Below are 250,904 nucleotides of genomic sequence, written 5' to 3'. Positions count from 1 at the left end.
GTACAACATGTAATTACTGGGGGTGTTGGGGCAAAGCTAAAAGTGTAGCCCTCTGCTTGCTGTACATGATGATGCACTACACAGAGTAATGTATTGTGTTGCAGGGAAACATTGACCATGGCTCACTGGTAGAGAACCTGCCAGTGTTCTCTGCAGTCTCTGGCATCTCCAGATGGGGCTGGGAAAGACTCCTGCCTGAAACCCTGGGGACTCACTGCCAGCTATTGTAGTCAGCACTCAGCTGAAAGATCTAATGTAGACAACTTTCTATATTCCATCCTATTATCAAAGGCGGATCTAGGGGAGCATGGCCAGTTTGGTTGCACTGGGCGCAGACCTTCTGGGGTACTGCAGCAGGCACTGCGACTATGAAATCCAACGGAGAGTGAGAAGCAGTAGAGGGTGTCACACAGGACACACCTGAAATCTGAGACACCAAGGTCTGCCACCGATACCATACCTTTTTATAGCATACGATGCAATACTTGTCAACTAATTCTCAATAGCTTTTTCATTCTATCAAACTTTGACCCATTTGGCATTAATAATAATAATTTGGATATTTTGTGGTATAGTTTCTTTGCATTTCTCCTTAATGTGTTTCATTGTGTCACGGTGAGCTTATTGAATGCCCACATCATTTGCTTATACTTTAAAACTTCCTGTGGTATACATCTAAAATAAGAATTGAAACACATGGTTTCAAAATTTAACCACTGATTACAAGATACTGTGCATGCTAACATGAAACGATACTTAGCAACAGGCACTTGGGTGCAATTTTTCATGCAAAAATTTCATCCTGTGAACTGATACAGACTATTTTAAAAAATGTTCCATTGTTCTGAATTACTCTTCTAAAAAAAACCCTTTGTATTAACTGTGTACTTCCTAAAATATACTTCTGAGATCATCTTTATAAAACAAAAATGGAAGGGGAAAGTTAGAGTGGACTATCCCTGCTTCTTACATTACTTACTCCCACCATCAAACTACTTTCCTAGGCAGGCAAGACTGTTAACCAAACTAAACAGTAAGGCAGGCAACTGAATGTTGTTTTAGCTTCATATCAGGGACAATTCCAGACCTTGCATGTGTCCTTACTTGCAAGTTATTCCACGTATTACACCAGAATTCTGTCAGTTTCCAGCCATATGGAATGCTTTCTTTGGTCTAGGTCTGTAGGAGCAGACCTACTATAGGACCAATCACCCCTCAGGTCAGGGAGGCTGGTTATTACCTGCCTGGACTGATTGTATATATTTTTCCTTCATCTGAGTTGATCTTTCTTGGTGCAATTGCTGCCTGCCCACAAGTAAGAGGGTTTTCTGGCTGATTGGTGCTTGTAACAGTGCCAGATTGCCAAGTAGGCAGAGTAAGGAGCAGCAGCAGCCTATTGACCCCACACCTTTTAGGGCCTCTGCAACAACGGATCAAAACAATATTTGATCTTGAACGAAAATTACAATTTCTGATGTTCAATGTTATCCCTCTAGAGTGCTCACATGAGAAACCTGATATGAAGCTTTCTGTGAGTTAGTGTGTGGCGAGTTCCCACAGAGGCCAGATCCTAGTAGAACATTCACAAGTAGTTGAGTAGAAGCTTTGAGATAATTTGTGAGAGGCCCCCTGAGATTTAGACTGCCTAGGGGCCTCTCACAGGGTTTAATACGGCACTGGCGTGTAATACTGCTTGGTTGGTGGCCAAGTGTGACTTGTCCCAAAACTTGAAGGGCACCATGTTGGGTACTCCTCTACCCAAAACTCCACCCAGGTTAAGGCTCTTCCCCCCTGTGTAGGCCTGACCTAGGAAAGCCAAGCGTCTCTGTACAATTTTCCTCATACTATATACACTTTTTGTTCAGCCTCCCCTCAATAATAACTCTATTGCCTGTGGAATCATAGGGGACAATTGAACTATCTGCCGGCCCCAGGAAATTCTGGCATCAAAAGGTGTGGACTGGGTGCATACCTTCAAGCCTCCCCCCCCCCCAAAAAAACCAGGCTGCTTATGAATAAGGGGCCTCCTTTGAATCGGGTGGTTTTAGTTAAAGCATGTAACACACTTTGAAGACTCTACAGTTCGGACCATCACACTTGAGAAGGATATTGCAGAACTGAGAAAGGTGTGAAAAAGAGCAACCCAAATATCTGGGGGCTGCAGCAACTTCCATATTAAGAGAAGTGGCCAGACATTTGAGGATCTCAGTATTTCCTAACCCAGCATAAGTTGGAAATCAGATTTACACTCAAAAATAATATACTTACATGTGTATAGTTGTGTGTTGCTCCAGTGGTATCACTCCCATGAAAGACTGCCACTTCCTTCTCCCGCTCCTTTCCTGCCTCTCATACCTGCAAGAGTAAATTTTATGTTTATTGTTAATATAACTTCTGTTTCCTTTGGGCTGATAGAAACAAAATGGAAGTTGGGTGTGTGATAATAGCACCCAGTGAAATGTCGCTATACATCTTTAGAACAAGAAAAAGCCTGCCTATACAGTTCACTTCAGTACATCCACAGTCGAGCAACGTGGGTGTTAAGTTATCCTTAACTTGGGAAAATCAAGTTTAGTGGGGAGACGGTACAGGTGTCCACTTGGATCGAGAGGATGTTGTGGAAATTCCCCCTCTCCATCTTGAAATCCACATTAAAACTCCACAATTAAACCCACAATGTGGATGATCCAAGACATTTTGGCACCTGAGGCGAATCAGAAAATGCCAGTGAGCAAAGATCTACACAAGAAACATGCGGTGGGGGAATCAAATCATTCTTGCCCAGCAGCTGAAGTGGGAATCAAAGGCTTTTGCGAAGGAAAAAGAGGCCCAGTCTGAATCATGCCGGGTGGTTGCAGAGCCCAGGAGACCCCAGAGGACAGCCTCTGCCATTTCCTCCTAGGGATGGGACATCAGCAGCATTGCATAGTGGCCTTGCAAAATGGAGGCTCTGATGAAGGTCTCTCCCTGCTCCTAGTGGGGAGCATTGCAAGCTGTTGAGGAGGTGTACCCAGCCTCCCAAGGAGTGTCACAGCAGTCTCTGACACTCCTGCCACGCCAGCTGCGCTGTGTGATGCATTCATTGGAGGCCAGATCTTCCGCCCCTGTGGACCCTGCTACGTGAGGCAGTTGCCTCACCTTGCCTCATGGACCATAGAATTGTCAAGTTGGAAGAAACCACAAAGGTCATCCTAGTCCAACCCCTTGCATTGCAGGAATCTTTTTGCCCAACATAAGGCAGATCGAGATTAAGAGTCTCATGGTCTACCAACTGAGCTCTCCTGCCCCACCTTCAAAATCAGAGGCACCATGCTTTTGTATACCAGTTACTGACACATTGTAACCTTTCAGTAGTTTGACTTCACCCCCAAAGGCACGCTCCTCCATTGTGCCCCAAGACAAATGGATGCCAACTAACTATTGTCTCATATCTGTTCATGGGTTTTCCATAGGCACCTGATTGGCCACTATGGGAAACAGACTGTTAGGCTAGATTGGCCTTTGGTTGACCCATCAGTTCTCTTACGTTATTCATTTTTCACATATACAAAGACCTGACTATAGCTTTATTCCAGCCTTTAAAATTTGCTTTCTAAGGGATCACACATATCCCTTACCCATACAGCTGGTGCTCAGCTTTAGATGGATCTGTGTCTACAAATCTTTCTCTACCGTTAGTGAGTGATATCTGATGACACATTAGTTTTACCATTTTTTAAAATAGTGGTAGTTATACTGCACTGAGCATCAGAAGCCCAAGTTACTTATAATTAGCACCACTTGAAGAGACAACTAATTCATGCTACAACTTTCCACCCCATGTATTCTGGCTGACACGGCGAGTCCAATTACTAATTCTTAGTTTGCTTATACGTGTAAAATCCCTGGGGCAACTTCTAAGAATGAGGTTCCGTTAGCTCCTACGAACCTGCCTTCCACTCATGCTACGTGAACTATCATAACCATTTCTTTTGTTTAGTATCATCATTTTTTCTTAAGCGTCACTTTGTGATAAAATCTTTTATCTACCTCTTGCTTGTTTGTCCCATGGTGGTTTATTTTAATAACTGACACTCCAGTTTCCTACCAATATCCACATTAAGTTGCATCTTTGAAAATGACATGCTCCTTTTCTCTCCCCCCTCCCCATAACAGCCAAATAAAGAAACAACTTTCTTTTCTCACAGTGTGGTCATTTTCATTTTGCTAATCTTGGGCAGCATTAAAAATGCTATGCTACAATCATGTTGCAGAAGAGAAACATGTGGCGATTGCATTATGACAATTAGCTGAAATCAACAACTGGGTCACAGTATACTGAACACCATTCAAAATCAGACATACATAAAGCATGTTGTAGTAGTCCCAATGAAAGGTTTACTATACTGTGAATGACAGTATAGAAGCGCCCTCTCCGATTGCATAGAGCCCTGGCAGCCACATGGCTTTCCTTGGAACTGAGGGCGATAATCACTGAGACGGCTAGAGCACTAGTGAAGGATAATCACTGAGACGGCTAGAGCGCTATTATTATAAAATTCATTCTGAATCTGACCAAACACGGGTTAGAGCTCCACGTCAAGCCTACCAAGTGGCAATAGCGACGGCGAAGAGGACTTTCATTGCCGCCTCTATTGCATCAGCAGAAAACAGCAGCAGGAGACTCTTTCAGGTGGTCGACAATCTAACAGAACCACCTTCGCCATTGGGGTCTGGTGAAGACCCAAAGATCTCCTGAATGGTTTCGCAAAGTTTTTTGCAGATAAAGTTGCTCAGATTCGGGAAGAGGTAGATTCCACTGTGGTAGTGGGGCTGGGGTGGGAGAGTGCTAGATTCCTGTCTGGTCAAATTGTGTGGGATCAATTCCAATCTGTTACCTCCGAGGATGTGGACAGGCTGCTTGGACAAGTGAAACCGACCACCTGTTTCTTGAACCTTGCCCATCCTGGCTCATAAGAGCGAGCTGGGAAGGACCGGGTGAGCGAGCTGGTAAGGACTGCAGGGTGGTGAATGCCTCCCTCTGTGAGACAGTCTTCCCAGAGCTGCTTAAAGAAGCTGTTATTAAACCACTTCTTAAAAAAAAAAAACATATTTGGACCCGGCCAATATGATCAACTATCACCCAGACTCAAATCTTCTGTTGTACAGTAGTTCAGCTCCTTCCTTCTGGGCCATGTCCAGAAAGTGGTGTTGGGGGATGAGTGTTCAGACCCCTGGGCTCTCACTTGTGGGGTGCCTCAGGGCTCTGTCCTCTCTCCCATGCTTTTTAACGTCTATATGAAGCTGATGGGAGAGATCATCAGGGGGGTTGGGCTGGGCATTCACCTGTATGATACCCAGCTCTACCTCTCCTTCAAATTTGAACCAGTGAAGGCAGTGAAGGTCCTGTGTGAGTTTCTGGAGGCAGCTGAAGGATGGAAGGCGGCTAACAGATTGCGGTTGAATCCTGACAAGACAGAAGTACTGTTTCGGGGGAATGGGTGTGGGCAGGTGTGAGGGACTCCCTGGTCCTGAAAGGGGTAACTCTTCCCCTGATGGTCCAGGTGTGCAGCCTGGGAGTCATTTTGGACTCACAGATGTCCATGGAGGCTCAAGTCAATTCTGTGTCCAGGGCAGCTGTCTACCAGCTCCACAGTACGCAGGCTGAGACCCTATCTGCCCGCAGACTCTCTCACCAGAGTGGTGCATCTCCTGATTGGACTACTGTAATGCACTCTACGTGGGGCTGCCTTTGAAGGTGACCCAGAAACTACAACTAATCCAGAATGGGGAAGCTGTACTGGTGACAGAGTGGCCGTGAGGACCATTGGCTCCCAGTGCGTTTCTGAGCACAATTCAGAGTGTTGGTGCTGACCTTTAAAGCCCTAAATGGCCTCAGCCCAGTATACCTGAAGGAGCGTCTCAACCCCCATCGTTCAGCCCGGATACTGAACTCCAGCTCTGAGGGCCTTCTGGCGGTTCCCTCACTGCAAGAAGTGATGTTACAGGGAACCAGGCATAGGATCTTCTCGGTAGTGGCGCCCATCCTGTGGAACACCTTCCCACCAGATGTCAAGGAAATAATTAACTACCTGACTTTTAGAAGACATCTGAAGGCAGCCCTGTATCAAAACGTTTTTAATGTCTGATGTATTAGAATGTTCTGATATATGCTGCGATCTGCACAGAGTAGCTAGGGAAACCCAGCCAGAAGGGCGGGGTATAAATATTATTATTATTATTATTATTATTATTATTATTATTATTATTTAGCTACATTGCTGCTCCTAGAAGAAGATACAGCTGATGAACCAACCAACAGGCATTAATCGTATCATGGATGCTATCTTGACATCCAAGAGGATGTCCAGGACTTAAAATGCCTCCCAAATATTTACTTTATGCAAGTTTGGGAGACAGACATGCAATTTGTTTTGCTATTTTATCTGTGAGTGCAAACATGCCAGCATGTGGTGTGCTGTATGAGATAGAGTCTTGAACTAGAACTGGTGGGGCCCACTATTCTTCTCATCTACTCAGAGCCTGTCTTTGTATGCAGGGGAAATTCCTAATTCACTGAGGGTTTGAGACCCACCAGCTACCCTCACCTGGTTTAGCTGGCAAGTCAAAGCTGTTTCCAGGGGTGTTGCTTGCTGACAGCTTCTAAGAGCCACAAGTGAGAGCTGAATGCAGAGTGGGGACCAAAGATGGACAAACTACCTCAGAAGGAGCACAAGATGTCCCCTACCAGAGGTACTGTCACTCCCCTAACACCCCCCCCCATGTGCAATATAGAAACAATAACCCAGCAAAAGGGCAGCAAATAATATATATTTAAAGACAGGAATGCTCTCAGAACAATGAGGTAACAAGAAAATCCCAAAGATATATATACATATACAGTGGTACCTTGGGTTAAGAACTTAATTCATTCTGGAGGTCCGTTCTTAACCTGAAGCACCACTTAAGCTAATGGGGCCTCACACTGCCGCCATGGCACGATTTCTGTTCTCATCCTGAAGCAAAGTTCTTAACCCGTCTGTAAGCTGAAGCATCTGTAACCCAAGGTACCACTGTACATATATATAGTCAAAACTGAAGCAGTAAAAATAATAGTTGCTAAAAGGCCTGGGAAAACAAAAGGTTTGCGACCAAAATCCTAACATAAGTGAGCCTTTTGTGGGAGACCATTCAATAACTAGACCACTGCCACCAAGAAGACCCTTTCCTTACCACCCACCTCAGATCAATAGGCAGGCAGATTTTGAAAAGGACTCCGATGCAGATATTTTATAAACTCAAACAGAAAAGCAGCTGGTCCCCTCCCCTGCCTGCCAGTTTAGCCCTCCAAGGCCTGGGTCAAGTGTGCCCAGCTCCTCATCGCCCCGCATGAGCCTGCTTAAGGGTATCCTGGCTTTGATAGATAATACCAGAACTCTGAACTGGACCTTGAAACCCACTGGACATTCTAATTGAGCTTTAGGGCCAAGGCAAAGACAACCTTCTTCACGCAAGCCCTGCTTGCGATTTCCATTAAGCAGCAACAATTACTCATTTTGCACTGAGAGATCTTCCACATAATCAGATAGATGTGGTTTTGCGCTTTTGCGGATAGTGGGGATTCCACACCACCTATCTCCTTCCCCTGTTGCACATATAAATATCCAGCTTGCAAAAGGGCAACAAGCAGTAAGGATTTTGTCTGCAGCTCCTAATAATCAAAAGGGCGATGGCTGTGTTTCTGAAAGCAATCCTGGCAATCTGTTTGCTGGTAGAAATTATCTCTACTACTCCGCTAAAACAACTAGGCAAGTTCAGAAGAGAGGTACAGAAAACGGACAAGTGCAGATTTCAAAGAAAACTAACAATATTACAGAAACGGCTTGTTACGGAATGCGAGAACCTGGAGGTACATAAAAAAATTTTTTATTATGTTTTGCAGCCAATTTATTGCTTGTTTAACAATTGCAAAGAAGGCAAGGAGGACAGATTTATTATTGAATCACCTTATTGAAGCCAGATGTTGTTACTTTCTCTCTCAGAATGTGCTCTCTCTCTAAGAATAAGAAGTAAGCACTTGCTTACACAGCAGAAATAGTTCAGCAGGACGTATTGCTTTACTTAATATGCAGGCATGTTGACAATGATACCCAATTTGGTATTTTACATGTTGCAGAACTGAAATAATCAAAATGAATCTTTAAAACGTTCCTACTTTTAAAAGGCAATACATTATTATCTTGTTAATGTGCAGCTACTAGACAAAATCTTCAATACTTTATAATCCTGAGCCATATCAGAACTTTAATTCAGTGATGTATGCCACTTTGAGCTCCTTGCAGAAAGGTGGGGTGGAAAATGTAATGAATAAATAACTGTGTACATTTTCAGGATAAAAATCATGCTGCTAAGAGCTTAAGATATTTGCTAGTTGCTATAAGTAGACCAGGCTAGTATCTAATCTAGAATAATAAATATTAATATAAGCAGAAACTGGTAATGGTGATTTTGTGAATACTCTCAGCACAATGAGACAACAAGAAAATCCCAGAGTAATCTCCTTTTTTTTGTAAAATCTAGAACTGAAATTACAGGTCACACATCCTGCTCTGCCCAGGGACCACAATCCAGAGATAGGATGCTGAGGTCCATGGCTGCATAGCGTTCCCTGTGTATCTTAGAGCAATTGGCACAATACACATGATACAAATCCACCTATTACCCCTTTAACTGTGTTTTCTTATGCTGGTAGGCTTCTGTGCATGAAATATACAGGAGCAGGCTGCCTGTAGAAGATTGTTCTCAAAATATTGTTTCTTCTTTACGAGGACAAAAGTGTTCCTCTCACTCAGTTCAGCTTGCAAAGTTTACAGCATGAGGGTTGTTGTTGTTGGTTTTTTTTTTTTTAAAAAAAATGTTTTCCCTGGAGTTCTTTGCAGAACATCCTTTTCACAGCAACGTCCATCCTCATATCTTTGGCAAGTCTACAAATGAGCCCTGATGGTGGCAATTGCCATCCCAAGTTGGCTGTCCCCAGCATCTGGCAACTGAGCATACCCTGCCTTTGCAGGTAGAGGCTTCATGTTGAATTATTATAGCCACTGAGACACTCTTTCTCATTGAATCAGCCTAGTCCATGTTTGAAGGCTGTCAGGAAGACCAGCATGCACTCCTCCTGCTTCTTTCTTCTAAAATGGAAATGAGGGCGGGAGCAGGAGGCAGTTGCCCAAGGTCAGTGGCGTAGCGTGGGTTCTCAGCACCCGGGGCAAGGCAAGTAATTTGCGCCCCCTAACCCGTGGATTTTAGCACTCGAGTCTCTTCCGCGCCCCCCCCAGATGTTGCGCCAGGTGCACCCCCACGCTACGCCACTGCTCCCACCACAAGTCTTCAGGACAGCCATCCGAAGGCTGGCGCGGGGAGAAGGTCTCTCCGCCCCACCGCCAGGCTTTGGAGCAGCCTTCTGAAGCCTGGCGGCGGGAGGAGGTCTCCCCGCCCCACCGCCAGGCTTCGGAGCAGCCTTCTGAAGGCTGGCGGTGGGGCGGAGACACCTCCTCCCACCGCCAGGTTTCGGAGCAGCCTTCCGAAGGCTGGCAGTGGGGCGGAGAGCCCTCCTCCCGCCGCCAGGCTTCGGAGCAGCCTTCCGAAGCCTGGCGGTGGGGCGGAGAGCCCTCCTCCCGCTGCCAGCCTTCGGAGCATCCTTCCGAAGCCTGGCGGCGGGAGGAGGTCTCTCCGCCCCACCGCCAGCCTTCGGAGGAGGTCCGAGGACAGTGGGGAAGATGCGCTGTGCTTCCCCGCTGTCCTGGAGATTTCCCTATGGACTTTCGTCTTGCGAAGGGCCGGCCAAACGCGCCCCCCCCCCATGTTGCGCCCGGTGCGGCTGGCACCCCTGGCACCCCCCACGCTACGCCACTGCCCAAGGTTTAGCCAGCAAGTCAGGACTCGCTTGCCAAAGTTTCCTTCCTTAACCGATTTATTGCCTTTTGTTTTACAGAAATCATCTTGTGGTAATGAAGAAATAAGAAAGATTCGCTTTGAACCTAATGCCGAGCGAACAGTAAGCAAAATGTTTATGTCCTTGACATAATGGACACTTAGAAAATCTTCCGTAATTTTCAAACATCAGCCATGGCTAATTTATTGAGGAGTGCCCACAGTTGGCATCAAGCCATTCTTCCTTCATTATTTTGAAATGCTATATTTGGACCTTGAGAACCTTCAGAGGAGTCTCACAACTTGTACACTTTATTTGAGACCTTCTCTACAGATTACTATCTAAGCAGTGAAAGTGTTTGGTGCTATGGCAGGTCAATGGAAGGGACGCTAAATGAAAAACACATCACAAAAATGGAATTCCACTGAAAACATTCTCCATAGTTGGAAATTACCACACAATTTCTCAGTACAGGAGATTTGTTGGGGTGACCTACAATGCTAGATTACATTTTGGGGGAAATTGCATCATTTTTCATAACTCAATACATTACTTTTTACTTAGTTTTCTGCTTTCCTCAGTTATAAAAGTTTTTGGGTGTGCCATTTCTCAGCCTGCTACTTCACTTTATTCAGACAGGTCTCTTCACAATACATGATATCGTTCAGGCTCATAGAACTTTAAACCACTAAGAAAAATGTGGTGGCAGAAATCTACAAGCTATGAAATGCTTTGTTATGACCAACCAGGGGTATGTGGAAAAGGAGCCTTGCCTTACTTAAGTCATTGGAGTTTACTCCCAGATAAATGTTGTTAGAATTGCAGCCTATTGCTGTCATACATTCTTGCCTTGGAGTAAGTCATATGGAACTCACTGGGGCTTTTTCTAAGGAGTCTTCAATCTTGAAGACTCCAGGCGTTCATCTTGTTAGTATTTCACGCCTCCGATGCTGCAGAAGAGATTGGTGTAAATCACATGCCTCTCTGAGAAGAGTGTGGGAATGGAAGACAGTCTTATCTCTTCCGCTGTATATACTTATTGTACTGTACAGTGGTACCTCGGGTTACAGACGCTTCAGGCTACAGACGCTTCAGGTTACAGATTCTGCTAACCCAGAAATAGTACCTCAGGTTAAGAACTTTGCTTCAGGATGAGAACAGAAATCGCATGGTGGCAGCGGGAGGCCCCATTAGCTAAAGTGGTACCTCAGTTTAAGAACAGTTTGAGGTTAAGAACGGACCTCCAGAACGAATTAAGTTCTTAACCTGAGGTACCACTGTACTTTTGCTTTTACTTCTGCCTGTTTCTTCTCTCGGAGCTCGAGAAAGAGGACGCCATGACTCCTTTGTCTGTACATAGTGTGTAAATAATTACATAGGTTAGCTCTACGATGTCTCACGCTTCTTGCTGTGTTATGCTAGAAGATTAGTGTACATGTATCATTTGATATATGTCACTGAAGCGCACTGGAGAAGAAGGGGAATGGCTTTTCCAGAGCTGCGCATACCAGAGGACGCTCAGAGTTCTGGGGTTGCAGGGGCACCAGCATAGTTATTATGTCATGTGTCTGGCTGGCAGCCTGCTAGAAGGGCACATGCTTTTTCTGAACAGCACTATTGCACTTCAAAAACCAGATTAAAATATACACAGTATAATTGAAAATGTGTATACAATGCAACTGGCTTGCCTAGGGAAAAGCATCAGGAATAGATCTGCTATAGCATTATTATATGGACCGATAATGAGTAACATGCACCATTCTGTCAGATCAACATACAGTGGTACCTCGGGATGCGAACGGGATCCATTCCGGAGCTCCGTTTGCATCCTGAATGGAACGTAAGATGCAACGGCACGTCTGCATGTGCGCAGGTGGCGTTTTGCCGCTTCCGCGCATGCGCACGATGTCATTTTGAACGTCTGCGCATGCGCGAGCAGCAAAACCCGGAAGTGACGTGCTCCGTTACTTCCGGGTTGCTGTGGAGCGCAACCTGAAAGTGCTCAACCTGAAGCACATTCAACCCGAGGAATGACTGTACATATAAATTCTAGAGAACATTTTCCTCCTAGATAGTGCAATAAAAAAGTATCACCTCAAATGACAAAAAAAGAATGAACCTTGCATTCAAACTGCGTTGAAGCGGTCATGCTGCATTCAGTTTTAAACCTTTTTTTCAACAGTGCAAAACTTACGGCAGAGTATTTTGCCAAGTCAACGAGGCTCTGAAAAATGTCTCTCAAAATTCTTGCAACAGCACTGTATCAAATATGCTTCCACCCGACTCTCTGTATGAAGACCATGTGAGTATTTTTTGTAAATGTATATATTTCTCATTAGTGAGACATAGTAGGGAAATAGTTTGCGCCCCCTTTTTTAAACGTTCAGAAGGGATTCTTGGTGGGTTGGGGTATATTTTTACAAATGTATTTACAAATTGCTTTAACTTACTTTACCTAAGAGGTCAGCTCTAATCAACTGTCAGGAAAACCAATAAAAAATAAATCTTTTCAATGGGCCAAAATAAGCTCAGGCCCCCTCCTCCTAATTGCCATTTTATTAGCATTGTACTGTTGGAACTGTATGGTCAATTTAACTCTCCCCCCCCATCTTCTTTTAAAGACCAACTGCACTTTGCCAAACATTGGTAGCAGGCCGATGAAGGAATTCTGTCCAGCTCTATTGGACTACGTCAGAAGTTTATATGTCTGCTATGTGGACAAGAAAAAGTCTACATCATAAGAACTGGGAGGATCTCTCCCCCCCCCCCAATAAGAAACCATGGCATCCGACATTGTTCTGGAAACCAACAACTCATTCATGTTTGTTATTCTTAATGCATGCAGTCAAATAAGGAAATGCAACAATTAATTTATTAAGCCAGGAAATATAAATCAATAATAATGCAATCTAACGCACAGCAGCAAGCTCAGAGACCCCTTGTCGCCATATGTATTTGGAGGTTGATGTTTTGCGCAAAGATTTGAGGACTGGAGTCACATCCACACCATTCACTTATAGCACAGTTAAAGCACATGGCTTTCCACCAAAGAATCGTGGGAACTGCAGTTTGTTAGGGGCTCGGAATTATAGCTCTGTAATGGGTAAACTACAGTTCCCTGGAATTTTGGGTGTGGGGGCTGGAGTGTAGAAAGGGCGAAGATCTGTGACATCTCCTAAAACCAAAAAATGCCACTAGAACCATGAAGAAACAGTTCTCCCTAAATTGGGTTGTTCTAATGGAGAAGTGTCCCATTGTACGGCCATGCCTTAGCATCTAAGGGCAATCAAATTTTATTTTATTTTTTATTCTTTGTTATTTGCTATTCTATGTTGTTTTTAGTATTAAGCTGCAACTGATGACCTTTTAGCAAGCAGTAATTTAACACGGTGCATGTGTGTATGTCACTGCTGTCTGGAATGTTCTGTCAAGTAGTACAGAAAATGTCAGCATAGGTCTTGGGCAGATGTGTGGTAAAGTGGTTGTCTGCATCTATCCATCCATTCATAATGATGGAGGGGTGTGTGAAAGCACTGAAATAGTGTTTATTGCCTCTTAGCAGTTTCATGACATTGGGTTGAACTTATTTATTTCTGTTCTATTTAACATATTTAATGTTGCATATTCTAAGTATTTTCCGATCAACATTGGAAAACAAACCTGTGCTTAAGTGATGCAATAATGCTAAGCACTTCTAGAGAGAAGTATTTTATTGAAATCAGTAACAGTAAGACTTTTAGGTTGTGGCCATTATTTAATATTTAAAGTTATGGTTAAAGTTACATATTGTATTCTTTTTAGCTATATTATTGACACTGTTACTAATTTGGTACTAAATAATTATTTTATACATGTTTGTATTACAATTAAATTAATACTATATTTAAACTGATATGGTTTTCTTATGTGCCTTTTATATATTAAGTTGAGAATGAAAATGTTTCAGTGACAAAACGCACAATAAAATATCAAGCAAGACTCCTGTTTCCCCTTGATTGTTTTCCCTTGATATTTATGAAAATATCTCCATAAAGCTTAAATAGAGTCATTTTTGAAACAGTATACATTTCCATTTGACATTACACTCCGCTGGGCAATCTGAACCTGTAACAAAGATCACAAACTAAATAAATTAGTTCACCTCACACTAGCCTTTGCTTTTTAAGTCAATTCATGGTGCTAGGGAGAAAGAGTGCTTTAATTCACTTTCATTCTGCAAACCTAAAATTCCAGTATTGCATTCACTTCGAGGCGCCCAGGGAGGCAAACATATCAATACTAATACAAGTTTCAAATAAGGTTTATTGCCTACTTCCAAGCTAAATCCTATGCACTTGAATCCCTCCTGCAAAATAGTGACAGCCTGGACTCTGGAGGTACCCATAGAATGATCACATTAAGCCTTAACTTATTCACCCTCATTATTACCATTTGTACGGACCGTTGGGAAAGAGTACTTTTTACAATGCCCTTCAGGTTCTTAATTCCACAGATATCTGGTCTATCTCATGAACGTTTGTTTCTGTACGTGGAACATCTTAAATTGCACTATCCCTGACTTCACATTATCCACCAGCCACCTACTGTATGGCTACCTCTGCACCATCACTAAGCTCCTCTTCAAGCCCCACTCAGGAACTTCTACACGAGAGGGTCCTTATTTGCAACTGTGATTGCAGCTGGACTTGGCCCGCGAGTATGACAGAAGCCTGGCCCCCGTAACGGAAATGCGAAAGAGATTTTACAATGAGGAGAGAGTGGTATCTGACAACTTAACCCTCAGATACTTTGTGCCAGGCCTCACCCTCCAATACTCCTCAGGTGCAAACTCTGTTCTACATTAGTATCACTGCTTGGACGTTTTCTCCTGGTCAGGTACCAAAGTTATTAGAGTGAACACCCCAAACTGCAGCATTTTAAGCACAGAAATCTTTGAATTTATGTACTGCATGCAAGGAAGCCTGAGGGCAAAAGAAAACACCAAATCAATAATACAACTAACTATAGGGTTGTGTGTGTGTGTATAGACTATAGTAAGTGACTATTATTGTTGCAATTGCACAGGTGTATGATATGGGGTACCCCAATGTTTGTTTTGGGGACCAGGGACATGAGTTCAGGGATACACAAGCTTCCCTTTTTCTTACTGTTTCAAACTTCTGAGCAAATTAGGACTGTGTAAGCAACTGCAGCATTTTGGTGCTGTGGTGAATCCTGGTTGAATCACCTGCACACCTGTCCCAAATCCCAGGCCTACCTGGCAGCAAGACAGTACGACAGGTATGTCCGGAGTCAATCCACATGGCCAAAGTCCAAAGCAAAGCAAAGCACAATCCCACAGAGATCCTGAAGCATCCAAGCAGTTGAGCAGACACAGCACCTCAGCTCTGCTGCCCTCCTGTACTGTACTCTGCATGCTGATTGCAGCATGTGGGCTTGATGAGACAAGTGAGCCTCACCTGTTCTGAGCCTACTCCAGCTAAGGAATCACACACCTCCTCTCAGAGCTAGCGAGCCCCACCTGGCCAAGAGGGCCTTGACTGCCTCAGCCTCCTGGAGTACCCTGCTTGCTGCTCCCTATGCCTCAGAGCCTGCTGTGTTTGTGGAGATAGGGGCTCCTCTGTCCCTGGAGATGGTTCCTGCTGCTCTGGTTCCTGGGTCCCATCACCTCACCATCCTCCATCACCCTGTGAGTACTTCCTACACCAATCACTCCTTCCCCATCCCCAGCTTGCCCTGGTGTGTACTAGACCTGGGACTCTGTATGACAAAGTGAGAAGCCGTGATGGCTTAAGCATTTTTGTGAAGGTCCCAACATTTGCGTGGCAATTGTAGGCTATGCAAGGACTGCAGAGAAACCTGAACCTGTGTAGTTAATATTACTCCTTCAAGTGTCCTTTAAGAAGTTAAGTGTGTTTAGGAATGTGTTATGTCATGAGAAGGGATGTGGGTTTTGGGTAAGACTGCAGCATAAGAAAGTACAGTAATAAGGGTGGTGGGCTTTCCTTATAAGCCATCAAGATAAGGCATTGGACAGGCAAGTCAGTACAGAACTGACTGTCGAGCTATCTCACTTGGCCAGTAACCTGTCGTTTGAAGTCAACAGCCAGGAGTGTGGAAATTTTTGGAGACATCATTTAATGGGGTTGTGGTTGAGGGGAAAGGTTAGGCTGCATGATGCCTGTGTCCCTTCTCATTTCTGGGGTCCTGTGTTAGGCAGGGGTTAAAATGTAAGGGAGGAGTCCCTCATTGTATTAGCTAGGCATTTTCCTTTGTGAGACTAAGGCCGCAGTTGCCACCTTAGTTACCGTGGGATCATTATTATAAGAAAGGAGGTTGCTCTGCGCCACAGGGCAAATGGAGGAGGGGGCTCCCTTCACACGGCTGGTAGTGAGAAAGACAAAAACAGTGTGTGACAGCTGGGCTAGAAGCAGGCAGAAGCCAGAGAGGGAGAGCCAGGCCTGATCTCTGCTGGAATCTAAGGCTGTAGCACTGGGAGAAGTTGATACTGCAAGCCCCCTCATCTTAGGCTCTGGTTGTTTATGTGTGTAAATATACCATATATCATAAAGACACCACAGTCTCAGCTCTCCCTTGCTCTAAGGAAGCCAGACTCTGGGTAAGCGCCTGGAACCCCTGGAATTTCGCACCACCTAGTTTGGGGTGGCATGCAACGATATATAAAGCTGGGTAGTCTCTGTTTAGAGAAAGATCCTAATGCCAGCTTTAGACAGAAGGTGTGGAAGGATGTCCAGTTGCTCCAGAGAGGTTTACCCAGCAACTCTAAGATCTGTGAAATCTCTGTTTTTGTGATTTGCTTAGTATCCTTGCCAAGCCAACAAATCTGGTTAAACTGCAGATTGGTTTTTCTTTTGATTTTCATTTTCATTTCATGCCTACCTGCATTCAAAAAGAACCATTTTGTCCCTTGGCAAGACAGGCTTTATTGCATGACTTTATTGCAAAACGGTGGTATTTTGCCACCATTAGTTAATTCAGCTACACTAGACCTCTGGACTGAGCAAACTCCAAAGTAGCCATGATTATCAAAACAAGAGAATAGTTTGGCTCTGTGTTGTAACTGTTATCTACTCTGCCGGCCAGAGTGACTTTTCATGAGACAATGAAACTGTGTGAATGAGAACCAAGCTCAAGTGTTAGCCAGCATAGTGTCTTTCACCAGACAATAGGGGTCGGCAGGGCAGGGTGGCATTGCTTGCTTCCCAAGTCAGCCAGGGGGCCATGGCCAATTCCTGAGATTGAGGGGAGTGAAGCGGCAGGCTGGCACAATGACAAGAGCTTTGGATTGGCTCTGCTACTGTTTCTGCACCACTTGCTACTTCACCCTTCTCCTCTCCTGATTAGCTAGCACTGACTTCAGTGTTGAAAAGGTAAGCATTGCCTCCAGATGTTTCTGTGACTGTGACTCTGTTAGCCACGATTGCTGAAGCTGTTGAGAGTTGGAGTCCAACAACATTTGAAGGACCCCATAAAACCTGTGACAATCAAGGAAGATGCTTGTGTATGAGATCCCGCCAGCTACGAGGCTGAGAAAGTTCTCATGGGTTGATAAAAAGGATGGGAAAGGTCTCACTAACTGAAAGAGAGAATGAGAAAGATTTTTGTTAGGAGAGAGACAGCAGTTGTCCAAGTTATGACAAGGCGTGGTAACATTTGTTTATAAGACAGTTCCGACTTACAAGGCAATTAGAAAACACTGAAAAATGTTGAGGGTGATGATATTGTTGTTGTTGTTGTTGTTGTTGTTGGAGGGAGGGGGAGAGAGAGAAAGCTGGAGTGCAGATGGATTATAACTGTTTGGTGCTGAATGTGAAAGCTAGCTCAAGAGGAAAAGAGCGGCTAGGTGGCGCTGGTGAGTCCAACTCTTCTCACCATTCCAGCATTTCCACACAGTGATAGACACCCACTCATCCATTCAGTGCAATACCAGTGCAATTCTTCTTCTCTTTAATTGTTTATTAGTGTTTTCGACAAAGTGTTGCTATCAGGAGTGGGGCTTGAGGTGAAGCCTGGCAATGGCCCAGAGGTGAGACCAGGGTGGCTAGTGGAGAATGGCAAGTTGAGTCCAGTGCAATTAGGAATGTGCCACAAGCAGAAACAAATATTCACAAATTTGATGTAAGTATTTACAGAATTAAGCACATGGAAGGCCTTGTAAAACACAGTCCACCTTCCATCTCACTGTACAAATGGGAATACTGAGGATGATTATGCCAAGGCTTAATGTGATCATTCTCCAGAGTGTCACAATTTTGCACAAGGGATTCAAGTGCATAGTACAGTACTTAGTTGCAGAGCAGGTGATTGCTTTGAAGAGCTTTAAGCTGTTTTAAAAGGTTGCTTTAAACTGTTTCTAGAAGTCTTATTTGTATTAGTGTAGATATATTTCCCTTCCTGGGGTCGTTTTAGTAAAAAGAATACTCGAATTTTAAGTGTGCACAATTACAGTGAATTAAAGCACTCCATCACCCTAGCACAATAAATCTTCTTTAAAAATACATATTTTTGTGCTTAGGAAAGTATGAGCAAATGCACTGAAAAGTGTGAGGTGAACAAATTTACTGGGTTTGTGATCCTTGTTGCTGGTTCAGCTTTACCCAATAAAGTGTAATGTGAAGCCCAATTCATACCGTTTCACAAATGACTTGATCCAAGTATTCTTAAAATATGTTAAAGATTTTATTGTGTGTTTGGTAACTTAAATATTTTCATTATTAACTTAATATAAAAACAGCACATAAGAAATCCACATCAATTTAAATACAGAATAAATGCAATTGCAGTACAAACATGTATAAAATTATTCTTCAGTACAAAATGAGGAAAGTTTATGAAAACAACAACAGTACCAATTACGTAACTACAAACAAGAAAATATATAACTATGGTTTTAAATATTAAATAATGGTCATAACTCTTACGGTTACTAATTTCAACAAAATATCTCATTTGTTGCATCACTTAAGCACAGGTTTGTTTTCTAATCTTGATAAGAAAATATTTATAATATAAAATATTAAATATGTTAAATAGAACAGAAATAAATAAGTTCAACCCAATGTCATGAAACTGCTAAGAGGAAATAAACTCTATTTCAGTGCTTTCACACACCCCTCCATTTTTATGAATGGATGCATAGATGTAGACAACCACTTTACCACACATCTGCCCATGATTTATGCTACCATTTCTGTAGGACTTGACAGAACAAACCAGACAGCAGTGACATACACACATGCACCATGTTAAACTACTGCTTGGTAAAAAGTCGTCAGTTGCAACTATATAACAATGAATTTAAGAAATAAAATAAAAATGGAGTCCCTGCTGATGTTAAGGCATGCCTTGATAGAAAATGCAACCCACACAGAGCACTTTTAACAAACTACAATTCCCAGAATACTTTGGGGAAAGCCATCTGACTGAAATGTGCAGTGTGCCTGCAGTCTGAAAAAGTGTCTCATATGAAAATGCCCTAAATCCATGGACTCTATTGTGGGATAAGAGGGAGGAATATTGCTGTACTGTACTATATTTGCCTTAAATTTTTTGCTTCTGCTTCAACCTGTTTCCACCTTCAGTTCCTAGATGGGCACTTAAAGGCTGCTGCTGCCAGACTTGGGCACAACCAGACTTCGAGAGAGCTTCTTCTTCTTTCATACCCTCCAACATTTCTCTAATGAAAATAGGGACGTCCCATTCCAGAAAGATAATTTTACTATTTATACCCAACACATCTTACTGGGTTGCCCCAGCCACTCTGGGCTAGCTTCCGACATATAATAATACATGAAACATTAAGAAAACTTTGCTATACAGTACAGGGTTGCTTTCAGACAGTTTGGGGGTCGGAAGACTCCATACCTTCCGACACTTCTCCAATGAAAATAGGGATGCCTTAAGGAAAAGCAGGACATTCTGGGATCAAATCAGAAACCGGGACGGCTTCTCTAAATCAGGAATGTCCCTAGAAAATAGGGCACTTGGAGGGTTTGTTCTTTGTTCCAGTCATTTTTTAAGGAGACGTTCTTTTGCGACCCCAAATAATCTTGGGAACTGTAGTTTACCCACCACAAGGTGACAACTCCCCGCCCCATTACCAAACTACAGTTCCCAGGATTCTTTGGAAGAAAGCCATGGACTTTAAACGAATGGTGTGGATTTGATTTTGGTCCTCAAATCTTTGCCCACAGTAGCAGCCTCCAAATACATATGATGACGCTCAAAGGGTCTTTGAGCTCACTGCTGTGGGTAGTTTGTATTATTATTGATTTCCTTTTTATCCTGGCTGAAGAAATTAATTATTGCATTTACCCTTTCGATAGCAGACATTAAGAATAACAAACGCAAATGAAGTGTTGGTTTCCAGGACAATGTCAGATGCCATGGTTTCCTATGAAACAAAAATCTTCTTACTCCTTACGATGTACACTTTTAGCTTGTCGCACATTTGGCATATAAGTGGCTGACGTAGTTTTGCAGTTTTGAGCAGAATTCCTTCATTAGCATGTCGTCATCGTTTGGTGAAGTGCAGCTGGTCTTTAAAGGGAGGCAAAAGGAGAGTTGATAAGGCTGCACAGCTCCAACAGTACAAAGCTACCAAAATGATAATTTGTAGAAGTACCGGTAGGCCTGAACGAATTTTGGCTCATTCAGAAGATGATTAGTAGTAGTAGTATTATTGTTTTAGAGACAGATGATTAGAGCTGATCTCTTAGGTCAAGATAAAGCAATTTATAAATATGCTTGTAAAAATATATCCCATACTGGAATCCCTCCCCAATAGTTTCTGAACTAAAGAAAGGGGCAGGGGCAAACTTTCTCTCTACCACAGGCTCATCCACACTTTTCCTTGGCCCATATTCTGATCGTATTTAAGTACTGATTAATTCTCACAGGTCTGAGAGCTTCTCTCACCGTTCTGCGACTGTGCCTTGCAAAAGGCCTCTCTGACCTGCTGGATCGAAGTTTGGTTAAGCAAATCTCTCTTCAGATTTTCTGATAAGATCTGAGTCAGCGGATAAGATTGGATTTTCACAAGATTTTCACTGGTGGGAAATACATATTTTCAGAGAATACTCACTTGGTTGTCAAACAGCTCTGGGTGTGGCAGGATCTTAGACACAGTTTTGTTGCATTCAGTTGGATTGCTTTTTGCAACTCTGTCGAGGGCACAGTAGACGTCCAAGAATACGGTTTTGTAAGTTTGACACTGTTGAGAAAAGTTCAAAGTTGAATGTAGAATGACTACTTCAATACATACTGAGTACAAGGTTTGTTCATATTTCTTACTTGACACAATACTTTTTTTAACTGAACTACTTGTTTAGGGAGATAATGTTCTCAAGACTCAAGTTACTCATTATCATTATGTATAATCTAATTTCTTTATGTTACATGCTATAGCGGACCAATCCCCAATGTTTTTCCCTTGGTCAGCTACTTGCATGGCATACATAATTGCAAAAATCATGTGTGTCTTTTAACATGTTCTTTGAAGTGTAATAACAATAGTCCAAAAAAAGCACATGTCATTCTAGAAGGATGTCACTTCCAAGATTGTAAGACTGAAATCCTAACCATGCCTTCTAAGAAGTAAGCCCTCCTGAGTTCAGTAGACTTACTTCAAGGCAAGAGTGTATGACAATACAGCTTTAGGCTGCAATTCTAACCACACTTACAGTGGGGTAAAGCCTAATGAATTCAGCAGGACTACATAACTTGTGAATAGACATGGCAAGGATTCTGCTGTTTCTCTCCCAACTAAGTACTTCCTTGTACTCCAGACTGAGACAGGCTTAAAGATTTAATGAGAAGGCCTCAACACTCGCAGAAGCAAGGCTCCTTTCCTACATACCCCTGGTTGGTCATAACAAGGCATTAGGTAAAGGTAAAGGGGCCCCTGACCATTAGGTCCAGTCGTGACCGACTCTGGGGTTGCGGCGCTCATCTCGCTTTATTGGCTGAGGGAGCCGGTGTACAGCTTCCGGGTCATGTGGCCAGCATGACTAAGCTGCTTCTGGCGAACCAGAGCAGCGCACGGAAATGCCGTTTACCTTCCCGCTGGAGCGGTACCTATTTATCTACTTGCACTTTGACATGCTTTCGAACTTTTAGGTTGGCAGGAGCAGGGACCGAGCAAAGGGAGCTCACCCCGTCACAGGGATTTGAACTGCCAATCTTCTGATCGGCAAGTCCTAGGCTCTGTGGTTTAGCCACCTAACAAGGCATTGCATAGTTTGTAAATTTCTGCAACCACATTTTTCATAGTGGTTTAAAGTTCTATGAGCCTGAACCATATCACATATTGTGAAGAGACCTGCCTGAATCAAATGAAGTATCAGGCTGAGAAGTGGCACATTCAAAAACCTTTATAACTGAGGAAAGCAGAAAATTAAATAAAAAGTAATATATTGATTTATGAAAAAATTGCGATTTTCTCCAATGCATAATTTATATTTTATCCTGTACTGGGAAATTGTGTTGCAATTCCCAAGTGTTGAGAACTTTTTCAGTGGAATTGCTTTTTCGCAACCTGATAGTTTAGTGTCCTTTCCACTGCCCTGCCATAGCAACAAACGTTTTGACTATATGGACAGCAATCTGTAGCTTTTCAAAATAATGAATAAAGAATGGCTTGATGCCAGCTGTGGACACTCCTCAATAAAGTAGCCATGGCTGTTTAAAAATTACGGAAGATTTTCTAAATGTCCGTTCAACCCACCCACCACATGCCCCAAACAGCTCAGTTTTTGCTTCTAAACACTTTCAAGCATTACATTTTGGGTTAAGGACATAAACTTTTCACTTACAATTTTCTCAGCATTAGGTTCAAAGCTAATTATTCTTATTTCTTCATTACCACAAGATGAATTCTGTAAAACAAAAGGCAATAAATTGGTTAAGGAAGGAAACTTTGGCAAGCGAGTCCTGACTCGCTGGCTGGACCTTGGGCAACTGTTTCCTGCCCCCTCTCTCATTTCCATTTTAGAGGAAGTGCATGGTCTTCTTCAAACATGGACTAGACTGATTCAATGAGAAAGAGTTTCTCAATGGCTACAGTAATTCAACATGAAGTCTTCACCTGCAAAGGCAGCGTATGTGCGATTAGCAGATGTTGGGGACAACCAATTGCCAGCATCATGGCTCATTTGTAGGCTTGCCAAAGATACCAGGCTGGGTGTTCCTGAAAAAATGATGTTCTGCAAAGGACTTCAGGAAGACTTTTTTTAAAAGCCTAAAACTGTAAACCATGCAAGCTGAACTGAGTGAAGGGAACACATTTGCCCTCATATAGAAGAAACCTGAATCCATTTGTGAAAACAATCTACTACAGGCAGCCTGTTCCTATATATTTCATGGACAGAAGCCTACCAGCATGAGAGAACATGGTTAAAGGGGTAATAGGTTGACCAGTATCGTGTGTATTGTGCCAGTTGCTCTAAGATACTTTAGAGCCAAGGATTTCAGCATCATATCTCTGGAGTGTGGTCTCTGGGCAGAGCAGAATGTGTGACCTGTAACTTTCAGTTCTAGATTTTACAAAGAAAGGAGATTACTCTGGGATTTTCTTGTTGTCTCATTGTGCTGAGAACATATTCACTAAATCATTGTTACTGGTTTCTGCTTATATTAATGCTTATGATTCTAGATTAGATACTAGCCCGGTCTACTAACAGCAACTCGCAAATATCTTAAGCTTTCAGCAGCACAATTTTTATCCAATAGTTATTTACTTATTACACTTTCTATCCTACCTTTCTGCAAAGAGCTCAAAGTAGCATACATCAATGAATAATTACTGAAATCATTGTTGAATGAAAGGAAAGTTCTGATGTGGTTTAGAATTAATAAGATAATGAAGATTTTGTCTAGTACCTATACACTTGCGAAATAATAATATATTTCTTTTTTAAAGCGGCAATCATGCTAAAGATTCTGAATCAGTAGCATCATCAACATGCTGCTGTTAAAGGTTTCCTAGAAAGATAAAACACTTATGCTTCCAAGGAATGAATCTGAATATTGAGTAAAGTGATACATCCTATTGAACCATTTATGTTGTGTAAAAAAGTACAACCCTCTTCTCCTCTTCTTCTTAGCACATTTTGAGAGAGAGAGAGAAAAGAAGTTAGCATATTTTGCCCACGGAAGTTGGTTTAATAACAAAACATCCTCCTTGCCTTCTTTGTGATTGTTCAATAAGCAATAAATTGGCCACAATACATAATGACATGACAATAAAAAGAAATATGATATTTGACTTACCTGTAAGCTCTCACATGCTGGACGAAGGCTGGCGTCTAAGTTTGCAACATATCTTTTAAATTTTATATCATCTATCTGTCCTGGTTGTCTTAATGGAGTGGTAGAGACAATTTCTACCAACAAGCAGATTGCCAGGATTGCTTTCAGAAACACGGGCATCGTCCTTTTGATTATTAGGCACTACAACAATCCTTACTGCTTGTTGCTCCTTTGCAAGCTGAATATTTATATGTGTAACAACGGAAAAAAAGATAGCTGTCAGTATGTACAGAATCTCCACCCTCCTCAAAATCGCAAAACCACATCAATCTTGACATCATGGTCATAATGAGCAATTGTTGCTATTCAATGGAAATCCTATCAAGTTATATCTGATAGGACTTCATCGGCCCAAATTAGAATGTCCAGGTGGTTCCCTAATTCCCCCCCCCCAATTTTACAAAATGTACACGTTTACAGTCACCAAAATACAAATCATACATTTCACCTTGACTTGACTTCCCCCTGTTCCATGTTTCATTTTATTTACCCTTTACCACTGCATATTCTAGTTATTTCATGTTCTTTCCCCCTTTTTAATCTCAGTTTGCATTATACTTCTGAATTTTCTCTAATCAGTTTTAATTGGTTTACAATAGTTTTTTTTCAAATATTCTAAATATTTCAAATCTTTTCCAGTGTTCCTGAAAGTCTCTTTCTTCCTGGTCTCTTATTCTACTAGTTAAACTTACCATTTCTGCATAGTCCATCAGTTTCATCTGCCATTCCTCCTTTGTGGGTGTTTACCCTCCTTCCATTTCTGAACATATACCATTTGGGCTGCCATAGTTGCATACATGAAAAGATTTTCCTTTCCTTTTTTCCTTTTTTTAAGGAATTCCCCTCCCCCCGATCTCTAGGTACATCTGAAACAATTCCTAAAAGAAAAGCTTTTTACAAAGGGCCTTCCCCTCCCTCTTCATTTCATTGTGTATCATCTCTCAGAAGCCCTTAGCCATTTTTCATGTCCACCACATATGATAGAAAGTACCTTCTTTCTCTTTATATTTCCAACAAATATCTGATTCTGACTTATACATCTTTGCTAATTTACTAGGTGTCAGATACTACCTATATATCATTTTCATAAAATTGTAGCATGCTGTAAATTTTAAGTCTTTATTCCACAATTTCTCACATGCACTGAATTCTATATTATGTCCTATATCCCTCGCCCAATAGCTTATTTTACCAGTTCACCTTTTGTCTCCCATTCTAGTAATAACTTGTACACTCTAGAAATAATTATTTTCTGTATTCCAGTTTCCTGGTCCAGTTCAGAGTGCTAGTATTAATCTTCAAAGCCCTAAGTTGCTTGGGAGCAGGATACCCGTAAGATCATTTCTCCCCACATTTGACTGCCTGGATTTTAAAACTGGAGCCCTTCTCTACCACTGCCCCCAACTGCTTATTGGTGTGAGGTGGGTGAAGAAAAGGTCTTCTTTGTGGCAGTGGCAGGGCTAGCCAACCCATGAGGCATTATGAGGCAGTGGCCTCAGGGTGGCAGTCATCAGGCAATTGGGAGGGGCAGCAGATTTGACCTCAGATGAGCGCATCGCTCATTCCCTCATCCAGGGGGCGGCATTTTCTATTTTGCCTCTAGTAGCAAAACATCCTGAACCATCTGTTGGCAATGGACTAGTTTTTAATGGTCTTCCCCTGCAAGACTCACCTATGTTAGAATCTTTCCAGTACTGTACCAGGTGCAGACCTTTTATTTTTCCATGCCTGTTGGCAACTATGTTTTTTACTGTTCTTTTTTTTTTTAAAAAAATTTGAACTATTGTTGTTTGCTCCCTCTTTGCTGTGTATGTAAACAAAAGGTAAAGGTAAAGGACCGCTGGATGGTTAAATCCAGTCAAAGGCGACTATGGTGTTGTGGTGCTCATCTCACTTAAGGCCAAGGGAGCCGGCGTTTGTCCACAGACAGCTGTACTGGTCATGTGGCCAGCAAGACTAAACCGCTTCTGGCACAATGGAACACAATGACAGAAATCAGAGCTCAAGGAAACGCTGTTTACCTTCCCGCTGCAGCAGTACCTATTTACCTACTGGAGTGCTTCCGAACTGCTAGGTTGGCAGAAGCTGGGACAGAGCAACAGGAGCTCACCCCATCATGGGGATTCAGACCTTTTGATAGCCAGGCCCAAGAGACACAGTGGTTTAGACCACAGCACCACCCATGTCCAGTAAGAACTGCTGGAGGCTACACTGTTTCTTAGTATTTACTCCACTTTGTCAGAGATCATAAGATTTATGACTGCACCAGTTCTCATTTTGGATCATGCCCCAGTCAGTTTAGTGCTATAGCCACTTTGAAATGAGTCACCTCACCAGTGGAGACTCAGTTCCTTCCTACTTAGGACACCATTTTTCTGTCAGCCATACAATAATTTATTGAAATAGCACAGCCTCTACTAATAGGATGTATTGAAATCATACTTATGGCGTAAGATAATCTCACAAGCCTTAATAGCAAGGAGAGACTCAAAGTTTTGATGCATATGGAGATTAAGCAGTGGGAAAGACAAACTGGACAGTTATATAAAACAGCTTTTGCTCATGACTTGCTCTTGTAATAAAATTAGGTTCATAATGTCCAGCATGCTGATTATCTCATGGCATGAATGTGCCCGGCGTACTGGAAATCAGAACAAGTCAGCAAATTCCTTGTGTAAAAACTCGAGGAAATTCCATACAAGCCAACTATTAATGAGATAAAATAAAAATAGCAACAGAAACAGACCCACACAATCCATTGATGCTTCACATTGTATTAGGAGTTACAGTTCACTGAAGGACCTCTGTAGAAGGAGACCACTGGTTTTAGGAGTTAGAGGTGGTAGCAACATCTAGATCTCAGCAGAATGCCCTTCAAAGCCCCTTCTCTGCTTCTGAAGTAGCAGGAACATAGGAAGCTTCCTTATAATGAGGTCATCCGGATCCGGATAGCACTGTATGCACAGTTACTTCATTTATTTATTTTTAAAAATCATATGCAGTTAAACAGGGTCTTTATTCCCCCACCTTTTTATTTTTAAACAGTATACCTGAAGGAGCATCTCCACCCCCATCGTTCAGCCCGGAGGTCCAGCTCCGAGGGCCTTCTGGCGAGAAGTGAGGTTAAGGGAACCAGGCAGGGAGCCTTCTCGGTAGTGGCGCCCGCCCTGTGGAATGCCCTCCCATCAGATGTCAAGTAAATAAACAACTATCCAACTTTTAGAAGACATCTGAAGGCAGCCCTGTTTAGGGAAGTTTTTGATGTAGGAAATTTTATTCTGTTTTTAATATTCTGTTGAAAGCCGCCCAGAGTGGCTGGGGAAACCCATCAGCAACAATACATTGGGGCATTGTGGGAAATTAAAATGGCAGTTGTCTGGTGCCGGTTATAGTGTCATTGGTCAAAGGAGCACTGTCACTGCTGCTGGGTAAATCCATCAGGGATGCCCATTAGCAGAGGAGGCGACTCTTGCCAAGAGGCCTCTCAAGTCTTAGAATAGCCCTGAAATTAAAACATCATGTCCCAGGGTTTTGTCAAGTCCTCTTGAATGAGGTCCTTAGTGCTGTTTGTGGATTCTCGACTGCAGCTTACGCAAACTGCTGAACCATGTTCAGGACTAGGAAGTACAGTGGTACCTCGGGTTACATACGCTTCAGGTTACAGACTCCACTAGCCCAGAAATAGTACCTCGGGTTAAGAACTTTGCTTCAGGATGAGAACAGAAATTGCACAGCGGTGGCGTGGCAGCAGCAGGAGGCCCCATTGGCTAAAGTGGTGCTTCAGGTTAAGAACAGTTTCAGGTTAAGAACGGACCTCTGGAATGAATTGAGTACTTAACCCGAGGTACCACTGTAATTGTTCCAGCTACACATATATTTTTCCAGACTGTATGTGACAACCCAGTGATGTAGATTAATAAAAAGAGCATAGTAGGTGACAACAGTTAAGCATTTATTTCATAAATCGCCTCTCACCTTTCCTCCTCAGGAAACATGGGGACTAATGATACTGACTTGTCCCCTACAGCATGGTCCCCATTGCCACCTACTGAGTTAATCAACTCAGTGCTCTCTCTTTTTTTGTTAAAAAATTTGAGGTACAGGTACTCATATCTTGATAAACGTGCTGTGGGTGCCAGCTCTTCCTCTAGTTTGAATCATAATCACTGGAGGCGGTGAGCGTCCTGTGTGAGTGTCTGGAGGTGTTTGGAGAGTGGTTAACGGATTGAGGTCACATCCCGACAAGACAGAAGTTCTGTTTCTGGGGGACAGGGGGCAGGCAAGTGTGGATGACTCCCTGGTTCTGAATGGGGTAACTGTGGCCCTAAAGGACCAGGTGTGCAGCCTGGGGGCCATTTTGGACTCTCAGCTGTTCATGGAGGCGCGGGTCAGCATTGTGTCCAAGGCGCACAAAGAAGAGCTTCAGATGATGCTTGTAGGATATTCAGAAGCCTTAGTGCCTCCAACTGTGGAGACAGAGCATAGTCATCATGGCTAGTAACTTTTGATAGCCCTCTTCATGAATTTGCCTAATACTCTTTTAAAGCCATCCCAACTTGGTGGCCCTCACTGTCTCCTGTGGAAGTTCCATAGACTAAGAAGTGCTTTCTTTATCTGCCTTGTATCTTCTAACATTCAGCTTCTTTGGAGGCCCATGAGTCCTAGTGTTGCGAGAGAGGCATAAAAACGTTTCTACAAGGCATGCTTAATTTTTATGAAATTCTGCCGTGTCACCTCTTGCTTATATTTTCTCTAAACTAAGAAGTCCTGCAAGCTTTCTTCATAAAGGAGCCGCTCCATCAGCTTGATGGGTTGCCCTTTTCTGAAACTTTTCCAACTCCACAGTATCCTTTTTGTGGTGAAGCTACCTCAAGAACGGTACACGGTATTCCAAATGAAGTCGTAACATAGGTTTGTAGAATGGCATTATGATAGTGGTAGTTTTATTTCAACGATCCTTTCCTAATGATCCCTAGCATGGAATTTGCCTTTTTCTCGGCCGTCACACATTGGGTTGACATCTTTATTGAACTATCCACAATGACTCCAAGGTTTCCTTCCTGGTCCATCACAAATAGTTCAGATCCCATGTGATTATTATTATTTTTTGTCCCAACATGCATCATTTTGCGCTATATTGAAATGTGTCCGTTGGTCCAAAAATGTTGACGACCCCTGCCTTCAGGTAACAAGTGACTAATATGCCAAATGAATGAATATGCCAAATGACTAATATGCCAAATGAATGAATTAAAGAAAATAAAAACAAAAATAACATAACATAACATAACATAACATAACTCTGGAAACATCTCTTCACTGCCCGCATTGAAACATACTGCAGTTGGATTCCCTTTAGTTGGATGCTATGATGTAAAAGGCAGGGTAGGAATGCATATGCACTGCTTAGTTTACAATATTTTGTTGCAATGTTTTTTTTTTATTATTATTTGTGAGCTGCCCTGAGTTGGAGTTAATCACTGGCACTACTTAATGTTGAAATAAATAAATATCCCCCCCACCTACCCACCCCCAAACCCAAGCAATCTGTGTACAGATTTACCAAGAAAAATCAATCAAATAATCTCCAAAAATCTACTCTGAGTTCCTGTTATATTATATGCATAAATCGATGTTAAATCAAACAGTTAAAAAGTCAGTTAATAACTTTACTCTTATTCCTTCTGTTGTCTTCTGGGTCTAGACTGTGGTTGGATGATGCAAACTGGAAGCTACCAGTAACCACAATGACATTGTGAGGATTAAATAGTGATTATTAGCTCAGAATAGAATCATAGTTGCTGTCAGCCTCCAGCCTCTCAACAATCCTACGCCAATCTAAAAGGCATTGCATATCTTTAGTGATGTCAGGGTAAATACTAATCAGATGCTGAAAAATTAAAAGACATTTATTTTTAGTGAGGAAATATGACAATAGCTGTAACAACTGCAAAGTGAATGACGAAAGAGAGTTAGTTGAACGGTCTGGCTTCCTCCTTCCTTGGTAACATGGCATGAGCCAAGCTGAGAGTTTTAAGAATGCTCAGGATGAACTTATTCTAAAGAATTAGAAGCATATAGTAGAGAGCTGTTCTAAAGAAAAAGAAAACACTGGATAAAAATGTGGGCGGCACTTGTAAGCTCTCTCCCCCACCCCCAGCCTGACAGGCCTTTACAGAAATGTGGAACCACATTCCTTTTTTTTAATTTAATATATTTATTGAAAGTTTATAAGATATAACAGAAGAAAATAAAAATAGACATACAAAATAAAACAACAGTTAAAAACACACATTAATTTTCAATAACATAACTTCCATACACTTATTTCCACGGACCTCCTCATACCTCCCTTCTTTGTATTCCAGTTTGATTTGTTAGTTCAGCAAATCCTTACCATTAAACTTTAACCCATTTGTGAAACCTTTTTTTTCTCTTCCATATCTCTTAAAGCATTACAGCTGGAAACTGCTTAGTTTCTATCCAACATCCTTCTAACATTCATTAATTTTACAATGTTTCTGTAAATAGTCTTTAAATTTCTTCCAGTCTTCTTTCACCGACTCTTCTCCCTGGTCTCGGATTCTGCCAGTCATTTCTGCCAATTCCATGTAGTCAATCACCTTCATCTGCCATTCTTCCAGAGTGGGTAAATCTTGTGTCTTCCAATACTTTGCAATAAGTATTCTTGCTGCTGTTGTTGCATACATAAAAAAAGTTCTATCCTTCTTTGGCACCAATTGGCCGACCATGCCCAGGTGAAAGGCCTCTGGTTTCTTCAGGAAGGTATACTTAAATACCTTTTTCAATTCATTATATATCATTTCCCAGAAGGCCTTAATCTTTGGGCACATCCACCAAAGGTGAAAAAATGTACCTTCAGTTTCTTTACATTTCCAACATTTATTATTGAGCAAATGATAGATTTTTGCAAGCTTGACTGGGGTCATGTACCACCTGTATATCATTTTCATAGAAATGTGGAACCACGTTCCCAGACCTGCTAGACATAGCAACTGGGGTGCCCACCTGGAGCTGCCATGTCAGGAATATAGAAGCAATTGTAAAGTATTAAATTGGAGGGTGGGGTATAGGGGGAGAAATCTTAATTATGTGTTTCACTTTCACAACGGAAGTAAAACATTGCCTGTTAAAAGGGGAGCATCTATAAAACCGCTAAATTCAGGGCTTAAAATTACATTGATTCAGAAATTCTCTTTCCTTTTTAATATTTGACATTCAAAACACTCCAAAAGAAACATTCTCTATAGTTCAACCCTCTGAATCAAGAGCATCTCCAGCAACCACACTAATTATCTCAAAAGAACCAACTAAGTGAAATAATGCTTTCCACACAAAGAATATTAATTTATTCTCATTATTTAAAAAAAATTATTAAAACTTCCAGCTCATTTTAAAGAACTATCAAGGTGTTGTACAATAAAATCATTAAAAGATCATAAAACTCTGACATCATAGGTTAAGGAACGAATGACCAACATGAAATCAAATTAATTCTTTGAACATGCTTGGTGAAACAAAACTGTTTTCAGCAGGTGGCAAACTATCAGGATTGTAGGTGCCTGTCTAAATGTCCTCTGTAGGTGATTGATTGCAATGAACAATCAGTGTAAACTACTTTGATTGACTTTCTACAATCGAACAGTATATACATTTTTATGAAACAGGTAAACATCAAACTTCTATAGGCCTCTTCAGATGCTAGCTGCAAACGCAACCACTGCCCATGAAGAAGGCAACAGAGTCACACAAGCCTGGCTCCCACCATCTCCACAATGAATAGGGGGACCTGAAGGAGGACTGCAATCACATGCAGCTGAACATGCTTACAATCTTCCCTCTGATTGGAGACCGGGCATACGACATTGTCCACAAAAGGCATTATTCAGTTAATCTCACTGGTGCCCTGGCTGGCTTCTAAAAACTGTTTGTGAATGTATGGTCTGATCCAGTGTTGGACTACTTCAACTGGCATGTCTCAAGAATGAAGCACTCCAAGAAGTTACATTGGTTTATACCTGCAGAAGGTGTAAAATGAAATGTGTTGAGGATGGAATGTGGCTTCCATTGGCCAAGCAAGACCTAACATCTCTTCCCCTCTTTTTTCTTTTGAAAAGGGAAATTACTGTGAATGGTCCAGGATAGATGGTAGATGCATCTCCTTAACTCTTAGAGAGTGATTTCATGATCACCCCTGGGATGAAAGATTTCCATCACCCCTGGGATGTAATGTCGTTTTCCATTCTGCCCTGTATTCATGCAACACAGTTTCCATTATGCTGCAGTTTGACTCCCACCAAAACCTACATTATTTCTTCTGCCATCTGCTGTGGTGAAACTATATAACCTATGTATATCACATAAATTAAAATTGAATTACATTATTGCACCCCATTCATTTCATTGCCAAGGAAATGCAATGCAAATGGAGGGGGAATGGTACATAATCATACAAACTGTATTTGCTGGATTGATTTCCATTCCATTCTGGATGTTGGATGAATGTGTGAACATTAGCAATTTCTGGTCCCGTTTTCACCAGAATTCTCCAATGTACCTATCCTCTGGTAACGCTGAGTGTTAAGGTCAGTGATCAGAAGATCAGTGGTTTGAATCCACACAACGGTGGTGAGCCCCTGTTGCTCTGTCTCTGCTCCTGCCAACCTAGCAGTTTGAAAGCACACCGGTGCAAGTAGATAAATAGGTACTGCTGTGGCAGGAAGGTAAACAGTGTTTCCGTGTGCTCTGGTTTCTGTCATGTTGTTCCATTGCGCCAGAAGTGGTTTAGTCATGCTGGCCACATGACCTGGAAAGCTGTCTTTGAACAAATGCCAGCTCCCTCGGCCTTAAGTGAGATGAGAGCCACAACCCCATAGTCGCCTTTGACTGGACTTAACCATCCAGGGGTCCTTTACCTTTACTTATGATCTACTTGTACTGTTGTAAATAAACCACATTTCAGAGGAATAGTTTGATGGTTCATTCCTGCTGTTGTTTAATGTAGTTACAAAGCTTCCTGTACCCCCATTACTGTAATTCTCCATTGTCCATATGATGTTCTCCAAATCTCTGCCTTCCTACACTTTCCCCTTGCTCAATCCCAATTTTCTCCTAATTTCCCCTTTACAGAGTATCCTGATTGAGAAAATCTACATTGAGGGAAGGCAGAGTATGGGAAGGCGGCGATTGAAGGAGAACGTCATATGGACAGTGGTGAATTAATGGAGGAAGCTTTTAATGTTTTATCCTCTTTTAAATATTATGTTGGGAGTCACCCAGAGTGGCTGGGGAAACCCAGCCAGATGGGCGGGGTATAAATAATAAATTTATTACTATTATTATTATTATTATTATTTATTTATTTATTTATTATTAGCTCCCTATCCTAATTAAATGACAGTGTGGATGAGGCCTAAGTCTCATTGTTCAGAGAAATGGGGAGCACATAGTACTTCATACCTCAGCATTGTTTTGAGGCTCCCCCCCCAAATTATTATTATTATTATTTTTACTCATTTGTGTTCTGGCACTGTTCTCTTCTCCTTTATGCCTCTTCCGTCCTTTCACCACAGTGGTTGTGGAGTTACACTATGTTGCTGAATAATGAAATACCATTTTGGAATGAATTCATCTTTTCTTTGCTTTTCCACCCCCTGTAAACTAGCAGATGATTCTTCAATTCTTCCTTTGACAGGGCTGCTACACCCCCACTGCAGTTTGGTGCAAATTCTGAGAATGCCTCTCCAATGGTTCCTATGAATTTGCTCCACTCACATAATCATAACCATTTCCTCTGCTTCGTGTTAGCAGTTTTGGTACCGTCACGGTGATAAAAATCTGTTATCTCTCCCCCTTTCTGAAGTGGCACTTCTACCCCTTAACCATTTTTCTTGATAACACCAACATCAAACAAGAAATAAAATGACAGACACCTTTACCCCTATTTGTGTCCCAAATCATAGTCTGCATCTCTGCTTCCCCACGTTTGGCCATTTTCATTTCTATGACGGAAACAGAAATACTAAGCCTCGTACGGTTCATGCACACACTTACTCCAGTTTTTGCTTTTTATTGTAGAGATGAAAAAGCAATATTAGCATGAGAGAAATACGTACTGATTAAATGTTTGTGTTTAAATTTTCTAAATCATCATTTATGTCTGTCCAAACCCTCAAAGTGGCTTACTATAAAACAGGCACACAAATACATACCATTAAGTCAGGTAATCCAATATATAAGAATAAAGGAGAAAAGATAGAAATGGAGTAATTTGGTTTAATAATAATAATAATTAATTCATTACCTGCCCTTTCTCAGGTCCCGGGAAGATCACATCCATCTGGAAAAGTGTGACTTTGGGGGTAACGTCAAATCATTGGCGTCACAGCGCCTGCTGTGGCTGTAGAAACTGATATAGGAGAGACACACATTGTTGCATTGTTGGGACAGATGAAGGCATCCGGTTGTGCTGATGTAGGTGTGTGATTAATGGGTTACTGTGAATGTGTTGATCACTACCACCTTGTTCCTTCCCAGCAAAGCACAATCCTTAAGAAGCTGCCTTTCACTAAGGGGTAGTTCCCCTGCTTTTTGTAACTTTCCCCCGTGTATATGGTATATCTCTCTTATCTCTGGCGATCACTCATAGATTGTCTTCCATGAAAACAGCCTTAACAGTGAGTCTGTGACTGTGGATTCATGTTTCTTCAAAGTCCATGACATCTTAGGTAAAGGCTGTTCTCCAATTGGAGCGCTTGCAGGCCAGTGTTTCCCAGTTGTCAGTGCTCATACTATATTTGTAAAGATTTGCCTTGAGGCATCTTTAAACCTCTTTTGCTGTCCACCAGTATTTCGATTTCCATTCTTAAGTTGAGAATAGAATAGTTGCTTTGGAAGATAATAATCAGGGATTCGGACATGTATATAACCTTTCTCTGTGCCTTTGAGAGCCTATATGTGTTTCTCTACTGAAGAATTTCTCCACAAAACTGATGAATTTAAAACCTCAACAAAATCACAACCCAATCAGATGGGTGGCATATACAGTGGTGCCCCGCAAGACGAATGCCTCGCAAGACGGAAAACTCGCTAGACGAAAGAGTTTTCCGTTTTGGAGGTGCTTCGCAAAACGAATTTCCTATGGGCTTGCTTCGCAAGACGACAATGTCTTGTGAGTTCCTGCTGGTTTTTTTCCCTTTCCCCCCACTTTTTCTAAGCCGCTAAACCGCTTATCAGCTGATCCGATCAGCAGATAAGCCGCTAAAAGCCGCTAAAAGCCGCTAATAGCGCTAATCCGCTAATCCGTCAATGGGCTTGCTTTGCAAGACGAAAAAACCACTAGACAAAAAGAATCACAGAACGGATTCTTTTCGTCTTGTGAGGCACCACTGTAAATAATACATCATCATCATCATCATTCTTTGAATCAAAGGTTTGTTTTTGGCTTCCAGACCACAATACCCAATCTGGATATAATGCTAAACCAAAACTTGTTGCTTCCACTCTTGCTAGGGGAGGAGTGAAATGATAGCATTCTGCTCATTCATTGTAAGATATTAGCTATGGCTCACTGTGATGTGTGAACTGACAGAGAGAGAGACTGCACAAATATGTTGGGAATCCAATTCTTTTATTTCTAGGCATCAACATGCTCAATGTCAAGACATTGTGTCACTATATACAACATAAGGAACACACTTTGTACACAATGCAACCAGAAATTTTAACTCTCAAAAAAGTTAGCAAAACAATAAATAGGGACCAATTTTACATCTGGTATTTACGCCCTTATATACAGACTTGATAGCATGGACTAATAAGCAGTTGCTAGAATGGTAAAGAACACAGGGTAACTAATTCAAAAGGCATGGAGCGAGACATCTCCTTCTATTCTTGTAGTCCAGGAACTGGTTAAGTCATTAAAGAAAACGACTCCACAAAACCCATGCAGACACCATTTCAGATGCTGACACTGAAACTAAGGAAAAAATTAAAGGCTTTGGGCCAATTTTCCTAAATTAAGACGATTGCTCTGCTGGAGAGGCATCTGTGTCTGCACAAGCAAGGTTGGACTTGCATTGCATGAGTCAACAAAGGACTATGAAGCACTGTACTGTGGTGCTGTGAACTTTCACGGAAGCTGCTGTTCAGTGTCTCTTGCTTCTTTGTTCAAAATGGTCCTAAGGCTGTGTCTAACCTGGAATGCCACTTTTGAGAAAAACAAAACAAAACCCGTGTGCTATTTTAGACTTGTTAGCATTTTAAGACTAAAGAACTGGCCGAAGCTGGCTACAAGCTATATAAAAACAGTGCCCACAACTACGACAAAATGTTATTTTAAAAACTGAAGAGTCAAGTCTGCCAGGATCCTCCTAAAACTTACTTTTAAGGGACAACATTTGAAATTTTTCTACCTCTTGACAAGCAGGAATTTTAAATCTCCAAAACTAAAGCTAGTAAAGAGAAAGACAAATGTTTCAGTAGTAATCAAAGGTCAATGTATGCATTGGCATTCCAATTGGTCGATTGTAACTATCACATTTCTTCATTAGATGATGCAATCACACTGTATTTCAGACACAATTTGCATGCCCAATTTGTGTCTTCTGATAACACCACAATTGTGGAGTCACTCACCTGTGGGCTATCAGACAGGTAAGCATTTGGGTGGAGATTCCTTCCTTTGGCAACGACCATTACAAGATTAGAAATGAAACCACTGATCTATTCCTAATCCAGCAGAGAGTTAGGAATACATTATGTATGAAAAGAATCAAATCAGCTCCAATCCTTATGCCTATATAAGTGGGTTGAACCAAACTATGAACAAAAAACTCGTCTTTCCCCATTTCCAAGTTTGCGTTCCATATTCATACTAAATTTTTCCTACAGCCGACATTTAGCTGAAATTGTCAGTAGTTTTCATGGGTTGGTGTGTGTGTGTGTGTGTGTGTGTGTGTGTGTGAGAGAGAGAGAGAGAGAGAGAGAGAGAGAGAGAGAGAGAGGTACAGCCTATAGCAATTTAGCACAATCAGTAAGGCTCAAGAGTGTCCAATTGCAAATCCTGTTATGACAAATTATTATTATTTTGAGCACTGGAGTATTTCACAACAACCAACACAGTTTTTAGAATACAAGTCACACAGTTAGTGTCATGTTTAATTTAAAGACTTACAAAATACATACAGTAACAGATATCTCCAGCAGTTGTCACACAATATACTTAGTTACAAAAGAAACAATATTAACAATATTATGTGTATGGTAGTGGCACCACTTCATAAATAACAGATTGGAAAAATAACCAGGTGCCAACTAAATATCTGGAATGATGAACAAGGAAAAACTTATTTCTTTTAAACTCAAAACAGGTACAGTCGTACCTCCTTTTGCGTTCCGGAGCCCTGGACGCTTGACAAAGCGCCGCTTTGTGCATAGGCGAAGTGCGATTGGCAAACCCGGAAGTAACCTGTTCTGGTACTTCCAGGTTTGCCGTGGACATTGGACGAAATGGACCCTAAACGGGGCAGACTCAAAATGCGGTACCACTTTACAACTAAAGAGAGGGTAAGAATGCACCAAGCTGCTGACTCTAGCGTAACTCCACTGCGTAAGCACCCTGTAAATCGTCACTTGGTAATTGGCAATGGAGCAGTTCATGACATCCTTCACAACATTTATTGTTCCTCCACTGAAACACTGAAGGGATGAAGCCCAGGGTGGCTTTCTAAAACGTTCCCAGACTCAGCTGCTTTATCCAAAAAGCAGTTTGGCCAGATGATTTAGGTTCACGAATGCAAGAAAAACCTAGTATGTTTTGTTCATGATACTACATTTAAGACTATTTATGAGAGCCCCTTTTATAATAATGTCACAGGATTTCATTTTTCAGTTCAGTTTGCCACAGCTATCCAACAGCAACTGTTCTCACTGAAAGTCATCACAACCTAATTTAAGGAGGATGAAAGATTCAACAGTAAAAAGAGTAAGAGATGACAATGTCCACTCAGACTAGAAATGGCGTCAGGTAGGGAGAACGAGTAGTGTTAGTAACTGATGCAAGTGCTGGGGGAAATAATCACGTTGTGGGCACTTGATGTAGAATGCATGCTGCAACTTCAGTCTAAAGGATTTCTCAGTCTTTACCCTTTAAACCAAAACATGTCCCATCACCACCTAAGGTCTACAACAGTCCATCTTTGTATAACAATACGGAGAAAAGTCTATGCACATGAAGTACATGCTGAAGAAATTAATAAGTTATTTGCACATATGTGGTAGGGGATACTTAAGACAGAAGGGGATTCAGAGCATCCCAAGAACTTGCAGCTACCAGAATAAGTCTGCAGTGGCGCAAAGGCAGAACAACACAAGAGGCAAATGGAAGCAAAACAGGTCTATCAGGATGTGGAATCCTGGTTATCTACTCACAACAGGGCTATTCTGGTTAGAATTCAGTCACACACAAAACCTTTTCCAGTCAATTCAGCTCATTTTAAACACACCATATATCCTCAACAGCTTCACCTGCATAATGCCCGAAGCAGGATTAGTAACATTGACAAATTTACAGTCACAATCTAGTTTAGATTGACCATAATATACATGTAACAGATGACATGAAAGCAAATCAAGGGAAACAAATGTATTTCTTGTTGTCTCCAAGACACAAGTGTAGCCCTTTATAGCTACTTCTGTGTCAACCAAACATCAAAACTCTTCTGCGATCTCCAGAAACGAGAATCTGCATATTTGGACCAAGTATTAAGCCACATACTAATCTTTATTGTAGTCCCACCACTGTCAGAGTCTACTGGAGCAACGACTCGATCACAGCGCCTGATTTGGCAGAACGTTTTCTGTTTGGAGAGGAGAAAGAAAGTTATATGAAGAGAGAAAGTAATGCTGTCAAATAAAAGTGCACATAACAGACAACAAAATCTAGAAACCAGGCTGATCTCAGGAGGAGGCTAAGATACCCTCTTTAAAGGTATGCACATGGTCACAACGAAACATTTAAAAGGTGCTTACACTGATGTTTTAAAAAATGCTTAAAACATGTAAAACATGTCTAAATTTTGTCGTAATCAATAGCAACCATGGATTCAAGGGCAAGGAGAGGAAAGAGTTTGGAGGCGGGGGGCAGGGAGTATAATTTGCCGTAGATTAATCTAATATACTTTTAGGGAAGCAATGTCCCTAAATACAGCTTTAAGTTCAGTACTGCCCTGGGCTAAAAATATATCCTCTTGGAAGGGAAAAGATTCTTGCCCGCTTGTAAACTTGTGGGTGGCCAGTGGCTTCAATTCTCCTAATTGCAACCACATTCCATTTGAGAGCTACTTTTATTTATTTCACTTCTATAATCTTTCACTGGTTCTCCAAGCAGAGTGAATGTTGACAACATACACAAACGGAATCCTTTGGCCCTGGTATGCACACAGCAAGGACACCCCCAATTTTACAATTTTAGGACAGCTTCAGACATGCAACATGGGCATTCATTGAGTTTTTATTTGGCACTGAGCAGAATGGGGGTGATGACAAAGTTTCAAGATGGTGCAAAACACAATGTCCTATAGCAGTCCTTACCTTCTGCCAGTTTTGGGTCTTGATCGGCCTTTGGAAGTCCTTGGTCTCTCTAGTTTCAACAAAGACTGTCTCAGGCTTTCTTCTGTATAAGCTAGATATACATGGGAAAGGTCCACCTCAAAGGGCTGAGGAGGGGTAAAACAGACACTGTGAGTGGACATTTGTGGGTCATACCAAAATATAGCATCAAAGTTGAAGGAAATCATACAAAAAATGCAAGTGTAGAAAGCTGGAAAAGTGTGGACTGCAGCAGCCTACATTTGCAAAGGATCACTTACATCTTTTTCCTTTTTATCTGGCACGGGAGTCTGTTTTCTCATATTATTTCCGGTATATGCCACACATTTCTTAAAAGAAAAAAGAAGATAAGGCAGGAAATTAGATATTGCACCAAGTAACCACACTGCTGGGAGGTCTTTTGCTTCCTTTGTCGCAAGGAGGGCAATCTCGGCAATTTGAAAAGAGGCAGGTTTTGTCCTCAATATGCCCAGAAGTATTTTAAGGGTGCAATCCTGGCCATGCACCAAAATCAGTGAAGTCAGTGTTGACAGGGCTCGGGTGCTTATTCATTTTATTTTATTAATTACATTTTTATACCAGCCTTCATCCGAGGATCACAGGGCCATTTACAGTATAAAAACACCCACCCCACACAGATAGATTTGTTTTAATAGGCCATAGATTGGAAAGGCCTGGGAGCAGAGAAGTGTTTTTGCCTGGTGCCTAAAGATGTGTAACGAAGGCGCCAAGTGAGCTTCCCTGGCGAAAGCATTCCACAAGCGGATGTAAGACACAGATATTCCATCTAATGGAAAGAGTGGACCACGTATTCTAAACTGGATAATGAGAAACCGACTCAGGTAGGTTACTGCTTTTGTGTCTAGCAACACAATATGGGAAGTCCTGATAATAAAGGGGGTATAACATAAAAGATCAAGGTCCTTCAGGTTGTCCTATTGTTGCCCCAGTAGCAGCTGGTAGGGCAATGGAGCTTACCTGACCTCCCATCACCAGCGCTGCTGTGGCTTACTGGAGAGGGATGAAGTTGGTGCAGTGCATATGCACTGGTGGAAGCCCTGAGTAGCTGTGCCTATAGTTTAAATATGGACCTTGCTGTCCTTCCACATCCCAGTAAACCACAACAACAGGTGCAGTGACAGATGGCTAGGTATGTGCTGCCACCACCCTGGTGACCGCCACTGGGTTTCACATCCCTGTCCCCATGCATTGCAGCTGTGCCTACGTACCAGCTGCCATTCTCCAATATCTTCATTCCAGTGAACGTAGTTTTCAATCATTTCCTTGAAAGAAAAATCAGAAGAGAGGGGGGGAAAGTAACACGGGTGCATGACCTCTGAGATCAGGGCCATCTTTAGCGGCGCCGGGGTGCAAAAAACTGCCCAGCGCCCCCAAGTTGTTGAGCTTTTTTGTGGGGGCACGCAACTCTCTCCCATGTCACAGTGGGTGAAGGGAGGAGAGCAATCCCCACAGAGGCTTGGGAGAGAAGCTGTGCGCCTCATCTCTCAAAACAAATACAGGGCTCCTTCAATTATTGTACCTGATAATCCTGAGGTATAAAGTTGTCAATGATAAGCATTTGAAGACGAAGCTCCCTGCTGAGCTGTCGAATGTTCTCCAATAAGCCTTCAATTTCTCTCTGATGTTCTTGTTGCAAATCTGCCATCTATGAATACCAATTATAAAGCAAGCCATCATGAAGCGACAACCAGGATCATCCACTAAGAAATGGACTATTCAACCAGACACATAAAGCTCGTGGTGTAAAGATAATCGTGATCATCCCATGCCAAACCTGGCATCATGCTCAGTTCATTCTAAGAGAATGAACTTGTACCTGTCAAAGCCACTTCCATCTGGTGGTTTTAAAAACGAACAGGCCCCAACCCAGCATTAATTTGTTTTCATCTTCTCCATTATTCTTTCTCCCCATTCTAACCATTTGGTGGAAAGTAATTCCAGCAAATGAAAATTACCGGTTAAGGAAGTTAAGGAAACCTACTTTTTATTTATTTTCTGGCCACTTTCAATTAAAAGGACATTCAAATTAGCTCACAGAAGAATAAGGAAAACAATGATGAAGCCAACAGGCATGACTTGATCAACAGAAAGCATGCCAGTTTAGCACCAGCATTAAGGCTCTTTCATATTGACCCAAGCGTGGAAGCTTATGCTGATGTCTTGACAGATGTGCTCTGTAAACGGTAATGTTGTTCTTCAAAATCAACAGAAATAGTGCTCACTTCCTTGGTCTTTCAGGCACAATGCCAGATTGGGAGGATGAAGGGACCAACGAAGATGTCCCATGTTGTCTGGATCTCATATGATCTTATAAAGCATCCAAGCTTACTGTATTGCTAGAGAAATTTTGAGAAGGAACTATGGAGAGGGACCCTCTTCTAGCACCCTTCACCATCCTTAGAGGTGTATGCACATTTGTGTCAGTGTGTGTAGGAGGGTGCTGCAGTGTTGAGTGGGGCATGGGGGGACGTACACACATGGTTGTGCGTTGTGACCCCCCACAACAGTTTCTCATTTCCAAAATGTGTCTAGAAGCCTAAAAAGATTGACAATCCCTTACCTAACCATTGCACCATTCTGTTACAGTAGCACCTTGGCTTACGTTACCCTCGGGTAATGTAAACTTCGGGTTGCGAAAGGGGCAAATCCGGAAGTGTTTCGCCACACACGCATGCGCAGAAGCAGTGCCTCCAGTTGTGGAAACCTTGGGATCTGACTGGAGCTCCGGAACGGATCCTGTCCGCAACCGGAGGTACCGCTGTATATCCCATAGCTAGAGAAACAGGCATTGCTTACATTATCCACCAGGTGGCTCCCTTAGCAAACACTGAAGCCCTGGTAAATTTTCACTTCAAAATTTAGTTACTGCCACAGGCTTAAAAAAAAATGATTACTTTTGAACTGCTTCTCAGAACTTCACCAAACCAATGAAAGTGCATCTTCTTTGACAAGTCTGAATAAAGTCCACCAGTAGTTTTAATCAAAATTGTAAAAAAACAACAACATATGATATACTGGTATAATAAACATGGCAGTAAAAAGGGTTCATCTTCAGCTTGCTTAAGCTGGCTGTTCTGTGGAAATTTTTACTGACTCAATTTGAAATTCAGCTCATTCATAGACCTCATCAGGCAGATCATGTATGCCAAGTTTCAAGTTAGGTGCCATTTTTATATGCTATTGATTATTGAGGCTTACAAATGGCAGAGCATTTTGTTGTGCTGCGCACTTTCACTAAAGGGGCACTCAGAGGATAATAAAACTTAAGCAGAAGAAGAATAAACTGAAATAAAATCCATGTAATAGCATAAGACTTATAAAAACAATTAAAAGCTAACAAAACATTAAATAAGTCAATGAAGCCATCAAAAAGCTGAGAGAAGAAAAAAGTTTTACTTGACTTCTAAAACAAAAAGATGGGTGCTAACTCTTGCACCAGTCAGGGAAAAGCATTTCACAGATGAGACATAACCACTGAGAAGGCCCTCTCCCCAGTTGCCACCAACCTTCTCTCACCTGGCAAGGAAAATTAAGTGAGCTCTTTCCAAGATTTTTAAAAAATGCTTATGTTATCATGTAAGGCACACTGCACATTGATGACCCTGTATATGTGTGCATTGTTAGCATATACTAACAGTATATGTGTTCACTTACGTAAATAACCAAATACTCCAAAACAGCCATATGACTCTCACACACTCCATGCTATTTCCTTCTGTGGTTCTTTCTTACTCCCAACATGTGAACAGCACCACCTTTTCTTTGTTCAAGGGTCAAGGGCCATTTGCATGTTCCTATCTGCCTTCAACATGGCTCAGAAACAGGGTTGCTCCATTCCTTTTACATGGGAACAAGCGTGAAGACTGTATGACACTGACCTCTGACTTGGCTGCCATTAGCATTGTCCAGACTTTTTTCAGCTTCTTGGTCTTCCCTTGTGCTTCCTCCTGAAGGCTGGTGTACTTTTCCTCAATGTCCAAACGCTCTTGCTGTTTGCAAATTATTAAAAATGCCACAAGTTAGACAGAATTGTCCAAACTGATGTGCTGGTGGGAGGGTGCTATTCAGTCCTGGCTTTTGGGGATGATTCACTTAACAAGTGTATGTAGGAATCCTATGTTATTATTATTTATTAAATTTGTATACTGCTCTTCATCATAGAGCTGTTTACAGCATAAAAGTACAAAATGAGAACACAAAATGCATAACAAAAACAAACAACCACCTTCCACAAACCCATTTAAAAGACCATAGGATGCTTAAGCCGCCAAGGAGAGAAAAAGGTGTCACTCTTTCTTTATTGCCAGCTTTCCAGCTTCTACCGCCTCAAGCCCTGCAAAGTCTGAAGCATCACTGCACAGCCTTCTTTCAGCTTGCTGTTCTCTTACTCCCCATTCCTCTCTATCCTTCCCTTCACTGGGACGGCCTTTATGGAAGTTACCCCACTATTCTTTTTCCCCCCTTTGTAAAGCTTTGACGCCATTTCTGTGGCTCCCACTCAAGTGCCTCTGCTACCTCTATTGAAGTTCTTGCAGTGATGCATGCTGAGCTCCTGCACATTTTAGTTTCTGGGCCCAGTTCTACAGCCAGGGCGTGTAGACGGAAAAGCTTCCCCTGGCACTAGAGCCAAATTCTCTCTAATCGTTTGTAATCTGGACAAGCTTATTCCCTCAACATGGACAGGAATCTTTCAGACACCAAACAGAAACACATATCTTGAGCAAGTGTGATAGCACACTAAAGCGGAAGATATCTAATCTTTCAGGGATCACCATGTTCTACAAACATAGATACCATCTACTGCCTCTCACTTCAAATGTGCCTTTGTCTTGCCTGCACATGCACAACATGCAGGTAAAGAAAAGTACTGTGAATGCCTTTTCAAAACACAGCAATTGGACAGGGCAGCAAAGAGCTTGATCCAACCTCTTTCTCTTCAAGCTCCCTCCGGAGCTGCTCTGCTCTTTTCCTACGCTCTTCCAGCTCCATGTTGGATTCTTCTAGAAGCTTCTCCTGCTCCTCTGCTTTTGCCAGTAAGTCCACACCTCCCACGATCACTTTCTTTTCCAAGGCTGACAACTTCTCCAGCAGAGACTGATGTTCTTGCCTGGATAAAAACAGGAAGGGAGGGGGGATCGTAATGATTCTAAAGCTACATACAGATCTCCAACTTCAGTTGAGGGGCCCACACACTGCATGCCTGAAATCCCAGTCAGTTTCCTTTAAATCTAATAAATAAATGTAAGAAAACAAGCAACCACTGTAGGAAGACTTAAGCCTATTTCCAAGTGCTTGCTTAAATTTAGCTGGGCTGAACAGGGCCTACTTTTCAATCCACTAGGGGCTGCTAGAAGGAGACAGTCTCACCCTGTTCTCTCAAAAATCTCTGTTAGTTTGCTGTCCTGCTGTGCTCTCAAGATGTTTGCAAAGAGGGCAAGACAGAAGGTTCTAGATCTTGTCCCCACTTCCAGTTCTCTTTATTTATTTAGCATCTTCTGTAGAACTGTACAAACTGTGGGGGGGGGGGGCAGGGGAGAGCATTAGACAACAGAGGCTTTATTAAACCCTGTCAACTCTCCTTGGTACAGACTAACATCTGAACAGCCCCACAGTGGTGCGGGGGAAGTTGTACATATTGGAGAACTGCATGTAGGCAAGGAATGCATGTTTGGAATGCAAGGCCTGAAAGTCTGTAGAGGGTGGGATGGAGAGGAAGAGAGAAAGCTTTCTTTAGCCTGCGAACCACAAAAGAGGAATATGAAAAATGCAACTGTATGTGTGGGGTGTATGCATGAGCATTCCAGTTACATTTGGGGTCTTTGGAGTGTGCAAGTCTCCCAAAGAAGGGGCGTTTTTAGAGTGCATAATAAAGTATGCATGCCCAAAGTGTCAATGAGTTGTTGCAAGGTAGGGTCTATTGCAGGTATGGCCAAACTCGGCCCTCACCATCATCCCTCACCACTGGTCCCGTTAGCTAGGGATGATGGGAGTTGTTGTTCCAAAACATCTGGAGGGCTGAGTTTGGCCATGCCTGGTCTATTGCCACTGTAAGCAAGATCTTTCATAAGTTAACTTCTATACCTTGCCAGGCAAGCAGTGTGAGTGTGTGTGTGTGTACAGTTCAAATCCTCCCACTTTGGGGACCTTGCCAAGATCCCAAATGCCCTTGAAATGCCCCCAACCACATCTCAAACCAAATCTCAACATGCCCTTATCACCAGTGAACTGTGCCACCTAAGAGACTGAGCTATGAAGCAGGAAGTCCTGGATATGAATGTCACTCCTGCCATAAAATCACGATGGAGCCTTAGGCAGGCCGCTTTCTCTCAGCCTGAGCCAGACTATCATACCGATTTGCTTCACAGGATTACAACCATGTAATTCTACACAAACGGCAAACATGATTCTATTCCAATTTCAGCATTGCTCACTGTGCTTTAAGCAGGTCTTTCTCCCGCTTCTCCAGCTCTGCCCGGGCCTTGTTTCTTTCTTCCTCTTCCATATCAAGCTTTGTTTCAAGAGCCTTCCTTTCTTCATCAATCTTCGCTTGCATCTCTATCATCTTGTCAGGAGAAACTTTCTTCTTTCCTTTCAGGAGAGCCAAGTGCAGGTTTAAATAAATCAAGCACATACATACATACGTACGTACATACATACATACATAGTCCCAATATGTGAATTATCATTTAAAAAATTAGATTAGTTGTTAGAACAAGAATTAAAGAGCCTACAGCTCCTACTATTAACTCAGAAGCTACAGGAATGCACAATTGTAAGAGAAAGAACAACACTCTGGTGATAGCCCTGCTCCATCTTAGTGATTGTTTTTTAATTATTTACTAGGAGCTGAAAGTTTTATCAAAATATTTGCTAATATAGTCACCCCTGGAGCATTTGCCCTCAAAAATGTCCTCCAGCCATGTAGCAGAATTCTAATTTATTTAGAGGCGTGAGTGATTTTAAAAAACCCAAATAATTATCATAACAATCATCTGCTGAGAATCAGTGACTGGAATGAAGAATTGTAACATAGGAATAGATTGCTGATTTAGAAAAGGACAGTTGTATAGAAAAGGACAGTTGTATATCAAATTAACTGCAGGATGTTTTCTGTAACTCAATCAATTTGGAAGTTACCTTAAAAGACACACAAGAGCCACATGTACCTAAAGAGGCCAGGACTTTAAAACTAATAATTAGAATGTATATAGTCAGATTAACAGAAAAATAAAAGATATATGTATGAAGGAACAAAATTAACATGACAGAAGGGGTACAAAAGCTAAAAGCAGGTTTGCAAAACCAAAAGAAAACTCTTTGCACTGCGATTCATGGGAAGAAAAAGAAGGGGGGGGAATCATTATTTTGTTTGCCCCATTTTGCTCTCCCCTCTCTTGCCCCCACATCTTAGGCTATCTGGATACATCTAGACTGATTATATCTTGAAAAGGAGCAACAGTTTTATTGCTGCTGTAAGGGGAAATCCCTTAGACTACCCTTGCTCTTTCCCACAGCTACATTTGGATAATGTCACACACAGAAAAGCTTTGCTCAAGTGGTGACAGGTCAGCGTAGAACTGCATTGGATCCATTAACACTGTCTAAGATATTGGGGGGGCATCTTGAATGGAGGTCTGAGAGAAAAAGCTAGGCATTCTTAACAAAATATTAAGCAGTTTCAACTGTATTAGATGGAGTGCAAATCAAACACACCAACCTGATTGATCTTGCATTTTAAGAGGAAGAGGCAAACAAATCGCAGAGAGGCAGCACACGCACAAAGGAAGTGGGTGGGGAGGGAAAAAAGAAACACATTATTGGCTTGATTTGTTTTACAAAAAGGAAAAAAAGAAACAAGATCTTAAGTAAAAGCATTCATCAAAATATGCTTCCATAGACAAAAAGAAAACAAAAACCAGCAAATTAAAACTCCAAAATGCAAGATTAAATGTGATCATCGCTGCCCCAAATTATACTGAAGAGTATCATTAATCTTCAGTACATTGGAGGATAACATTGTTTCTCTCAACAATATTATGCTAAATTCTGCTGTTCAAGCTGCAAGCCTCTCACAAAGATCATGCTCTAAGAAACATCCAAGAGGGTGATCTACTACCCTCAATTAAAACCAGAGCATGTTGACGCAGCCAATGTCCATAAATGTCCAGTTAAGCTTACTAGGCGTTTGAGCAAATTGCCAATCGGCTGTTGCATCTCACATGACCAATCACACATGTAGGAGAGTTCATAAGATTTCAATGTTAATTTCAGCTGGGAGTTGCATAGTTTTGTTTCTAGAAACTCAGGTGCTTCCACAGAGGTAAAGTGGTAAATTTAGCTGGTGCCATCAAAGAGAAGTAGTAGCATCGGGGGAGAAGGAACAAATGCCATGAAAACATGCAACATGCAAAGAACAGGAAAGGGGGAAAGAAGTCACAGAATGGGAAGAATAGTTTTTGTTAAAATATGAAAGCCCAATCTATGCCACACGCTCCTTTCAAGCTCAAGGTTATTTTGCGGACGGAAAGTGTTCTTCAAATGAGAACATCCCGTTGTGATTAAGAGCAGTGGTTAGAAGCAGAAGATGCAGCTCATTTGTTTCCAACTGTTAATGAAAAGTGCCTAATAAAAACCCCTTGAACCTTGTTCTACCTCATCAGCACCAAAACTGACATGTCTACCCACAACAGTTAAATGCTGCAACTTAGCAGCTCCAAGATACACAGTAAGTCCCACAGGTGCAGGGATTTCCCAGTCACTCCTTCTGATGTGCAGAAGGAGAAATGCCAACGCATATTGTAGAGGCTGATGGGAAGTGGCCTCTGGGCAAGCAGAGCTTTTTGGCTCAGGAAAGGAGTGTGAAGTTTTTCCTTGTTTAGCGATAAAGAGTTTCAGCCAGTTTTCTGGAAGATTACAGAACTATGCACACTTGCTTAGCAACTTTTCCAAAATATATATCTCTAGAGAAAGATTGTTAACATCCTACTGAAATATATACGGCTGTATATCAGTATAAAGCTATGATTTTAGAGAACATCACCCAATGCCAAAAAATCCACTCGTTTCCTGCCACCTTATATGACCAGTACTAACATGCATTCTTGCGGTCCTCGGCTATTTAGCCAAAGATTAATCTCAAACAGTTCTCTCCCCACCACCACCCTCCACAAGAAGTTTGAAGCAGCAAAGGGGAATAAAAAACATGCTTTAACTTGGGTAGGTGGGTGGGGAAGAATCCACATTTCACTCTGAACAAAACCAATGTTGTGGACAGGGAGCAAAATGCAGCATCAAAACAAAGAGTGCAAAGGTTATGGAAAGCCCAAAACTTCACTGGATGACCAAAGAGCTCCCACTCACTAGTGAAGGATTTATCCAGAGGTTTCTCTATGACAGAGCATGTAGAGTCTGAACTACTGCTGCTGCTACTGCCTGGAAAACAGAGAAGCAGGCCCCATGGAAAACCCAAGAAAGAAGAAACAGGATGAAAGAAACACATGCTAAGCATTAGCTCTAAAGGACAAGAAGCTCAGAGAGACTGGTTTAATGTTGCACAATCCCATTTTCATCATCTTCCTATGTACAGTTGCAGTGTTGCACATGACTGATTGACCCAAGTCATCTTAGTAGCTTAGATAAATAATAATAATCAACTGAGGCAATTGACAGTTGCCTTGGTCTCAGGGAATGTGTGCCTCTCTCATTCCTTCTGGCAGTCAACGTGGTATTTTCAATAAAAGAGTTTCAGTGTTGCATCACTTATTAACTATGACTAGCAATGGATAAATGGGAAACTGAACAAGGAAGCAATCTGGAAGAAGGAAAAGGACACAGACCTTTAACATTGGAACAAAGACATCTGCTGGTGGCACCCTGTGGTCTATGGCTCAAAGGGATGGAGCCAAGATTTACATTTAACCTCAAGTCAAGAATTGAGCATGTGGAGGGGGACTGCACTTCTGAATTACATCTCATGAGAATGTGAAAGAATGCAATAGGCACCATATCCCATCCAACAGGTTAAATAATTTCCTTCTTTGGACCATTATTTTGAGCCTCACATCCATCTTCCCCATGCCAATCCCTGTCACAAAACTAATGAATTGCTGTGCATGTTTTCACGTGTACAGGGATAACTGGTAAGCTGTGTGCTGAATTGGGTTCAAACAGCACCAGCACTTACTTTAGAACCTCTTTGTTGCTACAAAACTCTGGCAGATGAGTGAAGCAGGGTGACGGATGGGCAATGAAGCAGATTTTGAAAAACTAGCTTCAAAATTACTGTTATGATGCCATAGGCAGGTAGCTTCACCCTCAGAAACATCTTAGTTTCATCTTAGCTGCCCAACAATAAGAAACCAGCTTGGCTAAGAATAAAGCCAGCAGCTGTTATTACTAAATGAGAGTGACTCTTCCACTCGGAACTGAATAGGATCAGAGATCTTGCAACAAGCCTGCACACTGCTCTGAAGCCGGAACTAATCTGGAGGCAGCCTGACCATAAATAAGCCTGCTCCTCTTCACTGTGATCAAGGAAATTGTCAGGATTTTTATTAAATACCCACTGTTTCAGAATGAGAGCACAGATCAGACAGACCATCTAGCAATACTAGCTTTTCAGACCCATAAAGGAACACTAGTTGCACAAAAACACACACCAATCTAAGCAGAAAACCGAAGAAATGTGAACAGTGAAGAAATGTCAACAGAGCAGACACCTATTTATTTTTCTAATGCAGGAAGGGTTTAGACCCATTGAGCTACTCATGATTTAAACAGACATAACACAAGGCCTGTTCAGGCATTCTCTCCCTCTGCCATGCATGGTAAAGATAAAGAAAATTCAGGCTCCTTAATGCATATAGATTGGGTGCTGGGAAGTGGATCTTTACTTCCCCCACCCTCCATGGCTCAATGCTGGCAGGGCCCTCCCAGCTGGCACCAAGATCATCTCCTTCAAAGGTGAAGAAACCCATCAGCTGATGGGCATTGAGCCACAGCCCCATTGGCTGCACTAGAAAACTACTAATGGGAAACTGCCTAGTGCACCCAAATCCAAGCATGTCTTTAGGTGTCCCACACCTGATGTCAAGTGTTGGGCAGGTGGGTGCGGCTTGGGGACCATAAGTTCCCCAACACTGATGAAGACGACAACATTCCAACCAATAGATTCTGCATTCAGTTAGTCACAGAATCTCCTTGCCCTGTTCTCTGGCAGGTCCAATATGCAGCTGTATATGTTTTAAATATGTTCAAATAAGTGCAAGACCTCCCAGCATGGGGTGTCAAAGTGAGGAAACGCATGAGCGTGAGGATCTGGTCAATATCCTTGGTGCTACAAGAGGCTTATTTAAGAAGAAGAAGAAGAAAAAGTTTACAAAAACTTCAAAGTATTCAGTTGATTCTTGTTTAAATCAATTTAATTATTTACTTCTTTGGCCAAAGGTAAAAAGTATAGATGGGAGCATCACTTTAGCATAATCTGTTTGCATGTAAGCCTGAAATTAGTTTACAGAATGCATCAAGTTATGCTGATAACTTGGGATTGAACTTCAATTTTCTTTTCGCACTAATTTAAAAATGTGCTGAGGGGGCTCAGTGTTAAAATCATGACTTTGCATGTGGTTTAAATGGATGAAATTATTTCAGGTTTATGATTATGTTGTTTGGATTATGTTGTTATGGATAAAATATATGGATTTCTATTTACAGAGAAAACAGAATCTGGCAGAGTATCTTCTTTGCATGCCAGTGGTCCCTGGTTCAATCTCTAGCATGTTCAAGGAGGCCTGGGATAGCCCTCAGTCACACCCTGGAGAGCTGCTGCAAGTCAGTGCACACAATGCTGAGCTAGATGGCCCAATGGGTCTCTCAGTATAAGGCAACTGTCTTCAGAAAGAAATGATTAAAAGACCCATCACCACTGCTCCCTCATTCCCAAAAGGAAGATAAGAGGAGGATGCAACAGATTTGCAGATGTGGCAAGGGTTTTTCTTAGGAATGAGCATGCCATAAGCACAGAGAGGCCCATACAGCAAACTCCTTGGCAACCGTGGCTGAACATCAAATATGTTCACAGCTAGATCTCTCCAGCTACACAATCAAAATCCAGGCACTAACATGTTGGTTGAAGCAAGTTCCACTTATTTCAGTGGAGCTTGCTTTCCAGTAGTATTTTCAAGAGTCAAGTGTATATCCTAAAATAAAAAAGCCTGTACTAAGTACACCAAAGTATTGAGACAAGACAGTGACCGCCTTGATATGCACAACCCTTGACAGTGTATAGCATTTCATACAACCCGGATTATCTGACTACCCATGCACCCTCCCTGTTACAATCGCTGAGAAAAAAATCAACCAAGAACTCAAATACCTGTGAATTCCTGAACTATGAACATATTGTCACTTAAGAGCCATGTTATTCAAGAAAACTAGCACAAGTGTGTTGGGCAAGCGGAAACAGCATTTATCTTTTAAGTAAGCAATTCCAACACTTCTAAAAGAGCCATCATAATTACAGGATAATTACAGCAAAATACAGATAATTAAAAGGCGAACTGCAGCTATTTTTTTCCAGCACCTTACCTCTTCGCTTCTTTCGCTTTTCTCCATCTTCTCCAATCTCCCCATCATCGTCTTCATCATCATCTTCAGAGCCACTTGTCTCAGAGCCAGAGATCTCTTCCCCTATAGTATTATTGTGTTTTTTAGTGGCTTATCCAAGAAAAAGACACTCTTCAGTCAGTGCTCAGCTACAGCTTATTGTTACATCAGCGAGGCACCCATACACTTTATTATCTTAATTTGAAACTCATCCTAGTTCCGTCCATTTTCCTTTCCCACCCTTCCTAGAAAATCGGACTGCAAGGAAGCCTGGCAGACTTTACCAAACAGACTACCATTAGCAGCTGGATGTGGGCCTGGTCTTTATCAAATTAAGGGATGCGGGTGGCGCTGTGGGTAAAACCTCAGTGCCTAGGACTTGCCGATCGTATGGTCGGTGGTTCGCATCCCCGCGGCGGGGTGAGCTCCCATCGTTCGGTCCCAGCTCCTGCCCACCTAGCAGTTCGAAAGCACTCTTAAGTGCAAGTAGATAAATAGGGACCGCTTTATAGCGGGAAGGTAAATGGCGTTTCCGTGTGCTGCACTGGTGCTGGCTCGCCAGCTGCAGCTTTGTCACGCTGGCCACGTGACCCGGAAGTGTCTTTGGACGGCGCCGGCTCACGGCCTCTAGAGCGAGATGAGCACGCAACCCCAGAGTCGGACACGACTGGCCTGTATGGGCAGGGGTACCTTTACCTTTACCTTAGCTTAACTCTCAATTTTAATTATAATAAATACTTTTTAAACACTTTTTATTAACAATTTTAATGTGTTTTTTGTGTGTAAACCAGTTATAGGTTCTATTCACAATCAAGCAGCATATAAATTTTGTTAAATAAGTAAAACACTAGTTGCAGGCAAGCCTAAACAAAGAAAAACAAGTGACCGGCAATCTACTCTTAGCTCCAGGTACCATCTAGTGGGCAGATGTAATATTTTACTGAAAGGAATTAAGCACTAATTTGAAGTTCAGATCAAGTATGATGTAGTGGTTCAAGTACTTGGCTTAGATTTGGGAATATTCGGGTTCTAATACAATGACTTTGGGGTCAGTTGCTCACTCTCACTAACCCACCTCAAAAGGTTGTGAGAATTAAAGGGGGTGTCATTTCTGTACACCCCACAGCCGGTGTGGGGAACCTTTGGCCCTCCATGTTGCCATTGTCCATGCTCGCTAGGGCAGATGGGAGTTGTAGTTCAGCAACACCTGGAGGGCCAAACCTGTCCTCCTATGAGGACAGGTTCAAAACCTTTAAGCATTTTAACAATCAGAATTTTAGCATCAGAATTTCTCTGCCATTTGGAAAGTTATTAAGGTAATTTGGACACTCAGTGCTATTTCTGCTACCTGCTTGTAATCTCTATTGAAAAAGGACTGGTAGAAAAGAGTTGGCAGGTTACCTTCCTCCAACTTTTTCTTAAGTTCTTCAATTTCTTTTTGAAATTGGCGAAGCAAAGCATCCTTTGGATCTTCATTAATTCTAGCCTTATTCTTGATGTTCTTGGCACGGTTGGCATATCGCAGAGTGCTGATAGTCTCGTCATAATTGTAGTCTGCTGGACCAATGTTTGCACACTAAGAAAGAAGAATAAAGCTATGTACAAAAAGCTGGGTGGAAGCAAGAGCCTAGAAAACTACAGTTTGAAGAAAAACAAAGTCAATTCTACAGACTGATCACATTTAGGGTAAAGTTTTGTCGCCTGTTGGCCATGGGGCTGCTCTACAGATCTCAGCCCAAAGCATAACTGAAGGCCAAATGTCTGTTGTCCGGCTGTTAGAGACCCCTACTTGGTTCACAAATTCCTGTGCACTCCAGTTAGGAAGCCTAATATATAAAGAGGTGGCTCCATAGAATCACAGAATCTAGTCCAACCCCCTGCAATGCAGGAATCTTTTGCCAACATGGGGCTCGAACCCATAGTCCTGAGATGGAGAGTTTCATGCTCTACTGCCTAAACTAGCACCTTTCCTTTAATGCATAGAAATGTATAAAGTTATTTATCAATGTGGTTCATGTCTGCTTCACCAGTTGGTAACGCTTCCTACATTATACTAAACAAACCAGGCTAAAAAAAATGTTTCTGTATGTATTTGCCTGCTTTATCATGCTTTCAAGAATTAGGCTAACCCAAACCCCAAACATGGAAAGCACAAACTTCACATACACACCCCATATTGTATATATTACTTATAGAGGGTGGAATTCAAGGTAGCGCTAAGTGGGGTATGCATGCAGACGGAGGCTCACTTGTGCAACAAGACTTTCCTTCCCCCTTTCCTTCCCCCACATGCCCCCCAAACCTGAACCAGAGTAGATTTAAGGTATAGGGGAGCACATAAGGAGGAGGGAGTCCAGCTGTACTAGCAGACATTGTTCCATGTATACAACAACTTAACTGAATCCCACACACAATTTTGCAGCAAAACAAACACATTAAAAAATTCCCATTAAGGGCTGGTGTGGCATATTGTACAAGCTGTCCAACTGAAATCCCTGCTTAGTGAAGACAAAATGGGAAGCAGGGAGAAAGTGCAATAGCAGCTATTACAAGAAGCTGTTGCCTTGGCTCACTAGAGCATTATGGAACTGAATGTGACATTCTCGTCATTACCATCATAGTTTTAGAGTTGCCTCCAAGGGAATCCTGTAGCAGTCGAGTCAGTTTAGAGTTCCGGTAGGGCACATGAGTGCTCTTTCCATCCACTAATGCAGAAATGACATTCCCAAGGGTAGAGAGGGAAAGGTTGATTTTGGTAGCTTCCTTTAGTCGTTGCCCAGTGGCTCCAGTTTTTGCTTGCCTCTCTGATCCCTTGAAAAAGAGAGAGGAGAAATTGAGAAGGGATGGAAAATTCTAGCACAAGCATTTTCTGCAAATGAGAGCACAGAATACTGCAAAGCAGCTAGAAAAGGAAAGAATGGGGATGCCCATTTGAATAAAATGAGCAAAGGGGAAACTTCAGTTAATCAAGAAGTTCATACTTGGTGTATGACTCAAAAGCTGCACCCCAGAAACACTGCAAGGAACCCCAGGGCAGATGTTATTTTAGGGATGCCAACTGCTACAAGCAATGCCTTGGGGTCCAGACTTGAAAACAAGAAGAAAAAGAAGTATTACAAAGGTACTGCACTGCAGGAAGAGGGAACAGTGGGATCATTTTTATTAAATAAAGCATCCCTAGGCCTCATTATTGCAGAGCCAGATCATGATTGCTGTGGGTTATAAAAGGCACACAGGCTGAAAGGCAAATAAAATTCCAGATATACTGTTTTTGTATTTGAGGATTTTCAGGAACAAACACTGTATTTTAAACACTGGTAGGCAGAAAAAGTCCAGCTAGGGCACAGAAGTTTCAACTGATCTAAGGGAACCTACTACATTTTTCCAACAAACCAAGAATCAATTCCTAGAAGAAAACATGGCACAAAATTTCATCCTCCACAATTTTAATGATAGTTACACAGTAAAAGCTTTTAAGACTGTTCCTGCAAAGTTATGGTCTTCTTCTTCCTTGCAACTGAGCTTGGGTGAATTTGCCCAAGTTGTCCCAATGCTTTGAGCCAGCAATCCTTGGTGAGTAAGCACCACTTAATACAGAGACACTTGCTTTTGAGTACCCGCACAAGATGGCTCTGAAAGAAGGGTCTCCTGTGATGCCTGTGATGGTATCTCAGCCCTCGTGTTAAGATAGCCCAAGACAGATGCATCAGAAATGCACGCAACAACTTCTCCGCAAGGAATGAATGTAGCAACTTACCGCAAGGTCTACTAAGTGCAGTTTGCCCATGCGCACATGTATATTTCCATCAACACCCTTCTCACTGCACTCAATTGTAATTGTAAAGATAGCATGGGAACGGGAACTGTGCTCATTCATATTAGTGGCACCAACAGAACCTATGTACAAGTAAAGGCTTATGTTAACAACTCCATTTAAAAAAATTTAAATTTTTATACTGCCCTTCATCTGAGGATCACAGGGCAGTTTACAATATAAATGCACAAAGATGCATAACAATAATAACATATGAAACAATAACAGCACCCCAATTGAAATAACACTGTTCTGACGCTACCAGAGCAACTGCAACACTGCACAGATTATTGTTTCAAAAACTATAATACCGAGGCACACATGTTGTCTTTGGCCCTTATTTATCAAATTAATGCATAATAATCACAGCTTCTTACTGCTAAAAACAAATACACATCTATAATGCATCCGTTTATCACATCAGCTGTGATAGTCCAAGAAAACACTGCCCAGGGTGAACAGCAGCAATGTTTTCTGGTGCTCCAAATTTACAGCTTTTGATTCAGCTGCACATACAGTCATAGTGGAAGACAGAAATTCATTTAGATTTAGTTCTCACTTTGAGAGCTGAATGATATTTCTTTTTTAACAACTCAAGTATCAAGAATCTGCATCCCAGTTGTCTTCAGTCTGCAAGCATTTTTTGCATAGGTAATGAAGAAAAATAAGCCAACGGGAAACATCAGGAACTTTAGTGACATTTAATTGGTATTATGCAGCTTAGATTTCTTTCAGCTGGTTACCAGCCAACCACATGCAGCAAATACAGTGGTGCCTCGCAAGACGAAATTAATCCATTCCGTGAGTCTCTTCGTCTTGCGGTTTTTTCGTCTTGCGAAGCACGGCTATTAGCGGCTTAGCGGCTATTAGCGGCTATTAACGGCTTAGTGGCTTTAAGAAAAAGGAAACAAACTCGCAAGAACTCACAAGACGTTTCGTCTTGTGAAGCAAGCCCATAGGGAAATTCGTCTTGCGGAACGACTCAAAAAACGGAAAACTCTTTCGTCTTGCGAGGTACCACTGTACATAATTTTTAAAGGTTTCAATTACCCATTCAGGTATTGCTTAATCTCGGATGGCTGAACACCACTTGTCCCTATAAGAAGATGGATAACTAGTCGCATAACTAGTTAGCATGCCAGAGTCTCATTCGTTATCGAGACTCTGGCATGCTAACTAGTTATGCGACCCCCGAACGGTCGGCGTCCAACTTCCATTCAGGTATTGTGTATTTTCTTAAATTGGCTGGCATGTCTCTTCTTTTCCGCAAGAGCATAAGAGCTCAGCTGAAGAGCCAGTGTAGTATAGTGATAAGATTTGAACCAAATCCTTCCTCAGTTATGAAACTGAATAGCCTTACCAGACTTAGGCAAGTCAACCTATCTCTCAGTTTAACCTGATGTATAGGGTAATTACAAAAATAAAAGCATCCACTGTGAACTGCTTGGATAGTGGTTGGTATGTAAATTAATAATTTAGAAAAGCTGCAACAATTGGATGGTATCCAACTAACTCTTTTTGTCAGCCCAAGGATTTCTGACTGTGCAATGGAACTTGCAGCCCTGCCCACCTCATAGACATAACGTCTATAACAGAGGCAAGAACAGCTAGATGGCTATGTGCAACTTACGGTTTTTGTGACCAAGTGTCATAATTCTGTCCATGTCATCCGCATTGTTTACAACATAAGCTGAAAGATCTTTGATATAAACTCCCACATCAGGTCGTTCTTTAACCTATAAGACAAATCAGGCAGTCATTTTGGGAAAGCACCTAAAAACAGCCTTTAAACAAATACTGCCCTGTGTCCCTCTGCTCACAGAAGACTCTCTGAGTGTTAGCTTCTGTGAATGGAAGGTGGGAGGGGGGAAGGAAATTTTCACTTTTCACCAAATAAATTCCAGAGGGTTAAGGAATTTCTGGAACACCATGAGAGAGGGTGAAAAAGAAAGTGAGAATTTGCAAAAAAATAATTTCCTTCACTCTTTCATTCACAGAAGCTGCTGCTGGGGTGAAGAGTTTTCTGACGAGTGGAGTGACATTTGGAGACAACACTTTGTATTTGCCCATTAGTAATTTTGTTATACCATTCCCTTTGTTCACTAGTTTAAAAGTTACTGGTGCTTACCTCCAGCCTCTGTGTCTGGTCCTTCCCCAGCAGGTCTCGCACTTCCTCATTGTAGATTTCCAAGTAAGAGACTCTGACCAAAAACCTGAAGTTTAATGCACCCAGAAAAAAGAACATATTCAGAATTAATTTGATCTTACAAGCAAGTATACAAAACACCAGACTGATGTAAAACTAATAATGAAGGGATCTTATTTCAATCAGGAGGTTGGAGCATGTTTCCTGTAAGAAAATGTGAAAGCATTTTTGACTTTTGACTTTGGGGGACAAGATGCAGCCAAAGTGGGAACATGATGCAAGATTACAAAACAATGATGTTACAGAGAGAGAAAATAATCATCCTCACATTAGAATGTGACCATGTTGACCATGTAATGAAACTGAGACACAGTAGATCCAGCACACACAAAGCATATTTCTTTGTGAAATTCACTGCCACAGGATGTGACCATGGCCAGTGGCTTTAGTAGGAAATAAGACAAATTCGCGGAGGATGGTTTTGGGTAGACATAATAGCACAAATAGCTAAACTGCAACCTCCATGTTCACAAGTAATCCAAACCTCAGTCTAACCTAACACTCTAAACACCAGATGAAGGGGAAATGCAACAGACTGCCCTGATTGTGGGCTTCCAAGAAGCATCAAGCTGAGAATGTGTTGAAACAGGTTGCTGGATTAGTTTTGGCCGTTGGCCTCACCCAGCACTGGTGTTTTAGGGTTCGGGGGTGAGGAAAGCAAGTAAGTGATTTACCTTGTATCACCTTCTGCCTTTGCAATGTGGCCAAAAATATGAGCAAAAGAATTTGGAATGATCCCCCTGAGTTCTGGAACAGCCCGGACACCTTCCATAGTAAATGTTTTCCCCGTTCCAGTTTGTCCATAAGCAAAAATGGTGCCTGCAATATAGGGCAGAGAAGTTGTTAATCCTTTCTTGGACACCACCAGCACTATTAAGACAATACAATGTAAATAGCAATGGTTGGGTATGAAATAATAATAATCATGGTTTAGCTTAGCACGACGTGCACCGGCCACAGTGAACCTAAGACTCAACATACTCCCACCTCCTTAGTTTTGCCTTCATTAAACCATCTCCTCATATTTCATTTAAACTGAGGATTGGAATTTAACATTACCTCTGGTCAGTTTCACTAGGCTGGGGAAGAAAATTGTTACTTATCAAGAAAGCATGTATCACTAGGACAAGCACAGAAGGGGAAAACCCATTAAAATTGATTTTTAATGGATTTTTTCTCAGCAGTATTAGCTAGCAGCCTCCATGTACAAGTTCAGTAACACCCTCCTCTAATTCTAACACAGGCCCAAAATTCACCTTACTTGTCATAGTAGGATACACATGACTGTACTAAGTGCAAAACACACACCTTCCCCATTTACTACGAAGGGTGCATGGTTCCATAATTAGGTCTCTCTCTCTCACCTTAAAAACAAAGCAAAACTTCAAGGTTTCGATATGAATGCAACTTACACATCAGAAGGTGGTGGGAGACTCGAGTATATGTATCCAAATTCATACATACATACATACAGACAGACATATATACATATGTACGTATACATACATAATGTGGGAACAGGCCTATAACAGGAATTGGGGAAACAGTAAGTGAAAAGTCAGGGATGGTGTTGTGTCCTGGCATGGACACAATGCTAAACTATGGTTCAGTGCTATGTCAATGAGCTTGCTAAAACTTTGACCTTGCCCATCTCTTCCTTTAATGCAGCTGTGGAAATATTAGTAGTTTGGTTTAAACTATTGGACAAAGCTAGGACCTGTGTTTTATGATCCTGACTTTTTACTGTGAGCGGGATGCAGTTGCTGTTAACAGGAAGCAGACCCTGCCAGTCTCCTCCTTGCAGCATCACTGAAAGAAGAAAGGGGAAAGAGGAGTGCAATAGAGCCCAAGGTCTGAAGAGGCTGGTGGGTGTTGGTAGTCCAACTGTATCTGGAAGGTACCATGCTGGCTATCCCTGGACACCACTATTTCTCTAAACTAAAGTTGCCTCTGCAACAAGGAGAGGAAATCTACATGCTGTCTGATGGGGACCAGATATGATTCTAAGAGGACTTGGGAGATTATAATGCAGAAGGATGAATATTATGTAAGTGTGTGAACAGGTCTTAATCACAGTAAAATGTTGTTGATGATTATGTTAGCAATTAGAAAAACAGAGGCACTTTTCAGAAACAGAACACTTTATGAACAGTTGGCGTTCTGTAATTAAGCAGAACAGTAGGTGCAAACAACACGGGATATTTGCAATTCTTAATAAAACAAGGGTCAGCTCTAGAAGGGTGTTTACTACAAAACGAAGTCCCTTATACCATCATTTTTATGCAACAAAGAAGCACTTACCATTATAACCTTCTAGAACAGAGTCAATAATTGGCCTTGCAGTTAAATTATAAACATCAAGTTGTTTGCTCTCTGGTCCAAAAACGGTATCAAATGTAAATGTCTTGGGAGGTTCATTGGAAGAATCTGTTTTATGGACAGTAATAGTGCCTCGCATTTCGTCGACATTAACTGCCATCTTGTAACACATTGCTTTCTCCCGTTCATTGAAAGGCCGGCAGCGAACAACAACCTTAACATTATCAGAATTGTCCGACTTCTCGGATTTGTTAATCTACATAAAGAAAGAAAATAACCAATTACAATTCATGAAAGAAACAAAGCTGTAAAGCAAAGAAGTGATCTGTAATCACTACCTACTAGATAACAACTACTTCTGATGGCAGAGAAACAGCATACTGTTACACTGAACCCTCAAATTCAAGGCCCTTCAACTTTTTTGTGTGCCTTGGTACCTGCTCAAAATTTATGGTTGCCTGTGCCCTGTACCCAAAGTGGTTGTGAGGAAAGGACTTGACCCTAACTTCACCACACCTTCAAAGGCTCTCCCATGCTTCCCGTATCAGCTCTAAGCTTGGAGAAAGGTCCACAAGAAACTGAAAAATCGACCTTTGCTTAAATTTATTGTAGATGCTTGTTTCAGATGCTTGTAGACTTGTATTCTCTAGATATAAGATTTTTTTAAAAAAGCAGGGGAGGGAGCAGGGATTACCTCTGCATTTACCCAGCAGATTAAGAGGTACCCTGTGCCACTGGAAGAATTATTCATCCCTCTCCTGGTCTGGGGCTTGTTTCAGTGCTCCAAGATGAGGGTCTGAACCTTTGTCCCAACCTTGGAATTGAGGCAGAGGATCATCATCCCCACAATTGTTGTGCACTTGCGCTGTATCTCCAAAGACTTCCAATCACCTTCAAAGCACAACGTTAGGGATCATTTCCAGCTAAGTTAGGGGGAAGACTGGAACTTATTGCACTTGCCATGGTGAGAGGGACTATAGGCCCTTTCCCAAACTTCCCTGAGTTCAAAGATGCTTCCCCAGATTCTCCAAAGGGAAAGAGAACATCAACAGACCAAAAAAAGAGGGTGACGCCAGAATATTGGCGCACCATTATCTCTTTGGATTGCAGCATACATGTTTCAAAAGTAAGTCAAACTGCATTGCAGATTTTTTTGTAAAATCCCCAAATATCAAAAGGGTTTACACCATATTTAAATGTGTTACATTTGCCAAGTAAAAGATTTACACTGAGATGTTTTTTTCTATGTGAACCATATTATAAATACCATGCACTGAAAGAACATTGTCAATATCAATATTCTTTGATATACATGTTTATAAACAAAACAATTTAAAACAAAAAGCTAACAAAATAAAACTGTGAAGTTCTGCATTTATGCAAAAGTGAAAAGAAAATTAAAAAATTGAATATGCAGGTCTCGGATTAAAAATATTTGCGCTGGCAGCAGTTCAGGTGAAATGATCTCAGGATTATAGCTGGTTGCAAACTGAACATGAGTCAGTAATGTGATGCAGCTGCAAACAAGGCAAATGTGATTTTAAACTCCATTAATTGGTCCAACTTCATTTGGAATACTGTACCATGTCCAGTGTTTTGGGTGCCATGCTTAAAGAAGGGTACAAACTGAAATATGGGTTCAAAGCAAGGCAACAAAGATGGTCAGGAGGAAAAACTGAACAACAAAGACGGTCTTATGAGGAAAGACTGAAGGAACTGGGTATATTTAGCCTGGAAAAGAAAAGAAGAACTGATGGGGACTATATACTCTTCAAAAAACTGAACGGCTATCACATAGAAGAGGGCAAAGATTGTTATCTGCTGCCACAGGCACTAGCTCAAATGGGCTTATAGTTGAACACTAGCAGAACAGCTTGAGCAATTTGACATTAGCACCAATTACTGTATTTTTTGCTCTATAAGACTCACCTTTTCTCTCCTAAAAAGTAAGGGGAAATGTGTGTGCGTCTTATGGAGCGAATGCAGGCTGCGCAGCTATCCCAGAAGCCAGAACAGCAAGAGCGATTGCTGCTTTCACTGCGCAGCGATCCCTCTTGCTGTTCTGGCTTCTGAGATTCAGATTTTTTCTTTCTTGTTTTCCTCCTCCAAAAACTAGGTGCGTCTTGTGGTCTGGTGCGTCTTATAGAGCGAAAAATACGGTACCCAGAATAGGGTTGGGGTCTTGCTTGCTTGCTTGCCTTTTCAAGCAAGAGGCTGAACAGCAACTTGTAGGGGATGATCTAGTTCTGGATTTCTTGCAGCAAGATTAGTGGTTGGGCTAGATAGCCTGCAAGACTCCTTTCAATTCTACAATTCTAAGTCAGAGATGCATTTACACAAGGTGGTATATGGACAATTTAAGCACCAACTGTACAATCCTAACCATATCTACTTAGAACTCAGTCCTATTGATTCAATAGGGTTTACTCCCAGGTAAGTGGAGTTAAGACTGAAGCCTTAGCCTCCATGTCATCCTCCACCAAGATGCATTGTTTAAATTATTACTATTAGTTGTATACCACCCTATACCTGTAGATCTCAGGTGGCTCACAACTAAAAATTACAATATAAAAAACGCAAAGTACATAATAAAAGCAAAAACGAAGACAATCCAATAATCTCCCCCTTCAAAAGGGCATCAGATGTCAACCAGCCAAAGGCCTGGTTCTCTATATTACATATCTCAGAATCATAAATCTGAGCAAAGGCATAGGCAAATGGTTCTTCTGTGAAAAGCAATAGCAGCTTTTGGGAAGGTTTTTCATCCGCTCCTTAATATTTACCTATGTGCTTGCATCCACTTTGGTGGGTGCCATCTGGGAGGGTCCTGCAAAATTCCGTGTGTGTGTGTGTGCATTCATAAACCCTTTGACCACTCCTACTTATCAGAAGTCGAAACCCACACTCCACCCAAATGTTGCTAAATCAATTCACACCAAATTCAGTTACCATTGTTAGGATGGTGATAACCCCCATTGGATGATGGGGGATTAAAAGCCAGCAACACCTGGAGAGCCACAGTTTAACCAATTTTGAGATAACTCTGATGTCTAGACCAGTGTTTCCCAACCTTTTTTGGGCAAAGGCACACTTGTTTCATGAAAAAAATCTCGAGGCACACCACCATTACAGCCCCGTGACGTCAGCGCGCAGCGTCACGCCGGGAGGGACATGAATTGCTAGCAAATTACATAATCACCTCCTTGAGGGCTGGCTCATCTTCTCCGAAGGCAGAACGGGAGGGAGGGAGGGAACCCCAGGGGTCATCTAGTGACGGCGCCCCAATCGAAAATGTGACTTTTTTTAAAAAAAAAAAAAATTCCGAATTTTTTAATTTTTCCCGCGGCACACCAGGCAACATCTCGCGGCACACTAGTGTGCCGCGGAACAGTGGTTGGGAAACACTGGTCTAGACTTTCACTCTAAATTGCCTAGGAAGTCTTGCTGTAGAACAGCATACACATTTAATAAAGTTGCTACAGCTTTACAGAGGATGCGTACGACTTCACAGCAAGGAAATCACAAACACATCAGAAGGCTTTTACTTAGACACAACAGAATGCATTAAAAGGCTCTGACTCAGTGCTAAGTTCAACTACATACATTGTGACATCTGTAACAACAGGAAAAAATGTTGGTTTTGCTTCAAAAAAAGCAAATGAACAGCCTCAGTGAAAGTTCACAGCACTGATGTAGGTATAAGACATGATATTCTAATGCAAGCAAAATTAACATAAGCCATACTAAGTCAACCTGAGGAGATTTCAATGACTTTTACAGGCTAAATTTGATTTCTGGGATCATCTTTTAAATATATTTTACTTTTATTTTTGCAACCACATTTCCCAGGAAACACTTATTCCACAGACATCCCCAACATACAAAACTGAGTCAGGGCTTAATTCAACACAGGATAACAGTCACCAATGCACACAGTAGTAAATACCAAAACTTGCTCTGCCTTAAGGATGAAGGCATTGACTGTGATCACCATATGACATCACACAATTTTATTGTGGATTTCATTTTGAAAGCTACCTTTCAAGGGTCCCTACCCAGTATGGCATATGCCCACAACATCACAACAAATAATCACATGATTTTATTGCATATTTAAATATGGCCACAATCTGCAAAAACCTTGTTTTGAAAACTGCCTTCACGGAAGGCCCTGCTCAGCGAGGTACATCTATCCACAGCATCACAACAAGTAATCGCATGATGATTTCATTCTGGATTTTCATTCGGCTTCATACTGCAGGGATCTCACTTTTGAGAGCTGCCTTCAGGGTCCAGGCCCAATGAACAGTACACACACACACACACACGGTTGGCATTCATCTGTCTTGAGAGACATCAATGATGTGAAGTCAAACCGCTGTGTTAGCAGCACCTAAGTCATCTCCCACGGTGATATATATATATATATATGTGTGTGTGTGTGTGTGTGTCTATACAGTGCTTTTTTCTAAAAAAAATGTTTAGGGGTACTCTCATTTTGATTCAAGAAAATCCCCATTTCATAGTTCACATTGGGAAAAATAAATACAGTAAATGGACAAAAGTACAAAGATTCCCAAAATGTTTAGGGGTATGCGTCCCCCCAGAAATAAAGCACTGTATACGTATGTATGTATACACATACATACATACATAAAGGTAAAGGTAAAGGTACCCCTGCCCGAACGGGCCAGTCTTGACAGACTCTGGGGTTTGTGCGCCCATCTCACATCTATAGGCCGGGGGCCAGCGCTGTCCGGAGACACTTCCGGGTCACGTGGCCAGCGTGACAAAGCTGCATCTGGCGAGCCAGCGCAGCACACGGAACGCCGTTTACCTTCCCGCTGGTAAGCGGTACCTATTTATCTACTTGCACCCGGGGGTGCTTTCGAACTGCTAGGTTGGCAGGCGCTGGGACCGAGCGACGGGAGCGCACCCCGCCGCGGGGATTCGAACCGCCGACCTTTCGATCGGCAAGCCCTAGGCGCTGAGGCTTTAACCCACAGCGCCACCCGCGTCCCTCTACATACATACATACATACATACATACATATATAATATTCACAACAGCCCACATGCTTTTACTGCGAATTTTCCAATCGGTTCTGTAGGTGGCTTTTTCTTTAAAAAAAAACAAAACCGCTGTAAGGTAGATATTATACATAAGGCAGATAGATATTAACAGCATAGGTGAGGTAGATGTTATTTACTCCTGTAAGGTAGACATTATTAACAGCAGCAGCAGCAACGCGTTTAATGCATGCGAAGCCGCCGCCCCCCGGCCCATAAGCCTGCAGAACCGCCCGCCCCCCGCAGAAGCCCTGCAGCCCGCCGCCCTCCCGGCCCTTCACCCGCCGGCGCCCAGCCTCGCTCTCCGCCAGCGCCGCCCCTAGCAACGGACCCGCAGCGCGCAGGGAAGCAGGGAGGGCGGGGAAGGGGACGAGGCGCCGGGGAAGGGGAAGCGCGGTCTCTCACCGGCATCTTGCCTGCCTGCCTGCCTGCGCTGGACTCAGCGGGGCTGGAGGGGCTCCGGCCCGGGACTGCGGGGCGTTGAGGGAACAGGAGGCCGGCGGCAGCCCGTCCGCTTCGCTACAATAATGGTTAACACAATAGCCGGCCCCAGTGCGCCTGCGCCGACTCGGGATGACAGCGGGAGCAGCCCACCCTTCTCCGCTCCTCCCCGCCTCCGGTCCTCAGTCTGCGTCATGCAGAGGCCTGTCAGCCAATAAGGAAGCGGCCGCTCCGGCGCCCGGCGGCTATTGGAGCGGGAATGCGGCCAATGGGAGGAAAGGAAGGCAGAGCGGCGGCGCAGTACGCGGGAGACCAGGAGGAAGAGGGGCGTCGGAGAGGAGAATGTGTGGATGCGCTCGGGTCACGTTGTTGGGCCTCAATCATTCAAGCTGGCAGTCCGCGAGCAGCTGAGCTATGGAAGTGCGCTCGAGTGCTGAGGAGAGGCATTCTACTGCCTTCGTTGCAATGTGCTCCGCCAGCTCCGGATGATGTCCAAAGCAGTTGGAGCAAAAACTTTCGGGGGAGGCGAGTATTTGAGCAACGTCCATCGCGTCAAATGGCGGGCAGGTGTTCTGTGCCGCTTGATTTGAAGCCACGTAGGGCTTGTAGGCACCGTGTAACTCGGAGCTGTCTGTTGCACAGGTGGGCAGCTCTCCAGGGTCTTTCACAGCCCTACCTGGAGATGCCTGTGGCTGAACCTTCTTGCAATACGTGTCCTGCTACCACTGAGAGGAAACCCTTTTCCTTTTGTGTGTGTATGTGTAATCTGCTGCCTACAACAATTGCCTTCCAAAACTCGCACCCTCACACTCGCAGAGTTTGAACAGTGGATCTTGGTTGCACACAACATGCTAAATGCATGACGTCAGTGAAAGTTGCGCCCATTGCCACATAACTTGTGAGAACTGTAACAAAAAGTTTAAGGTCTTATATATATAAAATAAATGTTCATAAACGTACCAACCAAGCACGTACATCGATATGTGGACCATATGCTCCATTTCAGGGCTTTCTACTGAGTCCCACTGTTGGAGCGTGTGTGGGAAAATGAGAATGTTCTTGCATATGTGATGGCCTTAAGCGCTGCAACCCATTGCTATGGATCCAGGTAGAGTGCTACTTGACAAATTCACAAATTGCCTAACAAAGATTCTTCATGCAGGTCTCATGCCCCATCTTGTTATTTGCGTTTGGAACAAGAATCTTCACATGCTCAAAGAACATACTTCCAGCAGAAATACCTTGGCAATATGTGGGGCCATTTGTTTATGGACAAGTTAATCACCAAATGAAAGTATTCTGGAATTTGGTGAGACCTGATTATGTCAAACAAACACCAGCTACCTCTTTAAGACTCCTAGTGGTCTACACTAGATGTTCTGCACTCATGTTTTGCTTGGGGTTTCCCAAGATTGGCCATTGTCAGAACAGAATGTTGAACTTAATAGGCATTTGGTCCAATTCAGCAGCACTCTGCTTATGCACTTAAGTTATTTTAGCTAATAAGATGATCACTACTGTAAAACTACGTTATCTCTCACCCTTTAAACCGAAATCTACCAAATTTTCTCAAGATTTGCATTTTCTTTATATATGATTTGATTATTTTTCTGGGAAGACTTTGGGGACACCCCCCCAAAAAAAAGTATGAACTTTTTTGTTATTGACACAATAGTAGACCCCATCTACACTATACATTTAATTGTTTTGCCTATAGAAAGGATTCCTATCTCGCCACCAGAATTGCAGTATGAATAAGAACTCAGTCTTGGGCTTGGGCAAGTATGCCATTCCGATGAATTTTCATAGCGATTTGCTTAAGAAGCTAGGAAGTGTCCTGCTAAATCCAGCCGAAGGTCCATCTCATCCAGGGTCCTGTTCTCGCACTGGCCAGCCCAGATGCCCCAGAGAAGCCTGCAATAAGGACCCAAGGACAAGAGTGCTTTCCCCTCTTGAGGTTCCCAGCAACTAACATCCAGAGGCACTCTGCCTCCACCAGGGGAGGTAGAACATCGCCATTGCCCTCCATGAATTTATCTTCTTTTAAAACCCTCCAAGTTGGTGGATTTTGTGGGGAACAAATTCCCTCTGTAAAGAAGTACTTTTGTTCATGGTCCTTTTGCTTAGCCCTGAGTTCTAGTCTCATGAGAGAGGGAGAAGAATTTGCCAGACTGCTTGCCTTTCCCCCCTTCTTCCTAGAGGAGAGATCACTGGGAGTTTTCTCTTCCAAGAACAGTCCAAACAAAGGCCATATTGTTACTGTTGGGGACGGGCCAGCGATCCCCCAGGAGGCTGGGGCAGCAGAGGAATCGACGCTCTGCTGCTGCTGGTGATCCTGCTCCAGAGTCAGCCAGGAGGCGCACGCGGGTTGAATCCGCCTGGCCCAGTGATCCCTACCCGCCCCCACCTTGGAGGTTCATGCACGGCGTCACGTCCTGAGCCAGTTCGCCCCATCCACCCCCCACAAGACCCATCCGGGGGAAAGGCGCTGTCGCTGTGAGCAACCCCCAAGCCCAGAGGCGGAGCCTGCCGCGGTTTGAATCCGCCCACAAAGAAAGGACTCTCCCAGCCGTTTTGTTGCGCTCTCGGAGAGGGGAACCTTGCAAACGGCGCATCGGCGAGCCAACAAATATATTTTAAAGCTACTTTATTATTATTGTATTATTATTTTCCACCCTGGGTTTAGAAGCAGGAGGACGCTGCTCCTTCCACCCGGACTTCTGGAACTTAGCAGGGCCCATTAACTTCACCAGCCGCAACTATGATCGGAGGAGGCGTCTCGTCCTCCTCCTCTTCCCATCGGATCGAGCCTTTGCTTGCGACGCGGAGCCGAACAGCATGAGAGGAGCGCCCCCAGCGCCAAGGGCAGAGCCCCGGGCAGAGAGGTAAGAGCCCATCGGACCAGAAGGGAGGGGAAGGAAGAGGCTCGTTCTCTGGAGACCGACAGATGTGCCCCCCCCCTCCCAAGTCCCGATCTGGGGCTGGCACTCTGGTAGGCGCCTCTAGCCATGTCGATCTCTTCCCTTGACTTTCGTTCGCCTGGAGTTTTGCTTTCCAAAAGCTGGGCACTTTTGTGTGTGTTTTGTTTTAAAGTGCCAGCCAGTCATGTGATCCGAGCGTCGTCTGTTTTGTTTCCTTCCGTGAAAACGGAAGGAGGCCAGTCGTGTGGTTATCAGCCGTCTGTTTTCCTGCCTTTTTTGTTTTCCTGTCTCTTCTCTCCCTGTTGTATAAGGCTGGGTTTTTTTTGAGGTTTTAGACAGGATGTGCCCGATGTCAGTGCTACATGGAGGAGAACCACAGTTTGTGGCCTTCCTTTTACTTAGGAAACGCATCCGTGTTTGTAAACAAAGGCTTCTAAGTTATGAGAAGTGCAAACTTTTTGCAGTGGCGCACTCAGATGGGATTATCTCTTGAGGATATTCATTCCTTACCCTTCAACGAAGTCACCCACCAGCTTAAATGAAATTAAGGTTACAATAAATCTAGGATCACCATCGAAAACAGTGGCATAAAATTGGTTGGCAAAACAAAACACAAAACAGCATTAAAATAATTTTGCAGAGGATTAGAAAGTTTGGGGAAGTTATTTAAAAAAAAAATTCCTATTATGCAAACAACATAAAAGAAGGTGTCAGGGGAGCCTCTCTTGGTGAGGGAAGAGGGTTTTCAATTGTGTTATTTTCCTGGTCAAATTTAGCTGTGGTTACTTAAAGGGATAGCCACACCTCCTCTCCCCAGGCCACACCCCTCACTGTCATTTTTTCACTCTTCCCTCACATGCTTTTTGTTGGCTGGACTGTATCCTTGAGCTCCTTGCTTGGATGCAGAGATATGCATGTAGGAACATCAGACTTGGCATGGCTGAAAGGTAGACTACTATAAAAATGTAATAGTATTGCTCCACCCAACTTTCACCTCAGACCGCATACACCTTTGCCTTTGGCCTTGCCCACAACTGGCAGCAGACCCTGAAAAGTTGCTCATGAGGAAATGCAGCCTTAAGAAGGAAAAAGGTTCCTCACCTGGAGGTTTCTGATCTTAGGCACAGCTTATGATCTGTTAGCATCTAGGATCAGTTGCAAGACTTTTATAGCCTGCTTAGCAAACCACTTCATGATATTATGCCCGGTGCATCCCCACATGTAGTGGCGAAAAGGGCAGCCATTAATTCTTCAAGCTGAGGAGGCTGGGACAACCTTGCTCTAACCTAATTTTTGAGTAACAAATTTGAGGGTGGTAACAAATCTTTGAGTGCTTCTGATTTGTTGCTAAACTTAGGATTCTGTAGAAGCTACTGTGGACTTTTTTGTACTTTATGTAGCAGTCTGCATACATCAGCATTTGAACAATGTTTTTCAACAGCTGCAACAACCTCTGCTCCCTGCAACCTCTGCTCTCTGCAACTTGGACCTGTCATATTGGGCTAGTCCTTTGTTTATTAATTTTGGGTCCAGTTTCATGCAGTGTGTTTAACCCCAGCACCTCAGTGTTCCAGAAACACAGATTTCTATTCAGAGACTGATTGTACAGTAGGAGAGAGGTGCAGTACAAAACCTGGCAATTTAAGCCATGTTCAGGCATTCAGCTGAACGTTGAAGGGCTCAAAATGTGAATGGGGGCCGATGCAAGCCTTGTCCCCAGTGTGAAGGTCTGAATAGGGTTTCTAAGCATGTTCTGTTGAACTCTTGGAACCTCTCAACTGGGAGGATGTGGGAGGATTTATAAGTGTGTTCAAATGAACATGATTACAAATTCACTATAGGTGTTCACACTAAATACATGAAGACAGAGGTGTTGGGGATGGGGCTTGCCTGTGATTATAGCGATCCCCCCCCCCCGAAAACTTTCCAATGCCAATTAGAGTGGCTTAGAAAGTGAATGAAGCACTATAAAATTTCCTGCCCCACACTAGTGATTGCATTTGTGCCCCTGCTCCATCCACAGTTTGAGCCTGCATGTAATCCAGCGAAGAGAAATGCATATAAAATACCCCTTGGGCAAAAATGCAGGGTTGTTTGTTTTCACATGAACAGGGCTTAAGCCCTAACAATTATTAGAACTCATTTTGGTGACAGTCAACGAAACAGTTGTGCAAACAGTATGATTTCCACATATGCAATGTAGTAATTTATTTATTTTATTTATTTATTTACGGCTATTAGCCCATAAAGCAATGTAGTAATTCCTCCATGCCCCACATGTGTGCCATGCACTGTCCCCAAATCTTGTCCAAAAAGTTGGGGGTACATGAGGAGAGAGCGGAAAATCCTGTTGCACAATTATTTGTGTAGAGGTTGAAGGGATGGGCATGTGAGCAACTCCACCCTATCCCATTCCATCCCTTGCTTTAGTGCATTTGGCATGAAGGTCTGAAGAGGGGTTCTAACTGGAAAATTGGAAGCTCTCCATTGTTGAGAAGCCTGGTCAGGAGCCCAACAACCTCTGTATGAGTTAACACAATTTCTAGTCACACCTCAATCAAATAGTCACATGGATCCTCTGGCACTGTAAATGCAGTGTTGTGCAAATGGGCTCCAGTCCATTCTCATATGAGTCTGTGCCATTCATAATGCTTCATTCCATTGCTTTAGCTGCCCACAGGCCTTTCTCCTGTGGACACCCTCACCAGCCCTTGCTTCTTCTATCTTTCGAGGGAAGGGGAAACATACCTTGTCTCTGTTGTCTCCTGATCCAGAACTTGCAAGGTCAGGTAGGGTACCATAGGACATGTGACTCTGTGTGTGATGTAATCACTGCTTGTTTGTCCATTTTCATCTGTCTAGACAAAAAGTTGCAGAGCTGTTGTTTTGAAGGGAGTCCTGACATGTGCGACATCATCTGATCTCTCATTACCCTGCTGTGTGAAGGATCTTGTTGGTTTAGAATTTAATAGGAAAAAGTGCCCTCTGTGTGTATACATTAGAATTTCACAAGGGGAGGAGAGAAAAATCCCAGAAGATGTGACTTGATCAGATAATTAAACACACTACCGCGGGTCAGTTCTCACCCACCCAGGACAGCTGCTAGATCACTTTGAGTGAGACATCCAACATGATTTTGTACACTTAGCCTCCTTTGTCATCATTTCATTTTTTTGTTCTTTGCAAGTTTGAATGTACATCCATAATTTTGTGTGTGCCAGACATGTGTCATTCAAATGTATTGTCCAATCTTGATTAGCACCATGCCATTCATTCTGATATGTCACTTTTCTGAGATGTCAGACATTTGCATTGAACCATGTTTACCATTCTGGCCAGTTCTCAAATTGGCATGCAAGACTGGGGTGTGGTTGGCCATGGGAATGCATGTCAGTTTATATGTGTGTGCACATGTAAAAACAAATGTACCGAAATCAAAGTTATAGAGAAGCACAAGTTCACAGGCACTTTTTGTTCACACCCATGAGAATTAATTTTTTTCTGTAGTGCTTCATATACATAATCCTAAATACCATTCTCTAAAGATTTAGTTTGCTCAGGGCTTTTTTTTTTTTAAGAACAAATGTCTTTGCCTCTATGGCAAGGGCTCACAAAATGAGCCTGCTTTTAGTTTTTGTATGCTTTTTCTGTTTTAAGTATTGCCTTATTTATTGCTTTTATTACATTTCTGTAATCCGCTCTGGGATCATGCTAGTGTTGAAGGTGCAAGATATAAATTGTAGAAGAATACATAAGTCGTGGGTCTCCCTAACCAAAGAAGAGATTTGAAGTTCTCCACGTTCAGTGGGGGGAAAGAGTGTTAGTTGGCTGTGTTTCCCTGTGTGCTTGAGCCAGTAGACATTATGATTGGTACCCCATGAATGCTGCTTTAAATGGCGAGCTCTCTGTCTGCCACAGCTCCCTGTGTGAACAGAGCACTTCTCTCCATGTCACCACCCCTATTTGTGGGAGAGGCTTTGTGTTGACACATAGAGGAAATGGTCCATTTTGGAGTGTGAGCTGCTAAATGCACACAGCTTGACACCTGGAAATAGTTTCATGTGAAGTCATTTAAAGTGCCTTCCTTATAGTGGGTGTATCACATTCTTTGGTCCCCACCAAGGACAGGCTTCATCCAGGAAGCATGAAAAAAGAAGGTTAAAAAAAGAAGCCAGACCAGAAGGTGATTAAAACAATAAACAAAAGAGTAGCCTTCTGTTCAGTTGCTTAATCATGACACATTGCATTTGAGGTTAGAACTAGCCAGAATTATTAGTCACCATGTCTAGTAGATATAGTGACCTGTCTAGATAATATTTTCTGCCTGCCAAGAGTTTGGTCATCAAAACATACCTGTAATGTACAGGTACATGGCAAAATGGTTTTAGAGCCTCAACTGATATAGTCTATGTGCAGACCCATTTACACATTAGACTGTAGTTCTGTAAGAAATAATAGTAATAGTTCTATTTTGTTTTCTGGTTGTAAGGTAGTGGTTCCTCACTAGGAAGCCGGTCTATTCAGTAACCGCTATGAAGTGCACAGGACCTCCGGAGAGCCAGAAACTTGCCTTGGCAATGGAGCATGCTCTAGCAAGAGAGACAGAGACTTGGAAGGTGCCAGTCTTCCATGGTTTCACACTGAAGGTATGCTCTTCATAGAAAGGGACTGTGATTCATGAAATTGGAGAGCCACATGGCATGCATTTTTCAACCTTTGACCAGTAATTTCCTTAGATTGGCAACCTTATTTAGTCAGTTTGAGTGGGGTAGGGAGATAAAGAAGAGTTCCTCAAAAATTGATTATAATTCCTTCATATAAAATGAATATAAATTGGTTTGCTCTAGTGGGTAGGGAACCAGTCCCATCATATGCACCCATACAGTCTACCACCATGCACTTTGTAGTATACAGGTGGGCATTTTGTAGTCTGGGATACATTTAGTTATTTTTACTTAGCAACAGAATCCTTCCAAACAAGTAAAAAGACTGAGCCTGGGTAAAAACAAAGAGCTCTGTTCTCATGTTCAGTAGTTGCACCTGCGAACCATCCTCTTACACTTGGGTAGTAGACTGTTTGTCTTTAACAAAAACTCTTCCATCTAGACATTAATAACAAATCCTGATTACAGTGAGCAATGAGAAGCTAGAGCAAAATCTCTGTTATGTGTGCCTAAAAAAATCTGGAATATATTTCTAGCCTTGCTCTCAGTTATGTTCTTTAAACTCCAGCAGATCCCAAATTATTGTGTTTGTTTTAACCAACCCCATTATTCCATTTTAGGGCACAGACATATCTCCATTTTATTATGAGAAAGCTGTTTTGTGGATCAGGGAATCGAATTCGCTCTTCCAGTTTTGCTCCGAAACGTTTGCTCTGGCTGTCAGCTTTTTTAATCGGTTGTTGGCATCAGTGAAGGTAAAGAGCTTCAACCTCACCCTATTCCTTTTATTATCAATGGAAAATATAATGGGGATTTCGCTGGGCTGCAGCATGCACTCATCTAATATTAGAGAGTTGGATCCAGATGTGCAGTGCAGTCCTATTGGTACCCCATGAAGCCTGCCTTAAATTGTAAGCTGTTTGTATACCACAGCTCCAAGTATGACCCGAGCTTCTCCATCAGTGTTAGCATGAGGTAGGGCTGAAACACATCCCAGTGCTTTGATTAAAATGAAAACAAAGGGAATATATGGAATAGGTACATTCTGCGTGAATAACACTGATCTCGCTTCCCTGTCCTAATTCTGATATTTAAAAAAGCAGTGGCTGTTAAACATTTCATGCCAGGCCCTTTCTGTCTTGTATTAATTACTTGAAGTGATTCCATCATAAACCATATACAGTCGTACCTCCTTTTGCGTCCGGGATCCATTCCAGAGCTCCAGATGCTTGACGAAAAGGATGCTCGACAAAGCAATGCTCTGAGCATGCGCGAAGCACGATTTAGCGCTTCTGCGCGGCGGCAAACCTGGAAGTAACCCGTTCCGAGTTTGCCGCAGACATTGGACAAAATGGACCTTAAACATGGCGGACTCAAAACGAGGTACCATTGTATAGCTTTGAAGAGTACTGCTGCTAAATTGCCATGTTCCAGTTACTCAGATAGACTCCTCTTACTGCTTGGTGCACCACAGTGAGGCAACTCAGACGCATGAGTGTGTGTGTGTGTGTGTATAGATAGATAGATAGATACAGTGGTGCCCCGCAAGATGAATGCCTCGCAAGACGAAAAACTTGCTAGACGAAAGGGTTTTCCGTTTTTGCGTTGCTTCGCTAGCCGAATTTCCCTATGGGCTTGCTTCGCAAGATGAAAACGTCTTGCGCTTTTTTTTAAAGCCGCTTGAAGAGGCACAGTTGCGACGGACCGTGCTTCGCAAGACGAAAAACATCGCAAGACGAAAAGACTCGTGGAACGAATTATTTTCGTCTTGCGAGGCACTACTGTAGATAGATAGATAGATAGATAGATAGATAGATAGATAGATAGATAGTTTTCAATAGTTATTTTCCCAGTTGGGTATTTTTCCTCCATTTTTTTTCTTTTTCTTTAAACTACTACTCTTCTCTTTTAGGCACAGTTAAAATATCTCCAATGTATTGCAACAGCTTGCTTGGTTCTTGCAGCAAAAATCAATGAAGAAGATGAGGTGTGTATGTTTTAAACGTGGCAACCTAAGAGAAGGATTTGTCTTCCATTAAAGCAACATGTACAGGATCTTCACAGACACACACCCTTTTTATGGATGTGTGTAGTTGGAATGGCTCAAGCCACTGTGAAAGTCTATGGGCAACCTGTGTCCGAGGGAGCCTGTCTGTCCCAATAGGCTACCTGTCAGTTTTAAACCCATTATGAATACTTATTTCAGTGTATCAGGTGTGTAAAGGTTACAGTGACATTGTTGGATGTTCGGCAGCAAAACTACTGTAGAACATCTAGGTAAGTCACTCTCAGACTTGCCTTAGTCTGCTTGGATCATACACTTTCCGTTTTTCAGTTGCCTGTCTCGTTGCTATGCTGCATCTATTAATGGGTGGTGGTTGCTGATGCAATCATACCGATCCATGCTTCGATGACCACATGGTATCCGGGACAAGCTTGCAAACAGTGTACCAAGTTGCAATTGAAGGCTTGGGTCCACACTACCTGAAAGATTGCATTCCCCTGTAGAAACCTGCTCAGGTGCTAAAATGAGCACCTTCCCTTAGTCCCATCAACATCAGAAACGTGGTTGATGGTGACATGAGACAGAGCCTTTTTTGTGACGGCACCTGTTTTGTGGAATTCGCTCCCAAGAGAGGTTAGATTGGCTCCTTCTTTGTTATCCTTCTACAGTCAAGCTGAGACCTTCCTATTCAGACAGGCCTTAGTTTTCAAAGTGCTTGTCTCTGTTTGCCTCACTGCTTACTCAAGGAAAACCTGATCTTAAAATTGGAACACATGGCAATCTGGTTTGGTCCAATTTGTCACTAAATAGCGGGTTTTCCAGGGGAAAGCAGCTGGGCAAAGGACCCATGCTTAGAAATTGTGGAGCAAACAGAAAACTGCTTGGACCTGTACTTTCTAGGCATGGGGCATACAGAAGTGTGGCAGAGCCCTTGATGCAGACGAAGGTGATCACTGGGCTACCTTATAATTGTTGGTTTTTAATGTCTTGTGATGAATTTTGATTATTCTTTTTAGCTAGTTCATTTTTATTGCTCTGCATTTTATAATGAAGCTTTTAAAATGTTGGAAGCCACCTTGGATCCTGACTTGAGAGTAGGTGGGATATAAATACATTGCATAAATAAATTAAGTGGCATTTCTGCATTGGATATGCTGAAGAATCCTGAACTCTGCTTTGAGCGCTAGATTGTCGATTGTGTCATCAAGTTCTTATAAATTCTGTTGTTTAGTTAAACAGCCTCTAAATAATAATTGTTTCCTTTCTCAAAGAATCCTTGAAAAACTGTGTACTAGTGGCCTGATTTTATGCTTTGTGTACAAAGTCACTGTAGAAGCTAGAATACAATTAGGCCTCTGCTATTGAACAAGATCTGACATTTAAAGCTCAGGAGTAAACTTCCTCAGAAATGTCCATTATGGACTTTAGCCAGGCCTTCATTCAGTGTATGTTTTAGAGTTGATGTCACAAACTTAACTTTAATCCAGGGATGGTTAATCTGTTACCCACAGGCCCCAAGAGGTATTTTTGCCCTCCCCACCCCAAAATTTGTCCTTTTTTTTTTTTTTAAAAAAAAGGAAATTAAAAAAACATTTTTTTTAACAGAATGGATACTCTACTGTAATACCAAAGTGTTTTTGTGCCTCCCAATATCCTTCAAAAATATGTTCATTAACAACCCAAGCCCTTATATTTATGTATTTATACATATTATAAAATTACTGATTACTCAGGCAGGTCTCCTACTGTGATTCTGGAGTGTCAAAAGTTTTTTGTGTGACTTGCTCAAGACACTCCCCCCACCCCAAGCACGGTCCTTTTTAAAAAGTGGGGGCACATTCACTGTACACTTCATCCTCACCTACTTTGACATGTGGACCTCAGAGAGTTGACCGTGGATCAATGTGGCCCTTGGCCTGCAGAAGTCCCCCTCTCTGGCTTTAAGGTTAGTACTCTAGAAGTGAAGATGAATATGCAATAAAGATAGCCAAATCGCAAGAGAAAAAAACCTCTAAGAATCCAGCCATTGTTTCAGAACACAAAAAAAGTTGAAGGCAAGTTGTTTTCATACATCCTCAAGATGCATGACCAGTGGAATTAGTCTTACACATACATAAGGGAATTCACAAGGGTGGGGAATTACTTTTATTAAAATCTGAGAACATGGTGCTATAATGAATATCGGGATTATTTCAAGGACCTCTTGGTTTTTACCCCAAAGCGGATAGTTGAGTAGGATGCATTTCATTTATGTGATAGTAGGGCACACACACCACACCGTACAAAATTTCATAGGAATCTGGGCTTCTTTTATTATTATTATTATTTTTCCTTTTGTTTTAAAACAGATAATACCATCGGTAAAGAAGCTTGCAGTGCAGAGTGGTTGTAAATGTTCTCCAGCTGAGATTGTGAGAATGGAAAGAATTATACTCAATAAACTTCACTGGGATCTTTACACAGCGACATCAATCGATTTCTTAAACATTGTAAGCACTAGACATTTTTTCTTTTTCTTCTTTGCAAAAGGCTAAACTAGGGTTGTTGTTTTTACCAAATAAGACTAGAAAACAGCAATGGTGCGCATACATTCCCTTCTAGTTAGCCTCGCAGACCACTCATTCTTAACTATCTGCAAATCTTTTGAAGTGAATTACTGTTCCAAGATATTGAAATTCCATTTGAACACCCAACTATTCCATAAGTTTGATTTACAAACAATGTAGACTCCCATTTTGAAAGGACAACTAATAATTGACTTTTAAAAAGAGCTCATACTGTACCACTAGAGATTTGTTCCGTTTGTTTTAAATATACACTGCAAAAATATTTCTAACTATCTGCACTCTCAATACTGTACATAAAAAGCTTTCAGAGTTTTTGCTACATTTCACAAATGGGGCATCTCAGATCAGCTTTTCTTTACTCCTCACCCTGCATAAAAACATTTGACCCTCATTTTTAGGCAAATTAGATCATTCTGATCTGGCACTTAAGTCACATCTTATTTGCTAAACGTTTTCTGGAAGAAAACTCCCCGTTAAGAAGTTACCATGTGCTATAGTAAGGCAAAAGTCGTGTGATAATGTCTCTCAGAGTTCATCTCTTCACAGCATGGGTGGGTGACCTGTGACTCTCTTAATGTGGCTGGACCCCAGCTCCCATCAACCCCATCCAGCCTGGCCAGCGGTCAGAAGTGACAGGAGTTACAGTCCAGCAGTATCCGGAGAGCTGCAGAGTCCCCATCCCTGCTATATAGCAAAGGGTGGATTCCTGGGTCATCCTGGCATTAGGATTGTTTTGGGGGAAATGTCTGATCAGAACCAGGATGATGAGATTGTATTAGTTCTGCTTCCAAGCATCATCAGTTGTTCTCTCTCTCTCTCTCTCCTGTTTGCTGGCTTGAATTATCACCATTACTCAGTTTTACAAACGAGAAGTCAAAACCTTCTGAATTGACAATTGCGAACAATGCAACGAATTCAGAATTAAGTTACATTCAGTAGAAGCTTCAACATTTCAATATTTGGCAAATACGACACAAATGGTAACAGCAGGACAAAAAAATAATAACAAAACTTTAGAAGAGGTTTCCTGCCATGAATAAGGATTAGTTTGCACTTCTGGTCAATGACATATGAAAACGTACAAAGTTCACAGTTGACCTCAGTTCTGTTTTATATATATATATATATATGTATATATATATAAATAAATATAAATAAATGTGCGTGTGTGCTTAAATATATATGTGTGTGTGTGTGTGTGTGTGTGTGAGATATAAATGTTTTCTCTTCTCTCCAGTTCCATGCCATGGTGATGTCCAAATGGCCCCATCTACTAAATGGGCTGCCTCAGAGGAATCCTTCCCGCCACGCCGCATTCTTGACCAAGCAGCTACAGCACTGTATGGCATGCCACCAAGTATTGCAGTTTAAGGGCTCCACATTGGCTTTGGTGATCATCACCTTAGAGTTGGAGAGGCTGACTCCTGACTGGTTTCCTGTAATTACTGATCTGCTAAAAAAAGCACAGGTAGGAGTCAAACTGCCTCTGAGGCCAGCACAAAGACTGAAAAAAGAAAAATGGAAAAACTTCACAAATTCTTTAAAGCCATTTAATGTACGTTTTTTCATGTACTTCTCAGGAGTGCTGGTGTGTCTTTTGTTAGGATGCATTTTTTCCACTGCTGGATGCAAAATTCCATGTTAGTGTAATGAAAGTTAGGGTCCGGATGAAGGGCAGCCATTCCAAGCCCATTATTGGGTTATGCGGTGCCATGACACGGTGCTTAATTTGGGTCACGCTTTCCAGAGATGCTCTATTCTAAACAATAGAGCATCACCACTGTTCTCATTCTGACAGTTTGTTACACCCCAAACTTTAAAAACTCACATGGCCTCATGTTGGTTGGCCCATTATACCTGAAGGAGCATCTCTACCCCTGTCATTCAGCCCAGATAGTGAGATCCAGATCCGAGGGCCTTCTGGTGGTTCCTGCATTGCAAGAAGCAAGGTTACAGAGAACCAGGCAGAGGGCCTTCTCGGTAGTGGTGCCTGCCTTGTGGAATGCCCTCTCACCAGGTGTCAAGGAAATAAACAACTATCTGACTTTTAGAAGACATCTGAAGACAGCCCTGTACATGTAGGTTTTTAAAAAACGTTTGCGGTTTTAATACTTCGTTGGAAGCTTTCCAGAGTGGCTGGGGCAACCCAGTCAAATGGGTGGCATATAAATAATAAAATCATCATCATTATTATCTCCAGTTCCCCAAGCCAAGCTCTAAATGAGGACCTAGAGAATTCAAGAGTAATTAGGTTTGGCACTAGGCACCAATGCAACCCTGCTGTGAACAAGGGGGGCAGAGTAGTCCCAAGTGTTCTGAATGTAAGCACTATAAAACCACCCTGGGGTAGGTGAGGAACAGTACAGCATAGAACTTTGAGCCTTGCTTTACTCTCCAGTTCCTTGTCCTACCGTACTAATTTTTAGGGGAGAGACCAGGTGTAACTCTGGCTTTTCTGCCATAGCAACTTTTCACTGCCCCCTTCAAGCTCTATAGTAAGTATTAGGGGATATTTCTGTGCAAGAGTCGAATTTCAATGATCTGAGTGGAGTTACCATGTGACTCTTTTTTTCCTTTTTCTCCACTGGCACAATGCCATTTGGTAGGTTCCTGTGCAGCAGTAAGTCACGTGCTGGGTTCAAACACAGCATTAATCAATGGCTGAACTTCCACTATAGTTTGAGCAAACAGTGGTTTTGAGCAGCTTGTCTGCTTTAGTTTTCCCATCTGCTCAGGACTTGCTTCACAAGTGCACTTCAGTCTGTGGTGCATCAGCTTAGAGCAATGGCTCTTTGTGCTTTTGTCAATGGCCTGTGAATTCAGAAACAGCAAGCCACAGTTAATGCAGCTCTGGTTTGCAAACCAGCTTCAAACTGTAGCTTCAGATCCTGGTTTGTGAGCAGCAAACAAGCCATGGTTTGTGTTAGGCTGACTTCAAAACAAACTATAGTTTTTTGTTGTGTTTGAACCCAGCCAGGATATACACAGACTCCACATTTGCTATATGCAACGGAAACTAGTACATGTTATGCATATCCCCTGAAATAGACGTTGACTTCATTAGTTTAGTACAGCTGGAGATACTGGAACTGAAAATTGATGACAGCTAATAATTTCAGAAGTTGAGAAAAAAATAGTTGTGTTATATATTGCATTACAGATCGACAGCACCCGATTCATCCACTGTAAAGAGCTTGTTGATCAGCACCTCCTGGGCTTCCAACCATCCAATACTGTTTATATATTCAACCCTGCAAACCAAAACATCCAAACTCACTTGGACAAAAGGTTACCTTGCTGTTATTCCACAGTGAAGCAAACAACACCGATTAACTCAGGAGCCAGAGGGAGCTGGCCAAACCCATCAGCTTTCATACTTCTCAGAGCCAAAACCCATGAAGAGGACATGCAGCCTGATGAATTCTATGATGGATTCAAATACCTGTACAGCGAAGATGAGATCCCAGAAGCTGGGCAGACCAGCAGGATGGGTGGCAGTGATGATCAGAGGCAAGAAGAAAGCAACAGCACTTGTCCACCATTACAGCCTGTTCCTCAAATTGACTGATTTCTGTGTAGCACCATGGGACCAGTTAGTTCCAAAGGCTATTTCAGATGTTAGTAGAGCTGTTAATAAGAAGCACTGCCTATTTTTGAAACCTTTAACTCTCTACCTTTGAAAATGCTTTCTGCAACCCTGCATGCCTTTTTTCATAGAATCGTAGAGTTGGAAGGGACCCCAACAAGGGAATGCAGGAATCTCAGCCAAAGCATCCATGATTGATGGCCACCCAACCTCTGCTTTAAAAACCTCCAAGGAAAGAGTCCACAACCTCCCAAGGGAGACCGCTCCACTGTCAAACAGCTCTTACCTTTGTTTTGATATGGCCACACTCTAAGAGAGACTGAAAACTAAAAACACACACAAAAACAAAATCCTGATCTACAAGCAGCTGAAATACACAACTTCAGGGATCAGCATTCAGCAGACTGGGCTATGTGCTATGCTTAGAAATACAGATCAAGCCTTATTCCAGGAAGAGTGGGAGCTTCCTAGGTTCCTCGTTCTTTTGTGTACACAGTAGGATAGTTTGTTTTTATTCAGACACTAATTGTGGTCTCCTGCACAAGCTAACCCATTGTACGTCATTACTGAGCCGTGAATGAGTCCTGAAAATTAGTTGTAGGGATGAGTAGACTAATGACATGCAGCTAGGCTCAGACTAAGCTTAGATAGGGGCCGGCATGAAGACATTTTCCAGGCGTTGATAAAATAGAACACCACTTGGATAAAGGTGTGTGAGCTGGGCTTCAACCTTAGTGAAATTGTGCTACAAGAAGAGTTTACCCTGCTGAACAATTGAAACTTTTCTCCCTGCTGACTCTGAAATCAAAGACAACTGGAGCGCTCATCAGATTTCAACCCTACTGGACTATGGAACAATTCTTAAAACATTGGAACTTTTCTTCACACTGTGTCTCTGGCTTCTTTGCTATGAGGTCTTTTAGACAAGTTCATGGGAAGTTGTCCTTAGAGGAGAGATTGCAGGAAAGTTATTCAAGGGTCACATTTAGCAAAAAGGGAAGAGGGGCAGCATTTAAAATGATTCATTTTAAAAATTATGTATGGAGCAAGCTTCCCTTTCCAGTTGTCAGGGCTGACAGCTCAAATTCAAGTGAACTAACCATTAGTATACACACCATCACCATCCTGTATTAGGTTTATTTTACAATGACATGCTCAGCTGAAGCATACCTGTATCTGGTCATGCAATCCAGTTCTGAATGAATACTGCAAGCATCATGCATGCAAAGTTCATCTGAGTAGATAATTGTGAAGTCCTCCAGTACTTGGTGCCTTATTCCTAAATGCAAGAAATGGGCAGACCTGTGTTGATGCAGGTGAAATACGCTTGCTAAGGAGGTTGGATGAGCAACATCTGGCACTCTATGGGAAGGGGGGCAACCATTTCTGCACATAGCATTGGAGAAGGATGCTGTAGCCACACTTCCGCAGTTATGCCATAGAACTGTGGAATGGCGCAGAATTCACCATCCCAGAATCTTTTTCATTAAAAAAATTAAAATAAGATTCTAGCCCTATGAAAGGACATAAAATACGCCCACACAACTTGTGACACAGTTGAACATAGTACCCCCATCCATGTATTGTAGCTTACCACATACCGTATTTTTCGCTCTATAGGACGCACCGGACCATAGGAAGGGGAGAACGGGAAATTTTTTTTTCTTGTTCTCCCCCTCTAAAACAAGGTGCGTTCAAGGTGCATTCACCCAAAGCCTCCGGAGCACAGCAGGAATTACCGCTGCGCTAGGGAGGCTTCAGGCGGCTACCTTGGAAGCCTGGAGAGAGAGAGAGGGGTCGGTGCGCACTGACCCCTCTCATTCTCCAGGCTTCAGTGAAGGCAACCCAAAGCCTCTCGAGCATGGCGGGAGTTCCCCCTGGGCTCCGGAGGCTTCAGGTTCTTTTGGCCTGCTCTTTGGGGCTGGCGGGGGGAGGCGCTGCTTTCCCCCACCGCCAGCCCCAAAGAGCAGGTTGGGGAACAGCTTTGCCGTTGCCCCCCGAGCTTGTGGGGCTGGCGGTGGGAGGAAGCGCTGCTTTCCCCCACCGCCAGCCTCAAAGATCCCTGAAGCCTTTGGAGCACAGCGGGACCTCACGCTGCGCTTCAAAGGCTTCGGGTTCCTTTCACTGACCCAAAGCCTTTGGAGCGCAGCACGAGTTCCCTCTGCACTCCAAAGGCTTGAGGCTTCGGGGACAGCCTTTGTAGCCTCCGCAGGGCAGCGGGGTGAAGGCTTTGTGCAGCCATCCCCAAGCTAGAACAGCGAAACGGAGTGCTCCGCAGCACTCGGTCTCACGGTTCTGGCTTTGGGGACAGCCTTTGTAGCCTCCGCAGGGCAGCGGGGTGCCTTCACCCCACTGCACTGCAGAGGCTTTGTACAGCTAACCCCAAGCTAGAAGAGCGAGATGGAGCGCTCCGCAGCGCTCCGTCTCCCTGTTCTGGCTTTGGGCTTAGCCGCGCAGCCTGCATTCGCTCTATAGGATGCACACACATTTCCCCTTAATTTTTGGAGGGGAAAAAGTGCATCCTGTAGAGTGAAAAATATGGTAGTTCTCATTCCTCTTACAATTACAGTTGCTGGCAGGCAATTAAAATTGTTGTTGTTGTGGAGGGACACCATCTCTGGTGATCTGTATTTGGTTTGATGGGCCATGTAGTTCAGGACTGGTATAGACAATGCAGTGGTACCTCCAGTTGCGGATGGGATCTGTTTCGGAGCTCCAGTCGGATCCCAAGGTTTCTGCAACTGGAGGGACCGCTTCTGTGCATGCACGTGCGGCGGTAGACCAGATTGCTTCTGTGCATGCGGCGAAGCCCAGAAAAATACTTCCAGGTTTGCCGCGTACGTCTCCCGAAGGATACGTAACCAGAGGTGAACGTAAGTAGAGGTACCACTGTAGTTCTATTGGATTTTTATTTATACAGATATATTCCCTGTCTTTTGATGATAAAATCAGGTATCCTGTGCTTCCTTCAGAGAGCTCAAAGCAGCCCACATAGTTCTTTCTGTTTTTATACTTGGGACAATCCTATAGGTTAGGCTGAGAGAATGTTGCAACCCAAAGTCACTAAGTCTAAGTGGGAATCTGAACACAGATTTCCTTGGAAGCTAAGCAGGTTTTCTAGTGATGCAGAGGAGGATTTCAGGCAGCCGGATCGCTATTGCCCTCCCACAAAAGCAGAAGTAAGTTGTGCAAAATAAGCCGTGATAACGCTTCATTTTCAAGTGTTTTAGCTTTTCTTGATGCGGCATTCATATTAACATGAGCATGTTGCTATAATGTTAAAAAGCATACAGAGCCCTGTCTATGAAAGCTCAAACCCTTGTTTCAGCAGGAAGATGTACAATAGCACAGTGCTGAGCTGTGCACAGAAATAGGCTCAGATTCTATAACACTGAAGGGTACAGTGGAGCAAAAATAGTTCAGTTGTGATTGGATACCACAAGGAGACTGTAGATCAATGTCACATTGGCAGCTCTAGTCTGCAGCAAGCAGTTGAAAGGAGAGATAAGGGAACAGGTACAGATACTTACTGCAGGTCCAGTATTGCTAGATGAGCAGTCTCTCCCTGGTCCCACTTGGTGTAACAATCAATAAATAACTATACAGCAAGAATCCCACACCTGGTCAATGCTGCAGCAGAGGTGCATTTATCACATGTGCATGTGCTTATGCCAATTGTCTTTAGCATTTTGGAAAAACTGTTTCTCAAGTTTAATAGGGACACCCCTTAAATGTTTTAGCCCCAAATCCTTAAAAGCTGTTTGTGCAACCGCATTGGGCCTACCTTTAAAGAATGACGTGAGGGTGAAGATGGCCCCAGATACACACTTTGGCACCAAATGATACCCCTTCGCACATAGTAAAAATGTCACAGTCAGCTTCATTGTTGACTATTTTTGCTCTCTCTGCTCATGGTCCCCCAAACTGTGCTTGCTGAGGTGCTCCCTACCTAATGGTAAGGGACAGAAGGATCAATAGTGCAATATATGCATAAAGTCTTTTTAAAGACTCAGCAAAAAGTCACACCAATGTGAAGATCAAATGTGAATAAGGGATCTTTTGCACAGCTGCTGTGGAACACAGTAGCTATGGAAAAACCACAGGTGATATTCTGGTTCCCAACCTATCGCCAGGTGGATGTGGGTAGAACACTGCAGCTGCTCGAGAGAAAAAATCTGCATTCGGTTAGCAGTCCGTGTTTCTGCCACAGTGTGCATGCTTCCATTCACTCTCAGAAACTCTTCCTGTGGTAGCCACATGCCTGATGGTTGTGTGAAGAGGCATTGAAACACACCTGGCAGGTGTGCATTGCAGCAAGTGTTGGAATACGTCAGGAAAGCACATGAAAGCTACCAAAAAAACCTCCAAACTGTGAATGTTCTGCTTAGTGCTTAAGAACTCAAAGCAGTACCTTGCCAGCATGGCAGCATAGGAGTGGTGCTGATATATAGGAAATAAGCTAAGAACCGAGGAATTTAATTATGCAGCATGTTAAACTGCAAAATCGGTTGGAGTTTCTCTAGTCTAGTTATTCAGGGAAAGCTTGGAACAAAACGTCCTTGGTCTTGCTTTTCTTTTTATGGGACCAAAAGCACTGTCCTTTTCTTTGATCACAAACTGTGATATGACTGTTTATATTTTTAATATAGGAAAACATTTTTTGTTTTGTTTTTAATGTGGGTGACCCCTCCCTTTTCGTTATATAAAAATGTACTTGAAATATTGTGTCTGTGTTTTTTCTTCTTTCCCGGAATCACATCTCTGCAGTTTCTTTCAGTCTAATCAGAGAATGGCAATGGTACTGAACTCTATTGATTGTTTGTATTTACTGTATTAAATAATGGGAATATAATAGGAATATATGCAGTATGTTCATAGAGTTGGAAGGGACCCCCAAGGATCAGCTAGTCCTACCCCATGCAATGGAGGATTTATTTTTGCCTAACATGAGACTCAAACACATGGTATTAAGAGTCTCGCGCTCCACCAACTGAGCTATAGGAAGAGCAACCCATGCCCCTGATCTGCCATTATGGAACTTGTTCAGATGGGGTGGAGGTGGCCCCACATTGGGGCTCTGGCTTGAGGAGCTCTGCTGTTCATTGGGGGAGCCCTGTCAATGAGCACCCCAGTGTGCTTCCCAAAATTGCACGTGGGGTGGTATCCCTGGCAGCATTGAGGGTAGGAGTGCAGGATCCTGTGTGGACAGTGCTGCTGTCAAGTGAGGGCAACAGACTTGATCTGGGCCTCTTGGTCTTGCTAGACTGGAAGCTGGCACTGCAAAGAGACAACGTTCCCCTGTCCTGCATGAGCAGCAGGGTGTTGCAAAAATACCCTCTTGAAGCACCAGGCTGGGCCGGGAGAAACAACCAGAGCTATGCACCCCATGTTTACACCACTTTCTGTCACCTACCTAACAGAATTCAAGCTGTTTCTTATTTGTAAAACACTGCAGCTGCTGCCTTCATCTTCTGGTACCTTACTCGTAGCCCTCACAACACAAAACAACATCTCCCCTTGAATTTGTGCTCACCAAGATCTAAGGGCACAGGGAGATGAAAACTCTGGAAACAGTTGCTATACAGTCATAGCGCTTGCATCCCTCAGACATTTCGGGGCGATACCAAGAGAGGTGGCTGAGATTAAGAAAGTAAGCAGCTATTGAGACACTGGGTGCTGTTGGCCATTAACAGGAATTTCTCTATGGAATTACTGGTGGGAACTCCCACCCGTGGTCAGGAAGAATGGGGAAGAGTGGCCAGTTCACGCTGTGAATGACCCCCCAGAGAACTGCTAAATTTGGAGAAAATTGAGCCAACTGCTGCATTTTAGGAATACCGTAGGGCACCAACTTCACAGCAATTGTTCTCACATCTTGCCTTTCCAATACGTGTCAATTTGATTTATGTGTTTCACTTATTTTGCGAAAAATATAAATAAATTACAAAATACACCAAAGCCCATATCGGCCCCTATCCACATAGCTTTCTGTCTTAACACAATAAGATAGCTTGTTAATGGAATGTTTAATATTATTTTGCTTCCTAGGTGTCGTACTTGTCTTTTTAGATCTTATCTCTGAACAGGGCAGGAATTTAGGCCTTTGCGTTACAAAATAAACCCTGTTTGCTAAAAGGAGAGCATGGGCAACAACACAACCCTCTCAGTTCCACTATGGCAATTCCTTTCCACATGCTTCCTGGCTCTTCTTCCCCTCCCCAATCAGTTGTCCTTTTAAAATGGTTTCACAATCAAGTTCAATTTATTATTTGCAGATAGGAAAAGATTGGGGGCACTCCAGCCATTTCCTGTAACAACAAACAGATGTAAATACAGAAGGAAGGAAGGAGAAGAAAATGGGTCAAGGAGGAGCCTCCCTCTATCAAATTAGGCACCTTCTTTTTAGGAAACTAGTGAGTGACTTTCCTTCCATAGAAAATACCTTGACAATACATTTTATATAGGGGAAACCTCTGCAAAATAGTTAGCACTAAAAGATTCTAAAATTTCATGGGAGGGTTAGGGATAGTTAAAATTTGGTATTTTAAGCCCCATTCTGAAATACATTGGGCAGTTATTATTAGTCCCACAAAAGGAAGTTATAAGGAATGGGACTTTTGTCTATGAAGCATAATTAGGACACACTGTTACTTTACAGACCCAAAGCCAAATTTATAGACAAACATATCAAGCTCCCATTTACAACGGCAGTTTAAAGTAGCATCTATTTCATGCTGAACACATGCCAAGTGTGTTCAGTCTGCCACTGGAAAACTTTTGTTTAGGGTTCTTTCACCCATCATGTAAGAAGATTAGTTCTTTGGTTTTAGTGCATGCCATGCATTTAGCTGGAATTAACAATTTATGGTTGAATTATCAGTGGTCTACTTAATCAAGAAACCTGGTCAAGGCAATGTTGTCCAAATCACTTCTCGCTTTGGAATCTCTTCTGTGCAATACATTGCAAGCATAAAAAAAGTAGAAGCACCAATTAAATTTCTTCTGCATGAGGTGTTTTGGCCTTAATAAATCTTCTAATTTACATATCTTCCTGATGTTATGGAGCGCGAACTGGGAAGACTAAAGAAGCTACAGAAAGAACAAGAGAGAATCAGTGTTTAGCTTGCAGGTTCACTCAGTTACATCAAGTGTACAGCATGAAACCACATGGTTGCAACTCAAGGAAATATAGAAGTCCAGGTATATGCATGGAAATTTCTACCGTCTTGTTTAAAGAAGGTGGCTATTTAACCCTGCTGCTGAACTTTTAAGGGAGATATGTAGTCACTACCATTCTAAACAGATAAAATATAAAAGGAAAGTGTATGCAGCTAGATATATTGAAGTTTGATAGTACAGCAACAGCTAAGCCATACTGCATCCCACACTTAGCATCTTTCAAATACAAAAAAATACTTTCATAAATAACCTGCTCTCAATGATTCAAACAGACTTAAAATGAAAGAAGAGGACAGAGGGCAAATACAACTAAAGAACCTGAATAAAGCTTGCGGATCAATATTGCCACCCAGAATCCTAGATCAGCCTCTGGGCTGTCAGTACTCCAACAGGGCCCCATCAGGCAGCTAGGTGTGTAAGCCTCCATTTTAATTTCCCAACACGATACAGCACCGGGCACTCTGGGAAATTAAAATGGCAGCAGCTGCTGCTACTGTCACCACCGCCACAGCCAAGAAAGCCTGAGGGGTTCATCAGTATAATAAGCATGATATCAGAATGCACTTTGTCCCCAAATCTGGAAGCAGCCTTGAGCAACTCTGTTGAACCCTTCACTGATACATTTGGCCATGATCTGGTTTCAACCTGCGAAGCTTATTGCTCATCTGCCCTTCCCCCAGTTCTTGCCACTCGTTGGAATATAGCATAAGGAGAGCTCAAAAGAAGCCATCTGGCTCATCTATTTCTCCTCGCCTAACTACACATACAAAGTCTATATGCAAAACCCTTAATTTGCTTTTACTGTTTCCATTAAAGACAGAAGGATCCATGGCCCGACGGATAACTTTATCAGACTGTAACCAACTACTTGACCTTTCTGCCTGTTTTTGTCCTCACTTGCCACAAGATGTCCCTGCCTCTTAAAAGAAGATCAAGCCATGCCCAAGTCACTCCCATATTTAAGACACCATGGTAAGACTTAAGAAGGCAAGCCCCATAGGTAAACCCTTGAGACATTACATTGTAAAAATAAGCGAAAGGTGACAAGTGTGGGGAGGTGGAGTTTGCTTGCCCTGTCTTCCCCACCCCCAAACGTGTATTCCTTATACTGAATTGCAATACTTGTAGCAACTGTGATGCTTCAGAAGCCATTCAAAGTTCAGTTACTCATGTTATCATTGTAAAAAGATATTACTTAACTTCTATGTCTGTTCTAGAGATGTATTTTTCAGGTGTTGTGAATGAAGTGTGAAATCTCTTGGACCTGTACAAAGTGCATGCATCTCCCACTATAACTTGAAGCAGATTGCCACTACTCAGCAACCATTTGAGTGGGCCTGCCCTGCGTACAGCTCAGGCCCTTTTAAAGTGAAAGAAGGAAACAACATCTGGTGGACTATATGTTAGATTCCCTAGTTTCTAGGTATTTTCACCGCCTGTTGGTCCCATTTTTATTAGCTGGCTCATTGTGAAGAAGCAGATTTCATCCAAGCATCCTCATTTGTTCTGTCCCAACAACTGCAAATTTGAAATTCTACTACTTTAGTTCCTTTTACCTGTAAAGGAAAGGCCTCTTCAGATTCTCTACCTTGGCACCTTTATGTTGCCAATACATTCCATAATTCAGAGTTAAAACTATTATCATGGGAAGTCAATGCTGATAATACATGACAATGCAACTTCCTTAAACTTCTCTCTAACCAGATTATTCCTTGCACACGCCATGCACATTAGGCACTTTGCCTCATGTCCAAGCCAAACATCATCTCGCTTAGATTTGACCAGAAGTGAAGCCTTGTGTTTCTTTTGAGCAAGTTTGGCCTTATAGCATTATGCTGTGCCACCTTGACAATTCTGTAAAGAGCAAGATAGCCTTTGATGTATACCAGAGCAGGGTAACAAATGTGTGAACTTGCTCCACCCTTAGGAGCAAAATGATATGTAAGTATGTAATATCACCCAATGCAACTGTTTGAAAACCCAGACAAACCCTAATTCCAAGTGTCTGTGTATGTAAAATGGTCTGGAGCCACCAAGATCAGTGAAATTATGGTTTCATCCCATCAGTTTAAGGAGATGATAGAGCAGAGCTTTACATGCAAACTGCATTTGTTAAATTATCCCCCCCCCCCATTATACTGGTCTAATTGATATAGGTTGAAAGCAATATATATATAGCAAAATAAAAAGACCAGAACTCAAAATAAAATGTAACATTTAATAAAAAGAAAAAAGTACAAAGGAAACTGAAAAAGTGAAAGCTTAAAAAAAAACACTTGTAAAACAAAAATGAGAGTGACATGTTAGCAATTCATGAAATCAGTTCCATAAGTTTTCCTGTTGCCTCCTTGTAAGTTTCATTCAGTACGATCTTCCAGGTGGAAATAACTGCTTTGCTCCAATCAAAATATGCAAACTACAAAATGAATAGTCATCTAAAATATGCAAGCTTGAAAACAGAAAAATATGCATGTTCACTGGAAAGTGGTCTTTCCATTCGTCAAACTACATACAGAATGGAGAGATCTGAACAGATTGTTGTCTTCCTGTTTTTCTTACCTCACACATAAGAGGTGAATCTTCAAGCTTAGTTTTAAGAATTAATTTAAGATTAGTGTCACATTGTAATAACCAGGAACTTATTAAATAAGAAATAACATATAGAACCTACTATATGCAATTTGGTCTCATACAAAAAATGCAAAGTCAAATACTATCCCAGCTGAGAAAAATGATACTGGTTTCTACTGGGGAAGACTATTGCAGAAAGTTTAACAAAGAGATTGAGGCCAGCAAACGCTGAGGCCAGTATTTCACTAAAAATGACAAAATGGTCAGCACAACATAAAGGTACAAACACACAAACACACATACATACATACATATATATATAAAATTGTATTTAATATATTGTTATACATTCTGAATGTCTTCATCAGAAATATATTGCCATTATGGCCATGTGTCTACATGTTTTATCTTTTCATTATTGCTACCACTTTTTCATAAACTTTCAAATAGGGCTGAAACAAAGTGATTGCCAGGAAGCCAATCAGAAAGAAAATATTTGCATAGATGATCTTGCTGCCTTATGCAACTGCTGGAAAACTTACCATGCTATATTAGTTTGCATATCTGATTTTAAAAACCACACCTTTATTCCACAACCCTGCAGCTTTGTTCATATTAATTAATTTCCAGGCTCATGTGAAATCTTGTTTTCACACAAGCAAAGTTTAAAGTTGCTTTTGCAACTTTAACCGATCATGTGTCAGGATTGTCATCGTGTACATAATGCAGCATATTTGATCCTGTGCACAACCATTCCCCCTTCCCTACTATTTTGAAAGCTAATATTTTAGAAAATATATTTAGCTTAATAGAGGCACAGCCTTTTTATTTATTTATTAAAGTCAGATTACTACAAACGCCTAAAAAATGGTTACCTATCCACTATACCACCATTAGGTGGGTCTGCTATTAAACAGTACCAGTATAATTTTTTCATGAGGTTTTTTTACAATTATCAAGTAATACTGTAACATATTTTTCAATATATTCAGACGTTGTCCTTTTAAGAGAAAAACAAACAAGCAAACAAAAGAATGGGTTTCAATATCTGAGCATGTGTAATGGGCTTCTGTGGGAAAAGATGAGGAACCTTAGAACTGGACTATAGCTAAATGTTACTTTGAGACAGGCAAGAAAAGATGCCTTTTGCTCTTTCAAAAATTAAAAACCGGCTATGCTACAGCACTGAAGAGAACTGAAGTGGAAGGTTAAATTAATTCCATAGCAAAAAAGAGATGTGAACTGTCACTTAACATTACACATAGACGGGGGGAGGTGGTGGTGGGGAACTGTGTGACCCTTGGCTTGTCCATGTCTCCCTGTGGGTGACAGGTGCATCCCAGGTTTGCACAATACAGCAGAAAAGAACTGGCGGGAGACTCTCAGGCTGTGTACACATTATTGGCTTAAAACGCAAGGTGGTTGTTCTTTTTCACTGTGTTTCAAAACTGCATTTGCATGCTGTTGTACACATCAACATGGCTTGGTATATTGTTCCCACCTGAATGTTCCCACCTGAGGTTTGAGACAGGAAAGGGATACTTTTACCCAATGAGCAGTTCTCAGCTCAGATGGGAGCTGGCTTGGCGGGGCTGGGGCGGGCAGGAATAAAAATGCAGTCTTCCACAAGGAGCTACAGGCTTTGTGCATCCATGACTTCTCAAACCAGTGGTGGGAGCCCACTGAATGCAGAGGAAACAGGAGTGTGTGTACACAAGCCTTAGTAAGTCTTCCAGCCTCCCATCTGTACTTCTCTATGCAAACAAGCTCTTACAGCTAGCCGTGAATACGAGTTTTCTCACCAAAGCTTCTGGAAAGAATAAAATGTGATGTTCAACAACATTGTGGAAGTTCATAGATGACCTGAGAAATCTTTGCCCTGCAGCCCATTTAGTGTTAAGTGGGCCATGCAACTCATTTTTCCTCACTACAGGGAGATCTGCTGGACATGGAACTTTGCCATTTTCACTTTTAATTCATGAAGGTGTCCAACATATATTTGCATCCCCACTCACAGCAAGCAACCCTGCTGGATCTCAGGGTTGCCTGTCTGGCAGGCTGAGATGCTCCTAAAAGTTGCAGTCATTTCACAAGCCCTTGTCTCAATGCATCCTTCCACAAAGCACGTGGCAAAAAGGCATGATACATTTGGAAAAGCAAATCATGTTAAGGAGCCCGCTTAATTTCGTCTAAAGAGGCTTTTTTGGATTTGGTCAACTCATGTGCATGAGCTTGGCTAAAGAATGTAAATCTGCACAAAGACATTGTCTTAAAAATATTCACATCTAGGTGTTTGCAGGATTACTTTAACTGATAGCTGCCTTCAGTTCAAGAAGTACAGGGAATTCTTTCTTTCAAAGCCATTTTTACTGATTGTTTCATCACCACCATAAAAAGGAGAACATCTCCTTCCAGCCACTGAAATATCCAAATCCTGTTTGTTTTTACAGTCATTTTGGAATAGTCAAAATCAACAGGTTTAAAAAATGGGAGCAGCATTAAAGGCAGAAGTAGCATCCAGAGTGGAGATGGATGCAGAGAGTGATTTATAAGCATTAACTGCAATTTTCTAGGTTCTACTTTTGATTATGGAATTGTAATTTATTTTATTTATTATTAAAAATAATAAGTTTGAGGATGAACATCTACTCAGACAGGAGCATACACTAGTGAAAGAAAAGGAATTACTGTTTAATAAGGAGTTGCACTTCAGCAACATAATATAAATAGCAGAACAATATACAAGATGTTTGTCTTATTTAAACTGCACACTAGTGTGCACGTTATGAAGTAGAAACTGCCTTCTTCAAATAATAAATTTAAAGTGTCACTTCTAGCTCGTAATGCATTCAGATTGCAATTTTTGTTAAAAATAAAATATTGGTGATATTTAACCTAAAATAAATTTGAAAAATGAAAATAAACAGGTTCCCAGCAGAAACTTTTATATGGAACTCTTTCATCAAGATTGCATTTTAAAAAATGTATTAGATCTAGTTAGGGCTATTTTATAAATAGATAGTAATTCATTGGGTTTAAAACAAATTAAACCCTTGACATTTCAGAACTAGCAACACGAGTATTTTCCACAGGGAATCTGCAAAGACAAGGCAAATGTTTTCTTAAAAACGTTAACATCCTGCACAGTCACAATCCAGTCACTGAAAAACGCACCAGATGGTCAGTTTGTCTTTCATGCTGTTTCACTTGCACAATGGTATGACAGAAGGATTCACAAGGTGGAAAAGCAAGCAACTAAAACATATGAATGCACAGAGTCCGCTCCTGGCATACAAGTCTGTGTGTGAGATCAACTGAAACGAAAACATAAAAAGCAAAAATTAAACGATAGAAAATCAAACATAACGAAAATGTAAAGCAATATCATATACAATGTTAGTGGCAAAAAAGCAATGTGATCCTTTGGGACTTACATGCCACACTAAACCAAGGTCTAGTGTTGTGTGAATGAGCCTCCCCAAGCCTGCGCAAAGCATCAGGCAAGTATTCTCTTCCCTTCCTCTGTTGTGCAGCCAATAGAACTTCTGCTGAGTTTAGTTTCAATTCCAGAAAATATTGGCTTAGCGTTGGCTTAAACCCGGTATCCTGGTTTAAATCAATCCATGGTTAGTTTCCAAACAAGCCAACCTCAAACTATGGATTATGAAGCTGGCTTGTTTCACTAACCATTACTAGTTTCCAACCAGGATTGCTGGTACATATGTAATGCTAAGCTGAGTTAATTTGCAAGTTAAACTAAGCTCAGCAGAAGTCACACTCCTGGCTGGAGAAGGAGGAAAGTGATGTGAGTGAGTCTGACACTTTGCTTGGGCTTGCGAAGGTTTGGCCACATAACATTAAACCATGGTTTAATGTTCTATGTAAACCAGACCACTCCATGATCAAAATCAAATCATTCTTGCCTTACTTTTTAAAAAAGACAAAACAAAAAAATCTAATTAATTGCACTAGAGAGAAGATTAATCAGTTTACCTGAATAACAGACCACAGGTTTTAAACTTATGAGTCATCTAGTTCAATCTCAGGCATTTCTGTTTTTAAGATCTCTGTTAGAAGGACTGGGGTCTGTTCAAGATCCTGGATTGGCGGTGGCTGACACTGGTGTTCTAGACAGGCTATTGTGACTCACTTTAGCTCATCATATTGTAAGTCATCTTGCTCAGGCTAATTGGATAGTTACACGGCTGCTCCATAAGATTCATACAGAAATATAAATAGACTGTTCACCAAAACTGCTGATTTTTTTTGAAAAAGAAAAAGAAATAGGTACTAGTACTGTTAGATAGAACTAATCATGATAACCAGGCATCTGTCAAGAGGATACAACGTTATATTAAGCTTAACACAAGCACAAATCATCACCAACATTCTTAATTCACGGAAGACAAGAGGCCGGAATTTAGCATGCGTAAAGAACAGAGAAGCCACTTGTATATGAGACAGAAGCCCCTACAGCAATCTTATAGCCCAATTCTGTAACTTTTCTACAACTTGTGCTAGACGTTTTAGTTTGAACTACTAGTAAGAGATGGGCAATATATCTTACAATCGCCACCATCCACTTACCTAGGGTAAGTATGCATGGAAAAAACAGATTGCACTGTGTATTACACAGCAAATATTACATCATCTGAGACTATGTAGTTGTTGGTCAGTTCTATAGTTTAGTCACACAATCATATCATTTTTTTAAAAAAGATAAAGAATATAAATCACATAAAAACACTAAGGTTCTTTCCTTGAAGTTAAATAGTTAATGCAAAACTACTAACATTCCGAGGCAAAGCAACTTGACAGAATTTTGTAACACACATTAGCTCAGAAAGTCATTGGCTGTCAAGTTCACATCAACTTGCTTCAGGTGAGTCCCCCCCCCAACCTTGCCTACACCTTTTCCTGCACCCTCCCCAGCTCTGGTACACTATATGCCGCTTGCAGAATGTCATCCATTCCTCTCTTTTACGCTGTAGCTGCAAGGACAACAGTTCTTGTATTACACAGATCATTAAAAATCTCTTATAAAACCTGCATTATTACTCCTAGGGCCCAAGCTGCGTGCATTGTATCTGGGCAGTAATAAGCAACTAACAGAGATCACGGATCCAAGGCGGGCTATTTGACATCCCTCACAATATTACCATTGGAGGATTCATTCACGTGGTAGAGTGATGTCACCACCACTTCCTGACAACAGTAGGAAAGAAGGATCCCCACCATGATCCTAACTCACGCAAGTTCCTTGTTTACAGATGTCACTAATCTAGCAGTGCCCTGGGTCCAGGCAGAAGTGGCTTTCATGCTACAAAGGTAACACATGAGCCCACTCTTGGGAATAAGAATCTGGATAAGTTGGCAGCTAGCATCAGCTGAGCATCGTCTAGGACCCTGACCTCTAACAACAGAATGAGGATATCAACGTATGTGCTAAGCAACTTCAGGTCTACAAAGGCCTTCACAACCATGACTATAATTGCATGACGAAGAAAAATAGGACTGCGCACCCTTGCCCTGCCTCCACATCCATGCTAGCCTCTCTCCAATTCTGTCTCTGTGTTGGGGGCATGTCTGCAATGCAAGAGCCTGATGGACACGTGGGCTTTCCCTGTGAGCCAGAACCCTCAGTAAACATGGACAGACAGCATTGGGAAGTGGTGGCAGTGTGGGGCAGGAGGTACCAGCACAGTGTGACAGTCCTGCTCTCTTCCTTCACAGGCTTATTGCTGTGTGGTTCTGAATACCTGAACAGGTGAGTTGCCTCTGACTGAACTGAGGGTAGAAAAACCAGGGGCAGAGGTCTGGGGAGACTACAGACCACAGCAGAGACCAGAATGCATGTTACATTCTCTAGAGTTAACAAAGCATCAAAACTGCCATACTAGTCCTTGAATGGATCAGAAAGAGAAGATATGCACAACTTCTGTAGCTGGCTAGGTATGCATATGAATGCTGGCAAGTATTCATAGGCAAGCATAGGTTGAGGAAGACGTTTCAGCGTTATCCTCGCCTTTTTAAGTACAGGACACCTTTAATCTCAAAGGCTGGACATGCAACCGTATCACAAAGAAAGACTGCATTACAGCAGATCACTGAAAACTGTCAGACGTGAATCAGAGTATATCTCATAAAACAAGCTATGGCTCTTGGATCCTAGATCAAGTAGAAGAGATGCTAAAGATGAGAGGCAGGCGTCCTCCATAGTATTAGCAAGAAAAAGAAGTATTAGCAAGAAGAAGAACAATAAATATGCCACAGAAGTTTCAGTACATTCTAAGCAGGAAAAATATTAATTTGCAGTGGAGGGATTTCATTGTCTTCAAACAATCTCGCACAGGTAGCAGGAAACTGTACTTAAATTAAAACTTGAACTGAGCTAATCCTTGCCTTGTATTCTCACCTTCATTATCATTATGATGCATGGTTACCAAAAACAAGGCCTGGACCTCCATGAACTTCAATATTTTAATAAGTATAAAATACCAGGTGTAGCAAAGTAGTAGCATGGTTTTTATCCCTGTTTATCCCCATTTTGTATTGCAGCTGGCTCAACTATGAGTAGCAGCTATAAAGAGGTGATAACCTGCCGGAAGAGTACATCGGAGAAACACTTTTAGCAGCTGATTCAAAACAAAAATGTGCTTATTCGGATATTGAAAACTCGTTTGTGGAATTCGGTATCACAAGATGCAGTGTGGTCACTGGTTTAGACAGCTTTACAATGAGATCCAACAAATATATTTTGAATATGGAAGTCCCCGTTTTAGTCTGCCAGTTAACAGACACTGGAGACAAAGATCAAAAGTGGTATCTCCACAATATCCTCTTTTCTAGACTTCCCAGAGACATGGCGGGCCCCTCTTTGAACTAGAAGACCTTTGATCTGCTCCAACAAGGTAATTGCTAGGGTCCCATGTACCAGTTTATCTGGAGGGATGAAACATGACTCAGTGGTACAGAATACGCTTTGCCTGAGGGAAGGTTCCCAGTTTTATCTGTAAGATCTCCAGTTAGCAGGATCTCACACAGCAGTGTAGGAAAGATCTCTGACTGAGACTCTGGGCAGCCACTGCTTTTCAGTGTAATGGGCTGCATTGGCTAATGGTCTGACTCTGTATCCAGGCAACCACACAAGTTCATGCGGAGGTATGACGCAACATGCAGCCTGAACATTAAATTTGTCCACTATAATGAGTAGACCTACATGGAGAACAGAACCTACTCTAACCAAAAATGAAATCAACTGCATTTCAAGATCCCATGGAACAAGAAACCCTGTTGGGGATGCTTAATCTCAACACTACATAAAACAATACTGATCTGTTTATATAGAACTCTCTTATTTCCCTTCCATGGTGGCCAGAAGACAAAGAATTAATACTAGTTGTGTGTGTATGTGTGTAGATATGTGTGTGTGTATATGAACTTGTTTTTGTAGGAAATTGTTTTATGCTTGCTTTCATTGTTAATGCACTTCAGGAAAAAGTGACAAGACTATCCTGGGGCCAGAAGAGGCATTTACTGGATCAATCTTCATTAGTCTAAGATGGAGGTTTTTCCCCTCCTTAAATCTTTGGTATGGTTGCGAAACTACGGCTAAAATTTATACAACATTTCCTTGGCTTATTCTGTTAGAACGGGAAATTGGGGCTTCTTTATAATTCTGGAAATTGTCTAAACCACTTCTTAAGCCCCTCCTCATTCCTTCCCACCACTTTAAAAAAAATTTAAAAAATAGTAACTCATCTGTTGCCATATTTTTAGATGACTTGACTTGGGTGTGAATGTCTTGGGAAAGGATGGAAACAAAGTGAAGCTCATGTCAAACTGCTTACTTTTTCTTGTCTTTGTCCTTCTTCAGCGGCTGCTGTGAAGTGGCTTGCAGAGATTGACACTGCAGTGTTTCAACTGCCACTTTCCTCCTGTTGAAGGCGTTCATCTCCTCCTCCAGCTCTCTTCTCTTCTCCTCCACTTTCCTCTTCTCTTCCTGATGCATTCTTTTTAGATGTTCAAACTTCTCATGCAGCTGGCCAAAGGAGGGGAGGAAAAAACCCAGTCAGTGCTGCCTCGACTGCCAGGAAGTAGAACCCAATCCTGACCTACAGCAGGGCACTACCATCCAAGCAAGTGTGTCCTATAGGTCACCAGAGAGGGCAGAGTTAAACCCTAATGAGAAACACAGGTGTCCCTTCTGGATCCAGCACTGCTCTGATTAACATCTACGTAATGGATCCATGTGGGATGGACTAATTCTGCTTCTCAATACACCTGCATACCACCATGGGAAGAATAATCTGCCTGACTTGTGTGGGTTCTTTCCACAGACATCAGTGGAGCGACCACTATAGTGAAAACAGCAATTCCTCCACTCCGTTAATATATGGCCTGGCCCTTAGTTCCAGCTGAAGAACAAAGGTTTACAATTATTTGACACCCACTTGCCTAACCTTCATGTGTCAGATTAGCCCCTTGTGCTCCTGAAGGATAGCAACATGCCTTCATGATTACAGTGGTGCCTCATGTTACGTACTTAATCCGTTCCGGAGGTCCATTCATAACAGAAAACTGCTTGTAACATGAGACATGCTTTCCCTAACGGCGCCTCCCACTGCTTCTGTACCGCCGGAGCGCAACTTCCGCTCGCATCCTGCAGCAAAGGTCAACAAGGGGCATCTACTTCCGGGTTAGCGGATCATGTAACCCGCAGCATTCGTAAGGGGGGAGGTACAGAACACGAGGTGCCACTGTAGTTGAAAGGTTTCATTTACAAAAAATGAAGCAGCTCATAGCTAGGGTAAGATAATGCTGGAGGTATGACATGGATGCAGTCATTTTGGGATTATTTCATCTAGGTTTTAGATACTGAAAGCCCTGGAGTAGATCTTAATAAATTCAAACACAAAAATTCAGAAGTTTTAAGACTTTCCCCCACAGCCTTCATATCAAATAAAAATTCCTAAGTTGGAGCCAGCCTATTAAATGAATTGGAAGTTTCTCACACACAAAAAGTAAGGAATATACTACTGCAATGTATAGTCAAGAGCAATAGATTAGATGACCTTTAAAATGGATTAAACCATTAGGGAGCAATCCTAACCCTCTAATGCATTCCCCACAGGATGAATGTCCCTTTAATGCTCCCAGAAGGATCTGGCTGCTCATATCAGTGGAGACAGAATGCTGGATTTGACAGGCCTCTCTCGGATCCAGCAAGGAAGTTCTCATTTTCTTTGATTCTCAAGTGCTGGAATATTGTAATTGTAGTGTCATAGGTATACATACTCACACTCACACTCCCACCCACTCCCTGATACTTTTGGTCATATGAATCTGTGGCCCAGATTCCATTCTCTGCCACTCACTTCTCTCTCCTTTTCTTTCAGTTCCAACTCTGTTTCCTTGACCTTGTTCACAAACATTTGCCTCATTTCTTCCTCTTTCTTCTGCAACTCACAGAGGAATTCTTTTCTCTTGGTCTCATAGGTTTCTTGAAGGCTGGTTAAGACACAAAAGACACAAACCTCAAATTAAAAGGTGCTAAAAAACAACGGAAGACAATAAGCAGCTATAAAGCTACACCTGCGTACATGTGCTGCGCATGCATGTGTCATAGAGGGAGGCGGTGAGGCATTAAGGACATGACACATTACTGTCATCCTGCTTACAAGAGTGCCCCAGATTCTGACAGAACTTGCAGCCTTCACACACCTGTACAGGTATTCCAGCGGAAAGCAAGAATGGACAGGATGATGCTCTCTCACCTGAATGGCTGGCTGTCAGGATCAGTATCTTTGAAGCCCATTTCTTCTAGCTTACACCGCCTGTAAAGCTCGTAGTGGCGAGTGTGAGTTTGCTCCCGCAGATCTTCCATGTTGACACGGATCAGCATCTCTCGCAGCTTTACAAAGTCACAGTGGCTTTCATTCTCAACTGAGCAAATGAAGAGAAGGAGCGTAGCCATTGTGAAAAAACGGATGGTTTATACCAGGGGTCAGCAAACTTTTTCAGCAGGGGGCCGGTCCACTGTTCCTTAGACCTTGTGGGGGACGGACTATATTTTTTGGCACAAAATGAACGAATTCCTAGCCCCCCCAAAAAAAATTACCCAGAGATGCATTTTAAATAAAAGCACACATTCTACTCATGTAAAAACTCGCTGATTCCTGGAGTGTCCGCAGGCCGGATTTAGAAGGCCATTGGGCTGGATCCGGCCCCTGGGCCTTAGTTTGCCTACCCATGGTTTATACACACCAACTTGACTCAAAATCCTGGGTTTCCTTTGTTGGTGTAACGTTCTAAGCAGAATTGAAGGAGTGTTTCCTCCGTTAAGAGAAGGACAGCTTCGTGCCGTCCAATTAGCAAACCTTATAACACAATCCTATGCAAATTTACTCAGAGGTCACCCTTGGGTACAAAAGGGGCTTACTCTCTAGCTCTTGCATTTCGGATTGCTGCCTCTGTATAAATAAATATGGAATGCAGGATATCATCCATATTATTGTTATGATGATTTATTGTTTTAGGCTTGTTTATTTAGAAGCAGGAAATGATTGTGTCTGGTACCTATTTGAGTGAAACTGGTTTTTTAAAAAAATGTTTTTCATTTCTTTATTATGGTATTTATATATCACTAGCTTCTAACAAAAATATTGTGGTTGATGGTACACACCAAAAAAGTAATATAAAATCATCAAAACATCATAAAATAAAAAGTACAGAACCAACAATGAACTGAATAAATTTTCTAAAAATACCTGATGAAACAAAAATGTTTTTAACAGATAAACACCAGAATTTTAGGTGCCTGTCTAATTTAATCAGGAACAGTCTTCTAAAACTACTGGTGCCACTATGCTTGAAAGCCTTGGTTTAAGGAGCAGCTTAGTTGAGTATGTAGCATGAATTTGTGGCGGCCATGAGGGTGTTTTTGTATCCTTGTATTCAACTGTATTTTAATTGTGTATTGATGTATTTATTGCATTATTACCATCTGCTTTTGATTTATATTAATAGATCACCTGAAGTATTATTTAATTGTTTTTGTATTTATATATAATTTATTTGTAATGTATATATGCAATTGTTTTATAAATGTATTAATTGTATTGTAAAATCACTTTCGGATTCTTCATAGGAAGCAATTAATAAATGAAAAAATAGCAACAGCATCTGTTTTTAATACACTTTGCTATCTTTGGGAACCACTTTTAGCTCAACTTTGTTGTTGGAAAATCAGCTTACAAAAACAAATGTAAAATAAAATACCACAGAGCCTTGCCAGATCAGCATGCAAATTTTTCGTGTGTGCTTTTAAAGTCCCCCCCCCCCTTGGGAACATTTCCACAGATACTGCAACTGACAAATAATCAGTAAAAATAAAAAATGTATAATGACACAATAAAATACCAGCCTAACAATGAAAACAGAGAACAGCCATCAAAATAAACTGCCAGGTGCTAAAAATTAGATGGTGCCAAGCATAATTAGGGGGGGGAAACCTAATTGTCATCTAAAGGTGACATGATAGAAATGTTCTTTAGGAAAGACTTTTATAGGAAAGAGGACTGTGACATTCCCTGGAGTTGAGGGCAAGCTGACTTTGGCATAAAACTGAACATCAGTAAACCCATTGGGCTAGTCATACTCTGGGTAGGTCTACTGGAATTAATGGTCCATTAGTCATGTCCATTCATTTCAATGGGTTTACTCAGAGTACGAATAATGATGACTACAGCCCATACAGCTACAAGAGCAGGAAACAATCAAGGAAAGTTTACACAACACTGTCAAGAGGCTTGGCTTCTGACTTACCTTGTACCACACCCCAAGGATATTGCCGAGCCCTCACCATTTTATTTCCAACCTTTACCTCTTCTGTGCTTCCTACAACAGCAAACGGCAGATGAGCCTAAAATGACACATAACCATGGAATTCAGTGCAAAATATAAAATGTCATTTGCGCCCTCAGCCTCAGTTCAACTCCTCATAGCACAGAATCACATTTCCCACATCTGTGGTATTGGCATTTTTGCTGACAGCAGAACTGCAAAGAAAGAAACTTATTCTGAAAAAACTTCTGCTGTTACACTAAAACAAGACAAAGGGAGGGGGGGACCTAGCATTTTCAACTATAAACCAAGAACTGAAGATTTCACACAGTCACTTTCTCCATGAACAACCTTTGCCAAAAGGAATGCTTTTGGGTAGATTATATATTCCATATCCCACCTGACTCTTCATTGCTCAGATGTATACTATCACATTGCTTGCTCAGGGCTTCCACAGATGGGACTCATGGGGTGAATCACGACTATTAAATAACTGTAGGCAAGCTACTGACCAAGCAACAGGTTTTGCCTCAATGACTTCTTATATCTGAGATATAAGAGTAATCATATTGATCCACCCAACAGGGTCTTTATATGGATGCAACTCAAGGTGAAGGAAGGAAGGAAGGAAGGAAGGAACGAACGAACGTACTCTGGATGTCTGGTATTCCTACTCACTCAGCTTCCACAATCCACAGCTTATTCAGGTATGGGAAGAGGCAACTTGTAGAGCCTGTCACATCCACAGTATGTTTAGAGATAGCATTGCAAATTCACTCCCCATTCCAAAAATGAGTGTGAAAGGGATGTTCCATATCTCTACTCTGTCTGTCACTGTCTGCTGTTATGAAGTTGACCATAGTGCAAGCTTAAGAAAGAGGCATTTTAAAAAGAGTGTCCAGTTCAGGTAATTGGGTTGTGTAGGACTATTTGTGTACCACAGTTCAGCATTCTATTTACTGGGAAAGTACTGAGTAATTTTGGTAATACCCATGAGTATTTATTGTATATGATGATAGCTGTGACAGAAAAGTTTGTTTTTGCTAGGGCTGGTTGGGTCCCCAAGTATTTTCTTTTTCTTTTCCCCATGCCAGAAAAGGATTAATGTATGACAGCCTCTGATTGGCTGAGGTTCAGGGTGGGGAGTTGAAAAGGAGAGGATTTGGAGAAAGGGAGGAGGTTTTGGAGTAGGTTGGGATTGAGGGTGGGAGGATAGGCAGGAAGAGAGGGAGTGAGAGTTGGTTCTGGGTAGAAGCATCCACTCTGAGGAAAATATCACAAGCTAGAGAAAGAAGTCTCTGAGCTTAGTGTGAAGGACAGTGTGTGGTGTCCTGTAAGAGTAATTAGGCCAGGAATTAACTGGGAGGCTGAGGCTGAGCCAGAAGAAGTAGAGGCTGTAAAGAGACAATTTACTTAGGTCTCATTCCAGTCAGGAGGGGAGAGATTCTTCAAGTATGAGAAGACTCCCAAACCAGTGAAACCAGTGGGTCTATTACTTGGAGTACCTCAGGAGTAGGGTTGTCTAAGGGGTGTGTAACTGGCAGAAAGTACCACCTTGTTAAGAACCAAAGTATTAAGTTAAGAACCAAAGTATTAAGTGTGAAACAACTGAGAAAACATTGAAGTGAAGTAACATTGTAAACTGAAATATCCTAAGTTTTATCCACTCGTGTCATAAACTTCCTTGTTAAATAAAATTGTTATTGTTTATTTGAACAAATCCTTCCCGAGACTCCTAATTATTAAGTTTTACCTTACGCAAGTCCCCCACAAGATAACCTGAGGTAGTTTGAGGGAATTTGTGGAAGTGGTGTTTTGTGAGGTGGATGCACGCTATTTTTAAGAGAGTGCGCCCCAACGGCGCCAGGGGAAAAAGGGCCATCGCACTGTCGCAATAGCCAACCCAACAAGATCCCACTGCTTCCTTCTACAACAAGGAGTGCTCCACTGAGAAATAGGAGGAATAGCACCAAAGCACTACTACAAACTGAGTCTACCACTTCACACAATCTTCAGTTTTGATACGTCACTGCTATTAATACAAAACTATAAAAACTTGTTGTAGTAAGCACATTACTCACATTCATCACAGAGTTAATCTCAGCCACAGCATCATCATCCGTGGGGAACTGATAGATCTGGACTCCATTGCTAACCAGTTCGCTCATGATCTTAATCTTAAACTTGTGCAACTCGCTCTTGGAAATGGTGTCAGCTTTGGCAATTATAGGGATAATGTTCACCTGCAAAAGAAATAAAACCAATGGAAGTATTTCCCCCCCCCCCGAAAGAGTTTTGGAGGCCTGTCATTAATTGTACTGTGTTAAGGATACCAGGGTCCCCCAACCTCATTTGTATAAGCACATTAAATTAGGTCTCCTCTCTTCTTTAATATCCCGTTGCCACAAATCCACCCATTTCAAAACCTCCTAGTAGTGTGTATAGTTGAAATTAATTAAGTTATCCCTGTTCATTAATTTCAATAGTAATTAATGAGTAAAAGCTAACTGAATACAAGCTGTCTGGAGCACCAGCTAAGAGCAGAATGTTGCTTAGCATTGTGAATGCAATTCTGTCACATCAAACAGTTGAACTAGCAAGTGTTACCACTCAAGCATGGAGTAGTCACCCTTGGCCACAGTGTATTCTCTTGCATTCGGATAGCCAAGGAAATTTACATTATTCTTCCAAGTATTATTAATGTACGTACAGTCATACCTCGGGTTACAGACGCTTCAGGTTGCGTTTTTTGGGGTTTCGGACCACCAAAATCCGGAAGTATCAGAATGGGTTACTTCCGGGTTTCAGTGGTTGCGCATGCGCAGAAGTGCTAAATCACGCTTTGCGCATGCGCAGAAGCACCGAATCGCAACCCGCACGTGCGCAGATGCACAGCTGCGGGTTGTGAATGCTGCAGGTTGCAAACGTGCATCCTGCACGGATCATGTTTGCAACCCAAGTGTCCACTGTAGTATGATTAGGACCTTTAAAGTAAAGAAAGAGGGGGAAAAGAACTATTCTGAGTGAAGTCAATGTGACACAATTAAATCTAACCAGTGTCAAAAAATTGACTTTCTATCACAAAAATCTAATTTTTTTTTTGAGGCCTTGCAGTACGTCAGCTAGCTTGGAGTTGTAGTCCAAAACATCTGGATGAGCAAGACTGTACCATGGGTATAAAGTAAAGCAGAGATATGCTTTGATCTGCTCTAATCCTGTCTGATAACAGTAGTTTGCTTTCAAGAGGCAAATGAAAAGAGGTTTTGGCCGGGATTCATAACCCCCTCCATACAAACAGAAAACACACGATGTGTGTGAATAATACTTCCATTCCACGGCAGCCCCTTGAACCTCTTGGGTGCAACTCTGGGAGCTCTCTGCCTCAGGTAAGACTTTACACAGGTTGTTAGGTACTGGATGCTACTGTTGGGAAAGAGCATGTTGTGCTTTAGATCTAAGCCTCCCCTTGCTTTAATTTCCTGGCAGGCTTTGTGAACAAATGGAATTTATAAGCAGCTGGCAGCCAATTAAAATGTTGTTATTTCTTAAACCTAATTGCTAAACCATGCATTCACTGATTCCAGCAATTAGCTTGAAGAAATGCAGAGGTGCTGATTTTTTTAAAAGGTGAATTTATTGGGGGGGGGGAGCATGGATGTGTTCCAAAAAGAACAGAGACGCACGCTCTAAAAAAGCAGCATGAAAAAGCAAGCCAGGCAACTTCAGGGAAATGGAGCTTAAAGTTGAATACCTGGTGGCCCACCAACACACAGGTACTTGAGTGACAATGGCTTTTCCATGTCTGCCTACAGAACAAAGTTCCCAGCAAATTCCATTTGCATTTAATTGGCAGGTGCATGGCTTACTGCTCTTTTGCTGCAACAAAGCACTGTCAGGGTCATCGAAAAGACACAGTTGTCAGTGCTGGCCTGGATTAAAATAACTGCAAAACTAGTCTGTTTACCCAAAGGAGGCTTTAGGCTTGTTTTTCCTTAAACAGCAGCTTCCCTCACACCTTCAGTGCAAACTGCTTTGGAAAAGAAAGAGTTGTAAAAGCAGTTTGTGATCTAGCTTGAGAGTCAGCTGCTGAAAAGAGTAAAATATGCCACTTGGCTGACCCAAGCCAATTGTACAAGCCCACTCAGTTCTTTGGAGCCCAGCCACCATCTCCCATCACTGTATTGTGAATTATAGAGCAAGCTGGACAACTTTTCATTATCTTGGGATTTCTCTTAAAATATCCCCACAGCTAATCAATCTGTCCTCGCAAAACTGCATCCAAAATTGCATCTTCTTGACCTTCACTCCCAATTCCATTTCCAGAGCTAGAAACAAAGCCATTATCTCTCTTCTGAATTATCAGGTGAAGCCACCACAAGGAAAGAACAAGCATGGAACGAGATTAAAGATATGCAACATCAGCATGCTAAATATTGAAGCCAACATAATAAAACATACATGTATCATAAAAGCCCTTTTAGAAACAGGTGGTTTTCCAAAACAGAGCTGTACTTTACTGCGCCAAAATGTATGCTGAGTTAAGATAAAGTGGTAAATGAGACGGGGTTGGATACTTTTAACTTGTGAGTGTCAAGATATGAATGGCTAGACATGGTGCAATCTCAGCCATCTATTATTTAATGTAGTAATTCAGCTTTGAAGACCATTTTTGGCTGTCTGGAAGTAATCAGATAAAGTAGGCAACAGATCCTTTGGTTATGACTTCAGCAGCACCCCAGTGCATGATGGTAGAGAGAACTGCGGAGAATGATCCTCCACCCTGGAAAAGCCTGGTGAAGTCATTTGGATGAACCAGATACATTAATATCACAGGAAACCCAGACAGTCTACCCAGTGTCTGACATCACCATGCTGACATTGCAGAGTTGTTGAACAGCTGCCCCCCTCCCCATCAATGCATAGCTAGTTGAGATGCCTACATCAGTGTTTCCCAAACGTTTTTGGGCAACGGCACACCTGTTTACTGAAAAAAAATCTCGCGGCACACCACCATTAAAGCCCCGCCCCGTGACGTCAGCGCGCAGCGTCACGCCGGGAGGGACGCACAAAAGTGAAAGTTTTTTCCCTCCCCCTTGCCGGGGAACCTCCAAGCTTTGGGCAGGCAGGCAGGCAGAGCTGGGAAGGGGGTTTCCAGGGGACACGGCAGCTCCTCGAAAGGCTTCTCTCAGCTGCGCTCAATCCTCCTCGGAGAGGATTTCCCCTCCGGTCCCATGCCTTCGTTTGGGGCATCGCTCCGGCTGCTCCCTCTCCCGCCGCGCAGGAGCGATGCCTCTCTCTGGCTCTCCCTCCGCGCAGGCTGAGGGAGGGGCGCGTGTGACCCGTCTCTGCTGGGAGACCAAACCCAGCGAGGCAGAATCGCGCGGAGGCGCCCAGGCAGCGCTGCCGGCTGCGAGGAGGAGCGCCAGGCAGCAGCAGGAGGCGCGGCCTCTCCTCGCCGCCGCCGCCCCGCCTCTCGCCGCCCGACTCGCCCGCCTCCCTCCAGGCATCTCGCGGCACACGAGGCAACGTCTCACGGCACACTCGTGTGCCGCGGAACACCGGTTGGGAAACACTGGCCTACATCTTTGCTAAGCAGATGTTTGATCTCAAGCCAATGTAGTATCCAAGCCACATCTGAATCAGGAGCAGCTCTCGGAAAGGGACAAAGAGCAAGTTGGAAATTGAGAGCGTTATTTCCTACGTATGCCACAGACTGGGTTCTGAGGTTCAGACTACACTTAATCATTACATTTTCTTCACCAAGGCACTCCATTCTGAAAAATTAGGATACCTCTCTGACCACCAGAAACGTACTGTTTATTATTATATTAATATTTATGCCCCTGTAAAGAACTTCTTGTGAGCTGTAATGAAAGAGAGCAAAACATGACAAAGTTCTGCAATGGAAGCACACAATCCTAGTTAGCCACTTGTCTTTCTACTTGTTATTTCTACTATTTTATTGTCAGCCCCATGCTTTGAGAACTCAATATCTTAAATACTCACTTCATATGCCAACAAAGACTAAACTGGAGCTATCAACCAGACCTTAATGTTTACTTGGGATTGATTCACTCTCTCTCTCTTTTTCTATTACATATGCATACTTGAGCATTATACACATATGAATCTGATTAAATATCTATGCATGCAGGATTAAGGATTCCGCCAGTGTCAGAAGTGGTTGCTGGGGGGTGGGGTGGGGATATAGTATAGCCTTCAAACAGCAACACACAAAAGTAGTGGGCAAAGCTCAGCATATGAAGCTCAGGATTCAAGCTGATGGAGCCGAAATATATAAGTGACTCATCTCTATTCCTCAGCAGATGCAGTGTTTCAATTAATCCTTAGCAAAGTATATCATTTGGTCATTTAAAATGTTTTACGTTCTTAAAGTTAAAAAGGTCACCCAATAAAAATGTGAACTTTTTTGTTTTGAACATGAATCCTTTCACGTGAATGACCTTTGCCCTCTGCCTCAAGCTCTCCTCACAGCATGGACTTCAGAAGACTTGCTTTTTCTCTTTGAACATCACACACCTAGTCATCAGCTAGGAGGAGAGTTGGCTGGCTGAGCACATGCTGCATGGAAGCAATTATCAGCACTGCTAAGATGGTCTACATCTGGCTACAGCCACAAATGGTTGCTGCCTTACTGAACTCACCAGAACAATGCATCCCAATGACTACTGCATCAGAACGACTGCCGTTAACACAAACTGATTTACTGCATTGACCATCTTCTTATAACTTCTGTTAAGTTGTTTCCCACATACAATAGTCAGGTCTGTCTTACTTTAATCAGAACAAAATAAAAAAATTCCTTCCAGTAGCACCTTAAAGACCAACTAAGTTAGTTCTTGGTATGAGCTTTTGTGTGCATGCACACTTCTTCAGATACACTGAAACAGAAGTTGCCAGATCCTTCTATATAGTGAGAAGGTGGGGAGGGGTATTACTCAGAAGGGTGGTGGGAATGGGAGATTGGCAGATAGCTGAGATGAGCCTGTTGACGACTCTTAACGACTGCAATAGGTCTTACAGGAAAAGGCAAGGGGTTAGAAGGTGAAAAATGGCTTAGTCATGTATAATGAGATAAGAATCCAATGTCTTTGTTCAGACCAGGTCTCTCCATGGTTTTAAGTTTGGTAATGAGTTGCAATTCAGCAGCTTCTCTTTCCAGTCTATCTGTAACTTTAATCAGAACAGTGATACGTAAATGCCATGAGCCTACAGGATTTCCTTCCCCTAACCTATTTCCCCAACCCATGCATATCTCAGCACTGTTGATGCACTCTGGATTGCTCAAAGAGAGACCTTCACAACAACAAATTTTATAACTCTGAAGTGGCCTAGAATGAATGTAATGAAGTGGGAAGGATAGTGTCTAAGGCAACTGCTGAGAACAGGGAGTCTTTTACCTCCTTGGCAGAAGAAGTGAATAAACATTTATATTTATTGATTTAGACCATTTCAATGCCACTTAATATTTTAAAACAATCTCTAAGTGGCGTACAGAAAACTAAAGCAAATAAATTAAATTACACAGTGATTGGTGGTTGAAGGTGCCAACCAAAGCTTGTACTTAATTGAAAGTCAATGCTCGTAGGATGTGTGAGGTAAAGCACATACCTTACTATCCAGCTTTTTCATGGTTACCAGATCCAAGGACTTCAGCGAGTGACCAGTTGGAGTGATGAAATAAAGGCAGACATGGATTCTTGTATCATGATAATTAAAGAGGGAACGCCGGATTTTGAGCTCTTCTTGTAAGTAGTTTTCAAACTGCGTGTCAATGTAATCTACTATCGGCCTGTAACTAAAAACGAATTCCATTAGCAACCTGAATGCTAAAGTTAACAAAGAATGACTGGGCACTTTCAAGGATGCTGTGAAAGGAATGGCCCAGTCTCCCCCATCTGCCAAGTTTTGATAAGAATTCAGTGCAAGAGATGTTGAAAACCTTTAGTGCTAACTGATGACAGGTTACCTCATGAGGTAAAGCTAAAATTAGGCAGAAGGTGGTGCACACACAAGAAGTGAAACTGGAAATAAGGCCAAAAGCACTTCTGGGGGGAGGGGTGTTATGCTGATGAGCTGAACTTGATAACTTTGTTATAAAGCAGAAGTGATAACATGAAACCACAGTTACTCACTACACATTTGAGTTATAACCAAGGATGTTCACACTGTTCATATGTCAAGTGAGCATCCAATGGCAGCTCATTTACGGAGTTCACAGAGTTAGTTGGGTTAGTCACCATCTGTCAGCTGAACCAACCGTACAGAGTGGCTGCAAGGCTAAAATACTGTTCCACACTCCCCGGATGAAGGTCAGGATACAAATATAACTGAGAAATACATAATTAATGTATAATACAATAAATATTTGATAGGCATTTACTCAATTCATTACCCACTCCTCACCATAAGGTCCTAACTGGTGGGTATTTATTTATTTTTTGCAGCTAGTTTTCCTCATGGCTGAGGAAAACCACGAGCTGCCCTGAAAAGTAAAAAATTGGTAAGAGATTTGATCCTTACAAACTAAAACGTTGAAGTTTTAAACAAGTGTTTTCAGTTACACAGCCTAAAAAAGATTATCGGGGTTTTAAAAAAAAGTGTGGGAGAAGAAAAAGAGCATGGGAGGGGGGTCCAAGTCTGCATTATATTATGCATCTTTTAATCAGACATCAACTGTCCTCAGCTACTTGTTTCTAAGAATGGAAGCCAGAGAAGGGTGGGGGCTACAGGCAAAGCGATAGGGTCACAAAGGAACAGAGAAAGCACTGATTGTTTATCATCTGCCCAAGAAGAGAAGAGCAGCCCTGTTGGAGCAGGTTAAAAGGTCCGTCTAGTTTAGCATCCTGTTTCCCACAGTGAACAAGCAGATGCTTCTGGGAAGCCCACAAGCATGACTGAAAGGCCCTCTCCTGTTGGTGCTCAGTGCAATTATGGACCTAGGATTCCTTCCTCCAAATGGTTATTTCCCTCACTCTGGAGGAGGCACAGCAGCCGCCATTTTGCAAATGAGTCAGGGCAAAACTTAAGAACCAATTAGCTTACTGTTTAGAGCAATGGGAGGACAGGCAGAAGCAGTTAATGGAAGGGAGGAATAGCACCTCAAGCGTCAACCTAGGTGTAACCCACCGAGTTGAGTAATCAATAATCAATACAGCCGGTATGTCCAAAGGCCAGTGGTCAACATTCAGTACATAATGTCCCACCAAGCCCAACTGTGAATGGGATAAGCTGAGTAAATCATTGTGTCCTAAGCTGCCCATTGTTAACCTGGTGCCCTCCAGATGTTGTGGGCCGCAACTCCCATTGGCCCCAGCCAGTGATAGGAGTTGCAGTCCAAAATGACTGTGCTGGCTGAGGTTGATGGGAGTTGTAGTCCAAAACATCTTGAGGGAACCAGGTTGGCAAAGGCCGCCCAAAGCAGCTGATCACATTATGCATGGCCACTCTCATGTGAGGCCCAGCGTATTCCCAAGACATTACATTCCTCTACACGTCGAAGCACTGCAGGCTTTTCTGCACCAAATCGGAAAGTGACTTGCCTTTCATCTTTATTGATCTGATCCCCAAACCCCACAGCATCTACAATGGTTAATTTCAGGTGGACGTTGCTTTCCTGCAGGTCGTAAGTCCGTGGCCGCAAGCGAACAGCATGCTCATAGTGACTGGCTTCTTCAGTCTCAAATGTTGTATTGAAGAGAGTGTTCATCAACGTTGACTTCCCAATGCCAGTTTCACCTGAGAAATTCCAGAAATAAGGAGATGCATCGTTGTCTTTTTCCCCACTAAATATTTCTCATGATTTCAGAACAAATGGATTTCAGGGAGTTCGCAATAAAGACCCTTTGATTTGTCTACAGCTTTCTCCTCAAAGGCTTCTAACAAACAAAACAAACCTTCAGTATGTGCAACTCCTCAATCTCTGTTAAAACACAGATGGTGTCTCCCACCTCCCACTTCCCACCCACTTCCTTTGTTTTAGGAGCAAAAGGCAGTATTACTAGCATGAGGCAATACCCTTTCTATAAACATGCCACTTTCTTTTAAGTTCGACCCTCTGTGCTGCTAAGCAGCCACGGGCTAGCATTGCTTTTCCAGACATAAAACTGAAAAGAGCAGCAAGATGTGAAGACTAATAAGGGAAAGGTTTACAGAATGTCAACACGATCTCTCCGCAACCCTATAGGAAACTTCCAATGTTCTAATTATGGGCAAACTCCCCTTGAGAGATCATGAATCAGTGTGGAATAGTGTAATAATTTCAATCTAGTCTGGATATTTGACAGATGGCAGAGCACCAGAAACCCCTGGGCTGGAGTATGATGCAAGGACATGTTGCAAGGAGAGCTGGCAGAGCAAATGGGAAGTGAATCAGGGAATACTTGCTCCTGGCTATGGCTGGCGGCTACCCAAGCTTGTGAAATAGTGGAGCTGTTTTGTCAGAGAGGCAATGAAGTGTGGGTATATTTTGAAACATGAGTTAACAGAAAGCTTTCCAGGCTGGCCCAGTCTCATTAGTAACTGAGATTCTATCAAGACATTCCAAGCCACAGAAAGGGTCTTTATATATTTCTTTTGATTTATGGCCTTTAACCTTAATCCTTCCTGCTTGCCCATACTGCTGCCTACGCAACTATAGTATATGCTTAGTCTTCCTGTCAGAATCAATGTCGATCATCTTTATTTTGCTACATTAATCTGAGGTGAATGGAGAACAGAGAAAGGAATTCAGCATTATTGGGGGTTTCCTTAAAATCAAGGTCAAACTCTTCTTTTCTGAAAGCACATATCCAAATACCATCCAGCTACAGGCTCAGAAAAGCAGGCCTTGGAGGTCTGAACAACCTTTAAAACTACAGGTTATTCCAATAATAAGGATAAAAATATCCCAATTCCATCGCTCTGTTTCTTTAAGTCCCACCACAATTACGATCATTTGCTCCCCATTTGTTCTAGTACAGAAAATAAATGATGCTTCCCTGGTTAAATAACTTAGCTGATTAGAAAGATGTGATGTGAAAAATAAAGGGGAAGGGGAAACATACCAATGAGTGCGACAAAATCACACAGAAGTTTTTGTACACACCTATAGCTCTCAGCAGAGACCTGGAGTATATTAAATTCTCTCCTGAGCTATTCTGCTAAGCAGAAACCATGAGCACAAAGAACAATGTATTTAAAAGTATTTTCCAGTACTCGCCAGATTGGACTGGGAAAAATTATAATTAGCACAATAAGCATTTATGGAATTTTTGCTGCCGCTAAATCTGCAAAAAGAAAAGAAAGAATTTGGCCTTGTAGGTTGCCTTCTGGAGACCAAAACCTGTTCCCCAGCAATCATATGCATGTTTCAAAAATTGAAACAAAGATCAAAGGCCCCAATTATCATTGCCAGAAGCAAATTATCCCAATCCGATTCCAATCTAACCACCGTGACTTCAATGCTCCCTGTGAAAGTCATAAGATGGGGGGACAACTCTATCAAACTATGGAGGGAGAAGGCAAGTAAGCAAGCCAGCAGCTTCAGCAACAACATATGGTGCAAGCCACCCAATTCTGTATTCACTGAGTTTTATTCTAACCAATGGTTGAATCTTGTAGGAGCAGGTCCAGCCATTAGAAATGCAAGCTACCTGAAAATCCAGCTTCTTAACGTGACTTTTTCACAGTTGTGAAAGCAATGTATAAGTCATGGCCTTCATCAATATCACATGGAAACCCAGTCATATAGAAAGCAAGCAAAGCCCTTACCCCACTAAAAAGAAAAAAAAGGGTGAATGGTGTTGAAATCCTATTACAGTGATACCTCAGGTTAAGAACTTAATTCCTTCTGGAGGTCCGTTCTTAACCTGAAACTGTTCTTAACCTGAAGCACTACTTTAGCTAATGGGACCTCCTGCTGCTGCTGCTGCTGCTGCGCCGCCAGAGCACGATTTCTGTTCTTATCCTGAAGCAAAATTCTTAACCTGAGGTAATATTTCTGGGTTAGCGGAGTCTGTAACCTGAAGGATATGTAACCTGAAGCGTATGTAACCTGAGGTACCACTGTAGTAGTTTTAGCCTTGCCTCAACAAAGTACATCACATTTCAAATTTGGGAGATTCAGCTCTGCACATCAGCCATGGCATAAGGTGTTGGGACTGCTCTATTAAGGCAATGGGGAAGCACCTGCCAAACTCAGCCTGCCCTCATTCAGCCCCTGCCTGCCTGCCTTCTTACTTACGACCAGACCAGGAAGGAGGGTAGCTCGGCCTGTCATTGGCTCCGACTCCACCTACTGCTAGGGCTCCCTGCTGTTGACCCCACCAGTCCAGTCCCAATGGGCACCTGCCACCATGGGCAGAAGGCTGTGGTTTGAAAACAGTGCTTGAAAAACACAAGAAGCTACCTTACACCAGGTCAAATGCTTTGTCCATCTAGCCTAGGAGAGCTACTGTCAGAGTAGATGAGGCAAGGTCTTAGGCTGAGATCTCTCCTGGCCCTTTTAACTGGAGACACCAGGGATTGAGCCTGGGATCTTGTGTGCATACAGAACACGTGTTCTTCCACTAAGCAACCGGCTCTCCCAGGCTTCTAACAAGTTGGTTTCTTCTACGTGTTGTTTTTGTCCAAGTGCTTTTCTCGTTTGCAGTGCACACTTTACTCACCCACACAGAGGATGTTGAAGCTGAAGCCTTGCGCTACGGATTTGCTGACAAGCTGATCAGGAAGACTGTCAAATCCAACATGGCCTCCCAGAGCGAGATTCCGTTTTTCTTCATTCTGCGGGGGGGGGGGAGGAAAAGAGAATGCTATTATTTAGCAGGGGTTTTCTGAAAGGAAGTTAGCAGAAACTGGAGACTGGGGGTGAAAAATATAAAAGCCATAAACACACTACCATTTCCCTTGAAACCAAGCAGACTCCCTAGTCACAGAAGCAATCCTAGCACTGCCCACACAGAGGTTTATTATGTTTTTATATGCCACATTCCAGACATACTGGTAATTATAGTCAAGCATCAGAAAAAGGGGGGGGGGGAGAGAGAGAGAGAGAGAGAAACTCTCCCTGATCTAACAAGGAATCGTCTTAAAGAGACAGGAGGCTTCAACTGTGAAGCCATTTCAAAAGGAAAACCAACACACAATTGGATCCGGCGGCTTTCACTGTGCAAAGAAGTGGGCGGGGGAGGGAAGAGACAAATTCGCATGTTTTATTTATTACTTTCTTAATCCTTTCATTTTCTAAAGTCTCCTGCATCTGAATCGTGTTAGCCAAGGGGAGCAGCTTTGGGAGCTCTTGATCTGTTTCCTTTGAATCTGCCATAAGCAGCTTTGTTCACCCGCACTCCTGAAGGTGGTGGGGGCTGCACATCACTCACCTCACCATCTGTGACCACACTAGGTTTTCTTGTTACGGTGGTATCTTGGGGGTCTTTCCACACTTTCCATTTATAGTGGGATAGTTACTGTTTGAGCCGGTGGTTTAAAGAGTGAGTTTGGTAGCTGACTGTCTGCACCTTTGCTTATATGTCACTATTATTAGAGGGCGAGGTTTTCCTTTCTACACCAAAGGCAGGTTATGACCAAGTTGAGAAAAGTTGCATGGCTGTAGGTCACACCCCTAATACCGCCTTGCGCTCCTCCAGCCAGTAAATGGAGTTATAAGCATGTACAGTGGTGCCTCGCAAGACGAAATTAATTCGTTCCACGAGTCTTTTCGTCTTGCGATGTTTTTCGTCTTGCGAAGCACGGTCTGTCGCAACTGCGCCTCTTCAAGCGGCTTTAAGAAAAAAGCGAACAAACTCGCAAGACGTTTTCATCTTGCAAAGCAAGCCCATAGGGAAATTCATCTAGCGAAGCAACGCAAAAACCGAAAAACCCTTTCGCCTAGCGAGTTTTTCGTCTTGCAAGGCATTCGTCTTGTGGGGCACCACTGTACATGAGGGCAGATGCTATTTATTTAATGCCTAATATTTTGGAGTACTGATCTGGAGAGAGAATAGAGGATTAGAAGAAGACCTATATGTCTGCCTGAGCTATAGTGAACCTGGCTACCGTGAGGAAATTTTGTCTGAGGATAAGGATCGCTGTCCTGGGCAGAACTTTGACTCTGTGCTGTTGTCGCTATCTGCCATCTCTCTCCTCTGAGCATGCAAACCAGCAGCTTGCACTGGTCAAAGGGAAGTGGCCTTGAAACAGACCGTCACCTAAACCATCCCCACTCCACAAAAAGTGAGATGGTGCTTGCACACATGCCACACTACTGAAAAAATCGAGTATATCCATTCCAGATCTTTCACAAAAGTCAGATTTTTTTTGCACTATGAAAAATGGGATGAAATGGGTTCCTCACCCCAAAACAAATCTCCACATACTGTCACATTAGCAGAGAGGTTGCAGGCACCCAGTTGGTAACCCCTGTTGTACATGTTTGAGTGCTTGTCCTCCGAATCAACACAGGAGTTATCTGTAACATTAAACCAGGGGTGGCCTTCCAGATGTTGTTGAACTTCAACTCCCCTCTGAAATCAAAAGAGGAACTTCCCTCATCTATTATTTTAAAAGTTGGCCACCCACTTCTCTGCAAACACCCTTCAGTTAATGATAATTTTATTACCAGGATTGCAGTGGTTTGGTAGCTCCACAGGTAACAATTTGGAGAACTGTTCCAGAAGGACTACCCTGTGGGTCTACTTATGTGAAAACTGAGGTAGGCTTCTAATCCCTCAAAACTATATGGAGGTTAACTGAGAGTAGGAAATGTACAAACACTGATGCTTCTGGATTGAGTTTCTCCGTTCCCACCCGCATAAATCCTGTCTTGATGTTCCATCAGGCAGAACAGTCTACAGAAGCTAAGTGTTTATGAAAACCTTCACTGGCTGCCAATTTTAAAATTTATTCCAGTGGAGGACTTGAAGCCTTGAGACTTCTCTCCAAGATTACTAAACAAAAGATTAACTTGTTGTTCAACTTAAGACCAGCTCAAGCATTTTAATGTCCTCTTTCAAAAGACTAAGCACACACTCCCTTTATTTTAAAAGGCAAGAGAAGAAACACCAAAAACAACTTTCTTGGCTGTGACAGAACTCTGCAATTCAAGCTCTCTTTCTGAAATGATCTCATCTTTTTTTACGGAACATATTGATAGACATTTGTGCTCCCGCTCCCTTTTCCTCCACCAAATGAAGAACAGCACAGAGAGTCTCCAGACAGGATTTCAGAATAGGGAAATATCCTGACCACAGGGCCGTCTTTCCCATAGGCGCTAGGAGTGAAGGACACCTGGGCGCCGGGCTCTTGGTGCCAGGCCAAGAGTCCGGGGCCCGAGAGTTGAGTCAGGGGAAGAGCCCACCTGCTGGTTGGAGCGCCGCAGCGGGCTCTTCTGCTGCAGGCCGCTCTGTGCCACGAGTTTGGGGGCGACTGAGCCAGTGAGGTGGGCAGCCGGCTCCGCCCTCCTACGCACCTGGGACTGGGCAACTGGGGGGTGGCACCAGGCGGATCTTTGCACCCCGGCGCCGCGTATGCTTAAGACAGCCCTGGCTGACCACAACAGTTTACTCCACTATCACCATCAACATTTTAAAAACTCATCTACACCTACTGCGTTTGTCAGCAGAAATTGAAGCCATCACTCAAAGCTGTATATTTTGTATGATGCTGTTCCAGTAAATCACTTCAGGACTCCCTGTTTGTGTAACACAGTAAGCCACGTTATGGTATCACTTAGCATGCCACCCAAGCTGGAAGTTGCAGTTAAGCTCCCTCCTCCCTAAGCAGAGCTCTTCAATGTGAAGAGGGATCCTGGACCAATGGGCACGTGCACACACACTTGTACATAGGATTTCTTTGTGTGGAAATAATATAGGGGTTCAGCAAATACAAGGCAAGTGGGGCTGATGCACAGTACAAGTGTGTTCACAAAGGTTACTAGCCCAGAAAAACTGGATAGGCTGAAAACCTGCTCCACATACGTACGGTAGGCTCAAATATTAAATGAATGTGAGCATCTAAGGCAGGCATGTCCAAAGTCTGTTTTAGGGGCCTAATCCGGTCCCTGTGGCAGTTTATTTCTGGGGTAAAATCCTTTAAAAAAGGTCAACAACTTTGGTCAGCCTTCACGGCCCTTCACTTCATCAAATCTGGCCCTCTTTCAAAAAAGTTTGGACAACACTAACTAAGGTATCATTTTTAAAAAGATATCTTTAAATCTCAAGGAGGGGATGGAGAGGGGAGAGCAAGAAAATGACATCAGGCAGGGAGAGAATATTGCACAGCGAGGGGGTGTCTAACCATTCCCCAACCACAACCGCCCTGATGTAAGCCACACACTCAAAAATCACTGCTGGCACGATTGGAAGTTTCTGTTCCAAGGCCAATTTCAGCTTGAGGGATGGAAGGATGGTGGCAGAGGTTTGTGTTTTTTTTAAATATAATTCTTATTAACAGGCCAATCAAATCACATTTTCCAAATCACATTAGTTCCAAATTATACAGCCAGAGGCGGCAGAGGTTTTTAGCAGGACTGCAACACACAGGAAAAGGATTAAATCCTCCTTCCTATATGCTGCAGTCACAATTTTACTCCTCTTCAGCAGCTGATCTATTCTATAGATATGTATCGCTACTGTCTTTTTGTGAGTTAACCATTATAATTTATGTTCTGCTTTATGCTGCTTTTATTGACTGTGTGTCGTTAGCTACCCAGTGCTCCAAAAGGGAAGAAGGTTGGGATGCACAAAATGCTAAATAAATATTCAAATAACTTTTTAAAAATGCATTATTACACGCTTGTGCCATGTAGCTCAGTGGTAGAGCATCAGCTCTGCATGCAAAATGTCTTAGATTGCCATTCAGTGCATACAGTACTGAGCTGGATAGGCTAGTCGTCTGATACAAGACAGCTTCCTAGGAACTTAGTTTGGCCCTTAATTCATTTGTGCTGGAGGTGGGGAGAAAAGAACTAGATCTTTTCCATTTTACAGAAGCTTCTCTTCATGGTCATCTGAAGTCTGTTCCTCCTCACCAAAGGAAGCCAGGTGAGTGACTTATTACAAGCCTGCTTTTATTATTGAAATACAAAATGTGAATTAAGGACTATCCAATCACTTCAGCTGGCAGTCTGTATTCTTAATGAAAATTGCCCAGGGCGGATATTCCTCACACCCACCCTCTCTAAAGCATAAATGAAAGACAAGTTATAAACATAAAACCAAAACCTTTGAAGGCTGTGTCATTGACACTGCCTGGAAAGGAAGTAAACAAGGTTTTGCCAGAGAGCTATGATTAGAATATGAATGCCCCGAAAGACCAGAGACATGTTCCTAGGCAACAGCCAGAATCAGTATTATGAGTTTATAAGAAAGCTCTGTCTCAGACAAGCCAAATCGCAAAACCAAGACAATCCAAAAACGGGAAGATGAAAAGATAATATGTGCTTTGGGAGTTATTTTATGCTTCCCCTCCTCTTCTAATATGTTCACAGTTGCTTCTGAGTAGCAGCCAAAAAGGAGACTGCATTACTCAGCCCATTTCTCAAAAATTAATACTGTAAAACCAACGAGAAAGTCAATGGTGGCCTTACTGTTGTAGTTTTCCATCTGATTCCAAACAAACAATTCTTGTGACTGAAGTAGAAAGAACAGAAGAATCAGTTGTCAATAAAAACTCAATCAAAGGCCTTGGTCCAGCAATCCACAGACTTCTTCAGGTGGATCAACTCCTGCACGTGGGAGAGCCAGTCACACCTGGTGATAGAAACCCCACTCCAGTTCTTGCATGGACATCTCTTTGGATGAGCCAGGAGCTGTCTGTCACTATAATCAATCACAAGACCCAGCACACGAACACCATTTGAATGCCAGTGCCCATCAACTCTGGCGTGTGTGTGTCGGCCCCTTCAAATATTTTATTGGGGGGCAGGGTGAAGGGACATCAGACCCTAGGAGTTGACTCCTATGGTGGATACCAAGAAACACAATACTTGCAACATTTGCCACTGCTGTTAGCAGCCTTGAGCACCATTTGGTGGAAAGGGGGGATACAAATGCAACAAATAAGTAAGATAAACAAACCTTACACACCTTGGGGAGGAAAAAAACCACCAGACAACATATCTGAAATACCGCAGCACATGAACTAATCAAGGAGGGCTTGGAACTGAAAATGATAGTCTTTGACACACTGCACAAAGGGACGCGGGTGGCGCTAAAGCCTCAGCGCCTAGGGCTTGCCGATCGAAAGGTCGGCGGTTCGAATCCCCGCGGCGGGGTGCGCTCCCGCTGCTCGGTCCCAGCGCCTGCCCACCTAGCAGTTCGAAAGCACCCCCGGGGGCAAGTAGATAAATAGGTACCGCTTACCAGCGGGAAGGTAAACGGCGTTCCGTGTGCGGCTCTGGCTCGCCAGAGCAGCGTTGTCACGCTGGCCACGTGACCCGGAAGTGTCTGCGGACAGCGCTGGCCCCCGGCCAATAGATGTGAGATGGGCGCACAAACCCCAGAGTCTGTCAAGACTGGCCCGTTCGGGCAGGGGTACCTTTACCTTTACCTTTACAAAGGAACTAAACCACACAAAAGGGAGAAATGTGTTTGAATCTTTACTAAGACTATAATCAGCTGACTGACCTTTTGTTTATAAGCTACTTTAGATGTGCTGCCTCAGCAAGACCAGACCCACCTAATTAGTTTGTTGATTGTGCTGTAAAGAGCCTTTAGTTATTAAGCCCTTGATTCTCCAGCCTTTTACTCACTGCCCAATAAAAATCTAGTCTCCTACTGGAAGGACAGATCCTGAAGCTGAGACTCCAATACTTTGGCCACCTCATGAGAAGAGAAGACTCCCTGGAAAAGACCCTGATGTTGGGAAAGATGGAGGGCACAAGGAGAAGGGGACGAAAGAGGACGAGATGGTTGGACAGTGTTCTCGAAGCTACAAACATGAGTCTGACCAAACTGCGGGAGGCAGTGGAAGATAGGAGTGCCTGGCGTGCTCTGGTCCATGGGGTCACGAAGAGTCGGACACGACTAAACGACTAAACAACAACAACAACAACAGCTGACATTTAAGTGTCCTCTCATTTGACCCCATGTAGGGCCTTCAATTCTAAAAAGGTGTGCCAGAGCAAGTAAGCAAGCTCTCTAGGCAAAGCTTTATGCCTAGCACACAGGAAACTGTCACATGCCCATGCTGTCAATGTGAAGAAAAAGCCTGGTTCCTCGTGCCTCCATTCCCTTGAGTGAGGCACATTATCTCCAGAATCCACAGGAAAGGTGCTACCTGGCAGGAAAATTTGGGAAATCCTGGTTGCCATTTCTATCAACTCCCTATTTCTGTCTCAGAGGGTGTCTTGGGTCTTCCAAACTCCTGGCCAGGTGTCACACTAGTTACCTGCCCAATGTGGCATAGGTTCTGATTGGTCAAAAGGAGCCGGGGTGTGCGTCAGACAGGGCCAGCACACCCACGAGGCAAAGTGAGGCAACTGCCTCAAGGCAGCAGGATCCATTGGGGCAGAAGATCCAGCCTTCAAGGAATGCATTGCCAGGTGCAATGTGCTCCTTGGAGGTCAGATCTGCCACCTCCTCAGCAGAACATCCAATGCCACATCTATAGTGACAGGAGGCACTGCTGGTCTCTTCCCATGCCTGGGCAGGAAGTGGCAGGGGCTGCCCTCTGGGGTCTCCACCTGCCCAGTGTGATTCAGAGAGGGCCCTTTCCCCCCAGCACCATGAGAGATTTTGATTCCCACTTCAACCACCAGGTAAGGTTGATTTGATTCCTCCTTTTTTCCCAATGTTGGTCTTCACTCTCCCCCTTGATCCTGGTGGAAATCTTCTTCTTCTTCTCTGGCAGGAGGCACCATTTTCTGGTTTGCCTGTGGTGCCCGAATGTATTCAGTCATCCTTGGGGGTCAAGAGAACCCCAGAACAGTGTGCAGGAGAGGGGGGAGACATTGTTCTGCTGGCAAGCTGATACGCTTGCGCAGATGGAACAGTCCACACAGCGTGACGTACATTCATTTTTATAAAGAACAGCTAGGCTTGTTGGCTTTAAAAATGGAAAATAGTTTTAAATTCAAATGTCATAATGCACAGTAACTATCTCTGAGATATAGGGCACTCTATAGGATCCATTGATTACTTTACCGGTAGGGAAATCTGTGACTCGGTTAATGTCACTCAGGGTGCCCAATTAGAGCACAGCTGCAGTCAGAATATTCAGACCACTAAACTGTTGGCATGAATTGTCAGGGCAGGCTGCAGTCCCAAGATCAAGAGCATTGTGACATGTCCTCTATTACAGCTTAACTTGCATGTTCTATAGCCACCTTCTCATATCCACAATTTTGAAGGGGGAAGCTTCTCCCGTCCATGGTACCAGGGGAAACTGTTCCTCTTCAAGCAAGCCTTTGGTTGGTTAAACAATCTATGGTCTTTAAAATGTGTTTATGGGAGGGAGAGCTATTAAGCTATTTGGGTTTTTTGCTATTACAGTGGTACCTCGGGTTTCATATGCTTCAGGTTACAGATGCTTCAGGTTAGACTCCGCTCACCCAGAAATAGCACCTCGGGTTAAGAACTTTGCTTCAGGATGAGAACAGAAATCATTCTCCGGCGGTGCGGCGGCAGCAGCAGGCCCCATTAGCTAAAGTGGTGCTTCAGGTTAAGAACAGTTTCTGGTTAAGAATGGACCTCCAGAACGAATTAAGTTCTTAACCTGAGGTACCACTGTATATTATGTATTTTGTGTTTGCATTTTGCATTTTTATGTTGTAAACTGCTCTGCAACCTTTGGGTGAAGGGTGGTTTATAAATTTAATAAATAAATAAAAATGCAACATACAGTGGTACCTCGGGTTAAGTACTTAATTCGTTCCAGAGGTCCGTTCTTAACCTGAAACTGTTGTTAACCTGAAGCACCACTTTAGCTAATGGGGCCTCCCGCTGCCGCCGCGCCACCGGAGCCTGATTTCTGTTCTTATTCTGAAGCAAAGTTCTTAACCTGAAGCACTATTTCTGGGTTAGCGGAGTGTGTAACCTGAAGCATATGTAACCTGAAGCGTATGTAACCCGAGGTACCACTATACAGTGGTACCTTGGAAGTCAAATGGAATCCGTTCCGGAAATCCGTCTGACTTCCAAAACTTTCAGAAACCAAGGTGCGGCTTCCGATTGGCTGCAGGAAGCTCCTGCAGCCAATGGGAAGTTGCAGAAGCCACGTCGGACATTCGGGTTCCAAAGAACACTCGCAAACGGGAGCACTCACTTCTAGGTTTGTGGCGTTCGGGAGCCAATAGGTTCGCCTTGCAAAGTGTTTGGGATCCAAGGTATGACTGTACTTTCAGCAGAGTGCAATCACTGGCCCATCAGAATACAGTTTCAAAAACAGGATATGATATAGTTCTTGAACTAGAAGACTTGCTACAGCTGCAGAAAGGCTGCTTCCACTGCCCCCCCCCCCGGTCCATGAGGGGAGGGAACTCATGGAGGAAGGGTGGGTTGCCTTGGCCCTGCTCAAGAATCATGGACTTGCTAGGCTACATTGGGGTGAGCATGTGCAACACACACATTTTTTTTTTATTTTAAGAAACCTGCCAGCATCAATAAATATATGATGTTCAGAACTGATTGTGAAGCAAGCGCATTTACTGTTGTCAAGCTTTTATAGAGGTGTCAAGAATGCCTTTATGCAGGAGCATGAAGCCTTCATGGTTGTCAAATCAACTTTGTTTTCTATTAGAGCTACCAGCGGAAGCCACGCGGTTAAAATAATAAAAAAACCAGGGTGCCTCTGACTACATTCCAAGCCTAGGGATTTATTTTTCAATATCAGAACTAAACTGAACTGAGGGCACAGTCCTTTCACACAAATATCTATTCCTGGGTAGTTTTCTTCCTTTCAGCAGCCTAATTTAGATGGGGGGGGGGTTATTTAGTTGTTGCGAATGTTTAAACAGCTAGGAGTCAGGAAAAACCCTTGCTGATCTAATGCAACCCCCTGGAAATACACCAGTAGATCCCAATCTGTTGTGTGCCAACCCCTACCTTAATATACCACCAGGCTTTCATTATAAATATTTTTCATAACAAACCTCATGCTTAGTGGCCTGAGCACCTACAAAGGGGAAAGCCTTCTGTCATACCAGCTAAGGACACAAGGGGAAGCCAGTTTCTGCCTTTCAATGTGAAAAAGGCTGCAAAGACTGCGCCTATGAGCAAATAGTTTGAGCACCACTTCCAGACATTGGACTAAGGGCACTGGAAAAACTATGCTCAGTGGGAAATTAAGGATCTCCTCCAGTCCCACAACATCTGCAAAGCAGGAGAGAAACTACTTCAGTCATTCCGCATTTCCTTCTGTGGCACATGCCTCAAACACTCTGATTCTGTTCCAAAGGAATGGCATTGATTTAAATAGGACTTCTTTGCTTCCTGAATGAAAGGTTTTAACAGCTTAGCAAACTATCCCATCCTGTGGCTCAGTGGGATAATTCAGACCCTGATAAAAAAAAGAGTACAGGATTAGGATAAATTGGGTATTTTGTACAGTAATTGGGCAAAAGATATTGTCACTGGTTAAGCAGTCACATCATAATCCAAGATGGGAGTTGAGAGGCAGAAACAGAGACACAGAGAGAGGGAGGATGGTGGGGAGGAAGAATAGTTTGAGAACTGTTTCACAAGGCAGGGTGTGGGTAAGCAGAGCAGAAACATATCTCATAAGGACTGTTGCATGCAGCTACTGAGGAATTTGGGTGGCCTAGAGGCAATGGTTTGTATTAATTACATGCAGCTATGTATGCTAATTAGCTGTGGTCCTCCGGCCCACAATGAATTGCCAAATGTGACCTTCACATTGGTAGGACGTTCAATGGCCCTCTAAAGTTATTACAGCAGCTTGTTCAGTGAAATCCAAAGTTCCATTCGTTTTGTGCAGCAGAACACTTGTTGTCAGAAACTAAGTAGATATCAGCCATTTGATGATGATGAAGAAGCTGTTTAAGAATCAGTTCCAGTGGCGTAGCGTGGGTTGTCAGCACCCGGGGCAAGGCAAGTAATTTGCGCCCCCCAACCCGTGGATTTTAGCACTCGAGTGCGAGCGTGCCCCCCCAGATGTTGTGCCCAGTGCGGCCGGCCCACCCTGCACCCCCCACGCTACGCCACTGATCATTTCATTCACCATTCAGGAACAAACGCTTTCAAGCATCAAAAACCCAGACTGCATCTGTGCTAAGCAACACTTGTAGCCAACTTGAGCAGATGGGAGGGGGGACCACACAGGAAGGGTAACATTCTCTTCAGCTCCTTCATTTGCAAACTGCAGTACTATCCCAGAATGCAGATCAGGAATGAAGGAGGGAGAATCTTCCAAACAACTTTGTTGCAATGCTGCTTCTGTTGATCTGGAGTGCATAGCAACCAAACCTTTCAAGCTTTGTTTCAAGCTTCTGTAACAAACTGTACAGCTTTCCAAATGGGTAAACCAGAGGTGGATTTTGGGCAGTGTGACTGGTTCTGCCACACTGGGTACTGAGCCTAGGGGGCGCTGCAGGGTGCCATGACTACAATGTAGTGAAATGAGCAGAAAGGAATGAGTGAGGCCGGGGAGACGACTTTTGGCCTCTCACGATGTGCCACTGAAAAGTGAAAGACCAAAGTCTGCCTCTAGGTAAACCACTTCAGGGTGGGATGTTTATTGACTTCTCTGATTCTCCCCCCACCCTTCTCCGTCAATGTATCAAGAGAAATTTCATACTCTTCTTGTACCTTTAACTACAGGCATCTGTGGGCAGATCCACACCACACTTTTTAAGCACACTCGAGGCACATTTAAAGCACATGATTTTCCCCAAAGAATCCTGGGATGTAGCTTGTTAAGGATGCTGGTAACTATGTCTCTGTGAGGGAAAAACTCCCATTCCCACAATTCCTTGAAGGAAGTCATGTGTTTTAAATGCATACTGAATGTTGCAAAAAGTTGGTTCACTAGCAATATGAAGATAATCAACCTCTTTGTTGGCCCACCAAGCCACAAGTTCCAACCCATTACTTTGCTGTTTCCTTTTCCTTTAGGGGATCAAAAACAATAACCCCGTCCTCATATTCTGCTGTACCCATTAGAACAGCAAACATCGAGAGGAAAATCTTTGCTTCTGCTCAGCAAAGCAAGAGCTTTATTAGCAATGCCACTCAGACCTTTTAGAAGCACTTCTCTGATGCTGAAAAAATGGGGTTCTCTGGAAGGAAAAAAAGGCCTTCTCCTCAACAGTCCCAGCATATTTATGGAAGGCTACTCAATGGGCTGGGGCTCTTACCAAGCAAGCTGATCTTACATTTGAGCCTCTTTATCTAAATGCTGTTTCTGGACTCACCTTAAAAAGCAAACAATATGTCACTTATCTTTGCTTAGGTATGTGCTGGATTGCTCAATCTCCGACTTCTTCATTGCTAAGCATAGCTGAAGGATGATCAAGGTATTAAAAACTTACGTTGTGTAAGAAATAGCTGCTCAGTCCAGAAACACATGCTCTCCCAGTTGCCCATCCCATTCATGACAGCGGAGAGCTGCTCTCTCTTTCCCACACTGACAAACAGGACATTTGGTGAGCTTGTAATTTCAATAGCAGGCATGAATGCAAAGTAAAAAAACAAACCTGTATTTGACTATAAAAGAAGAGGACAGTGTTGTACACATCAATACAACACCAAAATACAAACTCATATTTCTAACTGGCCATGCTTGGATTACATTATGCCTTAAGTATTTAAAAAACCCTTTGGAATTTTGCATTATAATATTTTCCTTACCTAAACAAGGGATAGACTCCAAGTTCCTCCAAATTTGGGGAGGAGAGCTTGAATGGGATCCAAAAGGCTATGCATGGCATTTTGTTCATGTAGATGTTTTTTGTGCCCCCTTCTCACTACAGCCCCATGTGATCCTCAAGAAGGTGCGCGGGAAGCCCCTCCAGAGGAGAACGGCAACACAGTACAGAGGAATTAAATGGGAGCAGGGGAAACATGAAACTCCCTGTGTGTATATATTGACATTTATGCAGGTCTCTTTTAACCCTGGCCTTTGTTCCCCTTGGCACAAATTGCAAGAGGTGCTAATTAATATCTCTAGAAGTTCTCTTGCCTGAATCGCATTTTTACAGCAGTCAAATATCTCTACACTGCCCCCCCTGCCAGAATCCTCTCCAATGTTTTCTAAAAGCATTCATGGTAAAACCTGACAGACATCTATAGATCAGAATTATGGTACCTCTTCCCTTCTCTAGACCAGACAAATAAGCCAAAGATAAACAGATCAGGTCAAAACTCTAACCCCTGTCAATGTGTGCACACTGCAAGAATAGCCATCCAACTATTTGTATAGATGGGTAAGGCTTCAGGAATGATGCTCCCCCACCCTACACAAAGTGAAAGAATGTTGCACTTAATCAGGTTTTTCTGATCTGTTGCTGTATTTATACAAGGCAGCCTAATGTTGCGAGAGCACAAGGGAACAAAATTAGGGTTTGCTCTGGTCTAGTTCTCACTAAAGTGGTAAACCTGTCTCAGACCTGGGCCACTTCAGCAGGCAGGCCCTTTATTTACTTACTTATTTTTTTACGGTTCTTAGAAAAATACCGTACAAGGAAGAAGGTTATACCAGCACTATTCCTCCTGTCATGTTCAGGGATTTATTTTTATTTTTATTTGGAGCGGTGAAATCTGGGGACCCTTCCATCTGCAGCCCTAAGTGGCACATGTCAGACACGGTTACACCAAATTAACTGGGCCTCTTATCACTGTTGCACAGAACACACTCCTGCAAACGTAACTTGGACCTTGGAGAAGTCGGCGAAAAACAGAGGGAAACCATGAAACAAAAAAATGAAAGACATTTCCTCCAGAATGACCTTAAGGATGAGAAAGTTCATGATTTCAGCAGAACAAGAATTCCATTCCCCAAATGAGTACATGCTGGAAAAGATAAACAGCGTCTGGTTTGGAAAATGAAAAGCCACAGTCAGTTCTGTTAGCAAGCCCCTGCTCAGTCGAACTTTCAGAGGAGCGAAAAGCACCCTTCGTCACCAGTCTCAAAGCTCTTCAGCAACAGAATAACACAATGATGCACATTTGAAATCTAAGTACTTCAAATCCTTAAGCAGTTGTTCATTCAAAACTCTTAAGACAAATCCTTGGAAATTTAGACATTTCCCCCCAAGGCCCACCATTCCAAGACATTCAAGGTGAGTGGTATAAAGAGGGTTTATCTATGCAGAACTGTAGGGCAGGTTGGAGAAAAGCAGCAGCCCAAGGTAAGCACTGTGTTCAAGTGGGGACTCGGGTCCAAGACTAAAATACTATCCACTTATCACTGGTGCAAATGGGGAAGAGTGGTCCTGCCCTTCATCTCCTGTTCACTCAAGTTCTCTCCCAGGCACAGGTTTAGACAAGTCTGCACTAGAATATAAATAAATATGTCCTGTTGCAGCCTAAGACAAAGGTTCTGTATGTACCCTGTATCAATTATGTAGGCTAAGGCTGCAATCATTTACCAAGTTCCTTAGGAGTAAGCCGCCCTGAACATGGCTAATGTGGATTTAATAACTACCTGTGTTGCTGATATTCTGGCATTTTCCCTTTTAATCTCAATGTATGTTTCATAAGCAGTTCTGAAAAATCTTTGGAGTTAACACACCTTGGATATACCGGTAAATATATTAAATGAATAAATTAAATAAAACATAGTCATTCAGATGTAGGTGATGTGTGCCTTAAATCCGCAGGGCCAAGCAGCGGAAAAAAAGGGGCCATGAATCCATAAATTCACTCAAGCAGTGGTAAACATGATGCGTGCCAGTCTCGTCTCTCTTCTCCCCACTCTAAGTGTAGAGATAGGAAAGGAGCAGTTGAAAGTTGCATTGTATCAGTCACACTGCAGTTCTAAGGTTCTAGGACTGGGAGCGGCTGCCAAGACCATATAACATTGGTCCTGAAAGACCTACATTGGCTCCCAGTACATTTCCGAGCACAATTCAAAGTGCTGGTGCTGACCTTTAAAGCCCTAAACGGTCTCAGCCCAGTATACCTAAAGGAGCATCTCCATTCCCATTCCTGGACACTGAGGTCCAGCGCTGAGGGCCTTCTGGCGGTTCCCTCACTGCGAGAAGCAAAGCTACAGGGAACCAGGCAGAGGGCCTTCTCGGTAGTGGCGCCCATCCTGTGGAACGCCCTCCCATCAGATGTCAAAGAGAAAAACAACTACCAGACTTTTAGAAGACATCCGAAGGCAGTCCTGTTTAGGGAAGCTTTTAATGTGTGACATTTTAATGTATTTTTAATCTTTGTTTGAAGCCGCCCAGAGTGTCTGGGGAAACCCAGCCAGATGGGCAGGGTACAAATAATAAACTATTATTATGACAACCTGGAAAGTGCTTTGCAACTGTAGGGATGATCCATGTCTGTGCTCCAACTCCCTGCTCAAGAACAGGGTAGAACAGCCTTCACCATCCTAGTAATGCCCAGATACCTTGATCTACAATTTCCATCTGTCCCTGCCAACACAACCCCATCCCTGCCCTCATGCTGCCCTTGGTAGGAGGTGCCCAAGCACTAAGAGGCATCAGAGACAAGACAAGAACAAGAAGAAGAAGAAGAAGAGTTTGGATTTGATATCCCACCTTTCACTCCCCTTCAGGAGTCTCAAAGCGGCTAACATTCTCCTTTCCCTTCCTCCCCCACAACAAACACTCTGTGAGGTGAGTGGGGCTGAGAGACTTCAAAGAAGTGTGACTGGCCCAAGGTCACAAGACCTGTACCCTTTGTAGGGGAAGCACAGGGTCCCAGCAACCATGGATTTTAATCTGGCTAAGGCACCAGCCTATGCATGCAGATCCCTTCAGGGAAACTGTCGGCCCAACAAATTAAATTAGTTGGATGGTGATTGGAGAACAGGCACTTTGGGGACATGACATATGGCACCTTTCCTAGAGAATATCTAGGGAGGCTCATGTCATCCCAATTCTACGGTGGTGGTGGTGGTGGTGGTGGTGGTGGGAAATCTAAGAGCACAGCTCTGGCTCAACTCCCTTTTCTGCAAAGGAATTATTTGCCCTATATCCTTTTGTGAGGTAAGAAGCATCCCAGGCCAGCTTCAAGGCAATTCAAAAGGGAAATCACAGCCATCAACTTTCCCACAGCAGTCCTCCACAGAACATTTCACAGTTGTGGTCTGTTATGAAATGAGAGAGAGACACATGACCTCTTCTCACACTGTTGCCTTAGCTATTGGTAACATTTCTGAAATGTTTTTCTAACTCCTTTATTTGCCAAGAACACCCTATCATCTCAAGAGCTTTACATCAAACCTCAGCAGCTGAGGGTGAAGCATAAAACCATTAGCAGGGGGGGGAGGGGGAACCCAGCAGAACAAGCCCAGCTCCCCAGATTGTGCCACATCAGTTGTCAGCTTCTTATAATAGTTCCTTCCATCGCACTTTGCATTTAGCAACGTGGGGGTGAGGGGGGTAGAGAGAGGAGAGGGGCTGGCTTGTTTTAAACATAGTGTGGGAAGTGAAGGCAGCTTCCCGAAGAGAAAATGAAAAACAAACCCCAAACCCATACAATCTAATGTGGGACGGAGGTTTAGAAACATCAACAGTTGACAAGGAAGAGTGACATGCCTTCATAAGGGTGTCCAATCCAACGAACATCTGTTGTGTGTATTAAGGGCATCAGGCACACAATATAGCCATCTCAAAGTGAACAACCCAGAACACATAAACCCAGAACAAAATCCCCAATGTGAGTTATGAAAGAAGCACCAAGAAGGCACTTCACACATGCTCAGAAGGGTCGCTAAATATCCCGAAGCCCAACTATAGCCCACAGGGCAGAGCTTAAACACAAGCTGCTGGCTCAAGAAAAAAAATATGCTCCAAGTTGCTCCCATCAAGCTTTAAGGAGAAAGGGAGCAAGATGAGTTGCAGAGAAGCAGCAGAGATACACTCTTCATATCACACTTAAATTACAATTATGTTTAATAGATGCATTCCACACTTCCAGTTCTGCAACCATGAATAATGGCTTAATAATGAGACCTTAACTACTGGGTGTTTGTGTGAGATGGAGTCCTTATTCATCAGGATTCCATATGACACTGGCTTTTAGGTCATGCAGGGTTTCTGTGGGAGTGCTGGAAGTATTGAGAATCAAATGTTATTCCAACCACAGCTTTGGATTCAATGATCACTACTGGTATTTAAAAAGGAAGCTCAGAACTCCCCCATAGAAGTAACATAATGGCCTGGTTCTGACAATCATTTCTCAGCTTAAACAAGCCAATATATGCACAAGCCCTTTGCTCATGCTCTCTTTCATTTTGCCACCTTTTCACTCCTTGAGTTTGAGAGAGTTTGGATTTTATATCCCGCTTTATCACTACCCTAAGGAGTTTCAAAGCGGCTAACAATCTCCTTTCCCTTCCTCCCCCACAACAAACACTCTGTGAGGTGGGTGGGGCTGAGAGACTTCAGAGTAGTATGACTAGCCCAAGGTCACCCAGCAGCTGCATGTGGAGGAGCAGGGAATCGAACCCGGTTCACCAGATTACGAGTCCACTGCTGGCTCTCTTGGCATACACTGCAGTAAGCTGGTAAGTTTTCAATTAACCATACCTTCTCATTCCATCCAAACTGGGAAACTATGGTTACCTTGTTTCAGAACTAGCCAGAGTTTTAAACCAGCTATTGCAATAAAGATGAAAACATTCAAAATGTGAAATCCTAAGTCTGCAGTCCTACACACACTTAACTTGAAGCAAGTCCCGATGAATTCAATGGGACATACTTCTGTATAGAAATGTAGGCTTGCACTGTAATTCCCGTAGGGTCAGAGCAGGTGTGCAGTTGTGAAGTAGCTATTCAACCATGTTTTATGAGCACCAAATCAACTCTTTGCCCTCCCTTTTGGCATCACAGGATAGGAAAGTGATTCAGCACCTAAATCAAAGTCGGCCAACGTAATGGGCAGCCAAACTGTATGTATGGATGCTAACTTTCTAGTGACTTCCATGGAGGTCCTTAGACCTTGCTTCCAAGTGTGCACAGGAATGCAGCCTTGGATTTCATTTAGTGTATACAGTATATCTTCAGGGGCACCAAGTTACCCAGCAGATATCTGTTATCAGCCCTGAGAATGTAACAAAACTAAAGAATCCATGTCTGTGCCACTATTGGGCAGAGATTTATATTTTATCCTCTCAACAAAACCCTGTAGGATGGATTAAGTTGAGAGATCGTGACTTGCTCAGGGCCACCTAGCAAGCTTCATGGTCGTGCAGGGATGGATGTTCAGTTTGGCTACATCTCTAATTAAATTAGGATTGATCTGCCCTTCTAGAGGCCATCATTAAGGTCACAGGCAGACAGAACACACTGATGCTCCAGCAAAATCTTACATAACAACTGGGGCTGGCAGGGGGTGGGGGGTTGTATTCACATTCCATTGTCTTACACAAACATACCCAAAATTTATGATAGTGAAAAACAAACTGTTTTGAACAATATTTTAAATTTAATTTTCAAAATGCAGAACAATTCCCACAATATATTTCATAATAACTAAACACAGAGCTCCATTTGTTTGACAAAGGGACTTCCTAAGGTATTACAATTCAGGGGAATGGCACTTGATGTTCAAACTAGTATTGGTCCTTGGTAAAAGTAATGGAGGGGGGTGGGAGCGAAAGCCAGGTTGCTGAATCCTGTATCACCAGACACCCAGTTTTGAATCAAAAAATGTTTTCCAAGGATAGACTGTGCAGCATCAGATAAATGGGTCACAGCCCAGTTCATTTCATGTGTTACTTTCTCCCCATAGCCAGCACTGCATAAGGGCTTGAAACTAATGCAGAATGCTCAACATTTTTGTTCAGAGATTTAAGAAGGGAAGGAGAAGAAGTTACGGGAGGGATGCACTAAAACCATGGAGAGAAAGGAATTTCTATATATGATGTTAGCTCAAACTATGACAACTTGAGCTTGGGAAGTTAAGCTATTCCCAATACATGAAAATAAAAGGTGTTGGTCATCACTGTAATTCCTCCTGAATAACTCTACAGTAACATATAAGCTTTTGAACACCACCAATGGCAGCTTTAAACCTACACAAATCCCATCCAGCTTGGCTTCTGGTAGCAATTATACAGCATATACTGCCTGCACCATTCACCTAATAGAAACGATGTTTTAGATTTCTTGATGCCACACAAAAGCAATAACCTGAGCAGCGCTTTTGTGCTTTGTTTTGCATTCTGAGTGGTTCAAACATTATCACGGGAACAATTTTCCTCCGAGCTAATTACTCTCAATAGAAACACAAGTAACCACTGAGAGCAAGTTTCTGGCAAGGTTTCAAGGCACTGGCGCTGGAAGGGAATACAAATGACTTGAGCTTGCTGTTTTAGCAAAACCCTCAACTCGGTTTATTTTTATTCCCATTGTATCAATGCCTACATGGATGTGCTTTCAACACTAACAACAAACAGCAGAACTTTTAAGTTATTCCTCCCCTCAAAAAAATTGGCATTACCACAATTATTTGGCATTTATGATATAACTAGTGAAATTCCATCATTATGATGGACTGGGGAGGCGAGGGGGGGTCCACGTTGCAGGCACTTCAAGTTGTGCAATTTGGCTGTGTGCATAGACAGAGGAAATCCCATTAATCCCACAGTGCCTGCTCCAGTATCAAGTTTTGCCCTCCTGCCATGATGTACCCAAGAACGGCAGTTTATGCTCCTGCGCATAACTGCATGCTTTCATTCTCACTGTGGATTGTCCTCCTCTGTTGACTGTTTCGAACGCTCTCTTTTGCGAACTGCATGCAGATTGCAACCAACAGTGTGACGTGTACACGTGCATTTCACTGCGCACACATGGGCAAGTGTAGCTTCCGTACATGTGTGCATGCCATCAGTGAAGCGGGCATGTGATCATCACATGATACTTTTTTCCACTCCCCCCCCCCCATGGAAGAGCTTTCCATTCAGGAGGAAATGCTGCAAGCCCTGTTGATTCAGGCTGCTTAACTGTGCTCTTGCTTTAATCTCAACTCTCCCACTTTGATTTGCCCCCACACTAAAACTCCACGGAAGGTCCCGATAGACCTCTTGTCCTCCGGCATATATAGGCACCACCGTTTAGCTCAGCTTACTGGACTGGAGTGTTTGTCTCTTGGGTATATTCTTGGGTATGAACGCAATTTCCATCATTCCGCTTGTGGAATGCTCTCCCCAGGGAGGCTTGCCGGGCGCTTTTGTGACATATCTTTAGGCACCAGGCAGAAACATTCCTCTTCTCTCAGGCCTTTGGCTAATTAAACAATCTATGGCTAAATTTTTGAATGCTGATGACATTGAAATAAATTGCAGGGGTTCTAGCAACAAGGTAAAATGTAAGATTGGATTAATAATAGATAAACTAATAGGACATGAATTTGCTGAACCAATGCTTAAAAGGGATACAAAAATGGGAGACGTGAGGAAGTCAGGAAAATAAGTTAACTAAAGATGAGAAATTAAGAAAGAGGGCATTTTTGTTTTCTTTTATATGTGTTTTTTTCCTTCTTTTTTGTGTTCAATGTCTGTATTTTGTAATTTTGTATTTTTTTCGTTTTTGTATTTTTCTAAACTTTTCTATTGATAAAACCTAATAAAATATTTTTTAAAAAATAAACAATCTATGGCCTGTGTGTGCGTGCGTGGTTTTTATTGTGTGTGCGTGCGTGGTTACTGTGTGTGCGTGCGTGGTTTTTATTGTTTTTGTTTGTTACTATGTTATGTATTTTTGTGTTTTTACATTGTATAACCCACCCTGTGATCCTCTGATGAAGGGCAGTATAGATGTGTAATAAAAAAATAAAAAAATTTCACTCTAGCACCCATTACACCCATTACAATGCCTCTCCCCCCTTTTTCATTTCCCCCTATGAGGCATCAACCACCAGGCTGTGTACACACCGTACCTTTAAAGCACATTTGAAGCACATTCTTGCCCTCAAAGATTTCTGGGCACAGGAGTCTGCCCTTCACAGAGTTACAATTCCTAGAAGCTCCTAACAAACTTAACCCTTAACAGTGCCAGCAGCAGTGCACAAGCTCCACTGTCATATATAACAGCCGCAGTTGCACTCTATATTTTGCACATGCAAATGTCGCTGCACACCATCCATCGGTTTTGAATGTTCCACTGACTACCCTATTAACAAGGGTTCCGGCTAGTGGGGTGGCTGCTATGCCAGCAGAAAGACACCTCTGAATATTACCCTACATTCATTTAAAGAATTTGCATCTTCAGAAAATCCCAGTGCAGGAGTTAGCCAACCCTGAGTTGTTCCACTTGACTTATGCCATAGGCTGCAACACAATAAATAAACCTCCAGATGGCCAGAGAAAATGCTTGTGTGAATTAGCACAAGCTAAAATCCAGGAAGGACACAATATAATTGTTCAAATGAGCAGTTAGAAACCCATAGATGCAAGGCAGTATCAGATCGTTTTAACTAACCTGTGCCTTTCATAGAGTGCAATGAGATTATACAATGTATACAGTTATATGTACACAATGTATATATAACAGCAGCTGTACATTTTGTAATTGTTTCATTTCTTCTTAACAGGAGGTTCCTGCAGACCCAACATAAATATACAAAACACTTCCCAAACTTTCCATCTGACATTTCCAACACACTACAAGGCACAGTCTTAGTTTGTGCCTCATAAATGTGCATTTAAATGATGTTGCCATTCAGAGACACCCACAGTGTTGGCTTAGAAAGCCATTCCTTGGCTTCTGTCTTGTTTAGATGCCAAGATTTACACAATTAAGGATTTGCAATGGCCAGAGACATCTGGCAACTCAAACAAAACATTGGCTGTGTTCTAGACAGGATAATGGCACACACAGAGGTTTGACAATCAGCCTTCAAAAAAGAAATTATTCTGAAAGAAAAAAATTGTTGTTTGTTTTAGTAAGCATACTAAGGCATACATAAAACTAGTATGTCCCATGGTTTTATGGGGAAAGAGATCTCTCATTCTTTCACAGAGCTAGATAAAAAGTGTCTGAAAGAGACAGCACAGAGTGGTTAAATGCATAATGGGCATGAAATTTCATTCATGCATGTTGCGCGAATGCATATCACAGACTTGAGGAATTCAAGGCTGATAGAGGTTTGGACTATTAGCTGAACTGTGTTTGCATACCCTCACGTCCAAGATAATGTGATATATATATATGTGCAGTGTCAACATCACGTATGGGGCTTCCAACAGACAGTTCACATTTCTATAATCAGCTTATGTCAATAGGAAGATACTATTTAGCCTCAGTAGAAATGGTAGGTTCAGGCCCATAATTACAGCTGCTCATCATTACTGGAGTAAAAGCAGGGTTCGAAATTAGCAGGGAGCCAGGTGCATTTCACGCATAAAGATTCTCCATTTGCAAGCAGCTCAAAAAGTCTGGGTGCCATTTTTTTGCACCTGGCTGACACTCAAGGATTACTGAAATGTATGTGCTTTGAAGCCTCAAAGAATATGTTAAGGACAGACAATATGTTAAGAGTACAGTAGAGTGTTTTGAAAACTGAAATATATACCAGTATTTTTATTGTAAGCACCAAATTAAACGTGTATTAACAATTTATGTTAGAAATGTGATATTAACAATATGTCACTTATGTGAATTGCGTATTAGTTCATGCTTATACAATAATAAATAAAAAGTGTTGCTGAATGGCAACTAGACATTCTGTTTTGACGTCCACAACCCAGGAGCCATTTGGCTCCTAGCTTTTCTCTCCCAGTTTCTAACACAGAGTCAAAGCCACTGGCAAACAGAAAAAGCTCACTTTTGCTTCTCTCTGTTATGCACTTCAAGTTTTGAGTTGCGTAAGTAATCGCAGCAATATATTGGCAGCCAACTATGTGGGTAATACTTCTGCTGAGCATCTGACTTCCCCGCCCAGGAATTATTAAATCGAGGACAGGGAACCTGTGGTCTTCCTGACTCCAACTCCCATGAGCCCTGATCATGAGCCACCATAGCAGGGTTTTTTGTTTTTTAAAAAAGCATATCTGGAGGGCCAAAGGTTTCCCACTCGATTAAGATTAAATGCACCGAGAAGAATCCCCTTTGGGCGACAGCTGGTTCAGAATGAAAGAGGCTCATCTCTTTGAGATCCTGCACACAACATCCACAAGAAACAGCCCCTGTTTTCAGTGCGACTTGCTCAGAGGTGAGCAGTGGGAGTCGAGTCCATGCAGACATGCACAGGACCCAGCTGCAAGGACCCTTTTTTGAACTGCAGCTGCTGTTTCCATTCCTGAAGGCCAGCTGCCCATCTCCTGCCGCAGAGACTAAACAAATACTGCAGGGCAGGGCAAAAAGTCCATCGGAATGGGAAGATCCCCGATGCCTCGGAAGGAGAAAGTCGGCTGGTGGGTCTTATCCGACTACCTACGACAGTCCACTCCTTGGGTGCAGGCCACATGTATTAAAACGCGGCGGCAGCCTTGGCACCTGGTGCAGCTGTACAAAACCCATAGAGGACCCCCCCCCCCCGAGGCTGCAACCCTACCCAGAAATAAGCCCCACTGAATTCGGCGGCGCTTACCCCCAGGTAAGAGGGGTGGGAAACGCAGCCTTAGCCCCCACGCTCCCACAGAGTCGCGCCGAGGACTACAGGTCCCCACCATTCCAGTCCCTCCATCGCCATCTATCCTGGCAGAAAGGCAAAAGCCCCCTCCCTGCCCCCTCCCCGCCCTGCCAAACGCGTGTTTCGTGGCGGAGCTGGCAATCCGGTGAGTAAGTGACAACACGCCTGCCTGCTGGAGACGCGCAGCCTCTTCTGCAGAAGGCGGCGACTCCCTTCCCCGGGAGATCCCTGGTGCCCCAGGCTCAGCCCAATTCGGACGGGCAGCCCCCGCGCGGCCCGGAGTCCCGTCCCTAAACTCCCCCACGGCGAGCCCTTTCCCACGGCGCAGCCCCCGCCAGCCGGGGTCTCTAAGCTCTTGGAGGGAGCGGCGTGCGCGCGGCGCCCCTGCCCTCCTGGCTAGAGACGAGGCTGCTACTCACAGAGAAGCGCTCCAGCTCCGTCGCAGCCATGGCAGGGAGATCCGGGGGCCGAAGGGCGAAGGGGTTCCTGCTCCTGGGGCTCTAGGAAGCCGTCTTGCCGGGAACCTGCTCCTCTCCTCCTCCTGCTCCTCCTCCCGGGGCTGAGGCAACTGAATGAATCCAATATGGCCACTTCCTGGAAACTCCCCCTTCTCCGGCTGGGGAGGACGCGGGACGCCGCCCTCGCCCGGGGCGCCGCGGGGCGGCGAGGAGCTGGCGGAACCGGGGAGCCCGCTCGTCCCACGGAGCCTCGACGCCCAGCCCGTCCGGCAGGAGAACGCCCCGCGAGTGGCAAGGGGGAAGGCGGCGGCGGCGGCGCCGAACCGCAGCTGCCCGGCGTGCGCGGTCCGGAGAAGGATGCTGGGAGTTGTAGTCCGGGGCTTGATTGGGTCGCTGCGGTTTTCGGGCGGAATTCGGCGAGGCTGGAGAGAAGCTGCGCAGCGTCGAGGTAGAGCTTTCCTTCCAAGCGATTCCCAGGTATCAGCGCAGAGATCACGGCCGCCTAACCCACCTCACAGGACTGTTGTGGGGGTAGCAGGGGGAGAGCGGGAAGCATGAGACCCCCCCCCCGGTACAGGGTGGTATATATATATTCAATAAACAACAATAATAATAATGTACTCCGCCTTGAGCTCCTTAAAAGAAAAGGTGGGCTACAGAGGCAATAAAGAAAGAGACGCATAAAACGTAAGCACCTTGATATTGTGCTCCTTTCTCTACCTTGCTGGGAGGAGAAGAGTGGCTTGTCTATAACACCATCCACTCCAACCAGATGTCCTTTAGATCTTCTTATATCACACCTCCCAGTATCACTCAGCATTGGCCATGTTGGCTGAGACTGGTGGGAAGTGGAGGACCAAATCGTCCTGGAGGGTCACTTGGAGCGCAAAACATATGATGTTTCCTGGGAAGAAAGCAGCACTGGATTTATCACTCTGCAGGTGGTTCCCCTGCACCAGGTGCTGAGCTGAGGGGGCGCAAAATGGAGAAGATCCATTGGGGGGGGGTGCCAGATTTTGGGCTCTCTCAGGGCACCATATTATCAAAGATTACCAAAGTCCGCCCCTGAAGGAAGCCCCAGTGAATTAAAGGGGGGTCATTTGGAATAAGAGGGCAGCCTTTGAGAGCGACTGGAAGTTTTCAATCAAGGGTGTTCCCATTTGTTGACTTATTTGCAACAGTCGCACAACTCCACTTATTGTTAGCCACTATGTTGCGCCAAGTATTCAAAAGTTCTGTGGGCTCATAGGAATGCCCATCCTACTACAGTTGTACCTCAGGTTAAGAACTTAATTCCTTCTGGAGGTCCATTCTTAACCTGAAACTGCTCTTAACCTGAAGCACCACTTTAGCTAATGTGGCCTCCTGCTGCCGCCACGCAGCTGCTGCGCGATTTCTGTTCTCATCCTGAAGCAAAGTTCTTAACCTAAGGCAGTGGCGTAGCGTGCGGGGGGGGGGGGCGGCCGCACCGGCCGCAACTTCTGGGGGTTAGGGGGCGCAAATCCACGGGTTAGGGGGCGCAAATTACTTGCCTTGCCCCGGGTGCTGACAACCCACGCTACGCCACTGACCCAAGGTACTATTTCTGGGTTAGCAGAGTCTGTAACCTGAAGCGTCTGTAACCCAAGGTACCACTGTATTCTGATCACAATACGTTTGTGCTGAACAATATATCTGTTATAAGTCCCACGGGTGTTGGGGTGGGGAAGCACTTCATGAAGACTGCATGGGAGGCCTGTTTCCATCTGGGTCTCAAATGGCCTTGTTTCTGGAGCCAGCCCAAGTGGTAACTTGGGGGAAAGCAAAAACATTTAATCAAGCAATGGATATTATGATCAGCATCTTCTTTGCAGCTGCTTGGGGTGCCCCAAATATAAACATTTAAATGTTGTTTTTATGTCATTCCACACTTTAAAAAATAATGAAGTGGTGTACAACGCAATGGAAAAATTTAAAATAAAACCAATACCTTTCCAGTACAACCATAAAACTAGCAAATCCTAAGCAAGCAGATTAAGAGCAAGCTGGTATTAATATCCTAACAAAGCAGGCCTGGCCTGGCCTAATCCTTTGTCCAGTTGAGAGATGAGAGCCATACACTGTGAGCTTGTTCACATCTTCCCCTTTGAAGATGAGATTAGATACCATTTTGTCAAACACAAAATCCACTTTGAATGTAAGAGAGTTATTTATACGTTTCATCAATCTTCTCACATGAAGATGTCTCAAAGCACTTACAAATCCATGAAAACCAAAACACCTTGATATTCAAAACCAAAATGCATCAAATAAAAATACAATAAAACAAAACCCCTAAAAGTGCTCATCCACTAGTAATGGATGGATCCTACCAAACCTCTCCTCTCCTCCAGACTTGAAGATGAACACCCAAAACCAGGCCAGATATCACAGAGTATGTAACCAATTACCATGTTCAAGCATGTTCAGGCCCGAGTCCCTGCCAGAGAGAAAGGCAGGGTATAAATAAATATATACCGGTAATGTAATAACATTCACTTGTTCACATAAATGAAGAGGGTATTTTTCTCTCCACTTAATTTTTGTACCCGCAAAAGCTACATTTCAGTGGCTGTGAACGGTTTTCTTATTATACTACAGGGCATTTCACTTTCCTGGGCTTGCTGCAATCCAAACCAGCATGAGCAAAGCCACTGCTGCACCTCAGCACCACTGCTCACACCAGCCAGGTTGAAAGGAAGGGTGTGGCAGGGAGGAAAAACACCCCTTGCTGTGCCAGATCCCAGGGTGGCTCAGTGATGTTGCTGTCACATGATGGGAGGAAGGCTGGCTCAGGAGCCAGCTCTGCTCTCACCATCTCCATTTCCAGTGGGGATGCTGCCAGCAGTGGCTTCCATTTGAGGAGGTACAAGTGCAGTGCTCCTCACCAGCAGAGCCAGGCAGGTCTGGCTAAACCCCCTTCAGTATGATGGATTGTGTTTGTGTGTGCAGATGGCTCTGTTAGGCAGGGCAAAAGTTGGCATTGATGTTCCTTCGATACTACTACTACTAATAATAATAATTTATTAGTTATACTCTGCCCATCTGGCCGGGTTTCCCCAGCCACTCTGGGCAGCTTCCAACAGAATATTAAAATACAATCATCTATTAAACATTAAAAGCTTCCCTAAACAGGGCTGCCTTCAGTCTGGTAGTTGTTTTTCTTTTTGACATCTGGTTGGAGGGCGTTCCACAGGGCAGGTGCCACTACCAAGAAGGCCCTCCTTTCTTACAATAATAGGAAAGAAAGACCTGTTATGCACTATGACTGAGTGTTAGAGGCTATGCAAGATCATGCACTAATCTTTTCTGGATACTTACTGTCCTTATAATTTTCAAGTGAGCAAGACCAGAGATTTGGCACTCATCTCTAAAACCAATTAAGAAAATCAGAATTCAGGGTTTGGAAATCAGATATAATTCAGTTTGGGAGATGGAAGATGTAGACAGGGAGATTCGTTTTTAAAATAAGCCCTGTCTTCACTACTACAAAAGGAAGATCTCTTGAAGAAGTTTCTGTGAGGCTTTTTCTTATGGGATCAGATTAGTCACTTACACAGTGGTTTACATCAAAAGGAGAAGAAGGGCCGTCTTTAGCAGATGCGGCACCGGGGTGTAAATATCCGCCCAGCGCGCCCCCCCATTACCACAGATAGTGTTGGGGTGGCCTTAGCTGCGCAATGCCAGCCATCGGGGGGGGGGGTGCAACTCTCCCTCATGCCGCTGCGGGAGAGCAATCCCCACAGAGGCTTGGGAGTGAAGTTGTGCCCCTTCCAAGCCTCCTCGGGAGGAAAGTGATCCCCGCAGAGGCTTGGGAGGGAAGCTGCAAGACGGCCAGCCTTATGGTTGGCGGGGCGCAGCTGGTGGGTGTGCAGGGAAAGGGGAGGCCGCCGGCAAAGCCGCACAGTTTCCCCACTTGCTGGGGTGCCCCTGAGAGGCCGGTGCCCTGGCGCGACGCACCACTAAGCCCTATGGGAAAGACGGCTCTGAGGAGAAGCATGAATCACTGCACCATAGAAAGCAAGAAAGCAGAGCATTCCAAGCATGGCACCCTGTCAAGGAGATCACTTGGTAAAGATGGTTACGACACAATGTTGATATTGACTGATAAGTGTAGAGAGCATACAAATAATGGAAACGTTTGCTTCTGTGAAGTTAGGCATCTGTAAAGCAAATATGTTTGTGTTGTGAGGTACTTGTTTTCACAAACTATTATTGCACAGGCATCTCAACATTTACCGTGACAGACTCTCACTCAGTCACTTCGGTGTAGAGTTACACTGAGGCTTTTCTTTGCAAACAGGCAGCTTTAGATACCTGGCCAACGTGCAACAGGTAGGGCTTGCCCCACTGTGTTTTCCAACTCATACAATTGGAAGGAATCCTGAATGCCATCTCGTCCAACCCTCTGCTCCACATGTAAATTGCAGGAGAGGATAAGGACATGAGAAGAACATGAGACAAAAGTCTTATCTAGTTAGGGTGGTCATGTATCATTTTTTACGGAGCAATGTCCTGCACCTGAAGAACTGCCAGAGGATAGTCAGCCCTCAGTTTGAAGGGTTGCCTGGTCTAAGCTCAGATTGCAGATTAAAAAAAAACCTCACAAGGAGGGAGAGGAGGACCTTTCAGAGTTGCCCGTCGACGGGTAGCAACCTGGACAATGTTCAGGTCATCTAGTCACAGTCCAGGAGCGAAATGAGGCTTTATTTCACCCGGGTCAAAGACCCAGTTTGGCGCAAACACCCCATGTGCATTTGTGTACAATTGGGGTAAAAAACATGGCTAGCCTCCCCCCCCCCCCCCGCTCTGTAGCTACGGCTCTCCACAGACTTCCCAACTATAGTAAGATGCATTGCATTTCTATCAACATTGTTGTCGTTGTTTCTAAATGTGCATTCCCTACATACAAATTAACCCCTTTATGCAGACCTGCATCATACTTTTTCCTCTCTTTTGGTGATGCTTTGGCAAGGTTCAGTTCAGCACTCTTTCCCAACAGGAGCCCTCGCTCGCTCGTGTTCCCCAGCAGCTGGTATTCCGAGAGGCCTCTTATGCTGGAGACAGTGCACAGCCATCACGACTAGTAACCATGGATGGACTTATCCTCCATGAATTTGTCTAATCCTCTTTTAAATGAAGCAGCTACAGCATCTGTGGCAGATGGCCATGCAGCCTCTCCTTGAATACCTCCAGCCAAGGAAAGCTCCCCACCTTTTGGGGAAGCCGCCTGTTCCGCTGCTGAACAGCTTGTTCTGTGAGGATGTTTCTCTTAACGTTTAGCTGAAATCTGCTCCCCTGAAATTTCCAGCTGTTTCCCCCCCCCTAGCCCTAGAGGACAAATTCTGTTCCATCTTCTGAGTGTCATCCTTTTAGATCAGGAGTCACCAACCTTTTTGAAACATTTTGTGGTCACATTTCAAATTTTGAGATAGTGCTGGGCGTGCCAGCCACAAAATGGCTGCCACAGGGAGCATGGCATAACATAAAATAGAGCAACAGCCACCTGCAACAATTTTATGCTTATCATGCCAGCATTACACACACAGAAACACACACGCGCACATGGCCACATCACACTCACTCCTGCACATTTTGTCGCATAATGTTCTTTCTAGAAGGGCTAGAGAGGTTCTTATTTTTTAAAGTAGAAAACTCAGAGGCCAGGGCATCTGTCTGGGGGCACGAAAGAAAGCCTTCAAAGGTGCTATGGTGCCCGTGGGCACCATGCTGACAACCCCTGTTTTAGATATTTGAAGACTGATGTCCCTTAATCATATCCAGGATGGCTTCCAAATCCTGAACTATCCTGGCCAACCTTTTTTTCTCATAGCCACACAGTTGGAGCCAATTGGGTCAGATAGCCTGTGTTAAGGGATATGTCTCTTGAATTCTAAGGCAAAACAAAAAATCCTCGTGGTGAGCACAAAAATGCGCGCGCGCACACACACACACACACACAGAGAGAGAGAGAGAGAGAGAGAGAGAGTGTCTCACTATGCTTAGCTTAAACTGCAGCACTCAGAAATGGTAAGTGACAGAACCAGGCACCTCTACCATAACCTGAAGACTCAGGAAAGTGAGGAGTTTATGTTTTCAATGATCTCTTCCCATTCTGCTATGGAACAGTTGCTTGGCGCTGGGTGAGTTGTGGGATCCCAGAGGGCAGAATAACTTTGGAAGGGGGTTGTGGAAGTTCAAAACATCTGAGAAACACTGCAGCGCACATCACGGGATCTGTCCATGAGTGGCTATAAAGCTGCCCTCAGAGAAGGAGAGCGAGTCCTTGGCAGGCAAACAATGTGTGACTGTCCAGAGAAGATTCGTCCCTGTTCATCTCTCCATGAGTATCACCAAGAGCCTTTCATGGCTTATAATACAAACAGTTTTGGAGGCTTCTGAAGTGGAGATAACATTTGCATTGGATTTCACCCATTTGCATCTTCTCTCCAAAGTCTTAATATTGGCTCAGTCGGCACACATTAATTCTGTGTTTTGCTTTTTAATGGGTCTGAGACTGCATAGTAACATTTGACTTAAATGTCTGTGAGTAGCCCAAACCAGAGACATTTTCTCTCTTTTTAACCCAAGGCAGCCATTAAGGCTGCAATCTCCAATGGGTGCCTGCTTGGTCCATATTTGTATGCGCAGGTGGAAACATATTAATCCTTTCTTTTGCTTCCTGCTGGCTTCCCACTGTTAAATCCCTACCTCAGATTTAGGCACAACCAGTAACAATACCCGCCCCCCCTCCCATTTAAAAGGCCATAGATAGTTTAATTAGTCAAAGGCCTGGGAAAAGAATGTTTTGGACTGGTGCCTACAGATATGTAACAAATACAGAGGTAAGCTTCCCTGGGGAGAACATTCCACAAGCTGGGAGCCACCACAGAAAAGGCCCGTTCTCGTGTTGCCACCTTCCGGACCTCTCAAGGACTCACACAAAGAATTTGCAGAAGCAAAGAAAGAATATTGACTTGATGGTAGGATTTAAATAAACATTCACAATTTTATGGATAGGGAACAAATATTATAACAAAGGGAAAAATATGATATATTGTAAAAAAACAGCAAAATACAACAGAGAGGATAACAAATCAGAAATGGAAGTTGAGAGAAGTCAAAAGAGAGACAGGGGGATATGTTATACAAACTGTATGTTCTGGATAGAAGTATATTTGTGATGAGAAAAAAGAAAATTATAAAAATTATATTAAAAAAGGACTCTCACAAAGAAGGGCCTCAGATGATGATTGCAGGGTCCAGGTCAGTTCATATGGGGAAAGGTGGTCCTTGAGGTCTTGCAGCACTTTGAATTGGGCCTGGAAATTAATTGGTAGCCAGTTGGACTAGGATTGGTGTGAAATGCTCAAACCATCTTGCCCCCAGTGAGCAACCTGGCTGCTAAATTCTGCACCAGCTAAAGTTTCTGAAACATCTTCAAAGGCAGCCCCACATATAACCAATAATCTAACCCAGTAGTTACCAGAGCATTCCTATCTGGATTGAGCTTCAGTTTGTTGGCTCTTATCCAGTCCATTACCGAGGCAAGACAACAGTCTAGCCCACCCACTGCCTCATCTGCAGATGTAAAGGAGAAGTAGAGCCATGTGTCATCAGCATATTGCTGACAGTGTGTACTCCAAAATGTTGGATGACCCCACTCATGCAGTTAAACAGCATGGGGGATAAAAGAAAACTCTGAGGAACCCCACAGTGAAGAGTCAAAGAGCACTTACCAAGCATCAGCCTCTGGAAATGACTGTCCAAGTAGGACCAGAACCACTGCAAAGTGGTGGTGCCCACTCCGAATTCTGACAGCCACTCCAGGATACCATGATCAATGGTATTGAAAGCCACTGAGGGGTTGAGGAGACAGAGACACATTTCCCCTGTGTCCCTCCCAACAGAGGTCACCATACCAGAGTGACCAAAGCAGTTTCTGTGTCAAAAACAGGCCTAAACCCCAATTAAAATGAATCTAAAACATCTGTTTCCTCCAAGAGCACCTTGATCTTGACCATGGCTCAAGAATCTTGCCCAAGAAGGGGAGACTGGCACCTGGCCAGTAATGACTTAGATTTTCCAAATCCAGGGAGGGTTTCTTGAGGAGTGGTTTTACCACTGCCTCCTTCAAGCAGAATGAACTCTGATGAACCACAGCAACTCCCCCTGCCCTGCCCTCTAGCCCTGCCCTCTAGCTTGATGCTGCATGGAGTACCCAGTAGGGCAGACCTGAGTATCTCTCTCCCCCCCCCCCCAGGTCTTGGTGATGACCTGACATTTATAGTAGTAGCATCACCACCATGCTATGGGGCCTTGTGGAAGAACAACCAACCATACCATAGGACTGCAGGGAGTTGGAGGCAGGCACCAGATACAGCCACCTGTTGCTCCATCTCTGCTTCTCCCCTTGATCACTTCGGTGCTAGATAACTGCCATTATCCCAGCTCATGTAAAAACAGGTGTTGGGAGGAACAACTTGGGATTTAAGATAGCTAGTTTGAGCCATTTCTTACTGCCGCCACTGCATTCAGAACTCAACCAAGACACAGATGCAAGCCCGAAACATTTTCCCCTGGGTTGTATTTGAATTAAGATAGCAGAAGCTGCCACCAGCTTCCAAGACTGCAGCAGCACTTCCACCAGCTCCTTTGATCACAGCAGTGCCTGTTATCTGCTGCTAGCTGTATCTGTGTGCAGGTCTGTTCATGTTGCCATTTCCCCACATGATCCTGTATCCAGGAACAGTCAGGGTGACCTGTGAAGTGTAGTAAAAAGCTGCTTATTTCTCCCACTTATGTCCTGAAAGGTAACCTATATTCCAAACAACTTACATAAAGAACTCCAGCACATTCTGACTCAGCTATGCGGGCATGTTCAACGTAAGGCAAATTTCTCTGTATACATTTAAGGTCTGCTGTTTACAATTTGCATACCAGGCAGCCCTTCCACAGATGTTTGTGTTTTCTATTCTTTGTCCAGCAAATTTAAACAATCTTAAATATGAGCTGGGCTTTGCACAGGGAAGCAGTTTACCATGCAGTATCGCCACCCTGGTCCAGCTGCAATGAAGCTTGGGAAGCAGAGTTGATTCCACTCTTGTCCCATAATACCAGGTCCACCCTCTTACTTCTAGGCTTCCAAGCACAGACTTTTAACTGATTATTACTTGGCTTCTGGCTAAGTTGAAAAATCTCACATCAGTTACAAGAATTGTGGGATGGGTTTTAAAGGGTAGTAGAGAATGTATTAATTGCAATTTATCGCTTCAGGCTCCTGTATGTGTGGGTTGAACAGAGTTTTTAAAATCCCATCCTTGACAGCAAAATTAAAAGCATAGGAACTAGGCTGCAAAGCCTCCATTTGAGCAAGTCTAGCTACAAAGTAAGCTGCTTTCCCCAGGGCCGGATTTATATATAAACTAAACATGCTCTAGCTTAGGGCCCCACTCTCTTGGCCCCCCCCCAAAAAAATTTCACTATTAATATACTTTTTCTTAATTGTATTTCAGTTCAACAATTACTTTGATAAAATACATATTTTGTTATGTGCAAATGGCTTTAGATACCTATTAGGTCTATAAATACAGCACAGGAGTCAGTAAAATTTTAAAGCCGTGGGCCGGTCCACTGTCCCTCAGACTTTGTGGCAGGCCAGAGAAGTGGCATCAAAAGGGGGGGCTGGAAAAAGAGGTGGGGGGCAAGTAGTCCTCCTCCCCACTCCAGCCGTTCGTCATTGCTTTTCTCCCAAGAAGCAGGCGTCTTTTAATTTCGCAGCTGCTGTCACCATCTGCAGTGATCATGGAGCCCAAGAAAGTAAAATCTCTCACTGCCTCCATTTCTTCCCCTTCTATTTGCCAAGAGGTGATGGGACCAGTGGGACCATGATCTTAGTTTTTTTGATGTTGAGTTTCAGACCACATTTTGCGCTCTCCTCTTTCACCCTCATTAAGAGGTTCTTTAATTCCTCTTCACTTTCTGCCATCAAAGTTGTATCATCTGCATATCTGAGGTTGTTAACAAATAAACTACTGCCCCCCCCCCAAAAAAAACGGGCGGGGGAGGAAGATTGCTGAAGAATTGATGCTTTTGAATTATGGTGCTGGAGGAGACTCTTGAGAGTCCCATGTACTGCAAGAAGATCAAACCGATCCATTCTTAAGGAAATCAGCCCTGAGTGCTCACTGGAAGGACAGATCCTGAAGCTGAGACTCCAATATTTTGGCCCCCTCATGAGAAGAGAAGACTCCCTGCAAAAGACCCTGATGCTGGGAAAGATGGAGGGCACAAGGAGAAGGGGACGACAGAGGACGAGATGGTTGGACAGTGTTCTCGAAGCTACCAGCATGAGTTTGACCAAACTGCGGGAGGCAGTGGAAGACAGGAGTGCCTGGCATGCTCTGGTCCATGGGGTCATGAAGAGTCGGACACGACTAAACGACTAAACAACAACAACTGCCCAACAAACCTAGACCTAGATCATGTCTAACTTCAAGTGTAACTCCCCTTTAAAAACAAATGAGCAAAAAGATTATTCTACAACACTAAGATTTTTTTTTTTTGAATTGGTTCTTGATTTGTATCCAGCTCTTTGCTCAGAGAATGCCTTTTATCTGTGGATGCCCCCCGTCTCCCCACAATCTCTTGATTGTTTATCCATTGAAATGTTACTGCGTCTTTCACCCTAATAATGGAGAAGCTGTTTTGCCTGCACATAGCACACCCTTTGTTTCAAAGGAAAATATGAATGAGGAAATTCGATAGCACTGGCTTTCATGGTTCTGTTTGTTGTACAATGCAAGATTGCATTCCAGGAGCAGATTCACTTGGTCAGAACAGTTTAAAAATATCACCATTTCTCACAATGGAGGGTTAGCTCACTACCGTTCAGCTATGAAGCATGACTTTCTCTTCACATTGTTCATTCTCCTATTTTTCCGGCTCATTCAGCATTGCTGCTCTTTCCCTCCACCTGTATTGCAACATGATGCCACACCTTATTTACAACAGTGAAGTCTGGCTGTCACTTAAATTGCTTTTAACCATAAGTTTGGTTGGGAAGGAACATCTGGGTGGAAATCTGTTTGCGTTAGGAGTTAAATCACTCAGCAGAAGTTGAATTTCATGCTGAATCCTGGTTGGAGAAGCACAGTTTACCCTGCATATAACCACACTGAGATTCTGAGTTTAGAAAAAATAAGAAAGCTATGTTTATTATGGGAATACACGTCTAGTTCCTAGGTCCTAGTTCTATTTAACTAAGGTGGAGATGCCTTGAGCCATGTTTGCTCTTGCATCTCAACAGGAAAGACACAAAAGGTATGTCCTCTCCCAAGATGAGAACGAAGGAGGAGGAAGGAGGAAATGAGGTCAGCAACCCTAAGAGTATCAGTCTAGTACCTGAGGGCAGGTCAGCACACGTTTGGTCAGAAAGGGCATTCTAGGAAACTTGTCCCTGTACTCTACTTAACTGAGCTTAAAAATGTGTAGTTGAAACACAAGCACATTCCACCCTTAATTCTCCCTGCCTTCATTTCTCTCCCCCAATATATTAATTTTAGATTGTTAGCACCTCAGGACAAGAGTCTTGTCCTTTCAGACTTTTTAAATTGCTGTGTGTGGTGCAGCAATAATAATTTACCAGTGCCTAAATCAAGATAATTACCGTAATATGGAATCCTTGCCTCTATTCTCCCTCTCTCTATTCTTCTCCAGTGCAAGGCACATATTAGTTTAAGATTGGGACAGTTTGTGCACAACCGAAAAGCAGCAGCCACAACAAACACCCTCTAACCAAATGCAGCTCCGCACTCATAATTCCCCACCCCTCACGTCATTTGATCCTTAGATGAATACAAAAATTTCTACCTAGTAGATGCTATTCGTTGAGCTACTTTCTGCTGTAATGTCCATAGTCAGAGTAATGCTGGCCTTCTGCTTAGACTTTAAAGGAAACACATTGGCACTAACAGGCTGCTGAGAGATGGTACGGACTCAGGAACTTGCTTGTGGGACTCAGTACTGTCTCAACAATATTTGTGTTAATAATAATTGTTTTGGGTTGATTTGAGTCAGCACCCTTGGGCTCACAGAAGGGCTTTTGATCCAGTGAAAGTTAATGAAAGGGGGAAAGTGGGTGACTTTTACCAACTGCTGCTCTGCCACCCCCCCCACCCTCCAGAACAAGGCAGAAGGTGGCATGGGGACTATGGAAGGAAGCATGATTCAATAAAAATACTCTGCCTTCCTTTTGAGGGCTACAGGCCATAGCTCAGTGTTAGAACATCTGTTTTGCATGCAGAAGGCCCCAGAGTCAATTTGCGGCATCTCCAGATACAGTTGTGAAAGGAGACCTACTGCCAGTCAGTGTAGGCAATGATGAGTGATTTGGGTCACTGGTCCAAGTTCATATAAGGCAGTTTCGCACCTTCCTTTTCTGTTAACATAGATACCTCCGCTGGCCTCAAAGATCTTCCATGCACACCACCAGGACACCACTGGGATTCCATCCAATGGTTTTGTAGGTTTTGTTTGCTGAAGGTGTAAGTTACAAATTGAATGAAGAAACGAAGAGTTACAGATGCTGAAGGCAAACACAGTGGGTGGTTTTCTAAGAGGTAGGTGCTCTAAACATAATGATGTGTCAAGTTAGGCATGCCTTGACAGTTTTACAAAATTAATTCACCAAGGAACCAGTAAAAACTTATTTAGTTGAGGTCTGGTGATGGGAAACACACATTACCCTAAGAATTCATGATTTAAATTATGTTTTAACATTTGGGTTAGACCAGGGAAGTTTTGTAATGTTTAATGTTTCATTGTTTTTGTGTATTCTGGAAGCCACCCAGAGTGGCTGCGGCAACTCAGTCAGATGAGTGGGTACTGTTGTTGTTGTTGTTGTTGTTACCAGATTACATTCATCCTGATGATACAAACATCCTTTAAAAATTATATAATATAGTGTTGTTTATAATGTTAAAGGATTTGCTATCAGATTTCTGTGAATAGGGCTACTGGCTGGAATCTTGGACTTGACAAAGAAGTGTTAGTAGCCCAGGATTTTCCGGTGTCTCTCCATAGAAGCCAGGGCTTTTTTTTTCTCACCTGGAACTCGCCAGAACTCAGTTCCAGCACTTCTCAGGTGGGTCCCATTGCTGTTCTAAGAGAACAAGGGAGGTGTTCAGACACCTCTTTTTCTAGAAAAGTAGCACTGATGGGAGCTAATTGTTAGAAGATGACTTCTTGATACAAGCCCACTCTTTATTGTTCTAAATCGGAAAACCAGTCAGAGGCAAGGGTTGTGGAGGGACATACCTTTCCATCTCCCATCTAAGGATGATGTAATCCAGTGCTTTTTAAAAAAGAAAAAAATGGGTGCCGGTACTCAACACAAAGTTATTACAGTAAGGGCCACACTTTTAACATTTGCGGGGGCGGGGAAGGTGCTAGTACTTTGTACCTTTGAGTACCCCCCAGGAAAAAAGGTACCGATGTAATCTAAGTTGCTGTGTGTCTTAGAAAGGTAATAAAAAGGGAAGACTGCAGTTTTCTGAGCACAGAACAAGAGGAAGAGAGCTCTGTAAGCATTTGGGGAGTTGCCTCTTCCTAAAGATTTGATGTGTGCCAGTGGTATTTTCGGCTGGAGTGTTTAAACTGCGCAGCCACCCATGCACAGTCTGTGCATTTGTAAATAAACCCAGATTTTGCAAAATGCCAGAAGCCTCCAGCGACTTCCTTCCAAAGTAGTAGTAGTTGTTGTTTAGTCGTTTAGTCGTGTCCAACTCTTCGTGACCCCATGGACCAGAGCACGGCAGGCACTCCTGTCTTCTTCCAAAGTAGTAGTAGATGACAAAAGTGGGGTGGAGGTGGTTATTTGACCTCCCTGCAGGTGAATTGCTTCTGCTTACCAGGAGGGGAGGAAGCGAGGTGGCAGTGACGCTGGTGTGGTCCAAACACACCAGCAGGGCCAATTTGACACTCCACCACTCTCCCTGCCACCTCAGCCTCCACTCTCCTTCGTGGTGAGCAGCGATGATTCACTTGCTGAGAGGTCCAGAAAGTGTCTCTGTTCCACCACACCATCTGCTACTGTTCCATAGGAAACCAAATCTGGGTAAGGTCGTGTACCACTAGGACATCTCACCTGAGCAGCTGGAGACTTATCAAAGGGATTGCGAAATGTACTCCACAGCAAAGTGGGGAAAGAAAGAAGGGAAAATATTTGGAACTGACAGGAACTGCCAAAGCTGATCCTGGCAACTTATTAGCTGTGAGAATATTTTGTTATTTTTTAAAAAAAGCATTTAAAAATGCGGATACTGTTTTTGCTCTTTTGCCACCCTGGGCTCCTTTCGCAGGGGTGGCGGTGGCAGCAGCGAGGTGGAAGTTAAATAAATAATAATTTCACATGTTGTTCTGTTTTATAAGCACTTCCAAATAGGAAAGAAGTATGAAATCTGAGCATAGATAGCTAAACATGATAATCAGACATTAATTTTGCTGTGGTTTATTTGCACAAGGAAATTGTGACTGTGGCTTCCCAGTGTTTGTACATATAGCAAAATAAACATTCATTCGTTGTCGCAAAAACCAAACCTCAATTACCGCATCTGAAAGAGTATTTATGAATTGTGCCCACCAGTGCAAATTGTGACTTCTGGTTCCAAGTGCATGCACACGGAGGCACATAATTTTCTGGATTGCAGCTCATAAATGTTTTGCAAGAAAATCAGTCCACATACAAGTGCACTATTCATGAATAATGTTGTTTGCATATATTTTGTACATTTCTATGGCCCTGAATATACTTATAGGTGTCTCTGAACATTTCACTAACATTTCCCAAGTTGCTGGCACCACTAGTGGGGCAATAGTAGGAGGTTTAGTTAGATCTTGATAGTTCATCTGAGCTAGGCTTCACCAAATCTTTATTATTATTATTATTATTAATAATAATAATAATAACTTTCATTTATGACAAATAAATATTTCAAACAGAATCATCTTTACATATCATATTTTTACTTTCCTCCCCCTCTTTCTCTGGTTCCTTTTATTTACTCTATTTTCCTGCATATTCCAATTTAAAACTATTTTATATTTATTTCCATCCATTTTATATATGCTTTCCATACTGGACATTTTACATTAATCCTGCTAATGTCTTAATTTGTTTATGATGAGTTTGTAAATATTCAATAAATGATTTCCATTCCCCCTTAAAGATTTGTTATCTTGATTTCTTATTCTTCCTGTAAGTTTTGCCATTTCTGCATATTACGTTAGTTTCTGTAGCCATTCTTATTTCAATGGGAGATCTTCCTCCTTCCATCTTTGGGCAAATACCATTCTTGAAGCAGTGGTTGCATACATAAATATTTTTTTATATGGTTTAGGTAACTCCAATCCCATAATTCCTAAAAGAAAAGCTTCTGGTTTTTGTTTTGTTTTTTACAAAAGTTAGGGCTCACCAAATCTTAACCCCCATGATCTGCTTACACAGTTCAGCTCTGAAATGTGGAAACTGTGCCTCTGAGCATGTACAGTCTGCCTTTCACTTAATAGATATAACCATCCCATTATCTTTCATTTTAGCACTGCTAGATTGACAGAGAAAGTTCTAAACAATCAATCAACTTGCTTTATGGCAACTATTCTCTTTACTTATGTATTCTCAACGCCTTGAATCTCTTCAAAGGCTCACATAAAACGAGGTGTGTGTGCTTCGTTCAGTTTTGCTTGCTTAACCCAGAAAATATGAGAAAACCCAACATGGACAAGGGCTTTAAGAACACAGAAGAAGTAATGAAGTCAAATGATTCCATCAGACAAGAGGGATGGCACTATATAGCTGTTGCTGCTAGAAAGACTCAGGACAGCCTTCTGCAGGAGATATATCAGCACTGCAGAATCTCTGTAAGGCAAAGAGGTGTTTCCAGGACAAAATTCCCACAAACAAAACAGGTAGCCTCGGCAAAGGGCGCGGTAGTGTGTCAACAATGTGAAAGGCGGGGCAAGGAAGTTACACAAGAAGCCAACAAACACCAGAGGGTTATAAGCAACCGAAGGATCAGGCTGTATTAAGACAGCAAGACCCAGCATGGCAGAACATTCTGCAGACTGTTTTGGCAGGAGGTTTAGTCACTTGCCCCATTTTTAATGGGATATGGGAACTATTACAGGCCGGGTGTGATAGGTTCTCTAGGCGCTTTGAGGATAAAATCACTTGCGTGAACACAGATCTTGATGCTCCTGTTAAAGCAGCCTCTGCTCTGGCGAGGTGCCTGGCGTTGTCCTATTGATTCTGTGGGGTCCGTTCCAGTTCCAGAGGCCTGAAGATGTGGATGAGGTGCTTGTGACTGTCCATCCCAGCAGCTGCCGCCTCAACTCTTGCCCATCCTGGCTTGTTTGAACAGATTGGGGTGGGAGTGGCTGGAGAAGGTAGCTGACGCATCCTTGCATGAGAGGGTGGTCCCTTGAAGGAGGTGGTGGTATATCTCCTCCTGAAGAAACCCTCCCTGGACCCTGAGGCACTTGACAACTACTGCCTGGTCATTGATGCCTCTTTTCTAGAGGCTTAAGAAGAAGAAGAAGAAGAGTTTGGATTTGATTTCCCGCCTTTCACTCCCCTTCAGGAGTCTCAAAGCAGCTAACATTCTCCTTTCCCTTCCTCCCCCACAACAAACACTCTGTGAGGTGAGTGGGGCTGAGAGACTTCACAGAAGTGTGACTGGCCCAAGGTCACCCAGCAGCTGCATGTGGAGGAGCGGAGACACGAACCCGGTTCCCCAGATTACGAGACTACCGCTCTTAACCACTACACCACACTGGCTCAGACATTCCTGGAAGCTGCAGACATTAAAGCTTCAGACATTCCTGGAATGTCACCAGAATATGTGGGGCACAATGTTATCAGGATGCCAATGGCACCCAGGGCTACTTATCTATTAAATCTGGGTCAGGAGAGGCTACGCACAATCGGAACCAGTGCCTTGACACAATGGGGGCTAGTGAATATATCATATGACTCTGAGTTGTATGGATCAAAAGTCACACAAGGTGGTTAGGCTCACTCAAGATTTCTGACTACTGTTAGGTACATAAGAAGCTGATTTAGACCACGTTCATCTAGCTCAGTATTGTCTGCTACACTGACTGTGGCTCTTTGGGATCTCAGGCAGGAGCCTTTCCCCAACCTACATGGAGATACCAGCAATTGAAGCTAGCATAAGCAAGAAGAGCCCTGCTGGATCAGGCCAAAGGCATCCTGTTCTTACTGTGGCCAGCTGTAGGGGAAGCTACAGAAAGGCACTTCCCCCATTTGTGTGCCCCAGCAATTGGTATTCAGAGGTATACTCTCTCTGGTACCTGGAGCTTTTGCATGCAAATTATATGCTCTGCCACTGATTCATGACCCTTCCCTGTCAGAAGAGTCTATCCAGAGCTGATTTCATTGTTGTACACAATGAATGTCTACACAGCTAAAAGGTCTGCTAATGTTTTCATGCATACACTTTCATCTTCCCATTTGATTTTGAAAGACATTTAAAAAAACCACAGCACTCTTTGCCTCCCCAGCAGATTTTGCACAAAATCACCCCCTTGCAAACAGTTGGGTAGATCAGGATTTAATTTCATGACCCTGAGAGCAAAACAAAAACAAACACATGGTACTGTTGTATAGTGTAGTATTCCTGCAAAAAGGCCTTTTTGGTCCTGCCAAAGCATACATCAGTATTAACAGGGACTAGAGGCAAGAATTGCAGAGCACTTCTAATTTTTTTCAGAAATCTAAAAAGGCATAATCCTATTCATTTTCATGTAGCAATATATTTAATTACATTACAATAACAAATTTATTTGGCAATCCAAAGCAATGCAATGCTCCTTTCAGAATGCTAAATTTAAACCACGAAATCTTGCCTAACAGTCCCAGCAGTTGCAGAGTAAACGATGACTTGAGCCACTAAAACTGTCATATCCAGATACAATTTGGGCAAGCAAGGCAGGGGACACCACACTTGCCGCACCCATCCTGACCATCACATCAGCAAGGTGGTACCAGTTTCATTTAGGCCCTGCACTCGAGTGCCGCTCCCTACATGTAAACCTATGGACTGTTATGCCTAACAGAAGCAGGCAGATTTAATAGCCAGCTGGAAATATATGTGTCACCAAAACTGCAGCTTGAGATGCATACAGACGAGAGGTTCCTGGGAACAATAAAAATGCAATTTACAAACCTCAATAATTGTACTGAAAGCTGCGGCTTTGGCTTGATAACTGAGCGCAAAAAGTATTCATTACTTCAGGAAATTGTGGCAGAAATAAATCAAGTGAGCATCTTTTATTAGCCCTAGCAATCTTGCTATAAAAATCCGTTGCCTTTAGAAGTTAGTTTGGCAAGTGGAATTAAAAAATGCTGTTGCTGCCGACCCCTTTAATCTCTTCCATATCCAGCTGTAGGTAACGAAAGGGTGGACTGTGCAATATTATCGAGATGGGAGATATATTCTTAGCAAAGCTTCTTCCTTCTTCTAAAATCACTTAAGGAAGGGAATGCATTATATGCTATCTAATAACTTACCATGGCAGACACGGAAACATGTGGGAGGCGGTCATTTGTGTCATCTATTCATGCGGCAAGGATAATTTTACCATTCTTTTGCTTCTACAAATTTCTGATCGGGTTCAGATTAAGGTAACATTTTCTCTCCACCTGTTGGCTAAAAGGTTAGGGTTGGGTTGGCATCCATCTTTCTCAGAAGACAATGGAGAAGCGTGCCTCTGGGGGTGAAGTCAAATTGTTGGAAGGTTACAGCACCTGCTGTGGCTGTAGAAACCAATACGGAAGAGACATGTTTTGTTGCAGCTGGGGCAGATGTAGGCATCTGGTTGTGCTGCTGCAGATGCACCATGGCATTTATTCTCTCTGCGCTCCTTCCAGTGGTCATTTCTCCTCTGGTCACTGCTATGGATAAACAAGTTGACTGTCTGTCTCCAGGCACTGTGGTCGTCTGCAAGAGATTACTACATGATAGGGTTGATGTTGTCAGTCTTCAAGTCACATTTGCAGACATCTCTGTGGTGCAGAGTTCGTCTGCCAACATGCCAGTAGAGCACGTCCTCTCTTTAGCTTTAAACAGGAACAAATAACAATGCATGGAAAACCAGAACTGCTGTTTGGTCCAATAAAGTGCTAAAGAGTGGTTCCCCCAGGAGGAAGCAGCAGGACAAGAGGAAGGACCACCTTTCTAGTTAGATTACATTCAATGCACATTGAAAGCACATGACTTCCCCCAAAGAATCCTGGGAGCTGTAATTCAACATTTCACTATTCAGTGAGGCTCTCACCTGTAGACAAGCAGCAGCTGTGTCAAGTGTACACACCTCAGTCTAGCCACAGCTTGCATATTCAAATCAGATGGAAGCTGGCTTGAGGGGGAAATGCATCAAACAGCAGAATTTCTCGAGCGGCTACAGGATGCATATGGATCCTGGCTAACATCCTTCAAACACCAGCAGTGGGAGCGCCCAAGAGCCCGAGTAAACGGCAATGTGTACACAGCCTTAGAGAAAGCCGGATTTTAAACAAGTAAGCGTAGCAATAAGAGTGGGTGAATGGTCTGTATATATATTCACCTAAATATGTCCTCTCCCTCTGCGGTTCTTGCTCTACCAGATATCGCTGATGGCAACTGCAGACGCGTTTAATTCTCCTTATCAGAGCATTCTATTAAAGCGTGCATAGGCAAGGTTACTACTACGAACACCCCTGAAAATATTTTCAAGGCAGCTGCACGAGCAAATAAGCGGTTCTGCCCGGCCCACGATGCCCGCCGCATTGGATACCACGCTCGATCAACGAGCTGCTGCTTTAGCTCGGTACGATGGCGATGCAGCCGTCCAACCTGCCACTGGCCACGCGGCCGCTGCTGGGAATCAATGGCAGCGAGTGTAGGAATGTTTCATTTCTGACTTGCGCGGGGAGGGGAGGGAGCCTCGCTTTTATCTTCTTCGCGTGGGATGGAACCCGAGATGCGCGCTTTGCGGGCGCAACCACTTGGGAAAGCGAGGCGGGGGTGGGGAGAGCCTTGCGGCGGTGCCTGGAAGCCGCGCTCGGCTTCGGGAGAGGCGCGCGGGGCTTCCGCCTCAGGTGTGTCCTCGCCTACAACTCCCAGGCACCTCGGCTGTGGGTGGCCTTTCCTTCTCCACTCCACCCCGCCGCGCTGCCGGCCAGCTGGGAGAGCGCCAGAGCTGCTTCTTCCCTCAGCAGAGGCGGCGGCGGCGGCGGCGGCGGCGGCAGCAGCAGCAGTAGCAGCAGCAGGTGGCTTCACCCGCCCGGGAAAGAGCGCGCGACGCCGCCGCGGACTCTCTCTCTTCCCGCGCTGCGTCTGTCCGCGCTGAGGCGGGCATGGCTGAGCCCGAGCTAAGCCAGGCTGCCGTGCTGAGCTTCCTGCGGGAGCGCGGCGGCAAGGTGCGCAATTCGGAGCTGCTGAGCCGCTTCAAGCCGCTCCTGGAAGCGCCCGGCGGGGAGCCCGAAGCCCGAGCCGCCCTCCGCGAGCAGTTTAAGCACTTCGTCAACACCGTGGCCGTCGTGAAGGAGGAAGACGGAGCGAAGTTCGTGGTGCTGAGGAAGAATTGGCGCCTGGAGGAGGCGGAAGTGAGCGCAGCGCCCGCTGGGGGGCGCTCTGGCGAGGAGGAGGAGGAGGAGGAAGGAGAGGAAGGCTCGGCCACTTTGGCGCCTGCCTGCCATGCCGGCCCAGAGGGTCCAGAGCAGGAAAGCGGGCCTGAGGCGAGCCCAGCAATGCCTGTGTCCCAGCTGAAGAGCCTGTTTCAAAAGGAGGGCATGGAGGCACCCCGAGCTCCCGGGGACCAAGACAAGTTGGCTCCCAAAGCTGCCCCCCAGAAACCCTGCATGCTGCCCGTGCGCTGTGTGCTGCCTGCCAGCGGGGCCAAGGAGCCCAAGGACCCGAGCCCTGAGCCGAAGCAGCCCGAAGTCAAAGACTGGCTCCAAGTGGGGCTCCCGGCCATCACCCCCTCGACGTCGCCTTACACGAAGAGGCGTCAGCTGGAAGAGATGGGGTCTAGCTCCCCTTACCTGAGGAGGGTGCAGAAGTCTCAGAAGGTGGGCGAGGAAGCGGACTGTCCCGCTACGACCGTCCCTTTGGAAGCCGCTGAGCACGAGTGGCTGGTGAAGGCCACAGCTGGCCAGTGGTCCCAGCAGCTTCACGGCCTGCTGCTGAGCGACAAGAACCTGGCCAGCAAAAGGGACTTCATGACCGGCTTCACCGTTCTGCACTGGGCGGCCAAGAGCGGGAACTGCGAGATGGTGGGTAAAGTCATTGAGGTGGCCGAGAAAGGTGGCACTCATGTCAACGTGAACTCCAAGTCCTACGGCGGTTATACCCCGCTCCACATCGCCGCCATACATGGGCAAGAGGAAGTCATCGCCCAGTTGGTCAGGGATTACGACGCCAACGTTCACCTGAGAGACTACAGCGGGAAGAAACCCTTTCAATATTTGAAAGAGGGCTCCTCTTTTGCAGTCAGACACCTCTTGCGGGACCCCCACCTTCACACGGTCTCTGGACACAATGCCTCCATCAAGAAGAACCCCAAAGTGGCGGCTTCCATTTTGAGTTCCACTAGTGCTGTCCTGGGGCTTTTGTCTGATGACACTGCTTTCTATGAGCTGACCAAAGGCTTAAAGAAACCGGCTACGCTCAATAAGTTCTTTAATGCAGCCTCAACCCCAAGGAGGAAGCTGAAGTCCAGAGGGACTTTCTCGTCCTATTCTTCCTTATCTGAGGCAGTGGAAGATGACCAAGAGGAAGCAACGACAAAACGCAGACCAGTTTCAGAGTTGTTTTTTGGTCACTAGGCTCTGTCTTGCTGAAATCAAAATAATATGAATACTGAAGCAGTCATGTGTTGCTTATTCTTTCACAGAAATACTTCTGCTTTTGTGTTTTTAAATGTGTTTCTCATTAGCATGTCTAATCCAGGGACTGAATGGATTCTCTATAGGGTTGTATCTGAATACCAGTTGAATTCAGTATTCCTGAATGTGATCTTTGCCTCATACATTTCACTGAAAATAGTTTTGCTCAGCAAAAATTACCCTTACTAAATCCATGTGACATTTCATGCAGGGCTTGGTTTGTGTTTTCTTTTGTTTTAGTGAGTGAGTTTAATGTGAGACCCTTATTTTGTTAGGTGATGAAAGGTACATTAAAACCAAATGAATTAAGTAACAGTGCAGTCCCAGACACGGAAGTAATACGCAAGCCAATGGGACGTATTCCCAGGTGAGTTTGTATAGGATTAAGACTCTTTCTTGGGAGTAAGGAAGTCCCATGGAAAACAATTGTCTTCCTTTTGAGGAAGCATGAATAGGATTGAGTTGCATGTCTGAAAAGGACAGGAATAAAAATGTCAATTTCAGATAGAAAGCAGTACATCTTGAAACAAACACTATGTTCAGTTCACGGCATGCACATTTTTAAAGTACAAAATGTTTCTTTTATAGCCTCTAAAAACTTCTGATCTGGGAATGAAAATCGTTTCAGGGAGGTTCTTTGCATCCCATCCATGCCTGTCAGCACAGATTAATGAGTTAATTAAAGGTAGTGCTGCCTTCCTAATGCTGTGCCATATTTAGTATTAAAAACATTGAACGTGTTCTGTAATAGTTTGCATTGGATGCAATTCTTGTGAAATCCACCTTACAGTTCAGTGAATCTGTGATCCCTATGGTTAAAAAGGAAGGAACAGTTATGCCGTAGTAAAGCTTTATTTTGGCTTTTAAAGCAGATGCCAAAAATTCAAAATGTCAATTTTTTAAATTACAGTTTTAATTATGTTTGAAAAGGGATACATAATTTTAGTGGCATGCTGGAGAGAAGGGCAGTTCATTATATTTTATACTTTCTATTAAAAATGCCTCCTAGTAAGAATTTTACTGCATGCAGAAAACAAAATATACAGTGAATTTGGAGAATCAGCTCTAGCCAACTTAAAAAGAAAAGAGAAGAAAAAGCCCTAAGCGCCTCTACCTCAGTGCTGTATTTATATTATCAACTTAAACTGCAATCCCAGCCCCACTTACCTGGGAGTAAGCACCATTGAACTCAATAGGACTCAATTCTGAGTAGGCATGGCTGAGATTGCAGGTGGAGATATGTCTTGTTTTATTCAGAGAATATGTATAATAGTTTTTGCAAACTAATGAAAAGCTGTGTGATTCTAAATGCCATAACAGTTTGACAAAATATACAAACCTCTTGTCCTCTGAGTATAACTTTTCAAAAATGTAACAAAAGGAAAAATCTATTTAGGGTACATATTTTTATATGAGGAATAGACTAATGGAAATATAGCTCTTTAAGATAGTTATTTTTATATTGTATATTATGTAAATATTGACATGTTTTGGTGTCTTTCTGGTGATGAACTTTTATGTAAACTAAGGCTGGGCATGTTAGGTGCACCATCAGCCATCATTAAACACTCAAAAGAAGTGTGCATCTCAATGACATAACTAACTTAAAATATGTCAAGTGGTAAGGCTCCGTGGGTAGTTTTTAAAAAGACATTGTGGCTCTGTGAAAATTCATTTTCGGTATGATACTCATCTTGATTTTATAATGCTCTGCATGAACTAAAAGCCTTTTGTAAATAAGGGTAATTATTGTCCCACCATTTTAAAAAAATGTATGGATGATAGTTCAGTATAAATTGATTTTAATACAATTGACTATTTAGTGGCGTTGCATGGGGACTTCTAACCTAATTCTGTGGCGAGGTTTATGGATCACTTTAAATCACAGTTACACTTAACTCCAAACAAACATTGAGCTCATAGGTTTGTTCCTGGCTTGCCGCTCATGGATTGTTTGCAAGAGACAAACCACAGTTCCAGGTTCAAACATAATGCTATGCCAAACCATTGTTTACTCTGCAGGAGCAGGGGAAAAGCAAAGTAGCTGTGATTTTAGTGCTGTGCACCAGCTTCACCCAAGCGATACATCCAGTCCCTCCTCCAAAAGTTGCAGTTTTGGGACAATTTAAATTCTGTTATTGAAGAAGCGTAGGTTCACTTCAGAAAGGATTACTGTATGATTGGTCAGTCTCACGTGTCACACATTTGCTCTCTGAATACACCAAGGGCCCAAACAGGCAATGGCTGTAACCTTTATTGATTTTTACGTCAGACTTTGGCCTAGTAAACAAAGGCCCTGTTGTGGCACGTTGGCTCTTGGAATGCTGTATCTGCCTTGCTTTAATAAACTCAATACAGTACTGCTATCTGGCTACCTATGTGTGCATATGCATAATAGTCTTTGCTAAAGTATTCCACAAGTTGTTGTAGGACTTTATCTGCTCAAGAGATGGGTAGCTAACAAATGGTTTCTGTTCCCATTCTTAGCAAATAAAAATAGCAAGCTCAATCCAGCGTAGAGCTAGGGCCAAACATTGCCAGACGTGGGTGTTTAAATCTGGGCCGGCCCCATTCACACAGAACGAGGGGAGTGAGTGCGGGTTCAGTTTTAACAGCCATTGGGCAGATGAATGAGGATTGCAAAACAACCTGCAGCTGAGCTCATTTCTTACATTAAAGGTTGGCTAAGGAGAAAAGTACTCAGAGATTTCGAATATGAGGTTTACCAGCCCCTGGCCATGTGCTCACTTTGCTGTTAAAAGTGGACCTTCTCCAAACCCCTTTCTTTGTGAAGCAGGTGTTTGTAAAAGGAACATACTTGCATACTAAAGGAAATGCAAAGACTGTTTCTCCAGCGTGACTGACTTATTAATCAAAGATGAAAATGAGTGCCATGCATATGTAACATGCATATTTCATTTGCAATATTTTATAGGTATTTTATTTTATAGGTAATTTCCAACTAAAGTTATTCCCAAAGAAGCCTTATTGAAATGAATGGATGGATATCAACGAATGTGGATATTGCCTTAGGCAAACTTTCCAAGCAACTCTGTAGTAGTTTTCCTTAAAGAAACGAGGGGTTTCTTAGAACAATGGTTATTGCCAACATTAGTCCTACTCAGAGTAGACCCATTGAAATTAGTGGACATGACTAACCTAGGCTCATTAATTTCAATCAAGCTACTCTGAATCTAACTTCATTCAGTGCAGCCCCAAACTATGTGACCAGCAGAACTATATTATCCATGTCAGCTGACACTTTTGGCATCACTGCATTTATACACCAAGTTACAGCATGCTGAGTTTTTTTTTACTAATCACATACCCATGGAAGTCATGAGAGCCTTACCAGGAAAAGAGAGAGAAAGTCTACCACTGAATAACAAATAGCATTTGGATAGCAAGTGTGCATCTCAATGACATAACTAACTTAAACTTACCTTTCAGAACACTTTTATTTTTGTTTCATTGGTTTTTCCCCATTTCCTTTACTCCACTGAAAATTTTTATTAAAATGTAAAAAAAAATAAAACATCCACTTGGATTATGTTGTAAAGTGTGGCAGGGACTTAGCAGTACAGAGAATATTCCCCCCCCTAAAGACTTTGCAACTGTATGAATCAATGATGTTATCAGATGGTTCATTACCCATTTCTAGTGAACAATGACATTAATTCACTTCAGTTATCTAAGCTGTAGTTAATTAACATAGTGAATGAGCAGTAAATAACAGCATTCTCATTATACTAGAAGTAATTGTTCTGCACAAGCAAATTATATATAACTACCACAATGGGAAGCAAAAAAACCCCCTTTATTCACAATGTCTCATGTGTTTTACTTTAGATTATAAAAGGAGCATAGCCATGAATCAGTTTGCTCCTTCTGAGCAAAGAAAATGTGTTATCAAATTGATATGGTACATATATTCTATGGTTGCAAGAAAGTAAAACATCTCATATAAGGTGTTTGCTGAATATTATGAAATGAAGTGCTCCCTTGTCTACCTAATTTTGAATGGTTTGATAGGACTTACTTCACCCTTGTAAAGGTATAGAAGATTAATGAGTCAGTGGGTAATTCAAAGGAGCAGAGTCCCAACAGAGCTTCCTTTTTATTATAAAAATGTGTGGGATTAATCTTTTGGTTCTTGCATTGACAAAGTCCTCATCAAAGCAACTAGTCATTTCCTTCAGTGTAAAGCATACAAAGAATTCAGCCTATGATTATTGAAATGTATGAGAAAATACTTGTCCTATTACCCAAGGTAATTGTTTTGTCATGCTGATAATAACATAAACTCTCCCACTGCAGGTTAGTAATGTAACAATCCTATGCTCATATTACATCAGGACATATTGCACTGGAGGTACAATACTGCTTACACCAGCAGAATACCCCCCCCCCCCCAATATCCAAAGTGTGTGCACAGCTTCAGAAGGAACGAGAAAAACGCAGAACTAGAAAATGGAAAAATTGAATTGAAATTTCCCGCAGAGTCCAAACCTCTCGTGGCAACCAGTCAGGACTGTATGAATAATACCCACAAGCTGCCCACGCATGAAGCTCCAGGGAGGGGGCCCCAGCACGTACCCTTACATCACAACCACACAAGGATGCCACAGTGCCCCACTCCAGCCATCTCAGTGACTCTGCAACAACCATTCTGAATTTGTAGGCAGAGCACATCTTGTCACCAGGCCATAAACATGCTTTTCCTGAGGCCTAACTTTGCAAGGTGCCCACACCCAGCTACCACAGACTAAAGTTCAGTTAGGTGTAGGTGTTTACCTTTGTCCTCTAAAGAAATGAAAATATGGTTGTGCAGAATTGAAATGAAGTCTAAATGTGCAACTTCTGGTCTTGGCTTAAAGATTCTATCACTAGATGTGTAAGACTCCTTAAGCTACTGTGGCCCATTTATGGACTAAGGAGTGAGAGCTGGACCATAAAGAAGGCTGATCGCCGAAGAATTAATGCTTTTGAATTGTGGTGCTGGAGGAGACTCTTGAGAGTCCCACGGACTGCAAGAAGATCAGACCTATCCATTCTTAAGGAAATCAGCCCTGAGTGCTCACTGGAAGGACAGATAGTGAAGCTGAGGCTACAATACTTTGGCCACCTCATGAGCAGAGAAGACTCCCTGGAAAAGACCCTGATGTTGGGAAAGACGGAGGGCACAAGGAGAAGGGGACGACAGAGAACGAGATGGTTGGACACTGTTCTCGAAGCTCCCAGCATGAGTTTGACCAAACTGCGGGAGGCAGTGGAAGACAGGAGTGCCTGGCGTGCTCTGGTCACGAAGAGTCGGACATGACTAAACGACTAAACAACAACAAAGGATTTCTCAACATAATGAGGAAGGAAGTGTGGCAGGGATTCAGGTTTGGGGTTTAGTCTTCCAAGGGATTCGGAATGTGGTGCATTCTGTTGACTAGTATCTCTTTTAAAAACCAGTTTAGAAGGGAAACTAACTTTAATGCAAGCATAAACATCCTTTTGCTTGTAAATGCTCAACTCTGAATTGGAACCACACATTTCACAGATGAACATGGTTTAGTGTTTAGGATTTATTAGTGTAGCTTTCAACATACTTGTTTTAAGTTTAGTTTTCTTTTAAAAATCTGATGGGGTGGAATTCAACATTGCGATCTTCCAGCTGCTCCATTGTACATTGCAGCTTGACAGATAGAACAGTCCCCTTCCTCCCCTCAAGTGCTGTTCTGGGTGGGTTCTAATAATCCCCAAAACTAATTATAGGGGGTACAGGAAGTGTGCAGGTGATAGGAGAAGGTGGGGGGGGGGCAAAGCCCTGTTGTGCAAGCTCCTTACACAGAGCTTCCATGGATGAGGCTTGGTTAGGTAACTCCTGCTCAGTTTGTTTAAAAACATACTGCAACAGAAGCTTTTAAAAAATTAAGAACTAATATACTTTTTTTTTAAAAGCAACTCAGATTTTAAAAAATAATTGTGTTTCAATCAGATCGTCTGTGCAGCCCTTATGAGTATTTTGTAAACACACAAAGAATCATGTTGCACAACTTCTGCAAATGATGGCAGCTTGCCATTTCCCCTTCAGTTGTTTCTACCCTGGCTCTGCAGGTACTCTGAGATCTGGTTACTTTCTGCACTTCGTTGAAGATGAAAAATAGCTGTATATGATTGTGGACCCCTGTTTTGAATAATGGGAGAGAAAAACATGAAAGATTGCAGTGCTACTTCTATGAAAACATTGTTTTAATTCACTATGTGCATAGATTTTGTTTTCTCTGGCCCTCGCTCTATGTATTGCTTTTCTGGCTACATTGACCTACATTCCCTTGGTCTGCTTTGTTGTTTGATTTGCATGTGAATCTAAGTAAAGCCGGGCACCGTGACAGCAATTGATGTTTCCAGGGCCAATGCAGTAATGAAGAAACCTCTAAATGAGGATCTTCACAGGATGCCCTTGGTGCAGGCCATTGGCTAGGCACAATGTAGTAATTGTCTGCAGTGAAAACAGATGAGCATGTGCATCCTCTGCCCCCATTTAGCAGGGACAGACCCTGCTTATGATGCTGAGGTTAGTTACTGCTTCCGTTTCCTGGGTCCTGCCCCTGATTAATCACTGGCCCTACTTTTCACTTTGTGGGATGCCTTCTTATAATGGCTAAAGTTATTGTTTGTCTTTTTCTCTTAAGTGCACCTGCGAGTTTGCAGTCTATGATCCACGCAACTGAAATTTTAGAGGAGATAGGAGACCAAAGGTTGGTTTGTATAATAGAGAGCAGCAGAACTGCCAGTAGTAAAAGAGAGAACCCAAAGAAAAACGATACGTGAGGCATATGTTGTAGAGTGTGAAGATAGAAAACAGTCTCTGAAGCTGTACCCACAGTTTGCCAGTGGCTAAGCAGAAGATACAGTATTCAAAGTGAAACCAGATGGTTGTTCTTCTGTCCCCCAAGCAGATGTGTTTTATATTGCTCTGATACAGAACAATACTCTGCATAGGTAATTTGAACATTCAAAATCCACATTGAAATATAATTTGCAGAATTTTCACCTTTAAGCTAAGAGTTAGCTCAAAGTTTTACCACTGCTGGCAATGGGGTGGAGGGAATTTATGGACTTGGTTGGACCCTGGGGAGCTATTTTAGGAATTCGGGATCTGGTTTTGCTTCAGAACCAGCACTGCCTCCCTGTGTGATTGCTGCTGTGCGTCTTTTCAGTTTGTGCAGTTATAAATTAACAGGGCCACAGCCAGAATCCATGTCTTGGCCTGGTGCATTAAAGGGAAGGGTGTGGAGGGTTTGCACGTGCAAATTAACTCTGGAGTCTCCGGAATGCGAAACCAAATCTGGGGAGCTGCACACACACAGATCTCACTGCAACACAGCTGCTCACGGGAGCAACCAGAAGGGCTTTGAACTTTGCAGAAGGTGAGACAGTAGCTTAGGCCTGGGAAAGTCCAAATGCACAGGTTATAGTTGCTGTGTAGGTGGTCATTTATGCATCACACACACAAAAGGACAACAAAAGAGAGTATCTATTTTTAAAGAGACAAAAATGCATCTGCTAATGTTTTGTGTATGGCTGTAACTCGGAATTAATTACTATAATTTAAATAGAAATACAGTACATCTCACCATACTAAGATGGTTACCAGGCGACCTGTGTTCCTGTTCATTCTGCCACCCAGTTGCAACCTACTGCTGACCAACTGCTCTCCCTCTTTATGATTCTTTAGCTGGGGTTTGGGCCAGACAGCATTTCCAACTTTACCTTGTAAAGTAGAACACATGGCCTGCTGGCTGTGTGCTTGGGGAATCTGAATGGAGCCAGGATGCCACATGAGAAGGGGTTTCAGTGCAAGGGGGCATCCCATGTCACAGTGTGGGTCGCGACTCCTTTATTTCCTTAGAGTCATGAAGCTTTAGAGATCCAGATGAAGAAGAGCCCAGACACAATGGAATGCACACTCCTCAATTTTTGGGCATGTGAGAGCACAGTCCCCTCCAAAGCACCTATGCTTTGATTTGCATGGGAGTGTGTCCGCGGAAGACCTCAGTGGGCCTGCACTTGGAACCAGAAGTCACAATTTGCACTGGTGGTTCATAAATACTGTTTCAGATGGAATAATTGAGGTTTGGTTTTGGTGAGAATGGGTGCAAGCTTAACTGATCTATCGGTTTCTGCTTCTTCATGTTTATCATATTTATCACGGACTTCTAAAAACTGAAGCTTTCCCCAGATTGGAACAAGCTTCTTGACACTTTCACATGTCAGTTTATTTCTTGATTTGGTGTGAGTATTTCCAAACATAGAACAGTTTTTCACAAGCTGCAGGAGGAATCTGAAGCAGACAAGAAGCCAGAGGAGTCGGAGGCTGTATTGTGCAAAGGCCTTGCCGCCATGTTGCAGGAGGGTGTTTTTGGCAGAATCCTGGACTGCATGCCTGACCCAAATACCTGAAGATGTTGTATCAGCAACATTTGAAAGTACTTTTCCAGCCCCAAGCCCCAAGTGTGCTGCTTGTTTTGTAATTCAATCAAACACAGCACCAGTGATATCATCATTTTGATTTCTGCCTTTGAATCTTGGATGTAACAAATCTGCAGCAGCACAACTTAGTAACCTGAAGGCTGTGGTTGTATTATGGGCTTCTGCTGTGCTGTACACAGATATATTTTATACAGGATGTAGCAATATCATCAGAGAGCTAGGCTTAGTTCACTGGGAGAGCGCATGTTTTACATCCAAAAGGCCAATTCCTGGCATCTCCAGATAGGGCCAGGAATGCTCCCTGCTTGTAGAAAAAAACAGGAGATCTAATGCTAGTCAGCAAAAGAAGATACTGAGCTGGGGGGGGGGCAGTGGTTTGACTCTCTATAATGCCGCTCTCTACTTTACATTCTTCCTAATTGCTCTTCGGCAAGAGAGCTGTGAGGCTGTGCTTTGCTCGTGAGCCAGAGAGATTTTAGCACATAGATGCCTAACTTCTCTCACATCCCACCAAGATTACCATTATATAAAAAAGTGCACATGTCTAGTTCATTATGTTCTCCATGGAGGAATTATATTTGGTACTTCACACAGTATAATAAGATTTTGAAGGCTAAGACTTGTACGGCTCACTGAAGGGTTTTAATCTTCCATTCTACGGCTACTTTGCAGAGAACTATGAAAAGGATAAGAGTGAGCCACAAAGCATTTATCACACAGTGCGCCTGCACACAGCTCTCTGTTGCTGATGGGCATAGAAAGCTTTATCTGGAGACCCATGATGGGAGAGAGAAAGACTTACGCAGGCAGTGTCCTAATGGAGGCAATGCATCTGTGTCTGAATCTGTGCTGTATCTCCACAGTATGCACATGGGATGAAAGCTCCTCCTTAGAAAAACTAGATGACAGCGGAAGGGGCTCACTATAGCCATTCCCCAGACTGGTTTTCCATTTGTAGTATTTTTTTTAAAAAAATATCTGTACAAAGAAGCATTTCATTATGTTACTTCCCATTTTCAATCTGCCCAGACATTGATTAAACTCCTTGGTGAAATTCAACATTACAGTCTCCATTTTAGACTCTAGAGGGGTGACTTCAGTTTATATAATTACACAGAGTTAACAAACTATCCCTATATGTAGGAGACAAAGTAGACTACACTTCCCATGGTCAGAACCCTGTAAAAGTTTGTCTAAAATAGAAAAGACCACTTTCAAGAGTTAAAATCATTGGCAGGGATGTAATGACACTTGTAATGTGGAATCAACTATGGTAATTATGGATATATAACAGATGGGCAATGGTAAAAGATGCAGTGAATTTAATCTTAAATCTAGAACCCATGGAGGAAGGGAAGGAGATCCGAAGGTTCAAAAGAACCTTTTATTTTAATGTTTGAAATGGTTAAAGTTAAAATGTGTAAAATTGTGAAAAAACGAATAATAATAATAAAGTTTAACTAAAATAGTTGTGTGTTCATGCCCTAGTCTCACCTACCGGACATTGCAAGATGGGTACAGCATGGCAAAACTGCAGTTTCTAAACCTACTATGGTACTAAGCACTAGCAATCAGCACCTGGTCCCACAGTCTCACTTTCCACCATGTTGCTCCAAGTTACATTTGAGAATGCAGCTAATACAAAACTCTGTGCATTTTTGCAGATACTCACCCGTTACCTCAAGAATAGAGCAACAAGCAGGAATTCTACAGAGGCCAGTCATTTTTAAGGTAAGACCTTAGCCTAGCCTCCACAGGAGACCGTGTGCTCTGGATTATGATTGCTTTCAAAGGCCATCTTAAGGGAACACCAACTAAACTGATTTGCGTGTGAATTTGTGAGTATACCAGTTCACACATGCTATTGTCTGGAAAATCGTAATACCTTCAAGTACCGTGGCACATTGGTACTTGAACAGCTTGGCTCCCAAACAAATCAGCTCCCGAACACCGCAAACCTAGAAGTGTGTGTTGTTATGGTTTGCGAACATTTTTGGGAAGCCAAACGTCCAACATGGCTTCCGCGGCTTCCAGTTGGGTGCAGGAAGCTCCTGCAGCCAATCGGAAGCCACGCCTTGGTTTTCGAACTGTTTCTGGAGTCGAAAGGACTCCCGGAACGGATTAAGTTTGAGAACCGAAGTACCAACTGTACCTGCCACTCGAGCGCACTTTCAATCATTCCCACTTTTCCCCTCCCACCCTCCCCTTTCCACACAGGTGCTTCCTAATGTAAAAAACAGCGCCAGCATATTCCTTGGGGTCCTGCTCTGCCTCTTACCCGCTCACCTGCTTCCCATTCCTGCCTGTATGTGTGCTTCCCCCTCCCCATCTCACTTGTTACTATTTCTACGCCCACCTCTCCTGCTATTGCCTGCACTGCACTTTGTTTTATCAGAATTATGAAACCTTACATAACCAGAAAGCACTCTCTCTTGACACCTACTTTTCAGCTCTGAGTTACCTTGGCGCTCTAAGAGAAAAGGCGCGCATGAATAATAAGTGACTATTCCCAGGCTGCTTGCAGATCCTGTGGGATGGAAGTAGCGATGGAACGCATCGATTTCTTTATATAGTTTTTGAAATGTGTGTAATAACTGAGCCAGCTGGTTAAGCCGCTTGAGCAAAAGGGGAGGTTACAGTCCCCTGTAGCTTTGCAAACCAGTAATTTTCCAGTTCTTTGAACAGGCTGTGGAATGCAAGATCTAAAGAGCTCGGTTGCTTAATCTAATGCATATTTGGCTATCATGGCTGAAGGCAGGGGGGTGAACATTTAGCAATTTGTGGCTGCTGTCTTAACCTTCCACCTATGACCCATGATTATCTTATGTTAAGTCAAGTACTATGAGACGGGGGAGGGAGGGGGAAGATAATTGTATCATTTGCAGGGGTGGAACTGCACTATATGGGTATATGGAATTTTAACATCTTGCTGATCTAAGTCCATAGCAGCCTCTACAAATTTGTCTATTTGACTGTGATAGTTGGTGTGTGAACCTACATTCAGTGTGTGTGTGTGTGTGTGTGTGTGTGTGTGTGTGAGAGAGAGAGAGAGAGAGAGAGAGAGAGAGAGAGAGACAGCCTTGTAGGTGGGGATGCTTGAGGAATTAAATCTTTCTCAAATTCAGATGTGAACTGATCTGCTCCTCCACCTCCTCCTCCTCCTGAGCTGAAGTGTAGATGGGAACAAGAGGTAGCCTTCAGATTTGGCCCTTCTCCAGATTTTGCAGTGCAGCTCTTGGCAAAAACAACATCTCAAAAATGTGCATTTTAAGAGAAATTATATTTAGAGATGTGCAGAAAATATGCTCAAAAATTATAGAGTTGTATAATCTTTAAAGGCAAATTTATGTATGGATTAAAAATAGAAAACCATAAACCAACGTGGACATAGGATGGAAGGCATTTATGAATAAGCACGGGAAAAGTGACACAAACTGCAAATATTCTGACCCCTTATCTGTACCTATTTCCAGGCTTCCTGGAAACAAGTTGATGAACTAGATCAGGGTGAGGAAACTCAGGCAAAGCAGGATGTTTAATACTAAATATGGTGTTGTAAGGTAGGGTTCCCATATTTCAAACACTGAAAATCAGGACAGGAAAGTTGTTGAGCTAAATATTGTGTTTCTTCTCTTTCTCTATGTGTGCTGTGTCTACCCTTTTCTGTACCTGTAGACTGCAGCATGTAGCAACTGGCCGGTTTGATTCACAGCTACTGGGCTATACAACAGTGCAGAAAAAAAGGTCATAGTCACTTGGTGTAACAGTAATGTGAGGAACAAGGAAAAGGATCTGTTGCTGCCACTAGAAGGTGCTCATTCACCAGTGCAGGGGATATGTAAATGCACAGCCTCCAACAAATGACAGAGACAAAAGTACCTCAAATGCAAGTGTCTTGTGGTACAGGGGTTAGCATGCTTGGAGTTCAGTATTCCCAGAGATGTACTCCTAAGATGATGTGACACTAGGGCAGAGGAATTAGCTGCAGAGCATAGCCAGTTGTAATAACATCTGCACAGGTTCCAGGCCTCATTGAACGCAATGGAGCTTATATCTCTGTGTTTAGGACTGTGCTGCTGCAGCTAAGGGCTCATCCAGACTTCCACTTGCTCTGCCTCTTTCCCCTGAGAAAACCCAATCTTCAGAGCTAAATCGGAGCAAACATTGATTGGGTTTTCTCCAGATGGATGTTTGCTCTGATTTAGCACTAAAGAGCAGGTTTCCTGGGGGAAAGCAGCAGGTCAAAGGCAAAACCACTCAGATACATGCCTAGAAAGCATGGGACAAGCAGAAAACTGCTCTGACCCATGGTTTATAAGCACAGGACAAGTGGGAGTGTGGACAAGACCAAAGGCTGTGGCTCAAAATGCAGCTGGATTGTTCTTTCTCTCAGTTTGGATCAAAGCTGGTTTGGGGTGAAATGCATTAAAATGCAGTATTTCGTAAGAAACAATAGAATAGATGCAAGATTAGATATGGTTTGTGGCTAACATGTGCCCACCACTTCCCAAACAGGCAGTGGGAGCGCATAGGATGCAGGGGTCAGGAAGGTTCTCGCTGAGAAGGTGGCTTGGTTTGGGGGTGGCTCGTGGGCTGGTTAAACGACTGGTTAAACAAGTGGCCCACGGGCCTTAGGTTGCAGACCCCTGGCCTAAGTCATGGGCAAGTTTTCAGTTGTTAATTGCAACTGTGATGGGCAAAAGGGTTTCCTTGGAACTGAGCTTAATGTCAGGGATACTAGCTCTTTCTCCTACACAGTATCTCAGGTTGTTGATTATAAGAGCAAAGGCTATTACCTCTGATAGTAAATCCAGATCCGAAAGGTAGCCCCTTTGCTCATCCCAACTGCAATTAAGCACTGGAAACTTGCAGTGTTCCTTTCTCTGGTTTAAGGAACCAACTGACCCTTCTGATTTTGTTGGACTTGCAACTTCCATCTGCCCCAAACCACCACAGCCATTGGTCAGGGATGATGGGAGCTGTACTCCAACAACATTATGTTCCCCATCCTAGTCTTGAACTGATCGTTCTAGTCCACCGGTTCTGTCCTTTTCTCATTCAGCACCCTTTCCTTGTCCTTCAGTTAGACAAAGGCAGTTAAAGTAACCGACAAATGTGCAAATGCTGGTGGGTGTTTGAAAGGAAGATGTGGCAAAACAATTCATAACATAGCATATGGCCAGTTGGAAGAGTACATTCCCTGGAGCTGTATATTGCACCAAACCCTGTGTTTTTGAGTTACTTGGTTTTTGTTTAATTATTTTTAAATACCTATAAATGCCATGTGTATTTATTTACCCCACTCTGATTTTTATGTTGCAATTGGAGAGGAAAGATCCTTGCATCAGAGAAAATGAGCATTTTGATATATCAATCATTGTAAAATGTATTAAACACAACCAACATTTGGAATAGATTAGCCGAGTGGAAAGTTATGCCCTCTACACCCAACAATCTATAGTGACAAAGTTGGGTTTTGGCCAAGGCCAGCAGAGAGGCACTCTAAAAGTGTTATCATTTCCATTTTGCACAGAGTATTCAAGAAGATCAGATTCAGCTTAAGAGAATTATTAGGCAATGACCTGCCTCTTCCACATTGCGGGGGTGGGGTGGGGTGGAGCATTGAGGGTGCTCTGGTCAAGAACTGTCAAATCCCTGGAGCCAGCACCCATCAGAACAGACCAATGGTTGGACCCAGTATAAGGCGGCAGCTTATGTCTGTTGCTTCTTAAGGAATGAATGTTATAATTAAATGGAATGCTGTCCAGAAAAATTCATTCATAGGATACCAATTATTTCATATAAAATCTGGGTACATATTTTGAAAAAGATATGGCTGTATATGGGGAATTGCAAAGAATTTTAAGCACACCTAGTAAGAGTAAGGTAGGGGAGCCAGGCAGGTGGAAAGGGGTATTCCTCCACATCCTGCACACCCACGTTCCGAAGAAACAATTCTAGTACTTGAATAGCTCCAGGCTGGGTTTTATGACTGTTTCATAGAGCCCAGAGTTATTGGCCCTGCAAGCTGCTCCCTTTGTTAGAAGGAAGCCCTGTGGTTAAACTAGAAAAGGAGTTTGTTAAAAGGCCTGCAAGTGTTGTGCCACAGAGTTGGTGCTATGGCGTTTCACATTTAAACATGAACGTTGCCTGTCAATTAAATACCCACTCCATCCAGAAAGAGGAAAACGTTTTATGATACTTATATATTCTTTATTGGGATGATGTCAGTCTGGAAACAGACCAGCAGTCTTCAGGAAAGAAAAACAGCGCACCAGCTCATTAATGAAAGGCAATACACACTGCATCAGTCATTCCAAGATAAAATGCATTGCCACCTACAATTAAGGTTTTGTCACTTTCTCCTAAAAATGTTTGCCTGGGCCAATTAAGCCCTTGTCAGCACTGAGGCACGGAGATGCCTATGTGAAGTCACCAAACACAGCCTTGCTCCTTTCTTAAATGTTTCCATGGATACAGATGGAGTTCTAGCACAGTCGCTCCATTCATGAAACCAAGTGGCCTGCTAATATGGCTTTAAGTAGGAATACTCTTCTCCAACCTCTCCAGTTTCTCTTCAAGAAACTTAATCTGCTCCTCAAGGTCCTTCTGTTCAATCAATAGTGACGTCTTTTCCTGTACAAAGTGCTTGTAGTCCTGAAGCTGTGTTTCAGTCATGTATTTGGAAAGAATACCCGACACCACCCTTTCTCTCCGATCCAGATTCTCTTTCAGGTCCTTCGCATCCTCCCGCTGCCTGGACAAGAGTCTGTGCCGCTCTTTTAATGACTGCTAAAGACAACGAAAACAACTCAGAAATTAGTGTGCGAACATTATAACATGCAACGAATATTTCCTTCTGTCCTGTAGTCAGTCAACTGGTCCTCCTGACACTTCGTGTTTAGAACTTGCATTGTATTTTAACAAAATCGGAAATGATTCCTATCATGCCCTAAATTAATCTACCATGAATCTGAGTGTGGATCGTGGCCAGAGAATGCACACGGATGCCTATTTATTCATAATATTTATTATCTGCTCTTCGTTACGAAAAGTAATACCAGAGCAAGTTACATAAAAACAGCAGAGACTCTGTGTAATTGTAATTTATTATTTGTACCCCGCCCATCTGGCTGGGTTTCAATATGGCTCATGTTAACTGTGGTGTATTTTATGGACCCAAGAAGTGACAGAAATGTGATCGGAGCAAACAAGTGGATTTTACCAACATCATTGAAGTTGCAGAATGATCCCTCATCCCCAAATATTTGTGCTTGTCTGACCAGGTACAGCTTATGGTGGAAAGACTGGCTGAGGATCAAATTAAATTTAACACACAGTAAATGTATGAACAGTTTCTTGCCAGCCTGAGGGTGCAGTAGAGACAAGGCTGCAAAACATTACCCATCCCTAGCTGCTTCCCTGTTCTTTCTTTCTTTCTTTCTTTCTTTCTTTCTTTCTTTCTTTCTTTCTTTCTTTCTTTCTTTCTAAAGCTTTCTGTCTACTTTTCTACCCATCTTTTACTTTATGGAAATAATTTTGAAGGGGAAAATGGCCAGAGATGAAAGGGATCCCATACATCCCACTCCCAATTCCTCTGCTGTCTCCTATGCCATGTGTCTAGTTTCAGTCTCCAAACAAGAGTTAATACTTCGCCCGAGAGATCTCCATATTGTGGAACACTGAAAAATTGTCCAAGATTTCCGAGGGGCAGAAGTCAGATAGGGGACAGCTGGCAACATGGTGATTTCTCACCCCATTACTGACAAGTGACACACACCCTCCTTCAAATGTTACCAGCAAACAGCCTGGGATCAGCCACATCACAGCAGCACCCAAGCTGCTGAAGGTCAATATTACATACTGGATCCTAAGCACCATTAATCATGGAATCCGCATTGTTGCAGCAGGTGTCTAGATTTAGAAATGTATGACCAGGCAACCAGAAGAGTCCTATCTTGAAGGGCATATAGTAAAACAGCCTCCCCTCAGTTCCTGCCTTGGAACTCACCTTCTCCTCAGCATCTGTGTTTTCATCCATTTTCTCCATAGCGTTTTGGACCCGAGCAAGGCGGCTGGAGAGGCACAGCAACAGGCTCACCACCTTCTCCAGATCACCAATGAACATCATGTAGCGCTCATACTCGTTGGGTTTACACAGGTCTTGAACCAGGGACTCCAGCTCCTTGCCACGCACAGCATACCCCTTAGCTTCAGACTCGATAAGCTCCCTCTCAAGCCACAGAGCCTGTAGCTTCAAATGGATGCTGGAAATAAGTTCTCTCTGCAAGGAAGGAAGCCATCGAGAAACTGAACTGGGTTTGATAGACAGGTTTTAATAGGGTGGTTCTCGGATAAGGTGGCAGGCCCTGAAGGAACACTTCGGAGGAGAACATTTTGAGCCAAAATTCTCTCCTACCTGGCATGGCAGGGTTTATAAGCCTCTTTTTACTGCCTTAAGCTCTTAGTTGAGTTTCATTGGGTGTGAAGGAAATCCAAGTCTGTCTAAAACATTGGACAGCTAGGAAGGCCTATTGCTCCATATTTGCCACCACAAAAATTGTCTTATTGAGGTTACAGGGATATCCTAAAAGGGACACAAAGCTTGGGCTAAAATTGCTTCTGAGTATATAGTTCCTTTTCAAGAAAACTGATCGAGGCAAGCCTTTTCACAAAATGCAGGAGGAAAGCTATACAATTCTGAAATAAAACAAATACAGTTTATTATAATGAAAATGCTGGCAAATATTACTTAGGTGAATGCCTTTTTTCACCGCTTGGCCTGGCTGGTAGTAGCTGCTATTATTTATTTATTTATTTATTTATTTATTATTAGGTTCACAGAACAAAATCAAAATATAAAACCACAAAATATACAATCAAAATAAAAACAACCCAATAACCCCCTCCCCCCCCCCAAAAAAACACATTTTAAAAGTGCATAGGATGTCAATGAAATCAACCAAAGGCCTTGTTTAAAAGGTACATTTTTGCCTTAAGGTGTATAATGAAGATGCCAGGCGAACTTCCCCGGAGACAGCACTCCACAGATGGGGAGCCACTGCAGAGAAGGCCTGTTCTAGTGTTGCCACCCTCCAGACCTCAGAAGCAAGACCTCAGAAGATGATCTCAGGGTCCAGGTAGGTTCATATGGAAAGAGGCAGTCCTTGAGGTATTGTGGTCATGAGCCATTTAAGGCTTTATAGGTCAAAACCAGCAATTTGAATTGGGCCTGGAAACTAACTGGTAGCCAGTGCAGTCAGATCAGGATCGGTGTAATATACTCAAACTGTCTTGCTCCGGTGAGCAACCTGGCCACTGAATTCTGCACTAGCTGAAGATTCTGAACGTATAATGCATCTGAAAGCAGCCCTGTTTAGGGAAGCTTTTAATGTTTAACAGACCACTGTATTTTAATATTTTGTTGGAAGCCGCTCAGAGTGGTTGGGGAAACCCAGCCAGAGTATAAATTATTATTATTATTATTATTATTATTATTATTATTATTATTATTATTATTTAACTCATTGCAGTAATCTAACCTTGAGGTTACCAGAGCATAGACAACAGTAGTGAGGCTATCTCTGTCCAGATAGAGGCATAGCTTGGCCACCAGCCAAAGCTGATAGAAGGCACTCTGGGCCACTGAGGCCACTTGAGCCTCAAGTGACAGCAAAAGATCCAGGAGTACCCCTAAGCTATGAACCTGCTCCTTCAGAAAAGCATTCCCCAAGCAACACCCTCTGGGAACGACCATCCAAGTAGGACTGGAACCACCGCAAGGATCTAAAACGCAAGTGGTTGCCCTGACTGATGCAAGCACCTTGTCAACATCCTTGAGCCTCATCAGCTGAAACTCATCTAATACAACAGGACTAGACTGTGCTCTGGACACCCCATGAGATTCATCTGCTAGTGGGATTCAAGACTTACAGTCACCAAAGAACTTTGTTTCTGGCATTTCCATAAGTGTACAAAATAGCTCACACCACCATGGGGTCTAGCTCAGCCATCTGTCCTCAAGCAGGCATCAGGCAGAAGAGGAAAAATAAATTCCAGGAAGTGGAGGAAAGCAAGCTACTGGTCCCCAATTTTAAAGCCTCTACAATAAAGTCAGATTCCCCTGTCTCCAAGGCCCTGGTATGCACACAATGAATGTCACTATACATCAGAGTTGAGGCAGCCAAACCTCTGTCTGATGCCAAGATTTATCAACATTTAGATGGGGAAAAGCATGGTAGGGCAGATAAGGAGTAAATAAGGGGGTCCTGTCTATGTGTGTGATGGGCGGGATTCAGCCACAGAAACTTGGACATGCATGTTTATACTAACTAGGCTGCCCCTATAGGAACCTAAAATGGTTTTTAAAACAGAGGGCAGTAAGATCAGCATGGCCACGTTTTAAAAATATTTTATTTATTTACCTTTGTGGCTTGCTCAAGTGGCTTATGAGGTTCTTGCTCACCCATTTATTCTCACAGCAACTCTGTGAGATAGGGAGAGAGGGGTTGAGTAGGCTGAGCTCACTCAGTGAACTTCATTGTTGAGTAGGGATTTGAACTTGGCTCTCTCTGATCTTAGTCTGGCATTCAAACCACTATCCAACACTGGCGCTTATATCAACGGCTGGGACAAGTCAGGTTCATCATTGGAAGCAACAGCTTATAAACTGCCGAAGAAAGTTACAGGTGGGCAGAACATGACTGGCAGAGTTGAAATGTCGCTAAGTTTTAATGACTAGCGAGCCTCCTTTGCAAAGAAACCTGGGATTTCTGCCAAAGGAGCCTCAGTATAACTATTTCCTCAGTTATGGTTTCATTCTCTGCATTGTGAAAGCCAACATGACACACCAAGCCTGTCAATAGGAAGGGCTGCCAGATCTCAAAACGAAGCATATCATATTCCCACGGGATGCCAGGTCTCATTCATGTAGGGTTCATGGCCTGGTCTCACCCAGTTCACAGCCATGAAGCTATTTCTAAGCAGGAGAATCTGAGGCAAGAAACCGCATTTATTCAAAACGGAACCAATGCATGCCAGATCTTCTGGCAAAGACATCACGACATCACCAGTGGAAAGGATAAAATAAGAGCAAAAACCTGTTGATGTTAAGGAAGGCAACTTAAACTTATTAGAACTGCACAAGCGATGGAACTAAGTTGCTAATTCCTTAGTGAATATTCTGACAAAAATGGTTTTTAATCTCATGGTAATAGCTCTTCTTTGTGTGTCACTTCAGAAAAGCTGAATGTTTGCACTATGCCTGCCAAATTAAACCTTGTTAAAACACCACTGATTTCAATGGAAGAAGCACATGCTTAACTCTTGCATAAATCAATAGGTAACTGGGCACAGCTGAGACGGTATTTGGTTTCCATGTGCTTTTGTTTTCTCCGGCTAATGTCCTCCTGTACACATCACATTCACACACAAAGGGACACCATATACACATGCATACGTGCACACACAGAGAGAAGTGCCATATCTTCACGCCTGTGCATGCACACACACAAACACACATTTGTACACACAGTTGCCCTGCCACCTTCTCCTGGGAGAACCCTCTGTTTACTGCTGAATCAGAGCAAACATCAACCAGGTTTTCTGTGGATTGACGTTTGCTCCAATTTAGCGCTTAAGAGCGTGTTTTCCAGGGGGAAGTGGTGGAGTAAAGGCAAAACTGCTCAGATTCATACCTAGAAAGCATGGGGCAAGTGGAAAACCACTCTGACCAGTGCTTTCCAGGCACAGGACAAGTGGAAGTGTGGATGAGCCCTTAGTCTGCATCTCTCTCTCTCTCTCTCTCTCTCTCTCTCTCTCTCTCTCTCTCTCTTTCTCTCCAACCTGACCAGGAGGTTGGCAGGCATATGTATGACAACAAACAGTGGGCCTAGAATGTATTTAGATGCTCTAGGTTCTGTCCACTAAGGTTGGCTTATTAAACTCCCACATTTGCCTCACCACCTGCCTCTAGTTTCTCTTTCACTGTCTTGTTCTCTTCATTTTTTCAGAGAAGGAGAGCAGGAGGGAGAACCAGAGAGAGAAAAAGACAGAGACTAAAGGAAAGGAAAGGGTGTTGTTTAGGGTTTTTTTGTTGGAGGAGGTTGTTGCTGTTATTGGTATTATTTTTTAATTTCTTTATGTGTTATAATTTATGTGGAAATTGTTTCAATTGGGTTGTGTGCTTTTTGATGGTTTTTATTGTTTATGACTACTTTTGTTATGTTTGTAATTATGTTTTTTTATGTTGTATGTCACCTTGAGCATGGTTTTAACTGTGAAATGGCAGCATACTAGAAGAATTATGTATGTATGTCTCTATGTATGTATGTATGAAAGGATGCAGTCAGACAAACATGGAAGTTTAGGAAACTGATGGAGGGTGGCTGTTAGTGTGTCACGTGTCACGGCTTGAGGAGACCTCAAAAATCTGGATCTGGATGGTTGTCCAAAGGTTGTCTGAAGTTTCCCCAGCCCTATTACACTCACATATCAGAGAGGAAGTCCCACGGAACCCAACAGAACTTCTATCTGAATAAACATATACAAGATTGCATGGTCACTCGTCTACCTACTTTCTTTGATGTAATGCTGTCTGGATCATCAAGACTTTCTCTGCTTTTACTCAGAATTTGGTCCGTACTTTGCTCAAGAAAACTCTGAGTCCCATGAGATGGGTCTGCTGCACAGTCCCTGCTTCTTTGGCTGTTAAAATAAAAAACAATCGTTATAAATACTTCTTTAACAAAGCATTCAAAGTATTACTAATTCAACAAAGATACTATAATGCCTGCTGGTCGCCAAAGTTCGCAGTTTGTTAGGAACCCCTGGTGTAAATTTTCTTAATGGGAGTTCAGGGTTGTAAAGAGACTCCCCCCCCCCCAAAAAAAATGATTTTCTTGCAGGGTGGGGTATGAAGCCAATACTCTGCTGGGTGTGGGGCATGTGTGTGAGAGAGAAAAATGTGGTTAGCAGTTTCAAAGGAGTCATCACAGGTGCCCCTTCCTGCTGGCGAAGTGAGGAAGAAGCATATGCTGTGGGTTCTGGTGAAATCTTGTGAGTGCCCTGCAAAATTTTGTGGAGGCCCTCATGAGATCTCGCTGGTACCTGGAAGCTACACAACCCAGTAAGTGAGGCTTTGGCAGGACTGGCAAGGGTAGGTGAGTTCTGTGCAGCATGCATACTGGAGAGCACCTTCCCATTTCACCTCAGGTGGCAAAAGAGGATGGGATTCCCCTGCCCTTACCCAAAGTATGCTTCCTGTGGTTCTCTGTGCCATATAAACATACAGTGTATGTACTTTCCTAACCCAAGAAAATTTTAAATAAAAAACAAATAAGAAGAAATATATAAACTTACTCTTTCTCTTGGACAGACTGAATTCCCTCCTTCCTTCTGCAGGATCTGCCTGGCATTGAAATGTTCACAGGGAAAAGGCCTTCCATGAGATCTAAAGCAGTCTTCCTGGTGGGATGGGGTGTGAGGATGTCAACCAGAGACTTGTCTTTGGCAATAATCTCAACCGCAAGGTCTTCGCACCTTTGGTCCTCTGTCGATATTGACTGTGCTAAAGATAAATCTGTGCCTTGTGCTGGAAGGTTACAGTCATGCTCATCTTGCAGAGCTCTCGAATCTGCTAATGGATGGCTAGTATTTCCATGTCCTTGGCTGTCTAACAAGACAGTGCAATAATATGCCCTGCTCTCTGAGTCATGGGTTGCGTTATTTGCCTCTAATTGCTGCCACTGGGTTCTTCCAGAAGCACTGGAAAGTTGGGATTTGTCACTTAATTCTTTCTTCAGCTGAGAATGTCTGCTGTTCTGTTCTTTGAAAACCGGGAAGTCAAGAGCCATGTCTGCACCATGTGAGTTTTCAGGAGAATTCTCATCTTCTCTGCTATTTCCAAGACTAGATTCTTCTTTCTCATGGACAGGGAAGCTAGAAGAAAGACAAAGCTGTATAAAATTATTGTGTTTCTTCTTTGCCTCTGGGTTCTAGGGATGGAGTACTCACTCAGGCTTCCATGTCTGGTTAAGTCCTGCTTTCAGGTTCATGACTGGTAGGTTTATAAACAGCTTTATTATTATTATTATTATTATTATTATTATTATTATTAAGAACAACAACAGAAACACAAATGTCTTTCAGCAAGGCAGAGCAGCACACACAGCCTTCTCTTCCATCGTATAGAAACATAAGCATGTGCACATGTGCACATACAGAGCCATACCCAGTAGGACTGCATCACACCTAGCAAGTATTAATGGGGAAACCAGATTATTCAAGTACAGGCCCCTGAAAAGGTACATTGAGTACACAACAGGAATTGTGCGGGCTGCTACCTTTCCCCACAACTGATTCTGCTCCTGTGTCCATCACACAGAAATGCAACAAATGACATTTCCTAGCATGGGCAGAAGAGTAAGCTGCATCTAATTAATTTCTGTGCATCAAGCAAAAGTCAGATATTTAGCTGCAATATCTTTCAGGCTCTCCCACCCCCTGCCCCACATTTAACCAGACATGCTCATGACAAAGGTGCTCCCAAAACCTTTTGTTTTTGTTACTTGAGTTACATTGGCGCCACTGTGTTGTGTTGTATACAATAGAATACTTCAGGCACGGTACAACCATGCTTTAGATGTATGGTGTGAATGTGGCCCAAACTTAAGGGTCACACAGACTATGCTGTGTACCACACACATCTCTGCCCTCCCAACATCTCGCTGCCATCTGTGCCCCTTAGCACCTGTCAACTGAGGTGACTGCATCACGCCCCCTAGTGGTAGGGGCTGCCCCTGGAGCCTGGATGGAGAAGGCTGGTCCAGAGCCCGAGAATGCTTTGCAGCAAGGAAGATACCCCAGGCTGCAGTTCCCATAGCCTGCCACATGGGACAGCAGCACACAGAAACAAACATCCCCAGTTCCAGTCCCGGCAGTTCCCAACACTCAAGACTATTATTAAGAAGCAGTCGAGGGAGGCAAGCATGAATATAGTGTCAGCAACATTCTGTTCCTCTCCTTCAAAATTGCACTTTTCCAGGCCAAAGTGATTGTGAGCTTTTCCCGGGGGTTGCAGAGTGCATCGCCTTCTACGTATTGTACATGTTATATGTGCATGTGTGCTCTCTCTGAGTTGACATGGCAGCTCAGAATAAATAGAAACACATTGGCCCCAAATGGGAATGTTTCTTTTTACCTGGTACTAGGCTCTTCCTTGACTTGCTTTCCTTCTGTGGAAGCCGGAGGCATCGGGGCAGGCTGCGGTGCTCTTCTGCTCAGAACAAAACTCCTACTTTCTCTGTGGAGGGAAGGGAGGTCAGAGGCTGCATCTGAGCCACTGCCGAAAGACTCCTTAAAAACCTCATCGTCCATCTCAGCAGGAGCAGGAGGGGCTGGTGAAGAATGAAGGGGCTCCAAAGGTAGGTTGGGAGAAGGCAACCTGCCAACCGAAAGCAGGGGTACACTGCTTACACTTGGGAAAGCGTGCGAGACTTTATTTGTGGCAGGGGGTTGTTTCAGTTCATGAGCTGTTGAATTTGACCCCCTTTGTCCTCCAACAGCTTCCACATGTGGCTGTCTGAGCCCAGATGATGCAGGCTCACAATGATGCAAAGTATTTGGATGCTTTTCTCCTTGCCAGTCTTTGCCCGTCTGTAGCCCAGAGGAAAGATGCCAACTCTTCAGATGGGGAAGCTGATCCGTACTTTGGCTCAATGGGGACAGTCTGGCCATTTCAGAGGTCCCAGGTTCCCCCATAGACTCCCCTATTCTTCCAGCACTTTGCTTTGCAGCCACCAGAGCATGCGTTTTGTCAGATGGATCAGCTTCCAATTTCTCCTTTGATGGGGAGCTAAAGTTTGGTTTCAAATATATATATTAAAAAGCAGAGTCACTTCATTTCATTCATCCTTTGCCCTAACAGACCAGCTTCCATCGTCTAATTATAGAATGAGGCTTCCCTCCCCACCTAGCGCCAAATGGAAACAGTAGGGAAGCATTTGCACTGAGAAAATGAAAAACAAAAAACTAAACTTTTGAAGATTCAAAACCTGAGCAGCAACCTGAGTATGAAAAGCAAGCACCTGGAAGCTCTCTGATACCCAAATTGTTACTCATTCATATGTTAAATCTGCTAGGTAAGCACACCCTCAGTGATGTTAACTGACACACGCAAATTGATTTTGTGTAAGGCTTTCTATGTGATCACTTAGCTATTGCCTCTCAAGGGTGTTTAGCTGTCCTGCTTCTGCCCAGGGCAACAACCACCTTAGGTAATGAACACCAGCTTTTTGTGCGTGTGCGTGCAAACAACAGCTTGTTCATTTGCTATATTAATGCACGCATTAAAAGAGCATATGTCCCTACCATCAGATAACAATGGGCGTATATTGGGGGCAGGTGGGTTATAAAATGATGTGTTCCCTTCCTTTAGAGCAGCTGACTGTGCAAACCTAATAAATCTGAAGCACTTTTATGAGTTGCTTTGAAGTTGGAATCCTAATGCACTGGAATGCAGTTATGGTACCACATTTCGTTCTGGAAAGGAACTGAAGAATTTAAAGGGTGCGGGAAATGGAGGTAGCTGATGAAGGTTAAAGTGTGCTATTCTAGTCAGGCCTGTGGCTTTCTCTGTCAGTGAAAGATAATAAAATGTATCATCCATAGTCTATAAATCTGTGCTAACCGATGGGATAATCTTACATCTAAATATTTTTCCATCCTTCACTTAACTTGAGTTTTAACCCATCTTTTTATACTGCATCTGTGCCAAAACTCCCTTTGGTTGTAAAGTTCTGTTTTAAGCACACATCTTAAGAGTTATAAACAGATCCAGAGGAAACTTCCATTTTGTTCTCCTTAGGCATGTTTCCCCCTTGCAAGTCAAATGCTTTTTCAACAGGAGATCAGATGGTGGAGCTATGATCTCAAATAATGGGCAACAGAACTACTAACAGAATGCACTTTTGGAACATGGAGAGGAATTTCCTCTGCTCCATTTGCATCCATTTCACATTTTTCTTCTTCACATTTTGAGGCCCATGAGAGACTCAAACAACAGTTGAAATAAATTAATAAATTAAAAAATTGTCCAGTAGCACCTTAGAGACCAACTAAGTTTGTTCTGGGTATAAGCTTTCGTGTGCACCCACACTTCTTCAGATACACTGAAACAGCAATCACCAGACCCTTATATATAGTGGGAGGGTGGGGTGGGGTTTTCCCCAGCTGTAGGGTGGCTGAGGCCCCGTGGTGCGCCCTGTCCCTATGGGCACCGTACGCTCTGTGCCTTCCCTGTGGGCGCTGCACACCCTGTCCCTATGGGCGCCACGTGCCCCCTGCTGCACAGGGTGCATGGTGCCCACAGGGACTGGACAGCACAGGGCCAGGTGTGCCCATAGGGAAGGGATGGGTGGTTCGCTCCGCCCCCGACGCCCCAGGTGCCCGAGAGTCTTCCTCCGCCGCTGTTTACATTGCGTTTCTAGGGGCTTTTCTTGCATGTGTTTATTACTCACTTGCAGAAAATGACAAGTCTGATCTACATATACAGCAGAATAAGTTTGCAGAATCTTGAAGTGGGGCAGAGTGGATTGTACTACTCCAGACTGCAGGTAGATCATGATATTTTTTCAATGCTGCCTCATGTCAAAAACTCCCTGCAAGTAAAAATAAAACAAACAAAAAACCTACCAAACTAGGAGAGGGGAACTTGTGCAACATGGCTTCCTCAAGGCTGTGCTAGTTTTCTACCTGCAGTGAAGACCTTTTAAAAACAGGATTTTTTTAAAAAAAAAAACACAGTACAAATAAATTATTATTATTGTTATTGTTATTTATTTTCCTGTTCACTGGTGAAGACCCTCTAAAGGAAAATAAATAACAATAACAATAACAATAATTTATTTGTACTGGATTCTACTGAACCAAGACGACAGTTTTATGAACATTTATTCTAAGGAGTGTGGCATGCACAAGATAAAGTTCTTCCTAAGGAAAAAGAAATGGCTAGATAGAAATTAAGACTTCTTCTGGATTAATTCCATGAGCTGTTAAAGATCCAGAAGCTCTTGCTTTCTTCAAATATCCCTGAATTTGATGGTTGATGAGGGAAAATCTCCAAGTCAGAGATATTGTGGTGATGCCCCCCCAAAAAAACACACGCCAAACAACACACTCTCCAACTCTTGAATTTGCTGCACTCATTCTTGATTCCATCCTGAGTTAAAACCATTATCTGCAACCACTGCATTCATTTGCAACCCCAATAGTGCTACATAGAAGGCAGAACCATTAAACCCTTTCAGTTATACAGATGTTTTGTTATTCACTTGTTTGTTTTCAAAGCGACAGATCAACAATGTGCTGGAATGAATGGGAACTGAATGGAGAATGCAAATCCATTATGCCAGCAACCGTGCACATCCACAAGAAAGCCTGAACATACATTCACCCAGTCCGCATGCACAGTCTCAAAATGATGGTGGGGCAAGTGACTCTACCCAGGAGATTTCGTGCATTGCTTGCTCAATAGGAAAGTTGCACAGTGTTATATCACAGTAGCCTGGCAGGTAGAATTGCTCCGATGTTATATCACAGTAGCCTGGCAGGTAGAATTGCTCCGATGTATCTGAAAAAAACTTTTACGTTTGGGTGGAACTAAGAGCTGGTTCAGACATTTAACTGTGTTGTTCTTACCATGAGACACATTTCCAGTGATGCACTTACACTACAAACCTAATGTATGACTCACCCCATACAGCGATGGCCTCCCAGAAACAATTTCCATGACCATCACAGTAGCTAAAACATTAGGGTCCAATGGAAATGGAACCATAAGCAAATGGAAATTCCTTCTGAGATGCAATGGCCAAACTTCTGAAATGGGGCATGCCTGTCTTAGGTTCTCCACATGAATAAACCCATGGGAAAAGCCTATTCTCATCGAGACATAACACAGTGAAAATCTAATCGTAAGAGCTGGTCCTGTGAATATTTGCACACTTACTTGGGGTGCGTGGGATAGTATTCATGGTCTTGAGCCGACAACGCAGGGCAAGCTGTGGAGCTATAGAAAACCTGGGGATGGAAAACAACCATGTTTTATGATGAGGAGACCTCTCCATATGACTTTGTAGCTCTCTACTTTTCATTTGCATGATAACTGACTAGGAAGAGATTTCTCAGCCCTAAATAAGAAAAGTTTTTTAATACCCTCTGTTATGGCACTGTTAATACCCTCTTTTAATACTCTCTTCTATGGCACTCCCACATTTTGCTACCAGCAGAAAACAGAGAAATGATCAGGGACCTGTGTTTTCAGGCTCAAGATGAAATGGCTAATTTGACCATCTTGTATCCATTGGCTTCCTCCAGAATATTGTCTCCAATACTGAGCTTCCTGAGAATCCCACCTTTCACACAGACAGCAGCAAGTCCTTTTCTAGTCCTCACAGACAGGCTTGTCTATGTGTGTGCAAAGCCAGGTGACTCTTAGCAGCCAAATAAGTGCCTGAATAAATAATGGCCAGTCGGAGAGGGATTTTGCTCCTTGCTATGACCAAGAGAAATAGAATGAAGTTTGGGGGAAAAGAAAAAATAAGCAGATATGTATCATTTTAGCACAGCAGCATACATGTAGCTTGGTGAGTTCTATTCCAATTTCCAATGCTCACAATCCAAATCTTCATCATTCCGCTGCCATTTGACAGGGTTCTTTATGGCAAAAATGTAGCTATCCTTCAAAATGTGCACTCTTCTGAATTTTGCAATGCCCAGATTTTGTACCAAATGAGGTGTACAAGGGTGTGCATGAAACGGCATATATATTAGTGAAAATGACGTACGCAAATGCATTGTGTTAAGGAAAATTGCTTTCAGAAATGTGTATATTACAGAAAATTGCACACAAAAATGTTTTATTCTGAGAAATTCACAGCAAAATGCTGGCAAATTTTTATGAGGACTCTTTTTGTTTGTTTTTTTAAAAGATCACAATGTGATGTGGAAATCTGGAGAACTTAAAGACTGAATAAACAAGAAGCTGAGAGAAACCAAAACCAGCAGGCTCGTCCAACTCTAGTGGTAAGAATAAGTCTGCTCCAGATCTCTGAAGAGGTACTGGTTGTGGTGGATAAAGTAAGCTACTGGTTACTTTACAATGAGCAGTCTTAGAAGGAATCTCTTTCAATCATGGTGATGCATGTCATTTATTTTATATTGAAAAGCTCTACAAACCTTTTGCTTATAACATACTGTATTTTTCTGTGTATAAGACTGTATTTCCCCCCTTTTTTAAGTTTAAAATTGGGGGCCGTCTTATACACGGAATGTTTAAAATATTTATTTCTTAATTTGGGCTCAAAGAATAGGGTTGTCGTATACATGGGGGCGTCTTATACACGAAAAAATACGGTACTTGATAATTTAGTAAGTATATTGTGAGCAATAGCTACCTAGAGCTGGTTACCAAACCACATCTGGAACCAAAACTGAATGGCAATGACTTGCCGAAGGTCATATGTAGTAGAGGTGGGACTGGACTGAAGGTCCCTCAGTTCCAAAAGAAGAAACATTAGAAGACAGACCCTAAACTTTCCTTGGTTCCGAAGTAGTAATACACAGCCCTCCAGCAACCACCATGGCCCATGGTCAGGAATGATGGAAATTGGAATGCAACAACATCTTGAGGTCCATAAGGTCTTTAGCCCTCTCTTAAGAGTTCTCTAAGGCATAGTGCCAGAGTACTCTGCCATGCTCCGTAACCTCATTTGTTGAATGGCATATACCAGGAAAATATTAAGCTGCACTATCCTCAGCCTGACACAGACCAAAGGTCCATCTTGCCCAATAACAGAATTTGCCTGCTGCTTCCTGACCCTTAAAACAAAAAGTGACTAGCTACCCTTAGCAGGAGTCTTTTTTCTCTCTCCTGAAAACCAGAGAGATTATGAACAGTTTCTTATTATATATGTAGGTAGTACTACTGCTCTTTCTCTATTTTTTCCTTCCCTTTTGCCTCTGTTTGCCTTCCTTATCCTGTTTTTCCAGCACTGTTGACAGACATTGTCCTCCAAATGTTGGCACTGAGAAGTGCATATTTCTCCCCTGAAGCTGGAAAAGGTTTATGGAGCATGACAGAAATCAAAATAGCCAACAGCTGATGTTGGGGCGGAGGATGAACCAGGGGAGTATTAAACAGGGAGTCTAAGACAGTGGGGCAGTTCGCACAACAGAGCCTCTTCTGGAATGGCAAGCTCCAGAACCTGTGTGGTTTCTCTGAGGAATGGAAATCCATCACGATTCACCACCTATGCCAGTATAGCTTGCACCTCTTTGCAAAAGACACCTCTTTGCAAAAGACAAAAATTCCTAATCAGAATTCACTTCCATATAGGGAATTGTACTACTCTTGAGATTTGCACATTACAAGTGAATTTTACATTGGCAATTGGACTTTCATGAAGAAGCTCTCCAAGCTGTTTGAAAGAACAAAATTATGGTGAGTTCATGATTGTGCTGTCGCATTCAGACTGGAAAAGTCAGAACTGAAAAGAAGTTAGGAGACCAGAAGTTTATTATATAATTTTATCCAATTCTTCTGTATTAGAAAATATGGAAAAGAAGAGCTACTGATATGAGAAGTGTTGCAGCAGTTTTTAGCCTCACATTCCTAAGTCCTGCAAAGATAACTTTATTTCAATAATGCACAATTCCAGATATACTGTAGCTCTGCTCTATGGCATTAAATTATGAGAGGGGGAGAGATTACAGAATGCTACAATTCAAGCAGCACTGGGCATGAACAGTCAAAATTAAGCCTCAATGGTAGAGAAAGTAAGGGATATGAAATCATCAGTTTCATTTTTGGTTTGCTCTAATTCCATAACATGAACAATTCCAACTCTTGGTAGCGCCCTTCTTAAATCAGAATGAAAATAATTTAAGAATAATTTACGCTACCAAGAATTGGAACTATTCAGTTTACTGAATTAGAGCAGATTTTCCCATCCTGCCCTCTAGATGTTGTTGGACTTCAATTCCCATGAGCCACAGCCAGGATCACCAATAGTTCTGGATGGTGAGAATTCTAGTGCAAAACAACTCAAGGGCCCTACGTTGAGGAAGGCTGAACTAACATTTCATGCTAGTTTTCTTTAACATTTATTAGAATGCACCATGCATAATAAAGGCATGCTTTCTTATTATTTTCTTCAATCTGCTTTCCAAACTCCAGTGTTATCTTTCCAGTACAATCAACAGGGGGACGTCTACCCAGGCAAAATGCATCCTGATGGTGCACTGCAAGATACTCCTTCATGGTCTACATCATGGGTAGGCAAACTAAGGCCCAGGGGCCGGATCTGGCCTAATCGACTTCTAAATTTGGCCTGCGGAAGGTCCGGGAATCAGGGTGTTTTTACATGAGTAGGATGTGTGCTTTTATTTAAAATGCATCTCTGGGTTATTTGTGGGGCATAAGAATTTGTTCATTCCCCCCCCAAAAAAAAAATATAGTCCAGCCCCCCCAAGGTCTGAGGGACAGTGGACTGGCCCCCTGCTGAAAAGGTTTGCTGAACCCTGGTCTACATTTAGATAACTGATAATAGCAACTTATCAGTAATACAATTGCAAGTGGCAAGTTATATCTTAGGTCACATCCACACCACACACTTAAAAGAACATTGAAAGCACATCAACTTCGCAATCCTGGGAACTGTAATTTACTAAGGATGCTGGGAGTTGCATCTCTATGGGGAAGCTGTGACTATTAAAGTGGTACAAATGTGTGGATGTGACCTAAATAGCTACTTGATTTACCTGCACAGGAGGAGGAGGAGTTGATTTTGATCTCCCTCGGCTTCTGCTGCAGACAGAGCCTGAGTGAAGAAGACTTTTAGCTGAGTCACACTTGCTGGCACAACTTCCTTCATTAGCCATTTCAAATACTGGGGAACTGGTGCTGTGTCTGTCGGTCATGGTGGCAGCAGTTGTAGATGTTAAACTGGGAGGGAAAGAGGGTGGCTCCTGAGTCTTCGCTGGAACAGGAAACTGGCAGAAACCATCCATATTCCTCAGCTTTCTGCTGGCACTGGGATGGGAAGTGCTGTCTTCCACAAACTTCTTTGAATTTGAAGTCCTCGGTTGCAAAGGGGGCTTTTGCTGTGCGCTGCTCTGCCCAGTGGCAGGCCGTTGCCCAATCTTTCGTTCCATGTAGTCAAGAAGTGCGTTGTGCTGTATTTGTTTCAGTTCTGCCTTAGAAAGAGACCTTCCCTGGTTTTCCAGAGCTTTACCTCTAATGATCTTAGTGTCTTGTTCATTGATCTCATCGGACCGGGACCTTGCATTTTGCTTTCTCCACGGACTGCTTTGATCTCTCTGATCATCCAGCTGGTTGAGTTTCTCGGGTTCAGAATAAGAGATTTTCTTCTGTTCTTTGGTAGCCCTTTTCCTTCCCCCAATTCGGGCAGCTTGTGGCCTCTTTGATTCTTCGTCATTGCTGATGCTTTCCAGTGGCCTGGAGGCAGGAATCAACTTGGAGTCCTCGTTTGTACTAGATAATGACAAAGACCTGAGATGCTGAATGGATGGCCTTGAAGACGGTGTCTGCTTCAGCCGAACAGGCAAGCTCATTTGTAAATCCTTTCTCTTGAAAGACGTTTCTCTCAGGACCTTTCTTTGAGCAACTTTTAGTTTTTCCCGATAGTCATTCTTGAACTTCTCATCCACTGATGATACAGGACTCTCTAGAATTTGCCCTTCATGGTTGCTGCCAGGATTATCCACACATGGGTTGGTGTCCCTTGGTATCTCTATCGGCTCTGCAGAGACTGGGAGATTGTTTCTTGGAGTTCTTAAAGCAACATCATCTCCTCCTCCTTCTTGAGTCCAATTTTCATGACTCATAAAACTGGGATTTTTCCCACCAGAAAGATAGTAAAGCAGAGGAGTTGTCTTTCTGTTTATCTTTATACTGGCAAAGTCATCTGGGGGCTGGCTTTCAGTTTCCTTAGAAAAATGATGCTTTGGAAAACAAACAGGCTTGAGCATTTCCTCTTGCCTGGGGTTCACCAGAAGTTCAGGGCTGCTATCCATGTCATTTTTCTTTGCTTTTCTAAACCCATTCAGTGGTTGGGAAGCAGAGGTCTCAGCATCGTGACTATAATACGGTAATGCACTGGCTGTCTCCTGGACTTCCCAGTGAGGTGTTTCTGTGAGGTCCAAACCATGAGGCAGTGGCTTCTGCATTCTGGATTGCTGATTTAGAAGTGGTTGCCAGACATCTCTGCTTCCTTCCTCAGAGCTGAAGAAATGTTTCTTGTTGCCTTCATAGCTTTCAATCATTCCTAGCACAGCCTTGTTGGAAAGAGAGCTGTCAGTGTATTTTAAGTTCGAACGGCTTTCGTATTCATCTTGGCCCAATCCTGAGCGATCAGCAACTCTGAATGGATGCAGAACACCATGAAGCGGCCCCTTCTTTGTGCTGGATACTGCCACGCAGCTTGGCAGATCTGCTGCGAAAGCTGGTTTGTGTACACTGCAGGCATAAAAATACTGTTTGTTCTCTTGTGTATCATTAACAGCATTGTGGCTGGTATGTAGTGACGGAGAGGACTTAGACTCCATTGGCTCAGGAAATGCATAAGAGCAGACTGAATTTTGAGCACACGAAATATTCCGGGTCTTGACCAGAGAACCAGATCTTAAATTTTCTTGGAAAATGAAAGGTGTGGTGGATATGGTGGAGCCGGTATTCCTAGAGATATGTTGACTGACAGGATACAAACTGTCACCCTCTTCTGTGACTGGGCTTTCATCCTCCCATCTAGAGAGCCAGTAATCATTGTGATAGTTTGCTGGAGAGTCGGTATCTTGAATGCACACATCTGCATCCATACTGGGGTCAAAGCAAATTCCAGGATCTACATTTCTGTTTGTTTTATAGCTATCAACTCGAGTTGGTGGGGATGGTGGGTGAGGAGATGGAAATCTAGCCAATGGTGGTGATGGTTGGTATGGCAACCCATGGGCAGAAGTGCTTCCACATGGCTTGCCAATGCCAGAATTTTCCAATATATAGTGGCTGCTCTTTCCCACTGCCTTGTCTCCATACATCTGTCTAAATGCTGGATTTATTGCACTGGGATTATAAATGCCTCTAACATATCCTGAGTCCATATATGATAGCTGCTCTAGAGGCAGAGAATCATGCTCATTATAGCAAAATAGGACAGGACACTCTGGGATATTTGAGCCACCCGAGAAAGAACTATATGCAGAGTCTGCTTTTCCAGGAATGTGTAAGCACTGGTCTATGCCACTGATGGATTTATCTGGTGAAAACCTGTTAGCATCGCTAGGTGAGGCCACTGGCTCCAAGAGGTCAGCTATTCTTTTGACGTGCCTGAGGTTCCATCTTGATATTTCACTCTCAACAGAAGACATATTCTCTTTCACTAATCAGTCTGTTCTTCCAAGTAAGAAACTGGCATAATATTAAGAGGTCTTTAATTTTATGGCCATGACTAATCATATTTTATTGCAGATATTTTCACATGTCATCATCGCACCTCATGAACGGAGAGATGATCCTAGGAAAGAAAAGAGGTAATTGAAACACATCAGTGTTGCTTACTGCCATCTTACTACTACATAGCCCAATTAGATTCACGGGCCACCCCCAGTAGCCCCACCCATAAGCTTTTGATTGGTTGATCACAAGAGCCAATTCAAATATCTAATAGAAGCAGGAATCACATAAAAGGTGAAACAGGTTTCACTTGTCCTTCTCCTCACCATGTAACATTCAAATTGACTTTCAATGCTGTCTCTGTACACTTACAGTTTCTTACAGAAACCCTCCTCTGCCCCAAAAAACTAAAAAATGGTATGTTGCTTTCATAGATCCTGTCTCTGTCCATGAGTTCCCAGTTCTTCCTCCATCACCGTCTGCTTCCTCACCATCCTAGCCATGTTTTTTTCATTTTGGAGTTTGACCCTGAGTTCAACTGTGAGTCACTAGGAATCTTCTGTACTCTTATGTTAGCTGTCTCTGCCCCAACTGATTCCACATCTGGACTTTCTCAGGCTTGAATACAGATTCACTTGCTAATTAGCAGCCCTAATTTGCCATTGCTGTGAACACTTCCATTTCATAAATAACTTGTCCTGTTCTTTAGCCTAAAAAAGGTGTCTCAGATTATATATCACTACAAACAAGACAGCTTCCCTCATTCTGTTTGGATATATTATAAGTATTATCCTTCACTGAGTGTGTGCCAGTATCCTTCAGGCATAAGAATAGTGAACACTATGCTTCTTGGGTGCTTATAATTTGAACGATGTAATTTACATTTTTGTTTTATAAACATAAGATTTGATGGCATCTTGATTCTCACAAAACGTGAAATTTTTATAATTGTCTAAAGCTTTGGGGAAACTATTTGCAGTGCATCTGAGTTGAAGATCACATCTATCAAACAAAGTGGTGCTGTGTTAATATTTAGCTACATTATCACATCGAGACAAGGATTTATATAAAAAGCAAAACTTTTGAAGAGCTGGCAAGGATTGCTGCATTTTTTTCATAAAGGTCCAAAGGTTCACTTTTCAAACTTCAAATAGTGGGCCAGTTCAGAAGTAATGATCTTGGCTCAATAAACCATGGTTTATTAAACTAAGAACAAACACAGAATCTGATCCAATTCTAGTTTTCATATCCTGGTTAGTAGGCAGAGACTAAGGCACAATTTCCTGGATTCTGTATAACAGGGCACAAATCATTAGACAAGTACCTAAACCAGCACACAATGGAAGGAGAGAAGGGGGGGGGTCCAGGCACAATGCTCATTTTTTGTTTCATAAATAAATTATGCCAAGATTGTTTTATCTGAACTGGCCCAATTTCTTCAGTTAGTTGTAAAGATAAATAAGAAGGGCCAGTGAGTTTTCCAAAGGAGGGCACCATTCAGTCAAAAGTTAACATGTTAAAATCAGAATGATTTCAATGAGAATTGGTGAAACACATGCTCACTTGTTCAACTGAAATAAAACTTAGAAGTCCTTGGCCGTGCCCAGAACTTCTTGGTAGAAATGCAGTGTCCCTCCTATTTTGGCCAAAGCCTGCATTTTAAGTGTGTGTGTGATCCTTTCAAATTTATCTGTGAAATGTGGGCACATATTAATACAAATGTCTTGACAAACCTAAGAAGTAGTGTTATCCTTTGTTTCTCTAGAATTCTATAAATAGCTCAAAATATATGTCAAATACTAATACCGAAAGGTCCTGCTAGATCAATCATGTGTAGACAAAAACAGTTGCTACAAATTTCCATGATGACATATTGAAATCATTATATACCTTTCAAAAGCCTTTCCTAGGACTCAGCTACATTTGTAAAGATAAAGCGCTTTATATGTGTTATAACACTATAATACCAGATGGTGCTGTGGAGTCCTGCTTTCTGCCAAAAGGACTTCCCTGTGTGAAGTTTACAACTCATTTAATTAAATCACTTCTTTGATGTGTCTGGATCCAGTCCTAGACTGTCTGAAGTCTGATTTCCCCCTGCCCCACGAAGCAGAATTCTGTCTGCATTGGCAAGATGGGAGAACAATAATGCTAAGATAACTTCCTGGCATTTTATGTCCATGGTTTTAGCAAGCTGGTGAGTGTCCAAAACAACAACACCACAACACATTTTAAAATTACGATAGTCCAGAGAAATAAAGTGACCAGAGAAATAAAGTAGTGGTAATGGGCATCACAAAATACATTATCAGAAGTAGTTTTGTTGCCGATGTCAGCAGATAACTGGAGAGGTCTTTGATGGTACACAAGAAATGCTCTCACTTCCACAGCAGGAAATTATCTGGTCTGTAAACAAGCACCTGGAGCCAAAGAACATTGCATCTAGTTTCGTGTGCCAAAATGAACTTTGGAGAGGTGTTCCATCACCACCACATCCATATGCCACATAGCAAACATCTTCTGAAACTGTTGGAAACTGCCAGTCAAAGGGAATGAATGAATGCATGCATGAACCACTTGGTTATCAGTGCATTTAAAGCAACTGGTTTGATTCTGGCCAAAATTCCTGGGACAGTGGAATCCAGTCCTCAATACTTTTATTAAACCCCTTTCAAGTTATATTTATGGTCTCATGGTCAACATTGCTTAGCCAGCCTGCTGAAACATAACATATTATCTCAAAGGAGGATAATTGCATGTTTGTGCTGGCATGTTCTAAGGATATCTTCTAGATTGGGTGTTTGGATATCTGTTTAATCTGGTAAAGGCATCTTGGCTGCCTGTCATCAAGGTTTTTTCCACCCAAAATATAAGAAGTGTGATTAAAACCAAATATCACTGGTTACAAAGTAACAAAAGATGGAAGGAGCCACAGAGTCCAAATAGTAATTTGTGTCTTGTGACCAATAAGGCACATTGATAATGAAAATTGTAAAATGCATATTTCATAGTTAACAAATCACAAAACAGTTTATAACATAGCATAACTTCCATGGTGAATAATTTAATAAACATCACTCACTCTATTTACATATTCTGACATATTGTATTAATCTCAGTCTTAACATAAGTCATGTTTGAACTATATGTTCTCCAGTAAGTAAATGAATTTATTATAGTGCCTTGAACTTTGTTGTTCCAATGCATAACGTTCCAGTTTCCATGTAACGCTAAGCCAAACCATGGCTTAGTGCAAATGAGCAAACATGTGAGCTCCCAGAGGAGATCACAGCTTCTTTGTTCCTTCTCCAGCTGGTCTGCTACTGTCCTGAATGAAGCCATGGTTTGGTTTAGCAGGTCATCTGAAGCAAGGCTCACGGTTTAGTTCTCTCCAAGCAAACCACAAGCTTTAACTAAGGTTTGCCCTATGGTTCACAGTTCATTGTTTGCCTGGAGAGAGCTACACCACACACTTGGATTCAGTTGATACACTAAGCCAAACTACACTAAGCACTGCACAGCAGCAGAAGGACCAGAGAAGGAGCAAAGTAGCCACGAACTTCTCCCCAGAAGTCCATGCATTTGCTCATCTGTGCTAAGTCATGGGTTAGGTAAGTGTTAGGTACAAATGAACTCTCCCTATAAGTGTATGACCATGCTGATTTCCTTCTCTGCATGAGATCCAGCGAAGAGGTGAGAGGGCATCTGTTTGTGCAACAGGGCTGCTGCTTCTTCCTCTCCTTCTCCCTTCAGCTCTCAGGATCAGATGCACAGGGAAGAAGACAGGCCAAAATTCCCTTTGATAAGGTGGGTTTCTATTGCACAAGCGGGAAGACATCATTGGAAGTTACCCTCTGACACTTACCATAGTTGTCAAGTTTGTCATATAATCTATGTTCCATACCCTTGGTACCCATATACCCAAAGAACAGAGGGTTTTGTTTTCTGAATCTAAACAGCCACCCAATCTGCAATTAACAAGTGAGAACAAGAACTTCCCTGTTACCTCAAAAATTTCCCCGGGCACCAAACAATTTTCCAGTAAATCATGACCTACAGTATTTCCATGAATGTAGAGTTTTAGTAATTTGGGGCATGCCCATAAAACATGCAATAGAGTTACTACAGAAGCTCAACATCACTAGCCATGATCACTTAAACCGTGTTGATTCTGTCTAATCTTCCTGTTGTTAGATACCACCTATGTAATGTTTTATAAACAATGAAAGTATAAAGCACACATTTATATGCCAGTATAAAATATACTGGTTGCACATTGCAAGACTGGAATGTTCTTTTTTCCATGGCAAACAACAGGGCAGCCAAATATTTATGTTTTAAAGGATTATGCAGCAGTTTCGGTGGCAATGAAACTTATTTTCCAGCAGCTTTTTTTGGGCCCAGGGTGTCAGGCTCATAAATGCATGCTGACTAAATAATTTCTAACGCAATTACACACATCAATCCAACACCCAGTTTATTGTACAAGAGAAAATCATTCTCTAACTGTCTCCATTGCCTCATCAAAAACCTAAGTAGTTATAGATTTGTGCTTGGTTAGCTGCTGGGATGAAAGGCCACATTGATTTAGCCACTTAATGTTCTCTATTATTATCATCATTATCATCGTCATCATTATTATTTAAAATATAGTCTGGAAGCTCTTCCTCCAGATTATGGAAGGAAGGAACACCAGAATGAAATACCAGAAGCATCATCCATATTGATGATAAACTGCTTTGTCGGTTGTGCACTATACATCATAATGACAGGCAAATACTTTTGGCCCTGCAAAACACACCAAACCAAGTGCAACTATTCGGACAGTAATGGAAAAGGCCAGCAGCAGCCCACAGATGCTCCATTATTAGAAATATAACATGGCAGCTACTAGAGTGTAAATCTGCCAAAGGTTTTAAAAACTAGTCCACTTTTATAGGGCTGGAACAGGCAGCATTTGACAGTGCCTTCTGCTATTAACAACTTGATATCCCTGCTGCCATAAATAATCAGAACCCTCTGTAAGCACCTCGTCACAATAAGAAGGACCTCAAACCAAGGCATCAGATGCTCCTCAGCAGCATGTAACATACCTCAGTGGTCACAGAACTGTGCACCCAGAATTGATGCTTAACATGCCACCAGACTGAGGCCTGCAGTCGAAGTTTTCAAACCTCCTTTGTTGGAGAGGCTGGATGGTCATCTATCAGGGATTCTTTAGTGGCAATTCTTGCATTGCAAGGAGTTGGACTAGATGATGCTTGAGGGTCCTTCCCAATTCTAAGAGTATACAATTTGGAGAGGAGAAAAACTATGAGGGACACATCTACCCTTCGCTCCTTACTTCATAGGAATTTCATGGGGATTCGGATTTTGACGTGCAAGGTCACACTGGTCATCCCTTTGCCAGATCTGTGGCCCAAATGATGCCAAATCAACCCCATTAATTGGAGGTTGTTGGAGATGCATTCCCAGAGGATAACACCCAGTGGTTGGGAAACCTGCTAAATTCATTCCTCCATAAGGATATGATTTTCAACGGAACAGAGAGACCGAAAGAAGGCATTTCACTGGAGGAGACCAGGCTTCGAACAAAAAAGCTTAGCATTCCTGCACTGCTTCAAGGACAGTTTCACTATCAATCATTTTGAGCCAAGGGGAATGTGGAAAATAGCCAAAGTGCAGCGCAGACGGAGGTGGGGGGTGGGGAGTCATTACAATAAGTTAATTTATAAAGTGGAGCTACGTTTTTACAAGACATAGCAAACAAGTGAGGCAGCTCCTAAGAAAAAAACAAAGAGGACCAAGGGCGTCATTGATAGGGGGAAGGGTTTTCAATGGGTTCTTTGGGGATAAAAACCAGATCCTTGGCTGGTATTCAACAAAGTTTTACTCAGAGCAGACCTATCGAAATGAATGGGTGTAACTAAGTCATGTTCATTAATTTCAATCGGTGGTTCAAATCCCCGCGACGGGGTGAGCTCCCATTGCTCGGTCCCTGCTCCTGCCAACCTAGCAGTTCAAAAGCACGTCAAAGTGCAAGTAGATAAATAGGTACCACTCTGGTGGGAAGGTAAACAGTGTTTCCTTGCACTGCTCTGGTTCGCCAGAAGCGGCTTAGTCATGCTGGCCACATGACCCGGAAGCTGTATGCCGGCTCCCTCGGGCAGTAAAGCAAGATGGATTCAATGGTCTGAGCACTCTGAGAAATGCTTACTTGAATGACACCCACTATGGTGCAAAGTGGGACTTAACTGGGCTTCTAAATCAGAACAACCTATTTGACATTTAGGTAACTCTTCATTTCTAGAGAAGCTGAGAAATCCAAATAAGGAACAGAGAAATTCAAGCACACACCTTGTGAAAATGCCATAGCACCTTTGATTTACAAACGACCATGTAATACCTTATTGGCTGCCATCGAGTTCATTCCAAGAGCTTAATAAAGCAACAGCCAATTTGACATTAAGTAGCTCTCTTTAAATGTTTTTAATAGTCATAGCCTGAGTAAGCAAGTCTATAGAAAACCTGGCCTGTGTGTGTGTGTGTGTGTGTGTGTGTGTATGTGTGTGTGTGTGTATATATATATATATATATATATATGCAGGTTTTGGTGTCTTCGGGTGTCTTCCCGTGTAAGAGTCGGGGTGTCTGGGCGACGTTTCGACGAGGTCTCACTCGTCATCTTCAGGCTGGTGCTTTCGGCTTCTTGTTACTGGAACAGAGCAGAATCTGGTGTTTGAGTTCCTATAAATACTGTTGAGGGGTGTGGTGTATAGCCTCCAACGTTCTGGGCAGAGAGGAAGTTCCTAGATTAGTGTGCCTTTTCTTCTTTTGTTCCTTAATTACCTTGAGGGATATCTTGAGTGATTTCATGAGTGATATTCTGAATACCACTGGGTGGGTCATTAAGTGTAGATTAGTTGCTAAAGCTTTCGTGTCTTGACCTCTTGAGCTTGTGAAGAGTTTTTCTGAGAAGATGGCTGTGCTGCATTTAGTTGTGCTCAGCACAGCCATCTTCTCAGAAAATGCAGCACAGCCATCTTCTCAGAAAAACTCTTCACAAGCTCAAGAGGTCAAGACACGAAAGCTTTAGCAACTAATCTACACTTAATGACCCACCCAGTGGTATTCAGAATATCACTCATGAAATCACTCAAGATATCCCTCAAGGTAATTAAGGAACAAAAGAAGAAAAGGCACACTAATCTAGGAACTTCCTCTCTGCCCAGAACGTTGGAGGCTATACACCACACCCCTCAACAGTATTTATAGGAACTCAAACACCAGATTCTGCTCTGTTCCAGTAACAAGAAGCCGAAAGCACCAGCCTGAAGATGACGAGTGAGACCTCGTCGAAACGTCGCCCAGACACCCCGACTCTTACACGGGAAGACACCCGAAGACACCAAAACCTGCATTCCTGTACCCGTGAAAATCTACGAAAGCATATATATATATAAAATATATATATATACACACACATATACATATATATATATACATACATACATATATATATATGTGTGTATATATATATATATTCTACTAAACTCGCTCCCCATTATTCTACAGACTTTTTAGATTTGGATGGGAAATTAACCCCATTAATTGGAGGTTGTTTGAGATGCATTCCCAGAGAATAACACCCAGTGGTTGGAAAACCTTCTAAATTAATGATGTCACTTGGAATTGTAAACTAAACTACAAAGGCCCAAGCAGGAGGGAGGACCCTGGGTAAATTTTGCATCTATTACACACATCAACAGGACTTCCTCCAACCCCAAGTGGTGAATGCAATGTTTATGTCAAGGCCATTCTGAATATATGATGGGATGTAAACCAACAAGCCAATCCCGTACTTGTTTATTGAGAAGTTTGTATTTTGCTTTTTAAGGGGAAGGGTCATGGCTGCCTGGGAGTGGGCCTCAGCCAATAGATTGGGTGGGGCAGGTTCCACAGGGAGGGATGTATTGGGACACTCGATCTCAGTGATCACGGGCAGGAGGAGGAGTTATGCTAAGACCAGACCATGTCATTACCGAGGAGGCAGGTTTAGTCGTTGTTTGAGGACTATCCCTGCCTCCAGGTCTGGTCCTGACTGGAAGGATACAGTAATCAGCAAGGGAAACCCACATGACCTGAAAGTGTTGCTGTGCAATGCCAGGTCGATGATGAATAAAACCACTGCCATCCACGACCTGATTGTGGATGGAGGATTTGACCTGGCATGTGTGACAGAGACCTGGTTGGATGAAGCAGATGGGCCTGTCCTTGCCGTTGCTTGCCCACCAGGTTTCTCTTACGCACAGCAACCCAGGTCATGTGGGCGGGGAGGGGGGGTTGCAGTGATTTTTAGGAAGTCATTAGTCTGCACCAGGTGTCCTATTGGGAAGACCCAGTTTTCTGAGTGCATGTTCTGGAAGTTGGGCAATAGGGGCAGTACAGGATTCATTTTGGTGTACCGACCTCCCCGCTGCGCCAAGGATTCCCTGCCCGAGCTGCTTCAGGTCGTGGCGGATGTTCTCCTGGAGACACCTAGCTTGGTTGTCCTGGGGGATTTTAACATCCATGCCGACACGACCTTACAAGGGGCCACTCGGGACTTCGTGGAAAGCATGGCCTCCATGGGGCTGTCCCTGAATAAGTTTGGCCCAACTCATAGCCGTGGACATGCCTTAGACGGTGTTCACCTCTATGGATGTTGGTGATCTGACACTAACTAAAAGCGAAACAAAAGAAGTGCCATGGTCAGATCACTTCCTGGTGCAACTGGACTTCTCCGCAACCCTGCCCCTCTGCAGGGAGGTGGGACCGATTCGGATGGTCCGCCCCCGCCACTTAATGGATCCAATTGGCTTCGAGAGTGGTAGGGGATGCTTTATCCCATGTTGATGGCCTTTCAGCTGATTCCCTGGTGGCCCGCTGGAATGCGGAGTTAACCAGGGCTATTGACTGTCTGGCTCCGAAGCGCCCTCTCCGATTGCATGGAGCCCGGACAGCCCCGTGGTTTTCCCCGGAGCTGAGGGTTATGAAACAATCGTTGAGACGGCTAGAGAGCCGGTGGCGGAAAACTCATTCTGAATCAGACCGGACACAGGTTAGAGCTCAACGTCGAGCCTACCAAGTGGCAATGGCGACGGCGAAGAGGGCCTTCTTCGCCACCTCCATTGCATCTGCAGAAAACAGCAGCAGGAGACTTTTTCAGGTGGTTCGCAATCTATCGGAACCACCTGTACCACCGGGGCCTGGTAGGGACCCCAAGATCTCCTGCAATGCTTTTGCAAAGTTTTTTGCAGATAAAATCGCTCATATTCATAAGGAGGTAGACTCCACTGTGGGAGCAGGGCCAGGGCGGGAGAGTGCTAGAGTTCTGTCTGGTCCTGTTACATGGGATCAGTTCCAATCTGTTACCTCCGAGGATGTGGACAGGCTGCTTGGACAAGTGAAACTGACCACCTGTCTCCTTGATCCTTGCCCATCCTGGCTGATAAAAGCGAGCCGGGAAGGGCTCGGCGATGGGCTCTGTGGGGTGGTGAATGCTTCTCTCTGTGAGAGAGCCTTCCCAGACCCGCTGAAAGAGGCAGTCATTAAACCGCTTCTTAAAAAAACATCTTTAGACCCGGCCAATTTGGCCAACTATCGCCCAGTCTCAAATCTGCCATTCTGGGGCAAGGTGATTGAGCGGGTGGTTGCTGAACAACTCCAAGCACGCCTGGAGGAAACGGACCATTTGGATCCCTTCCAATCGGGATTCAGGCCTCACCATGGGACTGAAACTGCCTTGGTCGCGCTGGTTGATGATCTCCGGCGGGCTAGGGACAAAGGTGAGAGCTGTTTCCTAGTTCTGCTGGATCTCTCAGCGGCCTTTGACACTATCAACCATAACATCCTTCTGGGCCGTCTAGAGCGGCTGGGAGCTGGGGGCACTGTCATACAGTGGTTCCGCTCCTTCCTCCTGGGCCGTGTCCAGAAAGTGGTGGTGGGGGATGAGTGTTGAGACCCCTGGGCCCTCACTTGTGGGGTGCCTCAGGGTTCTTTCCTCTCCCCCATGCTTTTTAATATCTATATGAAGCCGCTGGGAGAGATCATCAGGGGGTTTGGACTGGGTGTTCATCAGTATGCAGATGACACCCAGCTCTACCTCTCCTTTAAATCAGAACCAGTGAAGGTGGTGAAGGTCCTGTGTGAGTGCCTGGAGGAGGTTGGAGGATGGATGGCGGCTAACAGATTGAGGTTGAATCCTGACAAGACAGAAGTACTGTTTTTGGGGGACAGGGAGCGGGTTGGTGTGGGGGATTCCCTGGTCTTGAATGGGGTAACTGTGCCCCTGAAGGACCAGGTGCGCAGCCTGGGAGTCATTTTGGACTCACAGCTGTCCATGGAGGCGCAGGTTAACTCTGTGTCTAGGGCAGCTGTCTACCAGCTCCACCTGGTACGCAGGCTAAGACCCTACCTGCCCGCGAACTGTCTCACCAGAGTGGTGCATGCTCTAGTTATCTCACGCTTGGACTACTGCAACGCACTCTACGTGGGGCTACCTTTGAAGGTGACCCGGAAACTGCAATTAATCCAGAATGCGGCAGCTAGACTGGTGACTGGGAGTGGCCGCCGGGACCACATAACACTGGTTCTGAGAGATCTGCATTGGCTCCCAGTACGTTTCTGAGCACGATTCAAAGTGTTGGTGCTGACCTTTAAAGCCCTAAACGGCCTCGGTCCTGTATACCTGAAGGAGCGTCTCCACCCCCATCGTTCAGCCCGGACACTGAGATCCAGCGCCAAGGGCCTTCTGGCGGTTCCCTCATTGCGAGAAGTGAGGCTACAGGGAACCAGACAGAGGGCCTTCTCGGTAGTGGCGCCCGTCCTGTGGAACGCCCTCCCATCAGATGTCAAAGAGATAAATAATTACCTGACATTCAGAAGACATCTTAAGGCAGCCCTGTTCAGGGAAGTTTTTAATATGTAACGCTGTACTGTTTTTAACACTGACTGGGAGCCGCCCAGAGTGGCGTATAAATAATAAAGAGTGGGGTATAAATAAATTATTATTATTATTATTATTATTATTATTATTATTATTATTATTATCTGCACAAAGAGCATGGATCACAGTTAAGTTTTTCCCCAGGCTTCTGCAAATCCTCAAACAATGCCAAAACATTACTCTTTATGTGTAAACGTTCTGGAAGAGAAAACACATCTTGAGAAAAGCTTTTTACATTCCCAAGCAAAGTGATGAAACCAGCAGCTTCAGTCTCCGTCTGTTTTGAAAAGCTAGCAATAACTACACACAGCCAAAGCACCTTTTGCATCTGGAAGAAAGGAACACATTCATTTGCTGAAAATCCAGCTCATGTCTAAAGTGACACTTTTATTTTCAGAAACTGTTTTGTGGCTAAAAACAGCCACAATGCTACTTTCCAGAAATGTCCTGGCAATCTCATATTGCAGACTGCTGGGATAACTCAAAGCATATTGAAGGGAAGGCACTCGGTGTTGTGATTGTAATTCTCTGCCAGGGGTGGGGGTGGGGATTACATTAAACTAAGTGATTATCAGAGGCCAGAGAAATAGCAAATGGAGCCAAGTGCTTTAATACATGCTGCCATTGCAGGGGGCTGGATGGTGGAAAGCAAGAAGGAAATCAGTCATCACCTTTAAAAGGGCCAATGTTTTATTTCCCCATAATAATCCTGAAACATAGGCTAGGATGAGATAGTTGTACTGCTTTATATGACCAGCACAATGTTTCTTCATGAACATCATGGCTAAGCAGGGTTTGCAATTTATGTCCTCCTAGTCTAAAGCCAGTGGGACGCTGGTGGCACTGTGGGTTAAACCACAGAGCCTAGGACTTGCTGATCAGAAGGTTGGCGGTTCGAATCCCCGCGACGGGGTGAGCTCCCGTTGCTTGGTCCCTGCTCCTGCCAACCTAGCAGTTCGAAAGCACGTCAAAGGGCAAGTAGATAAATAGGTACTACTCCGGTGGGAAGGTAAACGGCGTTTCTGTGCGCTGCTCTGGTTCACCAGAAGCGGCTTAGTCATGCTGGCCACATGACCTGGAAGCTGTATGCTGGCTCCCTCGGCCAATAAAGCGAGATGAGCGCCGCAACCCCAGAGTCGGTCATGACTGGACCTAATGGTCAGGGGTCCCTTTACCTTCAGTCTAAAGCCAACCATCTTTCAGAAGAACCTAAGAGCTCTGCTGCATCAGGCCAGTGGGCTATCTAGTCCAGCATTCTGTTCTCACAAGGACCAATCAGGAAGCCCACAACCAGGACCTAAGTTGCAACAGTACAGATTCTCAGAAACTGGTATTCAGAGGCATAGTCCACCGCATCACACTGCTCTGAGCATTTCATCTCTGAAAACCAGTTATTGGTAACAACAGGAGAGGAGAGTGCTATTGCCTTCAGGTTCTGCTTGCAGGCAGCGGTGACACAGGGTGCCCCTGAAATTTGAGAGCCCAAAGTCCACCACTGCCTGCATGGAATACCTGAAGGCAATAGCACTCTCCCCTCCTTTTGTTCCCAGTAACTGGTTTTCAGAGGTTTATTGCCTCCGGCACTGGTTGGCCTTTTGCTTGATCTGGCTGGGGCTCTTTCCTGTGTTCTGACCAGGGCCTTTTTCTTAAAGTCCTCAGACAACCACCAGCCTCTCACTCTCTGCTCATTTTATTCTGCAATGCCTTATGGGGTTCATTTTTATTTGCCTATTTAGTATATTTGTATAGCGCTTAATCCTCAAAACAGTCTCCAAGAGGTTTACAAAAAACCAAATACAATATTTATAACAATGAAACTGACAAGCTACAATATAATACAATGTAATGCGGTATCAAACAAAACAGCAACAAAACCCTAAAAAGCAAAAACAGAGCAGCACATTTAGAAACATAAGATGTTATTGGGCATGCCCTGAATAGCCTGCTTGGTCCATTGTCTTGCAGCTGGCGAGAGAATCTAATTTGTAGTTAATTTATGGGTTTCATATCAGTAATTTAGGTACTGAGCAGGCCTTTTCCCAATGGCTTCTCAGAAATGTGAGACAACCACCACCACCTGCCATTAATCTTTTTTTCAAAATCCAGCCGTCCTCAAAAGAATGCGATCAATAAGCATGTGAAATGTAAAGCAAACATCACGACTAGCCTAACAGTGTTATGTCTTGTACCCAGCTGTGAATGACCCATTGCTTATCAAAGTACAAATGGCTAAGGTAAATATTAAACTAAATTCTTCAGATTCCATTCGCCTACAGGGTTGGCACCTGTAGCTTCACCTGATTTATAAGCAAAAAAATCTGCGGGGAAGGCACCACCTTCTGGGCCAGACTGGACATTCAGGGGAAACCTAACTACAGAAACCTGAATATAACATGTGGAGGGAAACTGATAGTGATGGTGAGTACTTAACCCAGGCATAGGCAAACTCGGCCCTCCAGATGTTTTTGAGGCTACAACTCCCACCACCCCTGACCACTGGTCCTGTTAGCTTGGGGTGATGGGAGTTGTAGTCCCAAAACATCTGGAGGCCCGAGTTTGCCTATGCCAGACTTAACCTTCTTCCCACCCAGCACTTCTCCCTTGCATTCCACCTCCACAGCTGATTTTCTCCTAGCTATTATTATTATGACAATTTATTACTCATCCTTCATCCCCTGGTCCCAGGTCAGGTTATAGCAATTAAAACACAATGTTAAAAACATTTTAAGGCAACTTAAATTTACAGAACTAAACAATGACAATACAGTGGACTCTCTAGTTACATACTGCCCTGGATACATAAAGTTCGGGTTACGAACACGGCAAACCTGGAAGTGTATGCTTCCGCATTGCATGCCCAGAAGTGCACTTTGGCCAGGCTCCTAATATTAAAAACATGATAAAACATCAAACATTAAAAACTTCCCTAAACAGAGTTGCCTTCAGATGTTTTGCAAAAGTCAGATACAGTGGTACCTCGGGTTACAGACGCTTCAGGTTACAGACTCCACTAACACAGAAATAGTACATCAGGTTAAGAACTTTGCTTCAGGATGAGAACAGAAATCGCTCAGTGGCAGCGCAGTGGCAGTGGGAGGCCCCATTAGCTAAAGTGGTACCTCAGGTTAAGAACAGTTTCAGGTTAAGAACGGACCTCCAGAACGAATTAAGTTGTTAACCCGAGGTACCACTGTAGTTGTTTATTTCATTGAAATCTGATGCGAGGGCATTCCACAAGGTGGGCGCCACTACCGAGAAGGCCCTCTGCCTGGTTCCCTGTAACCTCACTTCTCACAGTGAGGGAACCACCAGAAGGCCTTCGGAGTCTGAGGAAGACTGTGTGTTATGTACTGTGTATTATGTACTGAGCTAGGATTCTAGAATGCAGCAACTGGGTTGGCCTGCAGGAGCAGCCCAATCAGGCTCTATGAGGGAAGCAGAGTCAGCCAATCACACGGGACCCATTGTGTAAATAATGTTTATAAAGCCTCAGGTTCTTGGGGAGAATTCACTGTTTATGAGATGCAATAAAGAGCATGAAATCACTATGCGACTATGAGTATATTTCACTGTGCCTGTGCCATCAGCTGCCCAGGTGCCAACTGTTGATAGACTGACTAGAAGGCAAACAGCCACAGTCTGTATAGCAGCAGATTTACTTTGGGTTTTGCTTTACTTTTGGGATTTTTCAAGGTCTGAGGAAATCCAAATTTAGTCAACAAAAGCATGGATGCCCAGAAATCTTGGACTCAGACAGCCTCAGATGCATGGTAAAGTTCAGGGCGGACAAGCCCAGAGTCAAGCCATCATTCCACAGAGTTCATGAGGCTTATCTACATAACACTGTTTTTCTCGCAGCAAACACAGGTTTAACTGACAATTACCCTCCGAACCCTCTGGCAAACTTTGGTGATCAGCATCTCTCAGGGCATTTGAAGTCTCAAACAAGGTCTTGGATTACAACCTGTCTTTCTGGGCTTTATCTGAGCTGCCTGAAGCTAAGGGGTAAATGAGATCCCGTTAAAGACTGCAATCTGGCTATAGCTGACAATACAAGAAATGGGATACTGTGATCTTGGTCTGGGCAGAATAGCAATTTTCCAGCAGATGTGTGTGTGTTGCTATAATATAATGTGTATAAATATAATGAGTTGTGGTGAAGCAGAAAAATACCCTCTATCATTACTGCCCAAGAGGCCCAAACAAGGGAAAATGTGCATATGTCAGTTTCTTAGTCTACACCATCATTTTCACAGACATAAACTACCATAAACTCAGAGCCTTTTGCCTTCCCTCTGATTTCAGACTGAACTCATGAAAAGCAAACCTTTTTACAAGCCGTGTCTCTGCTTAAACAGTGCATTTTCTCTAGCAATACACTCCACTGCTCTGCTCTTAATAAAATCCACCCCTACGACAGAGCTAACGAAACCAAGGCATGGAAATTTGTTCGTTTTTAGCCGTGAGCCACATTCATCAGGACTGCAGTGCAGGATGAGTTGCACTGCCTTCCCTGTTCCCATCCTTAACTAAGGTCAGTGTAAAATTGGCTTTACCAATTCTTTATTCAGCATTTTAGACCTAACCACCTAGACTGAGCTTCCCTGACCTCACCAGCAGCTTAAGGAAACACATTCCTGTCCTCTTCTACTATTACACTGCTTCTAGCACGTCTGGTATCTAATGCTAACTGAAGCTGTGCTTCAGAATCCTCTGATATAACGGGGGGGTGGGGGGAGTCCTGTCTCACCGACAGTGGCAAAAGTCCCTGAACCAGTCCTACATGGGATTTAGGAGACAAGGGCACATTCCAAACCAAAAAGGCAGCTGCTCTCTGGAGTGGCAATCCTATACCCTCTTTCCTTAGAGTAAGTCTCATTTAACTAAATGGGGACTCCGTCTATGGAGGTATGCACAGGACTGCAATCAGCCAAATTCATTGATTTTCATTGGGAGTCAGAAGTCTCCAAGTGTATTTTTTATTGTTATAAACTGTACTTTAGAATAAACACACAGACACACATGTATATACACACCAAAGAAATCTCCAGGTGTCGATTTTGTACCTGGGATATCCAAATCTCTCTTAAAATAGTGGGGAAGGGTTATTATACCTCCGTTTTGTCCCCAAGCACATCGCCACAACTCTGCAAACATCCCCCTAAGTGTTTCTGCCTGATCTCTTGCTCCACATTGTGCAGAGTCTGGCAGTCACAAACAAATGAAACAAACTATTCCGTTGGTTAAATCGTCCTGCGTCCAAAATCAATTGGTCTTCAGAATGCGTGTTTCAACTGATATCTGTCAATAACCTCTGAAACCTTGCAAGGATTATGCAGGTATTCGGTGGCATCAATTGTGCAGAAGAGGAGAATTTACAGTATATTGTTACAATAGCAAAACAAGTCAGAATACTCCAAATTGGCTGAGAATTGAAAATAAAACCCAAGCCATCTTTCTTGGCCATTACCCTGGACATTCAGTTCAGGCTCTGAGTGGCCTCCAGCATGGTTTCCTGACTGGCTGGGATCCATTATTATACAGCAGCCTCCAGGTCACAGCATTTCTACTCATGGCTAATGAGTACTTGGGTCTTGAGCATTTCTAAGCAAGATTCAGTTTTCTGCTTGACCCATCTTCCTTAACTTCAGCTCCTATTCTGCCGTATCCAGTTCTCACATCATTATGGGTTTCCTATTTGAATTCTGACCAGGCGTCATTTTCCTGTAAATTCTAATTAGAGAGAAAAACAATGGATTGGATCCAAAGGATATTTAGTTATTTCCATTGATACGTCACGTTGATTTAAATGTTTACCTACTGATTTCAATGGGACTAAAGTGTGACTAACTTCTTCTAGATGCAAGCTAAAAAGAATTTCACCAGTGTTTTATCCAGTATCTTCTATGATCACAAGAGATTATACAAACATAGGAAGCCATTTTATACTGAGTCAGATTATTGGTCCATCTAGCTCTGACTGGCAGCAGACCTCCAGGCTTTCAGAGAGGGGACATTCCCAGCCCTACTCGGAGATGCCACTGGTTAAAACTGGGACCTTCTGCATCCAAAGCAGATGCTGAACCACTGAACTATGGTTCTTCCCTCACAACATATAGGGCAGGGGTCAGCAACCTTTTTCAGCCATGGACCAGTCCACCGTCCCTCAGAAAATGTGGTGGGACAAGACTATATATTGGGGGGGGGGGTTTGAACGAATTCCTATGCCCCACAAATAACCCAGAGATGCATTTTAAATATAAGCACACATTCTACTCATGTAAAAACACCCTGATTCCCAGACCGTTCGCAGGCCGGATTGAGAAGGTGATTGGGCCACATCCAGCCCACTGGCCTTAGGTTGCCTACCCCTGATATAGGGGTTATGTTACAGTATGAAAAACAGGGCAAATAAAGAAGATACAGGGTTGTATTCAGCATGGCATCATGTCAGGGACCTCTTAGCATAAGAATTACAGCTCAACACTCCATGAACCCCTAAATTTCTTCTGGGACGTCCCCCCCCGCAACCCTCTGGAGCACATCTGGAGAGGGGAGGGGCTGCCGTGCATTGGGAGGAGGGGAAGTCCCATTGTGCTAGAGGTAATCCTTGTGCTAATGCAACAAGTCAGTTGAGTAACACCTACAGGTCCCTGGACAGCACACAACAAGCATTAAAAGCACAATTAACAACCAACATTAAAAAAGACATCATTGTCAACAATCAAAGAGATAAAGCAAGCACCGTGCATTTCATCCTTCCCCAGAGACATAGCTGTCAACTTTTCCCTTTTTTAAAGTGAAATTCCCTTATTCCGGTTAGAATTCCTTGCAAGAAAAGGGAAAACTTGACAGCTATGCCCAGAGGTGAGCATGCACTACAAAGGGAGAGGCATGCCAGTTAGCTGTTTTTGTCATTGTGTGCAGCAGCAAATAAATAAATAAAGGAGGAGGGTGGCTTCTGCTGGGGTGGCCGATATTGTTACGTGGTCGAGGCAAAGCTTGGCTCTCTGCTTTCTCTGCCAGGGCTCTGAAACAATGGCATCTTTATTACAGGGTGCCTAAATAAATAATACAGCCCTCAAATACAAGAGAGAGAAAGAGACTTCTATTCTGAAAAGTTCTCAAACTAAGAACTGCTTATGGCTTGGAGCATATTTATAATTACTTGGGGTGGTGGTAAGTCTCACTGAACTCAAAGGGGCTTCCTTGTGACACGCACACTATTGCACTGTTAATCATTTAATCAAATCCAGAAATTAAAAATACACTGGTTGGATAGAACAATAGATAACCACCACAGTTACATCACACAATGGATGCTCGGCCATAACATGTGTACGACTACATTCCACAGTTCAAGGCTAAGATTACAATGCTCAGTGTGTGGGTGGGTGCTGGCAATCTCTCAGACAGAATATATTTCATTTTGACCATACAATGATGAATTCTTAAAAAGAGTGACGCAGCATTGAGGGAAGACCTTTGAATGACGTTGAGGAAACCAGTAATAATGAGCATTTAGCTCACATGCACAGAGAACCACAATTGTGTTCATGCATTATCACGGTTTCTGAGAGCAAGGAGGATTCAAAACACTTTGGCCCAAATGCACTTAGAATCCCCTGAGTATGGAAAGGTAGGAAGTGGAACAGGCCCATGCAGAGACATGAGGGGTTGGGGATGGGTGCATATTTCATCACAACTTAAGCCCACATGTTTTCCAGCCCAAATGCCTGAATGGGTTGTTGTTGTTTTTTGCATGTTATTACCTATACAGCAAAAGGTAAAGGTACCCCTGACCATTAGGTCTGGTCACGGACAACACTGGGGTTGGGGCACTCATCTCGTTTTATTGGCTGAGGGAGCCAGCGTACAGGTTCCGGGTCATGTGGCCAGCATGACTAAGCCACTTCTGGTGAACCAGAGCAGCACACGGAAATGCCGTTTACCTTCCTACTGGAGCGGTACCTATTTATCTACTTGCACTTTGGCGTGCTTTTGAACTGCTAGGTGGGCAGGAGCAGGGACCGAACAACAGGAGCTCACCCCGTTGCGGGGATTCAAACTGCCAACCTTCTGATCAGCAAGCCCTAGGCTCTGTGGTTTAACCCACAGCCACCCTCATTCCTTAGCCTATACAGTACACACCAACAAATCTGTATGTAGTGGCATCTTAATTCTAACAGAAAAAGGGGCACAGCATACCACACACCCTGAGATTTGACCCCAAATCATGAGTATTAAATGATTTCTACTTTAAATGAAAGATTAGTCAAATTCCAGTTCTCCCAGAAATACATTAGCATCTAAGATGGAAAACATATTTTTAAAACAACCTGTTGAAGAATATGGATTTAAGTGAAGACAGGGTAGGCAATGGAATTTAAACAGCAGTCAGTCAGTCAGATTAATGTTTCTGGGAAGAGTGGCTCTTTTGAGGGAATTCTCATCCTATCTTCAGGATTATTTTTTTTAGAAAATAGGCCCCTTTCCCCAACCACAGCAGCCATCCTCGTAAACATCACATTCACTCACTATTGGATCACACGTGTTAAAATGGTGAAGAAACTGTTGCGATTCCCATGTTCCTTTGGACAGAATGAACTAATAATCCAAATAATAGGTACTCTTTCAAATGGACACTCTTCTTTTGCATAAAATAATCTTCTAGATCAGGGATGAACAACCTTTTTCTGCTTGTCAGGAACATAACTGGCCAGAACCTATATCCCAGTGGTGGGTAGACCTGGAGTACATGAGGCCACCCCACTTTTCCTCTCACTTTCTGACAAGCTATAGGCACACTTGCTGATATGGCAGCATCAATGTGGATTACAGGAGCTAAAAAAGACTTGGTGTCTGCTGTAACATCTAGTTCCATTAGTGTACAAAGTGCTCCATTTCCAGGTGAAATGAGCATGAGGTCAGTCAGGTGCATTTCTTCTTCTTCGTGTAGCTGCATGAACTACAACCTGGGGTCACCAAGCAATCCTTGTTGTTTTTTTGACCTGCTTAACTAGATGTGGGTGGGGTGGGAGAACAGCCTTGCCACTTCCAACTGCAATTTAAAAGTTGCAACTTGTTGAAGTCCCCCAAGCGAGAACATTGTGCCAAATATAGAACAGGACATTAAAGTTGTATTACTGTAGCTGGCATGCAAGATGTCACAGCCATTTGAATAGCTGAAGTTTGACGGGCATCTTGTGTCACGGGAACAGGCTCCTACAGGGAAACAATGTGAAATAAAAGAGCCTTGTGGTCTTCTTTCAATGCCTCTTGGGTAGATGTGTCACTTCTGTTCATCACAGGGGCAACTAGGCATCCTAAATCTGCCTCTTGGATGCCGATGTGATAAAGAGTCAAACAGCAGCAGCGTGGGTTGGATTTAAACTGGTGGCCTGAAATAAAAAGGGACACCATTCTCCAGTCCCCTGAGATGAGGCAGGAAGTGGAATCTACCTGTTCACTTCTGTCCTGAAATCTGAAACTCATTACAAAGCTGAAATTCTGGCCAAGTAAACAAGAGCTAGTGAAAAAGCCAGACCTAAGTTTCTATTGTGCCTGGGCCAAGTTTCTGGTGCCAGGAGGTGGATTTATGGGTTACAGGCTGAAATGTAGAAGCTTTGCATGTGTAGAGCACAAGTGGGATTTATTTATTTAATCCCCCAGAAAGGGAAAAAGACAACTACGGCAATCAAGCGCCTTTCTTCAAGCCAAATGAAAGATAATCCAGCCAGCACCATGGCTAGGTTTTGTTGTTAAGAGTGGTTGGTTTTGTCATCTTTGCCAAAGCCCAATTTGTGGTCTTTATTTCATCGGTATCAGCTTCAAAACAGGTGTCAATCAATAACCCAGATGTGAGGCTCCACTAATAGAATTCTGTTTGAAACCCTGGCCTGCCAGGACGTACACCCAATTAATGTCCCTAGCAGATGGTCCCTCAGTAGACCTACAAAGCTCCTCTTCTGTTCTTAAGTGCCAGGTTCCTATAAAAAAAGTAAGGTAAAGGACCCCTGGACAGTTAAGTCCAGTCAAAGGCGACTATGGGGTTGCGGTGCTCATCTCGCTTTCAGGCCGAGGGAGACAGCATTTGTCCTCAGACAGCTTTCCAAGTCATGTGGCCAGCATGACTAAACCACTTCTGGCACAACGGAACACCGTGACAGAAACCAGAGCGCACGGAAATGCTGTTTCTCTTCCCGCCACAGCGATACCTATTTATCTACTTGCACTGGTGTGCTTTTGAACTGCTAGGTTGGCAGGAGCTGGGACAGAGCACGACAGGGTGAGCTCCCATTGTCAGGTTCCTTTACTTTCTTATTGGCATCCCAGGCATGACTGTAACTAACAAATTATATGAGGCTCTTCTTGAGGGTGCACCAGTGAAGTTTCTCTATTGGAAAACATGCACACCAAACCAAAAAACTCCAGCTGTTTTCAGATATTGAAAAAGTACAGCTGCTTTCAGAATTTGGATCATAGTGAAATTTGCATTCCACAAGGAGAGTTTGACCGACAACGAAGTGATGCAGGGTGGAATACAGATGTCTAGCTTTGTAGTTAATAGATCCACCATATGCAAAAACAATAAAAACTGTTCATGAATTGCATCCTGCAGTGAGCTGCTACTTAAAATGGCCTTCTAATAATAGTGGAAGAAGAAGCTGGGAGAGTATGGGCACATGCAAATTGAACATTTGCCACCATGAAGAAAGTCTACACCCTTTGTGGATTAAACCAAAATATGAAGAGCATGAGCTCAGTTCACTTTTAATTGAAAGGCTCCTTAAAGGTACAAATCCCCTAGTAATGCAGAACATGTGCCTGCTGCAAATATGAGGCAGGAGGATGGAATGATCTCTTTTTTGGTGCTACAAAACAAACATTCCTGGTGGAAACTGAGCTCTGAGTGTTTGAAATTCTTACTTGGCATGCAGTTCATCCATTTAGGCTTTCTTATACCACCATGGAGTTGATGGCTACCGGAGAAGGGTAACATGATTTGGATGGGCCTCTTTAACAAATTAAAAATGGGCACTTTTTTAATGATTGTTTTTTTTTAAGGAAAAGGCATACTTTAAAAGACAGTGGACACAGGACAATAAATTTTTGTGGCAGGGTTGTTGGCCAGCATTCCTATTTATTCTGAATGCCAGAGTCAATGAGGAAGAAAGCATCATTGTAGCTTTAGCTGTTGTTTGCCAGGAAAAAATGGAATATAAAGCATGATCATGCTGACGGGTTGATGAACGGATTTCTAGACAAAAGTAAAAGGGGACCTTACTAAAAGCTAGATCTGAATTGTTGGAGCCAAGCCCACATTTTATTGAATCTTATGAACCAATGAAAGAGATGCTCACTCAGCAAACCTTTCAGCATAAACCTCAGCAGAAGTTCCAGTGTATGCATGAATCTCCCAGATATTCAAAGGATTCACCATTCATTTTTCAGTGGAACATGTAAAAGGCAACTTTGTGGTTGGTTGTGTTCCAAGGAGTAAACATTGCAGAAAATGAACCAATGCTCATTTGTATCAAGTGACAATTTATCTGTAATAAAGCTGAGCCCTTGTGTAAAAATCCTGTTCATCTCTTAAGTCAATGCAAGTTTTACTATTAAAGTGGACAGCAGTATAGTTTCACCCTGTGTGGTCACTCCAGTTTGCCCTCCTTTGGGCAATCCAGCTTTTCCCCAGATGTGGGAGTTATTTATAAAATACCAGAACAGCATTTATTTACATTTTCATGTATACAAGGAGTACATTAACATTCCACAGTGTTTATTATTTAAAAGCCTTTTGGAAGCCTCTGAAGCCAAAGGGCATATTTCAGGGATGTCTGCAGACATGAGACCCACCCACAGTTGCAGTTACTTAATTTCCCACATGCCACTTACCCACACTGAACAAGAAGTCTGCGTTGACCCTCTCTGATCTCACTGCACAAATGGTGATGAAAGGTGGGCAAGGAGTGCTGACAACAGAACAATTTAAATCAGAACTATGCAGCCTTCCTTTGCCACACACATTGCCAATGTCATCTGAAATCAAGTAGGGTTTTTAGTGAAGGGAAAAGGAGACACAAAGCAAAATGACACATTCTTGTTTGTTTCCTGACATGCAGATGAAGATACGATCAAAATACATCTGTTCTGCTGGCCTCAGAAGAACTACATGAATTTTAATTACCTGACAATAGTACCTCAAACTTAACGGAGAAACAAATAAAGACTCATTCATATATTGGTTTATTAAACAGAGATATGATCATCTAAAAGCAGCCATTAGGTTCCCAATTCTGGCACAAGAAGTATTCTTCAACTTTCTACTCTTAAAGCAGGAGATGACAATGTCACTGGCATAACTTCATTTGCCCTGGATGAGGCCACATACAAAGAGCAGGAGTACCTGCAACACATTTGCTGTTGCTTCAGATACAGATGGTGAGAAGATGTTGTGTCCCACAACCCCTCTAACATGCATGTTAAAAGCTAGGGGAACCACTTGTGAGCAGAGGACCATAATCCTTGCCATGGTTAAGACCAGGGTTAGTAGTCCTCAAAAGCATCCTATATTCCTGGCCAGCCACAGACCAAACTACACATTACACAGGAGATCCATGCTTCTTACACAAGCTCCATGATCATTATTGTTGGAGGTACCAACGTTTTGCTTTTTTACTTAAAAGCAGCTGTGCATGGGGTGGGGGTTCAAATTTGATTGGAGTTGTGGTGCTTAACCTTTTCTCCCTAAATCACACACACCGTCCTTAAATTAGATTACTGTACTTCATCATTTAGGTTGGGAAATTATACAGCATCCATCTCCTAACCCCCAGCTCCAATCAAATTTGGAGGCAGCCTACCAGTTGCTTTTTAATAAAAATAAAACACTGATCAAGTCAATCATGGACCTTTTACTTGATTTCAAAGTTTGGCCATTACTTCTTCTATACACTGTATATAACCTTATATACCGACATTCAGTCAAATGGTTCCCAGAGAAGCTCACAAGAAAATACATACAAAATCAGAAACAAAATGATAAAATCAGAAGAAAGAAACTTAGAAAGAAACCAGCAATTCAAAATAGCAAATGAAAGCAGATAAAACTCAAAGGCACAGGTCAAATCTGTGTCCAGGGCAGCTGTTTACCAGTTTACCAGCTCCATCTGGTACGTAGGCTGAGACCCTATCTGCCTCCGGACTGTCTCGCCAGAGTGGTGCATGCTCTGGTTATCTCCCGCTTGGACTAGTGCAATGCGCTTTACGTGGGGCTACCTTTGAAGGTGATTCGGAAACTACAACTAATCCAGAATGCGGCAGCTAGACTGGTGACTGGGGGCGGCCGCCGAGACCATATAACACCGGTCTTGAAAGACCTACATTGGCTCCCAGTACGTTTCCGAGCACAATTCAAAGTGTTGGTGCTGACCTTTAAAACCCTAAACGGCCTCGGTCCAGTATACCTGAAGGAGCGTCTCCACCCCCATCATTCTGCCCGGACGCTGAAGTCCAGCGTCGAGGGCCTTCTGGCGGTTCCCTCATTGCGAGAAGCAAAGCTACAGGGAACCAGGCAGAGGGCCTTCTCGGTTTTGGCGCCCGCCCTGTGGAACGCCCTTCCAGCAGATGTCAAAGCGATAAACAACTACCTGACATTCAGAAGACATCTTAAGGCAGCCCTTAAGTTCAGGGAAGTTTTTAACGTGTGATATTTTAGTGTATTTTTTGTTTCTATGGAAGCCGCCCAGAGTGGCTGGGGAGGACCAGCCAGATGGGCGGGGTATAAATAATAAATTTTATTTATTTATTTTATTATTATTATTATTATTATTATTATTATTATTATTATTAACTTTAAAAGCCTGGGAAATTTGCACTTCTCTGAATTTTTCAATGAAAAGTTCTCCAACTCACACCCCTCCCCCTCAGTACAATGAAGCATATATTACGAGAAAGTATGCACACACACAAATGCTCACACTAGTAAAACATAATGTACAGAAAAGCACTATGTTAGAATAACTTGCAATTATGTGTGTAACCAGCAAAATTGTCTGCAAAAGCGCATACGAATTTGAATGCTAACTTAAAAAACAACAACAGACTGATGTGGAAATGGGTAGAATTAAACTTAAGAATGGAAAAACAAGGAATTGGTAGAAACCGAAATCGACAGATTTGTCTATCCTTAGCAGGCATGCAAGTCTCCTTGGTTACAGTCTCCCCAACAATGGTGATATCTATTTCAATTAAAATCATAGTAATTATTTCTAAATGTGCATCTTTACATATAAATTAGCATATGTTCACTTTATGCATCCCTGTGACTTCTTTTGTTCTCCATTTTTGACAGTGCGTAATTTGGTCCTATCTCCCTTTTCCTTCTGTATACCCATTAATCTGTTCCACGAGTTCTCCCAACCCCCTCAAGCAGATCGTGGAGGCATAGGGCACACCAGAGGAGTGGGGTGTAGTGGTTAAGAGCAGTAGTCACGTAATCTGGGAAACCGGGTTCGGGTCTCTGCTCCTCCACATGCAGCTGCTGGGTGACCTTGGGCCAGTCACACTTCTGTGAAGTCTCTCAGCCCCACTCACCTCACAGAGTGTTTGTTGTGGGGGAGGAAGGGAAAGGAGAATGTTAGCCGCTTTGAGACTCCTGAAGGGGAGTGAAAGGCGGGATATCAAATCCAAACTCTTCTTCTTCTATTTCACAAGCAGAAATCGTTATATTAATGGGTAGTTTAATGCCATCCCAGGTCCCATATTAAAATAATTTTATCAACCAGTTAATGAGCTGATTTTCGGTATGCATTCCAGGGCAGAAATGCCTTTGCTTCAACCTGTTTAACCTTTGATGATGATGCATTGCTACTGCTATAGCTGTGGTGGGTATTTTTAACCTTTCATAACAAATGCACTTTAAAATACACTGCTTTTGCAGTTTAATATTTAATATATCCAAAAGTGGGCCTCTAAAGCTTTCTCAGACTCTCAATCATTACTGAAATAGCATCCTTGCTAGAAGCCCATACCTCCTATACAAAGTTTCTAACTGAGACCAATATCTTATCTGATGCAATTTAACAATTTTGGTTGTAGAACTTTTTCCAACCATAGTAAAGTCAGTAAAACCTTGAGAATTATAGACTTTGACTGGCTGATTCCTATTATTCCTCTTATGAGTATTTTGTTTTTATATTCAGTGTTTTATTGCAGTGTTGTATATAGTGTTATGTATTGTTTAACTTATGTATTACTGTTTGCCACCTTGTCAAAAGAAAATCTAAAAAGCAGGATATAAATTTATTGACTAGAATTTTTTAAAATAAAATTTCTCCTTGAGTTTATGCATCTTTAGTTTAGTGAAACAGGATTAATTTTAGCCATTAATCCCCAAAAAATCTTTCGAATGGGTTTGTATGGTATTTTTGTATGGTATTTCCACTTGAAAGCAGAACTACATTAAGTGAAATAGGTGGTTTTTGAATATGATTGAAATGTTCTTAATATATATTTTTAAGCGATTATTACATATCTGTTTTAAGTTTCCTGGCAATGATCATGCAACACAGTCACAGATTAAGTCAGCTAGCCTATGTATGCCAACTAGGGGATAAGACCTATTGGACATAATGGAATTTACTTCTGAGTAAATATGCAAAGGACTGAACAGCAAATCTCTCATTTTCATTACTGAGTTTAGCCATTTTACACAAATGTCTCAAAGAAACGCACAAATATTAGTAAAATATACAATACAACATATTTAAAACCAACATGCAACACAAGCTAATCAAATCAGAAAAACAATCCTTCCACACACAACTCAGCTCTAACTCCCAGAAAAAGCCCCCAAAGAAGGGAATACCACTAGCTGTTGCAAACAAAAATTAACAAACACATACCTAGGGAGCAAGAAATAGATTTGCTTGACACTGAAAATTTGTCAGTGTTGGCACCAGGAATACCTGGGGAGAGCATTCCAAAGACAGGGGGCCACTACAAACAAGACCCACAGTCTTCTCACTGCCCTCTGAACCCTCGCTGGCTGGAAGCATACAGAGAAGCACCTGTAATGCTGACCACAGGATCCAGGCAGGCTCATATGCAGAAAGGTTTTCCACAAGGCACAAAGAAGCTGAGCCACACAAGGTTTTATAGGTTGACACCAGCCCCTTGAATTGGGCCCAGAAACAAATTAGCAGCCAGCGCAGTACTGGATTTATGCATTTGGACTGTGCGATTCCTTTCAATAATCTGGCTGCTGAATTCTGCACCGCCTGCAGTTGCAGGCCCCCTAAAACGTTGTAGTAATCCTGTGGTGAGGTTACCAGGGCATAGATCACTGAAGACATGTTATCCTCATCTAGATAGGGTTGCACTTGGGCTACTAGCCAAAGCTGGTAGAAGGCACTGTTATTCTGCTATAACCTGCTTTTCTCAAAGCAGCTATGAGACTCCTGTATAGGGCCGGCCCACCCATGAGGCAAGGTAAGGCAACTGCCTCAGGCAGCAGGGTCTACTGGGGTAGCAGATCCAAATGTAGATCTTTATTCAGTGCCAGCTGATTCAAGAGGCAAGGTAATAGCCTCTGGAGGCAGAATTCACAGGGGCAGCAGATCCCAATGCCAATCTTTCTCCTCCCTCCCCCTTGTTCCTGAGGTAGATCTCCCCTCACTCCTTCTTCCCTGGCGAGGAGGGGGGGTGCCATTTTGGAGCCCAAAATGTCTTGGGCCAGCCCTGCTCCTATATGTAGGCTTTCAGCCAATGTGGATATTTCTTTCATTTTAAAATTGTGCAAAAGTTTACACAATCTCGAATTGCCAGCCTTTATTCCCTGAAGTTTTTAGTCGAGACGGAGTAGCTGTTTCTACACAGCTCTGCTTATTTCCTTGGCATCAGCAGGAGAGAATCCCATTAATGGATCCCTGCACCACACAGCCGTAATGGAAAAGGTAACTGCTGCCCTTGCAATTGTTACAAATGCTTTGCGAATGAATAATAAAGCTTCCATTTAGCTTCCAACTGGTGCATATTGAGGGAAATGTGGCAAATCTGATGGCTGCAGCCCTGTACTGACTCTTAAATGATCCTACCGCAGTCAGTAAAACATCTCTGGAATGAATTAATCCAGGTATGGGGCCAAAGTGGTTCTGAATTTTAGCCTAGCTCATTCTAAATTAATACAGGACTCTTACTCTAGACAAGATATAATCTTACCATATAAGGCTAGCACAGACGACATTGCAAGTTATTTGTTTTTACTTTTATTCTAATTCTATAAAAGCAAGTCAGCTATAGCTCCAATACAAATAGGAATAAAATACCCCACAGAATTTCAATGCATTCTTCATCGTTTTCACCTCCATTTTCCTGAGGTTTCAAACAAGAACACAACTTCCTTGCACTAACATTTTTTCATGTTTAAAAAAATGCAACAAACTGGGTTCAAATGGTCAGTTACACATTTTGCGTCCTGAAGTACCACACCACTGAACTCTAAACTGTGTAAGAAGAAAACAGAATGCCTTTCTCAATCTCCCACTGGCAGTTTCAAATCCACCTTCCTCTATAAATCCCATTCACCTTCCTTAATGATTTATTGCCTCCAGATGTGTGCACGCATAACCAGGAATCAGAACCAATCAATATAGTGTCTATACCATATGTCATCTCTCTCCCCGACCGAATTTGTCATTTCTAAAGATAGGCTGTCAAGTGAACCCTTGACAAAAACCAGTCGTAATTACCTGCTTGCCATCATTTGGTGCTGCCTCTGTTTTAACTGTACTTCCCAAGCCGTTGGCTGAAAGAGATCGAGGTTTTGACAGACAGCATTGTTTCCCTTGGAGTGCTGGCAAGTAGCAAAATGTTGCTGTTATTCCTTTAACTCTCTTCCCACACAGGAGTGCAATTTCCGAAAGCACAGTGAGAGAGGACTCCGCTTCTTTTGAGTTTTCTTTGGTTCCCCTAGCTACTTTTAGATCATAAAGGTAATTGGAAGGGTTCCCTGTCCAATCATGGGAAAGTAGGTGGGGCTAGAATAATGAACCTGAAACTCTGGCTTCAGAGTAAAAGCGTTTCAGCCTGACCCAGATCTCCTCATGCAAAAGAGAAAAGGGAAAGCACCCGCCAGCACTGGACAAAAGGATAAACTGGGGGATTTACGCCACTGATTACAGTCCAGCTCAAGGCTCAGTTAGTAACTAGAATCTTTTAAGGTATTGAAACAGCACACAGGGCAGCTGCACATTCATAATGCTCTCTGCTTATAGTATAGACCTCACATGACTCATTTGTTTCTGAGGGAAAAGAGTCTTTTATTACTTCCTTGTTTATTCTTTTTTCTCTCTCTACTTGCCAGACATTAGCAACATTTTGATAGGAATGTTTCCAGCTCTTTGTAAGGAATATATCTGGAACGCAGAGGCACACGTTAGTCCTTTCTAAAGAGGATGGCCAGCTAATGGTTGCTTTCCTAATTATGGTGTTTGTTCACAAAAGTACCCCTGCAAATTATATGCACGAGGAAAATCATGGTGTATCAAGAATTCATACTCCTATCTACCCAGGTGTCCGACAGGTATGTATTTGAATTCAGTGGTCCAGAATTAAGACAATAAAAAGCGAAACTCCAAGGTATAAATAACTACTGGGAGGGGCTGCAGCTGTGCAGTAGCAATTGCATTGCAGGTGTGAGACCTCAAGTTCAACCTCAGCAGATCCAGCAAAAAGTTTTCATGCAACAGAGCTTGGAATAAGGTCTTCCTGAGATTTGGGAGAGGCACTGCCAGCCCAGGTAGGCAATAATGAACCAGATGGATCATTAGCCTGTCTTATAAACAATTTGCTTTGTCTTCTTCTCATGGGTGTAGCTTTTGGGATTGTTCTCACAAACAAAAATCGTAATATTCTAGAGACAGAATAAGAACCAGATTTACCTATGTCTCTTTAGCAGAAAAACCTCCCAGCTTACTCAAAACACAGGTATATTCACATTAAGCTATGGATAATGAACTCTTGAAACCCATGGGCCTCATTTGGATTTTGCTCCATAAGGTATGAATAAAGCTGTTTGGAGATGTATCTGGATGGATACAGCTAGGAGCTGTACCAATCACTGCTTCTCTGCTGTAAGATACAAGTGGAATTGCAATTGACTTTCCACACTTCAGAATGGGGCATAGCACTTTTTTGGGGGGTGTACATTCCCCTGAACAAACTCCCTCCACTGCACACCAATTTCTAAATTCTATTCTTTAATTTGCATGAATATGCTTATTTAAATTACAATTTTGTGATTACTTTCAGGACGTCAAAAATTATTAGAGTGCATTTTAGGGCAAATTTCATACACGGGGTGGGGTGTGAATAAATATATTGCTAAAATGGCAGCAGCCAAAAAGGTATGAAGGTTATTATAGTCATTCCACCCCACCCCCCACTTGAAGATGCCAATGATATTTCATTTCAGCAATATTGCACAAATATTTCCTTTAAAAATATAGCTGGAGACATTATAGCTCTAATTAAAAGACTGGATTTAAAAATAAGCATGATAATAAAATGGCGCCCAGCCTGTGAAGGTGCACAGAAATGGCAATAGGTTCACCCTGCCTGATATATCTCTGCACATGTCAGAAACATGTCTCTTAGAAGGGTTGGAGGGGTAGTCTAAAGCAATCTAAAGCAGCAGAGAGAGTGACTGTTCCATTTTTTTGGGGGGGGGAGTCAGATTTGACAAGTCTTTTTGGAAGGCAGTCTGAGAAAGGATGGAAGCAGAGTAGGAAAACACAGGACCACAACAATTTGATGATGCCATCATATGGATGCCCCATAAAAGTGGAAAGCATGACAATGACACACTAAATACTTACAGCGCAATCTTAGGCATGTCTACTCAGTTCAATGGGACTTACACTTGGGTAAATGGGTATAGGACTGAGCCTAAGGCACCCTGAGAAAGAGCTTTCATGTGAATCTCACATTTGTACTTGAGAACTGATGTATTACAAGAATCGGATAATATTTAACCAAGCTGCAGAACAAGTCTTTGACTTGGCATAAAAGGTGCTTGGGAAAAATGTATTTCCTCCTGTAGAGAGGCTGACAATGTAGTAAATACTTCTACTGATAAGAAAGTATGTGAAGTCAAAGGAGGGGGGGAGTAGTTCTGACTAAGCAAGATGTCTAAACTCTAACTTTTTAATCAGGTGTGTTTAACAAGAGGGTGGAGCTAAATATATCCCACTTCACCACATACTAAATCAGGCTGGAGACCCTCAAGCCCAGTGCCAATTGCAGCCCTCCAGGCCTCTGTCTGGCCCTCACAACCAGTGGCGTAGCGTGGGGGGTGCAGGGGGGGCCGCCTGCACCAGGCGCAACATCTGGGGGTTAGGGTTAGGGGGCGCAAATTCACGGGTTAGGGGGCGCAAATTACTTGCCTTGCCCCGGGTGCTGACAACCCACGCTACGCCACTGCTCACAACTCTCCCCTGACTGCACCCTTCTCCCCAGGCTGTATCTCTCACTGGTTCTGCTCCGTGGGCTTTTATGTGACCAAAATGCATCCTTGGAGTATGATTATCCACTTGCTTGCTTGGATGGGGAATGAAGAGATGTGTACATGCATAGACTTCTGACTTTTGTAGGGGTGGTCTGTAGCCTCTTGTACAGAGTCATGTCCATTACTCCACTACTGCACATTTAGAGGTATCCTAAAACACAACATCACTGTAGTGCACAATTGAAAAGCACGTTGTCCTAAGGACACAATGAACACCCTACCTATCCATTAGGTCATTTTTATCATTAATAAAATTGTATCTAGTTTAATATTTTCATACTGCTTTTCTGCCAAAACACAACCAATACATTTTTCTACAATAGCGCAAATTACATCAAATAATATGATAAACTTTAAAGCCTTAAAACAGACGACAACAACAAAAACAACATTAACAGAGTGAGGTTCTAATCCTAAACCTTATCTGGAAGCATGTCTCAATGAACTCCATGGGACATATTTCTGAACTGACAGGTATAAGATTGCACTGTAAAACACAGTTCATACTTTTAAAGCTGACTGGAATAAATGGAGTATCTGCCTCCAGTTTAAAAAGGAGGAAGTCCGGCAGAGCTTCACAAGCAAGCAGCTCCACAAACCTGATCAGGGGTCAGCAAACTTTTTCAGCAGGTGGCCTGTCCACTGTCCCTCAGACCTTGTGGGGGCCGGACTGTATTTTGAAAAAAAATATATGAATGAATTCCTATGCCCCACAAATAACCCAAAGATGCATTTTAAATAAAAGCACACGTTCTACTCATGTAAAAACACCAGGCAGGTCTCACAAATAACCCAGAGATGCTTTTTAAATAAAAGGACACATTCTACTCATGTAAAAACACGCTGATTCCCGAACCATCCACGGGCCGGATTAAGAAGGCGATTGGGCCAGATCTGGCCCCCAGGCCTTAGTTTGCCTACCCATGCCTGACATCAACACTGAAAAAGCTCTGATTTAAAAGAGCCTTGCAGCCTTAGGTTACTCGTAGCCACTGTGTTAAGGGTAATACCAAACACAGAATATAAAAATCCACATTTTAAAAAATAATTTAAAAAATAGTGTAGTGCACTAAACAAATTAAATAAGGGGCCAATGCTGGTGAGTGCACCCAGTGAGTTTTCTAGGTTAATGTGAAAATACAGAGTAAGCTATGATGTACAGTTTCATACATTTTGAGAAGCAGTGAGGTTACTATAACATCCTAAACACTTCGCCCATAGGGCCAAAAAGTGTTGTTGCATTTGCCAATAGATGCATACCCTCTCTTAATATAAACATTTGCAAGGACACCAGCAAGTGGACTGGGTTATACATTTTAATCTCTGGATTTGATTAGAACCATGGCCTATGTTTATATATTTTAATCTTTGGATTTTATTATCTTTCCATTGCGGTTTGAGGATTTAACTAATACCTGCCACCCTCCTAGAACAACCTCTAATGTCAGTATAATGCTGTATGGTTCAAAGAATACAGCTTGAGAACTTTTGTCTAAAGATTTTGGAACTACAGATCATCTTTCTAAATCAAATCCTCACGTAGGACATGCCCCAATTTTCCTTGTAGTAATGGGCATCTTTGCAGCCAGAATCACAATCTGTCTGTCCCCACTAGACTTCTCCACTGAGCTGCATATGACTTGAAGTTGCAGGAAGGAATGTTTTGTGATAAGAATCAAACCTTCACCAGTCAATGAGCATTACAGCAAGCAGGCTCTGCTGACAGCCTGGCATATGAAGGGACTGTTTCTTGTCTAGGGAGAGCTCAGCAAATCACTGGCTTAAGTGGCTCAGAATTTGACTCAAAGGAAAGGATGCAACAGGTGGCATTATCACTGCTAACCTTGCCTGCCCCCACTTTCTTACCTGTTGCAACAGTGTCTTTTGGTTCTTGCACAGGGCACACTTATGACCCTTCTTAAGTGCCCTAACAAGAAAGTAAATTACTGCCTTGCGCAGATTGCCCATAAAGCCTTGCAGTTAGGAGGGGGGAAATGAAAAGCTACTTTTGCAACAGTGCCATTCCCTTTCATTAGCAAAAGAAAGCAGATCTCATGAGGTCTGTGGAATGTTAAGGAATGCCCTAACTAATGGGAAGGAAAGCGCTCAACAGATATGTTTGCAGCAGTTTGAATTTTCATAAGACGACCCTGTGAACTAGTATTTCAGAGGGTTACCTATGAAGAGAAAGAAAATGTGGGAGGTGGGGGGCAGCAAGTTCCACTCTCCTTAACAAATTCAAAAAGGTAGAGCTAAAGGAAAACGCTCAATTCTGGGTTACCGAAACATAGAAATAAAAATTTAATATTCTAATAGATAAAATATATGCTACAGATAAATATTTGGCCAATGCAAAAGGCCAAAAGAAGTGCAGAACTTCCTCATCTCACCTTGTTGCTTTAGGGATCCCTTAGGCTGTGATTGGTTTAGAGCCATAGACATCCCTTCCTGGGTGTGCGTAGCATCAGTCCTGTGTTACCTCACTATGGAAAGGTCAGGGACACACTGCTTCCCTGCAGTCTAGATCTGCCTGACACGGCTCGTTCACACTTCCGCTTGTCCCGTGCCTAGAAAGCATGAGTCTGAGAGATTTCCCCCTTGCCCTGCTCTTTCCCAAGGAAAGCCCACTCTTTAGCTCTACATCGGAACAAATGGAAATCTGTAGAAACCTGATCTGTTTATTTCAACTGAGCACTGAAGAGCAGTTTTCCCTTGGCGAAAACCATGGAACAAGAGGAAGAATGGATCAGCCCAGTCTCTCGCCCTCCCCATCTCCATCTGCTCCACGAGACTGACACCCCCTTTGAGTCGCGCCAGTCACTTTGCCTTAGAAAAAAAAAGGCTCAGTGAACTTTACTGGCCCACAGCCTGGTCACCAACCTTGCCCCTATGCTCAGGCTCCTGACCAACATCTGTAGATAGTTTAGTTAATGGAAACAAATAAGGATGACCAGAGTCTGTTACTATAATCAGTAAAGCTGTTTATCCCTTGATAGCTTTGACTACATAACACAGCACAGTCACTAAGCAATCCAGTAATTGCAAAGACAAAGTTTGTCTCCAGGTTTTCTGGAGTTTCGTATAGTGAGTGTTCGCATACCTGTGTGTATTAGGAAAAATTGGTTTATAGTAAGATGCTGGAGGATTTTCAGGAGGATTAAATAATAATAAAAAGAACCCAAATTCCCAATGAAACCATGTGGAAATGGGGAGGACTGACTTTAAAATTTGAATAGTGAGAAACTGAAATGGACAGATTCACACATCCCTATACTGAAGTCAGAACAGCCATGTTAGGGTAGCAACTATCAACCTTCCAGAAAGCAGAACTGAGGAAAAAAATGTTTGGGTATGAGAAATCGGTCTGATAGGTGTTGCTTTATTACACGCAAACTTTCAAATACAGAAGCAATACCCTTTTCCAGGTTTCCTAATTGAATCAGCTGTGGAAAAAATCCATAGACAGAAGTTGTTCTGCCACCTTTTGGGGGGGTTACAGGGGCATTCAATTTGCCAAATGTAATCCTGAGCTTAAATTGAAGAAAGTAGGAAAAACCACTGGGCCAGTAAGAGACAATCTAAATCAAATCCCTTATGAATACACAGTGGAAGTGAGGGACAGGTTTAAGGATTTAGATTTGGTGGACAGAGTGCCTGAAGAACTATGGATGGAGGCTCGTAACATTATACAGGAGGCAGCAACGAAAACCATCCCAAGGAAAAGGAAATGCAAGAAAGCAAAGTGGCTGTCCAACGAGGCCTTACAAATAGCGGGGGAGAGAAGGCAAGCAAAATGCGAGGGAGATAGTGTAAGATACAGGAAATTGAATGCAGATTTCCAAAAAATAGCAAGGAGAGACAAGAAGGCCTTCTTAAACGAGCAATGCAAAGAAATAGAGGAAAACAATAGAATGGGAAAAAACAGAGATCTGTTCAAGAAAATTGGAGATATGAAAGGAACATTTCGTACAAAGATTACCATAATAAAAGACAAAAGTGGAAAGGACCTAACAGAAGCAGAAGACATCAAGAAGAGGTGGCAAGAATACATAGAGGAATTATACCAGAAAGAAATGGATGTCTCATACACCCCAGGTAGTGTGGTTGCTGACCTTGAGCCAGACATCCTGGAGAGTGAAGTCAAATGGGTCTTAGAAAGCACTGCTAATGACAAGGCCAGTGGAAGTGATGATATTCCAGCCGAACTATTTAAAATTTTAAAAGATGATACTGTTAAGGTGCTACACTCAATATGCCAGCAAGTTTGGAAAACTCAGCAGTGGCCAGAGGATTGGAGAAGATCAGTCTCTATCCCAATCCCAAAGAAGGGCAGTGCCAAAGAATGCTCCAACTACCGCACATTTGCACTCATTTCACATGCTAGCAAGGTTATGCTTAAAATTCTGCAAGGCAGGTTTAAGCAGTATGTGGACCAAGAACTCCCAGAAGTGCAAGCTGGATTTCGAAGGGGCAGAGAAACAAGAGACCAAATTGCAAACATGCGCTGGATTATGGAGAAAGCTAGAGAGTTCCAGAAAGACATCTACTTCTGCTTTTTTGACTATGCAAAAGCCTTTGACTGTGTCGACCACAGCAAACTATGGCAAGTTCTTAAAGAAATAGGAGTGCCTGATCACCTCATCTGTCTCCTGAGAAATCTCTATGTGGGACAAGAAGCTACAGTTAGAACTGGATATGGAACAACTGATTGGTTCAAAATTGGGAAAGAAGTACGACAAGGCTGTATATTGTCTCCCTGCTTATTTAACTTATATGCAGAATTCATCATGCGAAAGGCTGGGCTGGATGAATCCCAAGCTGGAAGGACAGATCCTGAAGCTGAGGTTCCAATACTTTGGCCACCTCATGAGAAGAGAAGACTCCCTGGGAAAGACCCTGATGTTGGGAAAGATGGAGGGCACAAGGAGCAGGGGACAACAGAGGATGAGATAGTTGGATAGTGTTCTCAAAGCTACCAGCATGAGTTTGACCAAACTGCGGGAAGCAGTGGAAGACAGGAGTACCTGGCGTGCTCTGGTTCATGGGGTCACAAAGAGTCGGACACGACTAAACGACTAAACAACAACAGTAATTAAGCGATCCCAGAACACGAGCCTCTTTCTTGGAAATGACGCGAGGAGAAACTTAGGAAAGGAGTGACATTTTTATCAAGTTACAACTGACAAGGAAAGGGGGTTATTTTATGTATTATTCTGCTGAAGCAAAACGGGAAGGAGGGAAATGTAAATTAATTCCTGGCTTGTCTTTCAGGGCACAGTGCCCTCACAAGACAACCTATAAAAGGAAATTTTAAAAGTCATAAAACATCAGAAGCACAATAAAAACAACAGATTACTGTTCAAAACCATTAATTTAAACCACCAGCAGCCAAATGCTTTCAAGCATAGCACATTAATGAAATGTGAGCTGGGATAAAAGCATCCTCAAAATTCTCCTGAAAACCAGCAGTGACAAGGCCATACACATCTCCTTGGGGAGGCAGTTCCAAAGATGGGGTTCTGCCAGTGAAGAGACTCATCACTGGTAGACTGCATGGTCTTACTTAGCAGAGCAGAGGGCAGGGTGGGAAGAATAGCTTTTCTCCAGGCGTTTCAAAACAGCTCCCTTCTTTTTCCATTCAGAAATCCTACAGTTGGTACTTACCTGGAACGTGGATCGAGATGTCAATCCTTGAAGAGCACTTCTGTTGTTAAACTTCATGCAGCACTCTGCACATGGCCCAGGGTATTTTGGGGTAAGTGATAGAGAAATTTAGAAAATGTAATAATAATTCCCAGCAGGTACTTAAATGTCAATGTATTGTCTCCAGGAGAATGCAGTTCCTCATCACCACCACTAGCAAGTACTTTGTAATTATGCAAGAACAGGGATGTGTTTGTGGGTGTACCTGGGTACCGCGGGTGGCGCTGTGGTCTAAACCACTGAGCCTCTTGGGCTTGCCAGTCAGAAGGTCAGCGGTTCAAATCCCCATGACAAGGTGAGCTCCTGTTGCTTTGTCCCAGCTCCTGCCAACCTCGCAGTTCGAAAACACACCAGTGCAAGTAGATAAATAGGTACCACTGTGGCGGGAAGGTAAACGGTGTTTCCATGCGCTCTGGTTTCCGTCATGGTGTTCCGTTGTGCCAGAAGCAGTTTAGTCATGCTGGCCACATGACCCAGAAAGCTGTCTGTGGACAAACGCCGGCTCCCTCTCCCAGCTTCTTCTTCCACTATTATTAGAAGGCCATTTTAAGTAGCAGCTCACTGCAGGCTGCAATTCATGAACAGTTTTTATTTATTGTTTTTGCATATGGTGGATCTATTAACTACAAAGCTAGACATCTGTATTCCACCCTGCATCACTTCATTGCCGGTCAAACTCTCCTTGTGGAATGCAAATTTCACTATGTTCCAAATTCTGAAAGCAGCTGTACTTTTTCAATATCTGAAAACAGCTGGAGTTTTTCGGTTTGGTGTGTATGTTTGCCAATGGAGAAATTTCACTGGTGCACCCTCAAGAAGAGCCTCATATAATTTGTTAGTTACAGTCATGCCTGGGATGCCAATAAGAAAGTAAAGGAACCTGGCAATGGGAGCTCACCCTGTCGTGCTCTGTCCCAGCTCCTACCAACTTAGCAGTTCAAAAGCACACCAGTGCAAGTAGATAAATAGGTACTGCTATGGCGGGAAGGGAAATGACATTTCCATGGCTCTGGTTTTTGTCACGATGCCCCGTTGTGCCAGAAGCGGTTTAGTCATGCTGGCCACATGACTCAGAAAGCTGTCTGAGGACAAATACTGTCTCCCTTGGCCTGAAAGCTAGATGAGCACCGCAACCCCATAGTCTCCTTCGACTAGACTTAACCGTCCAGGGGTCCTTTACCTTTTTACTTTACCTGGGTAGCATCTGTGAGTAACAGAACTCCCTCTTCTCATGCCCGCTCCATGTTGCAGTCTTTAAAATGTTTTGGGTTTATTTCTGTTTTCAAACATATTTAAAGATCTAATACCACCCTGAAAAATGAAAAGGGGGAGACAAAAAAAAAGTGGCGACATTCAATAGAACTACCATTTCTCACTCCTTCACCCGAACAGTACCCTGCCATTTTTAAAAATCGTGTTTCTTCTATTTATCTTTAGGATTCACATTAGTAAAAGAAGAGAAGTGATCCCCCTTGCTACTGCATCTCCCCCATTTTAAAGCATTGTATATCTGTTACCCTGCAGCAAAGCAATCCAACCTTCAGACGTTACTCAGGCTAACCTACTGGTGGATCTTTGTGAGCACAAGCACTGTATTTACGAACAAAGTGAAAAAAAATTCCTGGAAAGTTTCTCCGAAACAAAATAGAGGGTTGGGGAAAATGTTATCTTTGCAACAGAACTACCTTGATGAATTTCTCTGGATCGTCTTTAATAAATGGGTAATTTACAGATATTTGTAATGCATAGGAATATCTAGAAAAGCCCTTAAGGCTGCAGCATCCTTAGAAACACTTTGTATTTGCATTCCAAACTGAATGTTCCTACAGTTACTACAGCGTCCCCTGGTGGCAAGAAAGTGCACCTGCACAATGCAGGATCTGTGCTCAGCAGGCTTGGACTAGATGAAGCCCAAGATCCCTCCTAGCTCTATAATTCTGTTACCCCTGCAACGATTAACGCTACATTGGCATAAGTATATTCATATCAACAAACTGCACTGAAGTCATTTATGGCACAATGATCAACAACATAGGCAAAGCTATTTAATGCTAGCACTACAACTATTTTATGTGAAAATCTAATTCTGCCCATATCTTCAGTAACAATGAGAAAGAAATTTGTTTTGTTGTGCAGCTCAGTGCAAACCTATCTATTTATTTCACACCTCCCAAAACAATGCTTAGGCTGAAATACAGTTATTCTTTGAAATTCACATTTCTTGAATTTTGCAATGCAGTTCTCTAATCAAAAACATGTTCAAAAAATATTTATACTGAGGGATGATGTTTATAAAACGTGTATATATATATATATATATATATATGCAGGTTTTGGTGTCTTCGGGTGTCTTCCCGTGTAAGAGTCGGCTCTTACACCGACTCTTACCCCGACTCTTACACGGGAAGACACCCGAAGACACCAAAACCTGCATTCCTATACCCGTGAAAATCTACGAAAGCATATATATATATATATATATATATATATATATATATATATATATGAAAAGCATATATATATATATATATATATATATATATATATATATATATGAAAATAACACACAAAAATGTATAATGTTACAGAAAATTGATTGCAAACATGTATTTTAGTCAAGACCGCATACTGAAATATTTATATTACGGTACAAAGATTATTAAAATCCTGATTTTAATAAAACAAAACAAAACACACACCTGCAAACTGATAGGGAAATGTGGCAAACTGAATTATAGACAGGAAAAATGAGATAAGCCAAAATTGACAGATTTGTCCAAACCTAATCTGCAGGTCTGCTTCAGAAATCAGTGGTTGAAATCTGTGGTCCCCTCTCACCTGGAGAACTCAAGCAACCTCTTTCAGAGGAGGCACACAAAGAAAAGCTTGCAGATTGTAAAAAATATTATTCAAATTCATTAAAAAAATTAAATAAGGTTTCTGATGACAAACCCAGGGTTAATGTAGATTAATACAGGAAGCAGCAGTCCTTGAAGTATTGCTGTTCTCAGCTGCATAAGGCTTTATGAATCAAAACCAGCTCTTTGCATGGAATGCAGAAGTCAATCAATGGCCAATGCAGTCAGGCCAAAATAAGAGTTATATGCTCAAACCATACTAGTCCCAATCAACAATCTGGCTGCTGAATTCTGCATTAGCTGCAGCTTCTGAACACCCTTCAAAGGCTGCCCCACATATAATGCGTTCTAACCTAGAGGATACCAGAGGAGAGATAACAGAAGCTAGGCTGTCCCAACTTAGAAAGGGCTTCAGCTGGACCACTAACTGAAGCTGATAGAAGGCACTCCATGCCATGGAGTCTTCTTATGCCCCCATCAACAGCAGTGAATCCAGCAGCACACCCAAGGTGCACGCCTAATGCTTCAGGGGACTGCAACCCAATCCAGAACGGGCTGAACCCCATTCATTCAGTCTAGGGAACCACCAACTAACAGTGTAACAGTCATATGTGGATTAAGCTTACTGGTTCTCCTCTAGTCCATTACCAAAGCCAGAAATCAATTCAGTGCACCCTCCATCATTTAAAGGAGAAATAGAGCTACGTGTCATCAGCACATGTAATGACAATGCTGTCTAAATCTGTGCATGACTTCACCTGAATGCACTTTACTTGTGCAAACCTAAATTCCTGGTTTCCAATGGAATCCCTCTCACAAAATGCTGACGGTCTTGAAGCAACCTGATAGTAAGGAATACACACACACACACACACACACACACACACACAATAAACAGTGCCTAGTCACTTCTGAGAGAGAAGTTAAAGTTAATGTGGCTGACTTCTGATTGGACAGACATAAATTCAAGCTGCACAGCTCCAATCCTGGTTTGTTTGTTTTTAATACTTTCACTGTGCTTCTACTCAGTGCTTTTTCCCCTAGAAAAATAGGTGCCGGTACTCACCATGAAGTTGTTACAGTAAGTTCCACACTTTTTAACAACAAAAAGAGGTGCCAGTACTGTGTATCCTTGAGTACCCCCTGAAAAAAATACACTGCTTCTACTCATATATTCAAATCAACATTTGATAATGACTACAAACCAATAAAAACAAACTATGTAGATACTTTCAATAAAGCAGAATAATAAGCAGTCATAAAACCCCCAAACTAATTTGATGCACAGTTACCTGTAAGCACCGTAGAACACATTGGGAACTACACTAGAGTAAAGATGACTTTATATGCGGTGGCTTTCTGCTCAAACTTCACAAGAAACCTCTGAAAGTCAAGGGGTCTTCAAGAGCAGCGTCCCATATAGTGGTGCAGTTAAGTAATTTTGGGCTCTGAACTGATTTGTATCACAGTTTCCCCCCAACCCCTAAGATGTGAATGAATGCACCTTATTTTGAAATGCAGCAAACCAGCATACACATACTTGCGCTCATTCTGCTGATGAAGCCTGGGATTTCTGCCTCAAAGTCCCTCCCCCAACACATATCTGAAACCCAATCAACGTCATATGGATTAGTCAAGATTTTCTTCATTCCGGGTCAGAGAAATCTCATTGATGACATCCTCCTGGCATTTATTTTGGTTTAAACATGCTTAGTTGATTAAAAAAAAGTTGTAGTTTCACTGGCCCATTATTACAGGCAGTATTAATCCCTAAAATTTTAAGAATTAAAAAACGGGCTACTTTCCTGATTCCTTTTTATCCCTTTGGCTGAAAAGCAAAATCAAATATTAAGACCCGTTGGCTTTCCAACCTCTCTCACGTTTCATGATGTCCTACACATATCATTGTCTTCTCTTGGAAGATGATGGGGTAAAATTCAGATCAAAGACCAGCAACCATATGTGACGGTGTTGTGCACAACTATACAGTGGTACCTCAGGTTACATACGCTTCAGGTTACAGACTCCGCTAACCCAAAAATAGTACCTCGGGTTAAGAACTCTGCTTCAGGATGAGAACAGAAATTGCACGGCGGCGGCACGGCAGCAGGAGGCCCCATTAGCTAAAGTGGTGCTTCAGGTTAAGAACAGATTCAGGTTAAGAACGGACCTCCGGAACGAATTAAGTACTTAACCTGAGGTACCACTGTACAATGAAATGTTGCAACTACAGTACTAAAACTAAGCACATTTCCAGAATGAGGTGCAATTTAGTTAATTTCGAGCAAGCAAAACAGTACAATCTATGCAAGTCTACTTTGTAGTAATCCTTATTTAGTTCAACTAAGGTTACTTCCAGCTAAGTATATATAGGGCCTGCAGCCTTACTTCCAGGTAGGTGTGCTTGGGTTTACAGCATTTGCTATACTTACCTAGTTAGCTTAGTTAAGCCTTGGAGTGGAGAAGACCTGGCTTAGCAATCAATTTCACAAGCAGAGACACACGGTGGAGTATTAAGATGATCAGTAAACTGGATTATCTCATCAGGTGTATGTTTTTTTCTTTAATGCCTTGTTAGAAAGGAATTACACCTGGATATTATTTAAGAAACCAGAACTGACCAGACCAGAACTGACTGACCAGAACTGCATGTGGAAAGGGTGGTTTCTTTGCTTCGACAAATCCCCATCATGAAGATTTTTGGGGAAGTACTTGTTTGTCTGTGGTCTCTAAGGCTACTGTTTTATGGTATCTTGTGTTCCCCCAGTCCCAAGGATGAAGGGGGATATCAGACATCGCTGGTGTCAGAAGCCTCTAAGCTGCCTCCAGTGTTGTTATTTTGTCCAGATGTAGAAAATAGCTATGGCCAGTTGCCTACTCCTTCCAAGTTATTGTCTGACCACCATCAGCAGGAGTTGGGAGATTGTGTGCCAGGACCACAACTGGATTCCAAAGCCCTGAGATACATGAAGAGGCTTTATAAAATGTCTACTACAAAAGAAGGATTCCCAAAGATAAACCATCTCTATAACACAGTCAGACTCTTATCTCCATGTGCTGAAGGCAAGCACCTCACCATAGGACAAACAAAAGGTAAGTGAGGAGATATTTGATGACAATCCCCTCCCCCCCCAAAAAAAACCCCCTCACATACACACACTTGGTGCTTTGGGGTTGAATTGTTATCCCATCTGTAGATTTCTTGCCCTTGTAAATCAATGGAATTTCTGTACTGTTCTTCTTATAAAGGTACAAACAATACAATTTGTTGGTCCTATATTTGCGTCTGTGTAGGTATGCAACATTTAGAGGTCAATAAGCTCTCTGGTCAAGTTCACATGGATCTTCTCTATGAGTAGTTCATATTTCCAAGCATGTAGTAATGGGAATTTATCCTTTTCTAATGTGTATCTTCACGCTGGATTTCTATTATGGGATTTCTAATGTTACTATTGGGTGTATATCCAAAACTGTATAAGAGCTTTGTTCAATTATCTGTGGGACAGGCCAAGTGGGGATTGTAATAAAGCCAATCTTAATTTTGGCAGAAAACTCGGAATGGGTCTGGTCATCTGGCCACAGTTTGGATTACTGTAATGTGCTCTTCATGGAGCTGCCTTTGAAAAGTGCTTAGAAACTGCAACTTGCTCAAAGAGCTGTAGCCAGACTGGTGATGCACTGGTTATAGGGAGCATATGGCTGCTTCTGGGCACAATTCAAAGTGCTGGTTGTCACATATCAAGTCCTATGTGGATTCAGTCCAGGCTAACCAAAAGACCATGTTGCTCAAGCGAACCTGCCTGAGCTCTTAGATCTTCAGGGGAGGCCCTTCTCTTGGTCCCACCACCCTCACAAGCATGCTTGGGACACAGGAAGAGGGCCTTCTTGGTGGCTGCTCCCAAACTTTACAGCTCCCTTGCTAGAGAAATTAGACTGGCTCCTTCCTTGTTGTCCTTATGCTGGCAGGTGAAGGCTTTTCTGTTGCAACAGGCTTTTGGGAACTGCCCATTTTTAAGAAAAGGGGTTGACCTGCGATGTTTTTATTGGAATGATATGTATGTTTTATTAGATTGTGTGTGCATTCAATTGTTTAATGATTGCTTTTTTCCCCTATGTTTTTAGCTGTAAGCTGCCTTGAGTCCCTGTTAGTGGAAAATATATAGGGATATAAATATAATAATAATTTTGGTGGCATTTACATAGATCTGTTTAGCACTGTGTGAGAGCACTGTTTGGATTTAATAACTTGTAACAATTGAGCCCTAGTTAGGCGCCAAGCCTATTAGTCGTACCTTGGAACCTGAACATCTTGCAAGCTGAACATTTTGGCTCCCGAACACCACAAACCTGAAAGTTAGTGTTCCGGTTTGTAAACGTTCTTTGGAACCCAAACATCCAATGTGGCTTCTGATTGGCTGCAGGAGCTTCCTGCAGCCAACTAGAAGCTGCGTCTTGGTTTCTGAACTTTTTGGAAGTCGAACAAACCTGAAAAGTCAAGAGAAAGAAATGCAAGTTTTTGGCCCCTCTAAAACATTCTGGGGTTGCTCTCGGAATAAACTGCATCTTTGGAGTAAGGCACACAATTGAAATCTTCCTTGATACTTATAATGCTATGGGGAAGCTGGAGTTGTGAGGAATTTGCTGCTTAAATAACATAATATTACGAATAAAATGCTATCATTGGTACAAAGTGTTTTTTCTTTCTTTTGGCAGGAGACCTTCGTTCATCAGACTTTCTCTTCAGCTTGGACCGTGTTACTGCTTTGGAGCACTTAGTCAAGTCGGTCTTACTCTACTCATTTGATAAACCATTTCCTAAATCGTGGGCTGTTATGTGTACAGGTAATCTAGCTGTAAAGATGGATGGTGCCTCTGGTCATGCACCCCCCAATATTGAACATGCCATGACTTTCCACTTTGAACTTGGACGCAAACGGGCTGAGATTGATGTGACCTCTTTTATCTGGCCTCTGATAGCCTCTAACAATAGAAGCGTTTACATGGCTGTGAATATTGTTTGCCCGAATAACCAGCCCTCCAACTCCAAAAAGGACCCCTTTAATATGACAAGGGCATCACTTTCTCTTCTCCTGTACCTCAATGACACCAGTGAGCAAGCTCACCCTACATGGGATTTTCTCAAGCGCAAGAGAAGGAACTCCATGCAAGCCAGGCTGGAAAGGGGTCCTTTCGCAGGTCTCGGAAGGGAGGCAGGAAAAGACCTCAAACAGAGCGCAAGAAAGCCTCGTCACCGAAGAGATGGAGATGGTCAAGAGGAAAACAAATCAGTTTCCATAGACAACTTACGTAAGTACTACGAACAGTTTCTTTTCCCACAAAGTGACTGTAAGCTTCACAACTTCAGGCTGAAATTCAGCCAGATGGGCTGGGACAGGTGGATAATTGCACCACACAGATACAACCCTCGCTATTGCAAAGGTGACTGTCCAAGAGTATTTAGGCATCGCTTTAGCTCTCCTCTGCACTCGATGGTACAGAACCTCATACATGAAAAAATAAACCCCTCTGTCCCCAGGCCCTCCTGCATACCTGCTGAATACAGCCCCCTGAGTGTCTTGGAGGTAGAGGCTGATGGATCAATTGTGTACAAAGAATATGCAGATATGATTGCTACCAAGTGCACTTGCCAATAAAGCCAGTGCTGATTTATTAATAATGTGATATTTTCCCTTAACAGTAGAAGGAAAGTAGCCTGTTGGTTAAAAAAGAAAAAGAAAAAAAAGACTTAGAATGGAGTACTGAGGCAGGTATTTTCAGGACAGCATTTAATTAGCCCCCTCTGATTTGAAAGAGGCAAAGTATGGGCATAAGGAGGTTTCCTTCTTATCTTTTTTCTTTCTTCAAAATGGGGGGGGGGGAAGACATGAATTGTGAAATGTTTTGGCTAGGGGAAGAGTGGAAGCGCTGTTTCTGTAGATAAGCAAAAAAGTAGAATGCCTGTCCTTTCATGCCACTTTTGTAGTGCTCTTCTTTAATCATGTTGAAAATATTTTTTATTTTGAAGAAATTTTATGACAAGTGTTTGGGCGCAGAAGGTTTTATTATTGCTAACTGCTCAATCACTTAGTTTTAATAAGTACTTTTAGTGATTGAAACTGGTTGTCTGAGACAGCTCCTGTTCTTTATTATGATGACTACCAGATGTAAAGGTTCGTTTAAAGCAATGAATAACCTTTTGTTTAACTTTGAAGGCTCTCATGTTACAAAAGAATGTAATTGTAAAAAAAAATGTCCTAGTTGTGTGTCTAGGAAATACCTTACTAGGGTGGCTAAACACATTACAAAATCCTGTGTGAAGACACGTCTGAGTGGGCAGTAACCTGTAACCTGCATGCAGATCATACATGCAGCTTTCTACATGGAACACAGGCATGATGTCATGCAAGTTTCTTGCTAAGTTCTATACAGAAGTGCCTTCAAACAGATTGGGGTGGGAAGTGGCTCACATTTCTGTCAATTGAATGGAGGGCACTGGGAAGGAATCTGTTGAACTTGTCCATGAGCCTACATCAGACTGGATTGATGAGCTCTGTTAAATATGGCATTCAGAAATGTTCAAATGCTTGCTGTCTTCTATTCTGGTTGGTTTATGAACAGGAAACAAAATTCACCTAAACACAAATTAAAACACAAAGTTACATTCTAGTGCAATAGTTAAGCATGTCTGTAAATGAAAAGTAGGTGGGTTTTCCAGTGATAAGCTAGCTTAAAGCATTTTAATGATTCCTTTCTTCTGTTGCTGAACTGAAATTCTGTCTGAATGTGTTTGTAAACCTGAACACTTGCTGGAAATAAATGTGAAGCAGTTATAGCTTGGCTTGTTTGTTTGCTCTTTCCAGAGAATAATTGTGATTCACTCATTTTATTTAACAGGCCACTGACAACCCAAGTTCACGATCTCAGTTAAAGGGGAAATGCCAACACACCAAAACAAGGTAGTGAATTCTAAACCCTTGGGTGGGACTCCCCAGACATGTGAACTAACTAGCTAACTAAAAACAGAACACAAATAACTTATGGGATGTTTAAAGAGAGATAAGAAGCCTCTATAACTCATCAGCTAGATGGAGAGGAAACTTTGGGGTTCCTGCTGAACACCAAATCCCTCTCTTTGCTCTCCCTTTCTTTAGGGAGGCAGCGGGTGGGGTGGGGGGGACAAAGAAGACACATTGCTTGCTGCCCAGTCTCAGCTAAACTAAAATCCTGGATTTCACCATTGTTTTCTATGGACAGTTCTCACTGCCACCACAGGGGGGTCTAAAGGAACTGGAAGTTCAGATTGACTACTATAGCCTTGTTCGCATGTACAAAAAATGGTGTGAGATCTTAACTGCAAAGTGAGAGTTGGTACATTATGGCAATGCATGGTCCTTTGAATTCATGTTCTTTTGAATGCATGCATAGGGCTTGTGCGTTGAGCAATTAAATCTGTGGTTAGGGAAGTTGAAACATGGAATGCTGGTGGTTTGGGGGGTGGACAGGAAAATGGAAGCGAAGAGAGGTAAAGCATGCTTAAGCCCCGTAACTGTTCAAGATCTGGGAGGTGCACATTAGGAAGTTCAGCGCTCCTGCCCATGCTAAAGAAACAAATAGTGCTAATTCTTCTTAACGTAGGTCTTTGTTGACTAAGATTTTTGCAATGAACACCATAGGCATGCCTCTGTGAGAACGGAAGTGGGTGCTGTGACAAGAGTTGGTTAATTAGCTCTTAGCTGTGTTCCTTACTAAACAGTAGGTACATACGTTGTTCCTGCTGCTATTCTGAAGAACTTGCTTCCAATATGACCTCACTAGACTTCATCTCTTTAAAAAGCCAATAAGCAAATCATTACCATGCAGCACATTGTGTACGTACAGAAGCTTGACACATAGAATATTACTTTGAACAATATATTTTTTTATCTCCAGTCCTCTAAAACCTGCCTACCAGATCACTGATCCATTTCTGTAACTTCTTTATATAGTGCTCCCCCTTAAGAGAACTGTCAATCTGATAATTTAACGTTGCTTTCAAAGTTTTTGTGGTAGTTCAGTCTCGGAGACAGGAATTACTTTTCCGTGTTTTCTCATATAAAATAGTGAGGGCATACAGATCTGTATGTTTTTCATCTCGGACATTATATTTAATGTAGTTAAATATATACCTGGGTCTAGGTCTTGCTTCATTTCATGTTTGTCCAATTAACCCCAACACCATTCTCCAACATTTGGCTGCCTTTCACATACCGACCACATATGAAACAAGCCTCCTTTTTGTTGCTTAAAGCATCCAGAGCTTTCCTTCCCCTTACAGATTTCCCAAGTTTGCCATTGACTTGGACACATCTGTGTACTCATTTCATAATTCTCTTTATGCTGTGTGGCTATAGAAAACCCAGATTCTTTTGTATGCCAGTGCACCAAACAAAATGGGGCCCAGGCTCCAATCAGCTGACTGGAGTGACTGCATAATTTCAAAGGGCCTTTTTGAAGTTGTTGCATGATGTCATAATGATGTCAGCTGATCAACAGGTAGGCAGCCCCACCCTGTCAGGGAACTGACATCGGAGGAAAGGGAAGTGGTAAGGCTCCCAGAGACTGGGAGAGAGTCAACAGCCAAAGCAGGGACCAGCAGGGGGAGCGCGGGGTCTCTGGAGGAGGATCTCAGTAATGCTGAGAGAGACGCAGCAGCCCAGGCAGGAAGCAGCAGGGAAGAGAAAGGGGTGAGAGACACTTCGAGCGAAAATAGCGGGGAGGTGTCAGAAGCTACTGCAGGGAGACCCATGCTTCGCCGGAAGCTGCCACGTCGTGAGTCCAGGAGACGCGTTTCCGTTAAGGAACTTCTTTGCTGGAAGCGCTTCCGCAGACAGCCACTGTCAGACTCTACTAGTGACTAGAGCAGACATGTCTGAGGAGCTCTGTCACACACAGAGGTTTGTGGGGTCGCACAAACTCTGAAGGGGCACAATTTTAAGCACAAGCAGCTAACCATCCCCTGACAGCAGTCTGACAGTCTCTGTACGCTGCCTGTGCAGGAGAAAGCATCATGAGCAACCCAGTCGGAACCGGAGATGCAGGGGTTGGAGCTGGTCCAAGCTTGGAAGAAAGGTATCAAGCTCTGGAGGTCCAACTTGCGCTGCAGACGGCGAGGCTCGAGGAGAGAAGGGCTCAGGATGCTGACAAAAAGGGGAGAACCACTCAGTTCCCCAGAAAGGTACCAGGATTGGTGCAGAAGTTTGGGGGGGACCCCAAGGATTACCATGCCTTTAGGACTGAGATGCAATATGCTCTGAATGTGCAGTTTGATGAGTTCCCTGATGAGGAATCGCGAGTTGCGTTCGTAATTGGGCATCTTGAGAAGGGCGCGCGTGACTGGGTTCGACCCCTGATGGCAACGCACAACGATATCCTAAAGGACACTATGAAATTCTTTCGTGCAATGGATATCATGTTTTCCAGCGATATTGAGGAAGGGGTGGCACGCAGACAGCTAATGGCTTGCAAGCAGGGAAGCAGATCTGTCCGTGAGTACTGGACTGAATTTACCATGCTGATTCACAGATTGGGGTGGGATTTATCGGCGGCACCCATTCAGATGCTATTTGAAGAAGGTCTTTCTTCAGCTGTGAAAGACGAGCTGGCCAGGAGCCCCAGGGCGGGGTCTATGGATCAGCTGACCAAATCTGCGCTGACCATTGGAGCGCGCCAGGAGGCAAGAGCCTTGGAGAGGCGGGAAGGGAGAGGGGAACGTTGGAAGGAGTTACGCATTCCAGACATTCCTGAGCCAGTTTTCCCGCCGGCAGAGCCGATGGAAATCGGAACAGCCCGCGCGCGCGCAGTTTCAAAGCCCAGTGAGGGGGCGAAGAAGGAGGGAAAGGGAGCCCGGAAATGCTATCTCTGCCAACAGCCAGGCCACTTTGCCAGAGTCTGCCCCCAGAGGAAGGAATGGCAAGGGATGGTGGGAGCTGTTGAGGGGGAAGAGCAGGGAGAAACGGAACAGGTAAAAGCCAACGCCTGGTTGCCAGCAGGGCACTGCAGCCAGGCCAAAGAGCAGTGAAAGTGCCCCTTCCCCAAGTGCCAGTGCCAGAAGCTCCTCGACCTGCTCTAGTGATTGAAGTGTCTCTAGAGCTGCAAAATGGACACCCCCTAAAAATAAAGGCGCTGTTGGACTCAGGCAGCTCCTGCAATTTCATGAGCAAGGAGTTTGCTGCTGAGCACCAGATACAGACTATCCCTTTAAGCAACCCCCTGCAGGTGACCACGATTGATGGCAGGGAACTGTTGGGAGGAGGCGTCAGCTTGCAGACCGTCCCAATGATAATGAGGGTGGCAAGGCACACAGAACTGATAGCGTTTAATGTGGCCACCTTGGGAGGCGCTCCCATTATTTTGGGAATGAGCTGGCTAGCCCTACATGATCCGCTGGTGGGCTGGCATCAAAGAGTGGTTTCCTTCGGTTCAGCACATTGCTTGGAACACTGCAGGGGGGAAAAGGGGTCAGCAGGGGCCCAAGCCACCCTAGCAGGGACGGAAGTGATGGAGAAGGGGAAGGTGCCACCACAGTATGCTGATCTCAGCGACGTGTTCAGCGAGAAGGAAGCGGACCAACTACCCCCGCATAGGCCCTTTGATTGCCAGATCAATTTACTCCCTGGAGCACAGCTTCCTGTAGGCAAGTTGTATGCCATGTCAGACAGGGAGATGCAGGAGTTGCGAGCGTTCATTGACAAGAACCTGAAGAGAGGCTTCATCAGAGAGTCCAAGGCAGCGGGGGGTAGCCCAGTGTTTTTTGTGGATAAAAAAAACACGGACAAGCCGAGGTTGGTATGTGACTTTCGGGCCCTAAATGCAGTGACAGAGCCGGCGGCTTTTCCTATGCCCAGGATTGATGATATTTTGACCAGGGTGCGAAAAGGAAAGATTTTTACAAAGCTGGACCTAAGGGGGGCGTACAACCTGATACGTATAAGGAAAGGGGATGAATGGAAGACCACCATGTTCACCCCTTTGGGGGCATTTGAATACCTCGTTATGCCTTTTGGATTACAAACAGGCTCCGCGTGTTTTCAAGCCTTTATGAACCACGTACTGGGGCCTTTGCTCTACAAGAATTGCGTGGCCTTCTTAGATGACGTGTTGGTGTATTCGGAGAATGAGGAGCAACATGTGAGAGACGTCAGAGAAGTGTTGAGCAGGCTGCAAGCCAACAGATTGTGGGTGAAACTGGAGAAGTGTCAGTTTCATACCAAGGAGGTGGAATTCCTGGGGTACCGCTTGTCAGACAAGGGGTTGGCCATGGACCCCGGCAAGGTTCAAGCGGTGCTGGAATGGAAAACACCCAAGACCAAGAAGGATGTGCAGAGGTTCCTAGGGTTTGGAAACTTTTATCGTAAGTTCATCCGAAACTTCGCCCACCTGACGGCGCCCATCACGGACTGTCTCAGCAGCAAAAAGAAGTTTGTTTGGACGGGGGAGGCGGAGCGAGCGTTTGAGGAACTGAAAAGGGCCTTCGCCTCTGACGAACAACTTCTACATGTGGATTTACAAAAAAAGCTGAGGGTCGAAACAGACGCTTCTGACAGAGCCATAGGGGCGGTGCTTCTTCTGCAGCCGGGGAAGGAGGGGTCAGAGTGGCGACCGTGTGCCTTCTTTTCGCGAAAGCTGAACAAATCTGAGAGAAACTACACGGTGCACGACCGGGAACTTCTTGCGATTTATGAGGCCTTCCGGAGATGGAGGCACCTACTAATTGGTGCACAACAGAAGGTGCAAGTGTGCACGGACCATAAGAATCTAGAGTATTGGAGAACTGCGCGAGTGCTCAACCAAAGGCAGTTGAGATGGGCCCAGGAGTTCTCCAAATTTAACTTTGAGATTTGTTACGTACCAGGCCCGGAGAACGTTAGGGCGGACGCTCTCTCACGCAAACCTGAATATTTGGAGGGAGAGGGTGCACCCGAAGAGACCCATGTTATTCCCGAGGACCGCTGGGTGTGTGGGGCGGCTTTGGTGGGGCAAAGGGAACTGGTAGAGGGAACGGTGCAGGATGAATACGCCCAGGACAAACTCAGGGGTCTCAGGAGGGAGGGAGACAAACCCGGGGGTTTTGAGGAGAGAAACGGGGCGTTGTACTACAAGGGAGCGTTATACATACCTGAAGGGGAATTGAGGGAAAAGGTACTCAAGCAACTGCACGAGAGCCCCACAGCAGGGCATTTTGGGCAACACAAAACCATGTGGCTGGTTACCAGGGAATTCTGGTGGCCCAAGGTCAGGGAAGATGTGCGTGAATATGTGAGAGGGTGTGACCGATGTCAACGAGCCAAGGGGGAGAGGCGGGCACCGGCAGGTTTATTAGAACCACTACCCACGCCGGAAAGACCATGGGAGGCAGTGGCAATAGATTTCATGACTGATCTGCCCAGGTCCAAAGGGAAGACAGCCATTATGGTTGTGGTAGACCTGTTAACCAAGATGGCCCACTTTATAGCCTGCTCACATGCGGTCACAGCAGAAGAAACCGCTAAATTGTTTGTGGAAAATGTGTTTAGGTTGCATGGTGCCCCCTTGAGGGTGGTTTCGGACCGAGGGAAACAATTTACTTCCAGGTTCTGGAGGAAGCTCATGAGCTTATTGCACGTAGAGGTGAATTTTTCCACTGCCCGTCATCCAGAAACCAATGGGCAGGCGGAAAGAGCTAATGGTGTCCTCCAGCAATATTTGAGGTGTTATGTGAATGACAGAGAGAATGATTGGGTGGAGAAGCTGGCGTTGGCAGAATTTGCCTATAACAATGCAGAGAACGTGTCCACGGGGATGAGCCCTTTTTTGGCCAATCACGGGTGTCATCCCCGAGCCTTCCCAGGGGGGGAGGGGGAGAACTGGAGCGTTCCTGCCGCAGAACAGTTCGTTGAAGAAATGGAAGCGATCCATCGCCAGCTCCAACTTAATTTAAACAGGGCGAAGGAGGAATATAAGAGGCAGGCAGACAAAACCAGAAGGGAAGGGGAAAGCATTAGGGTGGGGGACCAGGTGTGGCTGTCCACCCAAGGGTTACCATTTAAAGGAGGTTGTAAGAAGTTAAGACCCAAAAGACTGGGCCCATTTGAAGTCACGCAACAGGTCAACCCAGTGGCTTTCAGACTCCGGTTACCGAACCACATGAAGTTGCACCCAGTGTTCCACAGATCATTGCTGTCACCGTATATAGGGGACAGAGAGGGGAGGGTCAATAGGGGACCAGCTATGGAGGAAAAAGAACACAGCTACCATGTAGCGGAGATTCTCGATTCCAGGTGGAGGGGAGAGCAAGTAGAGTATTTGGTAATGTGGGAAGGGGAGCCGGAGTCGGAAAACACCTGGGTCAGGGCAGAGGAGGTAGATGACGAGGTTTTGATTGAAACTTTTCATCAGAGATTCCCTAGAAAACCCCAGCCAGTGGCAAGGTTCCGGAGGGAATACTTCGCCACCACCGACGACGAAGAAGAGTTGGAGGGGTTCGCTGATTCCGAGGTGGAGGAGGATTCAGCGAGTCGGAACGAAGACCGATGGAGGGAATTGTTCGAGACGTCTGAAGATGAAGAGGATTCTTTTAGGGGTTTCAGCTCCTCACCGCCCAGAGGAGAAAGTAGGGGCGGGGGAGAGGGGGGCCCTGGAGGGGAGGTGGATGTCAGGGAACTGACATCGGAGGAAAGGGAAGTGGTAAGGCTCCCAGAGACTGGGAGAGAGTCAACAGCCAAAGCAGGGACCAGCAGGGGGAGCGCGGGGTCTCTGGAGGAGGATCTCAGTAATGCTGAGAGAGACGCAGCAGCCCAGGCAGGAAGCAGCAGGGAAGAGAAAGGGGTGAGAGACACTTCGAGCAAAAATAGCGGGGAGGTGTCAGAAGCTACTGCAGGGAGACCCATGCTTCGCCGGAAGCTGCCACGTCGTGAGTCCAGGAGACGCGTTTCCGTTAAGGAACTTCTTTGCTGGAAGCGCTTCCGCAGACAGCCACTGTCAGACTCTACTAGTGACTAGAGCAGACATGTCTGAGGAGCTCTGTCACACACAGAGGTTTGTGGGGTCGCACAAACTCTGAAGGGGCACAATTTTAAGCACAAGCAGCTAACCATCCCCTGACACACCCCTTAACAAAAGGGGACGGCAGAGCATGGACTAGTCCTACATCTGGCTGAAAAAGTTTATCTACTCAAGTTATGTATTCCATTTGATTAATTCTCCTTGTTAGATTTTTCCCTAGCTATGTATAAATAAAGCATTTAATTTCAGAACTGGCAGCCAACCTCAAACCTAAGCCCTTTTTCATTGATGTAGCCCAGTGTGGGAAGGTTTCAGGCTGATGGGAAATATAAAGGGAATTCTCTCAGAGCTTCAACTCCTGTTTCATGTTGGTGGCTGGGGATATACTGACACACTTTTCTGCGGGCCTTTTAATTCTAAATTCTGTAGTCTTATTCTAAAAGTGAAGTTCTTTACATGCTTGCTCAGTCATGCTATGGTGCTGGGCTGCAAACCAGTGTTGGGCTGATTCCTCACCTTTGCACTCTGCTAATGGCTGCAGGTGGCCATGAGCCTGACTGCCAAATCTGTTTTAATCTAAATGGGGTTTTTTTTTAATCCCAAATGTGCAGAATAGCAATATGTAAACAAGTACCAGTTCTCTATGCAGAATAGTACAATAATGAGTCAACTTTTGCAGCTGAGAAGATGTACGGTGACCATGGGGCCAGTGGCGGACGAGTGGGGGGGAGCGCACCGCTCCCAGCAGCGTGATCCCAGTGGGGTGCCATCCCAGCTGCCCCCCACCCACGCTGGGTGGTGTGCCATGCCCCCAGGATGCATGGCACACCCCTGTGGGCGGTACACCACGCCCCTGGGATGCATGCCAGCCCTGCCCCCACCTGCTCTCCGCCCCGCCCCCCCCCCCCCCGGTGCTGGAACATGAAGCTCCACCACTGCATGGGGCACCCAATCTAAATTGGGTGTACACACCCACCCACCCACACATTTGGCTCTTTTTGGACATG

General features: G+C 43.2%; 9 protein-coding genes and 2 long non-coding RNA genes across 26 annotated transcripts; 5 read left to right on the top strand and 6 right to left on the bottom strand.

The window, feature by feature from the left end:
• Positions 1–7,678: 7,678 nt before the first annotated feature.
• Positions 7,679–13,888, top strand: LOC309525612 (uncharacterized protein). Its single transcript, XM_082210985.1, has 4 exons — positions 7,679–7,888; positions 9,971–10,033; positions 12,093–12,212; positions 12,532–13,888. Exons 1-4 carry the CDS (start codon positions 7,709–7,711, stop codon positions 12,649–12,651), a joined length of 483 nt encoding a protein of 160 aa, XP_082067111.1. The 5' UTR covers positions 7,679–7,708; the 3' UTR covers positions 12,652–13,888.
• A 4,861-nt stretch (positions 13,889–18,749) lies between these two features.
• Positions 18,750–25,711, bottom strand: LOC309526310 (uncharacterized protein). 4 transcript variants are annotated; one of them, XM_082212223.1, is made up of 5 exons: positions 25,431–25,711; positions 24,200–24,416; positions 22,744–22,806; positions 21,015–21,143; positions 18,750–20,470 (listed from the first exon to the last, which is right to left on the bottom strand). In XM_082212223.1, exons 2-5 carry the CDS (start codon positions 24,356–24,358, stop codon positions 20,366–20,368), a joined length of 456 nt encoding a protein of 151 aa, XP_082068349.1. In that variant the 5' UTR covers positions 24,359–24,416; positions 25,431–25,711; the 3' UTR covers positions 18,750–20,365. The 4 variants fall into 4 exon arrangements, 2 of the variants coding, with proteins under 2 accessions (XP_082068349.1, XP_082068348.1); XM_082212222.1 differs by having other exon boundaries at positions 25,439–25,711; XR_014216719.1 differs by lacking the exon at positions 24,200–24,416 and having other exon boundaries at positions 25,439–25,709.
• A 10,158-nt stretch (positions 25,712–35,869) lies between these two features.
• On the bottom strand, positions 35,870–66,468 carry KIF3A (kinesin family member 3A). 3 transcript variants are annotated; one of them, XM_082213702.1, is made up of 19 exons: positions 66,307–66,468; positions 60,814–61,087; positions 59,187–59,331; positions 58,435–58,519; positions 57,937–58,042; positions 56,250–56,389; positions 55,106–55,303; positions 53,894–54,068; positions 52,475–52,576; positions 49,250–49,321; positions 47,607–47,615; positions 46,321–46,477; positions 44,816–44,996; positions 43,768–43,878; positions 41,409–41,534; positions 41,098–41,151; positions 40,129–40,197; positions 39,851–39,975; positions 35,870–39,117 (listed from the first exon to the last, which is right to left on the bottom strand). In XM_082213702.1, exons 1-19 carry the CDS (start codon positions 66,310–66,312, stop codon positions 39,069–39,071), a joined length of 2,184 nt encoding a protein of 727 aa, XP_082069828.1. In that variant the 5' UTR covers positions 66,313–66,468; the 3' UTR covers positions 35,870–39,068. The 3 variants fall into 3 exon arrangements, with proteins under 3 accessions (XP_082069828.1, XP_082069829.1, XP_082069830.1); XM_082213703.1 differs by lacking the exon at positions 49,250–49,321; XM_082213704.1 differs by lacking the exons at positions 47,607–47,615; positions 49,250–49,321.
• LOC309527155 lies at positions 35,870–75,426 on the bottom strand. Its single transcript, XR_014217122.1, has 2 exons — positions 75,117–75,426; positions 35,870–37,641 (listed from the first exon to the last, which is right to left on the bottom strand). It is a non-coding gene; the product is annotated as an uncharacterized lncRNA (long non-coding RNA).
• On the top strand, positions 68,785–79,506 carry CCNI2 (cyclin I family member 2). The gene is made up of 5 exons (XM_082213717.1): positions 68,785–69,227; positions 73,753–73,909; positions 74,548–74,682; positions 75,840–75,914; positions 78,281–79,506. Exons 2-5 carry the CDS (start codon positions 73,796–73,798, stop codon positions 78,464–78,466), a joined length of 510 nt encoding a protein of 169 aa, XP_082069843.1. The 5' UTR covers positions 68,785–69,227; positions 73,753–73,795; the 3' UTR covers positions 78,467–79,506.
• Positions 79,507–79,618: 112 nt separating this feature from the next.
• SEPTIN8 (septin 8) lies at positions 79,619–140,035 on the bottom strand. Of its 6 annotated transcripts, none has more exons than XM_082213706.1 (10): positions 139,807–140,035; positions 116,348–116,462; positions 113,243–113,438; positions 111,312–111,498; positions 105,761–105,922; positions 103,662–103,758; positions 101,612–101,780; positions 101,213–101,345; positions 99,686–99,876; positions 79,619–79,952 (listed from the first exon to the last, which is right to left on the bottom strand). In XM_082213706.1, exons 1-10 carry the CDS (start codon positions 139,834–139,836, stop codon positions 79,787–79,789), a joined length of 1,446 nt encoding a protein of 481 aa, XP_082069832.1. In that variant the 5' UTR covers positions 139,837–140,035; the 3' UTR covers positions 79,619–79,786. The 6 variants fall into 6 exon arrangements, with proteins under 6 accessions (XP_082069832.1, XP_082069833.1, XP_082069834.1 ...); XM_082213707.1 differs by having other exon boundaries at positions 79,619–79,949; XM_082213708.1 differs by having other exon boundaries at positions 111,312–111,492.
• On the bottom strand, positions 105,959–111,066 carry LOC309527154. Its single transcript, XR_014217121.1, has 3 exons — positions 110,875–111,066; positions 109,257–110,466; positions 105,959–108,615 (listed from the first exon to the last, which is right to left on the bottom strand). It is a non-coding gene; the product is annotated as an uncharacterized lncRNA (long non-coding RNA).
• A 160-nt stretch (positions 140,036–140,195) lies between the features above and the next one.
• Positions 140,196–182,852, top strand: LOC309527152 (uncharacterized protein). Its single transcript, XM_082213718.1, has 5 exons — positions 140,196–140,293; positions 152,315–152,483; positions 171,958–172,024; positions 179,294–179,433; positions 182,305–182,852. The coding sequence occupies exons 2-5, from the start codon at positions 152,425–152,427 to the stop codon at positions 182,351–182,353; spliced, it is 315 nt and encodes a 104-aa protein (XP_082069844.1). The 5' UTR covers positions 140,196–140,293; positions 152,315–152,424; the 3' UTR covers positions 182,354–182,852.
• Positions 160,167–164,171, top strand: SOWAHA (sosondowah ankyrin repeat domain family member A). Its single transcript, XM_082213705.1, has one exon. It carries the CDS (start codon positions 160,280–160,282, stop codon positions 161,747–161,749), a length of 1,470 nt encoding a protein of 489 aa, XP_082069831.1. The 5' UTR covers positions 160,167–160,279; the 3' UTR covers positions 161,750–164,171.
• Positions 176,485–224,664, bottom strand: SHROOM1 (shroom family member 1). Of its 3 annotated transcripts, XM_082213697.1 has the most exons (9): positions 224,502–224,664; positions 218,647–218,790; positions 193,112–195,882; positions 189,300–189,370; positions 185,493–186,146; positions 183,653–184,231; positions 182,869–182,998; positions 178,305–178,577; positions 176,485–177,085 (listed from the first exon to the last, which is right to left on the bottom strand). In XM_082213697.1, the coding sequence occupies exons 3-9, from the start codon at positions 195,734–195,736 to the stop codon at positions 176,831–176,833; spliced, it is 4,587 nt and encodes a 1,528-aa protein (XP_082069823.1). In that variant the 5' UTR covers positions 195,737–195,882; positions 218,647–218,790; positions 224,502–224,664; the 3' UTR covers positions 176,485–176,830. The 3 variants fall into 3 exon arrangements, with proteins under 3 accessions (XP_082069823.1, XP_082069824.1, XP_082069822.1); XM_082213698.1 differs by lacking the exon at positions 218,647–218,790 and having other exon boundaries at positions 176,485–177,082; positions 224,502–224,661; XM_082213696.1 differs by lacking the exon at positions 218,647–218,790 and having other exon boundaries at positions 224,502–224,657.
• Positions 190,248–242,677, top strand: GDF9 (growth differentiation factor 9). Of its 4 annotated transcripts, none has more exons than XM_082213714.1 (4): positions 190,248–190,375; positions 232,960–233,072; positions 238,646–238,971; positions 240,592–242,677. In XM_082213714.1, exons 2-4 carry the CDS (start codon positions 233,053–233,055, stop codon positions 241,530–241,532), a joined length of 1,287 nt encoding a protein of 428 aa, XP_082069840.1. In that variant the 5' UTR covers positions 190,248–190,375; positions 232,960–233,052; the 3' UTR covers positions 241,533–242,677. The 4 variants fall into 4 exon arrangements, with proteins under 4 accessions (XP_082069840.1, XP_082069841.1, XP_082069839.1 ...); XM_082213715.1 differs by lacking the exon at positions 190,248–190,375 and adding an exon at positions 225,135–225,334; XM_082213713.1 differs by lacking the exon at positions 190,248–190,375 and adding an exon at positions 225,455–225,550.
• The last annotated feature ends 8,227 nt before the right edge of the window (positions 242,678–250,904 follow it).

This window comes from Podarcis vaucheri (assembly GCF_965113315.1).
Source record: "Podarcis vaucheri genome assembly, chromosome: 2".
NCBI classification, from domain to species: Eukaryota; Metazoa; Chordata; class Lepidosauria; order Squamata; family Lacertidae; genus Podarcis; species Podarcis vaucheri.
Note: the sequence above shows the minus strand (reverse complement) of the source record. Positions and strands in the feature narration are given on the sequence as shown.

What these genes read in the sequence shown, in the direction of transcription:
- SEPTIN8 (XM_082213706.1), bottom strand. Translation starts at nt 139,836, where the DNA reads ATGGCTGCGACGGAGCTGGAGCGCTTCTCT. An exon ending in CCTGACAGCCAGCCATTCAG is followed by an intron (nt 101,346 to 101,611) that starts GTGAGAGAGCAT and finishes TGTCTTAACCAG; the next exon opens with CCTTCAAGAAACCTATGAGA. An exon ending in AAGGACAAAGACAAGAAAAA is followed by an intron (nt 79,953 to 99,685) that starts GTAAGCAGTTTG and finishes TGCTTTTTTTAG; the next exon opens with CAGATCAGTAATTACAGGAA.
- SOWAHA (XM_082213705.1), top strand. Translation starts at nt 160,280, where the DNA reads ATGGCTGAGCCCGAGCTAAGCCAGGCTGCCGTGCTGAGCTTCCTGCGG.
- KIF3A (XM_082213702.1), bottom strand. An exon ending in TAATGGCAGCCAAGTCAGAG is followed by an intron (nt 41,535 to 43,767) that starts GTCAGTGTCATA and finishes TGGTATTCATAG; the next exon opens with ATGGCAGATTTGCAACAAGA. An exon ending in TTATACCTCAGGATTATCAG is followed by an intron (nt 41,152 to 41,408) that starts GTACAATAATTG and finishes TTTTCTTTCAAG; the next exon opens with GAAATGATTGAAAACTACGT.
- GDF9 (XM_082213712.1), top strand. Translation starts at nt 238,569, where the DNA reads ATGAAGATTTTTGGGGAAGTACTTGTTTGTCTGTGGTCTCTAAGGCTA. An exon ending in CACCATAGGACAAACAAAAG is followed by an intron (nt 238,972 to 240,591) that starts GTAAGTGAGGAG and finishes TTCTTTTGGCAG; the next exon opens with GAGACCTTCGTTCATCAGAC.
- LOC309527152 (XM_082213718.1), top strand. Translation starts at nt 152,425, where the DNA reads ATGAAGAAACGAAGAGTTACAGATGCTGAAGGCAAACACAGTGGGTGG. An exon ending in AGTGGGTGGTTTTCTAAGAG is followed by an intron (nt 152,484 to 171,957) that starts GTAGGTGCTCTA and finishes GCATTTTTGCAG; the next exon opens with ATACTCACCCGTTACCTCAA. An exon ending in AGAGGCCAGTCATTTTTAAG is followed by an intron (nt 172,025 to 179,293) that starts GTAAGACCTTAG and finishes TTTTGCCTTAAG; the next exon opens with GTGTATAATGAAGATGCCAG.
- LOC309526310 (XM_082212223.1), bottom strand. Translation starts at nt 24,358, where the DNA reads ATGCCCGTGTTTCTGAAAGCAATCCTGGCAATCTGCTTGTTGGTAGAA. An exon ending in CAGCATGTGAGAGCTTACAG is followed by an intron (nt 22,807 to 24,199) that starts GTAAGTCAAATA and finishes TTTGTTTTACAG; the next exon opens with AATTCATCTTGTGGTAATGA. An exon ending in CAGAGCTGTTTGACAACCAA is followed by an intron (nt 20,471 to 21,014) that starts GTGAGTATTCTC and finishes CTCCCTTTAAAG; the next exon opens with ACCAGCTGCACTTCACCAAA.
- LOC309525612 (XM_082210985.1), top strand. Translation starts at nt 7,709, where the DNA reads ATGGCTGTGTTTCTGAAAGCAATCCTGGCAATCTGTTTGCTGGTAGAA. An exon ending in CGGAATGCGAGAACCTGGAG is followed by an intron (nt 7,889 to 9,970) that starts GTACATAAAAAA and finishes TTTGTTTTACAG; the next exon opens with AAATCATCTTGTGGTAATGA. An exon ending in ACTCTCTGTATGAAGACCAT is followed by an intron (nt 12,213 to 12,531) that starts GTGAGTATTTTT and finishes CTTCTTTTAAAG; the next exon opens with ACCAACTGCACTTTGCCAAA.
- CCNI2 (XM_082213717.1), top strand. Translation starts at nt 73,796, where the DNA reads ATGAAGTGCACAGGACCTCCGGAGAGCCAGAAACTTGCCTTGGCAATG. An exon ending in GGTTGTTGGCATCAGTGAAG is followed by an intron (nt 74,683 to 75,839) that starts GTAAAGAGCTTC and finishes CTTCTCTTTTAG; the next exon opens with GCACAGTTAAAATATCTCCA. An exon ending in AAATCAATGAAGAAGATGAG is followed by an intron (nt 75,915 to 78,280) that starts GTGTGTATGTTT and finishes GTTTTAAAACAG; the next exon opens with ATAATACCATCGGTAAAGAA.
- SHROOM1 (XM_082213697.1), bottom strand. Translation starts at nt 195,736, where the DNA reads ATGTCTTCTGTTGAGAGTGAAATATCAAGATGGAACCTCAGGCACGTC. An exon ending in TACTATCCCACGCACCCCAA is followed by an intron (nt 186,147 to 189,299) that starts GTAAGTGTGCAA and finishes ACCAAACTTTAG; the next exon opens with CTCCCCATCAAAGGAGAAAT. An exon ending in AAGGAAGAGCCTAGTACCAG is followed by an intron (nt 184,232 to 185,492) that starts GTAAAAAGAAAC and finishes TCTTTCTTCTAG; the next exon opens with CTTCCCTGTCCATGAGAAAG.